Source organism: Ammospiza caudacuta, chromosome 4 (genome assembly GCF_027887145.1).
Source record: "Ammospiza caudacuta isolate bAmmCau1 chromosome 4, bAmmCau1.pri, whole genome shotgun sequence".
Lineage (NCBI taxonomy): Eukaryota > Metazoa > Chordata > Aves > Passeriformes > Passerellidae > Ammospiza > Ammospiza caudacuta.
Window position 1 is genome coordinate 72654929 of NC_080596.1, and position 278390 is coordinate 72933318.

Consider the following 278390-nt stretch of genomic DNA (forward strand, 5'->3'; position numbering starts at 1 on the left):
GACGTGTCCGTGTTCTGGGCACGGCGGGTCGGAACAACCCCTGGATCCCCGCACCGGGGCCGCCAGATCCATTCGCTCCCGTATGAACGGGCTCGGTGCGAAGCCTGCGCACCGCGGGCACCGGTCCGTGCGCCCCGCGGTAACGGCTCTGGGGCAGGAGGGCTTCGTGCGCACCGGGAGAGGCGGCTGGAAGCACCGACGGGGCTGCGGACGGAGCGGGGACGCGAAAAGGCGCCGCGCTGCTGCCCGGTGCGACAGCGGCTCCGGTGCACCGGGTAGGCGGTCCGGCGGACGCCCCGGCGGGGCGAACGGGTACGGAGCCCGTCGGTGCACGGGCGGCATTCGGCACCCGACGGGCCCGTCCGCTTGTCCCGGAGCCGGGGCGGGGGCCCGGAGCGGCGGCGGGGGGGGGGGGGGGGGGTCCCGGGGCGGGGGCGGGGCCCCGAGCTGTCAATCACGGGGCGCGGCCGCCAATCAGGGCGCGGGCGGTGGGAGTTCGGCCGGTCCGGATGGAGCGGGGCAGAAAAGCGCGTCCCGCCAGGGCCCGCAGCCCACCCGCGCTCCCGCCCCGGGGCCGCAGCGGCTGCGAGCCATGCCTCGCACCCTGCCCCGGGCCCGCACCCGCCACCTGCCCCGCACCTCGCTCCGGGCCCGCGCCTCGCACCGCGTCCTGCCCCGCACCGGCCGCTCCGTGCCCGCCGCCGCCGCCGCCCCCCGCCGCCCCCCGGCCATGCCCGCGCCCCGCCGGCTCTGAGCGAGGCCGGGATGGAGCGGGAGGGCGGCGGCCCGGGGCCCCCCGCGCCCCACGAGCCCATCAGCTTCGGCATCGATCAGATCCTGGGCGGCCCCGAGCCCACGGGGCCGCACCGGGCGGCGGCAGAGCCCGACTACGGGCTCTACGGCAGCGGCTACGGCCCCACCGGTCCGCTCGGCTCCTACAACCTCAACATGAGCATGAACGTGAGCGTGAACGTGACCCCCGCGCCCGCCGCGCCGCCCGCCGGAGTCATCCGCGTCCCGGCGCACCGGCCCGCGCCCGCCGCGCCGCCCGCCGCGCCCGCCGCGCCGCCACCGGGGCCCGCGCTGCCGGGGCTCACCTTTCCGTGGATGGAGACCACGCGGCGCATCGCCAAGGACCGGCTCTCAGGTGAGCGGGCGGGACGGCTACCGGCGGCTATTGACGGCTCCGGGCACTCCCGCGGCACCGGCCGCTCCCGCGGTGCCGTCGGGGCAGCGCGGTCCGGCGGGCACGGCGCGGGTCGGGGCGGACGCGGGGATCGGACGGGGATGGCGGGGACCGTGCGCTCCACAGGTTCCCGCAGTGCCCGGTGCTCGCCCGCCGCCGTCGGGCCCCGCGGGAGCGGCTCGGGGTAGACGCGGCTACCGGCGGCTCCACCGCGGCACCGAGCAGGGACCGGCGGCTCCGGGTGGAGCTTGGGGGTCCCAGCGGGCTCCGGTCTCGAGCTTTACTCCGTGTTTGGTCCCTTCCCGGTTTGGAGGTGCCGGTGGTGACGCTGTGCCACCGTAACGGGGAGGCTGCGGGAGCCGGGGTGTGGAGTGGGGGCTCTGCGGGTGTCAGATGTGATGTGGGGGCTCTGAGGGGACACGGTGCAGGGTGGGGGACCCTCCGTGGGACTGAGGACAAAGCCCATCCACGCACAGAGCAATGTCCCGTGCCTTGTGAACCCCGAGAATGGGGGTGCAGGGGTACCTGGGGGTGTCTGGGGATGGGATCCCGGATCTGAACGTGCCGGGATCGGTGTGGAGCTCACAGTGCCAGCGCTGTGGGAGAGCCCAGGGCGGCCATGCGGGGTTTTGGAGGCAGCGAGGGGTTGAGGTGCTGCTGGTGTGGCCGGGGTTGAGCGCCGTGCTGGGGCTGAGCAGCAGTGCTGGGGTGGGGGTGCTGCTTGCTGCACCCCAGGAGCAGGAGGGGGGCTGAGGTTGGGGTCCCGGGCACTGGGGCCGTGTGTGGCTGCTGGGGATCCCCGGCCTGGCTCGGCTCCGCTCCCGCCCAAGATGGCGGCACTGCCACGTCCACAGCGTGCGGCCGCATGCGGGGACAAGGCTGGAGGCCATGCGGGGCTGGGGGCCGAGTCCCGGCCGTGTGGGCCATGGGGGGGTCTGGGGCAGCACACTGAGGACTGTGGGAGTCCCACCTGGGCGCCTGCAGAGCTGTGTTCACCTCCCGGCCCACCCCACCATGGCAGCGGTGACGAAGCACGGTCCCCGCGCAGGGGTGGCGGGTGACGTCCTCGTCTCCTGCCTGGCGCCAGCCTTGGGTGGATGGGGCAGCCCCTCCCCAGCACGGGGTCTCTCAGCCGCAGCCATCACTCAGCACCTTGGCCTTGGGGTGGGCTGCGGGCAGGAGGCAGCTGGTCCTGCTGAGAGGCCGCCCATGCGGGGAGGGGGCTCGGGGGCCTCTGTCCCCCCGGCTCCACCTGCCCCAACCATGCCTGTCCCCCGGCTGCACGGCTCCACCTGCCCCAACCGTGCCCGTCCCCCCGGCTCCACGGCTCCTCCAGCCCAGGCAGCCTCCTGGGCATGGGTGGGAGGGAGGGTCTGTGCGTGCCAGGGGGTCCCTGGGGTGCTGTGGGCTGTGCCCCACGTCCCTGTGCCATGGGAGGATGTAGCCCCATGGCCACCCCATGGTCCCGGCCATGTGCAGCCCTGCCCATGCAGTTTGGCCCTGGTGTCAGCTGTGGTGCCATGGTGCCACAGGGATGTGGTGCTGTAGGGTCATGGCTTGGCCAAGGTTGTTGTCAGAGCAGGAGGGGTGCGGGTGTTGGGGGCTGAGCCTGCCAAACCTTCGCTGTCCTCCATGCTGCTCTGATGCTCCCTGCAGCTCTGGCAGCTTCTGGGTTTGGGCACGTTGGCCTCACCAGGGCTGGGATATGGCACGTTGGCCTCACCAGGGCTGGCTCACACCTCAGCTGGGCAGGGACATCCCCTTCCCCAGCCCATGGAAAGAGACACTGTCTGCCTCCCAACAGTTTCTGTGGTCTCATCCCCTCACGGGCAGGGTTGGGCAGTCCCTGCAGTGCCCCGGAGGCTCCTCGGGCTCGGTGTGAGGGGAGGGTGGGTTTGTGCAGCCGGGCTCGATGATCCTGCATCAGGGCTGTGACCGGGCCAGCCCATCCACCCCGACGTTCCAGTGCCCATCGCAGGGCTGGGGGAGTGACTGTGCCGTGGGGTAGGAAAGGGGACAGATCCTCCCTCATGCCATGTCTTGAGCTGCCCCCACGTCCCCAAAGTGGGGAAAACTCTGGGTGACCCCCTTCCCTACTCTCCCAGGCAGCACTGGTGGCTCCCCTGGCACTCCCCATCGCCGTGTGCCCCCGAGCCCCCCGCCATCCCCCAGGGTCCTGCCCTGCTGTGCTTTGCTGGGATGACCCCAGCGCCCCCTGACGCCGCTGTCCCCGCAGCCGCGCTGTCGCCCTTCGCGGTGACGCGGCGCATCGGGCACCCGTACCAGAACCGGACGCCGCCCAAGCGCAAGAAGCCGCGCACGTCCTTCTCCCGGGTGCAGATCTGCGAGCTGGAGAAGCGCTTCCACCGCCAGAAGTACCTGGCCTCGGCCGAGCGCGCCACCCTGGCCAAGGCCCTCAAGATGACGGACGCCCAGGTCAAGACCTGGTTCCAGAACCGCCGCACCAAGTGGAGGTAACAGGGACAGCTGCCGCAACTGTGATGCTCACACCCCTCTGCCAGACACCCCAATATCCCTCTAACAGCCGCCCCTGTGTGTCCCTCTGGCAGACACCCCAATATATTCCTCTGACAGACACCTCAATATCCTTCTGACAGCCACCCCAATATCCCTGACAGCCACCCAAATAAATCCCTCAGGCAGCCACGCCATATCCCCCTGGACAACACCCCAATATCCCTCTGAAAGTCACCCCAATATCCCTATGACCCCAATATCCCTGTTGCAGACACCTCAATAGACACCCTCTGACAGCCATGTCAGTATATCCCTCTGGCAGCCACCCCAATATTCCCATGACAGCCACCCCATATCCCTCTGGCAAACACACCAGTATCCCTCTGACAGCCACCCCAATATATCCCTCGGCAGCCACCCAAATATCCCTATGACAGACACCCCAATATATTTCTCTGACAGCCACCTCAACATCCCTCTGGCAGCCACCCCAATATCCCTATGACCCCAATATCCCTCTGGCAGGCACCCCAGTATCCCTATGACAGCCACCCCTCTGTGTTCCTCTGACAGCCACCTCAAATCTCTATGACAGCCACCCCATATCCCTCTGGCAAACACACCAATATCCCTCTGAAAGCCACCCCAATATCTCTATGACCCCAATATTCCTGTTGCAGCCACCCCAATAGACACCCTCTGACAGCCACCCCAATATCCCTCTGACAGCCACCCTAATATCCCCATGACAGCCACCCCAATATAGTCCTATGGCAGCCACTCCAATATCCCCCTGGCAGACACCCCTATGTGAATCTCTGACAGACATCCCAATATATCCCTCTGGCAGAGACCCCAGTACCCCTCTGAAAGCCACCCCAATATCCCTCTGACAACCACACCTGTGTGTCCCTCTGGCAGCAACACCAATATACCTGTGACAGCCACCCTATATCCTTCTGGCAAACACACCAATATATCCCTCTGGCAGCCACCCCAAAATATCCTTATGACAACCATCCCAACAGATCTCTCTGACAGACACCCCAATATCCCTCTGGCAGCCACCCCAATATCCCTGTGATAGCCACTCCTGTGTGTCCCTCTGGCAGACACCCCATAAGCCCTCTTGACAGTCACCCCAGTGGATCCCTCTGACAGCCACCCCAATATATCCCTCTGGCACACACCCCTATGTGTCCCTCTGGCAGCCACCCCAATATCCCTCTGGCAGACACCACTATATGTCCCTCTGGCAGCCGCCCCAATATATCCCTTTGGCAGACACCCCAATATCCCTATGACCCCAATATTGCTCTGGCAGCCACACCAATATCCCCGTGACAGACATCCCATATCCCTCTGGCAAACACATCAATATCCCTCTGGCAGCAACCCCAATATTCCTATGACCGCAATCTCCCTGTGGCAGACACCCCAATATCCTTCCAGCAGACACCCCAATATATCCCTCTGGCAGCCACACCAATATGTCCATGACAGCCACCCCAATATCCCTCTGGCAAACACCCCAATATATCCCTCTGACAGCCACCCCAATATATTCCTCTGTCACACACCCCATAAACCCTATGACAGCCACTCCAATATCCCTCTGGCAGCAACCCCAATATCCCTATGACCCCAGAATCCCTCTGGCAGCCACCTCAATATCCCCATGACAGCCATACCAATATCCCCATGACAGCCACACCAATATCCCTCTGACAGCCACCCCTATGTGTCCCTCTGGCAGCAACCCCAATATCCCTATGACCCCAGAATCCCTCTGGCAGCCACCCCAATATCCCTATGACCCCGATATCCCTCTGGCAGCCCCAAACCCCACATCCCTCCAGCAGCGATCCCCACATTCCGGGAGAGGCTGGGACTGGGATGAACTGGGGATGGACGGCATCACCACGGCCTCCCCTGTGCCTTGCTGTGCCCTCTCTGGTGGCGCTGCGGCACGTGTCCCATGGCAGTAGGACAGGGACAAGGGACAGTGCCATCTGCGGCCGGTGCCAGCGCTGTGTGCGTGTGTGCAGGCGGCAGACGGCGGAGGAGCGCGAGGCCGAGCGGCAGCAGGCCAACCGGCTGATGCTGCACCTGCAGCAGGAGGCCTTCCAGAAGAGCCTGGCCCAGCCGCTGCCCCAGGACCCGCTGTGCATGCACAACTCCTCCCTCTACGCCCTGCAGAACCTCCAGCCCTGGGCCGAGGACAACAAGGTGACGTCGGTCTCCGGGGTGGCCTCTGTGGTGTGAGGGCGCTGCCGATGTGCCGGGAGGTGGCACCGGGAGCCCGGTGGGCTCTGAGCCTGGAGCGTGGCAGGGAAGGGGCTGCAGCTTCCTGAGAGAGAGCCCCGCACTGGCAGCCCCCTCCCTGCCATGGGGAGCCCCCCAGGAGTGAGGCCGTGCCCCTGTGGTTGGACTCAAAGCTTCAGCAAACCCCACCTGGAGCACTGCTGTGGGCAGCCCCCTTCCTGGACCCCCAGGAGCCCAGGGCTGAACCCCCATGTCCTGTGGATCCCCAGGAGCCCAGGGATGGACCCCCAATGCCCTATGGACCTCTGCAGCCCCTGCCTGCTCCCCAGGAGCTCAGGGCTGAACCCCCATGCTCTCTGGACCTCTGCAGCCCCTGCCTGGACCCCCAGGAGCCCAGGGATGGGCCCCCCATGCCCCATGGACTTCTGCAGCCCCTGTCTGCTCCTCAGGAGCCCAAGGATGAACCCCTGCACCCCAAAAATGTCTGCAGCCCTCTGCTCAGCCCTGTGGGAGCCAAGGGCTGAGCCTCTGCACCCCCTGCACACCTGCAGCTCCCTGCCCGGAGCCCTGGGAGCCCAGGGATGGGCCCCCACACCTGGCAGGGTTCTGCAGCTCCCCCACCAGCAGCTCCATGGGTTCCACAGCCTCCAGCCCACCTGGAGCTCCCATTCCTGATGCTGGGAGCCCCCCACCCTGGCAGCGGGGTCTGTCCCACCCTGGCAGCGGGGTCTGCCCCACCCGCACCATTTGCCTTATCCCGGTCGGAGTTTGCCGCCTCCGCCTTCCATCTGTGCACCAAGGACTCGGGGCCCCACCCCGTGGTGGGACAGACTGACTGACTGAGCCCTCAGCCTTCCCCCCATGGTCTCTCAGCTCCCAGGGGCTGGACATGCCCGTGCAGCCCCCGCCATGGGCTCGGGGTGCTCCCCATCCCAGTCCCTGACTGCCCCCGGGTGTCACCTCCCACAGACTGAGCCCGGGTGTGATCCACAGGACACTCGTGGGGTGCAGAGGGGCTGAACCCCCCCTTCTCCTGGCAAATCTCTGCACCCCCTCCCTAGTGACCCCCTCCAGGATCATCCAGCCCCACTCCAGTCTCTGATGATGATGATGGAGGGGATGAATGGCCTGGGGAGGGGGGATGACAGCGGTGACCTTGACCCTGAACTTGACCTTGCCCCCCACCCGCGGTGCTGCAGCCCCTCACCCCACTTTTGGGGGACAGCCTTCTCCCCTCACCCCACTTTCGGGGGACAGCCTTCTGCGGGCTCCCCCTCTCCGCCGCTACCGGGAGGAGCCGTTCCCCCGGTACCGGCGGGATTGGCTGCGGTTCCGTGACGCGGAGGGGTGGGACCGCATTACCACCGGCATGAGCGCGGCCGAGGGCCGGCCCCGGTGCCGCTGGGGCGGCGGCGAGGCGGTGCTCCGTGCCCGTGCCGAGGCCGCCGGTTACCGGAGGCTGCTGCGAGCCCGAGCCGCCGAGGTGGAGGCGTTGCGGGGCGCGGTGGGCGCGTTACACCGGCAGCTGGAGGGGCTGCGGGACCGGCGGAGCGGGGAGCTGGCCAAGTACCAGGTGCAGGGCTGGGGGGGCGCCCGGGGGGCTGGGAGGGAGCGGGGGATGGGAGGAGGAGGAGGAGGAGGAAGGTGGATGTTTTTGGGAGGGTGGATGTTTGGAGCTGGATGCCCGGAGGGATGGGGAGAAGGAGGGTGGGGATGGGGAGGGGCGGGGATCAGGGGTCCGGATGGAAGTGGGGGGCCCCGGGAGGGATGGGGGAGTTCAGGTGGGACCGGGAGAGGGGGTTTGTGTGGGTCGGGCCGCCGGGTGTCGGGGCGGGCTTGGGGGTCCCGTGGGTCCGTGTGGGGCGGGGGGCGGTGCGGAGTTCCAGGGGCCGGGAGTCCGCGCGGATCGGGGGTCGGGCCGGGGATCCTGTGGGGGTCACTGTGAGCGGGGGTCCCTGCGTGGGTTCGTGTGGGGCGAGGGCCGTGTAGGGGTGCCGGGAGTCCGTGTAGGTGGGATTGGGCCGGGACTGGGGGTCCCTGCGGATCGGGGGTCGGGCCGGGGGTCTGGAGGGGTGTCGGGGGTCCCTGTGTGCGGGGGATCCCGGGGGTCGCCCCGCGGCCCCGGCGCTGCTGACGGCCCGGCTCAGGAGCGGGTGGCGGAGCTGGAGCGGGAGATCGGGGCGGCGGAGGCGGAGATGGCCCGGTGCCTGCGGGAGTACCCGGCGCTGCTGCGGCTGCGGATGGCGCTGGAGGCGGAGATCGCCGCGTACCGGTACGCGAGGGGGGCGCGGGGGGCACGGGGGGCGAGGGGCTTAGCCCGGCCCTTCTTTTCCAGGGAGATGCTGGAGAGCGAGGAGCTCCGCCTGGGCGGCTCGGCCCCGCCGTGAGCCCCGGTGCCACCGCCGGAGCCCGGCCTTGCCGTTACCACCGGAGCCACGGTGCCGGGACCGGACCCTCAGCCCCACCACCGGCCCCCGGTTCCTCCGCCGGACCCCAGACCCCCGATTCCTGCACCCCGGTTCCCTGACACCCTCGGCGCCTCTCTGGACTGACGGAGCCCCGGTCCCTCTGTCCCCCCGTTCCACGGGTGCCCCGGACTTGTGCCCGCCTGGCCCGGGAGCCCCGGGAGGGCGGCGCCCGTGGGGTCTCACACTCACCAGCCTCTCCGGGGCGGGGGTCCCGGCCCAGACCCCTGTGGAAGCACCTCAATAAAGCCCCGTGGCATCACCCGGAGCCGGCGCGGCTGGAGGGGGGTAGGCAGCACCCCCGGCTGTGCTCCGGGGGGCTCAGGGAGGGGAGCTGGGCACGGCACGGGGACACTGAGGGGGCGCATTGTGGGGCCAGAGCTTCGGCAGGAACTGAGCCCCCCCAGTGGTGATGGGGAGTCCCTGATCCCCCCCCCCCCCCACACTGTCAGCGTTGCTTTGGGGTCAGGATGGGATCCGGTTCCTTGGGATATGGGGACGGGGTTGGGATGGGATTCTGCTCCCCGGGATGTGGGGACGGGGTCAGGATGGGGGATCCTGCTCCCCGGGATGTGGAGTCAGGATGGGATCCTGCTCTCCGGGATGTGGGGATGGGGTCAGGATGGATCCTGCTCTCTGTGATGTGGGAACGGGGTCGGGATGGGATCCTGCTCCCCGGGATGTGAGGATGGGATCGGGATGGAATCCTGCTCCCCGGGATGTGGGGATGGGGTCAGGATGAGATCCTGATGGGATCGGGATGGGATCCTGCTCCCCGGGATTTGGGACGGGATCAGGATGGGATCCTGCTCCCCGGGACTTGGGACGGGGTCAGGATGGGATCCTGCTCCCCGGGATTTGGGACGGGGTCAGGATGGGATCCTGCTCCCCGGGATTTGGGGCGGGGAGCCGCTCCTGTGCCTGGGGACGTTGTCCCACCGCAGTCCTCAGAAAGGAGGCACAGCTGGGAGGGTTTTTGAGGGTTGGGGAAGTTCAGGAAAGCCATGTGTAGCTGCACAGGGTGTGGGGACCCTCTAACCCACCTGTGCCCAAGCTGGGCTGGAGCACGGGTGGAGCCTGTCCCAGCCATGCAGAGTTCTGTGCAGCACCTCCCTTCCCACACACACCGAGCAGAGTTTGTGGTGGCAAAGCCAATCCCTGAGTTTTATTAGGGGGAAAATTCCTTTTCCGAGCTGTAAAGGGAAGGGGGTTCTGGGGACAGGAGGTGCCCGGCTGTGGGGTCGGCACCCTCCAAGCCGCAGTTATTGGGGTGCACCGAGGCCCATCCAGGCGCTCCAGGGGCTCCAGGCCGGGGGCGTGTAGGGGTCCCGGCAGCTGATCCGCACCCGCCCCGCTCCCGCCGGCACCGGCGCCTCCTCCGCGCCCTCCACGAACTGCTCAACCTGCAAAGGGACAGGACATGGTCTGGGGAGACCCTCGGGGTGGGGGCACAGCACCCCCTGAGCCCGGCAGCGCTGGGGAGAGCAGCGGTGACAGCCTGGGTGACAATTCATCACGCCAGGAGGGGAAGAGGCAGAGTAAGGAGGGGCCGTGGCTGAGCGTCTTCTCAGGCAGGGATGGGGCAGGGCAGGGTGGGCGCAGCGCAGGGTGGGCACATGGGGCAGCCTGTGTTGGTCCCCCCGGGGCAGAGACCCCCCGCCATCCCCGTTACCTGGGTGCCGTTGTGGAGCTCGTACTGCAGGTGGTAGAGCAGCGCAAAGTAGGACTTGGGGAGCGGCCAGGAGGCCGGGGGGGCCCAGGCCAGCTGGAGCTGCTCCCCCCGCTGCTGCAGCATCAGCTCCTGGGGCGGCTCAGGACGCACTGCGGACAGAGGGGGCTCAGAGCAGGGGCTGACACCCTCCCCACGGAGCCTCCCGTGCTTCTTGGACGCCCCCACCCCGCTGCTCCCGCCCTGAGCTCACCGATATCGCGGAGGAAGAAGTGCCGGGAGAGGTTGAGGTAGGAGGTGTCCGAGAGCCCCTCCAGGTGGAGCTGGAGCGGGCGCAGCTCCTCGCCGAAGGGGCAGAACAGGGGATCTGCCAGGCTGGCGTTGAAGCGGCCCTGCTCACCGGCCACGGGCACCCAGGGCCCCACTGAGCCGTCGCTGTGGGGAGGGAGGGGTGGGCAGCGCTCAGGGCGGGGTGCCCGTGGTGCTGCCGTGGGTTTGTGGGGTCCCAAGGGCCACCCACCTGCGGATGAGGCGGGCACGGAAGATGGCAGAGGCGGGCCCGGGCCAGGAGCAGTGGAAGGAGCCGTTGTAGGACTCAGCCTGGCAGGACACGTTGATCTCCTCCTCACCTGAGGGGTTCAGGGGTGGCTGGTCAGGGGTGGTGCCTCCTCGCTGCAAGGGGTTCCCCACAGCCCTCATGCCCACGGGCTGGGCACCAGGATCCCCTGCTCCTCATCCTTCCACCCCCATCACCCCAGCCATGCCCTGCTTACGGGTGTTGCTGAGCACCACGTAGGTGCTGTCCAGCAGCACAGGGCCAGCCCAGCAGCTGTAGTTGCCCGTGGCTGGCAGGTCCAAGCCCAGGATGGTGAGCTTCTGGCCCTCAGGCACCAGCTCTGCCATGGGCTCCTCGTCCCCGTTCAGTGTCCAGGAGATGTGCTGCTCTGAGGTGTCACATCGCACCACCACGTCCTGGCTCAGCTTCCCCACCTGGACTGGAGGCGAGAGGCAGATTGTCCACTGGTGGGCTGTGGTGGGGGCAGATTGTCCCCCAAACCACCATGGGTGGTGGCCTCGCAATCCTCACCCTGCTCCTGCACTCCACGTCCTCCCCCAGCTCCTTCACCTCACATCACCCCAATGCCCACCCTCCAATCTCCCAAGAGAGCTGTCCCAGCCCCTATCAGAGGGTTTGGGATGCCCCCCACTCCCTCTGCTGTCCCAGCCAGGTTCCCCCTCCAAGGCCTCCCTGTGCCCCACAGCAGCACTCACACTTTGGGGGGAAGGCAGTCAGGGCTTGTGCAGGCACCAGGAACAGCAGCAGCCCCAGCAGCGCCAGCATCTGGGAAGGGAAAGGGCAGGGAAGGGCAGGCCCAGCTGGACATAACCCAGGAGAGGGGCACAGCCAGGGCAGAGCCCCCAGCCCTGAGAGCAGCAGGATCCCCCCCAAGACCCCCCATTCTGTGCTTACCTCTGCGTTGTCTCCAGTGGGCTCAGCAGAGCCGGGGGCTGCGCTCTTATACCGGGCTGGGCTGTGTGGGGCAGCCCCAAGGTGCAGTCACAGCAGCATCACACTTCTGGGAACTGCAGGATGGGACCCACGCTCAGCCCCCTCCCTGCCTCCCACCCACAGCACTGCTGGTGCTTGCCGGGGGGGCAGGGGGCACAGACACCCCCTGCCCTGCCCTGCAATGCCAGGGGATGGGTAACCCTGGGAACACCCAGGAAAGGGGCAGCACTGGGTATCTGGGGTGGTGTTGGGGTTTTGGGCGGTCCCAGCTCTCTCAGAGGGGTCCTGCAGCACCTGAGGGTCCGCACGTCATCACTGTGTGCTGCACAGAGCCCCTCAGTGCTGCACAGAGCCCCCCAGTGCCCTGCTGTGGGGTGGGGGATCCTGTGGGGTCTCTCAGCCCCTGTGATGGGGGTCTGGAGAGGGGCAGCTCAGGGCTGGGCCCCTCTGGGTGGGTTGAGGAGAGGGGAGGGTTGCCACAGGGGCTCAGGGTGATGTCCCCAGCCTGGCACAGGTTGGCACGCCCCTTCCATCCCCTCCTCATGCCAATGTATCCCATGGGGTGCTGTGCAGAGATGAGGACGTAGGGACAGAGATCACCAGGGTCACCAGCTGCCCCTTTGCCACCCCACTGGTGCCAGCCCGTGCTGAGGGCACGCAGCAGAGCCCACCCTGGGGAAGGCAGTGCTGTACCCTTTCACGTACTTTCTGCAGTTCCTAGAAAGCAAAGAGGGAACTGGGGCTGTGGGAGGCTGGGGGAGCCCAGCTCTCACCTTTTGAGGCCAGGACAGGCCAGTGGGACCTCCAAGGCCCCTCCCTGAGCTGAGCCAAACCCCAGTGCGTGGGCTGAGGGGTGGGGACGGGGAGCCAGGACCCCCATCCCAGGCCCCATGGAGCAGCTCAGCCCTTGGCTGTAGCACTGTAGGGAACCCCAAGGGGAGAGGGAAGGGGTGCCCTGTCCTGGGGTGCCCCCGTGCCCTGCCCTGTCTGGGGGAAGCAGGCACTGGCAGCAGGTTGGGGGCCCTGCTCACCCCCATCTCACAAACCACAGCTTCCCCTTGGCTTCTGCAGAACAACCACAACCACAGAGGGGAAGTCCTGTGGCAAAGGCCAGGGGTGCCCTCAGAGCCTCAACGTGGCTGGAATCCCAGCCTGGCACCCGAAACACGGGTGGGAGAGAGAGAGGCCTCACGGACAGAAACCATTCCTGGGAGACGGGAGGAGCAGGGACAGAACCCACCCTGGCTGGATCACTCTGTGGTGATGTCCCTTGGTGAGATGGACCCACCCTGGCTGGATCACTCTCTGGTGACGTCCCTTGGTGAGATGGACCCACCCTGGCTGGATCACTCTCTGGTGACGTCCCTTGGTGAGATGGACCCACCCTGGCTTGATCACTCTGTAGTGATGTCCCTTGGTGAGATGGACCCACCCTGGCTGGATCACTCTGTGGTGATGTCCCTTGGTGAGATGGACCCACCCTGGCTGGATGACTCTGTGGTGATGTCCCTGGGCAGGATGGACCCCACCCTGGCTGGATCACTCTCTGGTGACGTCCCTTGGCAGGAAGGACCCCACCCTCACTGCAGTCACGGACACGAAGCCAGGAGCAAAGGTCACAAAACTTTATACAGGAGGAGGGACCCGTGTGTGGCCCCTCGGCCCCGGGCGTGGGGGGAGTGGGACAGGCGATGCCTCCAGCCCCGCAGCACCCCCAGGAAACACGGGGTGAAGGAGCCCAGTGGGGAGGGCCCACAACACTCCCCCGGCCGGGGCCAGCGCTCCCCAATCCACGCTCCGAGGTGCCGGGGTGGTCCCACGGCCGCCGGCCCACGACTGACCGCGGCGCAGAGCCGAGGCAGTGCCAGGCCGTGCCCGCGCCTCCCTGCGAGCCGGGACAGCCCCTGCGGGCACGCAGCCCCCCTGGGGCCTCCCCGGGGCTCCCCTGTCCCCAGGGTCACGGCCAAGCCCAGGCAGCCCCACCGCGGGGCTCCGCTGCTCCGGCTCACTGCAGGACGCACACGTCCGCGGGCTCGTCCTCCTCGCGTCTGGCACCCTCCGCCAGCTCCGCCTCTGCCGGCGCCGCCTCCTCGGCCGCCACCACCTTCTCCCGCAGCTCCATCAGCAGGTCCCGGCCCTCGCTGGGCGGCAGGTTGCTCAGGTAGTACTGCGGGGCCAACTCCACCAGCCTGCGAGGAGGACAGCGTGGGCTCAGCCAGCTACAGGGACACCCTGTAAGGAAGGAGCTGCCCCTCCCCGTCCCCTCACATTTGGGGCTGGATCTCCGAGACCACTTGCAGGCAGTTGTCCTGAGAGATGGTGAACTCGTGGTAGAGCACCCAGGGGGGCAGGCGGCGCGGGGGTGCCCGCAGCAGGTACCCAGAGGCGGGGGCCAGGTGTGCCACGTGCTTGTGCGTCAGCATCACGTAGTTACCGGAGCCGTCGATGTCCCGGGCGACCTGCGAGGGACCAGCGGGTGTCAGAACTCAGCACATCCCTCTGGGTGTCCAGAGTTGCTGAGGACACCGTTGTGGGGCTCAGAGACCCTGGCATGCTGCCCAAAAACACCTCGGGATTTCATTTTGACCCTTGAAGCAAGTTGCCAGATTTGTATGAGGACGTGAAAGTCACACAGGTTTGAACAGTGTAATAACAAAATGATGACAGGGTGAAAATGTAGATTTTAGGATTTTTGGTATGGGGGTTATGAGGACAAGATGGAGAAATCTGGGCGTGTCTAGCCTTTCTTTCTTCTTCTTGTTCTCCATTTTCTGCAGTGATGTTGGCACTTTGGGATTGGTTTAGAGTAGAAGTGAACTGTCTAACACAGGTGATAGGTATTGGCAATTAAGTGTAAATATGATATACATAGTTTGTAGTATAAAAGGACAACACAGAGTGCCTGTGGCTGCCTTGCTGAGCAGACCTCAGCTGGGCAGAAAGAAAATTTTATAGATAAGAATTAATAAACAACTTCAAGACTGAAAAGTGTCCAGACTCGTTCTTCAGCTGCGTGGGCTGAAGCAGAGACATCCTGCACATCTGGGGGCAGCAATTATCAACAGCAACCCGAGAAGCAGGGAGTGGGGGGCTGCACACCCCAACATCTCCCCCATAACTCCCCACGGGCCCTGGGCTCACCTTGAGGAAGTAGCCGGAGATGAGGGCGCGCTGGATGTTGAGGGCGTTGGCGTCGGAGCCGAAGGCGGGCGGGGACACCGGGAGCTCGATGCGGCGCATGGCCTCCAGCAGCTCGGCGCGCACCGTGCCCGCCAGGCGCAGCGCCTCGGCACTCAGCCCCTGCTTCCGGCACCAGCCCTCGTCCTCCGCGTCTGCGGGGGCACAGCGAGGTCACAAATGGGGGGATGAAGTGGGATAGTGGGGGCTGGGATGTGGGGACAGGGGTGGGACAGTGGGGGCTGTGATGTGGGTATAGGAGTGGAACAGCAGGGTCAGAGATGGGGGGACAAGGATGGGGTCAGCAATGTGGGGACAGGGGTGGGAAAATGGGGTCAGCAATGTGGGGACAGGGGTGGGAAAGTGGGGTTGGAAATGTGGGGACAGTGGTGGCACAGTGGGGGCTGTGTTGTGGGGACAGGGGTGTGATGGTGGGGTTGGCAATATGGGGATAGGGGTGGCACAGTGGGGGCTGTGATGTGGGACAGGACAGTGGTGCCATGGGGTGGGGACAGGTGAGCAGAGAGCCCGCTGGGGTGGGGGCTTGGGGAACACAAAAACACCGCTGTTTCCCTGTCTGTGACCCCTTCACACAGTGGTGACAATGACTGAGCCCCCAGGCTAGAGCTGGGACCCCCAGATCCTCCTCAGCCAGGCTGGCCTTTAGGATGGGGTCAGCAATGTAGCTCCAGGGGAGGAATGCATGAGGGGACACAACAGGGGACACAAGGGGTCTGTGGGATGCCCACAGTGATGAAGCCCCCCAGCCCCTGCCCCACTCACGCTGCTGGAAGGCATTGAAGATGTTGATGAGGGTGAAGTGGTCCCCGCTGGGGTGCAGCAGCGCCCGCCGGCGCAGCGCCACGGCCTCCTCCAGGTGCGTGGACAGGGGCACGAAGCAGGGCGATGCTGGGGGTGGGCAGGGGGTCACTGGGTGTCCCCAGCATCCCCTGGCACTGCTGGCTGCCCCCCAAGCCCCCACAGGGTACCTGTGAGCATGGCAGCCAGGCTGACCATCTCCTCCACGCAGTCGAACTCGCAGGAGGCGATGAGGGCCTTGGCCAGCTGCGGGTCCAGGGGGAATTCTGACATGATGATCCCAACCTCCGACAGATTTCCGTCATCATCCAGGGCTGCCAGGTAGTCCAGGTCCTCCAGAGCTTGCATCAGCGACTCAGGGGCTGGGGTGGGACATCAGGCAGCTTTGCCCACTCTGTCCAGTCCCTCCCCAGAGACAACCCAGGCCGCAGTGATGGCCACAGCCATGGCTGCCCCATCGTGTCCCTCTGCTCCCCACGCCATGCCTGGCCCCCCTGGGCTCTACCTGGGCGGTCAAGGAAGTCACACTGGCCCATGTCAGCGATGTCCAGGCGCTTCAGCAGCAGCACCAGGCGGCTCAGGCTGGTCTCACTGACCTGTGGTGCAGGGCTGGGGGGCATGCGCTGCTCAAAGGCCTCTGAGTACAGGCGCAGGCAGGTGCCTGCAGGAGAGAGGACAGGGACAGGGTGGGGATAGGTGCTGGCCCAGGGCTGCTGGCAGTGCTGAGGGGGGGACACTGGAGCAGGGGCTTACCTGGGGGGCTGCCAGCAGCTCTCTGCATGCGTGACTCGGCCTGGCTCCGGCTGATGGGCCGCAGCACCTGGGACTCGGCGCGGATGCGGGGGTTGTACACCTGCAGGCGAGGCTCTGAGTGGGACCTCTGCCATCCCCCAAACCTCTCACCTGCCACTGCAGGGCCACGACTGTCACCTCCCTGGGGCACACCCCTCCTCCCAGCCTGGGACACCACAGCCCACTGCACCCAGGGCAGACCCAGACCCCCACGTGTCCCCTGTCCCACTCACGCTGCGCAGCTCCAGCCCCGAGTCGATGACGAAGCGCACGGTGCCCAGCGAGAAGGACGAGTCCCCGAGCCAGTGGGTGACAATGACACGGCGCTCCCGGCCCTCCTCGGGTGTCTCATAGAGTCTCTGTGCAGCTCTGCCCACCCCGGGGTGCAGCGGCAGCACCAGCAGCGGGCCCAGCGCCGGGCTCAGCGCCACGGCCTCCGTCTGGATGGCAGCACAGCACTCCGAGATCTCCTGAGCAAGGACAAGGGGGACAGGTGACACTTGCTGACACCGCAGTGTCCCCATTCCCATGTTGTGCCATGCCCTGTGCCCACCTCCACTACAAAGGAGCTGCAGCTGCCCCTCCAAACCTCCCTTGCCCTGTTCCCCCACCTGCTCACTGGCCAGGAAGACGAGGACGTTGCCGGGCTCCTGGCGCCGGTGGATGTCCAGCACGGCCTGGCACGCAGCAGCCACGCTTCCGTGGGCCGGCGGCTCCCGGTGGAGCAGCTGTGGCGGGGAGCCGTGCCCGGGCACCCTGACCACGGGCGGGTCCCCGCAGAAGGCGCGCAGGCGCGGCTCCAGGGCGGGCGAGGTGACGATGACGAGGCGCAGGGCCGGGCGCTGGCGCAGCACGTCCTTGAGCAGCCCCAGCAGCGCGTCCGTGGGCACCGTGCGCTCCTGCGCCTCGTCCAGCACCACCACCCCGTACTGCCGCAGCAGCGGCTCCGACGTCATCTCCCGCAGCAGCATCTCGTCCGAGCAGAACCTGGCATGGCCCCCACCCATCAGCATGGACCCCTGGCTGGGGGGACACCTCATCCCTCCCCACAGCAGCCCCTTCCCCACATCCCAGATTGCCAAGCAATGTGTATCCTATTTTGTCTAAACTCAGTCCATCCGTCCAGGTGTCCAGAGTTGCCCAGGACCCCGCTGGGGGGCTCGGAGACCCTGGCATGCTGCCCAAAAACACCTCGGGATTTCATTTTGACCCTTGGAGCAAGTTGCCAGATTTGTATGAGGACGTGAAAGTCACACAGATTTGAATAGTGTAATAACAAAATGATGACAGGGTGAAAATGTAGATTTTAGGATTTTTGGTATGGGGGTTATGAGGACAAGACGGAGGAATCTGGGTGAGTCTAGCCTTTCTTCTTCTTCTTCTTCTTCTTGTTCTCCATTTTCTACTGTGATGTTGGCACTTTGGGATTGGTTTAGAGTAGAAGTGCACTGTCTAACATAGGTGATAGGTATAGGCAATTAAGTGTAAATATGATATATATTGTTTGTAGTATAAAAAGACAACACTGCCCTGGGGGCAGTCAGAGTGCCTTTGGCTGCCCTGTTGAGCAGATCTCTTATTTTACAGATAAGAATTAATAAACAACTTCAAGACTGAAAACTGAAGAGCTCTGACTCTTTCTTCAGACACGCGGGCTGAAACAGAGACCTTTCGCACATCTCGGGGCAGCAATTAACAACCAACAACTCGAGACTATTTGCTCCTCCTGCTCTGGTGTACTGTCACCACAGTGTCACCATGCCACACACCTTCCCTGGCATTTCTCCTAGACTGCCAAGCAATGTGTGGATCCTATTTGCTCCTCCTGCTGTGGTCACCAAGTCTCAGTTTGGAGAGCCAGGTGTGTGTTAAGGAAGGCAGGAGCCTCCCCTGAAATGGAGAATGTAAACCTTCCCCACTCCTCTGAATTGCTAAGAATTTTAAATTAAGGGGCTCTCAGGCAAAAAGGATATGGTAGCAGGAAATAACAGTTCTTTAATAGGGAAGAAAATAAAAGGATAAAATAAACAATGCAGTATACTAGAACAACACTGACAGAGTCAGAAGACAACCTGACACCCTGTGGGTCAGGGTGTTGGTAGCAGTCCCATAGGAATTGTGGCTGCAGCCCTCCTGCAGTGTCAGGGCTGGTTCTGTTTGAGCAGGGATCCTGTAGAAGGGATCCAGTGGAAGAGGCAGCTGCTGTTCCTCTGGGAAATCCAGTGGAGAAGCTGTGCTGGTGTCCCAGGATCTCCAGATTATACCCAGGTAGCAATGCTTGGCTCCTCCCCCTGGGCTCACATCTCCCAATGGGATGCTGTAGTTCTTATCAGCCATGCAGTGACATTCAATAGCTGTTATCAGCAGGTGTCCCCTCCCGAGGGAGGAGTGAGTGTGGAAGAGATAAGGAGAACTGCCCACTGTGACAAAAGATAGCTGCCATACAAATTGTATAGAATACATCTTGCCTTGCAATCTGGGACACAGCACACTGTCACTATGCCACACACCTTCCCTGGCATCTATCCTACATTGCAAGGCAATGTGTGTGTTCTACTTGCCATGTGTCAGAGGTGGGGCAGTTATCTTCTGTTCCTTGGGCAGTTTGCTTTATCTCTTCCACAGCCAATCCTCCCTCCAGGACATATCTTCTGCTAATGGGCCATTAATCATTAATTATCTTCTGTTAGCGGGCCAGTGAGTGTCACTGCATGGCTGATAAAATTCCATCATCCCATTGTGAGATGCTCCACCCAGAGGGAGGAGCCAAGCATTCCTACCTGGATCCAATCTGAGATTCTGGGACAACAGAACAACCTTTCCACTGCATTCCCAGCTGCCTCTTCCACTGGATGCCCAGAGGAAGACTGCACCTTTCTACAGGATCCCTGCTCCAGCAGAACCACAGCTGGCACTGCAGGAGGGCTGAGCCACCATGGGATGGGGCTGTGCCACCACCCTGACACACAGAGGGGCAGGTTGTGTTCTGACTCTATCAGCGTTATTTTGACTTACTGCATTGTTAATCTTATTTTCATTTTCTTCCCTAATAAAAACCTCTTATTCCTACTCACACATCTTCGCCTGAGAGCCCCTTAATTTCAAATTTAAGGCAATTCAGAGGGAGGGGGTTTACATTCCCCATTTTAGGTGCTTCCTTAGCACACCCCTTTGTCTTTCCAAACCGAGACACCCCAGATCAGCCTCTCCCCAGATCAGCCCCTCTCCAGATCAGAGCAGCCCGTGCCTCTCCCCAGCCAGGCCAGCCTGGATTAAGGGATTAGGCGGGGTTTAGCGGGATTAGGGCACCGTGCTCCCGTTCCCAGCACGGGCCCTGCTGTCCCTGCCCTACCTGAGGATGGTGTCAGCAGTGCAGCAGTCCTCGTGGGGCACACAGTAGCCCACCTCGTGGCCCAGGTTCAGGTCCATCTCGTCGGCCACGCGCAGGGAGAGGCTGAGGGCGGCCAGGCTGTGGGGCTGGGTGCAGGCCACCAGCCCGTGGGCAAACGACATGGACAGAGCGTACTCGGCGCACCACTGGGGGATCTGTGGGGACAGGACATGGGCAGTGTGGCTTCAGGACTGTCCCCTCCCCGCTGTGCCACTCCAAAGTGCATAAAGACCCTCCCCATGGATTTGGCTGCAGGATCTCCGGGGTCAGGGGCTGTCCAGAGGCACTCAATTTTCATTTTGTGTGAAAAATGCCTATTTTATAATTGGCTTTTTGCAAACATTAAAATGAATATTCTGTGTTATGTTAGAAAGTGATGCTCTATTAATTTTCTTACACAGTCTGTTAAATATAGCTTTAGGTTATAACAAAATGTTAAAATAGAAACTATGCTATGTAAGATACTTTTAAAAAGAAAGGACTCGCAGTGAGATAGCAGCCACAGGACACCTGAATCTTTCAGAGAAAGAGAATTTATTGCTCCATTATCAGAAGAAACAAACTTCTTCCCACCTCACTCAGCCATGAAGACTCTGGTTAGGATCAATAGGAAGAAGCTGACACTGACCAGACAGAATCCTGTGTTTGAATGGAATTGATGCATCATGTATGAGGTGTATGAATATGTAACAAGCTGTTGCTTTTAAGGGTTAATCCTGCTGTTAACCTGTGTCCTTTGTCAGGCTTATTTTGCCTAGAAAGAGCTACCTGGACTGTCTGTAACTCTTTGTTTTTATTGTCTCATATTGTCCTAATCCAAATTGTCCAAAATTTTTATTACTCTAATTATATTGCTGTATTTATTACCATTTTATTACTATTAAGCTTTTAAGATTTTTAAAAACAAATGATTGGCGTTTTTCACAGGCAGGATGTTCCCTCTGCGCTCCTGTCACCTCTGAGCCCCACAGCCTGTGCCAGGAGACCCTTGGCCCCACACCTGCAGCTTCCTGCCCTGGTGTGGGACACCACAACCCTGCTCTCACATGAGGGACATGGGACAATGGCCTGGGAAACCCACAGAGGGACAGGGAAGGGATCACCAGGGAGCAGCTGCTAGCCAAGTGCCTGGCCTGACAGCATGGGACAGTGCCAAGGCCACGCAGATGTCCCTTTGGCACCAGGGACCTGAGTCCTGCTCCCTCCTGTCACCTCTGAGCCCCCCACGAGCGCTGCCTGTGCCTCAGTGTCCCCAGGGCCCTGCAGGGACTAACAGCAGGGAGCTGCACCCCAAAAACACCGACCCTGGGGCCCGCACAGGAGCTTTGATCCCCAAATCCGGCAGTGCCAGCCCAGCTCAGGAACTCAGCAGGTCACACCCAGGGAGCTGATTTGCTTGAGCACCTGGAGCCCAGGGACAACACCCTGATAGCCTGGGGGACCCAGCCCGACAGCCTGGGGGGACCCAGCCCTTCCAACACCACAACAGCCCGGGGGACCCAGCCCATTCCAACACCCTGATATCCTGGGGGACCCAGCCCTTCCAACACCCTGATATCCTGGGGGACCCAGCCTGACAGCCTGGGGGGACCCAGCCCTTCCAACACCCCAGTATCCTGAGGGACCCAGTGCATTCCAGCACCCCAATATCCTGGCTGACCCAGGCCATCCCAACACCCCCATAACCTGGAGGGACCCAGCCCGTTCCAACACCCCGATATCCTGGGGGACCCAGCCCGATATCCTGGGGGACCCAGCCCATTCCAACACCCCGACAGCCTCAGGCGACCCAGCCCATTCCAGCCCTGCAGCTCCGCCACCACAATCGCCTCCCCGGTCAAAGTCTGCCCGGTGCTGGCCCCGAGCGTCACCAGCAGCTGGGACCGGCTCCCCGGGGCCATCCCGCGGGGATCTGCAGGCCCAGCTCCGGGAGGGGCCGTTCCTCCCTCCGGTGCCAGCGCTCCCCGGTTCGTGCCCAGCTTTGCCCATCCCCAGCACATCACGGTGCCCGCCCACCCCGCCGGGCTCCGGGCAGCGTTCCCGGGCACCCTGTCCGTGTGTCCCTCTCCACCTGCTCTGGGGGGATCAGACACCACAGCCCAGCTGCCCTCGGGCTCACCTGGGTGCTCTTGCCGGTACCGGGGGGCCCGGACACCAGCACGATGCCGCTGCTGCCCTCCAGGTGCTCCATGAAGCTGTACTTGGCTGTCCACACCGGCAGCTCCCGCCGCTGCCGCAGCAGCTCGTAGTACCGGGAGGAGAAGGGCAGCCCGTCGTAGGGGTTCACCTCCAGGTCGCCGTCGCAGCCCAGGGACGGCTCTTCATCCTCCTCCTCCTCCTCCTCTTCCTCCAGCGCGGAGCCGGGGCCGCTCGGCCCGGGCAGGGGAGCCGGGGCCCCGGAGCCGGCCATGGCGGGGACACCGGAGCTGCGAGGGCGGGCGGGGGTGGAGCGGCACCGGCGCTGACCCACCCCCGCCTACGTACCGGGAAGGCGCCCGGTGCTGCCCAGTGCCACGTCCCGGCCGGCGGGGAGGGGGGAGCTGCGGGCACCGGGGACGGCCGGGGGATGCGGGCACGGGGGTGACACGGCCGAGGAGATCAGGGACAGAACCGGAGTGTGGGGAGAACGGGCGGGGAAACGGGAAAGGGGATGGGGAACCGGGAGAGCCCCGCAGGACCGAGCGGAGTGCGGACACCGGACAGGTGTGCTGTTCCCCGCCGTGCGTGGGGACCGGACCGGAGGCGGGTACGGGGGTTGCGGGACAAGGCGGACACCTTGAGAGGGTCGGTCCCGAACGGCACGGGCCGGACCGGGTCGGCGGAGCACCTGTACGGGACGGTCAGGACCGGGCACCTGAGCACCGGCACCGGGCGGAGCGGAGGGGGCGGGCAGGTCGGGGGCGGGTCAGGGGCGGGTTCCCCGCACTCCCTCAGGGCCGCGGCCCCGGTTCCGGCCCCGGTTCCGGTTCCGGTCCCGCCGCTCACCTGCGCGCGCCACCGCGGGCCCTGCCGGGGGACACGGCCACGTGACCCGCGGCAGCCAATCAGCGTCCGCGCCGGGCGGGGCCCGGATGTGGCGGCGGGACCGGAGCGGACGGAGCGCCCCGGGACCCCCCCTCGGCACCGCTCCCGCCTCCGCTGCCAGCTCCGCCCTGCGCCCCCGAGCCGGCCACGGCTGCGGCCTCAGCCCCCGAGCAGCCCCTATTCGGACCGGGCTTCCCGGTACCGGACATCTAGGTGCTGATGTGGGACATCCCGTACTGGATCTGGGCATCCCGGTGCGGGACCGGGCGTACCACAGCCGGGCATCGTGTACCGGCGTATCTTGTAGCAGTGTTGAGCATTTCCATACAGAACATCTTATAGTGCTGTGGGATGTACTGGAACCGGGCATCCCGTACCGGTGTCGGTCCTTCCGTACCGGAGCATCCATTAACGGTGCTGCTCATACCGGTGCCGGCATCCCGCTGCTGTACGGGGCATCCCGTACCAGCACGGGGTGTATCGGGGCCGGGCATCCCGCTGCAGGACATCCCGTACCGGCGCCTCGCACCCGAAGCGGCTCCCGGTGGGACCGGCAGGTGGAGCTCCGTGACCGGCGAACGGCCCGGCCTGAGCTCCCGCCGGGACCGGGCACGGGCCGGGGACCCAGCGGTGCCTGCTGGCCCCGGGACTGCGGAGATCGGGAACCGGGAGGGCTTGGGGACATGCACAGGGCGTTTGGGGACATACACGGGGGGGTTTAATAATAATTATTAATAATATTAGTTAAGAATAATTGATTATTAAATAATATTAAATATTAAATAATGAATAAAATACTGTATTAAAGAATTCTATAGTAAACTCTACTAAAGAATACAGAAAGGGTACTTACACAATGCTAAATGGTAATAATTAACAATAATGGTAATAATTGTAATAATAAATAATAATATTATTAATGGTAATAATTAATAATAATTGCTATAATAATTGTAATAATTATTAATAATAACAACATTAATGATAATAATGGTAATAATTTATAATAACAGTACTTAAGAATAATAAATTGATTATTAATTAAATACTATTAAATGTTAAATAATAAATAAAATATTATATTAAAGAATTCTATACTAAACTTTACTAAAGAATATAGAAAGGACACTTACACAATGCTAAAAAGATGATAATGAAAACTTGTGACTCTCTCCAGAATCCCAACACAGCTTGGGCCTGATTGGCCAAAGATTGAAAACAACTCCCAGCAGAATCCAATGGAACAATCACCTGTGGGTGAACAATCTCCAAACACATTCCACATGAGCACGACACAGGAGAAGCAAATGAGATAAGAATTGTTTTCCTTTTTTCTCTGAGGCTTCCCAGCTTCCCAGGAGAACAATCCTGGGTGAGGGGATTTTTTCAGAGGATGTGAATGCCACAGGGCACGACGGCAGAAACCTTGTGCCAGCAAGGAGCCTCACAGCTGGCACAAGGTTTGTGGCTCTTGGTGCTGTGGTGTGGCTGGAGCACTCTGTGCTCCCAGCTCCATCCCCGTGTCCTGCTCTTGGTCACTCAGAAGTGTCACCATGCCACCAGAACCCACCCAGTGACCAGACTGAGCCCAGACCCTTGGCCGGTGCTGTGGGGGCTCCATCCCCTCCCCGGCAGGGACAGCACGGTGGGGTGGGCCCTGCTGAGGAAGCAGAGGTTTCACAAGCTGGGGGGGTACACGTGACACGGGAGGGTGGCAGGAGGAACCACCCGTGGCTCGGCAGCGCCCCGGTCCCCCGGCACGGCCCCGGTCCCCCGGCACGGCCCCGGTGCTGCCCCGGTGGCCATGGCGCCCTGGCTGCCCACCAAGGACAAGCTTGGCGTGGGTGAGTGGGGGCTCTGGGGCTCTGCGGGGGTCCCCACTGGGCTGCAGGGATGGGGGGCTCAGGGTGAGGTGACATCCGTGGTGACACCCCCGTGGTGGCACAAGCTGGGGCTGCAGGGCTGGCGACAGCAGGCTCAGGGACGGTGGCCAAGCAGGACAGGAGCCAGCAGCACCCACGCTCCAGGAGGTGCAGGGCTGGTGCTGCTGCTGGGGGTGGAGAGCACCGGGCTGGGGGCTTGGCTTCCCTCCAGCCTCTGGGCGAGCCTTGAGACACCCCAGGAATTTTCCTCAGGGGGAAATTGCAGCTGCCTTGCAAAGCCTTGGGCACCCCCAGTTTGGGCTCCCTGCGCTTGCACCAGCTCTGAGCACCCCCACTCCCTGCAGCACCCCCAGCTTCTGCTGGCTCCTGCAGCCCTGTGCTTCTTCCCTTTTCTTGTGGGGCCGTTTCCTGCGCCCTTCCCTTGCACTCTCTGCAGCGCCAGAGCTGCTGCAGGGTTCTGGGGGTGCCTGAGCTGCTGCAGGGTTCTGGGGGGCTCCTGAGCTGCTGCAGGGTTCTGGGGGTGCCTGAGCTGCTGCAGGGTTCTGGGGGGCTCCTGAGCTGCTGCAGGGTTCTGGGGGTGCCTGAGCTGCTGCAGGGTTCTGGGGGGCTCCTGAGCTGCTGCAGGGTTCTGGGGGTGCCTGAGCTGCTGCAGGTTCTGGGGGTGCCTGAGCTGCTGCAGGGTTCTGGGGAGCACCTGAGCTCCTGCAGGGTTCTGGGCAGCACCTGAACTCCTGCAGGGTTCTGGGCAGTGCCTGAGTGAGGGCTGAGCTGCTGCTGCTCCCAGCATGGGGAGCTCAGGGTGATGGGAAAGGTCCTGTGAGACCTCGGGGTTCCTGGTGCAAGGTGGGTCTGGGGGTGCTGCAGTGTGAGCTGGCCCTGCCTGGAGCTCAGGGAGGGCACAGGTGCTGACAGAGACCCCCCGGTGCAGGGGCTGTCCCCAAATCTGGGGGCCAAACCACCTCTGCCTGCCTCAGAGCTCTCCCTGGGGCCAGAAATAGCGACAGGGACAACCACAGCACAGCCGGGCAGGAAGCTGCTGGTCACCGAGAGCACCGCCCCCTCCCCTGCCGCCAGCTCTGCTGTCCCCAAACAGGCCTGTCCCTGTGCCACCAGTCCTGTCCCTGTGTCACCAGTCCTGTCCCTGTGCCACCAGACTGTCCCTGCACCACCAGAGCTGTCATTGGGCCACCAGAACGTCCCTGCGCCACCAGCCCTGTCCCCGTGCCACCAGCCCTGTCCCTGCACCACCAGACTGTCCCTGTGTCCCGGTGCCACCATCCCCGGGCAGGGGCTCAGCTGGCACTTCCCTCCCCACACTTCTTGTGCCAGGAACAGGACCACCGGCACCCAGGGTGTGGGTGGAGGCAGAGGGGACCCATAAGGGACCCCTGAATGCCAAAAAGGGTCTGGGGGATTCTGTGTGGGGTGTGTAGAGCTGGGGGATTCTGTGTGGGCTGTGTGGGGTCGGGATGCTCTGGGGTCTCATCCCTGAGCTGTTTGTGGGGCCAGGGCTCTGCCCCATCTCTCAGGGCTGGACAGGGCCTGTTTTGGGGGGCACCATGGGGGGCTGGCTGTGGGGTGCAGGTGCCTGGGGGCTGCTGAGGGGCTCCAGGCAGGGCTCCAAACCCCCATCCCCTCTTCCCACAGCCGTGTGGAACTTCCCGCGCACCAAGGAGCATCACCTGCCACTGCAGATCGGGGAGATGGTGCACATCCTGCAGGCCTCCGAGGGTAAGGGGGACCCCCAGTGAGGGTTCCTGCCCCCTCCTTTGTCCCTGAGCCGGGGCCAGGTCCCCCAGCCCGGCTGACAATGTTCCCTCCCCTGGCAGGCTGGTACTGCGGGTACTCGCTCCGGAACAGGGCTGCCCGGGTAGGTGACAGGCTGCTGGGGTTTGGTGGCAGCAGGGACACTGCTGGTGGCTCTCTGTCCCTGCTGGGTGTCTGGAGGGGGGCAGGCTGGGCACCCTGTGGCATTGGCAGCCCCCAGCTGTGCCCTCCTGAGGGAAATCTCCATGGCTCTGGCTCCCTCAGGGCATCTTCCCTGCCTCGCTGATCCGGCTGAAGGGTGCCACGGTGGAGCAGAGGGGGTAGGTCTGGGGGGCACAGGCAGGGGTTGGGGAGCTCCACTTTCTGCTCCCTGCGGTCCTGGGGTGCTCCAGGGCTCCCTGTGCCTCCCCCAGGCTGGAGGAGAGCGCGGTGCCCTCCGACATGCCCATGGTGCAGGAGATCACCACCACGCTGCGCGAGTGGGCCACCATCTGGAAGCAGCTCTACGTGGTGAGGGACGAGGCTCTGGGTGTTGGGGACATCTGGGGACAGGCTGGGGGAGCCCCGGTGACCCCGTGGTGGTGCTGCAGGCCGGGCAGACGGAGCGCTACGGGCAGGTGAAGAGGATGATGCAGGAGCTGATGGAGCAGCGCTCGCAGCTGCTCTCGGGGACGCTGCCCAAGGACCAGCTCCTGAGGCTCAGGAAGGAGGTCACCGGCAGGATGGACTATGGCAACAAGTGAGGCTGGGGACAGGGACCCCAGATCTGCCTCTGGCACAGGCTGTCTGGAGCCCAGGTGTCCTCCTGGTGTCCTGGCTGGCTGTCCCAGTGTCCTCATCGTCCCAGCTGGCTGTCCCGTGCTGGCTGGGGACAGTAATTGTGCCACCAGCTGCTCAAGCCACCTGGCCAAGGGTTATGACTGGGACAGGAATGTTCCTGGTGCTGCCAGCTGCTGTCCCCTTTCCCAGTAGGATCTGTGCTGTGCCCCCAACCCTGTGCAGGACAAGTGTCCCCTGGTGGGACACACAGTCCCAGGTGCCCCTGGTCCTGTCTCACCCCACCCTGGCCCCTGCAGGATCCTCGCCCTGGACCTGGTGGTGCGGGATAAGGACGAGAACATCCTGGACCCCGACAGGACCAGCGTCATCAGCCTCTTCCAGGCTCACAGGAGGGCGGCACAGACCCTCAGCCAGCGCCTCCAGGAGGAGACGGTGAGGCTGCTGCCAGCCTGATGTCTGTCCCAGAGCCTGATGTCCCCTGTGCCAGGGGAGGTGACAAGGCTGAGCCTCCTCGTGTCCCCCAGAGCTCGCAGCAGAGGGCACCAGGTCGCGGCACCCACGGGGCTGCTTCGCCCTCCCACAACCTCTACCTGTGCGTGCGGAACTTCGTGTGCCACATCGGGGAGGAGGCGCAGCTCTTCATGGCGCTGTATGACCCCGGCGAGCAGCGCATCATCAGGTGGGGGCTCAGGACAGACCCCTGCCCCTGTCCCTGCTGTGCTGGGTGTTTGTCCTGCTGCCCCCCGAGGCGTTCCCCTCATGCTGCCCGTCCTGCCCAGCCCTGAGGACCCAGCGGTGTCACAGGGGGAAGGGACACATCCCTTTATTGTCATGGCGCCATATCCCACGGGACAGCCCATCCTGTCCTGCCCCAGGCACTGCTGAGGCGACCAGGGGACAGCCAGGCTGGCCCAGTGCCTGTGCCGCGACTGGGGACCCTGGTGGGATGGAGGGTCCGTGGGATGGGAGCTGTTGGGGTCTCTGCCACCCCCGTGCCCACCGCAACCATCACCCACCCCGCAGCGAGAACTACGTGATCCGCTGGGCCAGCACCGGCGTCCCGCAGGACATCGAGCTGCTCAACAACCTCAGGGTGGTGTTCACGGTGAGCGCAGAGCCTGGGGAGCCGCGCTGCTGCCCCTCCTGCAGATTTGCCCCCACCCGCAGCTTTTCGGTGCCCCGTGTGCCCCCGGGTCAGTCCCCCTGCCCAGGGACCCCCAGCCCCTTCGCTGATCCCTGATGTGGCACCTGCCGTGGGGCTGTCCCTTGGGGTCCCCTCCCGGTGCTGGGGGTCCCGGTGTGTCCCGTCCCCGCTCGTCCCACGCCCCCGTTGCTGACTCAGCGCTTTGGCTGCAGCGCAGCGCTGACCCCCGGGACGCCGCGGAGCCATCGATATGCAAATGAGGCGGGAAAATCAATGTTAATTAATGAGCAGCATCAGCACTTGGGCTGCGCTGCCGCCCCCGGTTCTCGCCCATCTCTGCGCTCTGCTCTGCTCTGCTCGCTGCTGATGTGTCCCCAAGCGTTGTGGCGTGTCCCCATCCCTTGTCCTTAGCGCCGCTGGGAGGTTTTGGCGCAGGGGCGGCCCCCAAAGGATCCGGTCCCCTCCCCAGCCGGGGTACAGGGCCCCCCACATCCTCACACCATGCCAGGTTCCCCCCGCTGCCAAACTGCCTGCTCTGGGGTGACCCGTTGGGTCCGTCGGTGCAGGCATTGTCCCCACCGCGGGGATTTGGGGCTGGCATTGTCCCCACCGCGGGGATTTGGGGTTGGCATTGTCCCCACCGCGGGGATTGGGGACTCCTGGGGTGCGCAGGAGCCCCCAGGGCAGCGGGGCCGTGTCCCCACTGTCCCCACAGTGCAGGACAGCAGGGACGCTCTGTGCCCACCGCCACCCCGAGGTCACGCGGCGCTGTCACTGTCGCATCCCCTGCGGCGCTGCCAGGGTGACACTGCCCTGTGTGTCCCGCAGGACCTGGGCAGCGCGGACCTGAAGCGGGAGCGGCTGTTCCTGGTGTGCCAGATCATCCGCGTGGGGCGCATGGACCTGCGCGACAGCCACAGCCGCAAGCTCAGCACGGGGCTGCGCCGGCCCTTCGGCATCTCAGGTGGGGCTGGGGACCCCGGGGACCCCCGTGCCACCACCCTGGCACTCCCCCAGAGCCACCACACCGGGATCTGTGATGTCCCTGGGCTGCTCCCGCTGTCCCTTTTCCCTGCCTGCAGACCCCAACCCCATGGTTGTCCCCACACTGTCCCCCCTCCGGGGCTGTCCCTGCTCAAAGGACACTTCACCCGCCCTGTCCTGGCACAGGAGACCCCCCCTGAGCAGCCCTGGGGAGCTCCCCTGCCTTCAGCTCCCCCTATGACCCCATTCTTGGCTGGGATTGTCACCCCTGGCACGGCGCCACCTGTGTGTCACTGCAGTGATGGACATCACCGACATCGCCAGGGGGACGTGTGACAGCGACGAGGACAAGCAGCACTTCATCCCTGTCCACCCGTGAGCCCCGAGGGGAGGCTGGGAGGGCAGGGAGGAGCACCCCAGGGCCTGGCTGGCATGGGGACAGCACCTGGTGGGATGGGGACATCCCCTGGCTGGCATGGGGACAGCACCTGGCTGGCATGGGGACATCCCCTGGCTGGCATGGCGACAGCACCTGGCTGCCAGGGGACAAGAGGTGCAAGGACCCAAGAGGAAAGATTTTTCCCCCAAATGTGGCTTTCCCAGGGTGGCTGCTGATGGCGATTTCCTTCACACCATGATCCGGAAGGCGGTGGAGGGCAAGGACATCAACCACAAGGGACAAGGTAGAGACCCTGTGTCCCCTGGGCCACCTGCTTGTCACATGAGGGATCGAGGACTTGTGTGTCACCCTGTCACCCCCTGAAAAATCCCTGTGGTCCCTGCAGGGCTCTGGGTGTCCCTGAAGGTGCTCTGGGGAGACCTGAGCCAGGTGAGGAAGGACCACCCGCACCTGGTGGACCGCAGCACGGCGGTGGCTCGCAAGCTGGGCTACCCGGAGGTCATAATGCCAGGCAAGCATGCTGGGGACAATCCTGGGCATCCCTGGGGGTGGCAGCGTGGTGGCAGGGCCTGGCTGACGGGGCTCTCCCCACAGGTGATGTCAGGAACGACATCTACCTGACCCTGGTGCAGGGCGAGTTCGACAAGGGCAGCAAGAAGACGCAGAAGAACGTGGAGGTGACAGTGTGTGTGTGTGACGAGGCAGGAAACGTGGTGCAGGTATGGCAGCTGTCCCCTATGTCACCTTGGGTATGGCAGGTGTCCTCTGTGTCACCTTGGGTATGGCAGGTGTCCCTTGTGTCACCTTGGGTATGGCAGGTGTCCCCTGTGTCACATTGAGTATGGCAGGTGTCCCCTGTGTCACCTCACTTTGGGTAGAGCCAGCAGCTCCTCCAGGCTGGAGGAGCCTCTTGGGCCTCTGGAATTGCCGAAAATAGAGGTCTGGGAATGGAATAAAGAAATGGGAAAGTGACAATAAGGAATTGGGACAGAGATAAAATTGTCCTGCCCTGGGGACAGCCAGACCCCCTGGCCATATCCAGTGTCCCCAGGACAGGAAGGAGCTACGGACAGGGGGGTCAGACCCAGGTGTCACCTCCCCAGGGTGGCTCTTGTCACTCTCCAGGTGTTCTGTCCCCAGTTCTCACCTGGCTCCTGAGGGATGGGCTGCAATTCTCCATCCCCATCCCTGGGAGGGCCATGTGTCCCCTTCGAGGTGGCACCAGGCAGTTTAGGGGGGTGTGGGCAGGGGGTTTGGGACAGGGACTGTCCCCTCCCTGCGAGGTCATGGGGCTGATCCCGAGGTGTCTCCTCCTGCAGAACGTGATCCACGCGGGAGCAGGGGACAGCCCCAGCAGCCACTACCGCTCTGTTGTCTACTACCAGCAGCGGCACCAGCGCTGGATGGAGACCCTCAAGGTGTGGGGACACCGGGGCTGGGGTGGGACAGCCCTGCAGCCCCTCCTGGATGTGCCACTCGCTCCTCCTGCTGCTCTAGGGGGTCCCTTTCAGAGCAAGCATTTTGGGAGGCAGTCCTTGGTCCCATCTCGGGGACAATGGACGTGCTGCCAGGGTCACAGTGTGACCCCTGGATGGTCACCCAGTCCTGGGGGTGTGTGACAGTGTTCACAGGGGTCTGAGGATGAGGGAAGAGACGAGGATCTGACTCCATGTTTCAGAAGGCTGATTTATTATTTTATTATATATATTATATTAAAACTATACTAAAAGAATAGAAGAAAGGATTTCATCAGAAGGCTGGCTAAGAATAGAATAGAAGGAATGAATAACAAAGGTTTGTGTCTGGGACAGAGAGTCTGAGCCAGCTGACTGTGATTGGCCATTAATTAGAAACAACCACATGAGACCAATCACAGATGCACCTGTTGCATTCCACAGCAGCAGATAATCAATGTTTACATTTTGTTCCTGAGGCCTTTCAGCTTCTCAGGAGGAAAAATCCTAAAGAAAAGATTCTTCATAAAACATGTCTGTGACAGGGATGGGCCCTGCAGCCCTGTCCCCATCCCAGTGCTCCCAGTTCGGCCTCACTGGTTCACTGGGGAGGACGTGGGGTTGGTTTGCAGCAGTGGATGGTCTGGCACAGCCCCTGCCTGGGCACACAGGGACATCGTTGGGGGCACAGAGGGACATTGGCCAGAGGGACATTGGCCAGGTGTGGGCACAGAGGGACATTGGCCAGGTGGGGCACAGAGGGACATCATTGGCCAGGTGTGGGCACACAGGGACATTGGCCAGGTGGGGGACTGAGGGACATTGGCCAGGTGGGGCACACAGGGACATTGGCCACAGGGACATTGCCCAGGTGAGGGCACACAGGGACATTGCCCAGGTGAGGGCACACAGGGACATTGGTCAGGTTGTGGCACACAGGGACATTGCCCAGCCGGTGGCACAGCCCCTGCCCTCACCTTGGCCCCTCTCTCCCCCAGATCGCTGTCCCCATCGAGGACGTGCACAGGACCCACCTGAGGTTCACCTTCCGCCACCGCTCCTCCAGTGACTGTGAGTGTCCCCTGGTGCCAGCACTGCCTGTCCCTGCCTGGGGCCGTGTCCCTGGTCCCCTGCAGCTCCCCCTCACGCTGTGTCCCCCCAGCCAAGGACCGGAGCGAGCGGATTTTCTCCATGGCCTTTGTGAGGCTGATGCGCCCCGATGGCACCACGCTGCGGGATGGGGAGCACGACCTGGTGCTCTATAAGGTATGGGGGGACCCCAGAACCCCCTAAAGTGGGGAGAGCTGTGGGGCAGCAGCACTTCTGGGGCCAGGATCCCAGTCCCTGCCTGAGCCATGGCGCTGGTGGCACGTACCCAAAGTCCCCGAGGGTTTGTGGTGTCCCCGAGGGTTTGTGGTGCCTCCCTGCTGTCCCTGCTGTCCTTGGTGACAGGGTCTCTCTGCACACACATCTCCAATCCCTGTGCTGCTCCTCTGGAACGCCAAGTTTGCTCTGGGAGAAGGTGATTTAAGCCTTTGTGACGGGCAGGGAACGTCCCCGTGCTGTGGCTGCGCTTCACCTGATTTCACCAGCCCTGCACTGCTGGGGTTTGCTCTGAGACAGTGGGGGGGAGGCAAAAATCGCTGCTCATTTGGGAAAAAACGCTGTCAGCTTTAATGTGAAGGTGCTGCTCCCTTACCTGGTGTCCCCTCACCTCACTGGGACTGCTGTGACAAGAGGAGTGGGTGGTGCAAGCTGGTCCCCACTGCCAGAGTGAGCTCAGGGCTCTTCCCAGTGTGTTGACACCTTCTGGGCCCCTTCTGGGGTCCCTTTTGGGGTCCCCTCTTGGGTCTCGTCTGGGCTCATGGAGTTCCAGTGTCCCTGAGCTGCTGCATGGGGGTTGTCTCTGATTTTGGCAACGTGACCACAGCTTCTCCAGGCAGATCCACGTCCCTCCCTGAGTTCTGCCTTTTTTTGGGATGGCTCCTGCCTGCTGTGGCAGCCCAGGACAGGGACAGACCACGCTGTTCCTCCCTGAGGCTCCTGCACATTTGAAATCATTATGTCCCTCCCTCCCTCCCTCCCTGCTTTATTTTTGGGTGAAAGACCCAAATTCTTGAACTGCTGCCGTGGCCCTCGGCGCTGGCTCTGCTCCCTGGCTCTTTGGGGACTGTCCCCTCCACAGCAGCAGCATTGGGCACCTTTGGGATGTGGCAGGGAGATCAAACCTCCCACACCTCCCTGCCAGGAGAACAAGCCCTGCACAGCCCCTGTTCCCCTCAGAGAGCTGTCCCTGCCCTGCTGAGCCCCACATCCTGCGCTGCTCCATCCTCTCCCTGCCTGGCTCTGGCTCTTCCTGGCAGGCTGGGAAGTCAGAAAATATTTCATCCTTTTGTCTCTGCTTGCCAGAGGAATGTGAGTGAAGGGCTTTTAGCTGCTCAGAGCTCTTGATCTCCAGCTGCTCTGAGCTGCAGATAGTTTTCCCTGCATGGGCTCCAGACAGTTTTCCCTGCACAAGCTCCAGATGTGTCCTGGAGGGGAAAAGGCACCAGCAAACAGCTCTGTCACCTCCCTGCCACCTTCATCTGTAGGGGTTTCACCCTGCCAGGCAGCAGGCAGGGAGGGATGTGTGTCTGTGAGCTGCAGCATGGCTGGCTGTGGTCATCCCCCACGTCCCAGGCTGGCCAAGAGCAGGGAAGGTCACTCAGAGTGACCCCAGTGAGTCCTTCTGGGTGGAACATTGAATTTGACCCTCATTCATGGAGAAAGTTTCCCAGACTTCAAGATAGACTGGAATCCACAAAAGTGTGAAATAGATTATAGAGAGTAGTGTAGGTGTATCACTTAGGTGAGAAATTTGGGTTTTGGGATTTTTAGTGTGCTGTGGATGGAAGCAAGATGGAGGGCACAGGGTGTCATCCTGGGTTTCTTCTTCATGCTGCTTCTTCCTTCTTCTCCATGGGTTTGGGTGGCATTTTGTAATTGGGCAGAAAAGTCCCCATTTCAGCTCTGTGGGATCAGTTATTGGGTTAAAAGGGAAAATAATCCAGGTGTCAGCTCTTGATTGGATAGTTTAGCTTTAAAAGACCTTGGAACAAGAGATTGTTGGCCATTTTGTGCCTTCTAATGAAAAGCTGCAGAACTCACAGCAGTGAGACTGTTTTACTGATAAGAAATAACAAACACCTGAGTCCCAACACAAATTACTCTCTCAAGTGTGTTGGGAAGGTTAAAGTTTGACAAGAAAGTCTCACAGATGCTTAGCAGAAAGATTTTTGAGTGTAGAATCTGATGAAGGAATAGAGATGGAAGCAAGTTTTGATACAGAAGAAAAGAATTGCTGAGCCAGTCTCACTGGATAACCAAGGAGGCAAAGGCTGTGTTAGTTAGAAGGGGTTTTATGGCTTAGAGCAAAGGATAAACCCACCCCAAACAAGAAGATGTTTTTACCAAGCAGAAAGAGAGCACAGGCAAACAAGTCAGCAAATGCTGCAAGTAGAAAAAAGGCTCAGATTTTTCCACTGCAAGAAAACTGAAAAACAACTTCTAGCTTAAACTGTAATGCACTGACTTTTAGTGATTGGAGAACAGTAACATGAATATGGTTATTACAGTAGTTATGATAGGCTAGAGATAAAAGTTAAGGACTAGATTGGTTCTACTGTATGAAGATGCTCAGCAAAGAAAAGTATATAATGCATTATAACCAAAAGAAAAGTATATAATGCATTGTGACCAAAAGAAAAGTATATAATGAATTTGTAACCAAAAGAAAAGTATAGAATGCATTGTAATCAAAGGAAAAGTATACAATGCATTGTAACCAAAAGAATATAATATGTTGTGACCAAAAGGAAAGTATAGAATGCATTGTGACCAAAAGAAAAGTATATAATGCATTTATAACCTAAACTCAGGGTCTCCAGGCCTGCCTGCAGCTGGAGCTGACAGCTGTGGGCACAGCTCTGTCACCCATGATCTTGGATGGAATAAACTGCATTTCAGAGAGCTGCCTGGAGTCCCACTTCCCTCATTTCGGCTCTTACACAAGTGCCTTCAATCCAGACCCATAAAACCCCACAGCTGGTGCCCCCACACGCCGGGGATGGCTCAGCTGTCGCTGTGCTGTGCCCTGCAGGGTGACAGCAAGAAGCTGGAGGATGCCAGCGCGTACCTGTCGCTGCCCTGGGAGCGGAACGCGCCCGAGCCGCGGCTCCTCTCGGGCTCCTCCTTCCGAGTGAGCGGGGCCGCGGCCGCCCTGGCCCCGTCCGGCCGGGACAGCTTCCAAATCTCCACGCTGGTCTGCTCCACCAAGCTGACCCAGAACGGTGAGTGCTGGGTCCCCACAGAGCGGGGGCAGCTGGGGCTGTGTCCCCTCGCCGGTGGTGCTCCCGCCTGCTGGACCATAGTCCTGATATTTGGGTCTCCAGGGTCCATCACACTGGGCTGAGATTTGGGGACAGTGAGTGCTCAGTTTGGCCATGCTCAGGATGTGGGAGGGCTCGGTTTGGCCATGCTCAGGATGTTTTTGGGGAGATCAGCTCCATCTGGGGATTTTGGGGGGCTGCCATCCACTGGAGAGGAGCAACAATGAGTGGGATTCCCACTTGAATGTGGCTGTTGGAGGCTCCATGACCTTCTCTCCAAACTGAGGTGGGAATTGAAGCTCTGTGGTTTCACCCCCATCCCTGGATTAGCTCCTGCTGGACCATAATTCTGATATTTGGCTCTCCAGTGTCCATCATGATGGGACAGAGAGCTGGGGACAGTGAGGGCTCAGTTTTTCTATGCTCAGGATGTGGGAGGGCTCAGTTTGGCCATGCTCAGGATGTTTTTGGGGAGATCAGCTCCATCTGGGGATTTTGGGGGGCTGCCATCCACTGGAGAGGAGCAACAACGAGTGGGATTCCCACTTGGATGTGGCTGCTGGAGGTTCCATGACCTTCTCTCCAAATGGAGGTGGGAATTGGAGCTCTGTGGTTTTTCCCTCATGCCTGGGTCAGCTCAGGGGAGTTTCCAGCATCCCTGGGCTGCTCTGGTGCCCCCTCAGCCAGGGGAAGGGCCCATGGGATGGGCTGGGCTCTCCTCCCATCTGCTGCAAGGCTGGAGGGTGGGAATGGCTCATCCTGCTCTGGCTGAGTGCAGGGGACTCAGGGGACGTGACCTGGTGGCCTGGGGATGTGACACACAGTGACAGCAAGGTGCAGGGCGCTGTGGTTCAGTGTGGAGGGCTCAGGGATGAGGCTGCTCCATTCATTCCCTTCCTGTAGCACAATTTTGTCCACCACAACCTATTTAAGGTTTGTGCTTTATGGGCTTGGCTTCAGGGGGTCTCAGTGGTTGTGGGAGGGGTCCTGGCTGCTCCTGGTGGGGGAGCAGGGGGTTGGTGACACTGGGGTGTGACAGAGAGTCCTCAGTGCCCCATTCCCCCTGCCCAGTGAACCTGCTGGGGCTGCTCAAGTGGCGCTCCAAGCCCAGCCTGCTCTGTGGGAACCTCCAGAAGCTGATGAACGTGGATGGAGGAGAGGTCATCAAGGTACAGCCAGCATTTCCTCCCTCCCTGGCTCCTGCCCCCCACTCCCCATGCCCAGAACTGGGTTTTGGGCAGTGCTGGGATCATCCCTCAAGCTCTGCTGTCCCCTCAGTTCCTGCAGGACACGCTGGATGCCCTGTTCTCCATCATGATGGAGCACTCAGACACCGATGTCTATGACACCCTCGTGTTTGACGCCCTGGTGAGCACAACCTGTGTGGGTCTGAGCCCTCCCCAGTGCAGGGTGGGCACTGGTGGGACTGGGACAATGGGGTTTGTGACCCAGCACAGGGCAGGGCTGTTCTGGGGGACATTGTCCCTTTGGGGGACAATCCCAGCAGCATTTAAAGGTGTTTTACCACAAGAGTGACCCCAGTGATGGCTCAGGGTGGGCTCAGGGTGGCAGAGGGGTCCCCCTGCCCACGCCAAGCCGTGCCCCTGCCTGCTGCCCTCAGGTTTTCATTGTCAGGCTGGTGGCTGACAGAAAGTTCCAGCATTTCAACACCGTCCTGGAGGCCTACATCAGGCAGCACTTCAGCGCCACGCTGGCCTACAAGTGAGGGGCTGGGGCATGGGGGGGACAGGGATGGGACAGCTGGAGTGGGGTGGGGGACAGGGATGGGACAGGTCTGGGACAGCCAGGATGGGGGCTGGGACAGGGCTGGGACATCTGGAGTGGGGCTGGGACAGAGGGGACAGGGAGGGATAGGGTTGGGACAGCTGGAATGGGGCTGAGACATCCAGGATGGGGCTGGGAGAGCTGGAATGGGGTGGGGGACAGCTGGAGTGGGGCTGGGACAGTGGGGACACAGAGGGACAGGGCTGGGACATCCAGGATGGGGCTGGGACAGCTGGAATGGGCTGGGACTGGGATAGGACAGCTGGAATGGGGGAGGACAGCTGGAGTGGGGCTGGAACATCCAGGATGGGGCTGGGACAGATGGAATGGGCTGGGGGACAGGGCTGGGACAGGGCTGGGAGAGCTGAAAGGGTGGGGGACAGGGATGGGGCAGCCAGGATGGGGCTGGGAGAATGGGGACAGGGGGGACAAGGCTGGGACAGCCAGGATGGGGCTGGGACAGCTGGAAGGGTGGGGGGCAGGGTTGTGACAGTAGGTACAGGGAGGGACAGGGCTGGGATAGCTGGAATGGGGCTGGGACAGGGCTGGGACAGGGCTGGGACAGCCAGGATAGGGATGGGACACCTGGGATGAAGCTGAGACGGTGGGGACAGGGAGGGACAGGGCTGGGACCGATGAAATGGTGGGAAAGGGCTGGGATAGCTGGAATGGGATGGGACATCCAGGATGGGGGCTGGGACAGCAGGAGTGGAGCTGGGACAGCTGGAAGGGTGGGGGACAGGACTGGGACAGCTGCAATGGGGCTTGGACAGCCAGGATGGAGCCATGACAGAGGGCACAGGGGACGGACAGGGCAGGGACAGCCAGGACACCCCTCCCGCAGGAAGCTGCTGGCGGTGCTCACTCAGTACGTGGAGCAGGCGGGCCGGGGCGAGCCCTGCGAGTCCCTCCCGCGCACCTTCAAAGCCCTGGAGTACATCTTCAAATTCATCGTGCGCTCCCGCCGCCTCTTCGCGCAGTGAGTGCTGCTGGGCCGGGCCTCCCGGTGCTCCCAGTGCCTCCCAGTGTCTCCCAATGCTCCCAGAGCCTCCCAGTGCCTGCCAGTGCTCCCAGTAGCTCCCAGTACCTCCCAGTGCTCCCAGTGCTGGCCATGCCTCCCAGTGCTCCCAGTGTTTCCCAGTGCTGGCTGTGCCCCCAGTGCCTCCCAGTGCTCCCAGTTCTCCCAATGTCTCTCAGTGCTCCCAGTTCCTCCGAGTCCCTCCCAGTGCTCCCAGTGCCCTACAGTGACCCTGCCCCACAGTGACCTCTGCCACCCCTGACAGGGAGTTTCCAATGAGCTCTTCAAACCCTCCCACGATAGAAATGGCAAAGTGCCCCGGGCATCTGTGCCCCTGCATGTGCTGGGAAGGTTTCCTGGAGCCTGGTGGGAGTGGGGGTGGAGCTGGGGGGTCTCTGATGTGCCCTCCAAGCCCAACCCTGCTGTGATGAGCAGAGGAACAGGGTGGGTGCCTCCACAGCTCAAAGGTCGAGGTGTCCCCAGGCCCCTCCAGAGTCCCCCCAGGGCTGATGTCACTTGTTCCCCATGGGCACAGGGCTCACATCCAGCCTGGGTGATGCACAAACACCCTCCCAGCGTGAGAGAGGGGGAAATCAGGAAATCTGGCATCTCCAGATGTTCCTCTTTCATTCTATGTAGGCAGCACCAAAAGCTGAAGTGTCCTGAGGGGGCAATGAAGGATCCCCCCCACACACACACAGGACATGGGGTGGGCACTGCTGGCACTGAAAGCTGGGGGGTCACCCCATTCCCAGGCACTCTGGGTTCAGCAGGAAGCTGTTTTGGGGGGAAATGAGGGCTTTGCCTCCTGCACCCCAAGCCCAGGATGTGCTGGGATCCCTGTGTGTTGTATTTGTTGGGAATGCCCTGATGAAGGCAGGAATGATGAATCTGACTCCATGTTCTCAGAAGGCTCATTTATTGTTTATATATAATTTATATATATTTATATTTTATATAGAATCTATATATAAATTAGTTATATTACATATTATATTATATTATATTATATTATATCATATCATATTATAGTATAGTATATTATAGTATATTATAGTATAGTGTATATTATAGTATATCCTATTATAGTACTATATCATTTTATATTATACAATACTCTACTAAAGAATACAGAAAGGACACTTACAGAATGCTAAAAAAGATAATAATGAAAACTCTTGACTCTTTCCAGAGTCCTGACACAGCTTAGCCCCGACTGGCCAAAGAGTTAAAACAACTCACAGCAGAATCCAATGGAACAATCACCTGTGGGTAAACAATCTCCAAACACATTCCACATGAGCACAACACAGGAGAAGCAAATGAGATAAGAATTGTTTTCCTTTTTCTCTGAGGCTTCCCAGCTTCCCAGGAGAACAATCCTGGGTGAAGGGATTTTCAGAGAATGTGAATGCCACACCTGTGTCCCCTCCCAGTGGCACTGGGGAGCTGTGCTGGTGTCCCAGTGTCCCCAGGGACTGCCACACTCAATTTGCCCCACTCTGGATTAACCACAGTTAATTAACCACAGGGTTTGAGCCCTGTTTGTCCTCACCACTTCCATCTCCTCCCAGGTGCTCCAGAACCTCACACCCAGCACCTGCGTCTCCCTCCTGTGTGAGCACATTCCCGGCTCAGAGCGCTCCTGGCAGCAGAAATTAATTACCCAGCTTGTTTGCAAACAGGCCCCTGAATGAGTTTGCCTGGAGCAGAGGCATCCCTGAGGACATTTAGTGATTTTATAGAGCTTCCCTTTATCTCAACATGCAATAACACAGGCTCCTCAGATCCTCTAAGTGCTCTGAATGTGCTGTAATCGACAGGAATTGGGTTGTAATTAGAGCCAGTTGCTGCAGATTGCTGCCTCTGGGATTGCCTGTGCTGCTGCTGGAGCTGGACAAGCAGAGCCTGCAGCTCCTCTGAGGAGCCCAGGTAGCTGCAAGGGTGATTGAGCCCTGTCCCCCACCTTAGGACACCTCCCTGTGTCCCCTCAGTGCCCCAATAGCACCGTGGTGACGTCTGTCCCTCTCTGCTTCCTCCTTGCTGCTTCCTCTGCCTGCTTCTCCTTTTCAGCCACCACTGAGAGTGGCAAAACTTTCCCTGCCAGTGCTCATTGTCCCCAGATTTTGAGGTAAAATTTTGGAGCAACCCATGTGTCTTGGTTTGGAAAGACAGGAGTCTGCTAAGGAAGGCAGGAGCCTCCCCTGAAATGGAGAATGCAAACCCTCCCCACCCCTCTGAATTGCTATAAATTTTAAATTAAGGGGCTCTCAGGCAAAAATATGGGAGCAGGAATAACAGTTCTTTAATAGGGAAAGGAAAAAAAGGAAAGGATAAAATAAACAATGCAGTACACAAGAACAACACTGCCAGAGTCAGAGCATGCCCTGCCCCCTGTGTGTCAGGGGGTGTCCCAGCCCCATCCCATGGGGGCTCAGCCCTCCTGCAGTGCCAGCTGTGGCTCTGCTGCAGCAGGGATCCTGCACAAGGGGGGAGTTTTCCTCTGCAGCTCCAGGGCTGCTGCAGATGGGCCTGGGCTCCCTCTGGCCATGCAGGGCAGCAGAAAGCTGCTCCTCTGGCAATGCAGGGGGCAAAGGCTGCTGGGGTGTCCCAAAGCTCAGATTGGATCCAGGTAGGAATGCTTGGCTCCTCCCCTGGGCGGAGCATCTCCCCATGGGATGATGGAATTTTATCAGCCATGCAGGGACACTCACTAGCCCATTAACAGAAGATAATTAATGATTAATGGCCCATTAACAGCAGAGATCCCCCGCAGGGAGACTGTGGAAGAGATAAAGAAAACTGTCCAGTGAACAGAAGATAACTGCCCCACCTGACAGATAATGATAGAACACACACGTTGCCTTGCAATCTAGGATAGATGCCAGGGAAGGTGTGTGGTGTAGCATTCACATCCTCTGAGAAAATCCCTTCACCCTGGATTTCTCTCCTGGGAAGCTGAGAAACCTCAGAGAAAAGGAAAACAATTCTTATCTCATTTGCTTCTCCTGTGTTGTGCTAATGTGGAATGTGTTTGGAGATTGTTTACCCACAGGTGATTGTTCCATTGGATTCTGCTGTGAGTTGTTTTCACTCTTTGGCCAGTCGGGGCCAAGATGTGTTTGGACTCTGGAGAGAGTCACAAGTTTTCATTATCATCTTTTTAGCATTTTGTAAGTATCCTTTCTGTATTCTTTAGTAGAGTATTGTATAATATAATATAATATAATATAATATAATATAATATAATGTAATGTAATGTAATATAATATAATATAATATAATATAATATAAGTAATTTATATACAAATTATATAGAAAAAATTAAAATTATATAAATATATAAATTATATATAAATAATAAATGAGCCTTCTGAGAACATGGAGTCAGATTGATCATTCCTGCCTTCGTGGGGCATTCCCAGCAAGTAGAGCAGTAGGGCATGGTGGCAGTGTGGTGACAGCATGGTGACTCTGGCCCTTGCAGGCTCTACGAGGGGAAGGAGGTGGCCGAGTTCCAGCGCTCCCTGCAGCGCTTCTTCCTTGCCCTCAACCAGCTGATGCAGTCCCCGCTGGAGGGTCCCACCCTGCTCTCCCAGGTATGGGGGCACGGGGGGCCCTGGAGGGCTCAGCTGGGCTCTGGGGTGCCAGGGAGTGTGCCCAGGCCAGGCAATAGCTGTCCTCTTGCTGGGGTGACACTGTGTCACTGTGTCTGTTTTTAGGGTGTCACTGTGTCACTGTGTCTGTGTTCATTTTTGGGGTGTCACTGTTACTGTGTCTGTGTTTGTTTTTGAGGTGTCACTGTGTCTGTGTTTGTTTTTGGGGTGACACTGTGTCGCTGTGTCTGTGTTTGTTTTTGGGGTGTCACTGTGTCACTCAGTGTTTGTTTTTGGGGTGACACTGTGTCGCCGTGTCTGTGTTAGTTTTTGGAGTGACACTGTGTCAGTGTGTCTATGTTTGTTTTTGGGGTGACACTGAGTCACTGTGTCTCTGTTTTTGGGGTGACACTGTGTCTGTGTGTCTGTGTTTTTGGGGTGACACTGTGTGTCTGTGTTTTTGGGGTGCCACTGTGTCACTCAGTGTTTGTTTTGGGGTATCACTGTGTCTGTGTTTGTGTTTGGGGTGACACTGTGTCGCTGTGTCCGCGTTTGTTTTTAGGGTGTCACTGTGTCACTCAGTGTTTGTTTTTGGGGTGACACTGTGTCACTGTGTCTGTGTTCATTTTTGGGGTGTCACTGTGTCACTGTGTCTGTGTTCATTTTTGGGGTGTCACTGTTACTGTGTTTGTGTTTGTTTTTGAGGTGTCACTGTGTCTGTGTTTGTTTTTGGGGTGACACTGTGTCGCTGTGTCTGTGTTAGTTTTTGGAGTGACACTGTGTCAGTGTGTCTGTGTTTGTTTTGGGGTGACACTGTGTCACACTGTTTGGGGTGACACTGAGTCACTGTGTCTCTGTTTTTGGGGTGACACTGTGTCTCTGTGTTTGTTTTTGGGGTGACACTGTGTCAGTGTATCTGTTTGTTTTTGGGGTGACACTGTGTCTCTGTCTGTGTTTGTTTTTGAGGTGACACTGTGTCACTCAGTGTTTGTTTTGGGGTGTCACTGTGTCTGTGTTTGTTTTTGGGGTGACACTGTGTTGCTGTGTCTGTGTTTGTTTTTAGGGTGTCACTGTGTCACTCAGTGCTTGTTTTTGGGGTGACACTGTGTCAGTGTGTCTGTTTTTGGGGTGTCACCGTGTCACTCAGTGTTTGTTTTTGGGGTGACACTGTGTCACTGTGTCTGTTTTTGTGTTTGGGGTGACACTGAGTCACTGTGTCTCTGTTTTTGGGGTGACACTGTGTCGCTCAGTGTTTGTTTTTAGGGTGACACTGTGTCTCTGTGTTTGTTTTTGGGGTGACACTGTGTCTCTGTGTCTGTTTTTAGGGTGTCACCGTGTCACTCAGTGTTTGTGTTTGGGGTGACACTGAGTCACTGTGTCTCTGTTTTTGGGGTGACACTGTGTCACTCAGTGTTTGTTTTTGGGGTGACACTGTGTCGCTGTGTCTGTGTTAGTTTTTGGAGTGACACTGTGTCAGTGTGTCTGTGTTAGTTGTTGGGGTGACACTGTGTTGCTGTGTCTGTTTTTGGGGTGACACTGTGTCTCTGGGATCCTGTCTGAAGGCAGCTCTGTGGTGTCTCTGCAGGGAGCAGCTCTGAAGTACCTGCCCTCCATCCTCGAGGACGTGTTTGGGATCTTTGACTCCTCCACGCTGGGGTAGGGTCCCTGTGTCCCCACCAACCCCCTGTCCTGCTCAGCACCTGCCAAAGCCACCTCTGTCCCTGCATCCAGCCCAGAGCAGGGGGGTCTGGGATCACCTCCTGACCCCCTTCCCAGTGCAAAATTGGGGAGCTTTGCTCAATTTTAGCCTGGGAACTCAGCCCCAGCTGGGTTCATTTTGGGAATTCAGGCAGGGTTTGCCTGCTGGGTGCCTGTGGTGGGCACAGCTGCCCTGTGGGACCATCCTGCCCCCGTTTAGGGGGTCCCCCCACCCATCAGCCCCATTCTGAGCAGAACCTGGAGCTCCTGCTTTAACCCCTCTCCTGCTGGCAGGGCCGTGCTGAGGGACTTTGTGGGGAACCTGCAGCCCCAGCGCCTGCTGAAGCAGAAGCTGCAGTGCCTGACTGACATTGCCAGCAGCAAAGCCTTCCAGTGCCACGGTGAGAGGGGTCCTGGGGGCACTGCCCTTGCTGAGCCCACCCAGAGGCCATGCACAGGCTGGGGAGGAGTCCCTGAGCAGGGATTCCTCTGCTGCCTCATCCCAGGTGGCTCCATAACTGGGGACAATTCCCTCATGGCTGAGGTGGCTCCATAACTGGGGACAATTCCCTCATGCCCGTGTCCCCTTGTCCCCCCAGAGTGCAGGGAGCTGGTGCTGCAGGCAGCCCTGCCCATCCTGCAGGAGCTGATCCAGGCAGGGGAGGAGGAGGACGCCTGCATTGAGCTGCTCAGCAGCATCCTGGAAGTTCTCTACCAGGCCCAGAAGGTAAAGCAGGAATCAGCTGGGCAGTGACCTGGCCAAACCCCTCGGAGTGAGGTTAATCACCAATTCCTGGCCAGGGTATTGTTGGAGTTCACTCACTGTGGGTGTCACCATTCCAGCAGGACATGCCCAGGGTGGGACACAAACTTTGTGTTTTCCACCTCAGTGAGTTTCTGCTGGGTTGCCCAACATCCACATGAGTGGGGAAGGGGCTTCCAAGCTCAGGGATGACATTAACCTGAGGGTGGTGGGGACATCAGCAGCTCTGCAGAGCTGGGAGGAAGAAAATGAGGGAAGGGAGGAAGGTGAGATCACATTGATAATAAATCATGAAAGATCTGGAGAGACATTTTGTGGTATTGGCCAACCAGACCAAGCAGGTGGAGAATGGCTTTTCTGGATTTGAATAAATCAAACAAATTGTATCCAAACCTGATGCATTGGCCAAGGTCACCCAAACATTGGGTTTTGGTTGACTCACAGGCAGGATCACATTACTTAAGGCAAACAACAAAGTAATAAGACATGAGTATGATTTCTGATTTTGTTTCCTATTTTTCTTTGGTTTCCTTTCTGATTCAAGGCACTTTTACTTTTTGTCTTTTCCCAATTCTATTTTGGGACAGGCCAAATGTAACTAAAATTTCAATGGCCTTAAACCTCCTATGAAATTCTGCTGGTCAGCCCCTGGGCAATATCACACTCCAAAATGAAGAGTGATGGCCCCAAACATGAGGCAGGGACATGGTGGGCACCCAGCCACCCAAATGTGCCCTGTCTGGGGTGGGCTGGGGCCATTCCTGGGGGTCTCAGCTCTGTTTTGGTGATTGCAGAGCGCAGACAACCTGCGAGCACGGCACAAGGACTGTGGGGATGCGGAGCTGGTGAGTGTCCCTGCAACACAGGGAATGGCTTGGGAATGCCCTTCCTGCTGTTCTGGGGTCCCTTTTGGGGGCCCTTGGGGGGTTCAGGTGTCCCGCCTGCAGTGTAGTGACAGTGGGAGCTGAGCTGGACACTGTGTGCTGGGAGGGTGAGGTGGTTCATTAATCCCCACAGCACCAGAAAGCCCAGGAATGGGATGGAAAGCTCAAAAATTGTGGTGAAAAATCTCATTTTGGGCTTAACTTTTAAACCTGAAATAGCCTTTATGGAGAGTGTGGTGGGACACTCCAAGGGAAGACTCTTGTTTTGCTTCAACCCCATGAGAGTTGATCCCACCTTTACCTGCCCAGCACCATCCTCATCATCCTCAGCCATCCTTGGCTGTCACCATTGTCCCCAGCCAGGTGGCCACAGTGCTAGGGAGGTGGACAGAGCTGTGCACCTCTGTGTGCAGGGCTGAGCTGTACAGAGATCCCAAATCCCATATTTTTGCTGGAGCACATTGCCTCGCTCTGACTCCAGCTCCGGATCAGGCTCCATTCCCGTGTCACCACCCCGATGTCACCTGCCCTTGAAGGAGCCGTGCTGGGACACCTCCCACAGCTGGGACGTGCCCTGCCATGGCCCTGCCACCTCTCACCTTGCAGGCACAGGTGAAGAAGCACATCCAGGTGATCCTGGAGCGGCTGCTCCACACGGTCAATCGCAGGGTGATCGTCCTGGACCGGGAGAACCCGCTGAGGGTGAGTCCCACTGTGCCCCACGGGAGAGGTGACACTGCTTTGGGGGGCCTGGCTGGGTGTGACTGGCTCTGCTCCTTGCTGGCCTTGCTGCTAGCACCCAGCAGGATGGGGATGGATGCCAGGGATGTGCCCAGTGGGATGCAGGGGGAAGCAGGAGCTGGAGCATCTGGACAGCTGCTGTGTCCTGGGAGGGTGATGTGGTTCCTTAATCCCCACAACATCAGGAAGCCCAGGAATGGGGTGGAAAGCTCAGAAACTGTGGCGAAATATCTCATTAACTTTGAAACCTGAAATAGCCTTTATGGAGAGCATGGTGGGATGCTCTGGGGGAAGATTCTGCTCTTGCTTCAACCCCATGAGAGTTGATCCCACCTTTACCTGCCCGCGGGGCAGGAAAAGCTGTTTTGGGAGCAGTGATGGGTTTGGGCTGCATTATCTGGAAATATCAGCTGAACTCGGAGAACCGTCGCAGTTTTACTGCCAAAAACGCGTGAGGAGCACGCTGGACACGCGGGAAGGGAGGCGGGTCAGAGGAGCAGCGATGGGAGGGGACAGAGCCGGACCAGCGGGGCTCGGCATCTTTCTGGGGACAAACCCAGGAATTGCACTGCGTCTTTGGGTGGGCGATGCGCTGTGCTGGTGTGCGATCTGGAAGCTCGGAGCGGGGAATTGCCGTGCCGTGCCGTGCCGTACTGTGCCGTGCCTTGCTGTGCCGTGCCCAGGGAGCTGCGGGCAGCCGGAGCGGAGGCTCCGCCGCCGGGGCCGTGCGGCGATGCCAGCGCCGGGCTGTGATTCAGCCGTGACTCAGGCAGGAGATGCATGCGGGGTCGCGCTGGGCTCCATCCCTGCTTCTACCCCTCGTTCCCAGGCTCTGTGAGTCAAAGCTGAAAGCGCCGGGCAGCGATGGAGGCGAGGGGGGATGAGGGTGAAATGCAGTGATGGAAACAAGGGGGGATGAGGGATGAGGGTGCAGCACAGCCCAGGGCAGCACAGAGCGATCCTCGGCTGTGCCGCGCTCCTGCTGCTCGCTCGTGGCTCCACAGGCGCCCTCTGGCAGCTCTCCCTGCACAACCCCTGATGCTGCCATAGCCCCTGCCTCTGTGGGGATTCCCAGACCCTCCAGCTCCAGCTGCTGGGAAGGGCTGAGGGGACCAAAAATCCCTGTGCCTGCAGCAGGGCAGTGCCCATCCATCCATCCATCCATCCATCCATCCATCCATCCATCCATCCATCCATCCATCCCCATCCATCCATCCATCCATCCATCCATCCATCCATCCATCCATCCATCATCCATCCAGTGGCTGCAGGGATATTTGAGTTCCTCATTTCTGTCACCAGCCAGTGAATCTTCCCCACCCATGAGGTCCCTGCCCACCCCACCCTTCCACCCGGGGTTTTTGGGGACAGATCTCCTCTCTCCAGGCCAGAACCTCACAGAGACCATTCCCCACTGTCCCTGCCCAGTGCAAACCCTCGGTGCTCCCAGTTAACCTGCAGGAAGCAATGGGAGGGATGGCTGAGCAGCCCCTGCTGGGCACTGCTTTGAGTCTGGAGCACCTCAGGGAACCCCAAACAGAGGGAAATCCAGGGAAAACAGCCGCTGCCCCCTCCTCATCCTCATCCTCCTCCAGAACAGAAGCGCACAGGCGGGAGAGGATGTAACAAAAATAGCGTCTCCTTGGAATTTATTGAATTCTCCTTAAGTACAGCCGCTGCTCCCCTCGCCGTTCCCACACCCCCGAGCTCCCCGCGTTCAACGGAATGGTTAAAAATAGAAAAGCTGGTGCTACCCAAACCCTACCGAGGGAGAGAGGGAGGAGAGGTGGGCAGGGGCTCAGTGCTGGGCCGGCGCCCCGCGCTCCGGGCTCACAGGAACCAGAAGCATTTGCGCCGCGATTTCTTCACGTCCAGCTTTGCCGGCAGCCTCGACACGGGCGACGGCTCCTGCCTGGGCGGGGAGGGGGTCCCCGCCGCCCCCAGCGCCACCCCCGCCGCCCCCAGCGCCGTCGGGGGGGAGCTCGGCCCCGCGTCGCCCTCGATGTGGCTCAGCACCCGCTGGAAGCGACCTTCCTGCTGGCGGAAATCGTGCTCCACGCTGCGACACGCGGGGACCGTGTCAGGGGGCAGCGTGGCATCCCCTTGTCGCAGCCCCCTCACCTGCCACAGCCCCCTGTTTGCCACAGCCCCCGTTTGTCACAGCCCCCCATCTGCCACAGCCCCCCGTTTGTCACAGCCCCCTGTTTGTCACAGCCCCCGCGCCCCCAAACACCACCCCCGGGCAGCTCAGTGTCCCCAGCACAGCCCCCAGACAGCTCAGTGTCCCCAGCACAGCCCTTGGGCAGCTCATTGTCCCCAGCACAGCTTTTGGGCAGCTCAGTGTCCCCAACACAGCCATCAGAGAGCTCAGTGTCCCCCAGCCTCTGGTGTCCCCGCAGCCCCCGGTGTCCCCATAGCCCACAGTGTCTCTGCAGCCCCCTGTGTCCTTGCAGCCTCCGGTGTCCCTGTAGCTCACAGTGTCCCCACAGCCCCCGGTGTCCCACAGCCCCCAGTGTCCCCGGTGTCCCCGCGGCCCCTGTGTCCCCTCAACTCCCGGTGCCCCCCTGTGTCCCTGCAGCCTCTGGTGTCCCCACAGCCCCCGGTGTCCCTGCAGGCCCCGGTGTCCCCTCAAATCCCGGTGTCCCCTCAGCCCCGGTGTCTCCGCAGCCCCCACAGCCCCCGGCGTCCCTGCACTTCCCGGTGTCCCCGGTGTCCCCGCAGCCCCCTGTGTCCCTGCAGCCTCTGGTGTCCCACAGCCCCCTGTGTCCCCGCACTCCCCGGTGTCCCCACAGCCCCCGGTGTCCCCGCAGCCCCCGCAGTCCCCGGTGTCCCCGCGCACCCTGCGGTGCGGGCTGGCTGCTGGCAGCCTCGTGCTGCGCTGTCCCCTCTGGCGGAACGCGCTTCAATCTCCTCGGCCCGGCCCCGTCCCATCGCATCAGCGAGGTGACACCGAGTGTGCCCGGGAACGGGCACGTGGCGCTGCCACCCTGCACACGGGCAGCGCCCCACGAGCCCCCCCCCCCCCCCCGGCGGGCTGGCACCTCCTGTCACCTCGTGTCACCTCCTGTCACTTCCCCTGGCGAGGACAAGGAGTGTCCCCGGCATTTCCAGAGATCGGGGTGAGGGGTGCAGAGCAGGGAGCAGCCTCAGCTCCCTGCAGTGACACAGGGAGGGGATGGCACTGCCGTGGGACCCCAGGGTGGGACACAGGCAGGTCTGATCCCCTCCATGGGCCATCCCTGGGGTGCTGCCCCTGCTCCCTCACCCCGTGTTCCCCCAGAACCTCTCCTCATGCCACGGGGGCAGTGAAAGCCACAGCGAGTCCCCAGTGGCCATTCTGGGGAGCCACCTCCCACAGATGTGACATCTGTGCCGCTGCCATGCTGCCTGGGGACAGGCTCATCAGGCCTCATTAGCCTGAAGTTCCCCAAAGCTACAGCTCTAAACTCCCCTTGGAGCAAGTATGGGGAGCAGGAGCGCTGAGGCAGCGCTGCCACCGAGCACAGGGACACGAGGGGACCCCAGCCAGGCACCCCCAGCCTGAGGTGCCCCAAGGAGGGGGCACAGTGCTCACAGAGCATGGCAGGGCAGTGGCACAGGTGCACCACAGAGCATGGCTTGGGACCAGCTCACCGTGTCCTACACATCCCAGTGCTAACAGCATCAGCATCCCCTAATTAACAGCAAATGGGAACACACCTGGCCAGCCACCTGCACTGGCCAGAGGGACAGAAGGACACTCAGGGGTGCCTGGAAGGGCAGAAAGCTTTAGCAAAACTGCAACCCTCCCAATTCCCCCAAAGACAATGCTGGGAGGGCATGAGATGCCTTTTCCCACAGCCCAAATGGGATCTGAGGAGAGCGTGCGGCAGAGGGAGGGGATTCCAAACCCTGGCCCAGAGCCAGCGCTGGGGAGCAGAGCCCAGGCCCTGTGTTCCCAAACCACAGTGAGGGGCAGGAGCCCATCTGCAGCATCTGTGCAGAGCTGGCACGGGGACAACAGGATGCAGGCTGCATTTGGAGCGAGCCCACGCAGCAGCCGCCAGCGAGGCTTCCCCCATAGATTGCTGCTCCAGGAGGGAAATGCTCTGCCACGGTGCCAGAGCAGCCCCTTCCAGGTGCTGCTCCTCCATGGAGAGCACCCTGGCTGATCTGATCTGCAGGGACAGCCCAGACACCCAAAAGTGTTCTGTGTGTGGTGTCCCCAACATGGGGACAGGAGGTGTACACTTGGCTGTCACCCTCCCTGCTGCCTCCCTGTCACCCTCCCTGCTGCCTCCCAGCCAGGGGAGAGCTCTGGGACTGCAGGGGAGCAGAGCCCAGGGGTGCTGGAGCCAGGGCTGGCCCTCACCTGTAGATGATGCAGGCACAGTCCCGGCAGGTCCCGCAGTTGGCGATGTCCTGCCCAGTCCGGTACGAGTGGCGCCTGTGACAGAGATGTGCCGTGAGCCTGGGGACCTGCTCTGGGTCTGCCCGTGTCCTCTGCTGCCCCTGTCCCACCCCAGCAGCCAGGACTCTGCTCCCTGCAGCCCAGCTCCTTTTCTCCCTGGCATTCAGACCCTCTTCTCCCTGTATCTCCTGAATCCCAGCTCCTCTTCCTCTCTAGGATCCATCTCCTCTCCTCCCTGGATCCCAGCTCCTCTTCCTCTCCAGGATCCATCTCCTCTCCTCCCTGGATCCCAGCTCCTCTTCCTCTCTGGGATCCATCTCCTCTCCTCCCTGGATCCCAGCTCCTTTTCTCCCTGGCATTCAGATCCTCTTCTCCCTGTATTTCCTTCTGAATCCCAGCTCCTCTTCCTCTCTGGGATCCATCTCCCTGGATGCCGCCCCCTTTCCTCTCTAGGATCCGTCTCCTTTCCTCCTGAAACCCAGCTCCTTTTTGTCTCTGGGATCCCCTCTCCTGAATCCCAGCTCCTCTTCCTCTCTGGGATCCACCTCCTCTCCTCCCTGAATGCCACCCCCTTTCCTCCCTGGGATCCATCTCCTCTCCTCCCTGGATCCCAGCTCCTTTTCTCCCTGGCATTCAGACCCTCTTTTCCCTGTATTTCCTCCTGAATCCCAGCTCCTCTTCCTCTCTGGTATCCATCTCCTTTTCTCCCTGGATGCCACCCCCTTTCCTCTCTAGGATCCATCTCCTCTCCTCTCTGGGATCCCAGCCCCTCTTGTCCCTGGATCCCACCCCATTTCCTCTCTGGGATCCATCTCCTCTCCTCCCATGTGATCCCAATTAATACCAAGCCAGGTGTTTCTCTGATGGGAGCACACCAGTGCTGAGCACTGTGGCACCCCCAAACCCTTCCTGCTGCGTCCTCCCCTCCCATCCCCACCCCAATCCTCATCCCAGGGCTCCCCACACCTCTCCCCACACGTGGTGCCATGGAGGGAGCGCAAGGCACGTGGTGCTGCCCTGGCACAGCCGTGCCCTGGCAGATGGGCACAGGGAGATGCTCCAGACTCATCTCCAGCCCACGCCAGGCTCGGAATTTATCTTTTTGATGTTTTTGTACCCAGAGCATCCTTTCCTCCTCCAGGAAGGTTCACAGGGCTTGGATTAAGCTGATTCCTGCCCAGGCTCAGTTCATGCTGTCCACAGAAGGAATCATCACCCCACATCTCTCTGCTGCTGGTGCCAGACCCCAAACCTGAGACACCCCAATCCCAAGGGCTGTACTGGGGCTCTCCTGTACCCCAGCACTGCTGGTCCCTGCTCATTCTGCTCTGCCCAGAAGGAGCCCTGTGAATGCTGTTGGTCCCTTTGGGGCCCCTTCAGGGCTGTGGATTTGGGGGCACAGCTGACAGAACGTGTCCCACATCCACGTCACATTTCCTCATTGAAACCTTCCTCCTGTTACTCGACCTTGACCACAGTTGTTCTCAGCCCTCAGAAACTGGGTCTGCTAATGCACCAAATTACACATTGCAATGGGGATTTATTCTGCCAGCACCTGAATTAGATCATGAGGCCCTTTATACACACATATATATATGTGTGTGGTACGTAAATGTGTGTGCGCCTGCAGCTCTGGCCTTGTACAACAGCCCCCCTCTGCTGGGAGAGCTCATCCTGGGATACTCTTCCATGTTCTATATGGATAATTTTTTGTGGGATGCTGCTGGTGGTCGGTGCCAGGGTGTCTCAGGGATGGTGGCCCTGCTCTGGTGGGCAGTGGGCACCTGGGATCTGACCTGTGGCAAACGAGGCTCTGCTGTTCTGCAGCACAAGGACGCCAGGATAATGTTTGGTGTGATTTCCTATCCCTGGGTGTCTTGTTTGCTTGTTTGACTCTAACAGTAAATGGAGCTGAGGTCTTAATTAAGGGGTTTGGGACAACCTTGAGGGGGTCTCTCCCCACTGCCAGCGCTCCAGAGGTGGCACAGGGGCAATGGGGACAATGTTCCCTGTGCTCCACTCACAGCCAAAACCATCTGACTTAATGGTTAATCATGGCAATTCTGGGCATCAGGAAGAAGCCCCAAAGATTTTACAGGAGGATGCCAGGCCTGGCATCTCTTGGGGGTTTGTTGGTTACGCTCATGTGAGATGAGTTTGGAGCATTTCAGCTCAAGGCCATGGTGGGCTGACCTAGAACACCTTCCTCCATCTGGCAAATCAGTCTGGGAGCCCAAGGAATGCTGGCCTGGGGAACTCCCTGCCCCTGGGAGCCGGCCCTGGGCAGGGCAGGATGGGGGTCCTGGATGCAGCCAAACCCATCATGGGGGCAGCAGCCATGGATTTGTGCCAAAGGAAACTCCAAGGATGGGGCAGGGATGGAGGGCCTGGGATGTGACATTCTAGATCCCTGCTCCCAGTGACCAAGGGACAAATCAGCTGCAGCAGAGCCAGGCAGGAACCCAGCACCCCCTCATCCCCCATCCCTGGGCACGTGAGACCTCTCACCAAAACCTGGAGCCACATGGACAGCAGCTCTGAGTTTCTCAGTCCTTCAGGAGGCAGCAGCATCCAAATCTCTGTCAGGGTCCCCCATCCTCCATCCCCAGCCCCCAGGGCATTGTCCCCACAGCCCCCCACACTCTGTCCCCTCCTACTCACCCATCCCTCTGCGCCTCCTTCTTCTCCAGGTCCTGGATGACGTCCAGCAGCACCCGGATGGTTTGCTGGCTGGTCTCCAGCACCCCTTCCAGGGACTGCAGCTGGGAATGCAGGTCCCCCTGCTCCCCGGGCCCCCGGGGGCCCTCTCCCTGAGATGTCCGGGCGTCCTCAGCCCTCGCTGGTGGTCCCACCGGCCCCTTGGCCACCACCACCAGCTGCAGAAGGTCCTGGACGTGGTGCAGCGTGTCGGGCTGCTCGGCGGCAGGGCGGGGCTGCCCGTGCCGGGGGGGCTCCGCTCGTGTCCCCACGCCGGGGCCCTGCGTGGCCGTGGGCGGCTCCCCGGTCCCCTCGGGTCCTGCCCAGCCGTGCCCGGCTTGGGCGGCGCGGAGCCGGCTGCAGCTGCCGGGGGTGGCTGGTGTCGTGTCCGAGCCGTGCCAGCCCGGTGGTACCGGTGCCGGTACCGGTGGGACGGGGGCTGGCGAGGCGCAGCAGGGTCCCCCCCAGATGGCGGCGCAGAGCTGGTGCTGGGGGGCCGGGGGGTCCCGCGGGGGGGTGCCCTGAGGTGGCTGCCGGAGGGGGCCGTGGGTGTCCGTGGCGGGGACGGGCTGCCGCCGCTGCGGCGAGGGCGGGCACGGGGCGCGCCCGCAGGGCAGGCTCCGCTCCGAGTCGCTGCGGCCGAGCCCCCGGTGCTCGGCGGGCGGCCGGGGCTGGCCGCAGGGCACGGAGGCCGGCCGGGGGGTGACGCCTTGGTTGCCCCGGGGGCTCCCGCGGAGCTGGGCACAGGCTGGGGGCGGCGGGCAGGGCTCGGGGGCGCAGCTTGGCACCGGCGGGGCGCAGCGGGCAGCGCCCTGGTAAGGGGGTGGGGGGTCCCTGGGTGGCGGCGGCGGCGGGGTGCGGCGCGCCTTGGCGTGCTGGGCGAGGGCAGCGCTGCGACCGTGGCCGGGGAGGCCGCCGGGGGCCCGCGGGGGCGCGGCCCAGCCGGGCACGGTGGGCACGGCCGCTGCCGGGCACCGGGCGCTCGCCGCGGCGGGCGGCAGCGCGTCCTCCGCCACATCGCAGACGCTTTTACTGCGGGGCTGGGGGGCCGGGAAGGGCTTCTGGAGGCTGGGGGAGGTCTGGATGGCGGTGCTCATGCACGCCTTCCTGGGCATGGGCAGCGTCAGCGAGCCGGGCTGCGCCTGGGGCCAGCTGCGCCGCGAGGCACGGAGAGCCGCCGGCTCAGGGGGGTCCCTGGGGGGCGGCGAGGCACGTGGGGTGTTGTGGCCGGGGCCGGCCGGGGGCCCGGGGCTGTCCGCCCGCCCCGCGCCGGCCTCCACCAGGTCCTTGAAGCGGACCTGCTGCGTGCGGTTGCGCCGGCGCTTGAGGCGGCTCTCGATGTCGGGCGAGTCGCGGTTGAGCAGCACCGAGCGCACCGTCATGGCTTTCTCCTGGCTGCCCTCGCCGGCGGGGGCCGGGCCGGGCACGGGCTCACGGCTGACCATGGCTCAGCGCCGCGGGGCCGGAGCCCTGGGCTGCCGCCGTTCCCCGGAGCTGCTGGGCCGGCGGGCAGCCTCATCCCGCGGATGCCGGGCGGGAGGTGGGCTCGGGGCCGCAGGGCATTGCTGCCCGCCGCCCGGCCCTACAGCCCCCGGAGCGCCGCCCCGACGGCCGAGCCCGGTTCCGCCGCTCCCCGCCGGCGCCCGCAGCCGCTCATGGTCCCGCCGCTCGGGCTCGGGGCCGCCCGGGCTCAGCGCCGCCCGCTCGGGGCCGCCCGGTGCCCGCCGTGCCCGCCCATGGCTCCCGGACCTGCGGGGACAAAGAGAGGTGCGTCAGAGCCGGCCACGCCACCGCGGCCCCCCAGGACACGAGTGTCCCCGTGGAAGTGCCGGCCTCTCCCGGCTCGGCTCGCTCCCAGCCCAGCATCAGCAAACGCGAAGAGACAGGCTTTGATCTGCGGCGCTGCCTCCTCAGCACAAAGGGAGAAGGGAAAAGAAAGCCCTTTAGCATAAACACGTTCCGAGTTCACAGCTCAAATCAAGCAGAAGCGGCTGTTAAAAATAGCTCTGCCTCGCCGGGGCTGGTGCCTCGTGTGTGCGGGGCGCGGGCAGCGGGAGGGCAGGGCCGGGGCCAGGGCAAGGGGCGGCTGTCCGTGAGGGACGGACAGACGGACAGACGGACGGACACGGGGCATCCGCCGGGCACGGGCTCCAGCTCTGCGGGGATGGGCAAGGCGTGGGGAACCCATCCAGCATGGCACATGGCGGGACGGGCATGAGGCACGGCCAGGGTGACACAGGGGATGTGTCGCGTGTGGTTGTGGCCGGACTGGGCATGAGGTCCATCCTGCCAGGGGCACGGCCAGGGTGACACAGGGGACATGCCACATGTGGCTGTGGCCGGATTGGGCACCAGAGGTGCTGCGGGCATGGGGGGCCAGCTCTGTGGGCAGTGGTGACACAGTGGCTTGGGGACACTTGAGACACATGGGAACCAGCAGGAGGGAGAACCTTCAGTGAGGCCGGGGGTGTCACTGACACCGGCAGAACTTCACAGGCGGCACAGGGGCAGGACCCGGGGTCACAGGGGGGATTGTACCCAGGGATTGCATCCCTGCCATTGTCCCCGTCCCTGCCGTTGTCCCCGCACGGCCCTGCAGGACTCCCACTCCCCGCAGTTGCAAGGGGAACCCCTCCGCTGCCCTGTCCCAGGCGTACCCGCAGCACCCACCCCTGCCAGCCCATCACCGTGCCCGGGCACCGGCAGCACGGGGCACACCGGGTGCAGGGGAGGCCGTCAGCTCCTTCTGGGCCACGGCCAAACCCAGAGATTCCATCCGCAGCGAGCAGCGGTTCAGCTTTGTCGCACCCCACCGTGTCCCGTGTCCCCCATCCCCAGAGCACAGCCCGGTGCCCCCGCAGCGTCCCCGCACGCCGAGGCGGGACCGTCAGTGCGGACGGACACGCGGCTCAGACACCCCCGCTCCCCTCCCTGCCTTGCCTCGCTCCGGCTGGCACGAAGCGCTGACTCAGCAGAGCAGCCCGGAGTCCCCAGCGCCGGCACAGCCAAACTCGCAGCGCTGCCCCAGCGGAGCCGGGGGGCTCTCAGAGCCCTCCCCCGCCCAGCCCGGCCCCGCACGCCCCGCTCCCGGTTCGTCGGGATGCTGCTCCACGCGCCGCTCCCGAGCTTGGAGCCGTGCCCAGACACCCGGAGATGTCTGCGAGGCAGGACGAGACAGACGGGACGGGGCTGCTCGTTAGTATGGGCAGCAACAGGCGGAGCAGCGAGCTGAGCTGGCTGGGGCTGGAGCCAGAGCCGCCCGTCCTCGCTTCATCCCTGCTGACCCACGCTGGCCTGGCCACCGCCTGTCGCGATATCCGCGATATATGAGCCACTCTTAAAGCCTCGTCACGGACGTGGGGTCACCCACGTGCTTGGAGTGCTCGGCAGCAAGAGGGCAACGAGGGAGGGCACAGGGCCTTGCTGGGCACATCTGGAGCCAGAGGAGCCCGAGTGTGCCAGCCCGCTCCGGAGCATCCTCGATGGGTGCTGGAACGGCTCCGAGCGCCGGGCACGGGGCAGCAGCGCGGCTGGCACGGTTTGAAAGCAGAACCGGCCCCGTGATGCTGCGCCGGGCCCGGGGCGAGGCGCGGCTGCCGCAGCGTGGGACGGAGCCGCTCCCCTGCCGACGCAGCAAACGCGGCGCTGTCACTCAGCGGGGCCTCGCCGGAGCACCCTCGGCCTTCCCGAGATCAGAGACGAGCCACAAGGACAAAGGGAAGCCTATAAATTATACATGGAGCAACTCCGTTTGGGAACACTTGCGAGGATGTCAAAGAGCCGCGCCAGGACCCTCCCACGCATCCCTGCGTTTTCTCTCTGCTCCGTGCTGTGCTTGGGTTTAGTGCTCGGGCGCTGCTTGCAGCACACCGGCATCTCCGAGCGTGGATAATGAGTGGGGGTATCGGGACGGTCCAATCTAGGGTCTGATGGGCTCTCCTGGGCTGACCCTGAACCCGAGGAACTCACTCCAAAGGACATCTCAGATGCACCTGGCACCCAGCACTTCCCAGCCACTCTTCAAGCTCATTTACTGGGCAATGGTGCTCAGCACCTCAATCCTGGGGCTGCTCCAAGGTGCTGAGCCCACCACAGCCCCTTCAGGGTCTACTCCAACAGGAGCCCAGGGCTGTGGTCACTCCTCCCTCCAGGAGAAACCTGAAGCCAAAGCTGGAGCCCTGGTGCTCCACTCTGCCAGGGTTCTCCTTGGAGTGATCACTGCCAGGAGAGCCCCGTGGGTGGAACAGGGAGCCCCAGAGCCCTGCACGGTGATCTGGGGGTGCAGGTGGGCTGGAACCACCCAGGGGATGGATTTGGTGCCTGATTAATCCCTTCTGAAGGAGGGCAGCATGAGGCACCACGCCAGTCAGCACGGGGCTGGGCAGAGCACGGCTCATCAAACCCATTCGCTGCTGCCGGGCTTGATGAGGTTCCAAGTTTGGTCAGGGGAGGTAAAAGCCTCGGCAGAGCACACTCGGATTTCTGTGAGGCATTTGACATTTCGATGAAGAAAGCAGGATGATCCCAAAAGCAAAGTGGCACGCTTGAAGTGGGTTAAAAGCAGCCAAAGCAGCAACGTCTCTGCTTGTAACCATCCCACAGCCCTGAGCACGGAGGGAAACTGAGGAAAGGGAGAAAATGAAGAGCAAGGAAGGAAAAAGACCAGTTCAGAGGCAGGCGGGGGGCGTGGAGCACAGAATGTGCAGGATGGGGCTCTGAGTGGCAGCTCCAAGCTCCGTTCATGGCAGCTGGAAATGCGTGTTGGCATGTCAGAGAAGCAACTTCCTTAAAAAGTGAGGCCAGCTGGCACAGGAACAGCTTGGAAAGGTTCTGCACAACGGTGGACCCTCCATCTCAGTAATTTTTTAAGGTCTGAGTGGTTTTCTTCTCTGGTTCTTATGGGAATTCCAGGCACATGGATAAAGTGAGACAGCAGGTCGCATGGGGGATGTACAGGTGAAAGCAGGTGATGGCACTGTGACATGCCATGACTTCTGCTGGATGCTCACACAGCTGGGAATGATCTCTCCTCTGCTGAGTGACCCCAGGAGCTGAGGACACACCAGGAATCTCATGGACACCCCTCAGAGAGCCCCAGCACTGGGTTTCTCTGGCCACTACGGGTGGTGGATTTTGTGAATCAGAGGCACTAAACCTGCTGGGTTTGCAGAGGACACATCATGGGACACATCTGTGATGGTGCAGGACTGCCCTCAGAGGTCAGAGCCCTGCTTCTCACTGTTACCTGCCAGCTTCAGCCCTTTCTGCACCTATCCTGTCCTTCACCCTTGCTGGTAAAGCCGTGGAAGAGGGAAAAACGAGGCAGACACATAAATCTTCTCCTCAGGACACGGGACGCCAGGAGATGAGATTTATGAGGGAGGAAGTCAGGTTCTCCTGGAACCACAGAGGAGAGCAGTGAATGACCCAGCTCTGCTCGCAGGGTAGTGCCTTTGTGGGGCAACACATCTGATTTTCCTGATCTGCAGAGGAGAGAGAAGCGCTGCTGGCTGTGGGCTGGGGCAGCACTGGAGGATGAGCTCTGGAGGGGCAGGAACCAGGCTCATGACACATCACAGCCGAGCCTAATCCTGCCTTGGCTCTGGGAGGACTCGAGGCGTTTGTTCTCGGATCAGAGCATGTGTGGGACTCGAGGATGGAGGACTTGGAGCAGCTCCTGGGGCAGCTTGCACACCCCAACTCTGCTTCCTCGCTGAGGAAGCTCCACCATGAAGCCAGCTCATGCCCTGCCCTCACGCTTCTCTTCTTGGAGGCTCTTCCAGAACCCGGCTGCTGGGAGCCTCGCAGCCCTCCTCATTTCCTGCAGGCTCTCAATCACACCCGCTTCCATCCCACTGTGCTCGTGCCAACCGAGCGCTTCCGCCCAAGCCGCTCCTCTCCCTCCTGTGCTCAGCCCTCCCAGCCCCCAGCAAGGAGAAACCCCCTCTCCAGCCACATTCCCAGCACTCCCTGAGTCCAGCTCGGCTCCTGTCCCCAAGGCCAGCTCCCCATGTCCCTGAAGGACCTTGCAGTGCTGACCACGTTGCTCTCAGCAGTGCTCCAGGCTCTGCTTGAGCGCTGCTGTGCCTCCCTCAGGAGCCCTGGGCTGGCCTGGCCGAGAGCACAGGAGCTGTCCCTGCCACCAGGGCCGTGCCAGGGGTGGCTGTGCCCCTCATCCCCACACTGAGCATCACCCAGGGGTGCTGGGAGCAGTATGGGCACACAGCTCAGAGGAACGAGGGATCCGCACTCACCCCTATGTAGGTCACTGGCTGGAGTGCTCCGAGGGAACATCAGTCACTCTCCCAGCCACGGGGTCCAGGAGGAGGCTCTGGTGACACCCAGCCTGACCAGGGAGCCCCCAGCACCCACCTCCCCATGGCACCAGCACCCACAGCCACCCTACAGGCTCCTCTTGGGGCTCCCGGCTGGCCTGGCCACACGTGCCATGGCTCATGCCCCTGGTGGCATGGAAGGGATCCCGTGGGCTGGGGAAGGAGCAGTGACACCCTCCCGGCACGCTGAGGTCACCAGCCCCGCTGCCACCGCTGCCCTCTGATGTGGACGTGCTGCTGCTGCAGATGGAGCCGCGCACGGTCAGGGATTCGGGAGTACAAAGGCTCTGCACGAGCCTTCAGAAGCTGCAGAAGCCAAATTATCCCTGTGTCTCCCGTGGATGCTAATAGGGCTGTCACGGCGGTGGCGGCTCTGTTCGCTGTGCTACCTGCTGGCGTCCCCACCTCTCTGCCAGGCGGAGCAGCTTTGGTAGCGCTGCTTTGATGAGACATGAAGAGGGAGAGTGACCTGCCTGGGGGAGCAGCTCAGGAGGAGTTTGTTCTGTGTCCCGAGGCTTCCCTGGGCTCATCCAGGCAAGGAGGAGCATCCCTGGAGCTGCTGTGGTTCAGTGCCACCCCCGGGGCTGCAGGAGAGACCACCCCGGCAGGAAGAACACCCTGCTCGGCTGCTTCCTTCCCACTGAATGGGGTTTGGGCAGCACCATCCTCCTCCTCCTCACCCTGGGGATGCCCTGTGTGGCTACACAGGTCCTTGTGATGGAGATCCAGCCCAGAGAGCTCGGCTGGTGGCCAGCACCAAACCCCAGGGCTCCGCTGGCATCTCCAGCACGGGCTGATCCTGCAGCAGGGACAGCACGAGGGAAGTGGGACACGGCCCAGAGAGCCTTGGCCACAGGAGACCCAGCTCATCTGCAGACCCTGTGCTCTGCAGGGAGGATGTCTCAGCTCTGGGGAAGGGGTTGGGCACCCATCTCGTGCAAAGCAATCCCTGGCTAGGGGACCCTGGGTGACAAAGGCTCCGTGGGCTCCCTCACAGGCCAGAAATGGCATCAGAAAGCCACCAACTGTCCCCAAAACTCACTTCTGGAAATAGCTGGAAAGGCTTCACCGCCCATCAGTTCCTGCACTGCCCCAGCTGCCCCTGCACAGCCCGGTCCAGGCTCGGGGGGCTCGGTCCTGGGTGCAGCAGGGACCCCCTGGGACAGCCCCTACCCACGGTGGCAGCAGCCAGCAGCACGGCCTCTGCAGCTGCAGCTCCCGGCACCGGGAATGTCCTTCCAGAATACAAATTCCTGCCTTTAAGTGCATTCTCAATGCCATCGAGAGCAGCCTGCCCCCCTTTATCTCCGTCCGCTTTAGACAACGCTGGCTACCGCGGGAATTTGGGAATTAGCGAGTGTTTTCCTCTTCCTCGTGCCTCAGTTTCCCCACCATCAAACAGCCCGGAGCACACGGAGCACCTCAGCAAAGAGGCGAGGCTGGGTAGGACCGGAGCAGTGTCGTTAGCAGGGACAGGAATAGACCCGCTCATTATCTGTGGCCTCTGGATGCCACCATGCTATTAAGCAATTACAGTAATTATCATTTGTAAAGAAGACAACCTCAGCCCAAAGGAGCTTCTGCGACCAAACCCACCCCGCTCCGGAAGGACGGACGCTCCCAGCGGGCAGGGGACACGGGGAAGGGCCGGAGGTGCCATCCCCACCCGAGGGTCCTCCTGTCGCCGCGGCTGTGCCAAAGGGTTCATTCCCGAGCCCGGAGATCGCTGCTGGCCCTGGGCACGCCGTGCCCCTCGGAGCGAGCAGCTGCCACCGATGTCCCCGTATGTCCCCGTGCTGGCACAGCCGGGCCCGCTGGTTACTCATTCGTGTCCACCTCGTGTTCCCGGCACCGAAGCGGCTCCGCGGGGACCTCGGCCCCGCTCCCGCAGCGCCCTCGGCAGCCGCAGCTCCGGCGGGCGGGATCGGGACCGGAACATCCCGGGAGGGACCGGAGCACCCCCATTTCCCGGGACTCGCTCCGGCGGACACCAGGCCTCGGGAGCAACGTGGGCTGAATCCCTCCAGCCCCGGCCGGCGTCACGGCGGCGCGCGGTACCGAAAGTGACATCCCTGGATGTGCGTGTGCGTGTGTGTCACCCGGCACAGCCCCGGCTGACGGACGCCTTCCTAACGAGGGGGAGCGGGGATGAGCCCAGAGCGGCTCCAGCAGCAGCGGGGGCACCACGGCCCGGGGCGGACAGGGCGAGGCTGCGGCACCGCGGAGCAACGTGGGGGTCTTCGGCCCCTCTAGCACAGCCGCTCCCACCACTGATGCTCCTCCATAGGCTGCGCACCGTGCCACCGTTCCGGCACGGCTGTGCCCCCCAGAGACCCCCGCCACGGCCGCCGGTGGTCACCTCGGTGCGGGGTGCCCAGCGTAGGGGGCTCGGTGCGGGGTGCTCGGTGCACGGCGCCCGCCGGAGGATGCTCGGTGCGCGGTGCCTCCCGCAGTTCCCCGGGCAGCTCCTGCTCGCCGGGAGCAAAGAAGGGAGGACAGGGAGGTGCCGCGACCCCCGGGGACACCGAGGATCCCCCTGGCCAGCCCAGCTCGGCCCCCGCGCATCCCGCGGGCCGAGGGTCCCCGCGCCGCACCCGCGCTCCCGGGATCACCGCGCCGCCGCGCAGTCCCGGTTCCGGGGCTCCCCGCACCGCGTCGCCGCTGCTGGCCCCGGGGTTCGCATGCCCCGGCCGCGGGGCCGCCCGGGGTCCCGGTACCGGCGGGCGCCGCAGGGCCGATGCCCGCAGCCCCCGGTGCGGCCGCCGCCCCGCTCCCGAGCCGAGCGTCCTCCCCATCCCGCCCCGTACCTGGTGCTCCGAGGCGGCGGCGGCGGCAGCGCGGGTCCGGCAGCGGCGGGCGCGGGGCTCGGCGGGGCGGGGCGGGGCGGCGCGCGCTCGCCGGTACCGGGGCGGAGCCGGCGGGGGCGGAGCGGGGCGGGGGGCGGAGCCCCGGCACGGGGTGCGCGCCCGGGAGCCGAGCCCCGGAGCCCGGGAGGAGCCGCGGTCCCGGTACCGGGAGGGCGCTGCCCGGGCGGGGCGGTGCCGGTGCGTCCCGGTCCCGCGGGCCCCCGGTATGCCGGTGCTGGGGCACCACAGGGATTCCCGGAGCAGCGGGAGATTTTGGGGTTTGATCCGTTTGCTTTGCACGAGTGAATTCCCTGGAATTCCCTCCTAGAGACAGAAAACCCCTCGCAGCCAGGGCTGGCCGTGGGCGCTCGCTGCTCACCCGCTGCAGCTCTCGGTGGGCTGTGCCCCATCCCGGGATGCTCCCGGGGCTGCCCCCGGGCTGGCGGTGTCGGGCTGGAGCCCTCGGTCACCCGCAGCGGTCACATCCCACCCCGAACAGCCCGCTTGGGTCCGCGTGTGCTTGGCCTGGGGCCGCAATGGGGGAATGGCAGGGCGGGAATGCTCCGCTGGGATCCGGGCGGGAGCTCCGGCAGTGCCCAACCTGCAGGGATGGAAGGAGGGATGGAAGGGCAGCAGCGGTGCCCAGAGCCCGGTGTTGCCTCGCAGGGCTCAGGCACGGCAGTCTCTGGGCATGGGCTGGCACCCGAAGCCACCCACAAAGCTCCATCAGTGGCACCGGGGCAGGGCAGGGCATCACTCCCCTTGAGCATGCCAGACCATGCTCTTAGCCCAGGAACTGCTGCCCTTTCCCGCAGTTTCCAGCCTTGTGTCTCTGGGACAGCTTTTGGGCAGCATCCCGCTCATGCACATTCCACTTGTCCTGCTACAAACCTGGGAGCCCCCTGGAGTGGAGCCAGGGACTCGGTTTGGGGACCCTGCACTGGAGGCACTCCAGAAGGAACCTGCTTGCCATTTTCGAAATGCCCTGACACCCACAGATGGCCTTAAATGATCTCAGAAATGACAGAGGTGCTTCAGCACCACTCTGTAATGACTCCTGCATCCCCCTGGCATCGTGGTGGGTGCAGGAGCCATCCCATCCTTGCAGTGGGATGCACATGAAGGGGCCAGGAGAAGGGAGCTGGGGGAGAGGGGACCAGGGAGGGAGGGGGTGAATTGGGGCTCTGGGTTATGAACCGACTGGAGCTGCAGGACCCAGCAGGGCCTGAGCAGCTCCTGTCCCCCAGAGCCACTACGTGGCCTGCATGGCCACCATCCTGAGCCAGATGGACAAGGACCACTACAGCACCTACATCCAGGCGTTCCCCTCCCGGCCCGAGCTGATGGTGAGTGCAACACGGAGCCCTCCGGCACCAGCGCCTCCCTCACAGCCTCCTCCGGAGGGCACTGCAGCCCAGCACGACTCTGACATCTCTCCCTCCCTTGCAGGACTTCCTCATGGAGACTTTTATCCTCTTCAAGGACCTGATCGGGAAGACGGTGTATCCTGGTGACTGGGTGGTGATGAACATGGTGCAGAACCGGTGAGAGGCTGGGGGGGAGCACAGGGGGAGGCTGGGGTGGCTGTGAGCACCTGGGGTGCTGTGGGGTGTGGTGTTTGTAAGGGCCCCAGAATGAGGTGAGAGATGAGAATTTGGGTCCATGTTCTAAAAATGTAATATAATATAATATAATATAATATAATATAATATAATATAATATAATATAATATAATATAATATAATACTATATAACTATTTATAACAGTTATATATTATATTATATTATATTATATTATATTATATTATATTATATTATATTATATTATATTATATTATATTATATTATATTATATTATATTATATTATATTATATTATATCTATACTAAAACTATGTTAAAGAAAGAGAAAGGATACATCAGAAGGCTTAACAAGAATGAAGAATAAAAACCTGTGACTTACTCTCTGCATCAACCCGACACAGCTGGCTGTGATTGGCCATTAAGTAAAAACAATTCACACGGAACCAATCAAACATTCACCTGTTGGTGTAAACATTGTCCAAGCCACATTCCAAAGTGGCAAACACGGGAGCAGCAATCAGATAATTATTGTTTTCATTCCTCTCTTATTGGAATATGGCTCCCAATATTACCAGTTAGATTGTGCCTGGGCCAGTCTGACCCTCGCTGCTGGGCCAAAGGCAGCAACTGCGGTGTATCACCCCAGAGATACCTTGGCTTGCTGGAGATTGCAGCTGGGCAGCTGAACAAGTCCAGGCTTGTTAGGAACCCCGTTTACCTCAGGAGGAATAGCTTCAGGCGATGGTGAAGAGAAAAAGGATGGATTCTGCTGGAGGGTTTAATATCCAGAGGTTTATTCCATGGTTACAGAGGTCTGAACATGAGCAACTGCTCCAACAGAATCCGGCCACATGGTCTGATTCACCTTTTAAGCTCAGGGACAGGGGGAGGGGAGGTACAGGTGAGCCACCAACCAGGTGAGAGGGGTGGGGTCTCAGGGGAAGATGATACCCAGACAGGCCAATGACCCCCAGGCCTGAGGGGCATCCTTTGAACTTGACCAACCACACGACGCCTTGCTGGAATGTTAAGCCTGATTGACAGGACTCACTCAGCAAGGGGGCGAGGGGGAAGGGAGAGAGGTTATAGGCACACCTGGGGAAGTGACCTGGAAGTCCAAAATGTGACATTACAGCACACCACAACACTCTCTGAGGCTTCTCAGCCTCCCAGGAGAAAATCCTGGAGAAAAAAGGATTTTTCAGACAATATCACGGTGATAGCAGGGTAGGTGGACTCTGGACAGTGTTTGGGGGGCAGAAAGGACCTCACCCTCTGTGTGATGGATGTGGGCACACCAGGCTGGGCACGCTGGTGCTGCCCTCACTCCGTGCCCACCGTCCCCAGGGAGTTCCTGCGTGCCATCAACCACTTTGCCACCACCTTGACCGAGATGTTCCTGAGCGACAGCGACTTCGAGCTGCAGGTGGGTGGGTGGCACTGCCTCAGCCCTGCTTGGGGTCAGGAGCAGACCCCGCTGTGCCCCCCAGCCTGGCACTCATCCCTCTGCTTCCTTCCACCGCAGCTTTGGAACAATTATTTCCACCTGGCCGTGGCTTTCCTCACGCAGGACTCGCTGCAGCTGGAGAATTTCTCCCCGGGCAAACGCAACAGTATCCTGGCCAAGTGAGTCCCTGCCCCGGGGACAGGGAATTTGGGATGAGCCAGCTGGGCTGGGCACACCCAGAGCTGCAGAGCGATGCTGTCCCTCTGTCCCCGCAGGTACGGGGACATGAGAGCCACCATCGGAGCGTCCATCCGGGACATGTGGTACAGCCTCGGTGAGCCGTGCTGTGCAGGGATGGATTTTGGCTCTCCGTGCCCACAGTGGGTGTGGCGAGAGGGTTTTGCTGCTTTGGGCATGGATCCCAGCCCTCCCTGTCCTCCCAGGGCAGCGCAAGATCGAGTTCATCCCGGGCATGGTGGGTCCCATCCTGGAGATGACGCTGGTGCCGGAGCTGGAGCTGCGCAAATCCACCATCCCCATCTTCTTCGACATGATGCTGTGTGAGCACCGCCTCAGCGGCAGCTTCACCCGGGTGAGGGCCGGGATGGGCTGGGAACCACCCACGGCAGGGAGTGGCGTGGTCTGGAACCTTCTCTCTGGGATGGTCCCTGGGGAGGGGCTGCTCCAAGCTCAGCCCATCTCCGTCCGCTTTCCAGTTTGAGGATGAGATCCTGCGCAGGCTGGACAGCGAGGTGGAGGGCGGCCGCGGGGACGAGCAGTACATGCAGCTTTTCAAGAGCATGTGAGTGTGCAGTGATATCCCTGCCACCTTCTCTGCTTTGCTGTCACCGTTCCTGCTGCCATCCCACTGCTCCTCACGCTGTGCCCTGGCCCGGAGTGTGCCAGGGGGAAAGGCACCCGTGAGGAGGGAGGCAGAGGGTGCCTGAGCACCACCGTGTGCCCCCTGCACATCTCTGCTGGCCCAGCCACCCTGCCCCAGGTGTTATCTTTGCCCCAGGTGTTACCCCTGCTGCAGGTGATGCTCCTGTTCCTGCCCCAGGAATTACCCTATGCCTTAAGTGATGCCCCCTGCCCCAGGAATTACCCCTGCCTGAGGTTTTATCTCTGCCCCAGACGTTATCTCAGACCAGGAGTCACCCCTGCTTGAGGTGATGCCTCTGCTCCAGCTGTTATCTCAGACCAGGAATTACCCCAGCTCCAGGGTATCTCTGCCCCAGGAGTTACTCCTGCTTCAGGTCTTATCTCTGCCCTGAGAGTCACCTCTGCCTGAGGTGATGCCCCTGCCCCAGGTGTTATCTCTGCCCCAAGAATTACCCCTGCCTGAGGTAATGCCACTTCCCCAGGTGTTATCTCTGTCCCAGGTGTTATCTTTACCCCAGGAATTGCCCCTGCCTGATGTGATGCCGCTGCCCCAGGTGTTATCCAAGCCCCAGGTGTTATCTCAGACCAGGAGTTACTCCTGCCCCAGGTGTTATCTCTGCCCCAGGAGTCCCCCCTGCCCCAGGAATTACCCCTGCCTGAGGTGTTATCTCTGCCCCAGATGTTATCTCAGACCAGGAATTACCCCAGCTCCAGGTGTTATCTCTGCCCCAGGTGTTATCTTTGCCCCAGGAATTAGCCCTGCCTGATGTGATGCCTCTGCCCCAGGTGTTATCTAAGCCCCAGGTGTTATCTCAGACCAGGAGTTACTCCTGCCCCAGATGTTATCTCTGCCCCAGGAATTACCCCTGCCTGAGGTAATGCCCTTGCCCCAGGTGTTATCTCTGCCCCAGGAGTCCCCCCTGCCCCAGATGATGCCCCTGCTCTGCCCAGGCTTTGTCCCTGCCTTTTGCTGCTGGGCAGGGCAGTGGTGGGAGCACTGCAGAGCTGGCTGTGCAGTGGGACCCGTGTGCCTCCCTCTCTCCCCCAGCCTGCTGAGCTGCTGCCAGAGCCACCCTGAGCTGGCCAAGCCTGGAGAGGACTTTGTGAGGCTGGTGAGCGAGCTCCTGGAGCGGCTCCTGGACTACAGGGCTGTCATGAATGACGAGAACAAGACCTACAGCATGAGCTGCACCGTCAACCTGCTGGTGAGCACCTGTGTCCTGCTCCAGCTCCCCAGGCTGCCAGGGCTCATCCCGTGTCCCAGGTCCCTGGGGCAACCTGAGCTTGTTCCTGTGCTCCCCCAGGTCCGCAGGGCTGGCAGGGCTTGTCCCCAAGTCCCCAGGCTGCCCTTGGCACAGCAGAGAGGGGGTGCCAGAACTGGCATCTCTTGGGATGTGCAGCTGTGTGGGCCACGGCCATCCCTGTGTGAGGACAGTCCTGGCAACACTGTGACCCAGAGGGTGGCACTGTGAGGGGCTGTGGCACGTGCCACCCCTAGGGCCACTCAAACAACCTCATCTGCCTTTCCACAGAACTTCTACAAGGAGATTGACCGCCAGGCCATGTACATCAGGTGAGCCCAGCCCTGGGATCCCCAGCAGCGCCTGGGCTGCGGGCTCCTGGCCATTCCCAGAGGGATGGGCTTGGCAGGGCGGCCTGAGGGGCAGGTGATGGTGCTGTCACCCCCCACACGTGGCTGTGTCACCCTCAGGTACCTGTACAAGCTGAAGGACCTGCACATCAGCTACGAGAACTACACGGAGGGAGCCTACACGCTGCTGCTGCACGCCCGGCTGCTCACGGTGGGCACGGGGGGCTGGGGGGCTGTGAGGAGGGGACAGCTCTGTGGCCCAGGGTGTGACAGTCCCCAATCCCTTGTGCAGTGGTCAGAGGAGTCGAATGCAGCCCCTGTGCCAGGCCCACACGGGCTCCAGCTGCACACTCAGCGCCAGCTGAAGGAGGCTCTGTACAACCAGATCATCGAGTACTTCGACCAGGGCAAGGTGAGCGTGGACCCCACAGACCCTGCAGCCTCTGAAACCCCAGAACTGGAGGGAGCTGGGCTGGCTCAGGGCAAGCCTGGCCCCCTTGCCACCAATTCCCCCATGTTTCATGCTCCCACATCCCATTCTCAGCACAGCCCCTCACTCCCCAGTGCTGCAGAGGGGCTGGAGCTGCCCCAGTGAATCTGGGCTGGATGGGTCACCCCACAGCCACTGTCCCTCATCCCATCCCTGTCCCATGCTGTCCCATCTCAGTCCAGGTCAGAAGCTTGGATATCTCTGGACAAAGGCTTGATGGGGTCAGCTGGGGGCTTGGTGGGAAGCCAAGATCTTCTGCTGCCCACCAGTCCCCACAGGAGAGCCCTCTCCCCCTCCTCACAGGGGCCAGGGGTGCAGGTGGTCCCTGCTGGAAGCCCCTGGTGCCCCTTCCCCAGTTCACCCTGCCCTGGGGGGCCCTGTCCTGGCCCCTCTCTCTCTCTCCAGATGTGGGAGGAAGCCATCCACATCTGCAAGGAGCTGGCGGAGCAGTACGAGAGCCACGTGTTCGACTACGAGATGCTGAGTGACATCCTGGTGGGTGCCTGGCTGGGCAGGGGGCATGGGGGGTCTGCAGGGCCCCCTCCTGCCCTCATCCTGCCCCTCTCCTCTGCAGCAGCGAGAGGCAAAGTTCTATGAGAAGATCCTGAAGGTGCTGCGGCCCAGCCCGGATTACTTTGCTGTGGGGTACTACGGGCAGGGCTTCCCCACCTTCCTCAGGGTAAGCAGAGGCAGGAGCAGCTCCCCAGCTGCCACCTCCACAGCCAGGGACCCTCCAGAGCTGCCACCTCCACAGCCAGGGACCCTCCAGAGCTGCCACCTCCATAGCCAGGACCCCCACCAGGGACCCTCCAGAGATGCCACCTCCATAGCCAGGGGCCCCCACTCCTCACTGGTGTCCACCTGTGCACCACAACTCTCTGAGTGTCACCATCCAGCCTGTTCCTCACCCAGCATCTGTCCCATCCAGGGGACATCCCAGGCTCAGATGGTTTGCACAATTCCAGTCACTCTCCCCCCATCCAGCCATGCTGCCACACCCTCATAGAAGCCACCAAATTTGTCACAGAGGATTTGTCCTCAGTGACATTGCTTGGCTGGCACAATCCTGATTCTCCATGTGCCTTCTTTCGTTTTTCTTCTAGTTCCTGGATTTGGGGAGATATTTTTTCCTAGATAGGGGGGTGTCTCCTGCTTGGCAGGAGAGCCTTACCAGCACAGCATCCCAGTGCTCTAGGGCTTGCTGGCCCTGCTCTGTGGCACAGGGATGAGCTGTCACCTTCCTGCCCTGCAGAACAAGGTCTTCATCTACCGGGGCAAGGAGTACGAGCGGCGTGAGGACTTTGAGATGCAGCTGTTGAGCCCCTTCCCCAACGCTGAGAAGCTGAAGAGCACATCACCCCCTGGCCAGGACATCACTGACTCCCCAGGGCAGTGTATCCTCTGTGTGCACGGGGACAGGGATGGGTGTGGGGGTGTTTGAGGGTCCCCAGGGCAAGGGAAGAGATGAGAATTTGACTCCATGTTTCAGAAGGCTAATATAATAATATAATATAATAATATAATATAATATAATATAATATAATATAATATAATATAATATAATATAATATAATATAATATAATATAATATAATGCTATATTATAAATATAACATATTATATTATATTATATTATATTATATTATATTATATTATATTATATTATATTATATTATATTATATTATATTATATTATATTATCTATACTAAAAAAAGAGAAAGGAGAAATCAGAAAGCTAGAAAGGAATGAATAATAAAATCTTGTGGTTGACCAGAGTCTTGACACAGCTGGACCATGATTGGTCATTAAATAAAAACAATTCACTTGAGAACAAAGATGCACCTGTTGGTAAAGCATCTCTAGACCACATCCCACAGCCATCAGATAGTTATTGTTTACATTTCTTTTCTGAGGCTTCTCAGCTTCTCAGGAGAAAAATCCCAGCAAAGGTATTTTTCAGAAAATACATCAGTGACAGCTGGGAGCGTGGCTTGGTCTCTGTGCATCCCTGTCCATGTGGGAATCCCATAAATGCCTCTGTGTCCCCCTGGGGCTCACCCCTGAGGCTCTGGCGCCCTGTGCCCAGCAGCCCTGCCCTGCAGGGTGTCCCTGCGCTCCTTCACTCCCTCAGACATCCAGTGCTTCACCGTGCAGCCGGCAGAGGAGGCCAAGGTGCGGCTCAGGGGCCGCAGCATCCCGGAGCAGATCACCAAGTGAGTGCCCACACAGAGCCCTGTGGGTGGTGGGACACACTGGGGGTCCTCTCTCATTTCCATCCCTTCCCTCCCCACAGCTTCTACAAAGCCAACCACATCCAGAGGTTCAGCTACTCCCGGCCTTTCAAGAGGGGCCCGAGTGATCCCGACAATGAATTTGCTGTGAGTGCAGGGGGAGCAGCCAGGACCCTCAGCTGGGGGGGACCCTGGTGCTGTGCCCATGGAGATGGGAGCCCCCCAGGCCATGGGGCAGCCAGGGGTGATGGGAGGAGGGTGGGCAGTGACTGCTGCTCTTGCCACAGAACATGTGGATTGAGAGGACCACCTTCAGGACAGCCTATCCCCTGCCGGGCATCCTGCGCTGGTTCGTTGTCACCTCCACTGAAACGGTGAGGAGGGGGCTGGGGGGCTCTCCCAGGAGCCTGGGGGATGCTCCAGCCCTGCCAGGAGTTCAGGCTGGGGATGGGGAGCGTGTCCTGCCTGTGCCGTGCTCTGTGGGCAGCAGGGACAGTGTGTGGGCTTTGCTTCTCTGTCAGGGGTGGGTGTTTGGCCAGCATCCAGGGGGTCTCAGGAGCCACAGCAGTGGAGATGTGATGTGCCCTGGCTGGGCTGTCACAGGGTGTCCTGGTGGCTGTCACAGGGTGTCATGGTGGCTGTCACAGAGTGTCCTGGTGCATCCCCAGCTGCATCCCCAAAGTGACACCAGAGGTTACCCAAGTCTCCTGCAGCCTCACTGCTGCCCCGTGCCCATGGGGGTGATTCTGTGCTGGGACCAGCATGGCCAGCACAGCCCCAGGAGCTCTCACTGTGCCCCAGGCTGTGCCAGGGGTGTGAGGAACTTTGTGGGGGGAGATGTGCAGCCCCAGGGGTCTGAGAGGCTTCATGGGGTGGGATGTGCAGCCCCTGGGGTCTGAGGGGATTCCTTGGGTGAGATGTGCAGCCCCAGGGGTGTGAGGGGCTTCATGGGGTGAGGTGTGCAGTCCCAAGGGTCTGAGTGGATTCATGGAGGGAGATGTGCAGCCCCAGGGGTCTGAGAGGCTTCATGGGGGGAGATGTGCAGCCCCAGAGGTCTGAGGGGATTTCTGGGGTGAGATGTGCAGTCCCAGGGGGCTGAGGGGCTTCATGAGGGGAGATGTGCAGCCCCAGGGGTGTGAGGGGCTTCATGGGGTGGGATGTACAGCCCCAGAGGTCTGAGGGGATTTCTGGGGTGAGATGTGCAGTCCCAGGGGGCTGAGGGGCTTCATGAGGGGAGATGTGCAGCCCCAGGGGTGTGAGGGGATTCATGGGGTGAGATGTGCAGTCCCAGGGGGCTGAGGGGCTTCATGGGGTGAGATGTGCAGCCCCAGGGGTGTGAGGGGATTCATGGGGGGAGATGTGCAGCCCCAGAGGTCCCTCTGGGCTGGGGAGAGCCCACTCTGCCAGCCTTGACCCCTCCCTGTGCACAGATCATCATCTCCCCCCTGGAAAACGCCATTGAGACCATGATGAAAACCAACGAGAAAATCATGAGTGAGATCAACAGGCACCAGAACGACCCCAGCCTGCCCATCAACCCTCTGTCCATGCTGCTCAACGGCATCGTGGACCCTGCAGTCATGGGGGGCTTCACCAACTATGAAAAGGTGAGGGGTGCAGAGGCTGGACTGGCACTGTGGGGAGCCTTGCGTGAGGATTGGGATGGGGATGGGAGGGGAGGACACAGCAGGAATGGTTTGGGGGTGCCACAGTGCCCAGCACTGGAGTGATCCCATCAGAGAAACAATTGGTTTGGTATTAATTGGGATCCAGGGAGGAGAGGGGATGGGATCTAGAGAGGAGAGGAGATGGATCCCAGAGAGCAAAGGAGGTGGCATTCAGGAAGGAGAGGAGATGGATCTCAGAGAGGAAGAGGAGATGCATCCCAGAGAGGAGAGGGGGTGGCATCCAGGGAGGAAAGGAGATGAATCCCAGAGAGGAAAGGGGCTGGGACCCCAGACAGGAGAAGGGCTGGGATCCAGGGAGGAGAGGAGATGGATCTCAGAGCAAAGGGGGTGCCATCCCCAGCCTGTGTGAGCTGGGCCAGCCTGGCAGTGAGACTTGGGAGGGTTTTTCAGGCTTTTTTCCAGGAGCTGTACATGCAGGAGCACCCTGAGGACGCAAGCAAAATCGAGAAGCTGAAGGACCTGATCGCCTGGCAGGTACCAGGTGCAGCATCCCCCTGGCAGGGCCAGCTGGCAGCGGTGCCAGGGAGCTCCACGAGTCCCTGCTGTCCCACAGATCCCCCTGCTGGCTGAGGGCATCCGGATGCACGGGCAGAAGGTGCCGGAGGACCTGCGGCCGTTCCACGAGCGCATGGAGCAGTGCTTCGAGCAGCTGCGCGCCAAGGTGGAGGCTCAGTACGGGGCGCGAGAGATGGTGAGTGCCACCGTGGGCATGGGCACTGCCCTGGGCAAGCCAGTGCAGATGTGGGGCAGCAGGGAACAGCTGGCTGAGGGCACAGATGGGGCAGGAACAGGGTGAGGAGCACTGGGCCCTACACCTCAAGGTGCTTCCTATTGAGAGCCAAGATTACATTAAAAGGGAGGTGGAAAACTAAAGTAAATAATACTTCATTAATCAATAAGTGACCCTAAGGGGTGGATATTGGGGGATTGACATTTAGGACAGGGTGTGGAGATACACTTGGGGGACTGACTCCTGGCCTCTGGCTAATTACTCAATGTCCTGGACTGAAACTTCTAGAAGGAGGGGATGGGATGCTGAGGATTGGGGTGGGGATGGGAGGGGAGGACACAGCAGGAAGGGTTTGGAGGTGCCACAGTGCTCAGCACTGGTGTGATCCCATCAGAGAAACACCTGGCTTGGTATTAATTGGGATTACATGGGAGGAGAGGGACTGGAATCCCAGAGAGAGGAGATGGATCCCAGAGGGGAAAGGAGTTGGCATTCAAGGGGGAGAGGAGATGGATCCAGAGAGGAGAGGGGGTGGAATTCAGGGAGGAAAGCCAGGGTGGGGATTTGGGGATGATCTCAGCAAAGGAAAGGGATTACACAGGTAAAGGGAGGGGGTACAATCTGGGGTAAACCAATTGGGAAAAATACAGTGATACAAACCCAAAACTATTACAAAGTATAAAAACACACCACAACATCTCCCACCGGGCATGGGGGATCTCAGGGTCCCTGCCTGCCCAGAAGCAGGGCTGGCCAGAGAGGGCACTGATGGCCCTGGCTGAGCCCAGGGAAGGCTGGGGAGGCTCTGCCCTCTCACCCCTCCTGGCTGTGTCCCTCAGATGTTCTTTGAGGAGCGGCGGAGCGGCCGACCCCGCTCCATAGCCTGGGTGCCTGACTGGGACCGCCTGAGCCACGCTGGAGCCAGGCAAGTGCTGCTCTGAGGAGTGTGCTGGTCATCCCCCCTCATCCCCCTCAGCTGAGCCTTCCTCACTCTGGCCCTGGTGCTTTTCTTCCACCTTCCCTTTATGCCAAGTGCATCTCAGGGGTCTGTCCTGCCAGGGCACCACGGTGGCCCATCCCTATGGGCGGCATGGAGGAGAGACACCCCGTGGGCTCACCTGGACAATTGTCACCTGAGCCAACCATTCCTGTCCCCCAAACCTGCCCTGCTGAGCTCTGCTGTGGCTGGTGCTGATGCCCGAGTGCAGCTGCTCCCAGCGATGCTCCAGCCCTGCTCCTCCTTCCCCTGCTGCCCCTCACCTGTCCCGGTCACCCCACAGCCCGGAGGCACCCCCGACCCCAAAGGCTGCCCACCGCCCCTCTGAGAGCGAGGAGCACAGGAATGAGCGCCGGGAGAGCCGCGCCAGCGCCATCTTCGGGTCCCGGCGGCAGGATGCTCGCCAGTCCATCTCGGAGCTGCCAGAGCACAAGGTGATGCTCAGCACAGCCCTGGGGACACCCTGGGGCTCTGCTTGCACCCCCCTGGGTGCCCTGCTGCACCCAGAGCTCCTGGCCCAGCCCCCAGCCTGGATGGCAGCCCTGGAGGGGCTGGTGGCAGCCCCTGCTGCAGGGAGGGCAGGAAAAGAGAGTCGGGGGCTGCCATCCAGCCTGGCCCTCCGAGGTGCTGAGCCTTCCTTCTGTGCCCCAGGACGAGAAAAGGAGACTCTCCTGCACCCTGAGCGAGAGCAGCCTGAGCGCTGATAGGAAACAGCCCCCGCCAAGCCAAGCTGCTGCTGGGGCTCAGCCCAGCACTGCAGGTACAGCCTGCCAGGCCGCCTTCCTGAGCGTCCCCACAGCACCCCAACACCTTCCTGAAAGTCCCTACAGCCCCACAGCACCTTCCTGAGTGTCCCTGCAGCCCCACAGCACCCCAGCACCTTCTTGAGTGTCCCTGCAGCCCCACGAGCAGGGCTGTGCCCTCCCACACCCCGCTCGGCACAGGTCCCCTCACCCCCTTGTGGTGGCACAGCGTTGGAGCACAGGCACGTCCCCTGCTGAACACTCCCTGTGGGGCTGCAGCCATTGATCCTGGACCTTGTGCCACTGGGTCTCGGTGCCAAGAGCTGCTCCTGGTGGGAGCCAGCTCTCTGCTCCTGGCTGGGCTCACATCCCATGGCACCTCTGTCCCCTCTGCCCAGCAGTGCCACACTCCCATAGTGTTGGGGCAGAAGTGCTGGCCCTGACAGCCCTGGGGACACTGATGGGCCCTGTGTCCCCACAGGCTGGCTGAGCCTCCATGTCTCCTCTCCTGCCTGCACAGGCTCGTCTCTGTCCCCCACTGGCTTTGGTGGACGTGTGAAGAGTGCCAGCAAGCTGCCACCGCTGCCCCGCAAGTTCAGCCCCGCGGTGTACGAGACATTCCTGGAGCAGAGCGATGCTGCAGCACCAGGGAAGGTACCGGGGACAGGAACTGCAGGGGAGGCACTCAAGGCTGGCCCTTGTTCCACCACCCCTCACGTCCCTCTCTGCTCTCAGGTGTCCCCAACAGTGGATGGGACCAGAAGCCTCAAGTCTCCGCCGCTGCCACCACCCAAGTCCAAGCGTCTGTCACAGCTCTGACCTGATGCCACCACCTGTCTGTCCCCATCCCTGCCCAGAGTGCCCCTGTGCCCAGCCAGCTGCTGGAGCCACAGCCCTGCTTGATTCTCACCTGCTGGCGCAGCTCTGACACCCAGAGCAGAGTCCTTGTGGCACCAGGCACTGCCACCCTATGTCCCACCAGCTCTGGACACCCCCAGGTGTCCCCTGGGGCTGGGACAGCTGGCCCTGGGTGCTTGCTGTGCCTCTGGAGCCACGCTGAGCTCCCACACTGCAGCCCCTCCCAGCCATGAGGATGTCCCTCCCTCCACCCCACAGACTGTGCCAGTGGCAGCAGCAGTGACTTCCCCAGTGCCATTTCTGTGTGATTCCTGCTCCCCACCCGTGGGACAGCTCCCACCTCATCCTGCAGGACACATTCCTGGCCCACACTGCACAGGTGTGCACACAGCCTCACTCTGCAGTGCCACCTCTCCTGCCCACCCCTGTCACCTGCACCAGGCAGGGTCACTGCCCTGCCTGCCATGCCACGCTCAGCTCCCACCTCTGCACTGCAGCCACGGATAATAAAGGGCAAAGACATCAGCCAGGCACCTGTGTGGGGCTGAACACCCGCCCAGGGGCTCACCCCCAGCTGGCAGCACCCCAAAGCACAGGGAGTGACCCTCCTGCAGCAGGGAAGGGCCCCGTGGTCACTTCCCAAGCCACACACAGGGAGGGGACTCGCTGCTCAACCCCTGAGCTAGCACAGGGCTCTTTATTGAGGTGGGCTCAGTATTTACAGTCTGTTTCAGGGGCTGGGGAGGGCAGGGGCTGCCTGCAGCTGGGTTCCATTCTACGGGGACAGTGGGATCAGCTCCCAGGCAGGGCTGAGGGACAGACAGACAGAGAGACAGAGGGGCCTGGGAGCGGCCAGGCTGTGCTGGTGCCAGGCTCTCCCTGCATTCCCAGCGGAGCAGAAGGTGCTGCCTGCCCAGCTCCTCACAGAGGGTTGGCTGAGGAGGCTGCCAGGCGCTTCCCAATGTAGATCCTGGATTGGAGAGAGTGACTGTGAGGCACTGGAATGGGGTACTCCAGCAGGCCAGGAGCAAGGGGAGATGGCAGCAGAGCACTGCAGCAGCCAAGGATGAGCAGCCCAAATCCAGGAGTGTTCCCTCCTCCCCCAGCCCCGTGGTGAGAGCCCCAGACACTCACCCCAGCCCCAGGGTCAGCAGGTGGCTGAGCAGGAGCGAGGGGATGAAGAGCAGCAGCAGCTCTGAACTGAAAAGTCTCTTCTTTCTCCCCACTGCACCTCCCTGCAGGCTCCACAGCACCGGCTGGGGGGAGCACACAAAGGCAAATTCCCTGGGGAAAGCTCATGGTTAACAGGGCCAGCAGGATGGGGGGCAGCAGCAGGATGTGCCGGGGGGGACACAGGACTCACTCTGCAGACAGGTACCGAGGGCAGCGGGCACAGGCCCAGCCCAGGGACGCTCTCAGGCGTCGCTGCCTCCACTTGGCTTCCTGTGGCACATCCCGCTGGAAGGAGACACAGGGCAGGTCAGAGCAGGGCCTGGGGCACAGCAGGGTGTGCCAGGGGCAGGGAGCACCTCCCTCACCTGACAGGGATGGGGGCAGCCGGGCTGGGGCTGGCTGTGGGCAGGCAGTGCCTCACTCTCTGCTGGCTGATCACTGCCATGGCTTGCTCTGTCCTCATCCCAGGCTGGGGAGCCCAGCACGAGCAGGGCCCTGCAAAGAGAAACCCTCAGTCACTGAGCCCAGCCTGTGGCACAGCCCAGCAAGGCCCTGGAGCCCAGCTTCCCCTCAGGACTCACCCCTCACTGCTCTCTGTCTCCAGCTGGGCTTCCAGCAGCATCCGCTCCACGTCGGCGTGGCAGAAGGGCGAGGGCGCCGCCTCGGGCTCGGGGCAGCCTGGGCCACAGCGCAGCTCCACCCAGGAGCCTGGGGGGGCTGTCAGCCCCTGCGCTGCGCCGGGACCACCCCTGCACCCCAGCCCTCCCCAGCACACCCCTGCCCCGGGATGCCCCGTGCACCCCAGGGATGCTCTCCGGGACCGGCACCTGCAGTGCTCATCAGCCCCGTGGTGCCCCGACCGACCCAGCCCCCCCGGGACCCCCGGCGCACCTCAGCCCCCCAGAAACCCGCCTGGGCTTCCCACAGAGCCGCCCCCATCCACAGTGCACATCAACCACCCGGGGCTCCCGGTGACCCAGACCCCCACGTGTGCACATCAACCCCTCAATCCCCGGGGCTCCCCACTGTCCCGAATCTCCGGTTCCCCGGGTGTCCCATTGCCCCGAACCCCTCGGTGCCCCTTCACCGCCGGTTCCCCCGGTGTCCCATTGTCCCGAACCCCTCGGTGCCCCTTCACCGCCGTTTCCCCGGGTGTCTCATTGTCCCGAACCCCTCGGTGCCCCTTCACCGCCGGTTCCCCGGGTGTCCCATTGTCCCGAACCCCTCGGTGCCCCTTCACCGCCGGTTCCCCGGGTGTCCCATTGTCCCGAACCCCTCGGTGCCCCTTCACCGCCGGTTCCCCGTCCCTCCCGGCTCCCCCGTGGCCCCGATCCCGCCCCGGCTCCCCCCGGACCGTCGTCGCCGGCTCCCGCCATGGCCCCGCGGCTGCTCCGCGCGCAGCCCCCGCCGCTGACAGTCACGTGACGCCCGCGAGCCCCCATGTAAATAAAACCACCGGCACCGGCAGCCGGTCTCTTAAAGGGGCTCTGGCTCCTCCCGCTGGGGCCCGCGAGCCGCAGCTCGCCCGGCAGCGGCGGACCCGCCGCGTTGCCTCTTTAAGCGGCGCCTACGTGCGGCGCGCGAGCAGGCGTCGGCTGCGGCGCGTGCAGACCCGCACGGAGCCGGCCCGGGCCCGCCCCCCGTCCCGTTGACCACGCCCCCTTTCCCGCAGGCCCCGCCCCCCGCCCCGGTGCTCGCACAGCCCGAGCCGCGCCGGACGCTGCCGCCGTTTATTTCCGCCGCCAGGGGGCGCCCTCGCTCCGCCCGTCCCGCCCGCGCGGGGCCCGCCCGCTCCCGGTGCCACCGGCCCGGCCCGGCCCGGAGCTCCGGTCAGGGGTTGGCCCGGCCCGGCCCGGAGCTCCGGTCAGGGGTTGCCGCCGGCCGCGCCCGGAGCTCCGGTCAGGGGTTGCCACCGGCCCGGTCCGGCCCGCTCAGGGGCTGCCGCCGGCCCTTGCCGCGCCGTGCTTCTCAGCGAATCGCCTGCGGGAGAGAGCGCCCTCCCTCAGACACCGGAGGGGCCTCCCCCGAACCCACCCGGGGATCCTGGCCAGGAAGCAGCCCCGGGGGACCGGGGGCACTGCAGCAGCGCAGGGCCGGGCTGGCTCTGCTTGGACCGTTCAATCCCGGTGGATTGTGAGGGCAGGGACGGGCTGCCAGGGCTGCCCGCAGAGCTCTCGGTACCCCAAGGCCACCCACAAGATCCCAGCCAGGTGTCCCAGTCAGGGATTCCCAACAGGACCCTTTCCCCAGCACCACCCCAGCCATCCAGTGCCCAACAAGCCCAGGCACACTCAAATTCCCCTCAAACACATCCTCAATTTTCTGTGTCTTCCTAAACCATGACCCACACACCAGAACTGGCCTCTTGTGCCAGGATTTGCCTCATAAAAACCCTGCACAGAGAAAGATTCGATCACTCCCAGAGCCCTCACACCAAGGAGCATTAATGGAGCTGTCCCTGGTGCCAAACAAGAACATCCTGCCCACACTGAGGGTGCCAGGGTGGCATCTCGGGTACTGCTGGGGACTTGGCAGGGGGACATTTTGTGTCATGGGGAGCTGTGGGGGGCTCTCACCTCCTGGCATAGTCGTACAAGGCTCGTTTCCTCTCCTGCAGGGACAGGTGACGCTCCACGGGGGACTTTGCAAACTGCTTTGTAGCCGGCTGGAAGGGAAAGCACAGGAGCCATCAGGACACAGGTGAAGCCTCCTTGGTGGCTCTGCAAGGACCTGGCTGGTGCTCCATGCCCCTGGCCAGCAGAGCAGGGAGATACAACCCCGAAGTACCTTGGAAGAAGGCGCAGGCACAGAGCCCTGGATGCCAGAAGCAGCTGCAGCCTGGGAGGTAGATGGGGCAGGCAGGTCTTCAGACTCTTTACTCTCAGGCAAGAAGGGAACTCTCCCCTCCAGCAAATTGGCAATGGTGGTGTCCACACAGTTGGTTTGGACTGTGGGGACAAAGGGAACCATTAGAGATCAGGACACTCCATCATGGCTGCCAGTGTGTACCACTGCAGCGGGGATGAGGTTTCTTCTTTTGGACCCACATCCCTGCTTGGCAGCCCTGCTCACCCAGGTCTGTCCTGATGACCTCCAAGGGCACGTGAGGCAGCACCTCCTTGACCTGCTGTGCCATGGCCACCACCCTCAGGTCCTCAGGAGCACCCCTGGGCAGGCTGGGGGGCACCCTGGGCCGGGCTGCCGGGCGCTGGCTCGAGGCTGCAGGACAAAGCACAGCGGGCACAGGGTGAGTTTGTCACTGAACACAGAGAGAACCCCCAAAATCAGAGCCCAGGCTGAGGTTCCACAGCCAGGATGCCCACCTGGGGCAAAGGAAAGCCTTTGTGCCGTGTGCCTCAGCCTCTTCATGTGCTCCGTCCTGTCGGCAGCGGTGATCCGTGTGGATACCACACCCAGCTCCATGGCCAAGAGCTGGGAACACAGAGCAGCCACACCAAAAATCACACAGCACACAAAAATCACACAGCACACACAGCACAAACAGCCCCTCCAGGCTGGGGAGCATGCCAGGGCCACATGGAGCCATGCTGAGGACAAGAGGGTTGGGAAATGATTTCTCCAGGGCCTCAGGGATGCATTGCAGTGTGGCAGAGGGCACAAAAAGGATCAAGAATTGCAATATCATCCTGCCAAAACAGGCTGACAAGGAGGTATGAGATGTCTGGAACTGTCAAATACCCAGCATATATGGGCAGGGTGAAGAAACAACTGATTTGTGTGATTTGTGATGTTATAAAAAGGGGGTGAAAGGTTTGAACTTGATGGGAAAAGCCCTGACAACTGCAGAAAGGCTCAGTGCTGGGGGGCAAACAGGCCATGAAATAACTGAGCTCTTGCAAGGGGCAATAATCATGTTCTGTTGGGAGTCCTGGATGCTGAGAATTTTAGATTTTCTGTGCTGACAGACTCTAGCCCCCAAGAGAACACTGCATTTGACCTGAGGCCATAGAGAAATCATCTAAAATTAAATAATAGAACTAAGATTATGAGTGTGTAGTTTGGTTAGAAGTGTGTAATATCATGTAGTAAAAAACGTAGAGTTTAGAATATCATGTGATATGATATGAAATAATATGAAATAATATGAAATAATATGAAATAATATAATATAATATAATATAATATAATATAATATAATATAATATAATATAATATAATATAATACTATATATAAGAAAATAAAAGTTTTAAAACAAAAACTAGTCCTTCTTCATAAGTTTAAGTAGTATTTTATAACTAAACAAAAAATCCACATTACAAAACACAAGTAGTTAATTTTTAAGTTAAAAATAATAATTTAAGTATAGTTTCTTAATGAAATAGTTTTCAGTTAAAAAACTTATAAAAATAAACACATAACCATATTATGACTTATTAATAAAATACTACAAATCTCATACTTATAAAGGTATAAATAAATAAAAAAATTAAACATCTAAGTTTAAACACAAAATACCATCTACAGCTCCCTCAGCACCCTCCATGCACCCCCAAAACTGCCCACCCAGTGCTGGGGGAAACCCCACAAGCAGCCCTGCCCCTTATCCCAAAGGCCAGAGAAGGAAGCAGCTGCTGGGGTCTGCCCAAAATCCCCACTGGAACAGATCCTGCTGCTCCTCACCCTGATCCACATTTTCATGCAGAGCCCAAGAGTGACACTGAGCCACAGAAACACCTCAGGATTAACAGCCTGAGTTAATAAATCAGATCTACACTCTGAGTTAATAAATCAGATCTGGAGATGAAACTTTGCAGGATCTCAGAGAGCCTAGAGGTAACACCTTCAATCCCAACCTTAACCAAAAAAACCTCAAAAATCAGCAAGGTACCAGAGCTCCCATCCCACACACACATCCAGAAATGCCCCCTGCACCTCTGCCTGCAGCCTGTGCCCACCCCAAAGTGCAGCAATGCCACAGATCCCTGTCCCATCCCACGTTCCTACCTCCTGAACTCGGAGCGCAAAGTCCTCACTCCGCTCGTCCGCTCGTCTGGGGACAGACGGCATCCACCTGAGAGGGGACAGACAGACAGAACATGGAGCCACCCTGCTGGGAGAGCCCCTGGGGACACCCTGCCATGCCATCCCCACCCCCAGGCTCCCTCTCAGCCCACAGCCTTCCCCAGGGGAGCAGCAAAGGCCAGCAGCCACTCCCTAATGCAGGATGTGGCAGGAGACAGAAGTGGCTCACTGGCCTTAATGAGAGAAAGGCCTTAATGAGAGAAAAGCCTTAATGAGAGAAAGGCCTTAATGAGGATCTGGGGTCATTTACATGGAAGGAGGAAACAGGTCACCCAGAATTCAGGCAGTTAGAAGCAGGGAAAGGCTTTCCTTTGCTGAAATACACCAAGCCCTACACTTGATTCCCAGTCCTTTCCACTGCCCTCATTACAGCAAAGCTACTCAAGGCCTGGGCAGGGCTCTGGACCACCTCACTCCCAAGGGATTGTAGGGACAGACAGACACTGGGGGCTGAGCAGCTTCAAAATACACCTGGAAACTTGAACTGAACACCTGGAGAGACTGAGACTGTTCTCCTTCCCCAAGAAGAACCAGAAGCCCTCTCAACATCAGAAACTGGACATGGCCATGCCCAGATGATGCCAGGGGATGGAGCTCTCAGTGCCAGGGTGACACCACAGCCCTGCCCATCCCCCAACCCTGCCCCAAACAGAAGAGAGAGACGTAGTACCTTACTTGATAAACTGTGAAGGGAACGAAGAAGGTCCAGAGCAGCTCCGTGATCCAGGAGGAGTCAGCCACGCTCTGGGGAAGAAGAGAGCACAGTGAGATCCCACCCGTGGGACAGCAGCAGTGGGCAGGGAGGTGGGCACAGCACACCTGGCTGGAGGACTGGGAAAGGGGCAACAGCAAAGCCAGTGCAAGCCCCAGGGCAGCTTCACCCTCATTGTCATCACCAATTTTCACTTTCCTCCCACTAAGACAGCAGCAAGGCTTTCCCTCAGTAGCACCCCATTTCCTAGTGGTAATGTCCCTTCAGAAAGTTACAAAAAATGTCAGAAAAACTATGAACAATCCTCAGAACTATGAGCAATCTTCCCTCATTCTGGTGGCAACAGCCTCTCTGTGATGTCCCAACTGCTGTAAGCTCTCCAGGGAACAGCACAAGAGCAAACAGCACAAGAGCTTGGATATTGGGAAAATTCCCCCTTGAAAAGGTTGTCCAACCCTGGCACAGCTGCCCAGGGCAGGGGGAAGCCCCCATCTCTGGGGGGATTTAACAGCCCTGTGGACATGGCACTTGGGGACATGGCCAGTGCTGGCCTTGGCATTGCTGTGGAATGGTGGGATTTGATTTTCCAGAAGGATTTTCCAAACAATTCTGTGATTCTCAGACAGGCTTGTCCCTGGGAAGAGGAGCTGGAAATGAGAAAAGCCGTGAAAGCCCAGGCACACAAGGAACAGAGAAGCCTCACCTGGATAAACAGAACCTCAGAACTCCAAACCCAAATGCCTGGAGTGATGCCCACAGCCAGATTTCAGTGACACTGCCTGTACCACAGAACAACACCCTCCTACAACATTCCATGCAATTGGAGCTGCAGAAAATTCTCTCTTAATTCCAAATTTGGTGTTTGGCCCAACCCAGTGCCTAATATACATTACACAATTCTATAAGAAAACTTTCTATAAAACACCAATCAATCCATTCAAAATATCACATTTCCAACCCTTCCAGTTTCTGATGGTTTAAAATCACCAGGATTTACTCAGCCAATGAAGCACCAAGTCCTGCTCAGACTCTGAAGGTAAAGTTTGAGCCAAGAAGTGACTGTAACCAGCACCTGCTGTTCTCCCTGACATGCAGGAGAGAAGGGATGCACAGACAGACACACATCTTGTCACATCTCAGAATTTCTCAAAGGAACCAACCCCATAAAAGCATAAGATATTCCTTATAAACTGTCCAGAACAAAAAAATTCTCCCACTTCTTTGGAGGACTCATTCAAAATGTAACTTATTGCCAGAAAACTGCATCTTCACCCACCTTGTGACCTGCCTCAACTCTGTCTCAGCTCTGCCAAATATTCCTGCAGTTCCCATCCCTGCACACATCCAGGTGATTCCTCACCCTTGCCAGGGGTTCCTTTGACACAGAAACACCACACCCATGACAGGTAGCTCTCTGTAGTCACCAGACCATAAATAATAAATATCAAAAATAAGAAATTCAATGAGAGCAGTTTCCCTGCAATGCCTTTGGCAGTGCTGCCATTGCCCCCGTGGACTTTATCCCTCGTGTGGGGCTGCTCCTGCTCCATGTCCTGTGTCTGTGCCAGGGGCTCCAGCTCAGGAGCCTCCAGAGCCCTGATGACCTTTGGCATGAGGGCTGCCTGCAGCTGGGTCTTTCACAGCTGGGAACTCAGCAAGAGCAGAGCGGCCATGGAAGCCAGAGGCACAGTGACAGCCAGCTGGGCCACCAAACATCTGTCACACTGGCCAGTGCAACCAGGGCTCCTGGGAAAGGCACTGGAACAGAGCAGCTGGTTCCAGGCTGCCAGGACACAAGGCCAGGTCACACCAAGTTCTCCAAAGCAGAAAGAAAAGCAGTTCCCACCCCACAGCCTGTCCCTGTGCCCAGCACTCACCACAGCCACCAACGGCCTCCGGACCTGCAGGGCAACGGGCTGGACCTCATCCAGGATGGAGAAGGGCCAGGAGCTGGAAGGGAGGAATTCTGCAGTGAGTGACCCAGGAGCCACCTGAAGCCATTTTGTCACCATACAGCAGAGCCATTCCCAGTTACCCTATCGAATTTGCAGGGGCAGAGAGAATGATCTGACTCCATCATATCAGAGGGGTAATTAATTACTTTATGATACTATATTATTCTATACTATATTACACTATATCTAAACTGAATTTGCTAAGCACTCAACAGCTACACTGAATTTTGTGACTGTCAGATGACAGTCACAACACACACACTTGGCCCAGATAAGCCAACGAAATAAACCACCATCACTTTGAGTGAACAATCTCCACATTGCATTCTACTTTTGGGAAACACAGGCACAGCAAATGATAAGAATATTCTTGGGAAGAATTGTGCCTTGCTTTTCTCTGTGAAGAGCAATGTAGCTACACATATGTAGCCATATATTTGTAGCCACATTTCCCACCCTGCTGCAGGAATTGCCATTCCCTGCTGGGGGAAGTCACCTGAAGCGCAGCAGCCCGGCCCTGCCGTTGGTGGCAGCCTCCTCTGGGAACAGCAGCAGGGGGGGATTCCCTTGCTGGGCCGAGTATTCCTTCAGGGAATCCACCAGCTCGGCCCTGCTGCCCGTCACTCCCAGCTCCATGAAGCCCCGGGACCAGCAGATGAACCCTGGGGCACCACTCAGGGCAGGCTGCAGGGAGAACAGCAATGAGGAAAGAGGAGGAAACCCCGCCCTGCCCACCCCTCCCGGGGGACAGAGGTGACAAAGTTGCTGCTCGTTAGCAAAATCCCCTCTGGGACCGAGTGACCTGTGTTGACAGTGGCTGAGAAGATGTTACAGCCAGGCCTCGGCCCCTGCTCCACGGGAAATGGATTCCAAATCATCAGTTCAGACTGCGCCCTGCACTCCCAGCTGCTGTGTCCCCAGGGCTCTCTGCAGCAGTCCCTGACACACTTGGCAGGACACACTCTGCTCCCAGAGTCCCCCCTGTCCAGGCCAGGGGTAAATCAATGGCTGTGCAGGACACAGGAGCCACCCAGAGCCTGCTGACTCAGGAGCTCCACACACAAAGGGTTTTACAGGGGAGCAGGGACAGCCCAGAACTACCCAAGCACCACTGACACACAGCACCCTCCATGCACCCCCAAAACTGCCCACCCAGTGCTGGGGGAAACCCCACAAGCAGCCCTGCCCCTTATCCCAAAGGCCAGAGAAGGAAGCAGCTGCTGGGGTCTGCCCAAAATCCCCACTGGAACAGATCCTGCTGCTCCTCACCCTGATCCACTTTTTCATGCAGAGCCCAAGAGTGACACTGAGCCACAGAAAACACCTCAGGATTAACACCCTGAGTTAATAAATCAGATCTACACCCTGAGTTAATAAATCAGATCTGGAGATGAAACTCTGCAGGATCTCAGAGAGCCTAGAGGGAATCTGTGCCAGAAACTGGAGTGACAGGACAAGGACTAATGAGTACAACTGAAAGAGGAGCAATTCAGGCTGGATATTAGGAGGAAATTTATGGGTGTCAGAGTGGTGAGGTTGCCCAGAGAAGCTGTGGCTGCCCCTGAAACCCCTGGAAGTGTCCAAGGCCAGGCAGGACAGAGCTTGGAGCCACTTGGGCAGGTAAAAGGTGACCCACAGGGTGGCACTGAGTGGGCTTTAAGCTGTTTTCCACCGATCCCACTGCAGCACCAAAAGAGGCAGAGCTGCCCGTGCCCCGCCCTCGGGGAGGAGCCCGGCCGTGCCCTCACCGTGTTGCAGGAGGTGAGCAGGCTGACGACGTTGTGGTCGAAGGGGGTGACATGGTTGGCAATGAAGACCCTGGCGCCGGCCCCGCGCAGCCGGGGGTCGCTCTGACGCACCAGCAGCCCCAGCACGGAGCACATCACACGGACAATGAACCTGCCGGGGGAACACGGATCCTCCTCGAGTCCTGCCCTCCAAAACACTGCTAGGTGACATGTCCAACAGGCAAAGACCCGGGAATTCTGGTGGCTGGACAAACGACACTGGCACCAGAAGGAAATGACACGTCTGGTGCAGGAACTGGTGTGGGGCTGGGACTGGGATGAAGGCAGCAAGTGCCCACAGAGCTCCTGAGCAGCACAGCAAGCTAATCCACAGCAGTCCCTGAGCCCTCCAGAGGTGGCTGCCAGCTCCAGGCTTGGCAGAGGCAGCACCTCCAAGGCTCCCGAAGACACAGATCCTACCCTGAGCCAAGTCCCCGGGGCAGCCCTGCCACCACCCCACACCCACCGGGGCAGCAGCAGCACCCGGAGCCCCCCGAGGTCACCCACCGGCGCACGACGCTGTCGGGCAGGGCGCAGCTGACCAGGAACACGTGGACGCCGATGAAGAGGCGCAGGACGAGCAGGCAGAGCCCCACGGGGGCGTAGAGCAGCAGGGCCAGGAGCAGGAACCCATCGGTCGGGAGCCTGCAGGGGCACAGAGCGGCCGGGGCGGCCTCAGCGCGGCCGGGACGATCCCCAGGACCCGCCCTGCGGCCGCCGCTCCGCGTGGTCCCCCCGGCAAATCTCCCAAACCACCCCGGAGCCTCCCCGGTCCCCCCACGGGTCAGCCCGACCTTCCTTACGGGGCTTTGCTGAGACACCCCCGCCCTCCGCTGGCCCCGCCACCCCCGCCCAGGGTTCCCGCGGTTCCCGCGCGGCTCCCGCGGGAGTCCCCACGGCGCGGGCCGCGGGCGGGCGCTCACCGGTGCGAGTCAAAGAGCCGCTCGGGGCCCGGCGCCGCGGGCGGTTCCATCCCCGCCGTGCCGGCGCCTCACAGCCGCCCCGCACCCGCCGCCATCTTGCCCGCGGCCGCGCGCCTGGCCCGCGCAGGGCACGCTGGGAACGCACCGCCTTCCTGGTCCGCACCTCGCCGCGGCAGCACTCTCGCCCCGATCGCGGCCCTCGGCGGCTCCGGTGGACTCGGTGAGCGGCTCTGCCAATGGGGCTGCCCTGCTCCGCTGTTGCGCCGGTTGTCGGTGCATCTCGCTGATGGCAAAGCCGTAGCTCCCAGCGGGACTACAACTCCCGGCGTGCCCCGCGGCAGAACGCGCTTCCGGCAGGCCCCGTCTCGGAACTACAGCTCCCGGCGTGCTCCGCGGCGGAGGAAAGCTTCGTGTGGACCCCGCCTCAGGACTACAACTCCCGCAGTGCCCCGCGGCTCGGGCCCGCCCCGGCGGGGCGCGGTTTCCGTTCGGCAGCATGGCGGCAGCGGTGCGGAGGGTGCGGATCCGGTGTATCCCGGTGCCACCGGGTGTACAGCGCTGGTGCCGAGCGCTGACCGGGACCGCTGAGCCACCAGCACCCCCTCCACCCCCTCCTCCTTCCCACCCCCCGCCGCCATCCGCCTGGGGCCGGTCTCTGGCGGCGGCGGTGGGCGCCGGGGCGGCGGCGCTGGTGCTGCTGTGGGCCCGGGAGCGCCGCCGGTCCCCGCTGAGCGCCGCCGTGCCCGCCCCGCCGCCCGCCCCGCCGCCTACCTCACCCCGCGCCGCCTTCAACTTCATCGCTGACGTGGTGGAGAAAACGGCGCCCGCGCTGGTCTACGTGGAGATCGTGGGCAGGTACCGGCACCGGGGGATTCCCGGGAGGGATTTCCCTCCTCCCGGTGCAATGCAGCCCCGGCCGCTCCTGAACCGTCCCGAGGGATCCCGCCAGTGCGACACGCGGCTGCCACACGCCGCTGCCGCTTCCATGTCCTGCGGGGCCGTGTGGCGGAGCTGCGTTCCAGGCTGCCTCGTTGTTCTGCCTGCGAGCAGCACTTGGTGTTTATTTCCCTTTGTGGTCTCTAATTTTCTCACCATCCAATGCCTGCGGTCTCTCGGAGCAGCTCTGCAGCAGCTCTGCCCTCCAGCTGGGTGGCTGCTGCTTCCAGCTTGGTGTCACCTGTGTGCAGTGTCACCCTCTCTGTCTCTCAGTGTGAGGAGGCATCAGCTGGTGCTGCTCCTTCTCTGGGTTCCTGACCCGCTGGGCTTTGGCCTTGCTGCTCCATCCCATTTTCCATTCATTTCAGAAATTTGCATTTTCCTATGCCCTTTGTACCGTGGCAGAGGTTTCTTAAGTAAAAAGCTTTAAAATTCCACACATAATTCTACAGGCTAAACTTTAAATGCTTAATTCATATTGCTAACTCAAGTGAACTGCAAAAATCTCTATTTCAACTTCACCTGACTGCCAGCAGAGGTTGGGGTGATTAACCAGGGCCCTGAGTTGTGAGTCCATTCCTGCTATCAGGGAAGGTTTGTGTTGCCTCTCAGGTGTTTGTTACCTGCTCCAAGTTGGGCTCTGTGTGTCCCTGCACAGGTCACAGCCCCTCCTGCTCCCACGTTCTTCTGTTCCTGGTGGGATTGAACCTTTGTGGCTGTGCATGAGCACTGCATTCCTGCTACATTCATGCACATTCCCCTATTTCTGCAGATTGTTGGGACAGGGAAGAATTCCCCATTTTGCTGCTCCCTGCTGCCTCCCAGCCCTGTCCCTGCCACTCCTGACCGTGCCCTCCTTACAGACACCCCTTCCTGGGCCGGGAGGTGCCCATCTCCAACGGTTCAGGCTTCGTGGTGTCCCCGGACGGGCTGATTGTCACCAATGCCCACGTGGTGGCCAACCGGCGGCGCGTGCGGGTGAAGCTGGCCAGCGGTGACATGTACGACGCCGTGGTGCAGGACGTGGACCAGGTGGCCGACATTGCCACCATCAAGATCAAGCCCAAGGTGTGTGTGGTGTCCTGGTGGCCGTGGGGACGCCAGCAAGAGGGGATGTTCTGTCTGTCTGTTCTGTCTGTCCTGCTTTATTGGTAGTGCCAATATTGTGTCTCAGAATTTGTGTTGGTCAGAGTGACTCTGAGATATGTACAAGCTTCTTTTCCCAGCCTCGTAGTTGAAGACAGAGTCAGAATTCTTCTGTTTTCATTCTCAAGGTTGTTTATTATTTCTGATCTATAACATTCTTTCTCTGACCTGCTGAGGTCTGTCTGGCAGGTTGGGTTGAGGCACACTGGTGTTATCTTTTTATACTAAAAACTACCTGTACAGTATTTACCATAACTTCCCAATACCTATCACCTATGTTAGACAGTGAGCTTCTACTCTAAGCCAATCCAAAAGTGCCAACATCACAGCAGAAGATGGAGGCCAAGTAGAAGAAGGAGAAAGGCTGGACATGCCCAGATTCCTCCATCTTGCCTCCTGAACCCTATGCTAAAAACTCCAAAAATCTGTTTTTCACCCTGTGACAAACTGTTATTCTACTTAGACTTTCTTGATTTGTAATTCTTCATATTAAGGTTGGTAATTTACTCCTTGGGTAAAAATCAAAGGCACAGGGGTCTTGGGCTCTGTGCCAAGGTCTCTGAGCCCCCTGGGCAGAGCCTGGAGCCCTCCAGGGATTCAGAGGAATTTTCTGGGTTCCAACAGGGATGTGCCTTGGCTTGTCTGGCCGCTGATGCTGAACCAAATAGCGGCACTGTGGTGTTTCACCCCAGAGCCACTTGTGGCCGGCTGGATGTGTGGTGTTTCACCCCAGAGATACTTTTGGCCAGCTGCATGTGTGGTGTTTTACTCCAGAGCGACTTGTGGCCAGCTGAATGTGTGGTGTTTCACCCCAGAGTCACTTTTGGCTGGCTGGATGTTGCAGCTGAGCACATGGATACAAGTCCAGACATGCCAGGGCTCTGGTGGTGGTGGGATGGAGCTTCCTCTCATAGAGGATCTGCTCCTCAGGTTTCCCTCTGCCAGAGAAGCTTTTAGGTGATCGTGAAGGAAAGGAGTCTGTTCTGATGGAGGGTTTGGACCCCAAACACCAGAGCTTTATTGTGGCCCACAGGCCTCTGAATCCAACAACTCCTCCAACAGAACTCCTGGAGTGCGTGGTTGCCCTTTTACCCGAGGGAGGGGAGGAGAGAAGGGATAGGGAGCCACCAACCAGGTACACAGAAGGAGCTCTCAAGGGACAAAGGACACTTGCATGGCCCAATGCCCCCCCAGGGGTACAGGGCATCCTTTGAATCTGCCCAATCACTCCATGCCCTTCTGGCATGCCAGGATTGACAGACAGTGCTCGACAGGGGTCAGGGTGGGGAAAGGAGGGATGATTGACACAGCTGGCAGGGAATCTTTGAAGGAGACACCGGGGTTCTGGGGTAAACCATGAAATCACACAACACCACTCTGTGCCACTGACCATCTCCCTGCCCACAGCACCCGCTGCCCACGCTGCCCCTGGGCCGCTCGGCCGAGGTGAGGCAGGGCGAGTTCGTGGTGGCCATGGGCAGCCCCTTTGCCCTGCAGAACACCATCACCTCGGGCATCGTCAGCTCGGCGCAGCGCGGCAGCCGCGAGCTGGGCCTGGCCGCCTCCGACATGGAGTACATCCAGACCGACGCTGCCATCGACGTAAGGGACATGGGGACATCGTGGGGACATGGGGGGTCTGGCTGGTCACCCTGGGATCGGCCTCAGGATGGGGCTTTCACGATCTGCTCACACTCTCTCTCTCCTCTGCTGCAGTTTGGGAACTCTGGGGGCCCCCTCGTCAACCTGGTGAGTGTTGCTGCTTGTCACCTTGCTGGCTGGGGCAGGGATGTGCTGAGTGCCCCTTGCTCTGTGCTCCTCTGTGGGTGCTGGGAGGCTTCCTGGAGGGAGGAGGGAGAGCATGAGAGCCCTGTGCAGTGTCTGAGGCAGCTGGAGCTGGTGGGGCTGTGGTGGAGATCCTGTAGATCCTGTAGCCTCAGCCTCTGGGTTGTGCTCAGCCTGGGCAGGGGTGGGCACAGAGGCAGGACCCCAGGCTGGTGCAGTAGTTCCCCTGCTCCCCACAGTGATCCAGGCTGGGTCACTGCTGGCATCCCTGGGATCCCAAAGCCCTTTCCCTGCAGGATGGCGAGGTGATTGGTGTGAACACCATGAAGGTGACGTCGGGAATCTCCTTTGCCATCCCCTCGGACCGGCTGCGGAAGTTCCTGCAGAAGGAGGAGCAGCGCAAGAGTGAGTGGGGCCCTCCCTGCCCGGGCTCTGGGGGAGGAGGGTGAGAGAGGGAAACTTTGGGCTCTGCACTCTTCTTCCTGAGAAGAGTAGAAGTTTTTGGGGCCTCATCTGGTGCCACAGGAAAGCTGTGCTGCTGTTGCCTTGCCTGGTTCTCCTGTGGCACTGGGGAGGGACATTCTCTGTCCAAAATCTGACAAACCACAGTGCAAAATGCAACACCTGGAATGCTCCCACTGGTGCTGGGAACTGGACTGAGCTGTTGCAAGGATTTGGAATGGCTCTGGATGCTGCCTGCCCTCCGGGCTCAGCCCAACACTGTTGTGAGCACTTCTCTGTTTCCAGCCATGCCATTCCATGTCCTTTCCCTCCACAGGCTCTTGGTTTGGCAATGCAGAGTCCAAGCGCCGGTACATCGGGGTGATGATGCTGACCCTCACTCCCAGGTACCTGTCCTGAGCTCAGGGGTCAGTCCTGTTGGGGCAGGGATGGGATGGGATCTTCCCAACTCATTGAGGATGCCTGGTTTTAGCAGGATTGTCTCCCCAGCTTAAGCTTTCACTCTCAAATCTCTTTGTGCTTGTGTTGTGGTTAGAATGTTGGCTGGCTCATGGGTAAATTGGAAACTTGCAAGTTTGTACACTGGTAGCAGACTCTGTGAGCAGATGAAAAATGCCCTCCCTCTCCACAGGAGGCTGGAACCAGGTGGGGGTCAGGCTGTACTCCAAGGGAACAAGGGACAGGACTAGAGGAAGCTGCCTCCGGTTGTGCCAGGGGAGGTGGAGGTTGGATTTTGGGAAAATCCCTCCTTGAAAGAGGGCTGTCCAGCCTTGGCATATCTGCCTGGGACAATAGTGTATCTCCATCCCTGGGGAGATTTAACAGCTGTGTGGATGTGCCACTTGGGGACATGGCCAGTGGTGGCCATGGCAGAGCTGGGAGAGTGGTTGGACTTGATCTTAAAAGTCTTTTCCAACCCAAACAATTCTGTGAAGTGCCCATGCCGGCGAGCAGGACCTGTGCTCTCACCTCTGGGGAAAGGTCAACACCTGCTCTGGTTCTTTGGCTCTTACAGCCACATTTAAGAGACCTTCAGCTGCCTCGTGGGGCTGGAGCTGTGCCATGCTGGGCAAACAAAACCTTTTGGGGCCGTGCTCTGCCCTCCTAAAGCTCCGGTGAGTTCCCCATTGCCCAGCAGATGGTGCTGGTAGCCGGCAGAACCCGAGGGCTGTGGGAGGCCAGCCCAGCCTCCTCCTGCTTCCCTGGCCACGCTTGCAGGGCCAGCTCTGTGAGGAAGCAGCGTGAAATTCCTCGGACACGGCTCCGGGCACGCAGCTCCAGCTTCCACAGAGCCCCAGAGCCGATCCAGGGAGAGCAGCTGACTGCCAGCCTTGTTTGTGCCCAGCAGGAAGGGCTCCCAACAAGGCACTGCTGGCCTTGGAATCATGTGACTGCCCTGAGCCTTTCCATCTGGAAACCTTTCCCTGGCTCAGGAAGGAGAAGCTCTGTGTTAGGCTCAGACCCTGTTCTGTTTGTGGTGCCCAGGCCAGGTCAGAGGCAGTGGGCACAGAGATGTGTGAGAGTCCCCAAGAAATCTGGTTTTTTACTGTGAGGAGGGTGCTCAGAGCCTGGCACACATTGCCTGGAGGGTCCTTGGAGATCCTCAAATCCCAGCTGGACACAGTGCAGAGCAGCCTGCCCTGACTGAGCCTGCTGGGGTCGGGTGAGATGAGCTTGAGAGGCCTCTTCCCACCTTTGCTGTGTGAATTGGGAAGGGGTGGCAGCTTGCCCTGGGCTGTGGGACAGCACAGCTGAGTTCAGCACAGACCACAGGCACGTGGGGAGCCCTGAGTGGCTGAGCAGAGACCTGAGAGGAGCAGAGCTGGGCAGAGACTGAGTGTGTGGGTCTGCAGGGATTGGAGCTGATGCAGTGTTTGAGGGAAGAGTGCTGTCACTGGAGACATCCAGCTGGAGTGTTGCATCCACTTCTGGATTTCATTCAAGATGGGTGAGGAGCAGTTGGGGAGAGTCCAAAGAGGAGCTGTGAGAGATTAAGTGTTTAAATTTGGTTTAGAAATCCAAAAATCTGTGGGAAAGTGTGAGAAACTGTGATTGTTTAGTCTCTAGGCTCAGGAGGAGGGCTCTGTTGACATGTCTGGCAGGAAGAGGGGCACAGCTTGTGCTGTGTATCCTGCCCAGCTAGGGCAGAGAAGTGAAACTGCAGCAGAGGAGGGGCAGGTCTGACCTCAGAGAGGGTGATGTGACATGAGGATGTGCATCACCACAGCTCTGGTCCAGCTGGCAGCTGCTCCAGGGGTTTCCAGCTCCCCCTGGTGCCATTTGGATCCTCATCCTCTCGTTTTGACAGGAGGATGGTGATGTTTGGGGCTGGCAGCTGTGGCTCAGCAGGATGCAGGGACACAGGAGGGGAGGTTCTGTGCCTGTCCCTAACCCTGTGCAGCTGCAGGGACACAGGAGGGGAGGTTCTGTGCCTGTCCCTAACCCTGTGCAGTTGCAGGGAGTGGGGTGGGAGCCCTCCTCTCCCTCCAGCTCTGCCTCCAGCTCCATCCCTAATGCTGCTGTTCTCTCTGCAGCATCCTGGCAGAGCTGAAGCTGCGTGACCCCACCTTCCCTGACATCTCCTACGGCGTGCTGATCCACAAGGTGATCATTGGCTCCCCAGCACACCAGTAAGTGCTGCCCTGTGCCTGAGGGCTGCCTGAGGGAGCAGCTGTGGGATGGGTTTTGTTCCAGAGCAGCAGGGCTTGGGCTCTACAGCTGAGAGGGGGACCTCTCCCCAGGCTGGCTGTCTTGATGTAGAACCTCTGGTGCCACAGCTCCTGCTGCACTTGGAGGATGATGTGTCTGCTTCACCCTGTGTGTGCTTGTCCCCTCAGGGCAGGGCTGAAGGCTGGGGACGTGGTGCTGGAGATCAATGGGACAGTGTCACGGCGTGCTGAGGACGTGTACGAGGCGGTGAGGACGCAGCAGAGCCTGGCCCTGCTGGTGCGGCGTGGCTATGACACCCTGCTGCTGAGCGTCGTCCCTGAGGTCACCGAGTAGCAGAGACCACCCAGCTGGAGCTGAGGGCAGGACTGAGATGTGGCTGTGCTGGCCAGGCAGAGACAGAGCTTGTGCAAGTCTGGAAGGGGCCAGGAGAGGGGCCTGTGCTTGGGTGACTTGTGGTGCAGTCATTCCTCTCTGTATCCAAATAAAGCACTTTTCTAGCGGCCCCCAGGGCCGTGTCATCTCCTTCCCTGGTGGAAGCTGGGCTATGTGGGACCTTCATCCTCCTGTCAGTCCCGTCGAGGCAGCTGGGGAGGAGCTTGCTGTGCCTCTAGGGTCCTTATCAGTGTTCACGGTGTTCTGCCACCTCCTTGGAACCCACCTGGGCTGAGATCTGACTCCTCTGTGTATCTGGCAGGCAGCTGGATTGTGTGGCCCCTGTGTGGGTGAGAGCAGCCCTGGAGCAGGTCTGGGACAGCATTACCTCCCTGGAGTGCAGCAGTGCTGGTATGCCACGGCCATCTGGTCATGGCCTTCTGCTAGGAGCTCTGCATCTGCTCCAAGCCCTGTATCCACATCCCCTCACATCTGTGCAGCAGCCTTCCAGGCCACGGTAAATTTGTGTCAATGCGTGATGGCTGAGGTGGCATCTCCTGGCCCTGATACCTAGGAGGGCTGAGGACGGCCCTGATGTCCATCCAGGAGTGCTCAGGACGGCCCTGATGTGCAGGAGGTCTAAGGACGGCCCTCATGTCCAGAGGGGCTGAGTTTGGGAGCCACAGCCGGGGCCGGGGCTCTGTCTGTCCCGCCCCCAGCTCGCTGTCAGTGCTGGAGCTCTGCTCCCACACATACCCGGCCCCTGGGGACAGCTGGCGGCCATCGGGGAAGGAGCAGCCCCGGCTGTTCCTCGCCTTCCTGGAAGAGCAGCGGCGAGGGCAGCCCGGAGCAGCGGAGGAATGCGGCTGTGGGGCCAGGCCCTGCCCGTGACGGCGCTCCCGAGCCCCGGGTCGGTGCTTTGGGGCCATGAAAGAAGCACAGTTCCTCAGGGTGCTGCGGCAAGGGGCGGCCCTGCCCTGAGAACAGCGCTCCTTTCAGCAGCCCCGGCCCCGCCGGAGGAATTCGCTGCCCCGGCCAGCGCCGCCGGCCCGGGGGAAATGGCGGCGTGTCTGGCATAGCTGCTCGGCTGGGCTGACCGCAGCGTTCCGGGGCCGGGCCAAGGCCTGCCCCCTCCTCCTCCCCGCTGAGGGCAGTGGGGCAGGGCCGGTGGGGTCAGAGCAGCCAGCTGAGGAGGGAGAGCTGGGCTGGACCTCCCTGGGCCCACGTGTCACATCCCAGTGTCTCCAAAGGCCCGGCGGGCTGTGCTCCCACACGAGCTGAGGCAGCCCCGCTCTGCTGTGGGACCTCGTTCTTGTGGCTCACGGTCCTGTGGACCTCAATCCCCAAGGGTAACAGCCCCAGGGATTCCCTGTGGACCCCAATCCTCAGGGGTCACAGCCCCAGGGATTTCCTGTGGACCCCAGTCCTCAGGGGTCACAGCCCCAGGGATTCCCTGTGGACCCCAATCCCCAAGGGTCACAGCCCCAGGATGGGATTTCTGCTCGGTAACATTCACCATGGGTCTGGTGAGGTGGAACCAGCTCTTCCCCACATCCCTGCTCCTCAGTTCCTTCCCACACGGTGCTGTGGGGCTGCTGCTCCTTTCACCCACCTGGGCTTCCCCCAGAGGACCAGCCCTGGCTGAGGAGGGGGCTGGGGGCTGCTGTGGGGCCAGGGCTGTGTGGATGAGGCATACCCTGTGTGGATACAGGGACCAGGGGACGCTCCCACACTGTGCCAGGGTGACCAGCCCTGCAGAATGAACTGTGCCACCTGCTCCTCATCCCAGCCCAGAGACGTGCCAGCAACCATTGGGAAATAGAACTTACAACTTTATAGAGGAAATAAAATTACAACTGAGAGATGGGGTAGGAGCCACCCCTGGGCAGCACTGTGGGCAGAGACACCTACACCATCCCCGGGGGGACCAGGGGCTCCTGGGGCTCTGTGTGGGTGGTGGGCTCTGAGGCCAGCTGAGGGGGTGAGCTGGAGGAACCAGGGCTGAAGGGAGGTGGGGTACAGCTGGTTTGGGAGGGATGCAGGACCTCCCGGATTGTACCCATGTGCCGTAGCCCAGGGGATGTGGGCATGCTCTTCTGGCCAGTGGTTGGGGTGGCAGCCCCAGGCTGGGAGGTGCAGGTGTTGATGCCTCCAGCACCAGCCCCACCAAGGTGGGCAAGGGCAGCCGGTGGCGAGTCCTGGGCAGTCCCCGGCAGGACACAGTGGCAGCAGCACTGGGCATCAGGCCTCCCTGCCGGTCTTCCAGCAGCTTCCTCCCAGCAGTATGGGGTGAGGGAGGGAGATGCCTGTCTCCCCAGGGCCGGGGCTCTATGAAATCTGGTTGTTGAGCTGACCTGGGTACTGCTCAAACCGCTTGTTGGCCTCTTCACTGAGCGCATCTCCTGCGGGCAGAGGGCAAGGGCTGTCAGCTGTGGTGCAGTGCATCCCCCAGCCAGCATCTTCCACTGTAGGTGCTCCCAGCAGCACCATCCTCATCCTCATGGCTTCCTGTAGCCCTGTCACTGCCCTCCACCCTCACCCCCGTGCCATGCCCCAGGCCATTACCAATGTGGCAGCTGTGCACCCAGATGCGGTGCCCATCGTACTTGCAGTTGCATTTCATGGCATTGTTGGTGAAGTCACTTTCTGCCACCTCGAAGTTGGGGTTGATCACGACCTGTGGGGCACCGACAGTGAGAGCCCTGCCCCAGCCCCACAGGATGTGTCTCCCCAGCTGTGGTGGGTGTGCTGGAGAGCTCAAAAGAGCCAGTGGCTGCTGATGTGGTGGGGTGGCCCTGTCCCTGTGCACCATGTGCCCATAAGCAGTGATGCTCAGAGTCAGAAAACCCATGTGGCAGCATGTCTGAGTCTGTGGGCACAAGGACAGGCAGTGCCAGCACACACACTGAGCTCCAGTGGGAGAAAGGGATGGGTGGCTGGAGCATGTGAAAGGCTGAGATGCAGGGAGGGGGGCAGGAGGGGCTGGGGAGGGTCAGGTGCAGCACCTGCAGGATGTAGTTGCCTGGCTTGACGTCAGTGATGTCGATCCACTGGCAGTCGATGTCGTGCCGGTACAGGTCCCAGCAGCCCACAGTGATGCCCTGCTCCCCAAAGTTGGCACACTCGTACCTCTTGGCCACATCTGCAGGCAGGAGGAGACACAGCTGGTCCCTGCTGAGACCCCCAAGCCTGGCCCCACCATGGGGACACAGGCAGGGACGGTGCTGCAGGGCCCCATGTCACCCACCTTCCTCGCACTCGGTGTCCTCCAGGCAGAAGCTGGCCTTGTGTCCCTCGGCCACCTTGGTGCCGTTGGGGGTCAGGATGTCGTAGTGGGTGAAGATGTCCATGCTGTGGTAGTGCCTGTGGGAGTGAGCCAGCACCTGCTGCAGACTGCCCTGCCCTGCATCAGCCCCCTGCTGCCAGCAATGTCCCCACAGCCCCTGCTCTGAGGTGGCAGCACTGTGAGGATGGGCAAAGCTCTGTCCTGCCCTGGAAGGGGACACAGCTGTCCCCAGCCAGCTGGCCCACACAAGCAGAGGGCTCAGCTGCAGGGCACAGCCTGCATTCCTGTCCCTGCCCTCTGGAGACCCCAGCCCCAACACTGCTCATCCATGAACAGCCCCTAAGCCAAACCAGACAAAACTGGATGCTGAGCACCACATTTGGGCTATGCAGTGTCACCTTCACCCAGTGTGGAGGGATAGAATGTAAGAGAATAGTGCAGAAGGTAATCTCACACCTGGGGAGTTGCAGCTGTACTAATCACCAAAGATTAGGAATAGGCCTGCCCTTAATAGGCCACAGCTGTGTCCAATAAGAAGATGAGTGCTACAAAAGAGTGGGTTAACTGGGTGAGGAGAGAGATGGAGTTTGTTGGTTGTGCTGTGAGGAAGAAGGAGTCAGTGCTGTGAGGAGCTACCCATGAGAAATCACCAAGAAGGTATGGGACGTTTGAAATAAAATTACAACAACCCGGTGTCAACCTCATCCATCATCACCCCCTCTCAGTGTCATACTTGCACAGTGTCCCTTTCCTTCAGCGTCACCCCTGCCCAGCACCCTCCTCACGCAGCCCATTGCAGCAGCAGCACCCTCTCCCCTCCCTGACCCCTAGCCCTGTCTGTCCCCTCCCTGCCATGCCTCACACGCACCGGTGGCACTCGTGCCAGACCCAGGAGTGGCGGCCGGCCTTGGGGCGGAAGTCGGCGCGGCCGCGGTTGTGGATCTGCGAGGAGAAGCGGAGCAGGCGGCGGTGGCCATAGGGCCAGTTGGCCAGGCGGGCCGAGCTGGCCAGGCAGTTCTCCTCAGCAGCACAGTACAGCATGTGCAGCGGCCTGTCCTCGATGTACGCCGTCTCCTGCACCAGCGGCGCGTGCAGCAGCAGGTCCGAGGCGGCTGGGGACAGGCGGCTGCTCAGGGATGGGCCCTGCTCCCGGCAGGGATGGGGCAGTGCCCAGGGCTGAGCCAGCCAGGGGGCAAATGTGCCCTCTGCATTGGCTGGGCATTGGCTGACCCCTGACATCCAGCTGCAAACCCCACTGAGCACAGCTCCTGGCCCCGCAACACTGGTGTCTACAGAGCCCACTGCCCACAGAGCCCAGTGCTCAGAGTCCATGCCTGCAGACCCTACTGCCTGCAGACCCCACTGCCCGCAGACCCCACTGCTCAGAGTCCATGCCCGCAGACCCCACCACCCACAGACTCCAGTGGTCAGACCCCACTGACTGCAGACCCCAGTGTTCAGAGTCCATACCTGCAGATCCCACTGCCTGCAGACCCCAGTGTTCAGAATCCATATCTGCAGACCCCACTGTCCACAAAGCCCATTACCCACAGACCCCACTGCCCACAGACCCCAGTGTTCAGAATCCATACCTGTAGATCCCACTGCTCACAAACCCCACCACCCACAGACCCCACTGCCTGCAGACCCCACAGCTCAGAATCCATACCTGCAGACCCCACTGCCCACAGCCCCTCTCTGCAGAATGTCCACACACAGACAGGCCCCCTGCAGCCCCCATTCCCTTAGCTCACTCTCGGAGCAGATGACGCCCGCAGCGAAGCGCGTGCCCGTGTTCCTGCAGCTCAGGCTGGCGCCGTGGTGCTGGCAGTGGCTCAGGGACATCTCGTGGCCGGCGCACTTCACCCCGCTCATGACCATCTCTGTCACGTTGCTGGCGTCCCAGTACCACGTCTCCTGGCGAGGGGGTGAGGAAGGGTGGGTGCCAGGGCTGGTGGCTGGATTGCCCAGGATCACTTATACCCAGGCTGCAGCCAAGCCCCCCACCACAGCTGCCCACAGGGGTTCGTGTCCCTCTGTCCCCATCTGTCCCCATGCAGCCCCATGGTCATTTGGGAAGTGCTGGCCTCACCAGGGCGTCACCAGGGCCCTCCTCTCTGGCACCTACCGTCACAGCATGCAGGGAGTAGCCCAGGCCGAGCTGACGACAGGCCACCATGGCCTCCTTGGTGGTCCAGCCATCGCTGCAGACCGTGCCCCACTTACTGCCTCGCTTCACCTCCACGCGGCCCTCAAACTCTGTCCTCCCGCCGGCCAGGCGGATCTGCGGGGAAACCCTGGGGCCATGAGCGGGCATCCCACGCTGTGCCACCTCCTGTGTCCCCTCCATCCCTGTCCATCCCTGTCCCCAGCCCCGTGAGCAGTGGTGGTGGCTGCTGCTGCCCTGGCCAAGCTGGTGCTGGCACCTACTTGTAAGCCGTGGTTAGCGAATCCCAGCCCCAGCTGGCGACAGGCCACCATCGCCTCGAGAGTGCCCCAGCCTTCTCCGCACACCAGACCCCAGCGGGGCTGGTCCCCGTCGCCAGCCCCCACCGCCACCTCGACCCGCCCCTCGAAGCGGCTCCGGCCCCCGCTCAGCCGAATCTGCGGAGAAAGGCGGTGGCAGCATCATCACCGTCACAGGCGATGCTCCCCCTGCATGCAGGGCTGTCCCCAGCCTCTGTCCCAGGCTGTGCTGCAGTGCCTGCACTCAGGGGACTGAGCAGAGCCAAGCACAGCTTTAGTTGCCAGCTTGGTGGATTTGGGGACAACAAATAGCTTGTGAGTTTGGGAATTGTCTCACCAGCTCAGGGAAAACAGTTCATTTTGAAATGGCACCATTTCAGAAATGACATGTGTGAGAGAATTAAAGATCATTAAAAAAAGCTCAAAGTGGATGAAACAATGGGCCAGGGCAAACAGGAACAAGTGGCTTCATTTGCTTGTTTCATCACAGGTAAAAAAAAAAAATCTCTCTTGGTTATCCCATAGTGATTTTTTTTCTGGTGTTTCTGCTGGGGAGTGGGCACAGGCTGGCAGCAGGAAAAGCAGCAGGGAGCAGCACCCACAGAGCACCCAGAGCCTCCCCTCCACCCTCTTCCCCACAGAGATTCCCACCCACAAAACCCCTGATCTCCCAGGACAGGGTGAAAAGTGTGGGGTGCAGAGGAGGAGAGATGGGGTTCCCATGGGTCTGTGGGCCTTTCCCAGCCCCCCACTCTGAGACCCCACTGCTGGGAGCCCCCCGGAGCCAGCAGCCCCCCGTGGTGCGCACCAGGTTCTCGTAGCCCATGTAGGGGATGTTGCAGCGAACAGCAGCGTCCTCTGTGTGCTTGCAGTCCTCCTGGGTGATGTTCCTGAAGGGACAGTTCCACAGGGACTTCTCGGTGCCCCGGCACTGCACCTCGTTCAGGTGGATGGGGCCTGTCCCTGCAGGACGACAGCAGAAATCAGGGCCCTGTCACACAGAGATGCTCAGGGCTGTTGGCACATTTCTCTTCCCAGAGAAAAGCAAGGCACAATTCTTCCCAAGGATTTCTGAGATTCACATTCTCTGAACCTCAGAGAAAGGGAAAACACAATTCTTAGCACTTGCTGTGCTTGTGTTGTGACAAAGTAGAAGGCAATATGGAGATTGTTTACCCAAAGTGATGATGTTTTGTTTCCTTGGCCTATCAGGGCCAGCTGTGTGTGTGTGTGCGTGTGTGTGTGTTGGGACTGTTGGGTGACAGTCACGAGATTCTGTGCAGTGTGAGCAGGTGTGTGCAGAGTAAGTGCTTGGCAGATTCAGTTTAGATGAAATGTATATAATATAGTATAATAAAGTAATTCATTAGCCTTCTGATATCCATGGAGTCAGATGCCTCATTCTCTCTCCCCTTTGATTTCCAATACAGGGCCACCCATGTAGCCAACACTGCCCTCTCTTTTTGGCATGTCTGAGGGGGTTGGACACTCCAGCTTGAGGCAGTGTGGTTGAGTGGCTGTGGTCCCATTGGGATGCTCCATCTGCATCCCAGTGCTCACAGGACACCCCAGCCAAGCAAAGCCTGGATAAATGCCTCATCCTCAGCTCCAGGAGGAGATGCCTGGTGCTGTAGCAGCCACAGGGCCTGCAAGGCCTCCCTGGCAGTCAGTTGCCTAAGATAAGAAATGCCTAGTCATGATGACTGGACCAAAAGAAGCCCCTCTTTGACCTTCAGATCCTTGTTATCTCTCTGTAAGACAACAGGTCACTTTCACCTCAACTCTTACTATTGGACTGTTTCCCAAAACCCTACACCCTATAGAAACCCCCATTTCTGCACTGTTCAGCAGAAGAGCTGTCACTGTCACCCTATGCATAATAAAGACACCTCTGTGGAACTGTGTCACATTCACATTTTCTGAAAAATCCATTCACCCAGGATTTTTCTCCTGGGAAGTTGAGAAGCCTCAGAGAAAAAAGGAAAACAATAATTATCTGATTTGCTTCTCCTGTGTTGTGTTCACATGTGGAATGTGTTTACCACAGGTGATTGTTTCATTGGATTTCTGGTGTGTGTTTTGACTTATTGGCCAATCAGGGCCAAGCTCTGTGGGGACTCTGGAGAGAGTCACAAGTTTTCATTATTATCTTTTTAGCTTTATGTAAGTATCCTTTCTGTATTCTTTAGTATAGTTTAGTTTAGTATTCTTTAATGTGGTATTTTAAAATAATAAATTAGCCTTCTGAGAACACGGAGTCAGATTCATTGTTCCTCCGTGTTACCTTGATTTTTTAAAATTTTCTAAGCCTTCTGATGGTAACAAACTTTCTCACACACTTTCTGTAAATAACTTATTGTTTTGCATTCTTTTATAGAAGAAAAGAAATTTAATAAACTGTTAGTTTGTCCACTGTCATTGGAGAGGTGGCACTTTCACTCTCCAATCCACTGTCACTTTTAGAAATCTGTAAATATTAGAGTCAGAAAATAAACTTCCCTTTTTTACCTTAAAAACAAGTGTATGCATGTCACGAAATAACACAAGCACTGTCTGTCAATCCTGGCATTCCAGAAGGGCATTGAGTAATTGGCAGAATTCAAAAGATGCCCTCCACCCCTGGAGGACATTGGGCCATCCAGGTGTCCTTTGTCCCTTAAGAATACCCCCCTTACCTGGTTGGTGGCTCCCTACCCCTTCCCTCCCCTTCTCCCCGGGGTTAAAAGGAACAGCAACTACGTGGTTCAGGGAGCTCTGCTGGAGCTGTTGCTGTATTCAGAGGCCTGTGGGCCAGGAATAACGCTCTGGATCCAAACCCTCCATCAGAACCGACTCCTTTCCTTCACCATCACCTAAAGTTTCTCTACAGAGGGAAACCTGAGCTCCTGCATGTCTGGACTTGCCTCCAAGCACCCACTACAACATCCAGATAGCCAAAGGTGTCTCTGAGGTGAAATCACCACACTTGCTGCCTTTTGGTCAAGCAGCAAGGGCCAGACAAGCTCAGGCACGTCCTGTTTCGGCTATATTGGTAATTATTCCAATAGTGGAGCTTAGCAAGTGTCAGGACCCAGGACATCCCTCTGGCTGTCCTGAGCAGCCAAGACCCCTGCCAGGGGTCTCAGGGACCCTGGCACAGAGCCCAAAACACCTGTGATTTTGATTATGACCCGTGGAGCAAATTACCAACCTTGTATGAAGATCAGCAAGCCAAACAGTTTAAGTAGAATGATAGTGAAGTTATCATGGGGTGGAAAAGTAGATTTTAGGGTTTTTGGTATGGAGGTTCAGGAGGCAAGATGGAGGGAACTGGGTGTGTCCAGCCTTTCTCCTTCTTCTTCTTGGTCTCCATCTTCTGCTGTGATGTTGGCACTTACAGATTGGTTTAGAGTAGAAGCTCACTGTCTAACATAGGTGATAGGTATTGGGAAGTAATTCCAAACATTGTATATGTAGTTTTTAGTATAAACACATAACACTGCCCTGGGGGCAGGCAGAGTGCCTGGAACTGCCTTGCTGAGCTGACCTCGGCAGGGCAGGAGAAAATTTTTTATAAATAAGAAACAATAAACAACTTTGAGACCGAGAAATGAAGAGCCCTGACTCCTTCTTCAAGTGCCGGGCTGGGCAAAGAGACTTTCTAACTTTTCTCGTGGTCACTCTGTCCAGCTAGAGATCCCGACAAGCAAGACTTTGCTATCCAGACACCTACAGCAGCTGGGGTTGGAGAGCCCCCAAGAACCCCATGCTGTAATAAATCAACCCCTGTACTCTGCCCATCAGGCTCACCTTGTCCCATGCGTGCCCCGGTGAGGGCCTCCCTGGCGCTTCCGAAGCCCAGCTCGCGGCACACCACGCTGGCCGACTGCAGGTTCCAGCGGTCGTCGCAGATGGTGCCCCACTCGCTGCTCCTGAGCACCTCCACGCGGCCCTCGCCCACCCTGGCACCGCCCTTCAGCCGGATCCGGGGCTGTGGGAGCAGGGACAGGGCTGGGACAGTGTGGGGTGGCACACACAGCGCTGGGATGTGCAGGAACAGGACACCGTCTCCACCTCCTGCTCTGGAGCTGGTCACCTGTCAGCACCCAGCACATCCCTCTGGCTGTCCTGAGCAGCCAAGACCCCTGCCAGGGGGCTCAGAGACCCTGGCACAGAGCCCAAAATGCCCCTGTGGGTTTGATTATGACCCATGGAGCAAGTTACCAACCTTAGATGAAGATCTGCAAACCATGACAAATTAAGTAGAATGATAGTGAATTTATCACAAGGTGAAAAAGTAGATTTTGGGGGTTTAGATGGAGGGATCTGGGCATGTCCAGCTTTTCTCCTTCTTGGCCTCCATCTTCTGCTGTGATGTTGGCACTTACAGATTGGTTTAGAGTAGAAGCTCACTGTCTAACATAGGTGATAGGTATTGGGAAGTAATTGTAAACATTATATGTAGTTTTTAGTATAAAGACATAATACTGCCCCAGGGGCAGAATGCCTTGAACTGTCTTGCTGAGTGGACTTCGGCAGGACAGGAGAAAGAATTTTAGAGATAAGAAACAATAAACAACCTTGAGACCGAGAAATGAAGAGCCCTGACTCCTTCTTCAAGAGCCAGGCTGGGAAAAGAGACTTTCTAACTTTTCTCGGGGTCACTCTGACAAGCTAGAGATCCTGACAGTCACCCAGCAATCTGCACACCTGCAGAGCCCAGGGGACACAGCCTGGCCCAGAGTGGGGCACTGTCCTGCTGTGGGCCACCACAGAACTCATCCCCATCCCTGCAGGGCTCACCTGGCCCTGCTGCTGCTGCTGCTGGCGCTGTTTCTTCTTGTGGGCACTGCCAGTGTTGAAGAGGGGCCCTGGCACGCAGCTGACCACGGCGGGCATGCCGGATCCGCAGGCTGCTGAGGAGTTGCCCCGGTAGAACTCGAAGGAGCACATGGACAGGTGCACCTCTGTCCCCGTGCAGGACACCGAGTGCAGGCGGTAGTTGAGCTGCTGCCGCTCTGTGAAGAGCCTGAGAGGGGAGAGGAGCCCTGAGGCACGGCCAGAGTGACCAGTGGCAGTGGAGGTGTCACCAGCCACCCTGCCTGCAGCTGAAGGCGCTGGCTGTGCCCCTTGCCGTGTCCCCAGGGTGACACACGGTGCCTGCCAGGCAGCCATCCCTGGCCAGGTGCCTGTGCCACACCCCCAGCAGCACAGGGACACACGTGGGGACACTCCTGCCTCTGGCTCTCCATGGAACCATTTACCTCTTCTTGGGCCCTACGTCCTCCCTGCGCTTTTGTTTAGGCTGAGATTTGGGGGCCAGCCTGGAAAATAGAAAACAACCATCACAAAGCCTGGGATCTCAGGCTGTCACCTCTGCCCTCAGCAGTGACACAGGGAGCACAGCCTGTCCTGGCTTCACTGGAGGCTGAACTGGGCACCTTGGTACCCAGGAAAACTCGTGTGCATCCCCTTTGTGTCACACAGGGGTGCAACAGCATCATCTGCTGCCAGCAGTGTGACACAGCCACACTCCACAGCAATGATGCAGTTTCCTGCATGCACACCACCAGGAAACTGCTGGATGCAGCCACATCCTGCTCTGCCTTGTCACAGACCAAAAGATCAAACACCAGCAGCCACATTTGATCAGTGGTTGTGTCTGTGTCCTCATCCAGACACCATGCCGCCACTGTGCCATGTCCCCAAGGTGCAGGACACCCAGCAAGCAGCACAGGCAGCCCCAGGGTGCTTGCCCTGGGGCCATGGGGCATGGTGGGACTTGCTGCAGGCTGGCAAGGACTGCTGCCAGTGAGGGAAGCAGCCCTGGCACAGGCTGAGCCATGAGGGGAAGCTGCTCAGCACACACAAGGTGCAATCCCAACATCCTCAAATGCTTGTTTCCCTCAGGGAGGAAGGTGCTGAGCAGAGCCAAAACCCCAGAGCCCACAAGGAGTGAAGAGCAGAGTGACCCAAAGGAGGGCAGGGGACTGCCAGCCCCAGGGACCAGGCAGAGCCAAGCCTGGCCACTGTCCCTGCAGGCCAGCACAGGCTGGTGTCAGCTGCACAGGACACAGCACAGGGCTGGGATTCAGACAGCCAGAGGGCATCAGTGCCCACTCACACTCAGGAAACCACATCTGGATCCTGCACCTGGACCTGGGCTCCCAGGACAAGAAGATGCCATGTGTGTGGTGTGAGCCCCAGGGAAAGCAGCCAGACAGAGCCCTGGGAGGAGATGGGGGTGTGGGACTGTTCCAGTCCCTGAGCTGGGAGCTGTGAGGATCCTGGCTCCTCCAGCAGGAAGAGGAAAGAGGCATGACTGACAACAAAAGGTTCAGGCTCAGGGTAAGGAAAACCTTTTGCCCATGAGGGCTGTTCCATACTGGAGCAGAGACCGCAGGGCTGCAGAATTTCCATTCTTGGAAGGTTTCAAAAGCCAGCTGGATGAAATCCTGGGCTTAACCCACAGCTGGTTCTGCTCTACACAGGGAGTTGGACCAGGACTCCCAGAGGTTCCTTCCAGCCTGGATTATCCTTGTGCTTTCATATGACTGTGGCCGTGCAGCCCCAAACTGATCAGCCCCTACAAGAGTGTGGCTCTCAGGGGCCAGTTCCTGCCCAGGGCAGAGGGACAGGACTGCAGCCTCATGGAGACACAAAACATTTCCCCAGAGCTGCCCGGGAAGGGGCAGTCAGCACCAAACCAGCCAGGAAACAGCACATTGGAGCAACCAAAACCTTCAGGTGGGAGTTGAGGAAACCCATGGGATGACCCTGAATTCCCATCACCAGCTGCAGGAGCTGGCAAGGATGACTGCTGGGGACACAGAACTGGGAGTGTCACAGCAAAGAGCTCACAGTGAGTGTGGGGCACATTCAGCACCAGGGAAGGTGGTGGGACTGGGGCTCAGGAAAGAGGTGCCATGCCCCAGCCCAGAGAGGATGGGCTCTGGCTCACTGTATCCACCAACAGATCCAGCAGCAGGATTCAGGGATGGAGGGAAAAGGCAGCCAGACCATCCCCTGGGCCTGGCAGAAAGGCAGCAAGGATGAGGAGGCAGAGGATGAGTGGGCAGACCCCAAGCAGATGTGGCACTCAGGGCAGGAGCTGCCACACTGTGCCCATCAGCACTGCTGAGCACGGGCTCTGGTGCCCACACCAGCCCATCCTGCAGGGAATGGAGGGTGCACAGCCTTTCCAGCATCCCCAGTGCTGCTTTCTGCAGAAAGCAGCCCATTTCCACAGCCCTTCCTCCCCATCCACCAGGAGAGACAGCTCTGCTCCGAGGCCTCCTGCTGCCCTCCCAGGGTGCCAGGACTCCAGCCTGGTGTGCAGGACAGGGCTGCTGTGCCTGGAGCACGACCAGCCTGGAGAAAGATTGTCTCTTGTGGGGAATGGGGGACCCCAGCACGCCCAGGCAGGTGCTCTGGGGTGGGGATTGTCCCACAAACAACCCAAGCCTTCAGTCTGCTCCGTCCGGATCTGTTTGTGCCCAGATCCATTCTGACAGCAGAGACTGGTGGGGCTGGACAGCCCAGCTCCGCCATGGCTCAGCAGATGGGGCCCTAGCCCCTTACCTGCTGCCCAGCCTCGGGCCCTTGGTCCTGGCTGCTCTCCTCAGCCTCCTGTGGAGCATCACCAGCTCAGGGCACACACAGTGCCAGGCACGGCATGTCCCTGCCCCTTGTCAACCCACGGTATGGCTGGAGCATCCCCTGATGGCTGCAAACCTCCCCTTGGGCTGGGGACAGCACTGCCAGGGAGCAAAAGCACTCCCCTTTGCTGTAGGGTGTGTGGTGGCCACCCCACGGCCCCCCAGCTTGGTTAGCAAGTACCCAGATGTCCAGCTGGGGCTTGGACTGGTGAGCAGCAGGGTGGGAGGGATTTTAGAAGCCACAACACCCAAGAGCACAGCCTGTGCTGTGCCCCCAGCATTACCCCATGCCCCTGGCACCATCCCTGCTTGGACACCCCAGCCCTGTGTGCTCCCTGCCGGCCTCACTCACCTGTAGAAGTTCCTGTTGACTTTTTTCTCTGCCGGGAAGCCCATCATGCCACAGACCACGCGGCTGTTGTGGCTGTCCCAGCCCTGGTCGCAGATCTGTGCCCAGCTGTCCTTGTAGCGCACCTCCACGATGCCCTCCGTCACCGGCAGCTGCCGCCGCCCCCCGGACACCACCGGCCGCAGCCGCACCTCCTCCAGGTGGCTCTGCTCGGTCTGCAGGGATGCGGTCAGCCCCGGGTCACCTCCCATCCCATCGCCCCTCCTCCGGCCAGCCCACTCCCAGGGAATCTCCAAGGATGAGGGAAAGGGGTCCCCAAGCATAGATGGGGCACAGGGACAGCCAGTCCTGCACTCCTGCTGGCCACATCTGATGGCCCTGGGCAGCCAAGGATGGAACTTCATACAGAGAGCTCATTGTCCCTTTGGGTCCCCAGGTGCATCTCCGGGGAGCACAGCCAGGAAAGCCAGTGCTGCTTTCCTGCAGCTCCCAGACTGCCCCACACACACCCAGGGTGCCCTGTGCCATCCCAGGGAGAGATCCCAGACTGCCCCACACCCTGGGTGCTCTGTGGCATCCCAGGGAGAGATCCCACACTGCCCCACAGACACCCAGGGTATTCTGTGGCATCCCAGGGAGAGTTCCCACACTGCCCCACACACACCCAGGGTGCCCTGTGCCATCCCAGGGAGAGATCCCAGACGGCCCCACAGACACCCAGGGTGCTCTGTGGCATCCCAGGGAGAGTTCCCACACTGCCCCACACATGCCCAGGGTGCTCTGTGGCATCCTGGATGTCACCAGCTGCTCTGGCCAGCTCAGCAGCCCCCTCACCTCGATGACATTGGAGTCCTTGAAGCCTGGGATGCGTTCATCCTTGCAGACCACACCTGCATCCTCCTCGTGGCTGCAGTCGCTGTTCCCCCAGCCCCGGTGTTTGCAGTCCCCGATGCTCTTCTCGTTTCCTACACAGTTCACATTGTCCAGCCAGATCCGCCCTGCCAGACACAGCCTGGGGGTGAGGAGGGGCCAAGCATCCCCTGGGAGCAGGGAATGAGCCCTAGAGCATGGCCAGGGATCACACGGGTTACAGCAACAGCTGTAGCACAAAGCTGAGGCCAGTGAAATGCCAGGAGTGAAATTCTGTGTGACATTCACATTCCCTGAATGTGATTCCTTCACCCAGGGTTTTTCTCCTGGGAAGCTGAAAGACAGCAAGAGAGGCCTCAGAGATAAGGAAAACAATTCTTATCTTACTTGCTTCTCCTGTGTTGTGCTCATGTGGAATGTGTTTGGAGATTGTTTACCCACAGGTGATTGTTTCATTGGATTCTGCTGTGAATTCTTTTGACTCATTGGCCAATTGGGGCCAAGCTGTGTCAGGACTCTGGAAAGAGTCACGAGTTTTCATTATTATCTTTTTAGCATTCAGTAAATATCCTTTCTGTGTTCCTTAGTAAAGTATAGTATTCTTTAATTTAATACAGTATAATAAAGTAATAAATTAGCCTTCTGATAACATGGAGTCAGATGCATCATCTCTCCCCTCATCAGGGCTGCCTGAACTTACAATATTTCTGGGTGGGGGTCTGCAGATGTGGAGCCTCCACCTCCCCAAGGGGCTTCACTGCCACACAGAAAGCTCCCACACGTGCACACCTGAGCACATGCGCACACCTGAGCACACAATCACTGCTGGGCACCCTGCAAACACAGACCCTACCCCTTGCAGAGATGCCAGGGCGATGCTGTGCCCACCACCCCTCTCTTACTGTGCACACCTGAGCACACGTGCACACCTGAGCACAAAATCACTGCCAGGCACTCTGCAAACGCAGACCCTACCCCTTGCAGAGATGCCAGAGCTGTGCCAGGGGTTTCTGCGCCCACCACCCCTCTCTTACCGACTCCTTTGCCGTACTTGGCGCTGTGTGCCCAGCCGGTGGCAGCCACGAAGCCGAGCTGGCGGCACAGCACGTGCGCGTTGCCCAGCGTGAAGTCGTCGTCGCAGATGGTGCCCCACTCGTCGTTGTAGAAGACCTCCACACGGCCCTCGTTGTGCTTGCGGGGGTACCCGGCCAGGCGGAACCTCAGCTGGGGCCCGGGGGGGTGTGTGGGGCTCGTGGGGGTGGGCTGGGCACTGCCCACCCACAGCCAGGCACTGCCCAGCAGCACCAGCAGCACCAGCAGCTCCGGCCATGCCCATGTGCCGCAGCCTCCCATGGCTGTGTGGCCCTGCAGGGACAGACAGGGTCAGGGATGTGCTGTGTGAAAAATGCGTGTATTTTATGATTGGCTTTTTGCAAATATTGAAATGAATATTATATGTGCTGTGTTAGAAAGTTATGCTGTGTTAATTCTCTTAAGTACTGTGTTAAATATAGTTTTAGGTTATAAAAATTGTTAAAATAGAAACGATGCTATGTAGGATACTTTTTTTAAAGAGAGGACTCGCAGCGAGATAGCAGCCACAGGACACCTAAATCTTTCAGAGAAAAAGAATTTATTGCCCTCTTATCAGAAGAAATGAACTTCCCACCTCGAAGGCGCTGTTAAGATTCAGAGGAAGAAGCTGACACTGACCAGACAGAATACTGTATTTGAGTGGAATTTATGCATCATGTATGAGGTGTATGAATATGCAACAGGCTGTTGATTTTAAAGGTTAATCCTCTGTTAACATGGGTCCTTTTTCGGGCTTGTGCTGCCCAGAAAAAGGTACCTGGACGTCCGTAACTCTTGTATTTGTTGTCTAATATTGTCCTTATTCAAATTGTCCAAATGATTATTACTCTAATTGTATTACTATTTTTATAACAATTTTATTACTATTAAACTTTTAAAATTTTATAAACAAGTGATTGGCGTTTTTCACAGCTGGAACACCAGCCCCTCCATCCATTCCCCCCATCCATCCTCCTCATCCAGCCCCCTGCCCAGTTCTGTGCTGGCCCCACCACCAGCACAGCCACGTGTGTAGGAGTGTTGGGGGTAGCACGGTTGGGACAGATGGAGATGAGAGATCTCTGCAGCCAGGTCAGGAACTTGGGGTTTATTGCAAAGGGCCTGGGTGCAGGGCCCTGCTGGGAGCTGCCAGCCACAGCTGGAGTAGGCCTGAGAGAAGAGAGGGGCAGAGAGGATGAGAGGGTAAGAGAGTAAGGGAGTAAAAAAGGTAAGAGAGTAAAAGGGTAAGAGCATAAAAGGGTAAGAGAGTGAAAGCGTAAGAGAGTGAGGTTCCCATTACAATACAATAAATCTCCTTCTGTGTTGAATATTCTAAGTAATTTAGTACAATATACAAATCCTATAGCATTTACATACAGCTTATAAGAATCATTACATTATCATACTGTGTTACATTTTAAACCCTAAAATCTCCTCTTTGGGCCCCTTCTGCCAAGCTGTAGGGTCTGCTCTGCCCCTTGGGCCTGTCTGCAAGCAGAGGGTGTTGTTCCATCAATAGGGGATTATCTTCAGTCTGCCACACCATTGTTTTCCAGTTGTTCAGTAACTGAGGGATCTCAAAGCTTGCTTTCATTTCAATCTCCTTATAGTTTCTATGTTCTCAAAACCTTTTGCCAGGCAATCATGTTTATAAGGCTTTCCTGTTTCATCTTCCCCAACACACGTGCCTGGCCAGAGTGCCCCTGACACACAGCCCCTGCACCCCTGGAGTTGTCAGGGACCTGCCCTGTGCCCTGTCCCCCTCTGCCAACAGCCCCCACTGTGCTGTCTGGTCACATCCGAGGGGCAGTGAGGGCAGATGGGCACAGGGGTGTGCCCAGGAGAGGTGAATGGAAGGAGGGGATGAGCTGCCAGAGCTGAGGGAGCTGGAACAGGCTCAGGGCACAGGGAAAGCCTGGCTGGACAGGCCAGGAGCTCAATCCAGCAGGAGCAGGGAATGGCTGCTGGCTGAGGGGATTCCAGCCCACGCTCCTGCCCTCCCTTCCATGACGAGCGAGGCAGCCGGAGCATTCGCATTCCTCTGACAATATTTGTGGCTCCCCGAATACCTGAGGGAGATGTGGTATTCCTGCACCAGTCCCACGGCAAACAATAGTGAAAACCCTTCTCTGTGAGCTGCCCTCCCTTCCCAGTGTGCTATTCCCATTGATCCTGTAGCTCAGAAGCAGCATTTCTGCACAGGGGGTGTTGACAAGCTCTGACCGTGCCACCGTCCCTGCCAGTCCCTGCCATGATGGGAAAGCATTCCCCTAAAACACACCCAGGGAAGCCCCCCAGAAGGATATTTCTGTCTCCAAGTCTCCCTGAGCACAGATCCTGCCTGCTGCACTCACACAGACCGTGCTTGCCATTCGAAAACATTAAAAAAAACAAGTTTGGGCTTTCCTGGGGTGATTTAAAATTCCCATATTTAGCTGCAGTGTCACAGAGAAAGGGAAACAAATTCAAACCCACACAGAGCTGGGGGCTGGAACAGCTGCTCCCCCTCCCCACCAGCCTCCAGGGCAGGGTTTTCACAGAGGAATCAGCCCCATTCCTGCTTGGTTCACTTTTCCAGAAGATGAGGACCTGCTCCACACTCCAGGCTCCTGGGCCAAGGCAGGGACGGACCAGGATGGTGCCCAGTGCCAGCCCCTCTGCCACACCCAAAACACCAACACAAGCCTCCAGAGGGCCCAGCCCTGCTGCCTGCTGCCCCTTTGGGCACGTGTGACATTGGAGGTGCCACCAGGAGCAGTGAGAACCTTGGGATGAGCCTGCAGAGATGCTCAGGAAGAGTGAGGAGTAACAAGGACCAGCACTGCTGGTCCAGTTCCAGACACAGTGGTGGGAATGACTGGATGTGGCACTCTGCTCTGGCTGACAAGGGGGGCATTGGTCACACGTTGGACTTGGTGACCCTGGAGGTCTTTCCCAACCCTGTAATTCTGTGATAAATGTGATAAAACACATCACCTCCCTTGGAGTAACCACATCAGCGTGGGTCTGGCTCTCTCCTCTGTCACATCTGGGGGACAGGGGACACCACAGAGCTGGTGGGGACATGGTCCATGCAGCTGGGAGCCAGCTCTGGGCTCCTGGTGCCTCACTGCCTGCTCTGGCACTGCCAGAGCTCAGCAGGACGTGTGTTTGTGGGCAGACAGCAGGGAAATGCTCTGCTGAACCTTTTACCCAGCCAGCAGGAAAGGAGGGAGGGTGCAAAGGGCCACCCCAGCCCTGCCAGTGGCTCAGGAAAGGGAATTTCTGGGCTTGGAATGGGAATTGTCCATCCTCATCTCCACACTGCCTGGGAAGCAGAGAAGGGATGAGTTTGCCATCTCACAGCAGGAACAAAACTTCTTATTCCAGCCCTGGGTCAGTGAGGGGACACTGCCCTGCCCAGAGGAAGGGCTGGAAACCCTCAGAGCTGTCCTGACACACAATGTGAGCCCTTCAGTGCTAACCACAGCACACCTTGGGGTGTGTTTCCTTAGGAACTGGAGCTTCCCCAGAGCTCCTGAGTGAGCAGGATGCTCTGCTGTGGAACTGGGCACTTTCACAACGGGGTCAGTACAACCCTGAAGGACACAATTAATGCCAATCTCCACGGTCTGGCAGAAACAGCCCGTGTCAGGAAGTGGGAATGGCCTTTTATGAGATCACAGGTCCTGTTAATTGGAGTAACTGTGTTGATATAACAGCCTGAGACTGGAAGGCATTCGATTCATCTTGCACCACCTTTTAATGAATAGTTAGCACTCAACAAAAGAAGTGCACCTTCTGCTAAGTGGATTAAAACTGGTCACCTGCTGGAACTAAAATGTGGTTACATGGGGAAGTCACCACTCTGGGGCTTTCTGGTGAGGATCACATGCTTTTCAAAGCAAAACTGTGCCAGGAGGAGGAAAAAAGCACCTTCCTGGTGCAGACTGCAGACACGGAAATGGGGGAATCAGAGCTGGAATAGGGACAGCCTGGTAAATCAGCATGGTGCAGCCTATATCCTTGGCTACAAGGAAAATTTAAATCTGTGCATTGAGAAACAAAACACAAAGGACCAGAATGTGGCACCTGAAAAGTGCTTGGGCTTTGTGCAGCAAATCATTGATTCCCCTCTGAGCCTCAGCAGTGTGACCTCAGGGTCTGTAATCCCTGCTCCAGCATCTCTCATCCCACTGTGCTTCCTCAACCCTGGCTCCTCAGCTCAGCCACTCACCTCAGAGTTTCCCAGTGACATTCCAGCTGTGCTCTGTGGCTCCAAATCCTTTTCCATGGCCAGCCCAGCCCTGCCCTGTGAGCTCCCTGCAGCCCAGCACGGCTCCCTGCGCGTTCCTGCAGCACCTCCCTCCCTCTCTGAACACGCTCCGTGCCTGTGTCCATGTCCTGGGCAGCCAGGCTAACAGGGCTCTCATTGTCCACAGCACTTTTTCCACCTCTGAGGCACAAGCTGTGAATTTGCTCCTCTCCTGCTGCCCTGCTGCTCGTTTTGCTCGTTAGCTTTGCTCTGAATGGGCAGCCAACCCCAGCATCCCAACCATCCTGCTGTCAGCTCCAGCCTGGGACAGTGTCCTCTTGGACCAGGGATTGTGGCACTCTGGATGTGGTTGTGGCACTCTGGATGTGGTTGTGACACTCTGGACGTGCTGCCCCAGGCACAGATGCTCAGCAGAACTCCACAGTGAGGGTAAAGGGCCCTGGAGCATGGGCTGGCTGGGCGTGGGAGCTGGGAAGCAGCCCAGGTCCTTGCCACTGCCCAGGAAACCTCAGGAATGTCCCAGCCGGGTGTGCACGAGGCCCTGAGCCACATCCCAGCCTGCAGCACAGCTGGTGGGGTGTCTGAGAGTGCTGCAGAGTCAAAAATCCTGGGGTTCCCTCCAGTCCTCAGCCTCAGCCCTGCTCTGCTGAGGCTGGCATGGGTGAGAGGACCCAGCAGGGTCCTCTCAGGGCAGGGGACAGCCCCACATGGCAGCAGGAGCTGTGACACTGCTCAAACTGCTCCCATGCCAGCCCACTGGTGCTGCTTGTGCCAGTGGGTGATGGATCAGAGGACAGAGTGACCCTGACAGCGACTTACAGCCAGGCACTGTCCCCATCAGTGCCCTGCATCTTGCACAGAGGCTGCCCCTTCCAGGACTGTCCAAATCACGAGTGTCCTTCAGCACTCACTGGGCACACAGCAGGACAATCAGTCTGCCCCACCAAAACCCCAGTGAACAGCCAACAGAACTGAGGAAGGGGCAGCTCCTGGTGAGGCAGATCCATGGGTTTGATCAGCACAGGGCATCCCTGCACCCAGGGATGACATCCCAAGCCACAGCAGCAGGGAAAGGCCAGGCCATGGAGGGATGTGCTCGGCAGCAGCAGCCTTGGACACACCCACGGGGGCCATGGAGCATCCCAGGCACTGACAACTGGGAGGACTCAGAGAAGAGCAGCACTGGGAAAGCCGCCAGCACAAGGGAGAGGAAGCTCGCTCTGTTTATCCATCCTTGAGAAGGTTAAGAGGTGACACAGCCACTCTCTGTTGATGTCCCATGCCGGGACATCCCTGGGAGCATGGGGTCAGGAGAAGGTCTGGTGAGTCCCATGCCTTCAGGGCTCCATCCCTCCCGTTGTCCCCAGGGCCCCTCACACACACACGGCCCTTTCGCAATCCCGCTTTTCCCCTTTTCCCGCTTCCCGGCAGCCCTGGAGAGCCCGGAGCAAACGTGCACAAAGCAGGGGAGCCCTGACACCCCCACCCTGCTCAGGAGGGGACCTGGCATGGGTCAGAGCTCCGGGGTCTGACAGGGCACATGGTGCCACAAACTGGTCACAGAAGCAGCCCAGGGTCACCATAATCTGCCAGGAATCTGGATTTCCTGGCAGGATTGGTGTCACTCCCAAAACTACAACCTCCTGTGCCTGGGAGCTCACTGCCCCTCTCTGCCCACCCCTGCCACCCACTGTGTATCCCCATCCCAGGCAAGGACAGGGACCCTGCTGCAGAAAGAGACAAAACAGCGCGCGGGGTTGGGGCTGCACTTCTCTGACAATCCCAGGTCCAGCCACTTTGGGCTACCTGATGTCCCCATGTCCTGCTGTCACCCCCTATTTCAGGACCGGTCCCAGCACAGCTCGTACCCCCTCCCAGCCCCCCAGGACACAGCAGGGTCCTCAGCAGAGCTCTGCCCGCCCTGCTCTGAGCTGCCCGGCTCGGGAGAGGCAGCCCGGGGAGGAACCGGCTGCCGGCAGGAGGGAAAGCCCTCGGAGGAATGCGCAAACATCGCCCATCCCCAGGGGCAGAGGGGCGGCCAGGGGCCCGGGGGCTGTGGGGTTGGTGTCCCAGATACCCTGGAGCAGGGAACCAGCCACCCTGGACCTGCTGGGGACGGGACCGGCTCAGCTGCGGGCTCCTGAGAGCGGCAGGGAGGGCGAAAAGCCAGCCGAGACCAATCATCCCTTCCAGCCTCCCGCCCCACATCCCTCCATCCATCCTCTCCTTCCATGTCCGCTCCTCATGGAAACCCTGACGCTCAGGATTTCCATGTGTAACCCGCTGTTCTGCCCGCAGCCCGCACGCTTTGGGGTGCGGTACAGCCCCAAAACCCGCCCGGCACGGACCGGCATCGCCGCCCTCAGCCCCGCACCCGGGACACCCTCAAGGCGCCCCGGCCCCTCAAGGCGCAGCCCCCGCCGCTCCCGGGACAGCCGGGCCCCGCGCGGTACCTCCGGGGTGCCGAGCCGAGCCGAACCGTGCCGAACCGAGTCGTACCAAGTCCTGCAGTGCCGTACCGAACTGAGCCGTGCAGTGCTGTATCGTGTCCTGCCGTGCCGAGCAATTTCGGTCGGTGCCGCCGCGCTCCGCCCCGGCCCGCCCCGCGCTGTGCCCGTGGCCGTGTCCGGGGCCGCCCCGGCCCGCTCCGAGCGGCCCCGGCCCCGCCGCCGGCACGGCCCGGACGGGCCCGGCCCGCCGCCCCGCCATGGGGCCGGCTCCAGCCCCCGCCCCGGCCGGGCTCGGCTCCAGGCCCGGCCCCGGCCCCCGGCACGGAGCTGCCCGGCCCGCGGGGAGCCGCCAGCCGAGCTCCCGCTCCCGGGGTTTTGGCCGTCCCGACCCCACCCGGCCCTCTCCTCACACTGCGTTAGAGAGGGAAGCAGCCAGGAATGGTTCAGCCCTGAGTGTCCTTTTCCAGAGGCTGCAGTGGGGTGGATGGAACAGATCCCTTTCCTTGGTCGTCCTGCCTGTCCTGGGCAGGCTGTGGCCCCCAGATCCCCCCAAGCCCAGGGATCCCATCCTGCAGGAAAGCCCTGTAGGGCTGGGGCTCTGAGCTCACACTGCCAGCAGCTGGAGGCTGGGAGCTGCTGGGATGTGTGGGGAGCTGCTTTGTTTGAGGGGACACAGCAACAGCCAGTGTGAGATGTGTGAGAGTGTTTGAGGGTGTGACAGGGATGTGCTGGCATCCCAACACCTTCCCCCAAGAAACGAGCCACGGTGAGAGCCCAGCAAACGCTTTATTGCCAAGGACAGCGCTTCCCTCAGGCCCCAGGCACAAAAATAGAGGCTGCCCCACCACATCCCATACCAGATCAGTCCATACAGACCAGCAGGTCCTCATCAGTGCTGAGAGCCAGCCCCAGCACTGGCTGCCCAGTCTCAGGCCACACAGGGCATGGAGAGAGCTGGGCAGCCCAGCCTGCATGACAGGGACACTCCTGTGGCACTAAGGCACCGTGCTGTGCCCCAGGACCACAAACCCAAACACGGCTCACGAGCTCCTGCAGGCCTGAGGGTGCCCAGCAAAGGTGCAGGGTACCCAGCAAACAGTAACAGTTGGGGTGGCACAGAGGTGACCAAATCCCTTGAGCAGCAGAAATAGCTCTCTGCTACCCAGGTACCTCACAGCCCTGCACACACCCCAGTGACATCCTGCTCACCCCCATGTCCCCTCCCATGTGTACCTGGTCTGCTCCAGGTGCCCCTCTGCTCCCGCTTGCCCAGGCCGATGCTGTGTGGGATGGGGGGCTCAGCCTGGCCTGGGGCACTGCCTCCCTGTGCCCTGTCATCAGAGGAGTCGTCCCAGGAGCTGAGAGCCGGGAGAGCTGCCCCAGGCCACGGGCAGGGCCACAAAGCCCAGCTTGCTGTAGAAGCTCAGCTGCTGCCTGTCGGAGTCACTGACCTGGCAGAACACTCCCCGTGAGCCTGGAAGGGAGGTGACAGGTCAGGGCATTGGGGCTGGGGACACAGTGACAGGGAATCAGTCTCTCCCCTGCCCCTTTGTCACAGAGTGATGCCCTGAGACACAGTCCCGCATGTCCCCAGTGCAAGGGGAGGGGACAGTGCCCGGGAGCACTGGCAGGGGACAGCTCCCAGCACTCGGATGAAGGGCAGCACTCAGAGGTCATGCTCACCATTGGCCCTGAGTGCACTCAGCAGGCAGAGGGCCAGGCTGCGACTGGCCCCCACATCCAGCACACGGGGGGCTGTGCCCAGCTGTACCAGGGAGGGGAAACGCCTCAGCACGGGCTGGGGCACTGCCAGGGGCTCTGTGTGGAAGAAGAGCACTGCTTCCTCCAGGGCATCCTGTGGGAGACAAGCACAATGAGGGAACCCCCTCCACCTCTCCTATCCCTGCTCCAGGTGTCCCCTCACCTGTCCCAGAGCTGCCCCCCCTGTGCCCAGCTCTGGGGGGTACTTGTGCCTTATGGCTGGCAGCCAGCTGCTGTCTCGCTGCTGCAGGAAGCCTTCGGCGTGGAGCGCTCCGGCTGCATAGCCACAGGGGCCATCCTCATCCTCCAGCACAAAGGTGTACTCGGGGCTCAGGCTGAGGAAACTGCCCAGGAGCCTGCCAGGGAGAGGAGGAGCATGGCTGAGCTGAGCCTGAAGTTCCTGGGAAGCTTCAGAGCAGCCTTCCTCTTCATTTCCCAGCTGGACACCACGCCCAGCACCCACTGACCACCCCTCTGAGACCCCTCAGCCAAGGGGAACCATTGCAGCCTCCAACACCTCAGAGCAGCCTCTCTCTTCATTCCCCAGCTGGACAGCACACCCAGCACTCACTGACTGAGACCCCTCACCAAGGGGAACCATTGCAGCCTCCAGCATCCAGGACATCCACAGTGGTGGCTGCCATGACAGGGATGTCCCTCCCTGTCCCTTCCAGTGAGGCCACTGCCAGCCATGGGGCAGTGCTGGTCCCCACAGGGACACCAAGAGAGGCCATCTCCTCACTCCCCAGCCCTGCAGCATGTCCAGGAGGGAACCTCAGAGGGGCCACATCTCACCTGTCACCGAGGAGATCCGGGTGGGCCACGAGGATCTCTGCCACTTTGGGATCACAGTCCAGGCTCTCGCGGCACATGCGGTAAAGCTCTCCCTGGAAGAGCCAGATCCATGTCAGCCCTGGCTGTACCTGCCATGCCACAGTGCCACCACCACCTTCTGCTGGCCTTGGGCTCGTGGCCACAGCACAAACAGCCTTCAAACCAGAAATTGCCATTCCGGTCAGGCAATCCTGAGAGCAGCTGCTGGAGCACCAAAAACAACCTGAAACTCAGGGCTCCAGAGAGCCTGAGCACAGCAGGACATCCCCAAATGTCCTGTCCTGGTCACAGTTGAGTTTGCTGCTGCAAACATTCTGATAAAAGCCTTGCTCCTGAAAGGGGAGGCTGCCCTGATCACCCAAAAACAGAGGCAGGGCCATGTCCTGCTGTGCCTGTTCCTGCCACGGGATGATGGGCTCAGCTGGCTCTTCCTCTCAACATTGTTGTTGTCAAGGTTCAGCCTGAGGAAACGAGCTGCACTCGTGTCTGTGCTGGCTGGATTTGTGGTGTTAGCCTTTCCTTGAGCTGGAGAGGAGCAGGGTGAGGGACAGGGGTGCTCACTGCAGGTACATGGGAAAACTTTGAACATCCCTCCATATCCAGATTCTCCCTTTGCCTCCCTGTCCCATCAAGAGCTGGCACCAAGCAGGTCACAGCTGACAGAAACTGCTGCTCTCCAGCAGGGAATCACCCCATAACCTGGATGGGTGTTTGAAAAAGGGATTTGGAGATGGATCCCCACACGCTCTGGCAGTGCCCAGAGCTGCAGACAGGGGAAGGCTGCAGGAAGTTGCCATCCACACTTGTCCTGTTCTGGATTTTTCCTGGCATCTGCTCACAGCCAGTGCTGGAGATCAGCACTGGGGCTGCTCTGGAGATCATCCACAACCTGGCAACCCTGCCCTGGGCTGGTTTATCCATGGCTGAGGGGGTTTCCTCTCCTGCTCTGCCCAGATCCCTGTCAGAGAGGTGGATTTGCTGAGGCCACAGCACGTTCTCCAAGCCAGTGTCTGACATGCTGCTGACAACAGCCCCAAAATCTGCCCTGGACCAGCTGGCTCTGAGCAGAGCTGGACAGAGGGATCCACCCCACACTGGGAGCTCAGCAGCAGATGAGCCTGTAACTCATCATTTTATGGGCAGAACAAGCCACACAAAGGCTCTGGCAGGATCCCCCTCCATGCCACGGCTCCCACCTTGTCCAGGGGCAGCAGCGGGCGCAGCAGGTACAGCTGGCTGGACGGGAACAGCGGGGGTGGATGGTAGAAAAGGTCACAGCTGTTCCCCACGGGCAGCAATGCCTGGAAAAGATACAGCCCATCAGTTCATCCTGGCTCCAAACCTCATCCTGGAGGCAGCAGGAGAATGGCTCTGAGACTCCTGAAACCCCAGGAACAACAACTGAGGTGCAGAGGCAGCTCTGCCTTTCTGAGTTTGCAGCAGCTCAGCAGCAGGGTTGGGATGGTGACTTCCCAAAGGCTCCTCAGCCCCAGAGAGTGGGAGGGAGGGCCCCACTCTCACCTGCAGCTCTCCAAAGAGGGTCCCACTCTCACCTGCAGCTCTCCAAAGAGGCCCCCACGGCGCGCCCAGGGCTCGGCGTCCCTCCCCAGCAGCATTGGGGCGCTGATGCTCTGGCACCCTGGAAGCAGCAGGACACAGACACACCTGAGGTGAGCAAAAAGCTGCTGGGCAGGGGGAGATCAGCCTCTGCTGATCTCCAAGGAGCTGCTCCCCAGCTGTGCAGCCCAGGGTGGTGAGAATGTGCCCTGCGTGCTGCTTCCCTAAGGAAGGGGCTCAAGGCACATGGATCCCTCTCACAATGAACTTGGGGACCTGCTCAGGTCATCACCTGGTGACAGTTCTTGCTTTGTAAGAGGTCACAAGGCCCCCAGAGCAACCAGGGAGCCCCAAACCAGAGGAAAACTGCAAAGTGATGCACAGGCATTCAAAAAACAGCCCCACCTCTCACCCAGGGCATTGCTGCTTCCAGAACTCTTTTTCCACACAAGCTAAAGGGTCTTTGGGATAAAAGGGCTGAGGAACCATATCCTAGAAATAGCTGTGGGATATGGTGAAGATCTGCTCCCTCCCTGACAGCATTCCCAGGGCCATTCCTGCAGGCAGAGTGTGGGGAAGGGCAGCCTGATGGCTGTGGCATTCACATTCTCTGAACATAGAGAGAGATAATTCTCTTTTACAGGTTTTTTCCTGGAGAAGCACAGAAAGAAGAGAAAATAATTATTAGCAGAATCCAATTACCAAGTCCCTTCAGGTTAATAATCTCCCTAACACATTCCACATGTGCAAAACCAGCAGGAGCAGCAAGTAGAGCTAAGAATTGTTTTCTCTTCATCTCTCTCTCTGTTCAGAGAATGTGAATGCCACAGATGGCGAGTGCGGCTGGGGGTGATGGGGGGCAGCAGCCAGACCCCTGGCAGGTGGGTGAGCCAGGGCAGTGCCCATACTTACAGCCAAAGCAGCTCCCCCAGGTGCCCTTGGGGTCAGGGTCGCACAGGAGGTGACCATCTGCAAAGGAGGTGAGCACAGGACAAGGGTCAGCAGCAGAAAATATCAAATATCAATACAAGGGGAGGTGAGCTCCAGTGGGGACCCTGGCACTACCAGAACCCCAAATCTCTGTGCTGGGTCCCAGACACCTTCACCTCCTTCTTGGGGAAGAGAGCAAGCACCAGGTGTGCCCCAGTGCTTCAGGGTCCTGGCACCCTGATGGAGCCCCACATTTCTCCTCACAGAGAAAAGCAAGGCACAGTTCTTCCCAAGAATATTCTTATCTCATTTGCTGTGCCTGTGTTTGTGCCAAAGTAGAATGCAATATGAAGATTGTTTAGCCAGAGTGATGGTGTTTTGTTTCTTTGACCTGTCAGGGCCAGGTGTGTGTGTGTTGGGACTGTTGGGTGACAGTCATGAGATTCTGTGCAGGGTTGAGTGCTGGGCAGATTCAGTTTAGATATAATATAATATAATATAATATAATATAATATAATATAATATAATATAATATAATATAATATAATATAATATAATATAATATAATATAATATAATATAATATAATAATATAGTATAATAAAGTAATTATTTAGCCTTCTGATAAGATGGAGTCAGATGCATCATTCCTCTCCCCTCACTGGGGGTTGCCTGCAAATACTCTACTCTGACATGGCCAGGTTTGGATAGGTGTGATGGGGCTGGCAGGAATGGCAGGAATGGCAGGGCTGGCATCAGCCACGTATAGGGGGATAGAATATAAGAAAACAAAGATAGTGTAGAAAGTAATCTTACCCCTAAGGAGTTGCAGCTGGGCCAGTTATCAAAGATTTGGAACAGGCCTGACTTTAACAGGCCACAGCTGTAACCAGTGAGAAGAAGAGTGCTATAAAAGAGTGGAGTGGCTGGTTGAGAAGGGAATTGGAGTCAGTTGGTGATTTTGTGAAGAAGAGTCAGTGCTCTGAGGAGCTACCCATGAGAAACACTAAGAAGGTGTGAAACTTTTGTTGGGTGACACTCATGAGATTCTGTACAGCGTTGAGTGCTGGGCAGATTCAGTTTAGATGTAATATACTATAAAATAGTATAGTATAATAAAGTAATTAATTAGCCTTCTGATAAGGTGGAGTCCTCCTCATCATTTGTTGGGGATTGCTTACAAATACTCTACTCCAACACAGCTGGGTTTGGATAGGTGTGATGGGGCTGGCAGGAATGGCATCAGCCACGTGTAGGGGGATAAAATACAAGAAAATAAAGATAGTGTAGAAAGTAATCTTACCCTTAAGGAGTTGCAGCTGGGCCAATTATCAAAGATTAGGACTTTAAAAGGCCACAGCTGTAACCAATGATAAGAAAAGTGCTATAAAAGAGTGGAGTGACTGGTTGAGAGGGGCACTGGAGTCAGTTGGTGATTTTGTGAAGAAGAAACAGTCAGTGCTCTGAGGAGGTAGCCATGAGAAACACCAAGAAGGTATGAAACTTTTTTGGGTGACAGTCATGAGATGCTGGGCAGATTCAGTTTAGATGTAATGTAATATACTATAAAATAATATAGTATAATAAAGTAATTAATTAGCCTTCTGATAAGGTGGAGTCCTCCTCATCATTTGTTGTGGGTTGCCTACAAATATACTCTGACACAGCTGGGTTTGGATAGGTGTGATGGGAATGACATACATGGCAGGAATGGCAAGGATGACAGGGATGGCAGGAATGGAAGGGCTGGCATCAGGCACGTACCCAGCCAGAGGATGAAGGCGCTGGCAGCCAGCAGCAGGTTCCGGATGTCCCACAGGTAGGGGTGCAGGTCGTAGAGCAGCGCCCTGCCGGCCGTGCTGACCAGGCGGCTGTGCAGGCGGCACGTCCGGGCGCAGAGCTGCTGGAAGGAGCGAGCCCGGCCCCGCCACTGTGTGACCTGGGGACACACAGAGCCTGTCAGACACCTGGGGGACACCTGAGCCACATTGCAATGTGAGATGTTTTCTATTACCATCTGTATGGCAGATTATCTTTGGTCAAGTGGGCAGCTTGCCTTATCTCTCTCTTTGAGTGACTACAATCCCTCCTCCCTCAGGAGGGGACATCTGCTGATAACAGCCATTGAATGTCACTGCATGGCTGATAAGAACTATAGCATCCCATTGGGAGATGCTCCGCCCATTGGGAGGAGCCAAGCATTCCTAACTGGATATAATCCAGAGGTTTTGAGACACCAGCACGGCTTTCTCCATGGGATTCCCCAGAGAAACAGCAGCTGTCTCTTTCACTGGATCTTCAGAGGAAGAATACATCCTTCTCTACAGGATCCCCTTGCTCCAACAGAACCACCCCTGACACTGCAGGAGGGCTGCAGCCACATTTCCAATGGCACTGCTACCAACACCCTGACCCTTTTATTTGTTTTCTTCTTCCTTATTAAAGAATTGTTATTTCCTGCTCCCATATTTTTGCCTGAGAGTCCCTTAATTTAAAATTTATAGCAATTCAGAGGGGTGGGGAGGGTTTACATTCTCCATTTCAGGAGAAGCTCCTGCCTTCCTTAGCAGACTCCTGTCTTTCCAAACCAACACAACATCCCAGCCATGGCAGCCACCTTCCAGAGCAGCCTTACCCCACAGGCATCAGGAGCTGTGTCTGGGACCCCCACGCTGAGGCTGTTGGCTCGCAGCCACCGAAAGTGCTCCAGGAGCTGCTGTGCCAGAGAGCCATGCTGGTAGGGCAGGTAGAAGAGCTCCACCAGCATCCGCACCTCCTCCAGGGTCAGGGGTGATGTGGGGCTGGGCATGGCCTCCTCTGGGGTCAGGGGTGCTGTGGGGTGGGGTCTGGCCTCCTTTGGGGTCATTGGTGCTGTGAGGGTGGTCCTGGGCTCCTCTGGGGTCACCTGGGATGTGGGGATTCTGGCCTCCTTGAGGGTCCTGGGGCCAGATCCAGCCTCTTCTGGGGTCACCTGTGAGGTGGGGCTGGTCCTGGCTTCCTCTGGGGTCACCTGGGATGTGGGGCTTGTCCTGGCCTTCTCTGGGGTGACCTGGGATGTGGGGCTGGTCCTGGCCTCCTTGAGGACCATGGGGCCAGACTCAGCCTTCTTTGGGGTTACCTGCGGTGTGGAGCTTGTCCTGGCCTCCTTAAGGGTTATGGGGCCAGATTCAGCCTCCTCTGGGGCCACCTGGGATGTGGGACTGGTCCTGACCTCCTTGGGAGTCATGGGGCCAGACCCAGCCTCCTTGAGGGCCATGGGGCCAGACTCAGCCTCCTTTGGGGTCACTGGTGCCATGGGACCAGGCCCAGAACCAACCTCATCAGCCAGTGGGGCTGAGGCACCAGGGCTGGCACCATCCCCAGGTCCTGGGGGTGTCTGGGGCACATCAGTCCTGATGGCCTCAGGCTGGGTGCTGCTGGGAGAGTGGACAGGGCTGCCATCCCCTGTCCTGGCATCACTGGTGGGCAGGGAGATGTTCTGACTGGTGTTGGCCCCACTGCTGGAGCTCATGGTAGGGCTGGGGAGGTTCTGGGTGGTCTCTGTGGTTCCTGCAGACTGGGCACTCCCATCCACGCTGGGCAGAGCAGAGGGGGGTTCACAGCTCCCTGTGGCAGTGAGCTGGTCCCCAGTAGGGCTCTGCTGGTGGCCAGGGGGTGTCCTGGCTGAGGTCACCTCCCTGCACCCTTCCTCTGGTGCCTCTCTGCAGGGCTCAGGGCTGTGCTGGTCTGCCCCACCAGGAGCAGAGCTGTGGGGCTGAGGGTCAGGGGTGCCCTTCTGTCCTTCTGCTGTGCCAGGTTGCAGCTTTGGTCCTCCCTTGAGGCTGACACTGGGCTGTGCTGGGGTCCTTCCTCCTGCCAGAAAGGAACAAGAGGAGGGAAGCTCCTTTGGCACCTGCATGGAAATGGGGCAGGACAGTGCCAGGGACCTCCACCCCTGAGCTGCCAGGACCCTGGGCTGGGCTGAGGCTGTGGCTTTGCAGAGGCAAACACTGCAAAACACCAAGCTCACCCCTGGCTGACCTTCTCCTCCAGAGCTGGCCCAGGCTCTGCTTGTGCCAGCCAAGGAAACCCTCTGCAGGCTGTGGCCATGGCAGGAGCACCCACGGGGCAGCACAGCACAGCTGCCCACCATGGCCTGCATGGCCCTGCTGCCACACCAGCCCCAGACCCTCCAGATGGGCAGGGTGGAGTTCCTAACCCCCACTCCAACACTCCAGGGATGGAGGGATGCTGCTGCTCATGCAAATCCATTTACCTGACTCCAAGGCTTGCTGGTTTATCTCAGCCACCCAGTCACGCAGAGCCAGCTCCAAGGCTTCCTGTGCGCTGTAGCTCCCATCCTGAGCTCCTTGGCTGTCCCCCAGGGCTCCCTCCATTCCTGAGGAACTGCAGCTCATCAGCCTGGGCAGCCCTGCAGGGCTGGGCATGCACAGAGCTGCCTTAGGCATGGTGCCAGGTACCTGTGTGCTCAGGGTGGGCACAGCTCCCCAGCTCGCTCCCAAACCAGGTGCCCAGCGTGTGGATGGGGATGAAGTTGGCCTGGAGCTCACAGTTGGGGTTGAGGAGCAGCCCTTGGAGCCTGGCCATGAGGCCAGGAGCTCGGCCCATGTAGGGGCCCAGGAAGACTCGTCTGCAGTCATAGTCGTTGGCGTAGAGGTTGTCCCAGATGACAGGAGGGCGCCTCAGGACGGCCTCCACCTCCTCCAGCAGCTCTGCTGACAGCTCCTGGGACACCACCTTGGGGCCTGGGCTCCAGCACAGACACACAGCAGGGACAAGGGCATGGAGATGAGGTTGTGGTCACCACAGTGAGGAGAGCAGAGCCCCAGCCCAAAGCCCTGCACACCCCAGTGAGAGGCACCACAGTAGGGCCACTGCTGATGGCTCTCCCAGCACAGCCTGTGGCCACGGGCTTTGAGACACTGGCCACGTGGAGCCACATTTCTCCTCACAGAGAAAAGCAAGGCACAGTTCTTCCCAAGAATATTTCTGGGATTCACGTTCTCTGAACCTCAGAGAAAGGAAAAACAATTCTTATTTGCTGTGCCTGTGTTTGTGCCAAAGTAGAATGCAATATGGAGATTGTTTACCCAAAGTGGTGTTTTGTTTCCTTGGCCTGCCAGGGCCAGGTGTGTGTGTGTCAGGATGGAAGGCTGAGATTCTGTGCAGTGGAGTGCAGTTGAGTGTTAGGCAGATTCAGTTTAGATGTAATGTAACATAGTCTAATAATATAATAAAGTAATATATAGTATTATATATTACTACTAATAATATAATTATGATATTATAATTATCATTATATTAGTCATTATTCATTTATATATGATGTTATATTTATAATAATATAATGTAATATATAATATATAATTTATAATTTTATGTTTATAAGTATAGAAAATATATTTAAATACATAAATATATTAATATTTAATATATATTTAATATTAATATATGTATATATAAAATTATTTATATAAATATATACAATATAGGAAATTTATATTCTTATATATATTATAGTTCTATAAGTATTATTTCTTTTTATAATTATTAATTATTATTATAATTATTATATATAATATTACATATTATATATTACTACTAATAATATATATTACCAATAATATATAGTATTATAGAATATATATATGTATATATATATATATAGTATAATAAAGTAATTAATTAGCCTTCTGATAAGGTGGACTCCTCCTCCCTATCATCATTTCTCCCTGCCATGGGCTCAGCCTGTTTTGCTGGCCACACTCCCAGAGCTGGTCCGTGCTCACCTGTCCAGATGACAGCGATCCCTGGGAGCAGCTCCTGCCCAATGGTCTGCAGGTAGCAGGACTGGCTGGGGCTGGGAGAGCACAGTGAGCTGCAATACTCTGGGGAGAGAGCACAGAGCATCCCCTGAGGGCTGGGGAACAGGAGGGGAGGGACTGCCAGCATCCTGGACTAGTCCTGACACCTTAGAGCTCCCCTGGGAGGGTGAGGAGGCTGGGAGGGGCTGCCAGGATCATGGGCTAGCCCTGAGGTGGTCAGACCTCCCCTGGGAGAGTGAGGAGCCCAGGGAGAGCTGTGGGAGCTGCCAGGATCATGGGCTAGTCCTAGTCTAGTCCTGAGGTGGCCAGAGCTCTCCTGGGAGGATGAGGAAGCTGGGATGGGCTACCAGGATCATGGGCTAGTCCTAGTCTAGCCCTGAGGTGGTCAGAGCTCCACTAGGAGGGTGAGGAGGCTGGGAAGGGCTGCTGGGATCATGGACTCGTCCTAGTCTAGCCCTGGGATGGCCAAAGCTGCCCTGGAAGGGTGAGGAGCCCAGGGAGAGCTGTGGGAGCTGCCAGGATCATGGGCTAGTCCTAGCCTAGTTCTGAGATGGGCAGAGCTCCACTAGGAGGATGAGGAGGCTGGGATGGGCTGCTGGGATCATTGGTAGTCCCAGTCTAGCCCTGAGGTGTCCAGAGCTCCCCTGGGAGGGTGAGGAGCCCAGGGAGAGCTGTGGGGGCTTCCTGGGCACTAAGCTCTCAGCAGGGTCAGGGGTGCAGCCCACGGGCACCCCAGTCTGAGGGGGCTCCCCGCTTTGGGCACTGGGGCTGCAGGCAGTACCTGTAGGGCAGAAGAGGAAGACTGAGGGCTGGCCCAGCTCCTGGTACACCTGGTTGGCCACAGAGGCCTGAGCCTGTGCCAGGGAGGGGAAGACGTCTCTGTCAGCCTGGCACATGCAGGGGTCGATGTCGTCGAAGAGCAGCGCGAAGGAGCGGCACCCCAGGGCGGCCACCTGTGGGCACAGACAGGGGCTGCTGGGACCCCCGGGCAGCAGAGACCCCCAGGGAGCTCCACAGGGGCATCTGAGCATGGCACAGCACGGGGCAGCTCCTGCCAAGGGAGTGGCAGCTGCCCATGGAGCCACCCCACCAAGCCAACAGCTCTGTGCCCTCCCTGGGGAGCCAGGGCTCTGTGCCACCCTCAGCGCTGCCCAGCAGCTTCTGGGCCTTGGCTGCTCCTTCTCCTGCACCCATGGAGCCCTCAGCTCTCTGTCACAGTGACAGGGACAGCACATTGGCCACTGGGCAGCCCAGAGCAGCAGGAAGGGTTCACACCCCAATAGCAGCCCACGGGGTGGGCACAGGGGGCACACATGGGGACCCATAAACACGTCTGAGTGGGCACAGGGGGTGTCACTGACATCTTTTAGGAAAAATCCTTTCCTTTGGATTTTTCCTCCTGAGAAGCTGAAAGGCCTCAGGAACAAAATGTAAACATTGATTATCTGCTGCTGTGGAATGCAACAGGTGCATCTGTGATTGGTCTCATGTGGTTGTTTGTAATTAATGGTCAATCACAGTCAGCTGTCTTGGACAAAGAGTCTGAGACAGAAGCCTTTATCATTCTTTCCTGTTCTATTCTTAGCTAGCCTTCTGATGAAATCCTTTCTTCTATTCTTTTAGTATAGTTTTAATGTAATATATATCATAAAATAATAAATCAGCCTTCTGAAACGTGGAGTCAGATCCTCGTCTCTTCCCTCATCCTAAGACCCCTGTGAACACCGTCACACAGGGGGCACACATGGGCACACATGGGCACACATAGCACGTGTGCCCCTGGCCTGGGAGCAGTGGGATGAAGGAATGGCCCACGGTACCTGCCTGAGTTTTTGCTGCAGCAGGAGGCGATCCCCAGCGCTGGAAAACACCATGTCCTGGCCGGCAGAAATGGCGAAAATAAACTCCACCCCCCGTTCGTGGGCAGCCCCGATGAGAGACCGCATGCGGGCTGGGGACAGAGCACAGGGGAACTGTGAGAGCTGGGAGGGACAGGGGACAGGGACGGGGTGGGGGGATGAGGGATGGAGGAGAGTAAGAGATGGAGGGGAATAAGGGATGGAAAGGGATGAAGGATAGAGCAGGACAAGGGGTGGAGGGGGACAAGGAATGGAGAGAGAAAAGGGATGGACAAAGGATGGAGGGGGATAAGGGGTGGAGGGGAAAGAATGACGGAGCAGGACCGAGGAATGTAATGGAACAAGAGATGGAGGGGAATAAGGGGTGGAGGAGGACAAAGGATGGAGAAGGACCAAGGGATGGAGGGGAATGAAGGATGGAATGGGACAAGGAATGAAGGGGAATAAGGGGTGGAATAGGACAAGGGTTGGAGAGGGAAAAGGGATGGAAGGGAATAAGGGATGGAAGGGGAAAAAGGATGGAGCAGGACCAAGGGATGGAATGTAACAAGGAATGGAGGGGAATAAGGGGTGGAGGGGGACAAGGGATTGAAGGAGACAAAGGATGGAGCAGGACAAGGGATGGAATAGGACAAGGAATAGGTGGTACAAGGGATGGAGGGGGAAAAGGTATGGAGGGGTAAAAAGGATGGAGCAGGACCAAGGGATGGAATGGAACAGGGGATAGAGGGGCATAAGGGATGAAGGGGAATAAAGGGAATAAAGGATGGATGAGGACAAAGGATGAAGGAGAATAAGGGATGGAATAGGACAAGGAATGAAGGGGAATAAGGGATGGAGGGGGAAAAGGGATGGAAGGGAAAAAGGATGAAGCAGGACCAAGGGATGGAGGGGAATAAGGGATGGAGGGGGACAAGGGATGGAGGGAGAAAAAGGATCAAGCAGGAAAGGGATGAAGGGGGACAGGGGATGGAGCGAGCCAAAGGATGGAGCAGGACCAAGGGATGAAATTGAACAACGAATGGAGGAGAAGGGGTGGAGAGGGACAAAGGATGAAGGGGAATAAGGGATGGAATAGGACAAGAAATGCAGGGGAATAAGGAATGGAGGGGGAAAAGGGATGGAAGGGAATAAGGGATGGAAAGAGAAAAAGGACTGAGCAGGACAAGGGATGGAAGGGGCAGGGAGAGTGAACCCCAGGATTGTGAAAGGAAGGACCTGAGGTCACTGGGAGGGGAGAGGCTCCAGGAGGACCATTCCCACTCTCTTATGACACAGAGGACTTTTGGCAAGGGTCTGTGGCCCTGGCTGTACTCAAGCACATTGCCTGAGACCCACATGGGAGGCTGGCTGCTCCCTTAGGCAATTCCCCATGATGGGCACACTCTGGGAGTCTTCTTGCCCTTGGCAAGGTCTGGGGCCCTCCCTGCAATGGGGAAGGTCCTGGCAGGATGGAAACAGCTGTGATACAGCCCATGCTTTCCCCTGAGGGGCCCAGCAGAGCCGGTACCTGCCTCATGCTCTGTGTAGGGCTCTCTCCAGAGCAGCCGGTGCTTCAGCTCATCCTTGGGTGCGTACATGTAGCAGTTCAGCCCCCGCTGCTGCAGCCTGGGCAGGGAGAGAAAGGAGTCAGCCAGGCTCCCCACGGGCTCTTTGCACAGCCACAGGGAGGCAGAGAGCTCAGCCAGTGCTCCAGTGCTGAGCTCTGATGTGGGAACCCAGGAAATTCCTCTGGCTGCCCTGGAGGGCTCCAGCCCCTGCCCAGGGGGCTCAGAGACCTTGGCACAGAGCCCAGGACCCCTGTGCCTTTGATTTAGCCCCTGGAAAAAACAATTACTAATATTATATGAAGAATTACAAGCCATGAAAGTTTAAGTAGAATGATAGTGAATTTATCATGGGGTGAAAAATAGATTTTTGGGGTTTTTAGAATGGGGTTCAAGAGGCAAGATGGAGAGATCTGGGCGTGTCCAGCCTTTCTCCTTCTTCTTCTTGGCCTCCATCTTCTGCTGTGATGGTGGCACTTTTGGATTGGTCTAGAGTAGAAGCTCACTGTCTAATAGGTGATAGGTATTGGGAAGTAATTGTAAATATTGTACATGTAGTTTTTAGTATAAAAAGACAACATTGCCTCTGAGGCAGGCAGAGTGCCTCTGACCTGCTGAGCGGACCTTGGCAGGTCAAGAGAAAGATTTTTATGGATAAGTTACAATAAACAACCTTGAGACCAAGAAATGGAGAGTTCTGACTCCTTCTTCGACCACCAGGCTGGGAAAAGAGACTTTCTAACTCATCTTGGGGTCACTCTGAGCAGCAAAAGTCCCGAGACTGTAAGGTTGGTGTCAGACACCAGCAGGATGTGCCCCTGGGATGGCAGACCCCTCCCTCTTTTGGCACTTCTGCATGGAAGCCATCTGATATATTCATTGGTTTTATTCATCCTCCTCAGCAGAAAATATTTTACATTTTCCCACAGTGAACAGAGTAGAAAGCACTGCAGGTATCTCATGATAAAAGTTCCTTATTTTGTTTCTTTCTAGATAAGATACCAATGGGCATGTTACCCTCATGTGCCACATGCCAGTGCAGCACCAGGCAAAAACTTTTAATTCCTGAAGTATTTAGAACATCCCAGCTTGTTTTCCTTCCATTTTCTGTATCTCAGGGAGCTGGGGGTGCTCAGCCTGCAGAAAAGGAGGCTCAGGGGTGCCCCCATCACTCTGCACAGCTCCTGGAAGGTGCCTGTGCTCAGCTGGGGCTGGGCTCTGTCTGCAGCAGCACTGACACACCCAGAGCACACAGCCTCGAGCTGCACCAAGGGAAATACAGGCTGGATAGCAGGGAAAAGTTTTTCACAGAAAGGGTGATAAAGTTCTGGAATGTTCTGCCCGGGGAGGTGGTGCAGTCCCCATCCCTGGGTGTGTTTAACAAAGCCTGGATGTGGCACTGGGTGCCAGGGCTTGGTTGGGGTGTTGGGGCTGGGTTGTATTTGATGATCTTGGAGGTCTCTTCCAGCCTGGTCACTCTGTCAATTCTGTGAATTTTGTCCCTGCAGAATTCTGTCCTCTGCTCCTTAATTACATTGTCACTGCCCACACTGTCACCTCCTTTTTATTAATTTCCCAGTCATATTTCCCTCTCCCTTTCCCAATTGGTTGAGGTGCTTGAGAGGTACAGAGTTCCTGAACCACCTAATACAGACCCTGCTTGCAATGTGCATTCCCCCTCTCCTCTTTTTCTGTGTCTCTGCTCTTTTTCACCAAATCCAGGAATTTAGCACAGCCTTGGGTGAGCAACAGTTTGTGTCAATCAGTGGAATTCCTATGGAATTTTGGTTACTCCTATTGCTTTTTACTGATGCTTTTCCCCAAATATCAGTATCTAGGTTTATCTACCTGCAGGCATTCCTCCCTCCCTTCTTTTTCTTTGTGTCTCTGTTCTTTTTCTCCAAGTCCAGAATTTAGCACAGCCTTGGGCGAGTCTGTGTCAATTAATGAAATTTCTATGGAATTGATGGTTACTCCTATTGCTTTTTTAAAATATCAAAATCTGGGTTTATCTACCAGGCATTCCTCCCCTTCCTTCTTTTTCTTTGTGTCTCTGTTCTTTTTCTCCAAGTCCAGGAATTTACCACGACCTTGGGTGAGTCTGTGTCAATTAGTGGAATCCCTATGGAATTTTGGTTACTTCTATTGCTTTTTACTGCTTTTTTTTTTTTTTCCAAATATCAGTATCTGGGTTTATCTACCTGCAGCCCCACAGTTTGTTTGTAAAGCCACCTCTCTCTCATTCCTTTCATTAGTACAGACCAGCTCTGAATCCTAACTGCTAATCCTAATCATTGGATGGCAGAATAATGAATAATTTCCACGAAGAAACTGCCTTTTAACTCTGGAGAAATGCGACTCTAGCCTGTGTTTTGTCTGTGTTTCTGGTCTTCTCATCTGCATCATGTCCCACGCAGGGATGTGCGGAGCCCCAGCACCACCTGCCGGCCCCTTGTCCGTCTGTCCGTCCGAGAGCGCCAGGACAGGGGGACACTGAATAATGAGGCCCCTTGGCTGCCACCCCCACCTTCAGAGAGGAACATTCAGGGTACTTGCCATTGAAAGAGAAGTTTCCTCTGATCCATTGACCAGGGTCTGCCATAGAAACCTGGAAAAGGGAGGGGAAAAAAGGCAAAATGCAGTAAGAGCCTGAATGAGGGATGTGGGACTTCAGGCAGCTCTCTAAAATTCAGTTTATTCCATCCAGGGTCATGGGTGACAGAGCTGTGCCCACAGCTGTCAGCTCCAGCTGCAGGCAGGCCTGGAGACCCTGAGTTTAGGTTATAAATGCATTATAGACTTTTCTTTTGGTCACAATGCATTCTATACTTTTTTTGGGTCACATTATATTTTTTTTTTGTTACAATGCATTCTATACTTTGCTTTGCTGAGCATCTTCATACATTAGAACCAATCTATACCTTAACTTTTATCTCTAGCCTATCATAACTACTGTAATTACCATATCCATGTTACTGTTCTCCAATCACTAAAAGTCAGTGCATTACAGTTTAAGCTAGAAGTTGTTTTTCAGTTTTCTTGCAGTGGAAAATTCTGAAATCTTCTTTCTACTTGCTACATTTGCTGACTTGTTTGCCTGTGCTCTCTTTCTGCTTGGTACAAACATCTTCTTGTTTGGGGTGGGTTTATCCTTTGCTCTAAGCCATAAAAACCCCTTCTAACTAACACAGCCTTTGCCTCCTTGGTTATCCAGTGAGACTGGCTCAGCAATTCTTTTCTTCTATATCAAAACTTGCTTCTACCTCTATTCCTTCATCAGACTCTACATTTAAAAAAATCTTTCTGCTAAGCATCTGTGAGACTTTCTTGTCAAACTTTCATCCTTCCCAACAATGCAGTTTTTGGAAAGTGCCTCAGGAGTTTCTCTGGTCTATCCCTGAATTCCAGACTTGCAGCACCCATTCTGCCTTTGGGATCACTTCCAGGGAAGGGCCCTTCCTATTCCTGCATGTAGGGAGGTGCAGAGCTGTCTGCAAAGCCAGGGAGAGAGGATATCCAGAGGAAATCCAGAGGAACACAAACCCCTTCCCCTGGGACAGGCTGATAAATGGGTTTGGAGAAATGCAGATTTGACAGCTCCTCAAAGTGGAGGTTAAAGGGAACCTATCAGTCCCAGCACAGAGCTGAGATTTAGCAAGAGAAGAGCCTTCAGCCACCTAAATTCTCTTCAAGATCTGGCAGATGCAAGGTGAAGTACCACAGAAAATCCATTATGTCTTGGACAGTGATGAGAATTGGCCATCAAGGTATCTCCCTGCTTTCTCTCTGCATTGTGGGCAACTTCTGAATCAATCACTGCAGCTTCCAGCAGTCAGGGCCAAGGGCAGCAGATACGGGGAAGTGACAGCATTCCCAAAAGTGGGTGGTGCACAGGGGCAGGCTGCACTGACCCCATCAAGCTGGGAGGAAGGACCAGCTCTCCATGAGGCCAGTGTAACCTGCATTTTCCAAATCAGTGTCCCAGAGCTCACCTGCCCTCATTCCCTTGGCTGCCTTGGGCAGGAGCCCACCCTGCAGCAGCCCTGGGCAATGCTGAGGGGGTTTGCACACAGCAACACCCACTCTCCATCTGTCTCCTCTCTGCAGACACATTTTCTACCTGCCTCAACACCTACATGGTTATTCCATATGTTTTGAAATAATATAAAATCACTTTGCTGTCCACCCCCCACCATGCACAGGGTCAAATTTGTGGCAACTCAAGAATCCCTGCAAACATTTCACCCAAAAAAAGTTATTTCTGTGGGAAATAATTTGCTATTTTGAGATCCCAGCGAGGTCCCCAGAGTCCCTGTATGGCCCCTGCAAGTGACACTTCCACAGCACATGGGCTGCCAAGGAGGCCACTCAGCAGAGTTCTCCTGGAATGGATTTGCCAGCATCATCCCTGTCCTCCTTCCCAGGTCAGCTCTACTACACCAGTGATTCACGTCTGAATCATGCCAGCCTCCCCACCCCTGCATTTCCTGTTTGTTTTCCATCCATTTGCTCGGTGCTGCTGCTCCCTCAGGTGGGGCAGAGGGCAGTGCCCGTCCCAGGGGTGCTGTGCTGCCAGCAGGAGGGCAGAGGGATCTGCCAGCTCCACGGGGAGCTGGGCATGTGGGCAGGGAGAACACAAAGCTCTCCCTGGCCAACTTTGGGCATGAGTCCTGCACGGCTGCCCCATGGGCAGGGTGGGCACACAGGGAAGCGCCCCTGGCTCCAGGGCAGCCAAGAGCCCCGTGTGGAGCTCTGGGGCTGAGCAGAGGCTCCCTGAGCCCCTCTGGCTGTGCTGGGGCGGCTGCAGGGTGGGCTGGGGCGCTGCTGGTCCAGCCCCCTGGCAGAGATGGGGCTCTGTGCAAGGACCCCACTCCCACCTCCCCCCAGCCTGGGGCCCTTCCCGACCCCGCTTCCCCTCGGGGGAACGCCCGGGCGGGCCGGGCAGCGGCCCCGCAGGGACAGACCTACCTTCCACCACGCCGCAGAGGAAACGCGGCCGCTCCGCCATCCCCCGCAGGAGCGGCACCGGCGGCCGGGGATGGGCGCAGGGTGCGGGGAGGGATGGAGGAGGGATGGAGGAGTGCGGGGAGGGATGGAGGAGGGATGGAGGAGTGAGCAGAGGGATGGAGGAGGGACGGAGGAGGGATGCAGGAGTGAGCAGAGAGACGGAGGAGGGATGCAGGAGTGCGCGAGAGGATGGAGGAGTGAGCGGGGGGACGGAGGAGTGCACGGAGGAATCCGCGGAGAGTGGAGGGGAGTGCGCCGGGGGATGCTCGGAGAGATGCGCGGAGGAACGGAGGAGTGCTTGGGGGATGGATGGAGGGGGAGCGGGGGCTGAAGGGGTGCGCGGAGCGATGCGCGGGGGGATGGCAGGTGCGCAGGGGGATGGAAGGATGCGCGGAGGGGTGGAATGTTCGCTGGGGGATGGAATGTTCGCTGGGGGATGCGGAAGGGTTGGAATGTTTGCCGGGGGATGCAGCGCTGACGGGAAGGGACGGAAGGATGCGCGCAGAGCTCCGCGCAGGGGCGGCTCCACCGCCCGCCCGCTCCCCCCGGGCCGCGCTCGCCGCAGCGCAGGGGGCGGCTCCGCGGGTGGGGCCGGGGGGCGGAGCGCGGGGGGATCCCCAAAATCCCTGCGGAGCCCCTGGGAGGCGATGTTTGAGCCGCCGCCGCTGCCGGTTACCGGGGCCCCGCCCGGTGCCCACGGCAGCCCCGGTCCCCAATGTCCCCAACCGCGGGGTCCTCCCGGTGCAACAATTCCTTCTCCCGCCTTTGAAGCTTCCCGGGAGCCCACAGCCGCAGAGCTGATCCGAGGGGTGGATGTCATCATCTCCCTGTGCTCACCACCGAGCTGGCACCTGCCCTGGCACACCCCGATGCCAGGCCGGGGGTGCGGTGCCAGGTCCAGGTGCCAGGCAGGTGGCTCAGCTGTGCCAGGCTGTTTGCCTTGTGGCCCCTGAGCTCGTCTGGCCCGCGGTTGTGTCTGTCCCACGGGCAGATGTGCTCCCTGTAGAGCCCTGCCTGCACACGGGCCGGGCTGTCTGACACCACCACGTCATTCTGTTCCTTCTCAGAGCACTGGGTCTGCTCTGCTCCTGACCACTGACATCAGTTTCAGAGCCCTGATGTCATTATTCTGCCCGGGTTTGTGGTCTGGTCTTTCATCTGCCTTGCACACTCTGTAATTGGTATTGCTGTGGTTACACCCCACGGCTGTTTCTGACACATTGCTCTCATCTCAGCCTGGGTGGCCTTTACTTTTCGTGCCTCCCATTCTCCTCTTCATCCTGCCTCGGGGAGGGTGGGGCTGTGAGCAATTGCTCTGGGATGTTTCAATGTGAGCACTTAATTGGGGAATGTCATTCCTAAACCAGGGCACCAGCACAATTCTGTCAACGTGCAAACGTGAGGGGTGAAGCCAGGACAGAGCAGAGCACTGCATCCATCCAGGCACTGCAAATCTCCTCACCTGCAGCCGTCTCATCAAAACCACAGGTGCAGAAATGGGCATCAGAGCCTGGGAAACCGGGATCTGTGGCTTTTCCCTCTTGCCTTTGCAGGTTTATGTTGTGTTAGGAAATCAAATCACGGTTGATTTGATGGCTGAGCCATCAAAGCAGCAAGAAGCCCAAGAGTGCCTGACCAGCAGTGAGCTGGCAGGGTCCCAGTGCCATCAGAGTGCCACCAGGCTGGCTCATCCATGCTGGGATGTGCTGGGCACAAGGTTTGTCCCTGTCCTTTGCCTCACAGCCTCACCTGGCCCAGCTGCAGCCGGCAATGCTGGACTCAGGCCTGGCCCTGCAGGAGGCTCCTGGGGCAGCCTGGAGTGGGCAGCAGGGACAGGGACAGTACTGGGAGCAGCCCAGTGGCCCTGGAGGGACATGGCATGAGATATGGATGGCATTGATCTGTCCACAAAGACAGTCAGAGAATGACATCCTGCAGGGCTGTGCATACACAGGTGTTTGCTGTGATTCTTTGCCTTCTCTGCTCTCTCTGTGAGCACCTGGCTATTCCATGATTTTCTTGGACTATGAGTTTGAGGTAAGCAGCCTCTGGTCCTCCACTTCATTTTCTCTCCTGTCAAAGACATCACTCCTTTTTCCCATCCTGTGAAACCTCACCTTGTCCACTCCCCCTTTTGCCCTCTGTGAAAAAATGCGTATTTTATGATTGGCTTTATGCAAATATTAAAATGAATATTGTATGTGTTATGTTCGAAAGTTATGCTGTGTTAGTTTGCTTAAGTAGTGTGTTAAATATAGTTTTAGGTTATAACATAATGTTAAAAGAGAGACTATGCTCTGTAAGATACTTTTTTAGAGAGGAATGAGGAACTTGCACCGAGATAGCAGCCACAGGACACCTAAAGCTTTCAGAGAAAGAGAATTTATTGCTCTATTATCAGAAGAAAAGAACTTCTTCCTGCCTCACTCAGCCTTGAAGAGCCGTCAGGATTCAGAGGAAGAAGTTGACACTGACCAGAGAGAATCCTGTGTTCGAATGGAATTTATGCATCACTAATAAGGTGTATGAATATGCAACAGCCTATTGCTTTTAAGGGTTAATACTCTGTTAACGTGGGTCCTTTTTGGCGCTTATTTTGCCCAGAAAGAGGTACCTGGACTGTCTGTAACTCTTTGTTTTTTATTGTCTCGTATTGTCCTAATCCTAACTCTCCAAATTATTATTACTCTAATTATATTCCTATTTTCATAACAATTTTACTACTATTAAACTTATAAAATTTTAAAACCAAACGATTGGCGTTTTTCACACCTCGCCCACCCTCAGCCCGCCCGAGCGCGTTTTCCCGTCCCCACGGAGAGCACAGGCCTGTGTCACACGCGCGGGCACGAGCCCAGGTGCGCACACATCTGTTCACGTGCACGCGCGCACACGCGAGCACGCCCCGCGCCTGACACGCGCGTCCCGGTCCCGGTCCCCGCCCCATCCTCGTCCCCGTTCCTGCCCCATTCCCGTCTCGGTCCCCGCCCGGTCCCCGCCCCGTTCCCGCCCCATCCCCTTCTCGGTCCCCGCCCTGTCCCGTCCCGGACCCCGGTTCCCGGTCCCCGCCTCATTCCCCGTCCTGGTCCCCTCGAGGTCCCCGCCCCGTTCCCGCCCCATCCCCGTCCCGGTCCCCGCCCCAACCCCGTCCCTCTCTCCGCCCCATCCCCGCCCGGTCTCCGTCCCCGTCCCCGCCCCGTTCCCGCCTCATTCCCCGTCGTGGTCCCCTCCCGTTCCCGCCCGGTCCCGTCCTGGTCCCCGCCCTATCCCCGCCCATCCCCGTCGCCATCCCCGCCCGGTCCCGTCCCGTTCCCGCCCCAGCGGCGCGGGCGGAAGGGCGCGGGGATGGAGCCGCCGGCCATGGAGGGGCCGCTGCTGGTGCAGCAGAACCCCAAATTCGGCACCAAGGTGAGTCCGGGCATCCCTTCCTCCCTTTCCCTCTCCCTCCCCTCCTTCCCTCCCTCCCTGCCTCGGGCCGGCTCCCGGTGCCGCTCCCGGTGCCGGTGCTCGGTGTGACCCCGCTGCCCGCAGCGCTGGAAGCGCGGCTGGTCCGCGCTCTACCCCGCCAGCCAGCACGGCGTGGCCCGGCTCGAGGTGTTCGACTGCAAGGAGCCGTCGGCGGCCGGGCGGGCGGGCACCCGGCGGCTCGCCCGCACCGTGGTGCGCCTCAGCGACTGCACCAGCGTGGCCCCGGTGGGCGAGGGCGGCCCCCGCGCCGGCACCGCCGCCTTCCGCCTGGAGACCCGCGAGCGCAGCTTCCTCTTCGCCGCCGAGAAGCAGCAGAGCGAGGAGTGGGTGGCGAAGTTGTGCCAGATCGCCTTCCCGGTGAGCCCCGGGCTGGGGGCGGGACACGGACATCAGCGTGTGGGGGTGGCCCGTTTGCACCTGGCAGCTCGGGGAGGACACCCCGAGGTTTGAACCACCCGGCCCTGGCGCTCCGGTGCCCTTTCGATGGCTCCTGCTGTGTGGTTTGCGGGACTCCTCAACGTGCTGGCAATAATTCGAGGTTGTGGCTTCAAATTTCGAGTCGGGCTCTTCTTGCCCGGTGTGGAGCCCCTGCAGAGGGCTGGCAGGAGGCCAAGATGATGGCCAGGAGCGTTTCCTCTTGGCCCAACCATTGCTGCCTTTCCTGCCACAGCAGCGACAGAGGAAGCACAGCCTCAGAGCCTTGTGGGACCTGTCTGGTTCCAGAAGCTGGAACCTCCTTTCCCAGGCTTGGGGCTCACTCCTGGCTGCTGCTGCTGTGGGCTCCCAGCTTTGGAGCACTGTCCAGCCCCATCCTCTGCAGCCCCTGGAACTGCTGGTCCTGGGGAGCCTTGTAGGACCTGTCTGGTTTCAGGAGCTTTCCCAACCCTGGGGCTCGCTCCTGGCTGTGTTGTGGGCACCCAACACTGCCCAGCCCCATCCTCTGCAGCCCCTGGAGCTGCTGGTCAGCCAGTGTGCCCAGCCAAGGCTCTCTGGGCAGTGGGTGCCCTGGCAGTGAGGTTTCTGTGCCCTCTGGGACACAGCCCATGCCTGCTCAGCTCCTCAGCGCTGCCTCTCCCTCCTGGGAGGGTTTGCAGAGCTCTGGGTTGGGCTCCAGCTGATTCCAGCCTTGGAGTGCTGGGCAGGGCTGGGTGCACAGCTGGTGGTGCCAGGATGTCCCCTGAGTGTGATTTACCTTTGTCCTCCCTGCAGTCTCCTGGCAGGCCAGGTGTGTCTGTGCTGGGAGGCACTGGTGGGAATGTCTCTGTGGCTGCTGGTGCAGCCAGGGTTGCAGCCTTTGCCCTCAGAGTGGCTTGTGGGGCTGAGCTGGGCACACAACACACCCTGGGAGTGGGACAGGGTGGTGGCCAGGCCAGGGAGCACCTGCTTGGAGCTTCCATCCCCACATGGGAGCCATCATTTGTGTGCCTGAGGTCCAGAAGCAAGCTGAAGGTTTAGGAGGATGTGAGCAAAAGGTTGCAAGGCTGGCATGTGTTTTTAAAAGGCCTGACCTGGAGCAGGAGGCACAAGAGCTGCACAAGGCCAGAGATCCTCAGCTGGGATTGCTGATCATCTGCATGGAGAATATGATTTTGTGTCATGTTCCTGCCCAGAGGGGATGCAGGGTCCAGCAGCTTGGAGCTGGGGCCAGAGATCATTTTGAGTTCAGAACAGATTTTTTTTTTTTTTTTAATTTCCTTTTGAAGATGAGGAGAAGTGCAGTCAAATGGAGCCTTAGAGGCTCTGGCAGATTTGGTGGCCCTTGGCTTTCCAGGTTGGAGCTCTGCTGTGCTGGATGCTTCAGCTGAGGAGGAGTTGCTGCTGTCAGCTCTCAGGATATGAGATTTAAGGACCCAAACACAAGGGCTGGGTGACCCTTTTTGGGCTTCTTGTTAAGAAGCTCATCTGTGTGAGTTTAAAACTGAAACTGCAAGATGCACCCTCTGCTGCAATCCCAGGAACAGCTCCACACACTGAACCTCCCTTGTGTCATCTGTAGAGAGTCTGTAACTGTGAGGGGTTTTCTGCAGGAGGATCTGTGAAAGCACCACGGGTTTGTGTCCCCCCCCAGGCCTTCTGGGGGCCCTGCTGCTGGGACACAGTGGTGACAGCCTGTGTGTTGCATTTTCAGTTCTGCATGTGCTAAAATAGAAATGCTCACTTCCCCTCTGCAGGCTGCCCCTCCTCCTGAGCAGGGCAGGACACAGGACACCCTGTGTCACCAGGCCACCAGCCCCCTCTCCTTGGGGTGGTATAGCCAGGAGGGTGTGTTTGGGTTGTGCCATGCTTTGGGGACAGCTCTGTGGGTGCAGAGCCCAGAGCTGGGGACAAGATGCTGCCAGGAGCTCAGGGAGGTCCCCCCAGTGCTGCCTGGCCCTGTTGATCCGTGTTCATGTGGGCTCAGGGGATCCTGTGCCAGCTCTGGGGTGGGCAGGGTGCAGGACAGCCAGGCTGTGTGGGGCCATGGAGGGCAGCAGGGCCATGGAAAGGGGGCTGGGGGCTGCTGTGGGAAGAGAGCTCTGGGTCTGATCTGCTCTCCTTTGTCCCTTGCCAGGGCAATGGCCCCAGCGATGGCCTGGTGTCACAGCATGGCCGAGAGGGCAGCGGGGAGTCACCAGCCCTGGAGATGGCCGTGAACTCCATCTACTACACCAGAGATGAAGGTGGGACCTGCTCTGCCCTGACCTGGGGACACCTCCCATGGAGCCTTGTCCCCATCACTGGGGCCATGCTGGGCATTGCCTATGTCCCCCTGCCCTGCCCTGAGCAGCCCTGTCCCCACAATGGAGCCATGTGTGTGCCCTGAGCAGCCCTGTCCCCAATAGTGGCGTTGGGTGTCCCTGAGCAGCCCTGTCCCCACAGTGGGGCTGGCTGTCCCCTGCCCTGCCCTGAGCAGCCCTGTCCCCACAGCCCCACAGTGGGGTTGGCTGTCCCCTGAGCAGCCCTGTCCCCACAGTGAACGCCTTCTGGGTGACAGTGCAGAGGACAGAGGCTGCAGAGCGCTGTGAGCTGCGTGGCACCTACGTGCTGAAGGCTGAGAGGGACAGCCTGGTGCTGAAGGACCCACGGACAGACAGGATCCTCTTCGTGTGGCCCTACCGGCTGCTGCGCAGATACGGCCGGGACAAGGTGGGCAATGGGACCACATTGTGCTGTGCTGCAGCTGCTCCGTTGTGCAAGGCTGAGCTGATGTCCTGCAGCCAGCATTGCTGCAGCCCCTGGTGGCCCTGGCTGTCCCCAGGTCCTGCCTGTGTCACTGTGCTGGAGCGTGGGATGGTGGGACACTCGTCCCCTCTGTGACTGTCCCACTGCTCTCCTTCTCCATCCCAGCAATTCCCAGCTTGTGGCAGGAGCAGGGACATCCCTCAGTGCTGCACACACGCTGTCCCCAGGCTCCAGGAACTGCTCCTGGCAGTCCTGTCTCTGCCCTGGGTTCAGTCCCTCCCTCCTAAGCATGGTGGCCAGAGCAGAGGAGCTTTGAGACACCAGTTGCTCTGGATTTGTTCACTCTGTGGGAGGAACTGCTCACTGTCTTTTGAGGACTTCTCCCTGACCTTTGAAAGTCTGACCCTCTCCTGCAGTGAGTCCCCAATCTGCCTTGCTGCTGCCCTGGGTGCAAGGGCCATGCTGGACAGGGAGAAGTGGTGGCCCTGGGCTGTTCAGTGGTGTCCAGGGGTTCTTCAGTGGTGTCCAGGAGTTGTTCAGTGGTGTTCTGGGGCTGTTCATAGCAGGGGCTATGTTGGCCACATACTTATGGTGCTTTCTGCAGCATATTCCCAAAGCACAGGTGGAAACCGAGCTGCTCTTGTGGGAGTGTCCAGCTCATCTGCAGAGCTGTGCTGGGGACAGAAGGAGAGTTACAGGGTGTGTGGAGCTGCACCCACAGTGACCTGAGCAGAGAGGGTCTGATTGTGCTTCTGTTCAGCAGCACTGACCCATAAAAAGGAGTTTGTCCCCAGAGAGCTTTGTGGCAACCACAGGAGCTGCTGCTGCCTGTGAGAGAGGCAGAAAATCCTGAGGCTCAGGAAGGGTGTGGGCGTCAGCTGGTGGGAACCTGCTCACCAGAGAGTGTTCAGGCCAGAGGAAGCAGAGCCCTGGTGCAAGACTTCTCTTTAAAGGACCTTTTACCATGAACAGATTAATGCTGGTAGGTCAATGCTTTGCTTACTCTTGGTAACTGAGCTGCTGCTGAGCTTTCTCCTGTGGAAAGCTGTGTTCTTCCTCTTATTTCTCTTGCTTCCAGAGCACTCCCTTCTTTCCTAAGATTCCATACTAGTTTCCCCTGCTGAACTGTCACCTTCTCACCCTACTGCTTCCTCAGTGTTGATTCCTAGACCATCTGGTGCCAGTGGTAGAAACTGCTGGAATTGCTCGGGTAAGGCAGCAGGGCTCCAGCTGGAGCTGCAGCTCTCTGGGGCACTCACAGTGATGTCCCTCAGGTGTGCTCCAGCTCTACAGCTTGTAGTGTGGCCTGTCCCTGCCCAGCTGCTGGGCACAGGATGGCCCTTGCTGTGGGAGTGGAAGGAGCAGGATTTCAGGGCAGGATTTCAGGGCGTACAGGATCAGTGCTGCAGCCACACCCCCTTTGGTGGCAAGCACAGCCTTGGGTGCTGAGCAGGACGTGCCCCTTCTGCTTCCCCTTCAGGTGATGTTCTCCTTCGAGGCTGGCAGGCGCTGTGACTCAGGACCTGGCAACTTCACCTTTGAGACCAAGCAGGGCAACGAGATCTTCCGGCTGGTGGAAGCCTCCATCCAGGAGCAGAAGGCTCAGGTGGAGGAGAACCGGCAGAGCTGTGATTCGCTGGAAGCCGAGAGCCCTGGCATGGTGCAGATCCGCCAGGCCCTGGCTGACAGCCTCAACCTGGAGCTGCCTGCTGAGGGGGATGACCCCAAAGCAGGGCTGGCACCCAGGGCTGGTGCAGCAGCAGAGGAGAGAGATTCCACAGCTCTGCTGAAGAGCCGGACTCTGCCAGAGCTGCCCGTGCCACCGGCCAAGCCCACGGTGTCCAGCACCCCTCCACGCTCCCCTCAGCCCAAGGTGCTCCGTGCTGTGCCACCCTCTGAGGACCCTTCCAGCGTGTACTCAGAGCCCCTGGACTCGGTGAAGGGCCTGCAGCCGTGGCCTGACCCGCTGTACTCGGACCCTGTGGACAGCAAGGCCCTGAGCGTGGCCAAGGCGCCCGGCGGGGCCGTGGAGGAGCCGAAGCCGCGGCTGCCGGTGCTGCCGTACTCGGGCCCGTACGAGCAGGTCCGGGCCGAGGGCCAGGGCAGGGCTGAGGGCCAGGGCAGGGCTGAGGGCCGTGGCCAGGCTGTCCCTGGGCACAAGGAGCACATCTATGACGAGCCCGAGGGCCGTGCCCCCCGCTCGCTGCATCCCTTCACCTACATCTACGACGAGGCGCGGCCCACGAGCGAGGCCTGGCGCACGCAGGGCCACGATGGCAGGGGGGGCTATGAGTACCCCTACAACCCCAGCACTGACGATTACTCGGTCCCCAACTTCCCTGCCAAGGCCAAGAACCCCAAGCCAGTGCCAGCCCCCAAGCCCCAGGCAGCCTTTATCCCCAAAGGGGCAGAAAGGCTGGAGGAGCCTGGCAGGCGATGGGGCAGTGCTGCCCCCGAGAAGGTGCTGACCAAACCCAGCCTCAACAGCAGCAACAACAACAACGTGGAGGTGCTCTACAGCCAGGTGGTGAAGCCCCAGCAGCTGCAGAAGAAGGAGCAGTGTGTTGATGAGTACAGTTTGTCACCTCTCTATGAGGATTTAGGGGAGATATAAGTGCTGCTGCTCTGTGTGTCCCAGCAGGGACTGGGCATCCCAGTGCCAGCTGGGCTTCTCCTCCCCAGGATGACCTGGGACTGTTTGGGCTCTTTTCTCACCAGTGCTGAGGGACTGTGTTTTCCTGGAGGTAAACAGCAAGAGAGCTGTGGCTGGAGCAAGCCCCAGTGTGTTTCTCCAGCTCTAGAGCTGGCTCCACTGTGCCTTCTGATCTGCAGGAGGGTTGGTGTTTTCCTGTACCTGCTGCTCTGGCTCTGCTCTGGCTTCCTGTCTGACCAGGCTGCAGGGCTCTGGTGCCTTTTGTGGTGTGTGGAAGGCTGCTTGCCATCAGTCTCCAAAAGTATTTTTATACAAAGTTATTTTAATATTAAAGTCTTTATGTCTCAGAAGGACACGTTTGCCTGTGCATGGATGGGGAGGTGCAGGTGCACGTTTGTGTCTGTGCCAGAGCCACTGAGCTCAAAGAAAAGTGCCTGCCAGGCTGAGCTGTGGCTGGATGCCCTGATGGCAGGGGATGAAGGGAAATGAGAGTCAGGCTCAGATATGTGATGGCCTCAGGCACAGGGCTGGGCAGGGACAGTGCCAGCTCTGCTGCAGCTCTGTGGCTCTTGGTGAGTCACAGGATCTCTCCTTCTCCAGCTGATCCCACTGCTGATCCCCCCCACTCCCAGCTGCTTTGGGAGGCCTGGAAGGGCCCAGCCTGGATCCCATTTGGTTTAATGGCCAAATCTGTGATGCCTGCTGTGTGGTTTGTGGCATTTCTGTGTGGCCAGCCTTGGCCAGGAGCAAACCCAGGGTCAATACAGGTTGTGCTTTCTGTGTGGGACCACACCAGGCACGCTGGCATTGGCTGTCCCCATGTCTGGATGGGGCTGCTAGTGACTTCTGCAGGTCTGGCAGCCTGTTGGTATCTAAAGAACAGGCAGGTGACAGGCAACACTGTGCTGCAGCTGTGTGAGGGCTAAGCTCAGCTTCTGCAGCCCCAGCTCAGCCAAACTGGGGAAATCTGCAGGTTCAGGTCCCCAGGCTGGTGATGAGGTGATGAACTGATGAACTCTGGGCATTTATCTGGAGCCCAGGTTGCAGGGGGATGCCTCAGTCCTGTAAAACCACAGCTCAGCTGTGGCCAGGACCAATTTGTGGCTGTTCCCTCTGCTGGGTCCTCTTCTCCACTGGGGTTTTGCTGCAGGAGAAGGTGAAAAGCCTAATGGGCTTTGGGAAATCTGAGGGAGGCTGAGCTGGTTCCAAAAACTTTGTTGCCTCCCTGCTGCCTCCTCCCTAAACCTGATTTTCTAATTTTTATGTTGTTGACTGGTTTGCAGGCCCCAGGCTGGGCCATTTTATGTGTTCATTCCTGCTCCCAGCCATCCCTGTGCCTGCAGGGGTGTCTGCCCTGTCTCCCATGGTACCTGCCCTCGATGTCTTGCTCCAGCAGCTGCCTGATGAGATGCCAGGGCATGGGAAGAGCCAGCCCTGGGCCTGTCAGAGTTGGGATCCCAGGGAGAAGAGGTAGGATTGTGGTGCTTGCCCCATGCCCTTGCTCTCCTGCAGCTGTTTCCCAGGAAGCACAGGTCAGTGGTGGGAGAGCAGTGCTGGACATGTCAGAAACCACAGGCAGAGAGTGGGGTCCATGGAGGAGAACTTTATTTTGGAACAGCTTTTCAGAACCAGGTAAGTAGAACACAAACTCTGCTGGTGCTTGGCTTGGTCAAGCTGCCCCTGGCTCACACCTACCCTGCACTGAAAAACAGGCTGGCATCTGGGCAGGAATTCTCTGCAATTGCTCTGGCTTGGCATTTGCTCCAACCCCCTTTATGAGCTGGGGGGTTGGACAGCAAGGCCAGTCTTGAAAGCAACCAAATCATCTGGAGAGCAGAACTGCAGGCTTTAAGATTAAATTCAAGCTCTGTTTCATTCCTGTTTAACCTCCCCACTGAACCTGCTGCTGTGGGATGAGGGCAGCTCAGCAAGACTGCCTGCCTTGTCTGATTTCCTCCCTGCCCTGCCTGCAGCTCCTCTGCTCCCACTGACAGCACTCTGTGATTTGTGGCCTGTGCTGGCCCAGTCTCACAAACCCAAATTGGAGGCAGGCTGGTGACGTGTGCTGGCAAGAGCAGGAAATACGTGGTGCTGCTGCTGCTGCAGGGGACAGCTGGAGCTCTGGACAGAGGGTCCCTGAGCAGCAAACTTCCTGCAGAACTGGCTGGGTGACGAACACAACGTGAAACAACAACAAGGAGGAACAAACGATGGGAAGTGCCTGCCTGCCCAAGGCCAAGCTCGGTGTCTTGCTTGACCACATCCGGCCAGCTGCTGAGCCAGGAGCTGTGGCTGCCCAGGGGCAGCTCCTGTGCTCACTGCAGGAACTCCTCATACTCCTTGGGCAGCAGGGAGCCCTCACAGGAGCCTCTCCTGGCTGCTGCTGCTGCTGGTCTGAATGTCTGAAGTGGAGAGGGAGCCATCAGCAGGGGAGCCACTGCAGCTTTGGCTCTGCTCTGAGGCTGCAAGACAGGGACAAAACACAAATCCTTGTGTGGGGAGGTGCTGGCTGTGCCTCACCTTGCTGGGATTCCTGCAGGAATGTGGCCAGGAGGGCACAATCTGCTGGAATGTGGCCAGGAGGGGACATCAGAGCCCCTCCAGGCTGCTCACACACAGGACTCACCTGCCTGGGCTGGTGGCGCTCCGGGCGCTGCTCCCGGGGCTGGGGCTGCTGCCGGTGGGGAGGTTTGTACAAGGAGCTCCTCAGGTATTTGTACAGGTTGCTCTTCAGGTGCAAGGGGTTGTAAGCAACTTCCACTTCCAAGTTGTTCAGGGCACTCTGCTTGGAAGAGAGAACTTGAGTTTGCTACAGGATGTGACAGGTGGAAGCTGTGGGGTTTGCATGTTTGTGGTTTTTTTGGTTTCTTTTTCGGGGACAGGGTTGTAGACACTCCAAACCACCCACCCTGCAGTGAAAGGTGAAGGGATTTTTGGCTGTGCTAAAAATTTTTGTGTTATAGAACAAGAGGCATCTCCAGACAGATCTTAATGGATTTAAACATCCCCTTGCAGGATGCAGTCCTACCCTTTCCCATGCCCAGAATCCAACAAGCTGGAACTCCATTTCTGGGCACTGTCACCCCCAATTCTGCTTCACAAGGCCTCTTTTCCCCCAGCAGACACCAACATTGCTCCCAAGGACAGGCATTTGCTGTTCATGGAGAAAGTTGTGTACTGGGAAGGAGTTCTGGAGTGCAGCATCACACAGTGTCACTAGACATTGTCACAGCCATTTCCTTCTCTCGTTATCTGCAGAGGTGATAAGGAGAGCTGATAATGAGTGACTCACCTCGATGGGGCCCCTGACTCGCTCGGGGTGCTCAGCCAGGAGGGCTGGGAAGGCTGATGGCAGCAGGAGCTCTCTGATGGCCACTGCTTTCACCAGGAGAGTGGCAGAGTCAGAGGGGACAATGACATAATAGGGGTGCACCACCACGTTCCAGTTTGGTCCCGTGTTCTGGGGCTCCTGCCTGGCCAAGAGCATCCACTTCCTTTTCTAGAGGGTAAAATCCAGGTGTGAACAACAGCAACAGCAACAGCCACTTCCTTCAGCACTGCCACCGTGGGCTCAGGGCAGGCACACTCACACATAGGAAGGGAAACTATTCTGCAGCAGGGCTGAGGACAATATGGCATTTAGGTTTCTTTAGCAAGTCTTAAAAACACTCAATTTTGGTTTGCAGCTTGTCAGTAACAGCCAGTTCTCCACAGTCAAAGCCTTGGTAAATTATTTTTGCTGTTAAAGCCTCAAATCTAACTCCAACCCTGGCATTTGCACTTCACACCTCCAAACACTCATTTCTGGTAGGTTTGAGGGTCTTCCCTAAGCTCTGATGAGCTGTAGCATCTTCCCAGCAGATATACAAGCCCAAGTCTGGCCCATGAGGTGATGTTGGAGCTTTTAAAATGTTTCCAGACAGATGTTACAAGGTGTGCACTCACTGTTCCCTTTCCCTGGCCATCCCTCCCCATCACAGAACCATTTTCACACACTCACCAGGAGGCTGTGACACAAAGCATGGAAGCTGTGCTGGTTTGTCTCCAGTTCATCCCAGTCCAGCTGCCAACAGCTTGTGGGCTTGATGATGAAGGGCAGCCCATAGAGCACAGACTCACAGACCCCTTCAGACTTCAGAGCCCTGCCAGGACACAGCTCATATTAGTGCTCAGCATTGTAAGAACAGCTTAGAAATTATCCTGGTTTTCCTATAAAGACGCCGGAGAGCATCTCTGTGCCCTGAACTGCTGCCAGGAAAGTGAATTCTTGGTGAAATCACAGCACTGTGAGGCTTTGCTTAGGCTCTGATACCAAATTAATTGGTGTGGCCTCATTAGGTAATGAGAGAGCAGAATTATTGCAATTAAACATTTCACTGGGGTGAAAGAACTTTAGCAGCAATGGCATCTGTGGTGTCACCCTCACTGAGTGCTGTGGTGACCCCAGGTGTGATTGTGGTCTGCACGTGGGCTGTGCTGTTCCATGAAAAATTATCCTGTTTTTTCTTATAAAGACACTGGAGAGCATCTCTGTGCTCTGTCCTGACTTGCTGCCAGGAAAGTGAATTCTTGGGTGAAATCACAGCACTGTGAGGCTTTCCTTAGTTTCTGACATCCAGTTAATTACTGAGGCCTCATTAGTACTGAGAGAGCAGAATTATTGCAATTAAACATTTCACTGGGGTGAAAGAACTTTAGCAGCAATGGCATCTGTGGTGTCACCCTCACTGAGTGCTGTGGTGACCCCAGGTGTGACTGTGGTCTGCACGTGGGCTGTGCTGTTCCATGAGGGGAAGAGTGATGGAAATGAGGGTTTTTCACAGCAGAATTTGGCTCACCAGCACCCCAAAGCCTCCTGGTGATGTCAGCAGGCCCCAGGAAAGTGAAGCTTTTCTCACACCCTCCCCCAGTGGAAGACAAGGAGCACCACTCACTTGAGCACCCGGAGTTTGTGCAGAGCTGGGGAGGGCCAGGCTGTCACATGCCAGGGAGAGCTGGCATCTGCTGCTCTCCCAAGGCCATCAGATGTCCCCAAAAGCAGGGCTGGGTCCAGCAGCCTCTCCTGCAAATCACACTTCAGGCACACTGGGAAAGGAGAATGGGTTAGGTCGCTGGGATGGGCAACGTTTAGCACGTGACATGCTCAAAGCATTTAAAAATTAATGTTTTCTAGCAACTGTTGGGGGAAGGAAAATACCAAAGCCTGGCACAAGGCATCAACCTGTCCCCAAGTCCCTTTATAGGGGCAACACAGCCTTTATTTAAGTGCACCTCTCTGTAAAACAGCCTTTATTTAAGTGGAGCTCTGTGTAAGAGCCTTTATTTAAGTGCAGCTCTGGCACAGACTCTGTTTTAAACACAATTTTTAGGGCTATTCAGCTCCCAAGGCTCCTTTTTACCTTGGCCACGTGGCTGTGAATTCACTTGCCCCTCCAGGCACATTTTTGCTGCAGAATGGAAACAACTGCAGCCTCAGCAGCTGAAGCAGCAGAAAGCAGCTTTGTAAACCTGATGATTTTCCAAATTATCCACAGACCTCATCTGGGTCTCTAAATGGGAGGGAAGGTGCCCATAGGACAATCCTGGGTAACTTTTAAGGCTGAGGGATTCAGGAACTCCTTGAAAGGGGAGCAGAGGGAAGAGAAAATGAAATACTTAAGGTGTTTTTGGGTGCAGCAGCGTGGCCAAAACTTCCTGAGGGAAGGAGGAGATGGAGCTGTTCCCTCTCTGTGCCATGGTCATGGAGCCAGGTTTTGAACAGCATCTCCAGGCTGATGACATTGTCCTCTACAGTTTGCACCTCGATGTCCATTCCCAGGATTGCCATATCTGCAGGAAAAAAAGAAAAAATAGGTGAAAAAGCACCAATATTTCAATTCCAGTTGTTAAACTTCTTTGTTGGAGGTGCAGACAAATGTGGTTTGATGTAGCAACAACTTTTAAGCATGGAGAAATGTAGGCTGGACAGCAGAGTTAGGCAGGATATAAACAAGATAAACTCAAAAAAAACCCCCAAACCACCCACAAATAATATCTCAAAGATGCATGCAGATGAGAAGCTGCTTGAAGTCCATCAGATATAAATAAAATGGGATAAATAAAATAAAGGGAAGGAAAAAAAAAAATTGCAAATTGCATAAGATGTGCAATATAACCACTGGTAAACCCAGAAGGTGCAGTGTGGTAGTACTAATAGCTTCACCATACAGCCAGGATGTGGAAAGGCTTTCTCAGAAAAGGGATAAATAGCAGAAATAGCATTTTTCCACCCTTGTTTTTACCAGGCCAGCAAGGGGATAAAAAACAGCGCTGCATACTTCTACACTGAGAAATCTTTTCATTTCTAATGCCATTTGGCAAAAATAACAAATGCATTAATTAAAGCCCCAAACCAAAGAAAAATCTCAAGAAATGAAATAATTTCTAGCTGGTAAATAATCCAGGACTCCTGTAATGACTGTAATTCTTCAGATGCTCTGCAGGACACACTTTCTGACTGTCCCACACTTTCTGACTGTCCCCACCTCCCAGCCTTGAGGCAGAGATTATGGTGGTTGTTTGTCTGCAGCAAAGCAGACTCAGCTCCCACTCACAACAGGAGATCTTCCACACTGCCCTTGCTACTAAAAACCTTTCCTTGTCCTCTCTGACTGTCCCTGGCTGCCAGGATATTTAATTTTTTTTTTAATTCTTTACTTCTTTTTTTTTGTTCTTTCTTTATTTTTTTTAGTTGGAAGCTGCTCTTCATGAACTGAGCTGGTCCCACCTCCAGCCCCTTGCCCTGAGTGTTGTTCCCATTTCCCTGCAGAATTCACTGCTGTAGGATGATCCTGTTTTGGGTGCATTCCCTACAGATTTTAGACATGAGATTCTCTCAGGGATGAGCACTGAAGAGGGCATTAACAGCTCAGAAGACAAAGCACCAGGAAATCCATGTACTTAACTTTTACAAACAGCAAAACACAGCTGACAAAGGGAAATATTTGTGTTTTGGGGCTGGTACATGCTTTAGTTCCTCCCTCAGTAAATATTTTAATGGTTTTATTTTCTTAATTTTTTCCTCTGTAATAGATATTTAATCACTTACACATCTGCAGTTGCACAAGACATGACAATTTTAAAATAAATTCACTAGGAAAAGCAGGTTGGGGTGCCAAAATCTCCTGTGCAGGGGTTCCAAAGTTCCTGGAGAGCAGAGCTGGGTGGAGAAAGGAGCCCTGGGATTGCAGAACATGGGCTGGGGTCATAAAAAAGGTATTACTGCTTTATCTGCAGGACTGGTTGTTTGTTTTTATCAAAGAGAAAGAGCTGGGAGCTGTTATCTCCAGCACATGCAAATATTCACCTTTGTTAGCAAAGGGTCTGGCAAGGCTCAGCTGCTCTCAGGGAGTGGAATGGGCAGGGGAAGAGAAATAACAACATCAATAATAATAATAATAGTAATAATAATAAAATTATATAGATATTTTATAATACAATATAATTATAATATTATTACAATACAATATATTATATCTAATTATTTATTAATAATAATTATAATAATAGTAATAGTAATAATAATAATATATCAATTGTATAAAATTAATATTATATAATTATGAAAATAGTATAATTATCTTGATAGTATATTATATAATTACAATATAATTATAATATAATATAATTGTAAAATATATAATAAATTATTAATAATAATCATGATTATGATAATTATGATAATATATTGATTGTATACAATTAATATTATATCATTATAATCATGGTCTAATTATATTTATAATCTATAATATAATTATAATATAATTGTAATATATATAAAAGAAATTATTAATCATAATTATAATAGTGGTTATTATTATTATGATTATAATACATATAATATATTGATTGTATAAAATTAATATTATATAATTATTATAATAATAGTATAACTATATTTGTAATATATAATACAATTAAAATATTATTATAATCCAATAGAATTGTAATATAGATAATAAATTATTAATAATAATGATAATAGTGGTTATTATTATCATTATCAATTAGAGACCAGTCCATGCAAAGGCCAAACATCCTCTTGATTATTTCCCCAGACTTTTCCCACCTCAAATGTCCTTCTCTCCATGGGGCTCAGTTAAATCACTTTGCTCTGACTCTGAGACCTCAGCATGTTCAAAGCTGCTCTAAGATTTGCCCATGTGAGGTTTTCAAACTCCTGAAGTCTTTTCCAGCTGCACTGACCTGGGAATGAGCCTATGGAGGGGATATCCTGATCTGCTCTGGATATTAAAAATGTGAGTAGGTTCAAATAACCCCTAAATAAACTAATGGAAGAAATACCCTCAGTGAAATGAAGCTCTTGATGAAGTGCTGCATCACAATATTTATTTTCTAGTTCAACACAGCACCAATCTTGCACTTTCTGTACACTGGATCTTGCAAATTCAATGCTGTTTACTGTAATTTTTTAATAGGAGAATGGATTTTTATTTGTCTGAAACAGAAGGAGGGAGCTCCAGTGGGTGTCATAAACCAGTTGGGCTCATCTTCCCAATTATCTGACTTATTCATCCCCCGTTGTTTTCCTTAGAGAGCAAATAGTTCATCCACTCAGAAAATGAGAATTTCATCCCTTGACATTTCAACGGCCTTTATGTCCACATTTATAATTTATTCCATTTACTGGATGAAAGGGCTACACAAAAATCCACATTTAGAAATAATTTGGGTGGGGTTTTGCATTCCCTGAAGCAGCCCTGAGACAGAGAGGCACAGAGCATCTCCTCCTGTGTGAGCTGAGCCTTCCAAGGCTTCCCTGCAGGATTCCCAGCCCCTACTGGGACAACTGAACAGAAATTTGCTGCAACCATGAAAGAAAATAAACAGCAAAAAACAAATAACTCTGTCTGTCCCTCAGTAAAAAACAGAAATAACCCTTTTAATCCTGCTGGAATCTGAAATACAAAGAATTTCAGAATTTAGGGCCTGTAAGCCAAAGCTTAGAATTAAACACAAGATTTGATCTGAGACTTTAGAAAAGGTTTCCAAACTTAAGTGCTAGAAGCAAGAGTTTGGATTTATAGTTTAAAGCAAAGACATGTTAAGCTAAGCAAAAGAAAGTTTAGAGTTTTAGAGTTTAAGATAGAGAAAAATTAAAGTAGCCACAAAGGAAAACACAGAAATTAGAATGCAGTACTGTGAGTTAGTGTGTCATAAATTACCTGAGAAAACTTACACTGTAGCATGAGTCCATAAGACAAAATATTTAAGGATTGGGTCAAACCCATAAATATCCTTTATTAGTGCAGTGTTTTATTAGTCAATAACTCCTTAAAAAATCTTGTAATTAAAGGTCTTATAGCTTTCTGAACATTGCTGTAAGGATGTGAGCTGAACTCATCCTTCCTGCCTATGTAGAAGATAAGAAAAAACAAACCACATCATCTAAAAAGCTCAGAAGTCCTGTCTCTAACTCATTCAGAACTTCAAAAATCCCCACATAGTCCTCTCTCCCAGGCTGCACATTGCTGGCAAGAGTTACTGTCACTGACCAAGCCTCTTAATTAACTGTGTTTTTGTCTTTGATACAGTTCCTGCCTCCTGCTGCTGCTTTCCTCCATGCTCAGATGTGTTACCCCCAAAACTCGATGCCTTTTTCCCTTTAACCCCCACAGTGAAGCTGTGTCACACATGAATTTTAAATTACACCAAGAGCTGAAGTAACACACTGCCAGTTCTTGGCTTCTTTTTTCTGTCAAGGTTGGGATTGAAGCACTTGAGAGACTATTTCATGTTCAGACTCAGATGTTTATTATTTCTTATCTGTGTTTCAGTCTCACAGCAGTGAGTTCTTCAGCATTTCACTAACAAGGCACAAAATGACCCCATATATCTCTCTACAAGGTCTTTTAAGGAGAAACTACCCAATTAAGAAATGATACCTAAATTATTTTCACTTTTAACCCAATAACTAATCACTCAAAGTCCACGGCGTGGACTTTTCTATCCAATGACACAAAACCACCCAAACCCATGGAGAAGAAGGTGGAGAAGAAGGTGAAGAAGGAGGAGCAGCCTCTGCCCTAAAACCTCCATCTTGCTTTATATATATTGATATATTCTAAACCCTTAAACTCTTAAGTTTTGATAATACACATTTCTGTTCAAACTCCACACCCACAATCCCGGTTCTATAATTTAATTTTGGAATCCTTCTCCACAACCTCAGGTTAAATTCAGTGTTCTCCTGGGGGTCAGAGCCTGTCAGCACAGAAAATCTAAAATTCTCAGCATCCAGGACTCCAACAATGCAGGAGATCTGTAAGTTCTACAAGCCCCAGAGAAGTTCTGTGGTACAAATTTCCTCCAGGCACAGCAGTCCCCACTGACCCAAGGGACATTAAATGGCCCAAAGGGAAGTGGCAGATATTGGACTGTCCAAAGCCATAAATTCCCTAAAAATGCCCTCCACTCACCACTGCTGGGCTCCTCTGCTGGCACACACTGCTCCACATCCTCAGGCTGCAGGAAATCTCTCTTCACCACCTCAATGACCTGTATTCTTCTCAGGCTCACCAGGTCTATGTCTTGTAACTTCTTTTCCAGCTGCTTTACCATGTCTCTGCTGGGCTGGCTGGTCAGAATTGTGATCTGAAACACAAATCAGAGCATGAAGAAGCTGCCTTTACCCCAATTCTCTCTTGGGAGGTGAAGATGTTGGGTAGCACTGGTCTCATTTATGAGAGAGGAGAAATCTTGCTGAAATATCAAAAGAAGATTTATAAGCTTTTTTTTTTTTTTGAGTTTTGGCTCACATTTAAGCCAATATGAAATGGATTGAGAGGTTCACTGGTTTTGTGCTCTGTGCTTTGCACTTGTGATCACTGAGTTTCTGTGTGTAAGAAGGGAATTGTACATTAATTATAGTTCAAATAGATTAAACTTGGCCTTCTCTCTTGAAAGCTGAATGGGAATGTCAATTTTTTTTTTAATGTATCCAGTCTATCCTAAAGATATTTCCAAAGAGAGCAGCAGTAGGTGGGATTCCCAAATTTTTGCCTGATATTGAAAAAAGGAAACAAAAATTCAACTTACTCTGCATAAAAAAATGCTTGTGATGGGGAGAGGAGAGAAATTGCAATCACTTAAGTATCTGGAGCAGAAAGAGGCCTTTTTTGAAACTTTTTTGGCCTTTTGTAAGGGTAAAACTCCTTCCTGCCTGTAAGTGAGCAGAGCCTGACCCTGCAGCATTTCTTACATCCCCTTGCAAAGAGGAGTACAATAAAATTGCATAATCTAGAAGAACTAGAAGAATAATTGCATAATCTAGAAGGACATCTTAGGGGAGTAAAAACTCCCTGTATCCATGGATTAACTGAATTTTAATGTAGCTTGTTCCTTCAAATATACTAGAAAATGTCCTGGATTTTGTTGTGTGTCAAAAAATGTCTTGTGCCCAAAGCATGCTCTGTTTGTTCCAACCCCCAGCTTTAAAGCACAAATCACCTTTCAAATGATCAGGAAAAATACCTGAAAGGCCCAAGAAAGGCAGAAAAGTTTCCTGGACAGACACTGGGAGTGAGTCTCAATTGCAGCCTGATCACAGAGTGACTCTGTGAGACTCTGGAAGGGTTTAAGGACTTAAACAAAGCAGAAAGACTTGGCAAATTTCACTTGTGGCAATCTCAATTTGTTTTTTATGACTGGCAGGTGGACCCTAAACCTGGGCAGTCTGAAATGCTGGATTGTTTGGAGCTGATATTTTCTGCTGTCCAGAGGAAAACACCATTCCTGTGTGAGTCCTTTCCCCTCCATAACTCCCTGTCCTATCATGTCAGTTACTATTTTAAAAAATACTTCCACCTGTGAACCTTGCTCTGCTTTCTGCATTCACACATCTGTTCTCATGTGTTATTGGCAGCTTCCCTCCCCTTTATGCAAAATCACACATTCAGAGCTGAAAACACAGCCACCAAAATCCACCAAAAGTGTGTCCACCCAAATCCACCACGAGTGTGTCCACCAAAGCCTATCAGATCCTGGACCAGGACAGCTTTCCCTAGATGTGTCCCCTTTTCCACAGGAATCTGTCCAAGGGATTTGAGGACTTGATTTCAGGACTTATGGACAGTGGATCTCTGTAACACCCAGAGTGCTGAATACCTAATTTTTTCTGCATGTTCACTGCACATTAAATACACATTTATAAATCACAATGATGTGGGATGGTTCCCACTCACCTTCCACCATTTTCTTACCTCAAGAGAACTATTTGTGGAGCCTCCTGCTGCTGTGTGCCTGCTGTACTGCTTGAACTGCTGCAATCCATCCTGCACAGCCTGCAGCACTCCATTCACCCCCTGGGGGAAGCAGCCTTCAGCTGGCAGCGAGCGGAGCTCTGAAATGCAGGCTTGAACTCGGGCAAAGTTTTCTTTCACTTGCTGCAAAACAGGGTTCAGGGGGCAGGAAAGGATGGGGTCACCATCTGTTATCTTCTGTTCATTGGGCAGTTTTCTGTATCTGTTCCACAGCCAATCCTCCCTTCAGGAGATATTTTCTGTTAATAGGCCATTAATTATTAATTATCTTCTGTTAATGGGCTAGTGAGTGTCCCTGCATGGCTGATCCAATTCCACCATCCCATGGGGAGATGCTCCGCCCAGGGGAGGAGCCAAGCATTCCTACCTGGATCCAATCTGAGCTTTGGGACACCCCAGCAGCCTTTGCCCCCTGCATTGCCAGAGGAGCAGCTTTCTGCTGCCCTGCATGGCCAGAGGGAGCCCAGGCCCATCTGCAGCAGCCCTGGAGCTGCAGAGGAAAACTCCCCCCTTGTGCAGGATCCCTGCTGCAGCAGAGCCACAGCTGGCACTGCAGGAGGGCTGAGCCCCCATGGGATGGGGCTGGGACACCCCCTGACACACAGGGGGCAGGTTGCATTCTCACTCTGGCTGTGGTTTGTTTTAGTTTGTTTGTACTATTGCATTTGCATTTTTAATTTTCCTAGTAAAGAGCCATTATTCCTACTCCCATATCTTTGCCTGAGAGGCCCTTAATTTCAAAATTATAATAATTCAGAGGGAAGGGGTTTACATTTTTCCATTTCAAGGGAGGCCCCTGCCTTCCTTAGCAAACACCTGGCTTTTCAAACCAAGACACCTGGTGTCAACAACATAAAATGTTGCAACAACATAAAAATAAACATGAAATAAAACAACATAAAATACCTCTATAAATAATAAAACAACATGAAATACCTCTGCATAATGTAGAGGAAGGCTGGTGGTCACAGAGAAGTCAGCTCACCTGAGCCTCACCAAGAACCCAGCAGATAAACTGGTACATTGTGGCCACAGGAAAGATACTGAGTGAACTCTACAAAATTTATTTTAAGCAGTACAAGACACTGCTGCCAGAGGTCACCTTCCCCACTGAAGAGGCAGCAGGTGAACATTTGACTCATTTTGCTTCAGGTGTGAGGAGCTCTGGGTCACTGAAGCAGCCCTGAGCCCTGTTTGCAGGGTGGGCTGTCAGTGGGACTGAGTGGGAAGCTGCAAAGGCTCTGCTCAGTCCTTACTCAGTGCCACATTCAATTTTTTGATGCTTCAATGCTGATTTCTTATCTTGCCACCATTTATTCTTCCCCAGTTATCCACTTTCATTCTGGCTTCTCTTTCTTTGCCCTCCCTGCCCTTTCCAGGGAGGATTTATGGACTCTGCTACAGTGGGAACAGAGACCAGAAACAAGCACAGAGGAAAGGTTAAACCCAGGGTAAGTGTGTGTGACACTTCCCCATGTACTCTCCCCATCTCTATTTTCAGTTCTGGGGCTTTCCTGACTTCATGATTTGTCTAACACAGCTCTGAGAAACAGCTTCAGTACAGCAGCTGATGTCTGCTATTGGAATGTAGCACCCAAAAACCCAGCAGAGTGAATACAAAGAATGGCTTGGAAATCATTAAAACATTGTAGAAATGTTTTACAGTTTAACTTATCATTTGTTCTTGATTTACCAGCCAGAACAGAGAAGGGACCTACTCCTATTTACAGGAAGAAAGGATAAAAGACAAGCATGTTCTTCAATATTAAGAAATCCCTGGAGGATAAAGCAAATAAATGCAAATTAGGAACCAGGTATGGGTTTCACAATGACAGTTATTAACCACTGGATGAAATTCTCAAGAGAAGTACTTGATTACCCATCTTCTCTTCAGATCAAAACTAGATGGCTTTCTGGAAGGAAGTTTTAATGAAACAGGGGTACTTTAGGGAAATACAATAATCTGTGATGTGAACATACATAACAGTGATCTAAGGGCTCCTCTGCCTTTAAAAACTGTGACTATGGAAATGAGGAATTGTTGTTTAAATAAAAAAAAAACAGCTGATAGGAGCAGCAGTCATAGGATTATCCTTGTCACATTATCTATAACCTTTCCTACCAAACAAACACCCCCATTACCCAGAGTCTTCTTGCAGATCACATTTGCTAATTTACTCTTGATCTCTGGCTTTTTATTTTTCTCAAGATGTGAAGAATTGACAAAACTCTTCAGAATGTTTCCACCATAAAATGGAAGGGTTAATCCTGTGTGTTTACACTGATGCTGTGTAAATGGCAGTGCTCAGTGTGATTATTTCTAACAGGATGACTTCAAAAATTCTTGTGAACTTTTAGATGCATATTTGTATTCCCAAACTATTACTGCAGAGCTGCTGCTTACTCTCCATCTACATTTATTCCTGTGCAGAGCCCTAAATGAGAGCAATATTTGTTCTGACTTAGATCTCTGTATTTAAAATCTGTGTGGATGTGGCACTTAGGAGCATGCTTTGGATTTGGCAGGGTTGGGTTTAGAACTGGATTTAGTCTTAGAGGACTTTTCCTGAAATCACAGAATCATCTGGATGTTTCTCAATTCAACACAGATATATATTATATATATATATATTTTCTTATATTTATTTATTTATTTAGATAGATAGATATAATATATATATATATTTAGGTAGGTAGATAGATAGATAGATAGATAGATAGATAGATAGATAGATAGATATTCAGCACAGATATATTAAAAAATATATATTAATTATGCCCCTTTCCCCTTCAATATCTAGAACCTCACATATTGGTAATATTATATATTTTTAAATTTTTTTTTAAATTCTGCACATTTCCCCTTCAATATCTAGAACCTCTCACATACTGGTAATATATTCAGCATATATATATATATATATTTTTTTTTTTTTTTTTAAATTCTGTACCTTTTCCCTTCAATATCTAGAACCTCTCATATACTGGTAATATATGTAGCATAGATATATAGATATATATTTTTTTTTTAAATTCTGTACCTTTCCCCTTCAATATCTAGAACCTCTCACTTACTGGTAATATATTTATTCACCACAGATATATATATAATTTTTTAATTTTTTTTTTTAATTCTGCACATTTCCCCTTCAATGTCTACAACCTCTCACACATTGGTAATATTTGTCCAGCTCCAGCTGTGTGTGATAATTCTGACAGAGAAGCAGCACAGCACAAAGCAGCACACAAAAGGTGCAACAGATGCTCCAAACCAGATGTTTTTGGAAGGAAGAGCACAAAACCCAATTGATCAGGTTGACAGATCAAAAATGTCACTCCTCCTTTACAACTTTATGAAATTTATAAAATTTCATGAAATCCACCTCACGGCGAAACGATCGTTCTGAGAACCGCTGATTTTTAAGATGTGAATTTCTATACAGATTTTTAGATATGAATTTAGACATAAAGAATGAATTCTTTTTTTCCCCTGAGCAGCAGCATACCGTGAAGGGCAGCAGACACTCCTGCTGGGGCTGCACCACGTAGAGGCTGAGCAGGGGCACCCTGCAGGGCCCTGCCAGGCCGCAGGCCAGGCACAGGACGTTCTCCAGAGCCTCGGCGAGCACGGAGCAGGTGCTGGCCCAGCCAGGGCAGGTGGCATCCACCACCAGGATGTGGGATGGCTGCTGGCTGGGGGACTTGGCAGCAGGGAAAGCTCTCCGTGCTTCTGAGGGGAATTTTCTGGAATTCATGGCTTCTGCACGTGGCTGTTGTGTGCACGGTGATGCAGCTGAATGGGAGAAATCAATAAAGAACAGCGATGAGTGAGGCTCTCCCTTAGAAATCTGATAAAATTGCTGAGAATTTCAGACTTGCTGTGCTAACAACACTGACCCCCAAGAGAACACTGCATTTGACCTGAAGCCACAGAGAAAACTTCCAAAATTAAATGATAGAACTAAGATTATGAGTGTATAGTTTAAATACAAGTGTGTAATATAACATAGTTGAAAACCTGAAGTTTAAAGGTTTAGAATATAGAATAGAATAGAATAGAATAGAATAGAATATCATAGAATATAATATTAGAATGTAATATTATAATGTAACATAATATAATACAATATAATATAATATAATATAATATAATATAATATAATATAATATAATACAATATAATACAATATAAATACAATACAATATAATACAATATAATACAATATTAGAATATAATATAATACAATATAATACAATATAATACAATATTAGAATATAACATTAGAATATATATATATCAAAATAAAAATTTTAAGGCAGAAGTCAGTCCTTCTTCTTCATTTAAGTAGTATTGTGTAATTAGATTAAAAACTTCACATTGCAAGTCACAAGTAGTTAGATATTAAGTTAAAAATTAAAATTTTTAGCATGTAATTCAAATAAAAGCATAAAATATCACTTCAGATACTTAAGTTATTGCAATTTCTCCACCCTTTCCATCACAAGCAATTTTATTACAAAGTTGAATTTTTGTTTCCTTTTCTCAGTATCAGACTAAAACTGGGTGATGGGAATCCCACCTACTGCTGCTCTTGTTGGAAATCTTTAGGATAGACTGTATAAATTAAAAAAAAAAATATATAAAATTTCCATTCATCTTTCAAGGGAGAAGGCCAAGTTTATTCTATTTGAACTATAATTAATGTGCAAGTCCCTTCTTACACACAGACTCAAGGATCACAAGTGCAAAGCACAGATCACAAAACTTGTAGATGTTCCTCCAGTGAACCTCTCAATTCCCTTCACATAGTAAAAAACCTGAAGTTTAAAATCTTAAAATATAATATATATATATATAACAAAATAAAAGTTTTAGAAGAAAAACTGGTCCTTCCTCTTCACCTTCTTCTTCCTCTTCTTCTTCATGAATTTAAACAATACTGTGTAATTAGATTTTAAAAAACCACAAGTAGCTATTAAGTCAAAAGTAAAAATAATTTAGGTGTCATTTCTTAATTAAGCAGTTTCTCCTTAAAAAACCTTATAGAATACAAATACAGCTCCATTTTTAATTTGTTAACATAAAGTACTATAAAACTCAGTTTGCAAAACTGAAATAGAAATGAAAACTAACAAACACCTAAATCCAAATTCTGGACAGGAGTTTGCACCCAAACCCTGGGGAGATCAGTCCCTGTTCCTTCACCCTCAGCAGCACGAGACAAGGAGCTGGAAAAGCCAAAGAGGCCAGCAGGAAAATCCTGCACATCCATGAATTTTACTTTGTGACTTTTTTAGGTAAAATTAATTTTTTTTTAAATTTTTATTTATTTTTACTTTGTGGGTGTGAAGAACCAACTTTTGTCCTTCTGAGTGTCAAACACCTGGGATGAGCTCCTCCACAGATCTTGAATTTGATTTTTGTTCCCCACTCCATCTCCCTTCAACCTTAAGCACAAGAGAATTTTCCTGTTAAAATTTTCTTTTTTACTTCGTGAGCACAAAAGCCTTTCTAAAAATCCCCACTTCACGAATTCCATGCCAATCCTTCAGTCTGTTTGTAAAAATACAGGAAATTCTTCAAAAATTAAAAGTGTTGGTGTAACTGCACACATCTTGTTATGAACAGGGATAATTTTTTCTCCCTACAGTTTTGTTCCCAGCAGAATTAGTAAAAGTTTTTGGAAGGATTTACACAGTTGGGCTCTGGCCTGTCATTTGTGGGGTGTGTTCAGCTCTCACAAACAGCTCTTTTATGGTCTCCAAGGAGACAAGATACTGCATTTCCTACAGCCTCCAGCACTTTGGAGTAAGAACTTCTGTAAGGCTTGGGAAGAGCAAGAAATGAGTTTTTATCTGGCTGAAGAATCATCAGAAAAAAATAAAATATCTGAATTTCTAGGATTCCTTAGGATGTCTGTCAGTGCAGGCAAAACAAGAGTGATCACAGCCTGAATTTCAAAACTGGGATTAACATTTCAGAGCTGATGAAAATGTTATAAATACAGATGTAGATCATGGAGGTATCTTGCTTTGTTTAGTCCTCTTGATTGTCAAATGCAAAACTGCCAGATATCACTTCAATCAGTGTCTCTCCTGAAGCTTTTCAATTTCCAGCAGAGTTTACTCAATTACTGCACTGAATCTGGGAATGGACTTGTCTGTCTGAATTTTTTCTGATGAGGTTTCAGTGCTACTGAACCCTGCAAGCCCCCAGAGCTTCCTCAAACAAGGAAACAAAACCCATCCTGTCAGAAATCCACAAGAGCTGGGCCTTAGCATTGGTTTCAGAGAGGAAAATTATCTTTGATGCTGAAGCAGAGAGTTTTCCTAATTTTGGATGAATTCTCTCATTCTTGGCTCTCTACTTATTTGTAGTTCCAAACTATTACTGCAGAGCTGCTGCTCATTCTCCATCTACATTTATTCCTGTGCAGAGCCCTAAATGAGAACAATATTTGTTCTTACTGACTTAGAGCCCTGCATTTAAAATCTGTGTGGATGTGGCACCGAGGAAGATGCTTAATGGTGGATTATTAAGGACTATGCTTATTTTAAAGTGGTTTTGTTAAAACAAATCCCTCATCAAGTCCTTACCATTAAATTTAATTTCTTCACAATTGTGGTGTCTTAATTAATCTCTGCTTAGCAATATTTAAATGCATCTCTCTACAATATTTGACAATATTTGACCTCTTTTATAGCCCTAGTGAGGCTGGAGAATGGAGGAATTCTGTGGTAAAAAAAATTCTGTGGTAAAATGACATTTTCATTTAGGCATTGGGTGGACTGACAGAGCCCATCCCAAGGGATCCTCCACAATTCCATGAGAATTGGGTAAACTCTGAGTTCTGGCAGCTGGTTTGACATTAAGTTATTGCTCAATAAAGCAGAACTCTCCAGGTGTCAGGGCTGGTGATGGGCATTTTGCTCAATGCAAGGAGACACAAATTGTGCAGAACTAGAAAGAGGCAGAAAGGAAATTTCTTTACAGTGAGTGATTTGTGACTGCTGAGGACATTCTGCAGTTGCACATCATCCTATGTGCTTAGTTTGTTATAAAAAAATTATTAAATAATATCCAGGTAGCACCAAAGCCACTGGTTAAAGAGGATTGAGGATGATTGGTTTTAAAAGGTGCCATTTTCAGAGTTAGCTTCAAATCCCTGAGAAACAGGAATATTCTCATGTGGAAAAGAAATCAGGCTGCATAAATGAGGGTTTACTAAAGAATAAACTGGCTGTGCAGTGTGGATGGCCTCTGGTGTGAACAGTTTTTTCCACCTAGCCTAGAAAAGAAGGTATTTATTTAAAAAGGTCAGGATGAACAGAAGAATAAAGAGTTGTCAGAAAATCAATCTATTGAAAACAAAATTATTCCAGAAGATATTATGTGTTACTCTATTCATCAGTGCTATAATCAATCAAAAATAAATGGCTTTAGGCTTGTGCTTTTATTGACATAAAATCATCAAGCCTTTGCAAGAATTGTCACTTCATATTAGTGTTAAAATCACTCATTACAACCTCTGGAGGTTCTTGTTTTTTTTCTCAAAAGAAGAGGAACTATAACACTGTAGGAGTTTAGAAAAAAGTCATTTTTAACTCCTGAATCACTAAAAATGAGAATGAAATCTTAAGAGAGCAGCAGAGCAAGGACAAACTGCTGCAGAATTCCCAGGTGGATTTTTGTGGAAAAGGAGCCAACTCAAACCTCACCAGGAGAGCTGGGCTATGAGGGTGCTTGAGTGACAGGCTGGAATTGCCAGAATTCAATTTCTAGGAATTGTAAGAACTCAGTGATCAGATTATGGACAGGATAACAAATCCTCATGGGGCAGCTGCTCCATCTTCCCTGGCATCTTGATTAGGAATCCAGGCTGACACCTTGTCAACACACACCCTGTAACCCAGAAAAACCTGCATCATCCATGGGCAGGATAAAAACCTGCATCATCCATGGGCACGATAAAAACCTGCATCATCCATGGGCACGATAAAAACCTGCATCATCCATGGGCACGATAAAAACCTGCATCATCCATGGGCAGGATAAAAACCTGCATCATTCATGCCAGGATAAAAACCTGCATCCTTCATGCCAGGATAAAAACCTGCATAAAAACCTGCATCATCCATGGGCACGATAAAAACCTGCATCCTTCATGCCAGGATAAAAACCTGCATCATCCATGGGCAGGATAAAAACCTGCATCCTTCATGCCAGGATAAAAACCTGCATCATCCATGGGCAGGATAAAAACCTGCATAAAAACCTGCATCATCCATGGGCAGGATAAAAACCTGCATCATCCATGGGCAGGATAAAAACCTGCATCATTCATGGCCAGGATAAAAACCTGCATAATTCATGCCAGGATAAAAACCTGCATCCTTCATGCCAGGATAAAAACCTGCATCCTTCATGCCAGGATAAAAACCTGCATCATCCATGGGCACGATAAAAACCTGCATAAAACCTGCATCATCCATGGGCAGGATAAAAACCTGCATCATCCATGGGCAGGATAAAAACCTGCATCCTTCATGCCAGGATAAAAACCTGCATTATCCATGGGCAGGATAAAAACCTGCATAAAAACCTGCATCATCCATGGGCAGGATAAAAACCTGCATCCTTCATGGCCAGGATAAAAACCTGCATCATTCAGGGGCAGGATAAAAACCTGCATCCTTCATGCCAGGATAAAAACCTGCATCATCCATGGCCAGGATAAAAACCTGCATCATTCATGCCAGGATAAAAACCTGCAGTATCCATGGGCAGGATAAAAACCTGCATCATCCATGGGCAGGATAAAAACCTGCATAAAAACCTGCATCATCCATGGGCAGGATAAAAACCTGCATAAAAACCTGCATCATCCATGGGCAGGATAAAAACCTGCATAATTCATGCCAGGATAAAAACCTGCATCATCCATGGGCTGGATAAAAACCTGCATCGCTCATGGGCAGGATAAAAACCTGCATCATTCCTGGGCAGGATAAAAACCTGCATCCATCATTCATGGGCAGGATAAAAACCTGCATCATCCATGGGCAGGATAAAAATCTGAATAACCCATGGGCAGGATAAAAATCTGAATAACCCATGGGCAGGCTGGGCTGCAGGCAGGGAATCACCACTGAGGCTGCAGGGAAAATCCTGGGATACACCCAGGGCTGGAATTGTCCTCCATGGCTCCTACAACCTCAACTCTTCTACCCCGATGTGACCTCCGAGTGTAAAGTTTCAATCTTATTGTGATATTTTCATATTTCCTGTACTGTTTTGGGGTTGTTTTGTTAAAGCTTTAGGCAGCAACAGTCCCTCAGTGCTGGCTGGATCCTGGGAGCAAGGGAAGGCAGAATTTGTCCCACAGGAAATCCTGTGGCATGTCCCACCTGGAACAGCAGGGTGTGCTGAGGTGGCTCTGGCTTTTGAGGTCACTGCAGGGACTGGGAGAGCTCTGCTGGGATGGACTGGGACTGGGAGAGATGTACTGGGCTGTACTGGGATTGGGAAAACTGTACTGGGCTGTAGTGGGACTGGGACAGGTGGACAGGGACAGCTGTATTGGGCTGTACTGGGATTGGGAAAGCTGGACAGGGACTGGGAAAGTTCTACTGGGTTGTACTGGGATTGGGACAACTGGACAGGGATAGGGACACCAGTACTGGGCTGTATTGGGGTTGGGACACCTGTACTGGGGTGAACTGGGATTGGGACAACTGGACAGGAACAGGGACTGTTGTACTGGGCTGTACTGGGATTGGGAAAGTTTGACAGGGACTGGGACAGTTGGACAGGGATTGGGACACCTGTACTGGGCTATACTGGGATTGGGACACCTGTACCAGGCTGTACTGGGATTGGGACACCTGTACTGGGATTAGGACACCTATACTGGGCTATACTGGGATTAGGACAACTGTACTGGGTTGTACTGGGATTGGAACACCTGTACCAGACTGTACAGAAATTGGGAAAGCTAGACAGAGATTGGGATTCCTGTACTGGGATTAGGACAGTTGTACTGGGATTAGGACAGTTGTACTGGGATTAGGACAGCTGTACTGGGCTGTACTGGGATTAGGATTCCTGTGCTGGGCTGTACTGGGATTAGGACAGCTGTACTGGGATTAGGACAGCTGTACTGGGATTAGGATTCCTGTACTGGGCTGTACTGGGATTAGGACAGCTGTACTGGGATTAGGACAGCTGTACTGGGATTAGGACACCTGTACTGGGCTGTACTGGGACTGGGACAGCCGTGTGTGCCTGAAGGGTGGCCAAGCCCCCAGGGGGTGTCAGGGCAAGCCAGCAGCTCTGCTAGGTTCCTTCACACCCCATCCTGTGTTTCCCAGACACATTTCTCCTTGCTGCCATCCATTTTCCCTGCACTGGACACTGTGGGAAGGATGGACGGGGAGGGAAGCACCAGGTCCAGCTTTTGCCTCCAGCCTGGGGCCTTGATGGGGCATTTTGGTGCTGCAATTAAAGCAGAACCAGGAATAAACTTCTCTGCCTGGTGTCTGTTTTGTAAGGTGCACCTTTCATCCCTGAACTGGGTTTTCCCCCACATTTTCACTCAAATTTGCTCCACACCAATAGCGCCTGAGGCTGCTGCCCTTGGATGCCTTAATTGCATTTACAGAGGAAATGAGCACTAATTATTAACTTCCCACGGAGCAACTCCCACAGGAGGGTGATGTTTTTCACTTCCCAGCTCCCAAATACCCTCACAAGGGTTTCCCCGAGGGATTTGGGGCAGAATTTCCCTGAGGGATTTGGGACAGAATTACCCTGAGTAATTTGGGACCCAATTTCCCTGAGGGATTTGAGGTGGAATTTCCCCGAGGGATTTGGGATGGATTTTTCTTGAGGAATTTGGGACAGAATTTCCCTGATGGATTTGGGGTGGAATTTCCCAAGGGATTCAGGACCGAATTTCCCTGAGGGATTTGGGACCAAATTTTCCTGAGGGATTTGGGGCAGAATTTCCCTGAGGGATTTGGGATGGAATTTCCCTAAAGAATTTGGGGCAGAATTTCCCTGGGGAATTTGAGGCAGAATTTCCCTGAGGGATTCGGGGACCAAATTTCCCTAAGGGATTTGGGATCAAACTTTCCTGGGAGATTGGGGCTGGATTTTCCCTGAGGGATTTGGGATGGGATTTCCCTGAGGGACCGAATTTCCCTGAAGGAATTCAGGACCGAATTTCCTTGAGGAATTTGTGATGGAATTTCCCTGAGGAATTTGGGAAGGATTTTCCCTGAGGGATTTGGGGACCGAATTTGCCTGAAGGATTTGGGACAGAATTTCCCTGAGGAATTTGGGATGCAATTTCCCTGAAGGAATTCAGGACGGAATTTCCCTGAGGAATCTGGGACGGAATTTTCCTGATGGATTCGGGATTGATTTTCCCTGAGGGATTCGGGGCCGAGGCTCCTTCCCCGCTGCCGTGTCTGCGGCCGGGCCGGGCCCTGCCCGCTGCCGCCGCCGCCGGCGCTTCCCGATCCCGGCTCCTCCCGGGGCTGTTCCCGTGGGATTGCCGCCATGCGGGCTCGGACCCACCTGGGCGGGGCCGTTTTCCCGCTCCTGGCCCAAATCCCGGGTGAATCCCGGGTGAATCCCGGGTGGATTCCGGCCGGGCGGCGCCTCCGCGCATGCGCAGGGAACGCTTCCCGCAATCCCCAATTTGGAATGCTCGGGAGAACCGGGATCGCTCTATTTCCCAAAAATCTCATTTTGAGACCCTCCCAGCGCATCCAGCACTGGTTTAATTGTTTTTACTTTCACCATCCGATCAGCCAAATGTTAATTTTGACAAAATTAACCCCGCGAGCCTCAATTAAAGCCAAAGGGAGATGGAATTTTGGACATTTGGGATTGGAAATTTATGGCTCTTCAAGGGGTGTGGAGATACCAGGAGATGCAGAAGCGATTAAGGGATGGAAAGTTGGAAAATTCCCTTTTGAGAAAAAAATTATTAAATATTGGAACCCTATTTACTGAGAATTTTAGACTTTCTGTGCTGACAGGCGCTGACCCCCAAGAGAACACTGCATTTAACTTAAAGCCATAGAGAAGGCTTCCAAATTACATGATAGAACTAAGATTATGAGTGTATAGTTTAAATAAAAGTGTGCAATATCACATAGTAGAAAACCTAAAGTTTAAAGTTTTAGAATATAGTAATATAACAAAATAAAAATTGTGTTATATATATATATAGGCAGAATAAGGAATATAGGCAGAATAAATATAGCCAAAATAAAGGCAGAAGCTGGTCCTTCTTCACCCTATTCTTTATAGATTTTAGTAGTATTATGTAATTAGATAAAAAAGTCCACATTGAGAGCCACAAGTAGTTAGTTATTAAGTTAAAAATAAAAATAATTTAAATGACATTTTAAAATGTCTTTAAAATCCTTCCTTGAAGGGTAACTGTATTTTCGAGATAAAAATTTAATGGCATCAGTTTGCAGCTGTGCCAGCTCAGTGACTGCAAAAGGAAATCCAGGATTTCTCTAGGGGGAATGTTTTGGCTGGATTTATGTAAACAAATTTTTACTGTAAATAGAATTATTGATATTTGCGTTGTTTTTCCTGTTTACTCTTTGCATTTTCGTCTTGACTTCCAGCTCCATTGTGGCATGAGGGAAAGGATGGGTAGAGAATCAAGGGGGGCAGGTGGACGCTCAAAAAAAGAAGTTTACAGCCTCAAAAATGCCTGAAAACTCACAGGAAGTGTGTGTGTGTGTAAATACTTAAAAGTTTTAAAGTTCCTCATCTTTATGCATTCATATATATTTTATATATTTACAAAAATAGATATGTTTATAAAATAAATATAATATATTAAAAAGATATTTTATGTATTGAGAAATAGATAATATAATTATATATACTATGTATATTATATATAATATATGATGTATATCTCATATATATGATATATAAAATATAATTATATCGATATATGTTGCATATATTATAGGTATAATTATATACATAATAGAATATAATATATGTAATTATACATATAATAGAAATAATTATATAGTATAATAAATATATTTGTAGATATTACAGATAAAATTATATACAATATATTATATTTTATATATTATATATTGACAAATACATATAAATATATAAAAATAATTTTATATATATAAATAAAAGTTAATAAATACATATGTACATAAACACAGACACACATACATATATATATTTACACGTTGACAAAATTAATATAGGTAAAAAGTGTTTTTAAAACAAAAACCGTGTCTGCTGTCTGATATACAGGATTTTAGCACATAAGAAAGCTCTCTCTATTAAACCGTAGGGTTTGAAAGGGCAAATATAACTTCAGTATTTATAAATTAAAATAATAAAAAGTAAGAAAAATAAGTCCGGGACGGGGGCTTTACTTCAGTCGCTGCTGCCACCACGTGGTGAATGTGAGGAACTGCAGCCCCCCTTGACTCAGTGACACTACAACCAAAAAAACCCCATAAAACCCCACAAAACCCCTTCGAACCGAACAAAAAACGAACAAAAACCCCCGTAAATCCACCAAAATCCCCCCAAAAAGCCGAATCCCCGTTCCACTCGTAATTAAATGTGGGATGGAACTGAGGGAAGCGGCGCATGCGCAGTGGCTTTCTTTGATCAGTGCTGCCGACCGGTGGCGAAACCTCGGTACTGCAAGTGGGCGGGGGGTCCCGTTTATTGCCGATTTTATGGGATAAAATGAACATTTTGGGGATAAAATGAACATTTTTAGGGATAAAATCCGAGTCATCTGAGCTGGAGAAAATGAAAACTTTGATGTGAAATTGAGGAGATTGATAGGTGATATTTTGGGGCTTAAAATTGAGGTCATTAGGGGATAAGTAGGGAAAATTTGAGGGATAAAATCTGTAAGGGATGGAATGAAGAGTTTTTAGAAAGGGGATGTGAGGTAAACTACAGGGGACAGAATTCTAAAATGTTTTAAAAAGTGTTTGTTTAAAAATGTTCAAAACGAAAACATTTTGTTTTTAAAATGTGAGGTAATGTATAGGGACAGGCATCAGTGAATTGGTCAGGGAGGCAGGGGTGATACTTTGGACAGAGACTGAAATCTAGAAATATGCTGAAATTAATTTTTTAATGTATATATATAAACCTAGCATCTGGAAACACTCCACAAAAGGCTGCAAAATCTGGAAGTCAGGATAAATTGTGGCTTCAGTTCCTCATTCTGTAATTAGGAAATTGCTCAGGTGTACACAGAATAATTTTTTATATCTTTCAGCTCTCCTGATTGAGGTAGAACCATCATTCTCCTCCCTCTCTTCCATAATTCCACGGTCAGTATTTATTATTTTATGGCTGGAATTTGCAGAGGGAATTCTGCCTGGAGTGTGGTTCCAGAACATATTTGAGCTCGTGGTTTCTGCTGCCTGACAAAAAATCCTGAGCTGCTTTTGGGGTTTTGGGGGAGAAATTCAACAGGAAAGGTTCAATGATGGCAGAAATGAGGCAGGATGGAACAGCCCTGTGATGCTTTAGCCTTGAAAATGGAAATAGTCCTTGGATATTCCAAATATTTACTATAATGTATAGAAAAAACCAGAAATAATCACAGGGAATTGGAGCCCTCGACTCCTGCAGTTCTGTCTCTGGCCGCGAGCAAAGAAATTTCTGCAATTTTCAGTTTTTCCAGCCGGCGTCACTGCTGGGTCAGGCAGAGCCCTCCCAGCCATGAGAGCATCCAGGAGGTGTTGCTGATATATATATATATATATATACACACATATATACATATGTATATATGTATATATGTATATATATATATATATACACATATATACATATATACATATGTATGTGTATAAAATGTTATATACGTAAATATTGTATATAATTATATATATAATTATATATGTAATATGTATTACAAATAACGACAATATTTATTTACTTATTTATTTATTTTAATTTTTTTTTCATTTTCATTTTAAATTCATTTTTTTCTTTAAAAATTTATTTATTTATATATATAATACATTTATTTATATATTTTATATAGATATTCTAATATGATATTATATTATATAATGTACTATAATATAATACCTATTACATTACATCGATTATATAATTATTATATTTTAATATATAATATTTAATGTAAACTATCTATTTTATTATATATTACTATAGATATGCAATATTTATTGCAATATATGCAATAAAATATACAATATATGCAATATAATATAATATATATTACAATTATAAGTACAATAAAATATTAGAATTTATATATACATTCAATATATATGCAATATATTACATATATAATATATATTATATATGTAAATAATATATAATCTGTAATATATTATATGATTTTATATATTATATATAATATATAATATAATATATATAAAAATATTATACATTAATATCATATACTAACATACATACATATATATATATATATATATATACATATATAATATTTTTAAAAAATTAGTTTTTATAGCCAATTTCATAATCCTATAACCTTTTATAATCTAAAATATTTTGGGGATAATTTCCCCGCTTTGTTTCCTTTCCCTGGTGCTCTGAGGTGCCTCTGTGATATCCTGAGTTCCCTGCTCCGCTCCTGTGCCGTGTCCTTGTCACGTCAGATCCCACATGTGACTTCATGAAGCACTCAACAGAGGGCAAAATTCTTTTTATACTTCAGAAAAAGCAAATTTGGTCTCCATCTGTAACAAGTTCCCACAGCAAACTTGCTAAATTAAATTGAAATATTGTTAATTTGTAATTGTCCAAAAGCATTCTATGAAAAAATGGTTTGGAAGATGTTCCCTGTCTTGGATCTCCAGCTGAACTCTGAGCTCTGTTACCTCTGGAAAAACAAATTTCTGCTCCTAATCCCACCCATCCAGTCAGAACAGCTGAAATTGAGCAGAGCCAAATCTGATTTTCAGGTCCGACAAGACCCACACAGGGCTGGCATTGAGGAAAGTGTTTGTTTTACAAAAATAAAGAATTAATTAAATTCACTCTGCATCGCAAGATCCCTGTGAGCACATGGGCTGAAATTATTCACAATATTTTTGCTTTTTCAATTAGCCACTTTGTGTATTATGGAAATGGAAATTATTGCCATTAGCAGCTGATTCTCCAAAATGCAGTATAAAAAAAATTACTAAAAACCCACCTGAAATTCACCATTCCATAGAGCTGACTCCGCTCAAGGTTTGAAATGCTGTCAGCAATGGGTTTTGCCCAAAATTCCTCATTTTCCAGGTATTTCCCAGTCTTATTCAGAATTATTTATGATTCCTGGGCACTTGCAGATGTTTTGAAGATGATTTTAAAATAAAGATTTGAAATTTCATGCTCTAGATGAGGCATCCTTGAAACCTGACCCCATGAAGAGCTGGGGACAGGGTTTGACAATCCAGGACAAGGAAGCACAAATTGTTCATGAACAATTTGGTTTTAAAACTAAATATTGAAAAAAAAAAAAAACCAAAAAAATTACCTTTATTTTTAAGAGAAATCTTTGAATTTCTGCTGGAAAGTGCTGGAGGGCTTGGTCACTCCTGGATTTGGTGATGAGAACTTTTGGAGAATTCCTCCACCTTTCCTTTTCCTTGAAATTTGTGTGGGTCTTGTTCAAGGAACAGTATTGGCGATCACAGGAAATTTCATGGAATGGAATGAAACAAATTAAAATGAAATTTCATGGAGTGATATGAAACAAATTTTTGTGCAATCCAATGAAATAAAACGAAATTTCATTTCATGAAAGGAAGTTTCATTTCACTTCTTGGAATGAAATGAAATGCAATGAAATTTTGTGGAATGAAATGAAATGAAATGGAATTTCAAAATTTCATTTCCTGACAGGAAATTTCATTTCGTTTCACGGAATTAAATGAAATGAAAAACAATTTCATGAAATGAAATGAAATTTTGGGGAGTGAAAGAAAGTAAAATTTTAAGTGCCATTCTATTTCATGAAATGGAATGAAACTGCATGGAATGAAGTGAAACGTAATTTCTTGGAATTAAATGAAATTTTCTGGAATTAAGTGAGTGAAATGAAGTGAAATGAAATTGTATGCAATGGAATGGAATGAAATTTTTTGAAACTGACTGAAGTGAAATGAAGTGAAATGAAATTTTATGCACTGAAATGAAATTTTGAAATGGGGCTGCACTGCTTCTGCCTGAGGGGGAGGGCTGAGTCTGAAACTTTCAGTTTAAAGCTGGGTTTTGTCACTTTAGGACACGAAACAGAAGGATGTAGACACTGGATTTTCTAAGGCAAAAAGGAGGGAAGTTTAATTCTGACTCCAATATTTACAGATTTCCAAAAGTGACAGTGGATTGCAGGGTGACAGTGCCACCTCTCCAATGACACTGCACAAACCAAATTTCTCCTCCTCCATAAAAGAATGCAAACCAATGAGTTATTTACATCAAGTGTGTGAGAAAGCTCCTCACAAGAATGTAAACATCAGAAGGTTAGAAAAATTTAAAAAATCAGGGTGACAGGGTTTAAAGGAGGAGAAATTCCTCCCAGTGAGGGTGGGCAGACCCTGGCACAGGGTGCCCAGAGCAGCTGTGGCTGCCCTGGATCCATGGAAGTGCCCAAGGCCAAACTCGGAACCACCTGGGCCAGTGAAGGTGTCCCTGCCATGGATGGGGTGGAACTGGGTGGGATTTGAGGTTTCTTCCATCCCTAACCATTCCCAGATTCTCTGCTGTGTTGATATGTCCATGCTTCCCTGCCCAAGCGATTTCATTATCCCTGTAGCTAATTAAGAGGCCGTTTGTGCCACTTTTGTGCTCAGCCACAGTCAATTCACCTTAATGAATTTATTTTCCCCTCATTTTTGTGCCTGGCTAAGCCAGAACAGCTCTGATCCCATGAACTTCATGTTCTGAAGCACCCTGGGCCAGTGAAGGTGTCCCTGCCCATGGATGGGGTGGGACTGGGTGGGATTTGAGGTCTTTTCCATCCCAAACATTCCCAGATTCTCTGCTACGTCCATGCTTCCCTGCCCAAGTGATTTAATTATCCCTGTGCCTAATTAAGAAGCTGTTTGTGCCACTTTTGTGCTCAGCCACAGCCAATTCACCTTTTTAGTTGATTTTTCCCTCATTTTTGTGCCTGGCTAAGCTCTGATCCCATTAACTTCATGCTCCACGTACCTGGGGAAGATAATGAAATTCCACCAAAGGGATTTAACCTGCCCAGAATTAAACACTGGGAACTGCAGCTCTTCCTGTTGGAGGAAGCAGGAAGTGAACAAGAAAACAAACAGGAAAATAAAGATATTAAGATATTAAAGATATTTATTTATTTTCTGTTAAAATTTATTTATACATATATTACATTTATTTTTATTTATATATTTTATACAAATATTTATAGACAGGCAGCACATTCCTGATTCTGAGGTAGCCCATGGAGCTTGGCTTAAGGGTCACCCTGTACATCAATATAATCAGAATTTCCTCAATGGTTTGTGCAAATCACATATTCCCTTATCACATAAATCACATATTCCCTTTTCCACTGGGATATCAACATCCAGGGCTGTCCTGGGGTGAGCTGGTGCCCAAGCTCTGCCTTCCAGTGGGTGACATCCTGTGGTGGTGTTCACAGGAAGACATGAGAATCTTGACTCCATGTTTCAGAAGGCTGATTTATTATTTTATTTTATATATTATATTAAAAGAAAATTATATATTAAAAATATACTAAAATAACAGAAGAAAGGATTTTATCAGAAGGCTAGCAAGGAATAGAAAAGAATGGAATGATACTAAAATCTTGTGACTGCTCACAGCCTCGACACAGGTGGCTGTCATTGGTCATCAAGTAAAAACAATTTCACATGCTGGGTAAACAATTCTCCAAATCACATTCCAAAGCAGCAAAACATGCAGAAGCTGAAGCTTCTCAGCCTCTCAGGAGAAAAGGTCCTGGCAAAAGGATTTTTCATAAAATATGTCTGTGACAACATTCATAGATGTGTTTGGAGAAGCAGTGACTTCTTTTCTGCCTCTCATAGAGACAGAATTCCAGGTGAGAGCAGAATCCCTAAAAGACCAGGAGGAATTTTATTCATCCTCTGAGACAAGGGCTTTGCACATTCCAGTAATTTATAATTTGCCATGGAGAGAAATTCTGGCTCTCCTCCCACGGTCCTGGGCACTGCTTTGTGCAGCACGTGCAGCCTCTGACCCTAATCAGGATCCTGATTTATGGGATCATGTGAGTCCCCTGATTTACTGGGCATCTGTCTGGGATCTCCCTACAAACCCTGCTGCTCAGGGCTGCCTTCACACTGAATTTACCAGCCTGGGGCGAGCTGGCCTCTAATAAATTGGCACAGGGTCTTGAAATCACAGTCAGACGTGGTGGATGGATGGATGGATGGATGGATGGATGGATGGATGGATGGATGGATGGATGGATTCACTCACTGCCTCTCTCACAAAAAATTGTGGTTATCCCAAATTCATGCCTTTAAGAGCAACGCTCATGAAATAACAAATGCTGTCTCCACGTGGATGTAATTAAAATCCAAGCATGAACACATAATTATGTGAAACTCCTTTCTTCAGCTTCCAAGCCCCACGAGGGCAGCCTTTAGGTCTGAGTTTCACTGCTGATTCACTGTGTCTTGAGTGCCTGGCAGGTTGTTATTAATTTTAATGACTTGTGTTTTCCTGCACTGGTGTTGGCAGGGGTGAGCACGGCCTGCAGCAGTCTGGGTGTAATTGCTGCGCAGATCCTGGCAGCAGAGGAGGAGGGAAATACATGGACAGATGACAAAAACCAAGCAGAAAAGCTGATTGAGCCTGGAGGAGGAAGCAGCTCTGTCAATCCTTTCTCTGTGAGTCCAAACCTCCCTTCCTAAATCACTCCAAGCCACATCCAACCCAGCCTTGAGTGCTTCCAGGAGCATCCCTTTAATTTCTGTGCTCATTTCAGAGAAGGGACCTGAGCAAGAGCCTCCAGCAGCTGAAATAACCCCTCGGGTTGATTTTTTTTTTGATCATCAGTGTTTGTTTTTATCCCTTCCTGTTGGTCCTGGCAGCTGGCAATGTCTCCTTGTCACCACACACTGCACTTAAAGCTTCTCCTCCAGGTTTGTGGCTCCCCATTTTGGCCAGAAATGCCATTTCTCCTGCAGTTTTCAAGCAGCGGGGGATGACCCTTGTCACAAATGTCATGGTCACCCAGAGATCTTGGGATAATACCTGGGATAATCTGGGAATTCCTGTTGCAGGCATGGAACATCCTTGTGTGGCCCTTCCAGGACAGAGAACCTCCAAAAAGGACAAAAACCTCTTTTGCTCTGGCCTCAGGGCTCCTTTCTGCCTCTGCCTGCATCTCCTGCTGCAGCTGAAAGCAAATTCCAGGTTTTGGCTGGATGTAGAGGAAAGGGACAGCAGGAGCAGCAAAACTCAGCAGATCCAGAGGAAGAACCTGCTGCAATTAAAACCAGGACCATGTGGTGATATTTGTTACTTCCCCAGCTCAGCAACAGCCACAGAAGGTGTGAAAAATGCCAATAACTTGTTTTTAGAATGTTAGAAGTTTAATAGTAATGAAATGGTTATAAAAAGAGCACTATAATTAGAGTAATAAAAATCTGGACAATTTGGATTAGGACAATATGAGACAATAGAAACAAAGAGTTCTGGACTGTCCAGGTACCTCTTTCTGGGCAAAATAAGCCCAAAAAAGGACCCACATTAACAGAGGATTAACCCTTAAAAACAATAACCTGTTGCATATTCATACACCTCACACAGGATGCATCAATTCCATTCAAACACAGGATTCTCTCTGGTCAGTGTCAGCTTCTTCCTCTGAATCCTGACGGCTCTTCAGGGCTGAGTGAGGCAGGAAGCAGTTAATTTCTTCTGATAATGGAGTAATAAATTCTCTTTCTCTGAAAGATTCAGGTGTCCTGTGGCTGCTATCTCACTGCAAGTTCCTCATTCCTCTATTTAAAAAAAGTATCTTACATAGCATGGTTTCTATTTTAACATTTTGTTATAGCCTAAAACTATATTAAACACATTACTTAAGAAAATGAATACAATATAACTCTCACCATCATATTTTCTAAAAAATCCCTTTGCCAGGATTTCTTCTCCTGGGAAGCTGAGAAACCTCAGAGAAAAATGAAAACAATTCTTATCTCATTTGCTTCTCCTGTGTTGTGCTCATGTGGAATGTGTTTGGAGATTGTTCACCCACAGGTGATTGTTCCATTGGATTCTGCTGGGAGTTGTTTTCACTCTTTGGCCAATCAGGGCCAAGCTGTGTCAGGACTGTGGAGAGAGTCAGGAGTTTTCATTATTATCTTTTTAGCCTTCTGTAAGTATCCTTTCTGTATTTTTGAGTATAGTTTAGTATTCTTTAATATAATATAGTACCATAAAATAATAAATTAGCCTTCTAAGAACATGGAGTCAGATTCATCATTCCTTCCTTTGTCCAGGCTCCCTGCAAATACAATAAACTACCTCTTGTTACAAGGTCTTTTAAGACTAAATTCTCCAATTAACAACTGGCACCTAAATTATTTTCCTTTTTAACCCAATAACTGGTTCCTCAAAGCCCTCAATATGGACTTTTCTGTCCAATTACAAAATGCCACATGTACAATAATACCAAATGTATTATGTTAGAAAGTTACGCTGTATTAATTTTCTTAAGTAGTGTGTTAAATATACTTTTAGGTTATAACATAATGTTAAAAGAGAAACTATGCTATGTAAGATACTTTTAAAAGAAAGGAGCTGCAGTGAGATAGCAGCCACAGGACACCTGAATCTTTCAGAGAAAGAGAATTTATCCAGCCGGTCAGGATTCAGAGGAAGAAGTCGACACTGCCCAGACAGAATCCTGTGTTTGAATGGAATTTATGCATCATGTATGAGATGTATGAATATGCAACAGGCTATTGTTTTTAAGGGTTAATCCTCTGTTAATGTGGGTCCTTTTTCAGGCTTATGTTGCCCAGAAAGAGGTACCTGGAAGTCCGTAACTCTTTGTTTCTATTGTCTCATATTGTCTTAATCCAAATTGTCCAAATTATTATCACTCTGATTACATTACTATTTTTATAACCATTTTATTATCATTAAACTTTAAAAAAAAATTTAAAAACCCAAATGATCGGCATTTTTCACATTTCCCGTATTTCCTCTCCAAGGGTTCGCATCCTCCTCCTTGAGAGGCAGGACGGGCGAGCCCGGGGAGCGCTCGCTAATGAGATCAGTGGTTTGTTTTCATTTAATGGGCTGCCCGAGGCCGTGCCGGAGCTGGAAAACCCCGGGCCCCTTTGTTTCAGCTGTAAATTGCCATTTAACTCGACAGCTCCGCTCCCATTGTTGGCCGTGTAAAGATGGAGCGAGGTAAAGGAGGGGATGAAAAGCTGGGGTGACACCAGGGAGAAAGGGAGACGGGGTCAAAGCCAAGGGCAGGGACGGCAGATCCCCCACGCCCTTCCCCTGACAATAGAGCAATTTATTTCTGTTGGAAGACACTTTTATGTCCTAATTTTAGCTTCCTTTTAGCTGGTAAACAGGGAGTGTTATCGCGCTGGCAAGAATAGGAATCACGGTCACACAACCCCCGCTTGCAGATAATTTCAATCCGATGTTCAGCCCTTCTTGCTCACGTTGTTATTTTGCATTTAGCAAAAGCAGCAGCAATCAAATCTCATTTTGTATGAAAAATTAGTATTTTACGATTGGCTTTTCGCAAACATGAAAATGAATAGTATATGCGTTATGTTAGAAAGTGATGCTGGATTAAAATATAGTTTTAGGTTAGAACATAATGTTAAAATAGAAACTGTGCTATGTAAGATATTTTTTAAAGAAAGGACTCGCAGCGAGATAGCAGCCACAGGACACCTGAATCTTTCAGAGAAAGAGAATTTATTGCTCCATTATCAGAAGAAATCAACTTCTTCCTGCCTTGCTCATCCCTGAAGAGCCGTCAGGATTCAGAGGAAGAAGCTGACACTGACCAGAGAGAATCCTGTGTTCGAATAGAATTTATGCATTATGTATGAGGTGTATGAATATGCAACAGGTTATTGTTTTTAAGGGTTAATCCTCTGTTAATGTGGGTCCTTTCTTGGGCTTATTTTGCCCAGAAAAAGGTGTCTGGACCGTCCCTAACTCTTTGTTTCTATTGTCTCATATTGTCATAATCCAAATTTTTATTACTCTAATTACATTACTATTTTTATAACCATTCTATTATCATTAAACTTTTAAATATTAAAAACAAGGGAATGGCGTTTTTCACATTTTGCATCCCCAGCCCTTCCCTTGTTTTATTGTGTTGCCAGCACAACACAGAGGAGCAGGAAAAAAATGAAGAGAGCATCAACACGAGGGGCTTTGTGGAGTTCTGCAGATGCTCTCCGGGGCAGCTTCACCCCTCCTCCTTTTTTAGCTCTTGTCTCGCTTTTTCTCAGTGCCCTCCTCTCAGCACAAAGCCCTCCTCGGCTCCAAACCTCTCCCAGCTGGTGGGGAAAGGAGAGTTTGTCATCATTGTCATCATTGTCCCCAGCTCTGTCCGTGTCGCTGCCGTGCCAGGCGAGCCCAGCGCTCTTCAGACAACAAAGAATATTCACAGATATTTTTTGCAGGCAGCAATTTGGCATTTTCTTTGCTCTGGTGCAAGACTGGATCATTTCTAAATATCTAGGATTGTGAATTGTGTCTATTTTTGTGCAGGGAGATGGCAGATTTCCCTATTTATTATTATTATTTTTTTTTTAATCTTGGAAAATAGCTTTTCCTTTGTCTCCCCCAGAACAAAGAAACGTGAACACACGATTTAAACAGCGCTGGGCTGAGCCCATCCCCAGGGGGAAGGCGCTGCCTTTAATGGGGTTACACGCAGCAGAAATAAATTTGGCCAGGAGTCTGCAATCACTGCCTGAATTAATGGAAAAAAGGGGGTTCTTTGGAGCAGGCTGAATAGCCCAGCTGCAGCAATTATCTCCTCACTCAGCAGAATGACGACAAAATTAGTTCCAGATATAAAACCAGGCAGCAGAGGCGAGACACCCACCGGGGATTTATTTCCCAGTTAAGGACACTGGAAGTTCCTTTTGCATCCATGTCTCCCATTAGGGATTTATTTCCCAGTTAAGTCACCCACCCAGGATCTGTTTCCCAGTTAAGGATTCTGGAGGCTCCCTTTCCATCTGTATCACCCACCCAGGATTTATTTCCCAGTTTAAGAAATGGAGGTTCCCTTTCCATCCATGTCACGCACTGGGGATTTATTTCCCAGTTAAGGATTCTGGAGTTTCCCTTTCCATCCACGGCACTCACCCAGGATTTATTTCCCAATTAAGGATTCTGGAGGTTCCCTTTCCACGTGTATCACCCATCAGGGATTTATTTCCCAGTTAAGGACACTGGAGGTTGCCTTTCCACTCCTCATGGCTCTCCTGGGTTTCACAAGAAGCTGCCCATCAGTTTGTGCAATTTCATTCCTTTTTTTCAAGGATTTGGCGAAGTTTTGTCCCAAATCACCTCCCTGTTCTCCAATTCCTGCCTTTAAAACTTCCCAGTGTGGCTGAGCCTTGTGGTGGTCGTAGCTGGGGGTGCAGGGAGCAGCTCCTCACACCTACAGTGATTTACACAGATATTTATCCATCTTTTGGGATAATTATCCATTCTAGGTAGGTTATTTGGCTCTGGGGAATGCCAAATATGAGACTTTTTGGCTGGACATGCCCCAGCCATGCTGAGCCCCAGAATCTCCCTGTGCTGAGCTGATTCCTCAGTGTGGGCAGCAGGGGAAGGGGCGGATTCTGCTCCTCTGCCCTGCTCAGGTGAGACCCCACCTGCAGAGCTGCCCCAGGTACAGCATCAGGAGGACCTGGAAATGCTGGAACCAGTTCAGAGGATGTCATGGAGCTGCTCCAGGGCTGGAGCATTGGATGGTGGGCAAAAAGAGACTGGCACATTAATTTTGTGTTTTCATTTTAAATATCTACAGGAAGGACATTTAAAAAAAATCATGATAGCCTCAGTAACATATAATAAAATTATATATTAAAAATAAAAACTATAATGTAATAGAAATATATAAAATACATAATATAAATATATAAAATAAAAAATATAATTATAAAATATATAAATATACAATATATAATTAAAATAAATATTATCTATAACATAATTATATCTATTTTATATAATATATATAATAGACATTATATATAATATAGAAAATATCTTAAATATATATTATAATGAAAATAAAATTATAATTAAAATTGTTAGATATATTAATTATATATATACATATATACACATATATACACACATATATATGTATATATGTATATATGTATATATATATACATATATACACATATATACATATATATACACATATATACACATATATACACATATATATACACATATACATATATACATATATATATACACACACATATATATACATATATATATATATATATATATACACACACACACACATATATATATATATTAAAAAATGTCATATAATTTAAAATTATAATTTCTGGAGCCAGTCCAAAGGAGGCCACAGAGCTGCTCCAGAGTTGGAGCCCCTCTGCTCTGGATCCAGGCTGGGAGAGCTGGGGGTGCTCACCTGGAGAAGGGAAAATTCCAGGGAAAGCTCAGAGTCCCTAAAGGGGCTCCAGGAGAGCTGGAGAGGGACTGAGGACAAGGGATGGAGGGACAGGAGCCAGGGAATGGCTTCCCACTGCCAGAGGGCAGGGTTAGATTGATAGTAGGGAGAAATTCTTTGTGAGAAGAATTTTATATATATAATAGATAAAAGATCCATAATTATAATTAAAATAAAATTATCATTAATATTATAAGACATATTAAGAATATATATATATTACATAGAAATAAAAATTATAATATAATTAAAAATTATAATAGCCTCCAGTGAAGGAGGTTCAGAAGTCGCTGGGAAGAAAAGCCTGTGATTTATTTAAAGAGGGTTTTGTCCCCCCTCTCCTCCTGGTACTCTGAGGCACGCAGAGCTTTGACCGGAATGAGAGCCTCCATTGCAGTTTGGCTTGTGAGCCCTGCACCCCTCTGTGAGCAGCTCCCAGCAGCTCTTTGTGCATTGTGCTCCTGCAAATAACCCAGCTGCTGCCACCGGGTGTCACACGGGGCTGCAGGACAGGGCTGGCGCTGCCCCCTCCCCGGGGAAAGCTGGAGAGTGAGAACCTCAGCGGTGGGAAAAGCCCTCGGGAAGGGATTGCCCAGCTGGCTCAGCGCTGAGTTACTCTGGTGTGAAAAACGCCAACCGCCTGTTTTTAAAATTTTATGAAGTTTAATGGTAATAAAATGGTTATAAAATAGTAATATAATTAGAGTAATACAAATTTGGACAAATAGGATTAGGACAATATGAGACAATAAAAACCAAGCGTTATGGACAGTCTGGGTAGCTCTTTCTGGGCAAAATAAGCCCAAAAAAGGACCCACATTAACAGAGGATTAACCCTTAAAAACAATAACCTGTTGCATATTCATACACCTCATACATGATGCATCAATTCCATTCAAACACAGGATTCTCTCTGGTCAGTGTCAGCTTCTTCCTCTGAATCCTGACGGCTCTTCAGGGCTGAGTGAGGCAGGAAGCAGTTCATTTCTTCTGATAATGGGGTAATAAATTCTCTTTCTCTGAAAGATTCAGCTGTCCTATGCCTGCTATCTCACTGTGAGTCCTTTCTTTAAAAAAGTATCTTACACAACATAGTTTCTATTTTAACATTTTGTTATACCCTAAAACTATATTCAACACACTACTTAAGAAAATTAACTAGGCATAACTTTCTAAGATAACACATGTAATATTCATTTTCATATTTGTGAAAAGCCAATAATAAAATATTCATTTTTCACATCAGGGAACAGTAAAATTGGCTGCCTCCATCCCACACTGCCCATCACAGCCACAGGGAGTGGCATCAGGTGACAGCCACAAGCCTGAGGCTCTGTGGGATTTCAGGAGGTGGATGATGTCTTTGGGGTGAAATACAAAAAGTCATCACTTCCTGTTGAGTCTTAACTTCTTTTTGCCAGGGTTGGGATTAAATGTGTGAGATGGTATTTCTTGTTGGGACCCAGATGTTTTTTAGTTCTTATCTATGTCACAGTCGCACAAACCCAGAGTTCTACAGCACTTCAACAAACTAAAAATGGAGCCCCATCTCTCTCTCTACAAGGCCTTTTAGGGATAAACTGTTCAATTAAAGAAGGGACACCTGAATTATTTTTACTTTTAACCCAATAATCAACCACACATGGTCCACAATGTGGACTTTTTATCCAGCGACACAAAACCACCAAAACCCATGGAGAAGAAGGTGAAGAAGAAGGAGCAGCTTCCACCCTAAAACCTCCATCTTGTTTTATGTATATATCACTATATTCTAAAATCTTAAACTGAGTTTTTCACCATGTGATATTACACATTTCTATTCAAACTTCACACCCACAATCCCAGTTCTATTATTTAATTTTGGAAGCCTTCTCCAAGGCATCAGGTCAAAATCAGTGTTCTCCTGGGGATAAGGAGTTTGTCAGCATAGAAAGTCTGAAATTCTCAGCATCCAGGCTTCCAACCACCTCCCAGCAAGTCCCCTCAGCCTTTTCCCAGCTGGCAGAGCTCTGGGAATCTCTCTGTGCCTGTGCAGAGAATATTTTAATCTCAGCTGCTGTTATTAGTATATTCCTGCCCATGCTCGAGGGGTGAGAAATCAGGGATGCTGTCTTTATCAAATCAGTTTTTTTTTCTTGTGAAGAGCCCAAGATCTTTGAATTTGGCCCATAGCGTGTGCCACAACATGGTGAGGTTAGCAAAGATGAAATAATCTGAAATATTCTGTATAACAAGGGAGAGGATAAGAGGAAACAGCCTCAGGTTGCTCCAGGGTGGGTTAGATTGGATATTAGAGAAAATTTCTTCATGGAAAGGATTGTCCAGCCCTGGCACAGGCTGACCAGGGGTGGAATCACATTCTTGGGGGGATTCAAAAAACAAAGGGATGTGTTATTTGAGGACATGGTTTAGTGGTGAACATGGTGCTGAGTTAATTCTTGAACTTGGTGATTTTAGAGGTCTTTTCCAACCTCAGTGATTCTATGATTTGATTCATCCCTGCCCAAGTGCTTCCTGCTTGTCCCACAGCACAGACCAGTGACTCTCCCTACAGTAATTTGGGGAAAAAACTGATGGGAGCCACCAAAAGGGGCTGGGATGAGGCAAGATTTGAAGTTTTTTGAGTCATGGAGAATTAGCTCCAGCAAAGCCTGACCCCTCCAACACTCACTCCCACAGCAGAGAGCAGACAAAAAGCAGATTTTGGGCTCTCATTTCCTAAGATATGGAGCCAAAACAGAGCTCACAGGAGCCTCTGCAGTTGTCCATGTCCCTGCTGTGGCTTCCCAGGAAGCTCTTACTTCTACATCCCCACTAAGTTCTCTGAGGATTAAGTTAAGTTCTACATCTCCCTACACAGTCTTACTTCTACATCTCCCTTAAGTTCTCTGAAGATTTTATTAGCTCATGAAACACAGCAAAGGCTGCTGGCCAATGCAAAGGCTGCTGACCAATGCTGGAATGAAGTTCTCTTGGATCCTCTCTTTTTCAGTAGTGATTTCCTCAGCACGTTAAGCAACAGGTTGGAACATTTCCCTTTCCAGCTGTCCTAGTCGGGGAGAGGTGATTTTATTACTAACCCCAGATTTACAGCTCGTTGTGCCTGTGTGCTTTCCCAAGCTGTGTGTTTCACAAGAATAATTGGGAAGGGGGAAGTTCTCCATTTGGGGATCTTTCCTTCCCAAGGTTTCATTAAATGAGCTGCTCTGTTTTTCTTGCCGGTAGCTGCGAAAGCGCCGCGTGCCAAGAGGTGGAGAATTTACCAAATCCAATGTTTTTCTGCGTTCATTCCCTCCCAAATCTCTATAATCCATATCTGATCTGCAGAGGGTCCTTTTGTGATGGCCTCCAGGCTGACCTGCTTGGAGCAAGCCATAAAATGATCCATGTTCCTCTGATTTGTCTTGGTAGCGGAGGAACGCAGCATCTCGTGACCACGGAGCGCTGCTGAATCCAATGTTTTCCCATCTTCATTCCCTCCCAAATCTCTCTAACTGCATATTTGATTTGCAGAGGGTCTTTTTGTGGTGGTCTCCAGGCTGACCTGCTTGGAGCAAGCCATAAAATGATCCATGTTCCTCTAATTTGTCTTGGTAGCAGAGGGACGCAGCAGCTCGCGAGCGCAGAATGCTGCCAAATCCAACATTTTTCCGTGTGCATTCCCTCCCAAATCTCTGTAACTCCATATCTGATCTGCAGAGGTTCCTTTTGTGATGGCCTCCAGGCTGACCTGCTTGGAGCAAGCCATAAAATGATCCATGTTCCTCTAATTTGTCTTGGTAGCAGAGGGATGTGGCGGCTCGTGAGTGCGGAATGCTGTAGAATCCAATGCTTTCCCGTCTGCATTCCCTCCCAAATCTCTGTAACTGCATATTTCATCTGCAGAGGGTCCTTTTGTGGTGGCCTCCAGGCTGACCTGCTCGGAGCAAGCCATAAAATGAGCCGTGTTCCTCTAATTTGTCTTGGTAGCGGAGGGATGCGGCGGCTCACGAGCGCGGAATGCTGCCACACAGAGAGGCCTTGCTGAGAACATCCCAGTCTGCCTCTGGTAGAGCTCCAGGATCCATGCTGAGCATCAAATCCATGATTAAATGGCTCCAGGGGACACAATGCGTTCGTCCCCATCCATCACTGAACAAAACCTGGGAGCTGAGCCCGGCACCGTGCTCTGGCTGCTGGCTTTGTCCCAGTTTTGTCCCTGCTGGCTCCCACAGCCCCTCCACCAAGCTGTGAGCTCAGCCTTCCTCCCTCTGGAGCGAGGCAGGATGGAAGAAGAGGATGGAGTGCTGCTGGTTGTAATTACCATCACCTTTGTTTTCATGGATGAGTGCAAATGAGTTTAATTTCAGTTTCCGCAGAGGGTGAAGGGAATCTCTGCTCGTTGTTTGTTGACCACACTCCTGGATTTCCACTGGGCAAGCCAAAATCTGAAGGAAAAAAAAAACATCTTTCCAAGTGATCTCATTGTTGTTTCCTTCCCCTGGAGCCAACAAACAGAGTGCACAGTGAAGTGGCCAGCAAGGTACTGCTCCATCGGATATCCAGGAAACGCTGCAGGGAACCTGCTCAGGAGCTGCATTTTGCCCTGAAAGAGGCTCAGAAAGGGATTGAGAGGCAGTGGTGACTCTGCAGGGTGGAATTCAGAGATGAAGCCTGAGGACATAAATGTTCTTTGGAGAAAAAGGAGGGATTCAGAGGATTTAGGTCTCTGATCCCACTGCAGCACCAGTGGTTCCCTCCCCTTGCAAAGGATGTGGGAAGCACTGGAATGAACATGGAGGTGGGTGGGAAGCTCTTGGAGATGAATCAGCAGCATGAAAATCCTGCTTAGATGAAATGCTGACAAAAGGAGATGAAAAGCTTAGATGGATTTTCCCTTCCTGACATGCCTGGCATTCTCAGCTCATATTTCTGAGACAGAAACCATTGCAAGCTGAAAATGGGGAGTCCAGGAATGCAAAATTCCTGCTAAGGAGAAATCCTGGCTGATCTCTGGGAAAAATGGTGGGTGAAAGATGAAGGAAAATTCTCTTAGAAGCAAAGAGCTTCTGAGGGTCTGTTTGGAAGAGGAAAACCAGGAGAAATTTTTATGGAGAAATTTTCATGGCTCCTTCATGACAAGGGCCTGGAGTGCAAGGACAAGGGGAATGGCAGAGGGGACATTTAGATGGAATATTGGGAAGAAATTCTTGCTGTCAGGGTGGTGAGGCCCTGGCACAGGTTGCCTGGCTCTGCTCATAGCAGGGAGATGGAATAAGATCATTTTTAAGGCATCTTCCAACCCAAACCATTCTGGAATTCTATGATCCATATCTTCATAGAAACCATATCAATTTCACAGTATTATGCAACAGAGTTATAGCAAACAGAAGCATCTCGGCCAATTCACTTTCTTAATCATCTGTGGATGCCTTAGGAGGAGCCCAGAGCTCTCCAGGACCACCAGCTGAGGAGCTCTGCCCAACAAGGAGATGCTTGGAGATGTTCTTTCCTTGTACATCCAGCCTTTGGAGATGCTGCACTGCCTGAAGTCGCAGCCTCTCCCCAGGCCAACAGGCAGAGACTTGAGAAGGAACTGCAAAATCTGGTGCTGCTGGCTGAAATCAGGTTTTAAGCAGTGTATCCTCAGGCAGTGTTGAGATGAGGCCCTTTGAAGGGTGAAGCACAATGCAGGGAGGGATTTGAGCTCTGGAGGAAGCGGGATGGGAGAGGTGGGAAGTTGTTCCTGGAGATAACGAGATGCAGGGGAGGTCACACAGCAAATGCTCTGGGGCCTGGCTTCCTCTGCTCATCTGAGGCTCAAAAAGTGGGAAAAAAGATGAGTGTAGGGCTCCAGGAGGTGGTGGCCACACACCTGGAATGCTGAGGGTGGCTAGGTGGAGGTTTTGGGCAAGCAGTGGGAGAGGAATAGGTCCCAGGGAGATCTTTGAGGTCTGGGGTACCAGGGAGGTTTCAGTGTCTCCATCCTTGGATGGTTTCAGGACCAAACTGAAGATAGCCCAGAGCAACCTGGTGTGACCTCATGGGTGATCCTGCTTTGTCACTATAGGACACAAAAGAACACAAGCTCACAGCGCTCTTTTCAAGGTGAAGAAAAAAGCGAAGTTTATTTTCTGACTCCAACATTTATAGTTTTCCAAAAGTGACAGCGGATTGGAGGGTGACAGTGCCACCTCTCCAATGACACTGGTTAAACCAACAGTCTATCCGATTTCTCATCTCCCATAAAGGAATGCAAAACAATGAGTTATTTACAGAAAGTGTGTGAGAAAGCTCACTACAAGAATGTCAACATCAGAAGGCTTAGAAAATCTTAAAAAACTAGGGTGACATGCTTTGAGAAGAAGGTTGGAATAGAGACATCCTGAGGTTCCTTCCTCTGATCCTAAACCATATCCAGACTGTTCCTTGTTTTGAAGAACCTTTCCAGAGCCTCCAGTGTGTCAGGGGAGAGACACCAGCACACCCTTCCAGACAGCAATTTCCTGATTTTTTGCAGACCAAATTTCATGCTGGTAAATCTGATATGGCCAAAGAAGATGGTCTTCAAGTCCCTTCCAACCCAAGTTATTCCATGATCCTATAGCACCTGGAGATGTCCCAAAACATGTTGAAATGAAGAAGCCATGACACCAAATTATTCTCAGGGATAATGGTTTGTTCCCCCATCAGCCAGCAAACATCTCTTTGCTCCATCCACTGTTGGAAAAGCCAAAAAGAACTTCAGCAGTGACCACCACCAGCACCAAATTCCCTCTTTGCATGGAGCCAGTTTGCAAACAGAACATCCAAAAAATCCTTCCCATTTCCTGGTCACCCTCGGCCACCTCTATTTCTCAACCAAACTCTTAATTTACAAAGAGCAGTGGCTATAACAAAACAAGTCTGGGTAACTCAGGGTCAGCACTGCTATTTTTTGAGACGTTTCCTGTGCTTGCAGGATCTTGGTGCGTTGTGTCTCCATCACCTCCTGCATCTCCACCCTGTCTTTGATGGGTGTGTGGTGCCAGATTCAGGATGGTATAAACAAGCAGATCTCAGCTTGTTGGAGTAACTCACCCTTTTGTTTTCTTTGACCTGGGGGCTGCTTTTATTTTTGTGGTAAGAATAAAACAGTAATTTCAGGCCAGAGGAAATTTTAATATCTCTCCTCCTAAAATAGCACTAGAGAAGAATGAAGATTTTCTAGCCTGAAGAACTTGGATAGATGGAGTAGGAGGCTTTTTATAGCCATCATCATTTATTACTTAATTTTCCCTGCCCAGGTAAAAGTGGGCAACTTTTCAAACAGTCTCATTTTATTCCTTTCTCAAGCTGTTCATAAATTTTTCAGTAAGAGCTCTGCAGGCAGCAAGTCCATTCTCTGAGTGAACATCCATTGCCTGGAGGGTGGACTCCTCTGAAACATTCATAGGATCCCATAAATACAACAGGATCCCACAAATCTGAGGAAAAAGGAAGAAAAACAGTTCTTAGGAAGCACAGCAAGGGACATGGTTTGTTTACCATGCAAGCAGAGCACAGTTCATGTTTTCTCTCCAAGAAATTGGAATTATTTCCTTAAAAGTGCTGTTGCAGTAGGAAAATAGCTCCTTGATGCTACAGAGGGATAAGGAAAAAGCAAATTGAAAGCCCTAAAGGATGGATCCTTGGCTGGAAGTGGGATTTGTGAGTCATAAAGCTTTTCTGTTTGGTTTTATTTGGAGCTGCTGACTCTGGGGTTATTTCTGGGGTTGCCTTTGCCCATCAGGGATGGAGACAGATCTTCCTGGGGTTCCACCATCCTGGGTAGTCCTGCAGGATGGCTCATGGATGGTTCCTTAGTGTGCACCAGGACGTCAAAGCCATCCCACAGCCCACATTCCCAGCAACCAACGTTTTCCATGGGGAAGGGTTGTGCAGGTCCCAGTGGGATGGGATGTACCAATCAATTTTTATATAAAATTCAGCCTCCAGCCTCAGTGAGCAACCATCAGCCCAGGGTGGGAAGTTTAGGCATTCCTCATGGATGGGGGAATAAAGAACCTCTCCAGGTGCACATCTCAGGGTGAACAGCTAATTTTGGCCTCTCTCTGTGTACAGAATTGTTTTCTCCAGCAGGGATTTACTAAAAATAAACAGGTTTCCAGGGAAGAGGGTGTGCAGGCAGCTGTCTCCGTGGGGAGATGCCAACCCTGAAGTACCCAAGCTGAAAACACAGTGAGGATCAGCTCTACCTGCTCAACCCACATCTGCTGTTTGCTTTTGGACAATATCTAGATCAGGAGGACCCAAGAAACATCAGCAGCAACTTTCCCCTCTTTCCAAACCACTCTGCCTCCCCTCTTCCTCTCTTTGGGAATTGTTGTGGGCTTCACTCAGCTTTTGCAGCCCTCAAAACATGCAACAATAGTGGGATAGGGAAGCTCAGGAAGCTGGAGAGCAGGAACAATAGCTGATGTCACCTTCTTCCCCCTTCCACCTCACCTCCCTCCTTCTCCAGGAAGCCTGACCTCTCTGTTGGGTGTGTTCCAGGTTGTTGGCCTGATTTGTCACCCCAAGGGACATACAGGCCACAGCAGCGGTGTGAAATATCTCCTCTTGTTGGCTGAAAGAGTTTTTGGGGAAAAATATCCCTAAATCCAATCCTGGGAATTTCCCTTTTCCCTCTCCTCTCCCACCATAGCCTTGATGTGTTCCTGGGTTTTGGAGTGCCTGGGCAGCCTCATGGAGATGGAAGAGAGGAGATGGAAGGAGCCAAGACAGCACTCAGATGTTGCAGGGGAAGGATGTGCTGTCAGGACATGTGTCCTTCCTTATGTAGGTGCTGGATGTAGAGGGGGCTTGGGAAAAGCTTCTGGAAGCTGGTGGTTCATGGACTGGGATGGGACAAGCAGCAGGAGCTCTGCAGGACACTGTCCCACCCAGCAAAGGACAAGAGAAGCAGGAGGGATGCATTTCAGGATCATTCTAGAGGAAAGCAAAGGGTTTTTAGCAATCCTATCCACTTTTCCTTCCAGGCCTTCAGGTCCTGTTGGTGATGCTGCCTTAGCAAGCTCAAAGTGTGTCCAGGGGCTGCAAAAACAGGAAGAAATTTGGGATTGGGATGGTTCCAGCTCCTTGTCAGCAGAACCTGTGCCATGGGGACTTGTCTGTACATGGAACCATCAGAGTTTTATCAAGGGCAGCTAAAATGCTTCTCAGTGGCTGCAGGGCAGCTGGGCCATGGCCCAGAATATTTATTTATCTTGTCTTTGCTCTGTGGCACTGAGCAAAGTCCAATTTCATTTTTGGGGAAAAAAGGAAAGAGCACTTTGGAACGCGTTCTCATCTGCACCAGGTTAAAAGTGAGGTGGGAGTGAGAGCCCCAGAGTGTTCCCCACTGAATTGAGATCCTTTGGGAAGGGAAAAGGAGCTTGCTCCAGGCAGCCCCATGTCTCCATCACACCCCAAAGCTGCAGATTTGGGGCTTTACACTGCTGCTGTCAAACACTGGTGTAATTAAAATAAGATGCAGACAAGGGGTGTTATCCCACTCTCCACCAGGGATGAGGAGCTGGGGAGATTAATGGTGCAGGGAACTCGTCAGAGATTAGCACTGGGGGATGGGGATTAACATTCTAGGGGGGAATGAGAGCCTCCACAGCAAATTCAGCGTTCCTTGATGCTTACTCAACTTCTACTCCTTCCCCCAGGGGTGGGTGGTGAGGCAGGAGCATGCAGGAGGAGCAGGATGTGTTCCCCTCAGCTGAGGGATGTGGGATTAATGGGTTTCAGCCCTGTGTCCCTCAAAGCCTGGCTCCAGATCCTTCCCTGAAGAGTGACGACCTCAGTTCTTTGTAGATCCTTGCAGGTTTTCTGTGCAGGACCCAAAATCCCTGCTCCTGCTCCCTGGGGTGCTGCCTTAGTTGTTTGGCAATGGTGACACATCAGTAAAATAGGAGAAGACTGGGGAAAGAGTGTCAGAGGCCAGCAAGGCTGGGATCTCTGGGCAGAGCGGGCAAAACTCCTTTAATTTTTGGTGTAAAGAGAATAAAGGATGTCTGTCAGGGTGGTTGTGCTGGTATTAGCACACAGAGGGGTAATGGTTGGAAGGAGGGGATATTTTTTGGGGATAACACAAAAAAGACCATGTGGGGTGTTGGTGACACCCCAGAGGGGTGCCCACATGGGGCTGTGGTGGTTTTATAGGGAATGACAGCTGGGGAGGCGTCCCATGGTGGGTGCAACGCTGGGTGGACATGGGGAGCCAGGGCCTGTCTGTGTGCTGTAGGGTGTTTTTGGGGACAATACTTTGGGGACACCAGGGTACACCACCCCTCGGGGCTCTGCAGGACGTCGGGGTCTCCATGTCCCCTCAGGGCTCGTTGTCACTCCTCCCTGGAGGCTTTTGTGTCACACATTCTCAGGGGGCTCTGTGTCACCCCTTCCCAAGGGATTCAGGGGGTCTCAGGGGTCCCTTGACAGCCCTCCCCGGGATCTGAGGGGGTGTCAGAGGTCCCTTGTTCCCCTCCCCAGGGTCTCAGGGGTCCTTTGACCCTCTGCCCGGGATTTTCGGGGTCCCTTGTTCCCCCTCCACGGGATCTCAGGGGGTCTCAGGGGTCCCTTGTCCCCATAGCCCGGGGTCTCAGGGGTCCCTTGTCCCCCTCCCCGGTGTCTCAAGGGTCTCTTGTCCCCTCCCCGGGTCTCAGGGGGTCTGAGGGGGTCTCAGGCGTCCCTTGTCCCCCGTCCCTGCCATCGGACGAGCCCACGCCCCATCGCGGGGGGGGGACATCAGCAGCGGTGGGGGCTGGACGCGCCCAAGAGCGAACGGCAGGGGGGGCGTGAGGGGTGTGTGAGCGGGGGGCTGGACTTGGACGAGCCCATTCCTGCCGGAGGGGTGATCAACCTCACCCCGCTATGTTTACTCCCAGCTAGAGCCGCTATCCCAGAATTCCCAAACGCGCTTCCTGTGAGAGGAGATAAAAACTCAGGACAAATCCTGGACCGACAGAAAAGCTGGGAGCAGAAGGAGCAGTGCGGGTGTGCCATATCCTCTCCCCCCCCGTGCCGAGTGGAGCGGGCTGCGCGGGGCGGGGCGCAGGGCCGCAGTGGCGGAGCCGCCCCGTCGCCCGGGCGCATCGCGGTCGCCATGGCGCTGTGCGGCCGCTCCGCGCTCCTCCCGCCGCCCCCGCGACACCGGCCCCGGCCCCGAGCCCCGGGGCCCTTCGTCAGGTACCGGAGGGGACAGCGGGGAAGGCGAGGAGAAGGGTGACAGCCAGCGGCAGGGCTGCGCTGAAGGGGCTGTGGGGTGGGGAGGGGGTATGCGGGGTGTGCGGGGTGTGCTGGAGGGGCGCTGAAGGGGCGATCTGGAGGGTTTTGATGGATTTAGAAGGAATTTGGTGTGAGAGCAACTGAGATTTTCACATCCGTGGCTCTGCTCGTGGAGGAAATAGCGTTAAACGCCGATTTGGGGCGCGTTGGGGTGCGAGGGATGGGGAGCGCAGCGCTTTGGAGGCGCTGGAATTGAGGGGATAGGGAGGGGTTTTAAACCTTAGGATGGGGTCTTGAGGGGTTTTATCTGGGAGAATTTGGGGTGTTCGCAGAGTTAACGGGGCTGATTTGGGGTACAATAAGGTTTAACACCTATTGAAGGTGTTGTGGGAAGGATGGGGGTGGGACAGAAGGGATGAGGCGTTCAGGAAAGGTTTTATGGTACTGAGCTCTGCGAGTGTTGCGGGCGGATTTGGGATCATTAAAGGGATTTGGGAGGCTGCAGCATCATGTGAGGGGCTGGGAATGAGAAAGAAAAGACTGGCCATGACGGGGACAGGTAGATTTGGCAGGTGGCTGCCGGGAGGGAGGTACAGGACGGCAGACAGGAGCCTGATGTGACCTTGTGGATGGAGGGATTGTCACGGGCAGAATCCTGCTGGAGGAGGAGGATGTGTGGGTGAGGAGCAGCAGGACATCACCAGCAGGGCTGATGTGCACAGAGTGGCTTTGGGGTTGTGTTTCTCTAGGGGATAAACCTGGGACTGGTTTAGGAGGGGTCAGCATGGGCTATTTTGGCAATAAAAGGAAAAAAAAAAAGGCTTGTGAAAGGCAGGAAAAGTGAATTTTAGTGTAGGGATAGCTGAGGTTTGGGAGGGGCTGAGAGGTTATGGAGAGAAAGGCGAGGTTGTGTTTGTATGGGGGTTTGTGGATACAAAGGTAATAAAATTTCCTGAGCTCTGAAAATATGTTGGGTAGGGCTTGACAGGAGCTGGGCTGTGGGGACATGTGAGATGGTGGCATTGGCTCTGTGGGAGCTCAGGTGTCAGCTCGGGTATCCTTGGGTTGCCAGAGCTCTGTTTCCTTTTGGAGACTTAAGGTGCACCCATGTGTATGATGCTGCAGCCCATTATCCGAACGGTTTGAATAGAGGAAACGGCCTCAAGGTGTGCCAGGAGAGGTTTAGGTTGGATATTAAGAAATATTTCTCTGCTGGGAGGATTGTCCAGCACTGAAACAAGCTGCCCAGGGCAGTGGTAGAGTGGCTAGCTATTTAAAAAGCAGTTTAAAAACATTTTCGTGGTGCTTAGTGATGAGGTTTAATGGTGGCTTTGGCAGTGCTGGGGTAACAGTTGGACTCGATGCTCTTGCAGAGCTTTTCCAACCGAAATAATTCCATGATTCTGTTTTATGGCACCACAAAGCACAACCCAGGAACTGAAGTGCTTGATGCTTTCAATAGTTGCAGCACAATACATGGAAGTATTCAGCAGTGGGAAGCCAGATAATCAGGGAAGGGAGACCTTGCACGTGAATCGCAGACAAACACTTGGCCAAGCTGCCTGGCTCTGTGCTTGCTGGAGATTTTCAATTAAAAAACAAACAAACACCCAAACCAAACAGCTTTTTATCTGAAGTACAAGAAGAGAACAAAAGCATTTTCACTTTTTGGATGATTTGCCAGTGAAATGAGGAATTCTGCTGTGAAAGAGAGAGAAATGGAGGTTGTTGTGCTTGCTTGAAACACGTGAACACGGCTGGTTATGTTCCCCCTCTCTCTTTCTGAATTGAAAATAAAGCAGAAGGAAAAGTGACCTTTTCAAATATTTTTTTTCACTGAATAAATTAATACTAATTATTTAGAAAGAGCTTGGTATTTTTTTAGAGCTGTGAACGATCTAAAAATTCATGATGGGTAATGAAATGCCAAGATGGTTAAAAAAAATGTTGAAAGAGAAAATGGTTTCCACTCAAGCCTTCCTCTTCCTGAGTGATTTTTGTAATCTGAGACCCTGTTTTAGAGTTGTCATGAGAACATTCAGACTCTCTGAACATCTGCAAGCTTTTGAGCTCCACTGGGAGATGCAGCCAGCAACTGTAATTTGGTGCATTTGTAGGAGCCATGTCATCTGTTAATTTTTTTTCCTCCTTAACACTCATTCTTGTGCAGTTCTTTTTTAATTTTTTTTTTTTTATTGTCAGGCCAGATGGAGGCCAGTGTTTGCCATAAATTTCCCAGGCAGTCAGCAGATAGCAGGCAGTTAATAAAAATAACTTAAAACAAAACAATCTGTTACCCTCCCCCACCACCCCCAAGCTCCCAAACAGGAATGGAAAAATTCTTCAGACTATATAAAGACTAGAGAAAGGGCCAGAGATAATTCCTGGAGTTCTTCCACATGCTCGAGAGTTTTGGTCTGCCATGTGGCACCTCAGCATTGTAACAAGTAAAGAATGGGTTTGGAAATAGAAAGAAAAAATCCCTTAAGTAAGAGAGAAGTGCTGCCCAAAAAAGGGGAAGTGTTTTTGGGAGGTGATGTCATCTTTCATGTGCCTGTGTTTGGTGGGGAATGAGTGTTTTCCTTGTGAATGCAGGCATTTCTGAACAAAAATCCTGTGAAGTGCTTGTTTTAAATATCTGCATCAGAAAATCAATGCAGATTTGTTCTATTTCAGAGCACTCTGCACCCACCCAATCTGAATTACCTTCATGTAAAACAGAGCAAGCAAATCCTCATTATTCATTATCCATGCAGGTAACATAATACAGATGAGTTCTCACCATGTGGGGAAATGCAAAATGAGTCCTTGGGTTAATTTTTCTGTTGTCTCTTCCTCTGTGCTTAACATTCTCCTGCTCTGTTGTTAATCACATTGTGGTTAAATATGTGGCTTTTTGGTTTTTTTTCCCATGAATTTTATTTGGGAGCACGGGACCAAAGAGTTGTTGTGGTTTCCCAATCAGTTTTTGTAGGGGACTTGTCTGTGATGCAAGATTAACAAATTTTCCTGTGCCTGTGTGTTCCTTATGTAATTATGCTGAGGTTCAGGATTTTGTAAGAGCACAGTTGCACTGGAATTATTTTATTTTTCTTTAAGGAATGTGCTGCATTTTAGCAATGCAAAGACAGAGCTGATTTCACTTGAAGTACAGGAGGAAAAAAAGAGAAACAACCCCCATTGCTTGAATATGGATGAATTTCTGCCACCTTAGGGAAATAAGAATGCTTAGAGTCTGTTACAGTGAGAATTGAAGGGTGTGGAAGCATTTGATTGATGGGAATAGAGAGGAAGAAGAAGGGAAAATTGCCAGGGAGAGGAGCAGAGCTTTGGTGTGGATCTTCCAGCTGGAATTCTCCCTTTGTGATCATCTCAGCATCTGATCTGGAGCTTTGTGGCCACGTGGCTGCAGAGGTTCTGGCCCAGGAATGAGCCCCGAAGGTGAATTTAGTCTTGAGGCACTGAAAATCAGCTTTGATTTCTGCCCAAGTGCCAGGCAGTGCCCTGTCCTTTTAATCAGAGTGAATGATGGCAGAATAATCACCCTGGAGCTGCTGCTCTTTGTCACTTTTTCCATTATTGGCATTTTCTCAGCTGATAATATTTTTGGAAGGGAATAGTTGATGCTCTCCATAATGTGCTACAGCATAAGAAAATGAAAATACAGAAATTTTTTTTTTTTTGTAAATCAGCCTGTTAAAAATGTTTTACTTCTTAAAGCTGAGGGTCTGACTGATGGGCAACCCAGAATTTAGTAAATATCCTCAAAAAAAAGTTTGTGATTGTGCAGAACAACATCAGGCAGTTCCACATGTTTAGTAAGGAGAGATTCAGGCTTGTTCCTATGTGCTTTGAGGTTTCTGGATTACAGAATTGAATATTCCTGTCCATTAAAGATCAATATTTGGTCCTGAATCACTTAAGATCATGATTTGATCCTGAAAATGCACACAAAGTTAAAATTTATTTTTCTATGTCCATTTTTTTTCTCACTGTTCCTAAAAAATTACTTGATTTCCTGTTTATAGTCAATATCCCAATGCAAATTTCTCTCCCTTTGTAGAGAAATTTGCAAAATAGGTGGAAAATTGACATCTCTTTTAAGGTGAGTGAATGTTGTCTTTTATGAGTGCCAAGCAGTGAAAGATTTATTTTGAAATCAATGAAATTCTGAGAGTCTTTAGCTCAATCTAATTTCTGGTGTCTGTTTTCACAGCTACAGTGAGGTGGGGATAATGTCAGACTCTGGGAAATCCAGGAAAATGCTGGACTCTTAAAACAAGCAAACATTTCTGATAGAAATCATGAGGTCAACAAAAAACCCAAGAAATTTAAACTGGATTTTTCAGGGGCTAAAATGGAAACAGATGTTCACAACAGAGAGTTAACAAGAGTTGTGATTTGGGGAAAAAAACCCCTCTGATTTAATATTATATTTTATTTATTTATTTATGGTAAATTGGGCTGTTAATGGTAAAACCATTGACTTTGGTATGATCTACTCGAGGTGAGGATTTCTCCCCATGTGGGGATATCTCTGATTTTTCCTGCCATCCATCCAGCCTCAGCCATGTGCGGGTTTTTAGGGCTGCCAAGCCTTTGTGGGGGTGGAGCAAAAACATCTGCCAAGAGGAGGTGAAACACAGGGAAAGCAGCGAAATGCCAGCCTTTGTCAGCTGAACTGGGCACAGTGAAACAGAGCTGCAGCCTGCCAGGCTGTGGGAATCCTCTGGGAATTGGGAATCCTCTGGGAATTGGGAATCCAGCCCTGCCAGGCTGTGGGAATCCACCAGGAATTGGGATTCCTCTGGGAATTGGGAATCCTCTGGGAATTGGGAATCCAGCCCTGCCAGGCTGTGGGAATCCTCTGGGAATTGGGAATCCTCTGGGAATTGGGAATCCAGACCTGCCAGGCTGTAGGAATCCAGTGGGAATTGGGAATCCACTGGGAATTGGGAATCCAGCCCTGCCAGGCTGTAGGAATCCTCTGGGAATTGGGAATCCACTGGGAATTGGGAATCCTCTGGGAATCCACTGGGAATTGGGAATCCTCTGGGAATCCTCTGGGAATTGGGAATCCAGCCCTGACAGGCTGAGGGAATCCTCTGGGAATTGGGAATCCACTGGGAATTGGGAATCCACTCCTGCTAGGCTGAGGGAATCCTCTGGGAATTGGGAATCCACTGGGAATTGGGAATCCTCTGGGAATTGGGAATCCTCTGGGAATCCTCTGGGAATTGGGAATCCACCAGGAATTGGGAATCCACTGGGAATTGGGAATCCACCAGGAATTGGGAATCCAGCCCTGCCAGGCTGTGGGAATCCTGTGGGAATTGGGAATCCTCTGGGAATCCTCTGGGAATCCACCAGGAATTGGGAATCCACCCCTGCCAGGCTGTGGGAATCCTCTGGGAATTGGGAATCCTCTGGAAATTGGGAAATCACTGGGAATTGGGAATCCACTGAGAACTGGGAATCCACTGGGAATCCTCTGGGACTTGGGAATCCAACAGGAATCCCAATCTGGGGATTCTCAGCTTCTTTTTCTTCCTCTGTCAAGGAAGGCACTTGAGATGGTATTTTGTGTTCAGGTTTAGATGTTTATTATTTCTTATTTATATTGCAAGTCCTGAGTTCTACAGCATTCTACTAACACGGCACAAAATGGCTAACTATCTTTTGTTACAAGATTTTTAAGGCTAAACTATCCAATTAAAAAATGACACCTAAATGATTTTCATTTTAACCCAATAACTAATCACTCATGTCCCACAATGTGGATTTTTCTGTTCAATTACAAAATACTACACAAAGCCATGAAGAAGAACAAGCAGCCACTGCCCTAAAACCTCCATCTTGTTTTATATATATATATATTACGATATTCTAAAACCTTAAACTCTTAAGTTTTCCACCCTGTTGTTATACATGATACATTATACATTATATATTATACATTATATATTATATATTATACATTATACATTATACATTATACATTATATATTATATATTATATATTATATATTATATATTATATATTATATATTATATATTATGTACTATATATGATATATATGTTATATGTTACATATACATTATATATTATATGTCATATATTATATATTACATACCATATATTATATGTTTATTATATATTACACACTATTATATTATATTATATTATATTACATTACATTACATTACATTACATTACATTACATATTACACACTTCTAATCAAACTACACACCCATAATCCCAGTGCTATCAATCAATTTTTGAAGGCTTCTCCACGGCCTCAGATCAAATGGAATATTTTCTTGTGGGCCTGTGAATTTTAAATTTCAGCACAGAAATTTAAAATTCTCAGCATCCAGGATTCCAGCAGGGATCAGTGCTGATGGTGCTGCCTCAGTTCTGGATTACCGCGTCAAGAAAAGGCAGCTTGCACTCAGTTTAAATCCAGCCAGCAGCCAGGGGAAAAAGCATTGTGGGAGAAGAAACAAGATGGAAATTCAAGCACCATGTGGCTTTCTTGAGGAAATGGATTTGTTCTTTGTGATTGAGAAAAGCACAGTTGTTAATATTCCCTTTATTTGCCAACAGACGTGCCTTGCAGCGCCGTGTCTGTTACCGAGCTGTGACAGGCTGCCTGTTGTAAAGCGAGCTACTTTGCATAATTAGTGTGAAGACGTGAACAGATGAGCACTAATTCTTAGAAGTTAATGATTGTCAATTATCTCCCCCTTTTTTTCCCTGGATCTAGTCCAAGATTAGTGGAATATCAAGTACCTCAAGGTACAGTTCCTTAATTGGCCCAAGCACACTTTATTGCCAGCTGTCACCCCAAAACGTGGCTTTGCTTTTTGACCTGCCTCAATCAGCAGTCAGGTCAGCTTGCTGCTGTTTGAAAGCATTATTTTCTTTTTAATTCCTGGGCTGGAGGTTGTTTGGGTCCATAAGCTGATCTGACCTGACACATGGCTTCCAGATCGTTAGTGCAGCCAGAAAAGGGGTGAGCAGGCTGACACTGTCCCTTGCAGCACCGGGAGATTTTATCCTGCCTTAAACCCACAGAGAAATCCCAACTTCTGCTCAAAAATGGTGCTAAAATTCCCACTTAAAAAAAAAAAAAAAAGTGGTTCAAGTGGTTCAAAAATTCCCACCTTTTTCAACTTCTTACCTGCTCCAGAAGTTGCCTCTTAGATGCATAAATAACTTCCAGCTCTTGTCTTGCCCAAATCTTGTTGGAATCCAGGATTTTGGAGCTTCCTTAGGACCATATTTCCAAACACACCTATTTTTTTTTTTTGTTTCAGCAGCAGGTTATTTAGGTTTAACTGTGGTTATGTAGGTGGTGGATCCAGAACCACAACTTCCAGGGAAGCATCCCAAGGCCCACAGGTTTGTGTGGAGGTTGTTTCTGTTTGAATTTGTGCTGCTGGAGCCAAATGAAAAGGAGTGCTTGTTTTGGAGATGGGAAAAGTCATGGATTTTTGTTCCCAGGACAGTCTTTTTGTTTTTGGCACATGACTGTTTAATGTGAAATCCAAGAAAATGCCTTTATTTTTCCCCTCTCTGACTTTATACCCAGTTTAGCCTGTATTGTTTAAAAGCATGTTGTAAGAATTCTAATTATTCTCTTCCCTATTTCTGAATGGCATCTTTCTTCAGGCACACAAGTCTTCTGTGTTTAGTGTCAGCCTTTGAATATAATGATTTATCCACACTTGAAATGACATTGAAAATTTTTCTGTGAAGGAGCTTTTGCAAAGAATTCTCTCATTCTCTCACTTCTTAAATAAGGCAAGGAAAAATATTCTGCTACATGTCTGTTTAAAATTAAAAATGAAATATCTTTATTGGACATAACATCTTACTGTGAAATAGTGAATGTATAATTTGCTCTGTGCAAATTACACATTTTATGTCAGGACACACAGCACTGACATCCAGATTTACCCGGCAGAAATGTTTTAGCAGCTTAATCTGAGATCTTTAAGTGTTTTTAAAGGCTGCACCAAGGTTATAATTTATTTGAAAAATAATGACAGTAATTTGAGGAGAGTAAAATTGCTCACCTAAAAAGTTAAAACAAGGAGGGAAATGCCCAACCTGTGAGGATTCTCCTCCCCCAATTCTTCTTCCCTTTTTCTGCCCAGCACTTGAACTGATCAGAAAATACTTTCCCAGAGCTCAAGAAGACAAAAACCTCATTTATTTTGTTTTTCTCTGCTCTGGTCTTCTTGCACAGGCTCATAGCACTGCTTCTTTTAAATGATAAATGGGTTTTTTTGGGTCATTCTTGTGTGGAAGCCTTTGAAATTAAAATTTAAATATCTTAGGAATAGCTAACCTTGTTTCATAGGTAATGTTTTTTAATAAAATGGAAGAAGTCTTTCCCCATGAGTTTCCATAATTGGTCTTTATCAAATTGAGTTCTAACAATTTTTCTATAAGTGATCAGTACAGGAAGGGAAAAAAGAGTGGGAAAATCAAGATGTGTATTGCTGCTCTGTTAATGATGCATAAGAAGTTCTAAAAATGTTACAGATCCTTAAAAACCTGTTTTGGTCTGGAGAATTAAATTTGCCTTCACAGTTTACCATGAGTAGCAAAAGAATTATTGCATCTTGTTTTTGAGGAGCTGAAGGAAAATCTCCTTCTTGTGCCCTCAGCATTTTTTCCTGTTGACTGTTTCTTTCCTCACTTGGAGCAGGAACAGGAACTTGCATCCTCTGATATGGAAAATGTTTTATTAAAAATCACTCAGGGAGCTGCTTGCTGTGTCAGTGCAGAAGTCCTTGGACATGCTTTTTCTCCCAGTCCTTTAATTTGTCCTTCAGATCCTCTCAGAAATTGTGGGAACAACTCCTTTGCAGGCAGGTCAGGAAGCATTTTGACAAGGATTTCACTTATGGACAGCTTTATACAAAAAGTTGCTTTCTTGTTTTGGGTTCTTTTCACAGAGGCTCCAGCAATCCTGCAGCTGCTCCTCAAATAACTGTGGGCTTGTGTAATTTGTGTTGCTGTTTCCATACCAACAAATGAAATAAGTCCAATTTGTGCCCACAGTGAAGAGTCTGGGGATTTTTTTTCTCCTCTCTATCTCGTGATATGGGAAGTGTAAAAAGATGAGCTCTGGATAGCTTGGAGTGAATCATCTGTCAGCCAGCTGCTCTGGGCTCCTGTTTAAAGATGGGATGACAATTTGCCAGAATAAAATACAAAACCTTAATTTTGTGTAGCTGTGAGATTCAGGTTTAAGTGAGGTTTGAAAGAATGAATAATTAGTAGTTGTTTAAATGTGCAGCGTGAAGTTCAGTGTGGATTTCCTGGCATCACCCATGTGGGCAAACATCTGATTGTACCTGAAGTCTTTGCTGTCATCAGTGGTTTTAATTTCTGTTTCCTTATCTAAGAGTGGATCAAAATATCCATCCATCCATCCATCCATCCATCCATCCATCCATCATCCATCCATCCATCATCCATCCATCCTTCCATCCATCCGTCCCTCCATCCATCCATCCATCCATCCATCCATCATCCATCCATCCATCATCCATCCATCCTTCCATCCATCCATCCCTCCCTCCATCCATCCATCCATCCATCCATCCATCCATCCATCCATCCTTCCATCCATCCAACCATCCATCCATCCATCCATCCATCCATCCATCCATCCATCCATCCATCCTTCCATCATCCCTCCATCCATCCATCATCCATCCATCCATCCATCCTTCCATCCATCCATCATCCATCCATCCATCCATCCATCCATCCATCGTCCATCCATCCATCATCCATCCATCCATCCATCCATCCATCCATCATCCATCCATCCATCCATCCATCCATCCATCATCCATCCATCCATCCATCCATCCATCCATCATCCATCCATCCATCCATCCATCCATCCATCCATCCATCCTTCCATCATCCCTCCATCCATCCATCATCCATCCATCCATCCATCCATCCATCCATCCATCCATCCATCCATCCTTCCATCATCCCTCCATCCATCCATCATCCATCCATCCATCCATCATCCATCCATCCATCCATCCATCATCCATCCATCCATCCATCCATCCATCCATCCATCCATCCATCCTTCCATCATCCCTCCATCCATCCATCATCCATCCATCCATCCATCATCCATCCATCCATCCATCCATCCATCATCCATCCATCCATCCATCCATCCATCCATCCATCCATCCCTCCATCATCCATCCGTCCATCCATCCATCCATCATCCATCCATCCATCCATCCATCCATCCATCCATCCATCCATCGTCCATCCATCCATCCATCCATCCATCCATCCATCCATCCATCCATCCATCATCCATCCATCATCCATCTATTTATCCATCCATCCATCATCCATCCATCCATCCCTCCAAAACTGAAATATTCCAGCTGAAAAGAACAATTGAGGGATTCAGAACTGAAACATTTGACCTAAAAAGGGATAAAATAAATGCTGGGGAGTGCAGTGACTTTGTGCTTCCCATGGAAGCATCTCCAAATGAAATGTTGTCTGTCCTTTATCACTGATGTCTGAATTTCACTTAGATTTGCCATAATGGAAACCTTTCATGTACATTTCTTTCAGAAAAAGTAGAGCATAATAATTGTAGTATTGCTGCAAAGACCTATTTGCTTTTTTGTTTGGCTAAAGTAATGCTGAAAATAGAAATATTTGACCTTACTTTATTGTTTGTTTGAACTGCTCATAAATTTAGCTCTGTTTTAGTGTTTCTGTGAGAGACATTTGTTTCCTGGAGCTGAACAGCTCATATAAACAAGTCTATAAACAAGAAATCCCATTCAGTAATATCAACAGTGAAATTTCTTGTCTTTTATCTGTATTTAAACAAACTCCCAGAATGTTGCCTGGAAGCACAAATTGTGTTGCTCTCTGTGTGGCTGCTGTAGCTGAAAGATGCATATTGGGCAGCTGAATTAAAATTTATGTAATGAACTATTCACTTTGATTATAAAAAAATCTATCCATCTGTTGCAGATGGAATTTTTGCCTGGTTTAAAGATAAATATTGGACAGCTGAATTGAAATTTATATAATAAATGATTAATTTTTATGGTAAACAATCTCAGCAATACTTGGCATTGTTTAATTTCTCTTTAAAGTTTGAATTAATAATCTTGGAGGTCTTCTCCAACCTTAATTATGCTCCTGATGGTGCTGGAGGTACCAAAACTTTTTCCCACTTTTTTTTCCCCAAACCTTTTCCCAAACTGTTGGCATATTGGTGCATCTGTGGTCCCTTCTGATGTTACTTTGTTTTTTCTTCTCTGGTAGGAAAGGGAATTTCTGCTGGCCAGGTGAGAGCAAACCTGAGCAGCAATTTTTGCCAGGTTGGAGATTAACAGGGTTGAAGGAATAGTTAAAATTCCTGTCTTCTCTCAGTGCTGTTGGCTTCATCTTTTAGTGGGCAAAAATAATCATGAATTGTTTGATTTAAGGTCCTTTTCTCAAGGAAAAAAAACCCAAACAAATTGAAGTGTGTGTCCATTTACTTTCTGTAACAAAGAAAACAAAGCTGGGTCAGCTCTTCAGCCTCCCAGTTTGACATTTCTCAGCAGTGACCTTGAGGACAAATTCTGTTTTTTTTTCAGCTGCAGCCGCCTCCGAAATATTCAGACTATTCTGACACAGAGCAGCAAATCTCAGCCTGATGGAATCCTCTGCATTTTAGGTTAGTGTTACAATTTTTGTTCTCATTATGCTGATAAAGATACCACGAGTTTCAGAAAGTAAAAAATCATCTTGTTGCTGCAAGCCTCAGCCTGTTTTCTCAGCTGATGTTGCATTCTTTTCTCCCTAAACAATTCTTCATTTTATTTAGTAATTTTGGGCAAAGGATTTTAAACAGTGGCCTAAGAAAGCTGGAAAACAGGAGTTAAATGTTAAAAATTCATGTGGTTTCTGTGCTTTATTTCTTCTGGGATTGGGAGAAAAGGGCAGCAGGAAATAAAGGTGCATGTGCAAGTGTGTTGAGGGAAAATAACAGGGGTTTTGTATTGCTTGAATACCATTGCATTGATTCTTATTTCATATTATATACTCAGTGTCAAGATCTTAAAGGAAAAATGCAATTATGATTGAAAACTTGAGTCCTTAGAGAAAAGGACTGAGGAGTAATTGTTTAAATAATATATTGCAGTTAAATAGCAGAAATCTGATGTAGCCCTAGAGAAGCTCTGTGTAGAAAGTGATTCCACAGTCTGGTTTTTAGGATTTTATTCTGTTTTTTAATGATGTAGCTAGAGAACTTAAAGCTCATTTACTGGATCACAGCATAAAATTTATAAATAGATATATAGATGTCTGAAGTGCCTCTAAGCCTTCTAATCTTTACATTTTTGTAATGGAATTTCTCAAGCACTTTTCATGTAAATAATGATTGTTTTGCATTCCTTTCTAGAAGGAGAGAATTGATGGACTGTTAGTTTGACCAGTGTGGTTAGAGAGGTAGCAATTTCGTCCTCCAATCCATGGTCACTTTTGGAATTCTATAAATATCAAGGTCCAGAAATAAATGTACCTTTTTTACCTTAAACATCTCAGCATTTCAGTGTCATTAATTTCATATCATGACATATATATAATTATAGATATTTATAAATAGATATATATTAAATAGCTGATTTATAATAGATAATAATTTATAAAATTTTAAAATATTAGTTTATAGTAGATAACATTCTCTTCTAGTCAGTGTTGACTGTACATGACCCTGCATTCTCTGGGGTAAGAGGTTAAGTCTGACTAAGTAGTAACTGTACAGCCAGAAGCTCTGTGAGGTCACTGTGTCAGCCTTGCAGTGAAACTTAATCATACAGGATAAACTCCTTGGGTTCTGCCTTTGCTGCTAATTTAATTCCATAAAACATGTTAACTGATGACTCTGCAGTATTTTTTAATTATTATTAACTCTGAGACTGCAGAAGGTCCCAGGTAAGGAACAGGCACTGAAAACATGGCCCAGCTTTAAGGAAAGCAGAGGAATTGCTGTGTGTAATCCTCAGTGTTGTGTGGGGGATTTAATTCTCTTCAGAAGAACATACCTCTTCATAAATAAGAACTTGTGGTGTGGAACTATGGGAGGTGTGTTTTGTTGGGAGATTTGTGCTTTGCCCTGATCTCTCAGCACCCACAATGGGACTCTTGTGTGCTCTGGCCTGGCTCCTGTAGCCTGCAGAATTTCTGGCATAACTTCCATGAAACAGGTATGTCAGTGTTGTAAATGCATTAAATCTGTCATCAAACACGAGTTTCTGATGACAAAACCCATGTAGTTTTACGTCCTCTTTCTGTGTGCAAAGTGGATCCTCACAACTGAGGTTTTTTACAGGCAGTGCGTGTTCTGTTTCACTTGGCTGCTTTTCATGGCCTGCAGTTCATGCAGCTCACTCACCTCAGCTTGAGTTTCAAACTGGGCTGGGAGATAAAACCAGAATAAACTTCCACAACGTTGCTTCAAGTTCATTAATATTTGTACTGAAATTAAACCCAGCACTGGAGATCCCAGAGAGAGATGAGAACTGACCCATTTAAATACTTCTTGATAGAAGTATTTAAATGGAGTTACAGCTGATTTTTAAAAGGAATTCTCTAATCTGATTTTGAAGGGGTTGCATGGTGACATTCCTGCATTCTTTGCTGGGGAGAAAAGGCCTCACAACTGACAGGAAAAAGGAATTTGGAGGTTGGAATGTCAAATGGCTTTAAAAAAGCTGTCAGGTCTCAGCTGGGTGTGTTGCTGTTCAAACTGCTCTACTTAAATTATACTGTAGATTATTTTCTATCAGAGTGGTGTTTCTTGCCATCTTACCTTTCAGCAGAGATTTCAGCTCCTGGTTCAGTGATTTCTGAGATGTGCTGTGAGCAGGGTGTGTCTGTAACCACTGGAGTTGTAGCTGCTCTGATTGTGGATTAAACTGTTTCACCATTCAGCACAGCTGAGCTGAATTTTTACAAATATTGGTATTTATTTTCTATTCTCCTCAAAGAGTGTGGGGATAATTTCAAAGCTGTTCCAGTATTTATTTTACTTTGGTTCTGTTCACATATTGTCTTTTTGGATTATAAATTATCTAGGGGATTTATTTAGATTATATATATTATATAAATATATATAAGCTATATAATCTAAATATATATTATGTATAATTATAATATGATATAAAATATACAATGATATAATACTATTATATATTTTATAATCAAAATACATAATATATAAAATATATAATAGATAAAGTTATATATTAAAATAGATAGTATATATGTTTATATATTTAATCAAAATATATTATATATAATGCATATAATTATAATATTATAATATGTAATTATATATTTTATAATTCTATAATTTTATCTTATATATTATAGTTATGGTATATTATATATGGTATATTATATATTAAGTATAGTATCTATTTAGATTATATACAATCTAAATACATAATATATAAAGTAGAATATAATATACATAATATATTTATCTAGTATATTTATATAATATATATAATATGTAATCTAAATAAATAATTTAATTTGTTTATAATCTAAAAAGCAATATGTGAACAGAACCTAGAAACATAATGTTCACATAATCTGTTTTAGGTTATTTTTTCTCCATTATCTCCATCCCACACAGAGCTCTCCCTGACAACCTTTAGCACATCCCTCTGATTATTCATCCCATTCCCTTTCCAGACAGAGACTTTTTTAGGGATTATTTTGCAGCAGTTCCAGAATTGTGTTGCTTTTGGGCCAATATCTGAAGGTGATTTATCCATTCCCTCCATCCTCTCCCTCCTGCTGTCCCCAGGTGCATTTTACATCCCTGGCTATCTCACACTCATTTGATCTTATCCAGCAGACAGATTTCCCCCTGCATTTGGCCAGAATGCTTTTGTGAAAAATGCATATTTTATGACTGGTTCTTTGCAAATATTAAAATGGTTATGTTGGAAAGTTATGTTGTATTAATCTCTTTTAAGTCGTGTGGTAAATAGTTTTTAGGCTACAGCATAATATTAAAATAGAAACTGTGTGATGTAAGAGACTTTTTTGTACCTGACCCAAGACATGGAAAAGATAACCAAGAAATTCTTCTCATTGTCCTCTCTGGATGGAGATACAAGAGGATTCCAAGGAAAGAATTAATATCTACTTATTGGGAAGGCCCAGAGTCTGAGGAACTGAATTGATTTACAAGATGAAGGGGGAAAGTTGACAATAAACAAAAAAATCCTTAATTTGAAAGGAATATTTGCATCATGTATGAGATATATGAATGTGCACAGCCTATTGTTGTTAAGGGTTAATCCTTTGTTAGAGAGCTCTGCTTTTTGGGGCCTAGTGCCCAGGAAACATCCAGAGATCCACAATTCTTTCCTTTTATTGTTCTTTATTATCCTAACTCTGATTGTCCAAATCCTTATTGCTCTAATTTTTTTTTAATTACTATTTTTATAACTATTGTATTACTCTTAAACTTTTACAATTTTAAACCAAATTATTGACTTTTTTTCACACTTTCTGCCAATTTAGCAACCCGAGTGGGCTCATTGAGGAGCAGCTGAGCAGAGCAGGAGCCTCAGGCTGGGGAGCAGAGCAGGAGCCCCGGGCTCAGCCTGACTCAGGGTGTGCTCACAGCCCTGCCCCGGGCTGGGAGCAGGAGGGGGAGTTCCAAACTCCCAGCTCAGCTGGAGACAGGCGTCGGGCTTTCCTAATTAATGGCCTTGCCCATTGTTCTGGGGAGGACTCCTGATAGATATGCTCTTATCTTGGTCATTGTTTCATTTCCTGTTTGTTTTCTGCTAGCTGTATCTGTTCGTTTAACTCCATATGTTGCTGTAGAATTGCACTAAAGCTTCACTGTGAAAGCTGCTGTCTGGACAGGATACTTGAAAGACCCAAGGAAACCACAAATTCCAAATATTCTGCAGAATTCGTGGTTTTATGTTAAACAAATGCTTTCCCTTTGTGGCTGTCAGTGCTCTGCAAGCAATAATTCACTCATGTCTTCTATTATAAGAGTTAAATTTGTCAGCTGTCCCCCTTTAAGATCTTTTGTTTTCTCTTCCCCTCCTTCTGTCACTAACTGAAAAAGCAGAAGTTTGACATTTGGCTTGGAAGATCTTCCCTGCTCTAAGCTGCTGTACCCAGATAAAATCTCAAACTCTTCAAGTGATGGTGACATCAACTTTTTTTTTTTTTTTAAAGTGATGGCAGTTTCTCATTTTTCTTCTGATCTTCCAGAAATTAGAATCAGAGAATCATAGAATGGTTTAGATTCAAGGGACCTTAAAGATTATGTAGTTTCAGCTTGGTGCTATGTACAGGGACACCTTCCACTATCCCAGGTTGCTCCAAGCCCTGTCCAACCTGGCCTTGGGCACTGCCAGGGATCCAGGGGCAGCCACAGCTTCTCTGGGCATCCTGTGCCAGAGCCTCACCACCCTCACAGGGAACAATTCCTCCTCAATATCCCATCCATCCCTGCCCTCTGGTATTGGGAACCATTCCCTGTGTCCTGTCCCTCCATCCCTTGTCCCCAGTCCCTCTCCAGCTCTCTTGGAGCCCCTTTAGCACTGAAAGAGACTTTGAGACCTTTCTGGAACCTTTTCCAGCTCTTTCAGTCAGTGTGTGCCAGATTATTGCTCCTCTGAGCCCTCAGAAGGTGCCTGAGTTAGGCAGGTGATCAGTGGAGCAGATTATCCTCAGGAGATTGTGTGTGCTCACTTCCCAAGGCTGCAGCTGATTCCAGGGAGACTGATTCCATTGAAATGGAGTTCCTAAAACAATGGGACAGTTTCTTCCCGAAAAAAAGGAGTCTCCAATTGTTTGTAACTAAAATCCCACCTAGACACAAGGGCTTGGCAGCAATATTTGTTTGTTGACTCCATCTGATTTCCAGATTACATTGGTGTGCCTGCTTTCATGAGGCTGAAAATATAAATAAAATATAAAAATATAAACATAAATGAATGAGAGGTCAGAAACAGCAGGAGAATGAGGATTCAAAGATTATGGCTGGAAAAAAACCTTTGAGGGCTGAGAAAGCTGGGACAGATGTGAGGCAGCTTTCCACCAAATCTCAGATACCTTGGAATACGTGTGAGTGACCAAAGTTACTGAGCAAACAAAGAGTTTGTTAAGAGTTTTTGAGATGTTCAGTAGCTGAATGCTGACACATCATCTTGTTAGCACTCTAAAGCTGAAGCATAACATGAAAAAGGAGCATAAACAGCAGAACCTGAGGTTTGTTCCAGTTTTTGCCAAGTCCAGGTGACTCTTGGCTGGTTTGGTTTCCAGTGCTGAGACTCAGATGTTCAGGCCATGTTATTACATTATCAATGTCCTGATCTCTCTTTTAGCAGTGCTAACAAATCCTATTTTGTTGGCAGCCATCCCACTGTATCCTAATGTAATAAATCCAAATTTGTTGGCAAGGGTTCCACTGAATTCTAATATAACTTGGTAGGAAAAGTTGCCATTAGAGGAATTTTTTGGCAGTCAGGACTGGTGAGCTCTGTGAAAAAGCAGCAAGGATGTTGCTTTATGTGCATTTTTATTTATTTGAAAAAACTGGGTTTTTTACAGTAGAATTATGACTGTGGCTGTCATCCAGAGGGATGAAGATTGATGAAAATAGTTTCTGAATCTGTGACCTCATTCCTTTCTTCTTGAATTCATCTTCTATCTCTTAATTCTCCAGATCTTCAGTTGTTTTCATTTAATTTTCCCAAGGACCAGGAAAGGTTTCCTTGGAAGCTTTTTGTGCCCCATATTTTTTGTCAGAACATCTTTTCACAATTTGTCAGAAGCCTGCAGTGGCTCTGTGGTGACTCAGGGATTGCTCTATAACACTGATAAGATAATGTTTAATCATGTATTCTAAAGCAGGAGATTTGGGTCACGGGATTAGTTTGTTAGGAAGCTTCAATCAAGAACATATTAATTAGAATGCATCCTGCATCCAGACAGATGTTTGAATTACTAGAAAAAACCAGAATTTTGAATGCAGAAAACAAGAGATTTAAATTTTTTAAGGAATACTCGTGGATTTGGGTTGAAAGGGGGATGTCAGCATGTGGCAGTGATCTTGCAAAATCTCCTTTTTCCCTACCCTGTTCTCTCAGTGAGTTCAGCTGAGGAGTTGAGTTCATAGTCCTGCTTTAAAGTTTAATAAATTGAGGAAGAAAAGAAACTTTTCAGGTGTACAATGTGAGGACACACAGCAATTCTCCTGTGGTTTTGTTTTGCAGGGATAGACAGTCGATACAATGAAGGGTGCAGAGAGCTGGCAAATTATCTGCTCTTTGGTTTGTACAACCAGAACAACAATGACTTTGAAAGGACAGGCTTTCCTGAGGAAGTTCTGGATGGTGAGTAATGTTCTCAACGTTTTTTACCTGTTCTGGACAGAAGATGAGCAGAAAAAGGGACATAAATAAAGGTCATTAATCTCAAGTTGCCTGTATATGCCTGAAAATATCTTCTTAGAAACAATGCTGAAGGACTCATTTTTAAACATCAAAAGATAAAACATATGAAATATATCTCAAATGTTGTAAACTTACACAATTACAGTCCATTAGTTCAGTCAATGTGTGTAAGTACGTGTGATTAATATTATTTGATCACACCTCTGCACTTCTAAACTTGAGCTCTTTTTTACTTCACCTCATTAACTCACCTTTGTCATACTGGGAATGTGGCCAATCCCTGTGATCACAGCTTGTTATTCCCTTATTTGCATGAAACTTCTGGTTGTTGGCTGTGGTGTTGGTAGTTTTTACTTGAAGCAGCTCTGATGTAACATCAGGCAGGAGCAGCTGGAGTTGAGAATTCTGGAAGTGCTCTGGGAAGGCTCATCCTGAGCCTCTTGGCTGCACAAAGGACAGGCTGATGCAAGTTCTGTGCAAGACTTGGGAATTACCCCCCAGTTGTCTGGAACAGTTACAAGTGCTTGGAACTCTCTATGGCTGCCAACTGCTCCTTCTGCTTGTTTAAAAGAAATCAGGAATTGCATTCAGATAGCTGAACAATTTTCTTTTTTAATGAGGTGCATAATAAAAAAAAAAGGTTTTCTGTTCAGTTTCTCTTGTGTGTGGAGTCTTGATGCTGGAATATTTGTTGTGCTTGTTGCAGATATAATCATATTAATAAAACCTGACAGTGTTCATCTGTACTGCAACCCTGTGAATTACAATCATCTTTTACCCTATGTGGCACACTGGAGGAACTTGCATTTCCACTGTCTGACTGAAAATGAGGTGAGTGAAAAGTGAATGCAGGCAAGATTTGCTAATGAACTTGTTAATGAACTGATCCTTAAAGTGAAACTTTAAAAAATATTCTTTCCAGAATCTTTTTTTTCTCTTTCTTCCTCAGCAGGGGAGTGATATGTGTGTACATCTGGGTATTAATCATTTGCTAAAGTGTGCAAGAAGAATATGTTGTCAATACTTTTATTTGTTGGAGTGTGAGGACAAATTGCTCCTCTCTCCCACTAATTGCTGTTGTTTGGACCTGAGTCAGTGATCTCTTAATGAGGAAAAAATGTGGGTTGTGAAAAATGCCAAATGTGAATCAAGTATCACAGTCAACGCTGAGATTTCCCACATCAAAGCAAAAGCAATGTTTGCATTGTCTGCCAGTAGAATATTAGGAAAAATGGGCTTAGTAAGTCCTTTAAAATCAAGAAACTTCATTATATATTTTAATTTTAACTATTAAATCTGTCTGTTAAGAACTGTTAACCTCACTTCCACTACATCCCATGACTGATGTGAGTTTCATCTTGAACTTAAAAATCAAAGTATTCTAGAAAAAGTCAATTTATTGTTGTGAAGTATTTTTAGAGGAGTAAAAAATGAAAATACTCTTTGTCTGGGTGTAGAATAAGGACCTTTTCATTCCAGTGGAGACTGGAAATGCTTCTTCCTACATTGTGTTCTGTGTAGTTTCTTTTCTAAGTCAGAATTGTTCTGAATTCTGCAGGGAGTGGGTTTGGAGCCTGTGATGATGAGTGAAGCCAGTGGAAAAAAGGAGTGGGAAAATCAGGGAGAGAAACTTTTTGTTCTCTTGAGTTTCCAGCTTGGAAGTGATGGGAGTTACAATAGCCTGATTGTGTTTTTATGTGTCTGTGATGGGGCTTAGAGTAGACTGATAGTGTTTTTATAGCTTAGATCACAGAATTAGGAAATAATTCAGATTACAAAGGACCTCTGGAGATCATCTTGTCCAACCTCCTGCTTCAGTGGTGAGATCAGATCAGATTTCTCAAGGCTTTTTTGCAGCTGGATGTTGAAATCATCCAAGGGTGACTGCAGAACCTCTGCTGCATTTTCCCACTATCCTCCTAGTGAGAAAGTGTTTCCTTTTGTCAAACCCAAATTTGAGTGTTTTAAATCAAGGCTTTTGTCATGACCACTGTGGAGAGCCTGACTTCACCATCTCAGTAAAATTTTGGTGGGTTTTAGCTGCAGATACTGAGCAAGGCTGGATCTCTCCTTCTGGGACAAGTGCTGATTTTGGTGACCCTCCACTGATCTTGCTCCACTTTATAAATACCTTGTCCATGGATCCCAAAATTTGTTGTGGATACAATTCCAGGAGTGCAGCAGAGAGGGATAACTCTTGTTAGGCTAGAACAGCTGAGCTCCAGGTTAAAACATGCCCCAGCAAAACCTGAAGCCTGGCTTCCCAAGGCTTCTTTGTTGCCAAAATCCTTGCTGAAAGGGCAAATCTGACGCTGAGAGAACATTTGCACTTTGGAATCAGGAGCAGAGAAGTTCTTACCACACAGTTGCCAGTGCAGCTGCAATCTCAGCTATTGAATTTTAAGCTTCATCTGCTTATGGGCTTTGATATGATTTATTGTGGTAAAGAACCTTAATCACACAGTGTTGCCTTGAAAAAAATGATGTAACTGGCAAGGTGAACCATGTGCCTTGTTCTTTGTGGGAATGAGGGGAAAGGTTTGGTTTTGGAAGCTGAAAATACAGTTTTACTTCATTGCTGTTTGGTGTGAGTGAGCTGACACTTCCAGTCACATTGCCAATGTATAAGAATTGCCAGTTTCCTAGATTACTGCTGGAAGACAAACAAAACCTTGCTGTGTCAGGCTTTAAGTGCATCCTGTTTACAGGAGAATTGCCTGCAATGGCTTTTAAATGCTTACTTTAGTGATAGAAGTAACTTCCTAAAAATGAAACCAAAAAAGCACAAGAATTTTAGAAATAAATAAAGCAGTGCTGTACCCGGGTCTGACAAAACACAAAGCTTCTCCTTCCATTTTTTCTTCCTACTTGCTTTAACTAGACCACAGGAATTTAAGAGAATATCCTACTTATTGATGGAAAAAAAATCCCATATTACTAAAAAAAAAAGCCCATGTTCAAAGTGACCAAACAGGATAAAATACAGAAATTTGCTGTAGTAAATTTTGGGGTGTCACAGTCGAACTGGCTGCAGGAGCAGATTGTGAGCAAGCCTTTAGCACCCTGCCAAAACCCAAGTTCTTGTTTCAATGACATTTTTAAGTCTTGAGAAACTGGCATTTGTTTGGGGCTTGGCTTTGAGCTGCAGCTTTGATCTGACTGCCTGAGATTGAAGGAGGAACACACCACAGAGGAGCTGGGGCTGCAGTTTAAATTCAGGCTTGGCTTAAAAGAACTTGTCCTTAAAAGAAATGTGTTGGGTGTACCCTGAAGCCCACAAGAAGTTCATAATCATGTAATTTGCCTTGATAAGAAGCTCAGAGCACTGCACATAAAAATAAAATAAAATAAAATAACATAGGCAAAACACCTCTGCCTTCTGATCTTGCTCCAGAAAACAAGTGGCTCTTGAAGAAACCAGCAGGGCTAAACCCGTTGGTTCCAGACTTGCTGCTAAACTGCTTTTCAGCTCAAAGTCAGTGTGTTTGCAGCTTTGTGCTCTGTTAGAAAAATGACTTTAGTGTGATTTGTCTCTCCAAATCTGGTTTTTATGCTTTTCTGAGCAAGGCTAATTGCTCTTCAGTCTGCTGAAATCTTCAGACAGTGTTGCATGAGGGTTTTTCCTCTTCTTGCCCCCTCCTTTTCCTGCAGTTCACCTCTGCCTCAGACCAAAACTGATTTTCTTTGCCTAATCTGTGACCTGGGTCTTATTCTATCATTGATTTTCCTTGCTCAGTGTTGTTTAGCTGATAATACAATATCTTATTTACATTTTTTCCCCTCAGTGGCATGTTTTTGTGGCACATCAGTTGGTATCCTCACAACTACTTTTATCTTTCAAATCTGGATGTTGAAAGACTTGACTGAAAGCTGGAAATAAACTCTATGATTATGCCTTCATATGTCATGATTAAAAACCTTGCTTTGAAGTTTGATTTTTTTTTTCAATTTTCCATTGGCTTGAGTCCATCCCTGCCATGATAGGATTTCCAAAATACAGAAAGAGATGCTTGAGCTTCAGGAGGCTGTAGGTGATATTTTAATGCTTTGAATGCTGCATCTTCTCTTTCCTACCAATCAAATCAGAGCATGCCTAATCCAATTTGATTTGAAATGGCTTTTTTCAGTATGAAGATGAAGAAGCTGCAGAGGAATTCAAGATTTCCAGCTTTGTGGACATGGTCAGGGATTGCAGCCGCATTGGGATCCCCTACAGCTGCCAAGGTAGGGTGGGTGATGCTCAGAATTGTTGGTTTTTGGGGTTTTTTTGGTCTATTTTTTGTTTTTTTGGCGTTTGTTTTTTGTTAAGGTTGAGATTGAGGGTACTTGAGATGGTATTTCACATTCAAACTTAGATTTTTAAAAAAAAATTTAAGTTACAGTTTCATAAGTAGTGAGTTCTGTAATATTTTACTAATAAGGTATAAAAGGCTAACTCTCTCTCTTTACAAGATGTTTCAAGGTTAAACTATCTAATTAAGAAATGATATTTAAATAATTTATATTTTTAACCCAATAGCTAATCTTTTGTGTCCTGCAATGTGGACTTTTTTGTATAATTTCAAAATACTACTTAAACTCATGAAGAAGAAGGTGAGGAAGAACAACTTTAAAACTTCTTATATAGCTTTATATATATTATTATATTTTAAAACTTTAAGTTTTCTACTTTGTGATATTACTGTTATTCAAATTACACACTTGTAATTACAAATTACACACTTCATATATATTATTATATTTTAAACTTTAAACTTTATGCTTTCTACTTTGTGATATCACTCTTATTCAAATTACACACTTGTAATCTTAGTGCTGTGAATCAATTTTGGAAGCCTTCTCTACAGCCTTAGGTTAAATATAGGATTCTCTTTTGGTCTGTGCTTTTCAAAACAGAAAGTTTAAAATTCTCAGCATCTAGAGTTCCAACACAGAGTGTGGAAGTGTTTTTGCACCCTGCAGCTTCAGGGAATGAAGATTTCCTTGCTTTAGGAGACAAATAAGGATTAGTAAGTCTTTAGTTTCCTTTTAGCATCTTTACCCTGAAGAGTTGAATTTCTTTCTGAGAGCTGGAAGCCCTCAGAGTTCATTTGGGGAGTGAATTCCCCCAGTGTGAGGCAGAGGAATGATTTGCATTCAGAGCAGTGTCTTGAGCTGCTACAGAACTTCTCTGTTCCCATGGGAGCTCCACATAAATCCTTCTTTATGGAAGGGGAGAATAAACATTTCTTTTTGCAAGTTTCCTTTTTTAGAATTGAAAAAAACTGCCCTGCACAGCTTCCTGTTGGGATCTGGAGCCAGCCTTGAGCCTCAGCACTGTAATCTTGCATTCTTTTTTTATTCCTAATTCTTTATTGCTTCCCTTAGGGAAAGCTGATATGCTCTGACTGCCTGAAAAGTCATTAATGCAAGTGCCAGGAGGAATTTTTAATCTCACTCAACTTAAAATTTTGATTAAATGGGGATGATGGAAGAAATTCCTCCCTGGTGAGGGTGGGGAGACCCTGGCACAGGGTGCCCAGAGAAGCTGTGGCTGCCACTGGATCCCTGGCGTTGTCCCAGGCCAGGTTGAATAGGGCTTGGAGCACCCTGGGACAGTGGAAAGTGTCCCTGCCCATGGCAGGGGGAAAATGGGATGAATTTTAAGGACCTTTCCCATCCAAACCATTCTGGGATTCTGTGATGTTGTGTTTCAGTATTTCCTTAAGACCCAGCGTTTGATGAACTGGAGTAAGCAAAGCTCCCTCTTTGTTATCTTGAATTTTAATTGTTAATCAGCTTGTAATGAAATTTGCCAAGAGATGTGGAATATCCTGAAAAAAAGAGAAAAATTTAAGGTGTAGAGGAGCTTCTAAAATTGCCGTCTGCACAAAAAATATTTTTCACTTCAAAATTTTTGCTCGTACAAAAATGTGATTTTTCTACAACTGAATCTGTGAATCCTAAGGGCTCAGGGAGAGCTGAAATGCCAGGATTTGTGAGGGAATCTTGCTGTGCTTGCTTTGCAGGCCACCTGCAGATATTTGACATGTTCATCGTGGAGAAGTGGCCGATCGTGCAGGCCTTTGCGCTCGAGGGGATCGGGGGCGACGGCTTCTTCACCATGAAATATGAAGTGAGTCCTTCCCTTGGTCACCTCCTTCCTGAGGCACAGCTTACTCATGAGATTGTTTTGTTTGCAGAGCACTTTTGGGGATGATCTAGTCCTGACTCACTGCTCAAGCGAGCTGCTAAATTGGATGGAGGTTTTTGGGATCTTGTAAAACTGGCAGGATGGAGAGCCTGTGGTGTGGCTGGAATTCTGTTCTGGGTTACACAGCACTTTTCCTGGATAAACCATTATTTGAACATTCTCCCCAGGCCTCTGCTGGGATTTAGAACTCCTTTTTGCTTTCCTTTTTTTTTTGCTTTCCTTTTTTTTGCTTTCCTTTTCTCTTACCTTTTTAACTTGCCTTTTTCCCTTGCCTTTTCCCTTTCCTCTTTCCCTTTTCCCTTCCTTTTTCCTTTTCCCCTTTCCCTTTCCCCTTTCCCCTTTCCCCTTTCCCCTTTCCCTTTCCCTTTCCCTTTCCCTTTCCCTTTCCCCTTTCCCCTTTCCCCTATTCCCTTTCCCTTTCCCCTTTCCCTTTCCCCTTTCCCTTTCCCCTTTCCCTTTCCCCTTTCTCTTTCCCCTTCCCCTTTCCTTCTCCCTGTTCCCTTTCCCTTTCCCTTTCCCTTTCCCTTTCCCTTTCCCTTTCCCTTTCCCTTTCCCTTTCCCTTTCCCCTTTCCCCTTTCTCTTTCCCCTTCCCCTTTCCTTCTCCCTGTTCCCTTTTCCTTTCCCTTCTCCTTTTTCCTTTTCCCCTTTCCTTTCCCTTCTCCTTTTTCCTTTTCCCCTTTCATTTCCCTTCTCCTTTTTCCTTTTCCTCTTTCATTTTCCTTTCCTTTCCCTTCCTTCTAGAGCCACCTCTACCAATAACCAATTTTTTTACCCCTATATGGATTTTTTTTTTACCCCTTATTTTTTAGATGAGTTCTAGATCTTCAAGAGCAGAGCAGGAGGAGCTGGTTAGTGACAAACACCTTGAGATGAGCTCAGAAAATAAGAAAAGACTATTCTTGGGTCCCTGGTTTTGAGTGAAGAGATGCACCCCCTTCTCTCCCTGACATTTTATATTCCTGGGTCATCATACCCTGCTCAATAGGGCAACAATCAGGATTTAATTGCTCCTATATTTAATAATGATTTAACTCTGAGCAATTTATGTCACGGATTTGCCCATTCATTAATTATGCTCTGAACAGCATTTTCAGATGACAGCTTTGCATTTCTGTGCTTGTTTAAAGCTTCTTTGCTTTCATTTTTTGAATCTCTGCCACAGCAATGCAGATGTCCCATTTTCTTATCACTCCTCCTTTTTTACAGCCACAGTGGGCTTTTGTCTGACTCCTGATAGCTGGAAAACCTCCAGAGAATGAATAGTTCCATTTTTAAAGTCTCATCATATCTATAATTGTACATGCTTGCTCAGAAATATTCTCTGTGAGTTCCTGTGCCTTTCTGAGCACTCTTTCCACTGGGTGGAAAATTTTAAGCTTTCTTCAGGGTTTTTTTCAGGTTTTATTTCATTCCATCACTGGTACTGTAACACCTTGTGGTGTGAACCTGCCCAAAGACTTAAACACAGAGTGCAAACAGCTGAGATCTTTGGGGAGGGCAATCAATCACCCTTCCTGATGCATAAAATGAGTTAATGAAAATTTCACAGGCAGTTCAGGAGCTGTTTGGATCTTTAAATGTCCTTTAATTATCCCAGTTCATTTCACAAATCTGTAGAGGCTCTGAAAAAAATGTTCAGACAGGGTGGCACAGACAGAACCTCTTCTGTGTGATCCAAGGAGCTGATCCTGTCCCCAAGCACTCCTGGAATGCTTCAAAAGGAGCAGGGAAAATTCCTGGACTCCTTTTTTGAGAGCAATCATGTTGGCTCTGGCAGTCCAGGCAGCTCCAGCTGGAGTTCTTGTTTGCTTCCTCCTTGAAATCATGAGGGGATTTCAAATGGGAAGTGACATTCTTAACTTTGTACATATTTGTGTGGTTCTGTGTCACTGAGGGGGGAGGAAACCAGGCTGGAAGTGCATTTGGGATCACTGTAAATCATCTAGAAATTAATTCTTCTACCATTATTAAAAGGGGAGGTTTTGGTGCATTTTTAGCTCAGGCTTTCCCTCTGAGATTTTTCCTCTTCTGTGTGTTCTCTAAGATTGGAATACAGTTGCAGGATGATAATTCAGGATTTTTTCTCAGCCTTTTAAAGGCAGTTCCTCTTTTATTGGAGAAATCAGAGTTGCTCATGATGCTGTAGTTTAGAAAATTTCTTGTATTTGTAAGAATGGAATGGAAGTGAAGTCTGGGAAATCATTATTGCATGAGTACCTGGAATAACTGTAAAGAAAACTGGTTAAGAAAATTCCAGCCAGTGTTGCATTTTTAACTGGGTGGGTGATGGGGAATAAATGCAGAATTATTCAGATACAAATGTCCCTTAAGAATATATTTTTAAATATTGTTCTCCATATGCATCTCTCACGTGCATAATCTGTAATTTAGAAAATTTCCTGTATTTATAGGAATGGAATGGAAGTGAGGTCTGGGAAATCATTATTGCATGAGTACCTGGAATAACTGTAAAGAAAACTGATTAATAAAATTCCAGCCAGTGCTGCATTTTTAACTGAGTGGGTGATTCTGCATTTTGCAAATGCAGGATCATTCAGATACAAGTGTCCGTTTAAGAATATAATTTTAAATATTTTTCTCCACATGCATCATCTGTAATTTAGAAAATTTCCTGTATTTATAGGAATGGAATGGAAGGGGAAATCATTATTGCATGAATACCTGGAAAAACTGTAAAGAAGACTGGTTAAAGAAAATTCCAGCCAATGTTGCTGGAACTAAGTGGGTGATGGGGAACTCTGTAAATGCAGAATTATTCAGACACCACTGTCCCTTAAGAATATATTTTTAAATATTATTCTCCACAAGCATCATCCTGCTACTTGGAAGAAAGTATTGCAAAGTTAAGCTGTCTTAGCCTAAATTTAGTATTGCAAAGTTAAACTGTCTTAGCCTAAATTTACATCAGCTTGGAGCAAGTTTTGGCTGATGTTCAGGATGACTAAACCTGGAATTGGCTGGTGGCTGTCTGAACTCAGAAAACTCATCTTGCCCTTTTGCCTGCACCAGCTCATGCAGTTCTTTGCTATTAAATTGAAAAATATTGTGAAATGATTTGTTTGGAGGATGCAGAGAAAGCTTTGTGCAGAGTTCAGACCCTCACTGGTCAGGTTTTTTGTAACAGAGTGGAAATGTTTGTGAAATCAGAGTGGAAATATCTGTGAAATCAGAGTTAAGGAGCACTGTTAGACAGGGCAGTGTTCCCCAATTCTGTCTCTTCTTAAACCCCAATCTGTGGCCTTCTTTGTGGTGCTTTTCACAGAAATGTGTTTAAAATCTCTTTCAGTTAATGGATGTCAGTGCTGATTTATGGAAAACCTACAGCAAAATGGATCCTGTGTCCCTGGAGGATTTGCTTTTTGAGGTAATGCAGGTGAAATATTTGCCTCAGCTGCTGCTTGGTGTAACCACAGTGTAAAAGTTTGGTTTTGTTTGGTTTTAATTAAATTTATGGGCTTAATTTGGCTCTGCCTGCTGTTGCTTGATTTATTCCTTAAATCTACCACAAACTCTGCAAAACACTAAAATAACTTGTCTTGCTTTCCTTGAATTTATTGTCTGAAAACCTTCTAAAAATTTTCCTTCATGTCATTAAACCATATACAAAATATATAAAGTTGCTGTGCTTTTATGTGTTAAGGGTTAAAAAAAATCCCCTTTAACACACAACCGTTCTTCCAGGAGAAAATAAAAGCATTTTTCAAATGTTTTGTAGCTCCTTTAAGTGGGGAACAGTGACACTCAGTGGCTGCTCTGGTGCTTTGGGAAATACAAACAGAAGGAAGGGATTCTCACATTAGTGCCAGGCTCTGATCTCAATGCTAGAGGAGAAAGTATTGTATAAATATTAGTATTTGTAATTATAATTTATATTTATAATTTATTTATATTAAAATTTATATTTATTATAATTTATTATAATTACTATAATCATTAAAATTTTTTATACTATTATTTATATTTATAATTTATTAAATTAGTATTTATGCTTTCATAGTATATATAATTTTGTAATTCTTGGTATATATTAATTTTTAATCTGTTTCTAGCTTGATAGCAATTTAATATTCACAAAATTCAGCAGTAATTATCCTTCATTAATAAAATATTGGTAGTTCACAGCATTTTGGTTGCTCAATCAACTGCTGTAATGGAAATTAAAATATCATAGAATTTTTACAAGGCTTTCAGTTTAAGTAATCACTCTCTGATATTTCACTTCCCCTCTCTGTGTGGAAGTGAGATTAATGTTTGAGACTTGTCCTACACTCTGAGCAGACCTATTTATTATAATTTGATATTTTCAACCTAAAAGTTGTTGCTAAATTGACTTAAATTTTCTGAAAACAATAAACGTAAATAATAACACACCCACATAAAGACACCCTAAAATCCAGCAGAATGTCCTTATCTTCTAAAATATATTTATTTTCTTGAGCTTATTGTTTCATTGGGCAGTCTGTATTCCAGTGAAATATTCCACCTTTGCCTTCATTTCTCTTGAAGTAATGTCAAATATTTTCCTTGTAGGATCTGAAGATTTTTGAACACCAGTGGACCAGCTTTTTTGCTAATTTTGACACTGAAATTCCCTTCATTCTGGAACTCTCAGAATCTCAGGCTGGCGAGGTAAGTCTGCTTCAGCAGTCCTCCAGTATCCATGCAGAAAGAATAATTATTCAGCATGAATTTGGTTTTTTTTTCCCTATCCCATCTCACTTTTCATGTTTGAGGGTTAAAACCACATAATTTGAATTTTTTAAAGTCACCACCCACCTGAAAAATCCATGGTATGATGGCTTAGGACTGCAGGGCTAATTCAGTCAAATGTTTGCTCACTGATAATTCAATTTCTACCTGCACAGGAGATATTTGTAGGTAGATTTAACTTGCTTTGGGTGGAATCTGGTTTGTGCAGGGCTTAACAAGTTGAATTTGTACATCTCAAACCTCAAAACTGAGGGGGTGACACAGAGCATGGGAGAAAACAGCACAGCATTTCTGGGGGTGGCTGTTGCTTTTTGTGGACACATTTTGTTGCTTTTTTGATACATTTTGAAGCCTTTTGATGCTTTTTTGAACATTTTGATGCTTTTCTGAAGCATTTTGTTGCTTCCTCTGGGATGGTAGAAGGTGTGGCAGAGGGTTGGAGCTAAATGGGCTTTAAGGTCCCTCTCAACCTAAATTATTTAATGATTTAATGAAATGAGAGATTTAGTGGTGTTTGTGTTTATTTGTGGAGGTTGGAAGCATTTTCTGAGGGTTCAGGAGTTTTCTCTGAGAAAGATAATTCAGGTTTAATTAGTGAGAGGATATTTCACACTTCTGTCCATGTACTTCTTAATAATTTTTGTTTTCAATTCTTCCCAGCCCTTCAGAAGTTATTTCAGCCATGGCATGATCTCAAGCCATATAACAGATAACAGGTTATTACTGTTATTATTATTATTATTATTATTATTATTATTATTACTACTACTACTACTACTACTATTATTATTACTATTATTATTATTCATTACTCCTCATTATTATTATATTAATATACTATATACTATATACTATATACTAATGATGATGATATATGATAATTATATATATTATATACTATGTATTATATGTTATATATGTTATATATGTTATATATGTTATATATGTTTTATATGTTATATATGTTATATATGTTATATATGTTATATATGTTATATGTTATATGTTATATATTATATGTTATATATTATATGTTATATATTATATGTTATATATTATATGTTATATATATAATATTTATTATTATTACTCATTATTATTGCTAATTACAGTAGTGATCTGGTGTACTACTACCTCAATATTTTATTTCCATATCACCTCAGTAGATCACATCTCATACTGAAAAAAGCCTGTGCAAATTCCTTCATGTCCTGGAAGGATAAGCCGAATTTTCCCAGGGTTTAATGCTGAATTTTTACCTATACCATGAATTTTTGTGCATTATGATCAGTTATGATCCAAACTAGAAAACTTTAGATGGGTCTTGGAACAACCTGGGATAGTGGAAGGTTGGAATGAGTGGATTTTTAATGTTCCTTCCAACTCAAACCATTCTGTGACTTTATGAGAGACTTTTAACCAAAAATTGTTCAGCTGAAGGTTCTGTTGCAAAATCCACGTTCTGCTGTTGTGAGCTAATCAAGGATTTTTAGCTAATTCAATCTCTCTGCACATTCTCCTCTATTTGGAGTAAACCAGTGGAGTTTAATGTCCTTTATTGCTGGCAGCATCCTCTGGTGTTTGCTTTGCATTAAAGACAAGAAAATCTTTGACCTCTCCAGCTGAGTCTTGGGCCCAAAGCCAGAACTAAACCCAAAATAGTTTTGTTTGTTTCCAACACAATCATTTCAGGGCTTTTCAAGATAGTAAATTTTAAACTAAGCAGCTTTTCAAGGCAGTTTAAGATAAAAGAATATTCTAAGAGCATTTGGGAACAACCATGAGATAAGTTCATTGTATTTGAAAGACATTTTATAAATGCAAGAAGATTTTTTCTTTTGAACTTGCTCCTTTCACTGTGAAGCTTTAGTAATTTTTAAAATTATTATAATGAGAAATTCAGCAGTTGAAAGCTTTGATTTCATTTGTTATTGTAAACTCCCTGCAAGTATTTTGGTGTTGATTCCCTGTGTCCTCCTCAGCCCGAGCAGGCAGCCCTTTGTCCTGTTTGGCAGCCACTCCACAAAGGAAAACTTGAACACTGGGAACTTTAATTTTCCTTCTGAAGGGCATCTGGTCCGAAACACTGGCCCTGGTGGAAGCACTGCCAAGCACATGGTAAGGCTTTGGAGAAGTTATCTGAGATTTTGAAGTATATTCTCTTTATCTTTGTATATTTTTTGTGCTTGCTTTCATGAGTTAAATGCCTAATTCTTCTTAACATAAAGCACCTTAGCAATTCATCAGGTTAAGGAAAAAATGTGATTTTTCTTGCTCTTTCCAAGTGGAACCATATTGGATTCTTAATCAGGGATTGCTGAATGAGTTAAAATAATTTATACTCTGGAAAAAGACAAGTTTGCTGTAAGTGGGTGGGGGAAAGGGAAATGCTCTTTGTGTCCTGGCCACAAAGTGAAAACCTTCTGTGATACACTTAACTGTGACACACAGTTTCTATTTTAATCACATTTATTTAGCCATTTCTTTAAAAAGAAACAAATTTTCTGATAACACCTTTGTGACTAAACCTGAAATACCCCCACATATTCAAATTCCACTGTGTGCTTCAACAACTATTGACAAAACTCTGAAAAATCTTTCATAACGTTCCAGGACTGCTCAGATGAAGTTGCAAAGCTTAACTTATTTCCACTTCCAAGTAAAAGCTGGGATGTTAAACATGATTAATTAGTTTCCCTTTCTAAGTAAAAGCTGGGATGTTAAATGTTATTAACTTATTTCCACTTCCCAGTAAAAGCTGGGTTGTTAAAGATTATGAACTTGTTTCCACTTCCCAGTAAAAGTTGGGTTGTTAAAGATTATGAACTTGTTTCTACTTCCCAGTAAAAGTTGGGTTGTTAAACATGCTTTTACTTGTTTTGTTAAACTTTTGCTTTTACTTTTAAATTTCCCAGTGAAAGCTGGGTTGTTAAACATGGTTAACTTGTTTCCACTTCCCAGTGAAAGTTGAGTTGTTAAACGTGATTAACTTGTTTCCATTTCCCAGTAAAATTTGAGTTGTTAAAGATGATTAACTTGTTTCCCTTTCTAACTAAAAGCTAGGATGTTAAACGTGATTAAATTGTTTCTATTTCCAAGTAAAATATGAGATGTTAAAGATGGTTAACTTGTTTCCATGTCCAAGTAAAAGCTGGGTTGTTAAAGATGATTAACTTGTTTCAATTTCCCAGTAAAAGCTGGATTTTTAAAGATGATTAACTTGTTTCCATTTCCCAGTAAAATTTGGGTTGTTAAAGATGATTAACTTGTTTCCCTTTCTAACTAAAAGCTAGGATGTTAAACGTGATTAACTTGTTTCCATGTCCAAGTAAAAGCTGGATTTTTAAAGATGATTAACTTGTTTCAATTTCCCAGTAAAAGCTGGATTTTTAAAGATGATTAACTTGTTTCCATTTCCCAGTAAAAGCTGGGTGGTTAAACATGTGCTCAGGTCCATCACCCCAGGGATTTGGGATCCTCTGGCTGGGTGGCTCCAGAAGGCAACTTGGCAGCGAAGGAGGAGAGAGGTAGAGTGTGGAGAGAGCTCCCTGCTGCCTCCAGGGGCTCTGGGAGTGCTGTGAGCCCTGAGCAGGTGGATGTGAGAGCATGAGTGAGCCCATGAGTTGATGATTTGTCAGCATTTCATGTGCAGCTGCCTCAGGGATGGATGGACGTGGGGCACAAAACATGTGTGCAGAGCCTGAGAAAAGAGTGATTTTGCATCTTGGTGAAATCTCATCCTCCATTTGCTGCTCTTAACATTATTTCTGTGAAAACACTTTTGATTGTGTCTTTCCTTCCCTTGTTAACAATAAGATACCTTTGAAAATGCAAGTACTGTGTTATTGTGATGTACTTGCTCCATCTGTTGTCCTCAGATTCTGATGCTGTTCTTAAAAAGGTGGTTTATTTACAGGTACAGGTGATACTGTTTTAATAGGGTGTCATGAAAATAGTAAATAAGACCAGCCTAGTTATGGGAACCTGACCCACTTTCCTCTTCATGAAAAGAGCAGTTGGCATAGGAAATTGAAACACAAGTCAGAGCTCATCTCCTTTCCAAAGTCTTTCAACCATTCAGGTCAAGTCAAAAGTGAAATAGACCTTTGAAAACGTAAGTTGCTTTTTCACAATCCAGTTCTGTGTTGTAAACTTCTGTAGTCTGTCAGTGCTTAGAAGACTTAAGGGGAACGTAGTTAATTGTTAATTATTGCACCAATTTGTTTTACTGATGCTTTTTGTATCTCATTAATACTGCCTGCTAGGTAGTGCAGTGTGTGTCTCCAAAGGGACCTCTGGCTTGTTCAAGGACCTATTTTTTTGGAGCCACTCACATTCCTTTCCTGGGTAAGTGCATGAAATACACCAAGGCAGTTATTACCTCTGATTCCATGAAAATTTGTAGCAATTAAAGGCTTTGCTTCCCTTCTAAGTGGTGGATTCTGTAGCCAGTGCATGAAATCATAGCAGATTTTGTGGGGAAAATCTGTCATATCTGAGTGTTGAACATAAAATCTGTCACATCTCAGTGTGCAGACTCTTTTTAAAGCATTAACCAAATATTTAAGTCCATGTTCCATATGGATTTATAAAAAAAAACAGTCTCCAAAATACATAATTCAGACTGGGAGTTGTCAAGTAACTGAGGATTTTTAGGATGAAGGAAATTCTTTCACTTCCATCTTTTATCCTCAGTGTAATGAGTTACAGTAGCTGTATTCCTAAATAAAAACAAGCCATGTAAAATTTTTAAAAACCATTTTCTTATGTATTTTAAATGGCTGGAAAAGTCCATGGATGAAGTTAGTTCTTAGGGCTTTCTTGAAAAAAAATTATATTTTATAAAATATGTGTGTAATATACCTTATACAATATACAATATGTAATATACAATATACAATATATAATATATAATATATAATAGATAACATATATAGCATATAACATATAATATATTATACAGTATATTATATTGTATAATGTATATGATATGATATGACATATTATATATATTATATATTTAATTTATATTTTATATATAATATACAAATGATATATAACTATAACTAAAACTATAAATATAAAATAATAAATATATAGATAAATCAATATATATTCTGGGCTCAACTGAAGACAGGATGATTGGAGAATTGGAAGTACAACCTGTGTTTGCCTTAGTAGCATAAAATACTGGATAAATTCCATGTAAGATGTGCAGCAGAAATGTTCTCAGAATGCTTAAACCAAACCTTTTGAACTATTATTTTTGTTTTAATACAGGAAATGACAATGAGATCCACAAGCAAGCTGAGCAAGTGTAAGCTGCCAAATTTTTTATTATTCCCTAACTCTTCTCTCTTTCTACCTCGTGGCAGTAGGTGAAACCTGCTTTTAGTGGCTGTTGGCATTTGCAGGGACATTTTTATTCAGAATAATGTGCATGGGACAGGGTTGCAAAGGCAAAATGCACGTGGGGAGTTTCAGTAGGTACATGGGGAGTTGTTAGGAAAGGAAATATTAATAAATTTTGCTCAAATTGTAGTAAAAAATTAATCTTGAATAACTTTTAAAGATACTTTATGTCAACCAAGGGGAGAAAGTCTCTCACACTGTAGCATCTTGCACACATAGAAGAAAAAGTAAATTTTTGACAAGTTTCATTAACAATGTGGAAGATTTCTGATGCTCAGTGAAAATGCCAACAGAGAACACTCAAACCTGTGGAGAAATTCACTATGTTAAGGTCAAATCAAACTAAATTTTTCCTAAAATTTGGGAAGCTGCATAGCTTTTGCACATTCTAATCATCTCAAAATCCCACTTTGTTTATCCATGTTGATGTCCACCTCCTGTGCATGTTGTAGATCCCTGTCCAGCTTGGAGAACACAATAGAAAATCTGCTTTGGTTCTGCTCTCTCTCTTGATAAATCAGATTTTTCCTTAGAGATTTTTGTCCTCCTTATTAGTTGGGATCATTTTAGGAGCCTGTTTTTGCTTCTGCAAAGCTGCATGACCTGGTAGCAAGATACTAAAATATTAAATATGTGTCAGTACTGTCACACTAAATACTGTTGATTCTTGTTAATTGTGAGACATAAAAATGGAATTACTGCACTGAGCAGCAGAATTTCCTTTTTTTAAGAGAAAACTGAACTCCAACAAGTGTTTTTCTTGCATCTACATACTGCTCTAACATATTTTGTCCTCCTTCAAAAATCCCTTTTACTAAATACATTTTAATCAAGTTGAGTGGAGAAGCTCTAAACAAAGCAGGGGTTGATAAAGGCAGTAATTTTAAAATAATAATTTTTTTCTTGGAAGCATCCCTGTATTGCTTCAAATAATCTAATTTCAACAACAGTAGTATAATTGACTTTTATATAATTGGCAAACCTGAACTCATGATTTTTAGCTTAGTTTGCAATTGTGTCCTGCTTCTTACATTGGTCAATATTTTATAAAATGAAATAAAAATAAAATGTATTTTATGAACACTATTCATTCCAAATTGGGCTGTATTGATTGCCTGGAGTGTATAAACCAACTTTGAAAATTGAATGATAAACTGGGACAAATTTTTTGGTTTTATTTTTATTTTAAGACAATGCTTCAAAAGCAACAAAAAAGAAATCTTGTGCTGATTTTTTTGGTTTTTTTTTTCACTGCTAGCTTTAAAATGTTAAAACGGGAAGAAGAATAAGACAAAAGACACCTCACTGAGGTGTTTTCTTGCAAATATATATGTGAATTTTAGGGAAAATAGGAATGGTTACAAAGTCTGGAAAAATCACAATATAAAGGAATTACATTGCTTTAATGCAGTGCAAATATGCTAAGTGCATATGAAAGCACAAGAAGTTACAATCCAGAAACGTGAAAAAAGAGTGGAAAAGCTGAATTTTAAAGTCCCTTGCTAATGTTGGGGATGATCAAAGACAAACTTTGGTGCATTTTGAGGTTCCTCCATGTTTGGGATCTTCAGATGCTTTTTTTTCCATCCTTCAGGAATGCTTTGCATTTGGCTTAAATGCTGTATTCTCTTTGCTCCTCCTCTTCCCTCCCTCAATATTGGCAGTGGAGTCATGAGAAAATTTAAAATTTAGGGAGTAATTTTATTGATCTGCTCATTTTTATTATTGTAATTTAGCAGGAAAACAGAGGCTGATGTTCTTTGGTTGGGTTTTTCCCCAGTGGTTGTGGAGCTGTAAATGTCTCAACAGCTGAAAGTCACTCCTGGCTTCTCCTGACTTTGGTTTATTTCTGTACCATTTTCTCAGTCCCCTTTTAAGAAAGGAATTGGACTAAGCTGGGATGGAGATTTCATGGAATTGTGAAGTGATTTGGGTTGGAAAAGATCTTTAAAGATCATCTCATTCCAATATATTCCAAATTCTGCCAGGAGAGGGAGGGACAGCAGAGACACCTTCCACTATCCCAAGTGGCTCCAAGCCCTTGGACACTTCCAGGTGGCCTTGGACACTTCCAGGGGTGCAGGGACAGCCAGAGCTTCTCTGGGAATTCCATCCCAGGGCTTCCAAACCCTCACAGGGAACAATTCCCTCCCAGGGTCCATCCATCCCTCCCCCTGTCCATGTGAAGCCATTCCCTCTGTCACTCCAGACCCTGCCTTTAAGATGTGATTCTTAAACCCAACTGCAGCAAAAGCAACAATAAATCAGATTTTTTATTCCTGACTAACAAAAGCACCAGACACATTTATATCAAGAGTTATTTCCCTAAAATATCCTGTAATTTGAGCAATTTCCTTGCTCTAATTTAATTTTCTTAAACAGTAAGCTTAACTATAAAACTACTTCACTTATTTCAACAAAGATCCCTTCCTTATTATTAAGGGAGTTGTGCAATGAGAGGAAAAAATGCTCCTTTAAAGAGAGGAGGAAGAAAACTCTGCCTGTCCAGTAAATGTTGTGTTTGTATTTCTCTTCAGTACGCTGTTGTCGCAAATATATTCTGCTGTTGTAGAGGCTGTGCTTGCTGGCATTGAGTGCTATGCTAAAACTTCCACTGAATCCAAGGTAAATCAAGTTGGTAAATGAAATTTAATTGTTCTCTCTCTGTAATTGTTGATTTGGATTGCTTGCAGTATGAGATTTACGTGCAAACCAAAAAGAAAACAAAAGTAAATTCTGTGTTTCGCTCGATGGAATAACACAAGGTTCATACCCTGCCCTCCAAGCAGACTCTGAATTCTGTTTTTTAAACAAAATAAAATAAAAGAGAGATTTCAGAGTGTGTCTAATTTTACCCATCTCCAGTTGGTTTTCCATCTTCTCATGAATTTTCCTGACCTCATCGTAAGGAAAATGAGATCTGTGAAAAATCAGATTTTAGCCTGGTGCATCAGTGTGTTACTGTTTAGTGTCTCCTGTTGGTCTTAGGGTGCTCCTGGAGCTGCTGGGATCTGGAAGGGGATGGGAAAAGGATATTTTAATTTTTATTTCCTTTTTTCAGGCAAAGGAGGTGGCAGAGCAGGTGCTGCTGTCTGTGTTAGACACCCTTGGCTTAGCACAACTGAAATCTGCTTTACGGTGTGTATTTCCAGAGTTACTCATTGGGCTTCTTTGGGGGAAAAATATCAATTATAAACTGAAAAAATATCAATTATAAACTGAAAAATATTAATTTTAAACTGAGCTTGCCTGACTGCCAGATTTCAAGACTTCATAATGCATTCATCTTTTAAAAATCATTATAATTATCCCATTTTCCAATTTTCTTAATCACTTCTTTTGCTTTAAGTCTATTCCTGCTTATTTTTTTCCATTTAAAAATATAAACCACACATTTCACCTCTACATTTTCTATTCTACAGCTCCAAAATTGCTTTTCAAATCCAGGCTGTGAACAACCATGGCAGGTTTGTATCACTGTCTTACAACTTCTTGTTATTAATTACATACTACTACTACTACTACTACTACTACTAATCATCTTGTTATTAATTACAGTAATTTACATACACTAATAAATAAATTTTTCTCCTCTTGGAACTCCTGCAAAACCCCTTGTATTTGATAATTTCACACAAGAAGTGCTAAATGCTTTTGTGTATGAGGTAGTTCAGTGATTTCATATCTGTAATTCTGTGGAATTAAAAAAAAACATTAAAAGGAATAAAAAGCAGTTGGGCAGACTGATTTTTATTAACTGTTAATGAGTAGAAGCAGCATGAGCTCATTAAGTTTCCTTTGAAATCTGCTTTTAACTTAGTTGGTATCACAAACTTGTGCTTATTTAATACCCACACTAATTAACTGAAATGACCTGCACAAATAAGTGTTTATTTTAAAATAAAACAGATTTTTGGTTGCTTTGGAGTCACAGAAAGATGATCTAACTTTTAAATATTTAATTATCATTGTTGTTCTAGAATTACTCCATTAGATAATGAGGACAGCCTGAGTTTGATCAAAACGGTAAGAAATAATAATTTTTATTTATTTAATTAGAAAGTAGAGCTCAAATGTCTGTTTTTCTGGGGCATAGTGAGATTTTTATGTGAATACAAATGTAAGAGGAGACATGAGTGAGATTTCAGATGCTGGACTAGGTTTAACATGAAATCAGAATTCAGAATAAAACATTAACACAGATGTATGATCTCAGGCTTTAACCACAATATAGAAATACTGGTTTAGGATGTTTGAAAAATACAAATTTTGTTTTTTCAATTGAAATATTCCAAGTTCTTCTTTCTCTTCCCTCCAACTGCTGGATGGCTGCAGGCATCCATGATGGTGTTTGACATTCCAGACCTGCTCACAGGAAGAGGATGCTTGGGATCTGTTGTGTTTTCAGAGTCCTTCCTGACATCACAAATACAGGTCAAAGAGAAAGGTGAGTGGTTTAAATTCTAAAATTCCACACCACTCTTGTCCTTCTGTGATGGGAAATCCAAAGGAATTCCAGTGGCTGTTTTTGCTCTTACCCTGGTGGGTTTGGAACACTGATAGCAAAGGAAGAACCAAGGAAAGATCAGAATAAATCAGGATTTCTTTGGAACTCTGGAGCAGCCATGGAAGGATCAGAATAAATCAGGAATTCTTTGGAGCTTTGTGTATATCAGAGCACAAGAGTACTGGGAGTTACTGTTCTGTGAAAACTTCATTTAAACACTCAGAAATCCTTAAAATAATAAGATTTTAATATTTACTATAGAAATTTCCAGTCTTAACAGTAACATAACTGGGCATTCTGAAGTGTGGGGGTGGTATTTAGTGGCTATGGTGATATTAGGTCAGAGGTTGAAAAGTTTTAAATTCAACACCACTCTTGTCCTTCTGTTGGCTTTGCTGTAATGGGAGAGCCAAAGAAATTCCAGTGGGTGTTTTTGCTGTTACCCTGATGGGTTTGAAACACTAAGAACAAAGGAAGAAGCTGTGGAAAGATCAGAATAAATCAGGAATTCTTTGGAACTCTGGAGCAGCTCTGTGTGTGTCAGAGCACAAGAGTACTTGGAGTTACTCTGCTGTGAAAACTCCATTTAAACACTCAGAAATCCTTAAAATTATAAGATTTTCATATTTACTATAGAAATTTCCAGTCTTAACAGTAGCATATATTATACTCTGAAGTATGTGGGGAGTGTAAATTTAGTGGCCATGGTGATATTAGGTCAGAGGTTGAAAATTCTAAAATTCAACACCACTCTTGTCCTTCTGTTGGCTTTGCTGTGATGGGAAGACCAAGGGAATTCCAGTGGGTGTTTTTGCTGTTACCCTGGTGGGTTTGGAACACTGAGAGCAAAGGAAGAACCAAGGAAAGATCAGAATAAATCAGGATTTCTTTGGAACTCTGGAGGAGCTCTGTGTATGTCAGAGCACAAGAGCACTGGGAGTTACTCTGCTGTGAAAGCTTCATTTAAACACTCAGAAATCCTTGAAATAATAAGATTTTCATATTTACTGAAGGAATTTCAAGTCTTAACACTACCATACTGGGCATTTCTGAAGTATGTGGGTGGTATAAATTTAGTGGCCATGGTGATATTAGGACAGAGGTTGATTTTGGTGATCTTGGAGGTGTTTTCCAACCTTAATAATTCCCTGATTTCACTGCTTTGTTTCCCGTGGCTCCCCTGCAGATGGCAGCATCCATCCAGACTCCAGGCACGTTATCCTGACTGCAGCTATCCCAAGATTTGCTTCTTGGCTGGTGAGTGAGAGCACAGAGCCTCAGCTCAGCTCATCCTCAGGGCAAAACTTGCTCTGGGAGTGGGCTTGGCTGAGGGAAAATCTGGAACCTGAGCACTGAAACACAATGTTGTAATATTAACATGCCCTGGTTTTTTAGATTTGGATGATAAGTGAAAAATTAAGCTGGTGGTTCCATGCATAGCAGGAGTTTTAAACTATTATTATTATTAAAATTATTAAATTATTATTATTATTATTATTATTATTATTATTATTATTATTATTATTATTATTATTATTATTATTATTATTGGAAATGTCATTATTATTACTGAGAATTCAATTTATTATTATAATTATCATTATCATTAATTTCATTTTCATCTCGTCAGGTTTTTATCTTTTTAAAGGTCTGGTTGTTTTTGAAGTGCACAGTGGGACTTTTGAAAATTCTGTTTATTGTGGGTAATTTTAGATCAGCCCAAAAGAAAGCAAAGTTTGATTCAAGACCTTTGATGTTCTACACTGTGTAAGAGATAGAATTCCAAAGAATATAACAAAACTGGGCATTGCCCTTGGCAATGCATGCTTGAACAGTAACAAAAAATAAAGCTGCTTGCTTTCTATCTATATAATATTTTAATCTATAAAACAATTTAATGGGGACAATGTGGTGCAGGAAATTATTTTGGTCCCATGGTAACACATGAGTTTTAAGAGCACAAAATTGTTTTTAAAACACTTTGGGCTCAGGGCTTCTTCTGTCTGTGGTACCTGAGGTTCCTGTGGCCTCAAAACTTCTTTAATGCTTTTTATTTAATGTTAGATTGCTTTATTTATATAAATCACAATTAAAATGGATGCTCTTTCTGGCTGCAGGTTGAAGACAGTGATGTGAAGCTGTCTGAAAAGGCACAGCAAGTATTAAAGGTAAAATTAGATATTTTTTGTTGAACTAAAGAATTTACACTTTGATGAACCAGGATTTGAAAAACTTGAACTACTACCAGACTCTCTTTTTATTCTGTGTGTTACTTCTCTTCTACAAGACTTGCCTGTTCTGCTCTGTCTTTTTCAAAATTGCACATACAAAATAATATATTGTGTGTAAAAGTTGGAGGCTTTCTTTATTTCAAAGAATCATAAAACCCAAGAGCAAAAAGAGTCCTAATAAAACTATGATTTCATGGAAGTCTCACTAAACATTACTCATGGAGCTCATGTGTCTCCAAAAACCCCTAAAACTTGATGCAACTTTCTTTTAACTTAATTAGCATGCTAATGTCTAAAGGAAAACACTCTAAGCACTAGGAAAAAAAAAAAAGAGTTTGGAATCTGGAAACATCTTAAATCACATGAGTTTCACATTTGTGGTGCAATTTGTGGCTCCCAGGAATGTTCATTATAAATAGATTTAATTTCATGTAATATACTTTTAGCTCAGTAGATGGACAAAGTAAAAACAAAAAGCTCAGCCTTGTGGTTGTGACAATAACTTGTAACTTCATTGCTGCTGGCAAAACCAAAATGGGGGGAAGGCTTTTAAAAATTACCCTCTTGCCTTGCTCTCTTTCCCTGGTCCATGCAGGATAAAAATCTTTAAAAGTTCTTGACTGATACTGTTTGAAAATCAGATATTTTCTCTTGGAGCAAAAGCAGGAGAAAATATTCCTGCTTGGGTTGGTCCTTGATCCAGTCTGTGATGTTGCTGTTTGATTTTTTTCCTGTTTAGGAGGACAAATCTTTCCTTGGCACTTTACTCACTGGAGGTGATGGAGTTTATATCTGTTCCAGCAATCCACAGGCCATGCCTGCAGAAGGTGAGGTGAAGTTTGTTTTATTTATCTTTTTTTTTGCTTGTTTTTTCTTGTTTTTAAACAGGAGAGAGGTTCTGGGATTCACACTCTGGTGAGCCAAACTGTGCCATCATCTTAAACTTCGAATTTGTCTTTCCATATCTCTTGTTTTTAATTCTATTTTTTTGTTCCCAACCTCTGCCTGGAAGTCCTGGAAGGAGAATTCCTGCAGAGCTTTGGGCTTTGCAGACCTTTGGTGGGAGGAGGCTTTTCCCCACAGCTCACCTCCAAAAATGCCCAAACTGGCTCCTCCTGTCCTTGCCAGATGTGCTGCCAGATGTTTTCTGCCTTTTCTGTATCTTTAAACATGAGATTGGAAGGACTGGCCATTGCAGAAGGGCTTTGGGTTCCCACCTCAGGAGGAGAAGGCAAATATTCCTCCCAAAGCCTCCTCCAGGAGCTGATGTGTTCCAGGTTTCTGCCACTGCCATTTTCTCTCAGGAATTCAGAATTTGTCAGCTCTGGTGCTCAGTGTGGCACAAAAAAAATGCCTGAATTTGGTCCTTCAGATCCAATCCAGTTACAGCTTTTTGACACAACATCCCTGACAGCAATCTTGGATTATTCCTCTTTTTTTGGTGCCTTTTCCTTCAAGAACTTAAACAACATGAATATCCCAGGAATAAGACTGAAAACAATTTGATAGGACTGTTTAGATTTCCCTCTCTCCTTGTGCCTTGAATTAATATATTCTTTTTAAGGCACAATACTTTAATTTTCTATATATTCTATAGTATATAATTCTATTCTAGGGTATATTTCTGTATATTTTCTATAGATATTTTCTACAGAGGAGGTGCTGCTGTCACAGTGCTGATGAGCAGCAGGAGGTGCTGAATATCTGACATTAAGTGCTTGCTGCTGACAGTATTTAGAGGAGAACCTTCAGCTTTATTGTCTTTGCCCTGGAGTGTGGAGGATAAATAATGATGTGCAAGGCAATTAAACAGCAACCCTCACATAAGAGCAGCTGCTTTGGCTCTAATTGATCAGATTTCAAAGGGAAGAGGTTAATGCAGAGTGTGATGTTCTGCTGTTTTGCAGTGCAATGCTGTGGGCACTTGTTCACTCAGTAAATAACTGGAGAGCTCTGGATTTTATTTTATTTTTTTTTTTCTTTGTTAAAACTGGCTCTGTGTGCCTCCAAAGGAGCAATTTTTTCCTTTTTAAAATTTTTATTTTTAAGGTTTATTTTTTTGAGATTTGTGAAGTTCAGTGTTTTACCAACTCTTGAGCTGCAGAGTTACAAATAGATGCTCTAAAGACCATTAGGAAACACTGCAAGGAACATGAAATTTTTTTAGGTTTCATATGACAGTGAAGCTGATTTTGTTCCCCAATTTGTTGTGCTCAAATTTGGGCTCTGCTGAGTTGCAGCCCTGTAGTCTGGCACTATGAGGTGCAAAAGGTGCATAAAATTCATGCAATAGTTTAGGCTGGAAAGAATGTTAAAGAACATTTAGATCCAACCCCTCTTGCCATGGGCAGGGACACCCCCTACTAACCCAGTTTGCTCCAAAAAAGTTAATTATTAAGTAAATTTTCATTTAAAAGGCTAATTTTAAAGTATTTCTTTTAAGTTGAAATTAAACTTAATGTTAAATATTCCATTTAAACATTTTTACACTTCAGTTTGTTACATTATTTAAATTTTCAATTGTTTTGGATGTAATCTTTACTTGAGTTCATGTATTGTCAATTTTGTAGTTCTGGAAGTTTGAAATTTGGCAGGATGGAATTTTTTTGCTTTTAATTAAAAAAAAGTGCCTCAGAATATTTATGATAAGTGGTTCTGTGGTGTCAGATGAACTTGGATTGTAGTCATGATTCCTGTCCTTGGTGATGAGATCCAGTAAAGACTGAATGGTTGTAAATATTATCCCAAATTAAAAAAAATAATTTTATTTAATAAAAATAAAATAAATATCTGTAAACATTATCCCAAATCTAATTTTCTGCTTGTTAAATACAACAAAATGCTGCAGGAACATAGATTTCTATCTCAGGAAGACAAGACATTCATCATGAGAAGCTGAAAAGTTGATTTATGCCTCATACAATTATTTTTCCTTCAAATTCTAGGCAAACTGTATTTCTTTTCTGATGGAATTCTGTTCTGTGATCCCCACCATGGCAGCATTTCCGTTCCCAAGAGCCACATGAGTTCCATTTCTCTCTATGATGGGGTGAGTATTTTGTCTTTTCTTTCTGTCATGAAGTTTCCATCAATTTTTAACAATGATTCTGTTGGGTGCAAAGTTTAGATTTAAGTTTTAATTATCTGTACAACTGTAATAACTGATGCAAATCACTGCAGTTTTGGTGCTGATTAAATGAAATTAGTGAATAAGGAGGAGAGAATTTTGTATTGGAGTTAGCATTGTGCTGTGAACAGTGTGAAAACTGCTTTTTGTTAAAAGAAAAATTACAGAACATGACATTCATCAAACATCTCACAGGGTGAAGGGATGGATAGAGAAGAGTTCAAGGTGTGGTGAGTCATGGAGGGTGAAATTCTGCCTTTTATTAGAAATATATTTGAACCTGTCACTTGGCCAGCAGAGCAATGTTCAGGCTCAGTGGGAATTGAGGGGTTAATGATGGCAACTCAGCTCTGTCCACCTCAAGGCAGAAACACTGTGTTAACCATCACTTCTTCAGGGTGGAAAAGAGATTATTTGTGTTGGTTACTGTTTCCTAAACACTGGGGAAAAAAAATCAAGTTTCCTTTAGTTTCCCTTTTGTTCAGGTACAGTATTCCCCATTTATTCAGTGACCTCCCTCAGCATTGTGCTGGGTGATTTCATCCCACAATACAGGAAACCTGTAAAATACAATAAAAATGGGATTCAATTGAGTTGAAAACACAGCAGCTCAGAGAGTCTTACCTTAGCTGCCTTTTCTTGGACATCAGATTGATTGCCCCTCGTTTCAGAAGCTATTTTAACACTGACCTTCCTGGAATTGTTTGACTCAAGACACTCACTTTCATAAAAGTTGCTATTTCTGGGACCTGGCCATCATTCTTGAAATGATGCCAGATTTTTGTGTGAAGCTAAGCCTTGACAGGGAGTGTATTATTGTTCTACTGACTTGGCAGAATGTGAGGGTGGAGGGTTTGGAAACTGTTAAGAAGTGACAGGAGGAGCAGGGAAATCATTGGTTGCTCTTTCCAAAAGTTCCTGCAGCAATATGGATGGAGAAGAAAAAGGAGAATTTAATGTTCTGATGAAAATAAAAGATAACAAACTTTGAAGTGATGCAAAATGCAGCTTTTTTAGCAGCTTTAGCATGATGCCTGTGAGATATTCTTCTTTTTAACTTGAAAATACCTGGAATTCTGCTCCTGTGCTCTGAGGAACTGGGCACTGAGCTGCCCCTGAACTCCTGAAATCCCTGGCACTCTTTCAGGGCAGGGGAGATTCTGGCCATTCATCAAGGGAAAAAATATTACCAAGCAATATTTAGATTTCACAATGACATGAACATCGTGTAAAACTTGGAGCTGGCTCCTTTCAACCTCGTGTCTGTGGAGATTATTGCTGCAGCTGCTTTTCAGCTTTTTTCAATTTGTGGAGCCCAAAATGTTTTCCAGGAGCAGATTTTGTTGGACACCTCTCGTGCTGACAGCAGCGTGGATGAGCTGGCCTTCTTCCACTTCTCAGGAAATCTCTAAACCATCCTGAAGAATCCAGGATCTGTGGATTCTGTTCCAAAAGTCATTTTTTCTTAAAAGAAATTGTTCTCTTTGAGGAGAATATTTTTGTATGTTCTTCAGTGACCTCGGTGACTTTGAGAGGATTATTTTTATGATTAATCCTTCAGTCAGCAAAGCAGAGAGATTCTGTTTGCAAATGTCTCTGAGTTGATACCAATTCTTATGTAACATCTCCCCAACTTGAGCTTTTTCTTCTCAACAATGAGTACAGTGAGTTCTTTGCCCATTTCTATTGAAAGTGAAGGGGATGCCACTAAAATTCTGATTTGAGCCCTACATAATTGAATTCCCATTTCCCAGAAATGCTTCATGCTTCTGAATTGTTCTGATTTTCTAAAACTTTGATGTGAAAAGGGTTATAAGTGAAAAGGGCTTGAATATAAAACACTTCAGCATCCTGCAGATTTGTATATAAAATCCTGTCCTGGATTCCACAGTCATGGAATGGTTTGGGTTGGAAGGGACCTTAAAAAACATCTTGTTCCACCCCCTGCCTTGGAACTCCTTCCACTTTTCCAGGTTGCTCCAAGCCCCATCCAGCCTGGCCTTGAGCATTCCCACCACTCTGGGGAAAAAAACCCAAAACAAACTAAAAAAAATAACCCCAAAAAAGTCAGTATTTTCTCAGAAAAAAATTGAACCTGACTTCAGTTCTTCTGAGGGAAACACAACCTGATGGCTTCAGCCTCCCTTGTCACCTTTTTAGGTGGCATTGAATTAATTTTTTCATCTGCTGTCTGTGTTGGAGATGTGAGTTTAGACAAAGAGTTGTTGTTTGAAGCAGAGGAAGGGTCTAGATTTTGGTGTGGACAAGAGAAGATATTAAAATTTAATCTTTGTTTTCAGGACAAAAGTTTAGTGCTTCACTCAAACTCAGATCCTTTGTTTTGAGCTTGTGATATCTCCAGTACCTGCAGATATTTGTGCTCCACCCCTCCTGCTCCATCTCATGCAAGTAGAAAAGATTAATTTTAATTTGTCCTGTTTCTTTCTTTTCCAGGATTCCAACAGCATTGTTGCTGCTCTCTTTATAGACTTCAAAAGTTCCCTACTTCCTCATCTCCCCATTGAATTCCACACCCAGAACAACTTTCTGATGATTGCACTTTTCCCCAAAAGAAAGATTTATAAAGCTTTTTATTCCCAGGTAAAGGGAAAAAAGTTTTGTTGGGGTGGGGGAGAAACCACATAATTGCTCTGTGTCTGTTTAAGATGTGTGAGAAAAACTCAAATTTCTGTAAGAATTTCCAGTGCTGGTGCTGCTCGTTGTGTTTAATGCTCCCATGTGCTTTCACTTTGCCTTCTGGAGGCAGCCAGGGCTCTAAAATCTCCTTTTTTGAGCTGCATTTCTGGTGTCTAATTTGCTGCAGGGATTGTATGGAGTGGCAGAGGTTCCATTGTGTGTTTTTGTGGTCAGACACATTTGGATCTTGATCCTTGGGGAAGTGGAGTTAAAGTTTTTCAGTCTCCCATATGGCATTGTATTATTCCCTAAGTAGATTGGCTTCTTGCATTGTGCTGCAGAGGCTTTTAATAAACCCAACTTTATAACAATAGTGCTTTTGAGGAAATGAGCCTGGAGATTTTAGGGCTTCACAAGGATTTTTAGGATGTGCTCATCACACTGGCTTGGAAAAGACCACCTAGCTCAGTGAATAGTCCCCACTGGTCATATTAATGGTCCCATAAAATGTCTCCTCCTTTTATCTTAAGTGTTTAAATTCCTCCCACTGTTCCACTCTGAATGGTTGGCAATCTGTTGTTTGTTTGTATTTGAATTTTCAGCCTATTTTATTAATTCTACTTCTATATCTGTTTTATTTTTCTTTTCTCTACCAGAACACATCCTTGAGATACTCACAAATCTCAGACTATTCTTTCTGCTTTATTTGGCCTAAAAAAACAAAACCAGATTCTTTTCAATCTATGCCTATAAAATGTTCTTTTTTTCTTCTGATAGTTGTAATGCTTTTCTTTTGATCTGCTTTTTGACTGTAGATATCCAAACTGTTTGTAGTATTTGAGATGAGAGTGTTTGTTTCCTCTATTGCTTTTTCTCAGGGCTATTTATTCCTGTCCTCCTTTGAGTTAATTTTTTTGCTGAAAGTTTTTCATTTGGCGCCACACCAGTTGCTTTGCTCAAGCAGATAAAACAAATCTTTTGTCTTCAGGGTGTTCTCTCATGAACAAAACTCTCCATCAAATTGACTCTACCTGATTGTGTAAACCATGGAAATATATTAAAGTATTTTGTCAGTATTTACCTTCAGGTGTTTATTGATTTCCTCCAAAATTCTTTCTGAAAGTCTCTGTGCCTCACAGGTTACAAAGATTCACTAAAATTTAGATGCTGCTTCTACTCTTCTCAATTATCTGGCTTGATATCTCACTCACTGGAGCTGTACTTTGATTATTCCAAACCTCCTGGAATTAGGGAATTGCAACTGCCCTGTTACCCAAATCTGGGTTTGTTACAAACTGAGATGAAATCTGCTGTGCAGGATGAGGTGATGCCTTTGCTATCCTCACTCTAAAGGGAGCAGGAGGAAAATTTGTTTAGACTTTGGGCTGTGTTGATTTCTCACATTTTTTTCTTTGATGCCAAAACAGCTCTTTTTTAAACTTTCTTTAAGTTATACAAAAGGCTCTGATATATTTCTTCTGGGCCTGATATATTTCTATATTTCTAACAATTGCTAGCCTGACCTATGTTTTCACTTTATCCCCAACCCTTTGACTCTTACAGAGCACAATTTTCCCTTCACCATTCCTTTTTTCCATCTCTCCCAGGCATTTTTCAGTCCCTTCTGTGAGTTTTGAAGTGGTTTTTTCTTTAGTTATGTGGATCCTTCTGCATGAGCAATATTGCCTTTGTTAATATCAAAAGTATATTTTATTTTGATGGTTTTTATCTCCTACCCTTGTGTTTGGGATGCTGAGTTTTTAATGGAAAGCAGTCGTGTCCCCCCCAGTTGTTTGTCTTGCAGACAGTTATTGTGAAAAATGACAATGGCTGTTGCCTTCACCTATGAAAAGAAGGGAAATTCCAAACACTGACAGGACTTTGTGATTCATCTGAATCTGATTTCTAGGTTCCCAGTGCCATTCAGATTAATGTGTCTTGGCTGGAGCAATTGGATGGGAGCCAGAACATTCCCTGGAGAAACGAAGGGTTTCCTTTTCTTTTGGGAGGGAACAGAGTTTTTCTTCAATTTTGAGTAATGATTGCTGCAATCTCACCTCATGAAAATTACAGCAGTGCTTCAAAGAGACTTGAATTAATTCAGTTCCTTCTGTAGAGCACTTGGGCCATAAACATCTACATTTCTATCAGGGAAAACCAGGCCATATCAGTAAATTCCTAAAGCTCTTCCAGTCTAACCAAAGAAAAGGTTGCAAAATCTGATCAGTGGATTTGAATTTTAAAATTGGAAGGGACCTCAAGGCACATTTCATTCCATTCTCCCAGGTTTCTCCAAGCCCCATCCAACACTTGGACACTTCCAGGGATGTGTCCACAGCTTCTCTTGCAGCAAAACTTTTATTGTGCAATATTTAATGACTTGTGAAAATGTGTCTGTATTTTTAGGTGAGCAAAACCAATTCCTAAACAAATTCACAGCAAATTTGGGAAAATAATGACACTCATGCATAAATCTGCTTTATTCCAGGTTTTCTCTTCATGGCATAACCAGACAAGCTCAGGATTATCTTTAAGGGTTGTCCCAGAAGAATTCCTGTCTGAGGAACAAAAGAGGCTGTAAGTTCCTCCTAGTGCAGTTACACAGAAGCTGCAATCAGAAAAATGCTGTTATTTATTGGTTTTGATAATAATAATTAAATTCTGACAATAATTTAAAAAATGGTGCATTCTTAGTGCAACACTCAATTTTTTTTGGTACCATTTAATATGTACCCATGTGATTTAAAGAAGAGAAATTTTTAGGTTTCTCCTTTAACTAATTAATTAATTTTCTTCTTTTAGGCATTCCAGTGTGCAGAAGCTCTTCAATGCCTCTTTTGCTTCAGGGGAAAGATGCAGGGAGCTGAAACTGTCTGCTGCCATTCCAGGATTGGAGAGGTGAGAAATTACTTTGGTGTCCAAGGGATTCATTCTGTCAGAAATGAGACAAAACTGTTTTGGTAGATGTGATAGCCATCTAAAAATATTTCTTAAATAATTCTCTCTTTACACTAGGATGTTTTTATTCTGAGATAAATTATTTCCTCTCTCGCTTGACCTTTTCATAGTCTTGTTTTAGTAATTTCCCAGCTATTTATGTGGATGAAATCTTTTTTTAGTAATTTCCCAGCTATTTATATGGATGAAATCTTTTGCTGTCAATTGTAAAGAAATAAACCTTTTAATTTTGGAAGGTTTGTGCAGCACTTCACAGTCAGCAGTGTCAGCACCAAGCCAGTGATGAGGGCACATCTTCCTGTCCTTCTCCAAGAGTCAGAAACCATTTCTGACAGCAAAGCAGAAGGTGATAAGGTAAGGAAACAACTCCAAAATAGTTCCTAACCCTCATATAGAATATTTGGAATATTCTGTCAGTAGTTCTGTTGTAGTGTGGTAAAACACTAATCCTGTTCAGCCATGCTCTGCCTCCTCCTCCACTACCACCAGGTTTTTGTCCTTTTTTTTCCCAGGTTATATACTTAATTCTTTTCCATTTAACCAATCTTTTGGAAGTGCAAATGGCCTTTCAAGCCGATGAATAAGAGGCAGAAAATGAGGTGTAGATCTTTAAGTGAAGTGTTTTCTCTAATGTCCAGAGAGACTTTGCCCTAAAGCAGGCAGCTTGTTTTTATGAATTGCTGAATAATTTAACTGAATTGTTCTCTGGAACATAAAAGTCCTTTAAATAGCATAGAGGTAGCACATGAGATTTAACATTTGCTGATATTATCTGTATAACAATCCTTTCTCTATAGGGGCAATAACAATTGCCCAGTTTAAGGTGGGCTTTAAATAGCATTTTTAGAGAAAATATTTCCTTGGAACTTCCCAGCTTTTGAAATCTGCTGAAAACAAAGCCAAAGCAGCAGGAATATAATCTTTCCTTGCAATATTGCTGGGGTCTGGTTCAGAGACCATTCTGACAATTAATAAACCCTTAGGAATGTTTTAAAATCTGATTTTAAGGTTGGTTAACTGTGGAATTAAAAAAAAAAAAAGAAAAATCAATATGAATCATAGAAAACAGCCTTTTTTGTGTCTGCACCAGTGTTTCTGTGGTTATTTTGTGTTTAGACTTGCCTTGTCCTGTCCCTGTGTTGCAGGTGATCATCACCATTCTCACTGGGCTGCCCGGGTGCCGTTCCAGCGATCTCTGTTCCTTCCTTGTCACTTTTACCAAGGAGCATGGGAGGTGTGTGCAGCTCTGCTTACACTGATCACCAAAAAACAGCTTGGCATGAAGGAAAAAAACTTATCACTGTTTTATTTAGGTTTTTAAACCTAATTTCAGACTGACAGATTCACCCTTAAATTTATACATTTAGGCGGGAAAACAGTGCAGGAGATTTCTTTGTTGCCTATTCCATTTATTGATTTGTAGTGATTCTTAAATGCTTTTTTTCTTCTTTTTTTTTTGAGAAAAGAGTGTACTAACAGTCCTTGCCACAGCATTGTTTTTAATTTGGCCTGGTTTGAGGTGCATTCAGGACGTCTGTTCTATGGCAATGAGATAAATCTGCTATAGAAATTTGCCACTCTGTGTCTTTATAGAGCTTCTGAAAAATAAAAAAAGGAATCCTACCCTTTTAATTCTTACAGCCAAACACCTTAGCATTTAATCTTAGCTATGTTCTGCACTGTTCTTACTTTTAACTCAGTTTTATCAAGTTGATTCAGAGCAGTTTTTTGGCTCTGTTATAGGGCAAACACGTAAGGTGACTTTTGAAGGTTGTGTAATAACACGTCTCCTCATGTTTTCCTGCAAATGTCATTGTTACTTTCCATTTTTGCACTGTAATATTTTCATGCCCAGAGTCTTGAATTGGATTTATCTAATTTTTGTTTACTGCATCACTGCCAGTGATCAGAATTACTCATATGATGTACAGCTTTGAAAAAAGCTGGTGAATATTGTTTTATTTAAAAACAACAAAAAACATCCACAAACCCCTTTGGCAGCCATGTAAAGAATGTGCATATGCTGGAAATGATAGAAAGCCAAATAAATTCCCCTTCCCCACGTGGCACGAGATGACGATGAGAGATGTGAAATCGTTGGCCTTGTCAAACTTCATTTTGGTCTGTTGCTTGAAAATAAATGTTCTGGTTTGAAAGCAGTGAGAGACTCCAAGTCAGAAATATAATTTATTAGGAAAAGGGAAAAAAACCCCACAAATACATACAGTAATACAAAAGAAAAATCCCTGAGAGAGTCAGAATACAACCTGACACCCTGTTGGTAGCAGTTCAGTTGGAATTGTGGCTCAGCCCTCCTGCAGTGCCAGCTGTGGCTCTGCTGCAGCAGGGATCCTGCACAAGGGGGGAGTTTTCCTCTGCAGCTCCAGGGCTGCTGCAGATGGGCCTGGGCTCCCTCTGGCCATGCAGGGCAGCAGAAAGCTGCTCCTCTGGCAATGCAGGGGGCAAAGGCTGCTGGGGTGTCCCAAAGCTCAGATTGGATCCAGGTAGGAATGCTTGGCTCCTCCCCTGGGCGGAGCATCTCCCCATGGGATGGTGGAATTGGATCAGCCATGCAGGGACACTCACTGGCCATGGACAGAAGATAATTAATGATTAATGGCCCATTAACAGAATGTATGTCACAGATATAGTTTATGAAAAATCTTTTCGTTAAGATCTTTTCTCTTGAGAAGCTGAGAGGCCTCAGAAATGAAGTGTAAACAATGGTTATCTGCTGCTGTGGAATGCAACAGGTGCATCTTTGACTGGTCTCATGTGGTTGCTTTTAATTAATGGCCAATCACAGTCCAGCTGTCTCAGACTCTGGTCAGTCACAATTTTATTATCATTCTATTCTTTTCCTTTTAAGCTTTCTGATGAAATCCTTTCTTCTATTTTTTAGTATAGTTTTAATTTAAAATATATATCATAAAATAATAAATCAGCCTTCTGAAACATGGAGTCAAAATTCTCATCTCTTCCCTCATCCTGGGACCCCACCACAAACATAATTAATAATTAATGGTCCATTAACAGCAGATATCTCCCCGGAGGGAGGATTGGCTGTGGAAGAGATAAAGAAAACTGCCCAGTGAACAGGAGATAACTGCTCCACCTCTGACAGGTGGCAAATAGAATACAGATTGCCCTCAGTCTAGGAGAATAGGAAGAAAACAGAAGTTTTGTGTGCCAGCTGCTGACCTGCCTTGCTCCCTGTGTGTGCCCCAGGTGGATTGTGTATCGGCAGACCATGGACAGCCCACAGTGCTTCAGTGCCTCCCACTTCCAGCGCTTCCTGGCCGGGCTCCTGGATGCCCAGCAGAACCTTGGGGTCCATCAGCCCACCCTGAAGAGCTCTGGGAAGCCCTCTGGGAAGAACAACAGGCTCCTGGTGGTGCTGCAAGGGTAAGGAGCTGTTGTGTAGAATAAGGCAATTCTGGTTTTTATATGGACCAAACTCAGCTTTTCTGTCCCTGTTGGTTTTGTTGCTCCTGTTAAAATGGTGTCCTCAGCTTTCCTTCCATGGTCTGGGTGCACTCAAAACCCAGAACCCCTCTATGGGCAGCAGGGGAGGGGGGATTCTGCCCCTGTGCCCTGCTCAGGTGAGACCCCACCTGCAGAGCTGCCCCTGCTCTTAGGTCCCACCAGCAGAAGGACCTGGAGCTGCTGGAGAGAGTCCAGAGGAGGCCGTGGAGCTGCTCCAGGGCTGGAGCCCCTCTGCTCTGGAACCAGGCTGGGAGAGCTGGGGGTGCTCCCAGAGAGAGCTCAGAGCCCCTTGCAGAACCTAAAGGAGCTCCAGAAGAGCTGGAGAGGGACTGGGGACAAGGGATGGAGGGACAGGACACAGGGAATGGCTTCAGATTTAAAAAGGAGAGATTTGGGTGGGATGTTGGGAAGGAATCCCTGGCTGTGAGGGTGGTGAGACCCTGGCACAGCTGTGGCTGTCCCTGCATCCCTGGAAGTGTCCAAGGCCAGGTTGGAGCAGCCTGGGGTAGTGGAAGATTTCCCTGGTTGTTGCTGGAGGTTGAACTAAGGTGACCTTTAAAGGTCCTTTCCAACCCAAACTGTTCTGTGATTCTGACTCCAGAACTGCCAGCAGAGATCAAACTGTCAGAAATCTTGTTGCCTGATAGAGCAGGTGATAACAGAGGAGGGCTTAGTGATGTGTTTTGGATAAATGCCATTTTCCTTGTGGGCTAAAGGTGAAGACTGAGCCACCTACCTGTGTTTGACATTTCCATCTCCAATGTAGCATTTGAGAACCAGGATCATCTTCTGAGTCATTAGAAGGTGACACAAACCGGGGTGAGGGAGGCACTACCCTGACCTGGCTGCAGTGATTTCCAGCTCATCCTTCTCACTGAGGGTGTACAAATGGAGCTCAGCATTTTCTTCATTGTGGTCTATTCTGATCGTGTTAAAAACCATCATTTTTACCATGTTGGAGCCAGATTGATTTATTTTTTTGTATAATTAGTAGGGATGGTGTTAAATCCATTGATGGGCAAAATAACTGATAATCTGGTAGCAGCTCTGGCTTCAGGAACAGAAAATTGGAAGTTTTTAATTCTTTATGGATAGCTGGATGTTGGTGTAGACAGCTTTAGAGCAGCTGGAGTTCTTTAAATATCCCATTCAGCTGATAACTGAATAAAAATTTGTAGATAAAAGTTTGTAACTGGCTGAGAAATAAATACCTGAAACTAAAACTCAGGTTCACCTAAGCCTTGATGTCATACAGAGATAAAATGCAACAGTGATGAAATCCTGATAAAAAATGGATGCATTAGTGGTAGGAACATATTTAAATTGGGATGCTGATAAATGAGAGAGGCTGTTATTTTGTTCATTTTTTTAACTCAAATTGTGCTTAATTTGCTTGGCATTAGGCATAAAATGTTTGTGTTATATTGTGCTTTTTGTGCTTTCTGCAAGCTGCCAGTGTTTCAGTGCAAGGTTTACACTGTTTTTCTCTGGATTGTTAATAATTTAATTTTAATGTGACTTCTAGTCTTTTTTTTTTTCCTGGATTTGCTTAATTTGTCTGGATTTGCTTAATTTGTTTGGATTTGCCAAGCTCTGAGCTACTTTCAATCTCTTTTTGTAGCTCTTTTGGAAATCCAGTTTTCCTCCAAGCCATCAATTTCTTCCTGAGTAGGGAACTGTTCTGGATCTCTGAACCCATTTTTCATTTGGGATTCTTGCAGGTACACTGATGTTATTGATGTTGTGCAAGCTCTGCAGACTCACCCTGACCCAGAGGTGAAATCTTCTTTCATCATTGGAACAATCAACACCTGTGTGGAGCCTCTGAGCTGCTACATGGAACACAGGTGTGCTTTGAAATATTCTTACAAGTTTAAGAGCAGATATGTCAATTTTTGGTATCACTTTAATAATAATTAGTGATTTGTGATGGTTAAAAGCCACTTAAATCCCATAAAATTGCTTAATAATCCATCTTGGAGGAACTTGGAAGTGCTGTTTGGTTTATCAGGATGGCACTTGGTTTCCACTGGGTATATAATTATATAGAATATCAATTGAAGTTCAGCTCCAATAGAAGTTCAGCTCCTAGAAGAATAAATAAATTTTGTGTAAATATAAATCTTCTGGTTAAGGACTTTGTAACTCTGAATAATTCTCTTTTTTGCAATCTTGTAGTAAGGCAGACTAAAAATGGAGATGTGCATCTCATGGGGTATTGATTCTGCCACTACTTTTGGATGTTTAAAAAGAATTTACAGGTTTCAAATATGGAATTGAAGGGACACAGTCCCTGAAATGGGGAAGGGAATGACAAAGCACGGAAGCCAAAGCATTGCAAGTGTTAAAATCTGATATCCTGGGTTACTGCAGAGCCAGGGTGGGGAGGAAATGATCACAGAGCCAAGTCACTGACCTTTGCAAATAGTTTGGTTTCATAGTAAATGTGTGTGCTCCAGACTTCCAACAAACATGGGAATCATTTCTCAGACCTACCTGTAAAATTGTAACACTCCAATTTTTTAATTATGCCTTGCAGCTGATTTGATAAAAGTAAGTTCCAGCAGTTAGAGTTTTTGGAGTTGGTAGCACTGCTTCTGTTTGTGATCCAACTGTGCATCACAGCTTAGAGGAGAACTGCCCAAGCAGTTTCTAAAAGTGCATTCCTGACATTTCCTGGCTGTTTTAAAACACTAACCAAGGTGCTGCTTGTGCTTTGCAGTAGTCAATAAATAGACTTTACCTTGCTGCTTCTTCTTGTCTCTGTGACAAAGATACCAAACAAATATTAAAGACTACATAAAAAAATTCGGTGAATTGATGCTGGAGTGCTGTTTAAACTTGTTCTTTCCATAATTCTAGGAAAGACAAGTTCCATTTCTGTTTTATTTTTAACTTACTAATGTGTTACTAGTCCTGGTACTGTGTAGTGTTTAGCAGCAGCAGCCTGCAGTCCTTTCACACTGTTTTTCTCCTCAAGTGCAGAAGCAATTGAAGGCAGAGGCTCAGCCTGTGCTGGAGATTATTTCTATTTTCCTTTGGAGTTTGTTCTGATAAGAATTTCCCAAATAGCCACACAGTGTCCATGGCAAACCTTGCAGTTGGGAAGATTTGGTGATTTCACTGGGAGAATGGAACAGAGTGGATTTCATGTCTGGCTTGAAACTTGCACTCAAGAAAATCAAACCCATTTCTTGCCTCAGAGTTCATCACTGTAGAGATCCAGCTCTTCCATGAGCATGGCATGAAGCTTTTCCCCATTCTGAATTAACAGACCAGGGCAGGGGACAGGGGAAGGGAACAGGTAAATTGCCCTTTTTGAGGTTTTGTGTCCATGACAAAGCTCCTGAAAAACATTGTCACTTGTCTGGCACAGCAACAGAAATTGGCATTCTGTACATCCAGTCTTTCTCTGGAAAGTTCCCACTCTTTAAAAGGCACAATTCTTTAGGGCAAACTTTAAATTCCTATTGTTTAAATAAGAATTCAAATAACATTGAAGCATTTCTGCTTCAATTCTTAGAGTTCTGCTTCTATTTCTTAGAGTACAGAAGAAATTACATGGTGGGAATTAGCTCTTAAATCTGTTACAGAATTAAAACCATCTACAAAACTGATTTTTGGGGGAAAAGTCCTGAAAGACATAACCTGTGAGGATGTTGCAGTTATATGGATTGAGGAAAAGAAGCATGAAAATGGTTTGGTTTGTGAGATTTTGTCAGCATCCAAGTGAATGTAAATGTTTTACTTAAATAATAATATCAATTTTTAATATGTGAACTTTTTGGTTTTTTAGGCTTCTTTTTCCCAAGTTCTTGGACCAATGTTCACAAGGTATGTGTCACTTTTCCTGACTTTGAGTTCTACAGAATTGGTCATTGTTGAAGGAAAAACTGCAAAATGCCCAGGACAAGAGTAGCTGATTTTCTTGCAGTCAACATGCTGCAAGAATTACAAATACCTGAGCCATGTGGCCAAATAAATACCTGTATTTATTATTTTGTGCTATTAATAGATGAGACAAAGAGTCATGATAAACTCTTGGAGGTAAGAACAATCTCTGTCAAACAGGCAGAAAAGGTAAAAATTCTGGAGCATGATCCTTTTTGAAGTCCTCATGTGCAGGATGGGTTTCCTAGAATCATGAATTAAACTGCTCACACTGAGCTGTTGTAACTTGGAGTGAGATGGATTGAACTGGAGTTCCACCCTCCTTTGGGGATGTGTGAAGAAATGGAGCTTTCCTTTCATTTCTGCTGTATTAAAAAGGGCAAAATGAGGGGTGACCTTGTTCCCCAAATCCTCCTCTTGGTGTGGCCTGGAGGGTCCTTGCAGGGTGTTCAGTTTTATTCCTGAAATCAATCACTGGCTGCACTGTCCTCCTTGCCAGGCTTGGGAATTAAAGCAGGATTTGGCATAAATGGGAAATGATCCTTCCTCACCTGCCCTCAAATCCCTGCCCCAACTGTTCAAGGCCAGGTTGGGTTTATTTTGGGTTTATTTTTGGGTTTATTTTTGGGTTTATTTTGTCTTCATATTTAAATGCAGTTGTTGGATAATCAGAGTAGGATTCTGTGCTCTTCTGGTGCTGCTTCAACTCTGATTGCTCTGCTTGGCTGTCAGAGTGCTGCCATCTCTTTTTCATGTGTGAAGAGAATCTTAAAGAATGAAGTTGTGAACAAGCTGGACAGAAAGTGGGTGCTGTTATATAAATCAATATTTTATTTGGGAAAAGTTGGTGCTTCGAATTGGAAAATTATCATGTGTACACCCTCTGGTAAAATTGAAGAGAGCAGGAGAATGTTAAAAATATGAAGAATTCTTAATAACTACAGAGAAGTTAAAGGTGAAAATTATTTTATGAAAGAATAAATAAAACACTCAAAGTTTTGTTTTTCTTGAAGTGAATTTGTGCAGACTGGATTGGGTGAGAATTGGTCATTGTTGAAGGAGAAACTGCAAAATGCCCAGGACAAAAGTAGCTGATTTTCTTGCAGTCAAAATGCTGCAAGAATTACAAATACTGGAGCTTAGAGGAATGTTCTTGTGGCAGGGAATAATTTCTCCACATTGCAGTGTTGTCATGCAGTTCTGTGACACAGAATGTGACATCAGGTACCCTAGAGGTCCCTTTGTGGAAAGAAATTATTTCACAAAAATAGGGGTAATTTTTATGTAAAAGGTTCAGGAGGAAAAGTATGCTTTGAAGTGAGATGTGGCACACTTAAACTTTCCAGACAGATGCAGAATTGTGCCATGTGTGCAGTAATAGAGAATTTACATCTGCATAATTCATAGAATCACAGACTGGTTTGTGTTGAAGGGACCTTAAAGAGCATTTAGTGCCACCATTTAGTGCCACCCCCTGCCATGGCAGGGACACCTTCTACTGTCCCAGGTGGCTCCAAGCCCTGACCAACCTCTCCTTGGACACTTCCAGGGATCCAGGGGCAGCCACAATTAAAAGAGAATTCATTATGCTCCACACACCTGGGAATTCATTTTGGCTGCAACAACAGCAAGATTTAATGAGACATTCACACTGAGATATTAGTTCATATTTCTGGAATGCTGTGCACCCCAATATTGTTTGTTTTGCTGTGTCACCAATGGGTCAGGACTGTGTTGTGTTGGTTTTTGGATTTTTTTTTTTGAAGTTGGGATTGAAGGTACTTGAGATGATATTTTCTGTTTAGATTTAAATGTTTATTTTTAAAATTTATACTACACTTTTATAGGTGGTGAGTTTTGTATTTAGTATCCTACTAACAAGGTACAAAATGGTTAACTACTTTTTGTTATAAGGTTTTTCAAGGTTAAACTATCTAATTAAGAAATGATACTTAAATTGTTTTTACTTTTAACTTAATAATTAATTCCTTTAAGTCCACAATGCAGACTTTTCTGTCTAATTACAAAACACTACTCAAACTTATGAAGGACTAGCTCTTGTTCTAAAACTTTTATTTGTTTCATATATATTACTATATTTTAAAACCCTAAACTCTTAAGTTTTTTACTTTGTGATATTATATGCTACTTTTAAGTTATAATTAATTACTTCAAGTCCACAATACAGGCAGACTTTTCTGTCTAATTACAACATCCTACTCAAACTTATGAAGAAGAAGGTGAAGAAGAAGCTTTTGTTCTAAAGCTTTTATTTGTTTTATATCTATTACTATACTTTAAAACCCTAAACTCTTAAGTTTTTTACTTTGTGATATTATATGCTTTTAAATAAATGATACTCTTGTAATTTTAGTGTTATTAATTAATTTTGGAAGCTTTTATGGTCAAATGTCGTGTTTTCTTGGGAGTTAGGGTCTGTTAGCCTCAAATTCTCAGTCTAGAGCTCTAAAGTTCTCTAAGTCTAAAATTCTCAGTATCTAGAGCTCTAACAGTGTTGTACTGGGCTTTGTAGAGATCTGAAGCCAAAACTTTGTGGGTGTGAGAAAAGCCAAGTAGAAATTAATTAGATGGAATTAATTAGACTTTGGAGCTGTGCTTTCTCCTTCTATCTTCACACGTGGGGAGTGAGTTTGTTTTGCCTTTTGGTGCCTTTCTCTGTATCACAGAGGTTCCTGGGGAATCAATGTGGGATTTTCCAAAATTTCTGTTTGGAGAGTCCCAAGACCGACAGAGGCAGTTGGGGACTGGGGAGAACTGACAAAGCCAAAGACCAACAGGAGTATCCTGTGCATACTTCCTTAAATTTCTCCAGAAATTCCTGCCACCATCTGTGTCCTGTAACTCCCTTTTGTCTCTCTTTTCTTTACTTTTTTTTTTTGTCTTTCTGTCCTTTCTTTCTTGCACAGAAGCTGTAAGATGATACCTTCCTAGTCCAAGGGCATCCCTTGTGAAACAATTTCATATAGAACACAAATTAAGACATCACCATTGTTAAATATTCCCATTGTAAGTTTGGGAGCAAAGAGGAGCCATTATTTTCATACAGCTTATGTATTTTTAATCCATCCCTCCTGTTCCTTTCCTGCTTCCATTGAACATGTTATTCCCCAGGCTGCAAGGGTTCTTTTCTTTAGAGGAGTGTATAAATAAAGATTTAAACAAAACTGGGTGGTCTTCAAAATGCATCTCTTAGAAACAGAGATGGCAGTGGCAGTTTAAATAGAAAAGGTTAAATTTGTTCATTACTGAAGCCGTGGAGGCACCTTCCAATTCTCAGGAAGTTGTTTTGTTTTTCTTTGGATTACACTCCCTGTTTTTTTTTGTTTTTTTTTTTTTTTTTTTTAACTTAGAGCTTTTCCAGCTTATCCTGGACAGTTATGGATCCTCTCTAAGGCTTGGTGCTGCCAATTGTCACAAGGACTCAGTGGCAGCTCTGTGGCACAGCCACAGGGTGGTGGGGGTGATTCAGGAATCCCAGAATGGTTTGGGTTGGAAGGGACCTCAAAGCTCATCTCATTCCAACCCCCTTCCACCATCCCAGGCTGCTCCAAGCCCCATCCAGCCTGGCCTGGAATACTCCAGGGGTAGAATTATTATCTTATTAATGGTATAATTATCTCATTCATATTTTTATCCTAATTTCATGATTAATATCCCCAAACCTGACACTATTTCAAGCCTGCACATGGCTTAAATTTCAAAGAGTGCTTTGCTGTTCTTCTTCCCTTTTCCCCCTCCTCCAAGAGCAAGTATTGAAGACATGGATGTTGCTGAAATTGGAGTGGAAACTTTAAAAGAGAAATACAATGATGGAGATTGGTGCTGTTAATGAAATTCTGGCTTGGAAGGCTCAGTGATGCAAAGAGCAGTGCCTGGGAGTGTGTGGTGCAATTCAACAGCCCCAGAAATATTTGGTGCAGGAATTTGTGTGTAAAGCATCCTTTGCATGGATTAATGTGATTTAAGACTTGTTAAAGACCAGGAATTGGTGTGATCAGTTGTTTCATTTTTGCTTTGAATAGTTGGAGGCAGAGAAAATGCATCCTGGCTCGGTTGTTCCTGGATATTGGAGATTCTCTGTCCTTCCTTCCACTCCACTTGTAGTCACAGGAAAGTGTCAGAGCAAGGCTGCACATCTTGAGCGAAGAAATAACATTTCTTGTAAAAATTACAAAATTGTTTAGGTTGGAAAAGACTTCTAAGATCATCCAATCCAATTATCAACCCAGCAGCACTGCCCAGTTCCCCATTTCCCCTGTCAAGAGCCACATCCACGTGTTCTTTGAACACTTCCAGGGATGGGGGCTCCACCACTGCCCTGGGCAGGGCTGGACAACCCTTTCCATGAAGAAATATTTCCTAATATCTCATCTAACCCTCCCCTGGCACAACTTGAGGCTGTTTCCTTTCCATTTCCTCTCCATCCCTCCCATTCAGGACGATGCAGACATCCTAGGGAGGCACCAAGTGTTGACACTGCAATTTCTTTGAGGAACTGGGCTGAAAGTCAAATCATGTATCATTGGAAAGCAGGGATCCTAGAACTGAATGAACTGGATGGTTTTCTGTTATCTTTTTGATGCCTCATGGGTTCAGTCTTGCTGTCTGAATAAACTTTTGGAGTCTTTAAATACAAAAAATAATCCTAAACCCTTCTCTTGTGGTAACTGAGTGTCCAAAATTCTGATTTTTACCTGTTCAGTCTCTTCCTGCACATTGAATTCATCACACCTTAATGTTCTTTTTTATTCTTTTTAAACTAGTCCTGCTCAAATTGATTCTTGTATGGATTTGTTGTTTTAATTAATTGGTTCTATGGACTGAGTCTAAATTGATTCTGTTAGATGAAAGATTCTCTGCTTGGTTTTTTTTTTTTTTGTTTTAGTGGATTTTCTTTTTGTCTTTAATGAAAGAATGCAGCGAAAGGGAAGGAAAATAAGAGAAGAATGGTTGGAATATCACTGAATGGTTTATTAGTCACTGTTTACATGCCTGAACTGTGTAAAATATCCCCTGATTTCCTTCCACAGGACTGGTGAGTAATGTGGTTTTCACAAGTCATGCCACAGAGCAGAGGCACCCACTGCTGGTGCAGCTGCAGAGCCTGATCAGAGCAGCAAATCCTGGAGTTTCCTTCATCCTGGCAGAAAATGGGATTGTAACAAGGTAACTTCCAGCAGGATTTATTGCTTTTGGCACATGGGCCACCAGCACTCAGAAATTCTGTTCTCATGTTTTTACTCTGGTGATTTATAGGAAGGAAATGCAGATTTTTTCTTAATTGCTTCTCGTGCAAAAGGGATTTTCCCTTTACGTTTATGGGCATATAAATACAGGGATTAGGAAATGTGTTTTGTTTGCAGAGTGTGATTTATGTTGCTGTTACTGTCATACTAAAGGAAAAGTGCTCTTAATTTTACTGTCACTAGCACATTATGTTTTAATGTTAGTAGATAGTGGCCATTTTATTTAACTTAGAAAATGAAAAATCTTCATTTTTATCTCTTTACAGGAATGAGGATATTGAACTAATTCTCTCAGAAAGCAGTTTTTCAAGTCCTCAGATGATGAGAGCTCGATATTTAATGTACCCTGGCTGGCAAGTATCTAGACTGAGAAGTATTAAAACTATTTTTCTAATTAACTTGAAGATTAAAATGTTTCACTAACTTCATTTATATATTTTTTTTCCCCTAAGACTACTCATTTGGAACAGGCAGCAGCTTTGTAAATTATTTTTAAGAGAGCTGATGATTATTCTTAGTGGATACAAGATTGCTGCCTTTTTATGGGGGGAAAAGCTCCTTTTTGGCCACCATTTAAATCAATGGCAAGATTACTGTTGCTTTCCAGAAGAATAGGCAAGAACCCTGTGGGAATAAACTGGGAAGGATTGGGATGGGTGAGGTCAATAATGACTGGAGTAATTTCATCCTGACAGCTATTCAGCATTACTGGAATGAACTTGCTCTGTCAGTCTGGCCATTAGCAGAGCAATTATTCACAAAAACCAGGAACCTCAGTGACAGCCCTGGCACAGCTCAGCCACAAACCCACGTGGCACCAAATCTCCACTGAACACCGAGGGAGATTTCTCCTGGCTCAGGGCTCTTCACACATCTTGTTGCAATTCTTTCTGCTGCACCTTTTTGGCAGAAATTTGCAGCTCTCAGCAATCATAACTCCTGGCTGACCAGGCTCTGTGCTGGAAACATTTATTTATCATACCTTGCAGTCCTCTGTATCTCTTTATTAATAAAATTGGTTCTGAATTGGATGCAAGTAGCCAAGCAAAGCTACTGGAGTGAAGCACAAGGCTTGGGGTGATGATATTGAATTAATATCATCAGAGCTGCTGGTGGATTGCATGGAGACAAAGAGAGAGAGCAGGAAAAGAAAATATTTCAAACTTTTGGGCAGCTGTTAATCTATTTGATGACAGTATGCAAGAATTGGATCTGGATAGTGTGGAAGAGAAGGAAAGCAGCAAGAACATCAAAAACATCCAGGGAGATCTTTTTGCAGCCTTGTAGTACCTAAAGAGGGCTCATAAAAAAGGAGAAATGTGAGTTTTTACATGGGTAGATGGTGATAGGATAAGGGAGAAGGGTTTTAAGCTAAAGATAAGATATTAGGGAAAATTCTTCCCTGGGAGGGTGCCCAGGGAAGCTGTGGCTGCCCCTGGATCCCTGGAAATGTCCAAGGCCAGCTTGGAGCAACAGGGCTTGGAGCAACCTGAGCTAGTGGAAGATGTCCATGCCCATGGTGGGGGTGGGAATTAGATGATTTTTAAGGTCCATTTTGACTCAAACCATTTCAAGACTCCATAAAAAGGAATCCTGAGTGCTTTGACCAACCCAATGCTGTTGGCAGCACATTTTCACAGAGAAGAAATCTCTGTATTTTCCTTCCTTTCAATCTGTGGTGAAAGAACAGATGGTTTTTGCTGGGTGAGAAGCAGAAGCTGCTGTGATTTCTGTGTGTTGAAGGTGTTTGTTTTTGTGTGCAGGTATGAGGGCAGGTATGGGGCTGGGCCTGTGTTCCCTCCCATGGTTCAGATCTGTGTGTGGTTCAGCCGCCCTCTGGAGAAAACAAGATTTGTCACCAAATGCAAAGGTACCAATGAACTTTGCCTGACTTGATTGAAATCCAAGTTTGGAATGCTGAGGGATAGAGGGGAAGGAAGGCACTGATGTAACACAGTTATTTAATCATGCTGAAGGTGATTTTTAATTGAAAACTCAGCTTTCCTTCCTAAAAGTACAGTAAATTCTGTTCCTTAGTGTCAGCTCTGGAAAATTGTCCCATGATTTTTGTTCAGATGAAAGTCTAATTGAATTTTTGGTTTCTAGGACTGAGACAGCTTCCTGTCTTTGCTTTTTTATTTTATGTCTCATTGTATTTGGGAGTGTTGAAATACAGTTTTATAAGTGACCATCAGCTTCTACTTTTTATGCCAAATAATTCTTTGTAGCTCCTAGAAAACAGACTCAGCTCTAGAGTAGATACATTACCAAACCTTTCCTCTGCTTAGCCAAGTAGTGTTAAAGAGGATTTTACCTCCCACACACACTGTGAGAGTTCCTTATCCCAAACACACCTCATTTCCCAAACTCCAAGGCAAAGAATGAGAAAATAAATGTTACATAGTGAGACTCCAAGGCACTGGAGCAGCTTTTCCTTTGGAAGCACTGGGATGTGGATTAGGGATCAGTTGCACAGGTTTTACCAGAAGCTCCACCAAAGAGAAGAAAAATAAGTTGAGATAATCTGTTTATCTTCTGTTTCAAACAGCAATTAAGTCGTTGCTCAAGCCAAGTCCTTTTTCTGGAAACATTTATCACATCATGGGCAAAGTGAAGTTTTCAGGTAAGGGCAAATTACTCTGAGGGGTTGTGATCACACTGCACCTAATGGGTGTTTAAAAAAGTATTTCTGTCCTGGATTCTGTCTGCAGCAGTGTTGATGTTAGATTAGATTAGCAATTATCAGGCTCTTCCTTCTGTCTTCTCCTTGTTAGATGCTGATAAAGTCATTGAAGTGTGTCACAACACAGCAGCAAATTCCCTCAGCCTGGTGCCTGTTCCAGAGGGGCCAACTCCTCCTGATTCCAGAAATGATCCCAGAGACTGCAGCAGTCAACAGGAATATTTCCTTGTGTTCATTGGCTGCTCCCTGAAGGAAGAGGATATCAAAGATTGGCTCAGAGAAACTGCAAAACAGGTTTGTGGGCAGGTTTCCTTTTGTTCTGTGCTTGGCATTTCTTAACAACCAAAGGAAAAAAATGAGTGGCTCAGTGAAATGTTTGGGTTTCTTAATTAATCTTTTTTTTTCTTCTACCAAGGTATTGACATTCTAGGGTGCAGATGGATTTCAGGAAGGGGACTAAGAGTTTACAAATGTGTGTTGTAATGTCTGTATTGTTTTAGTGCTTGCTACAGCTTATTCATGGATTGATTTGCTCTTGAATGCTTGAGCAAATGGATTATGTCCAGGATAAACACAGGATGATTTAGCTGAGCTGTGATTGCCAAGGGCTGAAGTGTGCTGTGAAATAAATCTTCTTCCAGTACCTGAATGCTGGCAAAGCTGAAAATTTGTTTTGATTCACTAAATTAAACCTCCTTGGAAGTAATCCACTGAAATGGAGGGTAGAGTCCTGTTCATTTTGTCATCTTTAATTAGTGTATTTCTGCATGGCTGATGTATCCATGCAATGAGGAGTGAGGAACAGGGAATGTGGTGTTGTAGGGAGCTCAGAAGGCAGAGTTTGCACAGAGGGATTGCCACAGCTGATTGACAGAATCACAGATCCATAAAATCCTGCAATGGTTTGGGTTGGAAGGGACCTTAAATCCCATCCAGTTCCACCTCCCTGCCATGAGCAGGGACACCTTCCACCATCCCAAATTGTTCCAAACCCTGTCCAACATAGCCTTGGACACTTCCAGGGGTCCTGGGGCAGCCACAGCTTCTCTGGGCAACTTTTTGGAACATTTGTAAGTTAAAAAATACTCCATTATTACTTCTATATGGATTAGGAGGATTTGCACACAAAAATTTGTATAGGAAGAGAAAAAGTGTTTCCTGCAGACTGTGGCTGGAGCAGTTGCTAAGTTTCCAAGATTTCTGAGGTTTTTGAATTTCTGAAATGCTCAGGTTCTCATCTTCTGTTCCCCTGTGTTAATTCAGGGAATTAATCCATTTTCTGTGCTGATTATCTCATGCTCTGTACTTACCATGGGGGTAAAATATGGAGACAAATGCTTTGCCATGTAAGAAAGCTCTTGGTGGAAATACTACTTAAATTTTATGAAAACTTGGAACTTAAATGCTTATCTCAAGTGTGAAGTGTTTCCTCTTTGAGCAATTCAGGACTATAAACACTTTTTGTACAGTCATGGCTAATTGAGGGTTTCAGATAGCTCTAAGAGTTACCACATGCTGCAGGAAAGAAAAGGATTACAGAATTTTTCAGGCTCAAAATGAAGTTGTTTTTCTTTTCCTGTGCCAGCTTTCTTACAGTAAAGCTGTATTTAAATTGTCTTGTTTAAAATACTTACAGAATTTTAAATTTCTGAGTGTTTTCTGTAAGATCAGTGAATTTTTACTTTTGCTTTCAGAACATAGTTGTGAGTACCTTCATGGAACTGAATAATTTGAGAAATGATTTTTTAAAAACACATGTTTCTATGTGGTGGTTGGGGTTTTTTTTGTTTTTAATTTATTTTTTAACCAACTAACCTGTGGTATCACATAACTGGAATCTCCTTCTTCATACAGAAACCTCAGAGGAAAGCCCTGAAAACCAGAGGAATGTTAACCCTTCAGGAAATCAAAAACATCCATGTGAGTAAAAGCAATAATTTACCAACCCTTCTTTTGGCTGGTTTCCCTTAAATATCCATCTGGATGACAGAGCACCTGCCACAACAAGTGTGCTGAGCACTAAATTATTACAGCACTTTTGGAGCTGTCCAGGAGGGATTTGAGGTATAAATCTGATCTCAGAGCTCCAAATTCACTCTGGAAAGCAGGAGAAGGTGTAAAATTTGCCATCTTTGGTTGCTGTAATGGCCTTTTAATTTTCTTTTATCTATTTGAGTTTGTAAGGACTGTCTCTACAGGTGTTTAATTTAAATTCTTTTCCTGCTGCAGGTGAAACGCCACTTGGATCCACTCCCAGCTGGTTATTTTTACAATGGGACTCAATTTGTGAATTTTTTTGGTGACAAAATGGATTATCATCCATGTATCCTTTAAAATGGGGGGTTTTGGGGGAGGTTTTAGGTAGGCAATGAACTGTGCAGCTCTGAAATGTTAAGTGCCAAAGCAGATATGGTAAAGAACCAGTTCCTTGCCAGCTAAAGCTTAGTTGTAAAGCCTTTCTTGAGAGATAAGATCTCAGAAACAGAATAGAACCAACAAAACAAACCCCAAACTGCCCATGAGCTCATGCAGGGAATAATTTATGGACCACAGCTTGTCAAAAAAATATTTTTCAAACCAAATAGTGCTGTAATAGCACTGAATGCCTGGGCACGACTGATAAAACTTCCAAATGAATGTAATTTCATGTGTGCACACACTCCAGTGAAAACAATCATATTTTTGTCCTTAGTTTTACCCTGAAATTCCTTGCCAAGGTTCTTCTTGTCCTTGGTCACCACCTGGGGACCTGGCTCAGTGGTGGCCATGGCAGTGCTGGGTTAACAGCTGCCCTTGGTGATCTCTGAGGGCTTTTCCAGCCTAAATGATTCTGTGATTCTCTCATTTTCATAACTTCCTTTTGCTTTTGTCTTTGGTCACCAACTTCCAAATTGGTTTTATAACCCCAGTTTAGTTTTCACAGTAACTTCTCCAAACTTGGTAAAAATCCAGGTGATGCTGCTTTGGAATAAGAACAGAATTATTTCCTGTGTCCTGTGGGACAACTTGAAAATTTTAAGCAGATTTCTGTCTGCAGGACACAAAACCCGACAGCAAATTTGGACTTCACTGGAAAATTGTTGATGCCCCATCTCTGGAAGTGTCCAAGGCCAGGTTGGATGGGGCTTGGAGCACCCTGGGATAGTGGGAGGTGTCTCTGTCCATGGCAGGGCGTGGGATGAGATGAACTTTAAGCTCCTCCCAACCCAAACCATTCCAGGACTCTTCACTCCACCTCCCCCTTGGTGTTTGGCAGGGAAAGCTGCAGGCCTGGTTAAGCCTTTCTGGGGGATTTGAGTTTTGGGCAGTTTTAAACTTTTAAATAGCTGGAAATGTGTTCAGAGTCCTCAGATAGTTTGGTTGGAATGGACCTTGAAGCTGATCTCATTCCAGCACCTTCCACGGATGGGGAGTCCAAAACCTCTTTGTGTAACCTATGCCAGGGCCTCACCACCCTCCCTGGGAAGAATTTCTTCCTAACATCCCATTTAACCCTGCTATGGTTTTGCTGTTCTTAGATCTTCCTTCTGGCAAAATAATACCCCTTTGTGCTGCTCCTTTATTCCCTGAGTTGGGGTAACTTCTAGAAGTTCTAGAGAACTTCTGTAGAACTTCCAGAAAGTAATATATTGAATTTCTGCTTTCACTGAGTGTCCCAGAACTGGCACTTCCTTCAAACCTGGATGTTCTTTTCTACTAAACTCCATTTGCACAAATGTTCTTCCTTCACCTTTCCCAACCAGTAATGGACCAGTTCATGAATGATTACTTGGAAGAAGCCAACAGGGAAATTGAGAAGTACAACAGGGAGCTGGAGGAGCAGGAGTACCACGACCTCTTTGAGCAGAAGATTTAAGCATGTGGATCCTGAGTGTTCCTGTCCTTGTGTCAGGAACCAAAAATGCTCTTTTGTCCTTCTGGCTCACAAGAAATCAAGTGAAATGTTTGTTTTCAGCACTCCTTCCCAAACTAAGGGATTGTTCCCCTGAGGTTGGCATTTAACATGGTAACTGCTTAGCTGTTTGTACTGTCAGGATTGCTTCCACTTCACCTTAATTCCAGACTGTCCAAAGCATCACCTGGAATCTCTGGCTTGTGGTGGAAACGTGGGAAAAAGAAGAAGAAGGAGGAGAAAAGAAGCAAAACTGGATTTATTTCCTAAAACAAGGTCAGAATGTAATTGTGGAATTGGGCCATGGTGCAGATATCAAACAATCCCTGGGTGTCCCTTGGAAATCGTTGCACAGGAGCATTGATGGTCAGGGGGAGCTCAGGGTGTGGGATTGGGGTTCCCAAAGCGAGAAATGGGGGAACAGACTCGGAAGAGTCCCCAATCCCAGAACTCTTTGGGTGTTCCTGAAGCAAAAAATGGGGGAATAATTAAAAAAAGTAAGAGAGTCCCTAATGCCACAGCTGCTGGGATGTTCCCAAAGCGAGAAATGGGGGAACAAGGGGAACAACTCAGAAAAATGCCTAATCCCACAGCTCTTGGTGTGTTCCCAAAGCGAGAAATGGGGGAACACTTTCTCAGAGTCCCTAATCCCACAGCTCTTGGTGTGTTCCCAAAGCGAGAAATGGGGGAACAAGGGGAAAAATTCAGAATTGAGTCCCTAATCAACATCTGTTGGGATGTTCCCAAAGCGACAAATGGGGGAACAGTGGGGAAAACTCAGAACTAATCCCTAATCAGTCCCTAATCAGCAACTGTTTGGGTGTTCTCAAAGTGAGAAGTGGGGGAACACTTTCTCAGAGTCCCTAATCCCACAGCTCTTGGTGTGTTCCCAAAGCGAGAAATGGGGGAACAATGGGAAAAACTCAGAATTGAGTCCCTAATTCCAGAGCTGTTGGTGTGTTCCCAAAGCAAGAAATGGGAGAATGATTCAAAACTTGGAATCCCTGAATCTGCAGCTTTGGGATGTTCCCAAAGTGAGAAATGAGGGAACATTGGGAAGAACTCAGAATTGAGTCCCTAATCCCAGAGCTGTCAGAGCATTCCCAAAGTGAGAAATGGGGGAATGGGAAAAGCTTGGATGAGCACCTAATCCCACAGTTGTTAGGATGTTCCCAAAGTGACAGATGGGGGAACAATGGGAAAAACTCAGAATTGAGTCCCCGATCCCACAGCTCTTGGTGTGTTCCCAAAGCGAGAAATGGGGGAGTAACAGTGGGGATAACTCTGAAAAGCCCCTGATCCCAGAGCTGTGGTGTGTTCCCAAAGCAAGAAATGGGAGAATGATTCAAAACTTGGAATCCCTGAATCTGCAGCTCTTAGGACGTTCCCAAAGCGAGAAATGGGGGAACATTGGGAAAAACTCAGAATTGAGTCCCTAATCCCACAGTTTTTAGAGGATTCCCAAAGCGAGAAATGGGGGAACAATGGGAAAAAGTTCAGAATTGAGTCCCTAATGCCAGAGCTGTTTGTGTGTACCCAAAGCAAGAAATAGGAGAATGATTCAAAACTTGGAATCCCTGAATCTGCAGCTCTTAGGACGTTCCCAAAGCGAGAAATGGGGAAACATTGGGAAAAACTCAGAACTGAGTCCCTAATCCCAGAGCTGTCAGAGCATTCCCAAAGCGAGAAATGGGGGAACACTTTCTCAGAGTCCTTAATCCCAGAGCTGTCAGAGCAATCCCAAGGGGAAAATTGTGGAAACAGTGGGAACAACTCAAAAAAGTCCCTAATCCCAGAGCTGTCAGGGTGTTCCCAGAGCGAGAAATGGGGGAACAGTGGGGAAAACTCAGAACTGAGTCCCTGATCCCACAGTTTCTGGGGCATTCCCAAAGTGAAAAATGTGGAAACAGTGGGAACAACTCAAAAAAGTCCCTAATCCCAGAGCTGTCAGGGTGTTCCCAAAGCAAGAAATGGGGGAACAATGAGAAGAACTCAGAAATGAGTCCCTGGTCCCAGAGCTTTCAGAGAGTTCCCAAAGTGAGAAATAGGGGAACAATGGGAAAAACTCAGTTGGGCACCTAATCCCACAGCTCTTGGTGTGTTCCCAAAGCAAGAAATGGGAGAATGATCAAAAAATTTAGAATCCCTAAATCTGCAGCTCTTGGGATGTTCCCAAAGCGAGAAATGGGGGAACAATGGGAAGAACTCAGAATTGAGTCCCTAATCCCAGAGCTGTCAGGGCAATCCCAAAGGGAAAATTGTGGAAACAGTGGGAAGAACTCAGTAAAGTCCCTAATCCCAGAACTGTCAGGGTGTTCCCAAAGCAAGAAATGGGGGAACAGTGGGGAAAACTCAGAACTGAGTCCCTGATCCCACAGCTGTTGTTGGGTTCCCAGAGCAAGAAATGGGGGAACACTTTCCATAGTCCCTAATCCCAGAGCTGTCAGGGCAATCCCAAAGGGAAAACTGTGGAAACAGTGGGAACAACTCAGTGAAGTCCCTAATCCCAGAGCTGTCAGGGTGTTCCCAAAGAGAGGGATGAGGGAACCCTCCCACCCCCACCTTTGCCAGGGCTCAGCCCATCTCAAACCTCAGCACAGTTTGAGTCTGCACTCGAAATTCTGACTTTAAAGAAAAGCTATTTATACATTTCAGGGTGAAATCAGTGGAGAAATCTTTAATTTCTTCCCAGTGCTCTCATTGGGATTCTTGAAAATATTTCCTGGCTGGCTGCAATGTGCACCTTGCTTAGATTATCCCTGGAGGATTCCTATTGCAGTCCTAAAAATGAGGCAAGGCAAGGCAAGGAGGAGATTCTTCAGCTGAAGAATTCCTTTTCATGAAGATAAATGATTTCCAAAGGTAAAAAATAGCAAAGGATGTTACTTGAAAGAGGCAGGAACTTGTTTGTGGAGCTTCCAGAAGAGTTTGCACGCTGTAACATTTCCCTGTGCTGGTGAGAAATCAGCTTTTTAAATACTTGCAACAGAATTTTTATAGTTCCTAAATGATAGAACAGGAATGCTGGCAGCCTGTCCTGACTTAATTCAGTATCATTTTAAAGGAGGCTTTATAAATCCCTGCCTGAAGGATTCTAAAGTACCTTAGCAGCTACTTACAGGTAATTATTGGAGTTTATTTGAATAAGCAGATTATTGCAGCATGCATGTGTTCAGAATTTAGGCGAGAGCAGCCCAGCAGGAATTTTTTATTTTCATATTCCTTTGCCTTAGGGACAGCTCAATCTTTTACTGCAACTGCAGCTTTTCTTTCTGACCAGATGTTTGTGATACAGCAAGAAATGGAATGAAAAATCTCTTGCAGGATGCTTAAAATAATTCAAATGTATCTGCACAGCCTCATCCCGAGGCAGGAAAATGAGATTTAACCCCTGCCATCAAACTTGAGGCTAAATTAGAGTTTATACTTTGCTAAGAGATGTATTTTTTACCTTTGGAACATGAAATAAGTGAAATTTCAGTAACCTGAAGCACATTTTAGATGGTTTTGGTCTCCATTGCTGGATGCCTGTCCCGTGAGTGTTGCACAGTGCAGAGGTGGAATTCCAGGTGCTGCAGGCTGGGATAGAAATATTGATAAGGTTTCATTCCTTGCTTTCCTCCTAGATTTAAAAAGCTGTCTGAATTGAAGACTTTAGTATTTTATTTTTATTTTTTTTTTGCACACCACGAGACTTTATATAAAAACTACTTGTATCCTGTTAGAGGCCAGTAAAAGCCAGCAATTAGTTTGTGTTTTTAGGCTTTCCTGGGGTATTCCCTGGATCACAAGTGTGGAGCATCCTGATAAAGCTCGTGAGTTTTATCTATGCATGGCTAAATTTTAGTCTTAATATCCTGTAGTGCCTGTAGAGCAAAGGTAGCTAGCAGGGGGTTTGGGGGGGCTGCCAGGGGTTTACAACTAAATCCAGTTGGTTGCATGAAATGATTTCACAGCCCAGAATTTTTTAGGAATCCCAAAATTCTGGTGGTGGTGGGGCTGCAATAAAAAGGGGCATTAGGAAATGGAGCTCCAATTGGAATTGTTTTGCCAATGAACTCAGTGTAAACCCAGCTGTTCCAGTCCCAGTTCTCTCACCTGCAAAGCCATATTTTTAGAGTAGTGGGATGTGATGTGGGAAGAAATTGCAGTGGTTGGGACAGCAGGCACGTGCTGGAGGCTTTGTCTCAACTCCTGAGTGGATACAGAGTAGATTTAAGTGCAATTGATTGAAAATAGATGAAGATGCTGTAGCTGATTTTTGCTCTGCTGAACTCTTTTTAAGAACTCCAATTTGTGCAGCTCTCAAATCAATATGGATATGGGGCTTGATCCAGCTGGAATTCCAAGCCCTGTGAACAAAAATAAAAGGAAATAATTGGGTTGTGAGTGTGCAAATTGAGATGTTCCTTAAAAACTGGAGCAGGAGAGCTTGGAACAAAGGCCTAGAACCCTCCTGTGCTGTGCTGCATGTGCTCTATGGTCATAGCTGTGTATTACCAAGACCTTTCACCAGACTGGTACTGGCTCAATTCATGTATTTTGGTATTGAAAGAAATTGATTACCTCAATTTTTATCCTTTATTTTTAAACTGTGACTTTCAACCGTTCAACCAGAACAAAATAAAAAGAAAAAAAGTAAATAAAAATACCGAAATAGTGAAACTGTGACAATGGTATCCTTTAAATGTAGTAGTGCCTTGCAGATGACACCATTTGTTCCCCAAATAAATGGATGTCAGGGGTTGCACCACCCCTTTCTTTTTTTTTAAAGGAAAATAACGGTTTTGGTGAAAGGACTTAAAAAAATTTAAATTTAACCTAGTGACAAATATTAGCACAAATGGTTAAACTGTTCAAAAGAAAACTCTTTGAGGACTGAAATGCCTGATGCTGCTGTTGAAGAGCAGTTGCTGATTTTTTGGGAGTCAATTCTAACAATCAGCAGTGCTTTTTGAATTTATTATTTTCTTTTTTTTTAAGAAGAGTGTAACTTTTGTACTCTGGTCAGAGCTGTTTGTACTGTATGGAATCCCCAGCCCAGGGGATTTGGTGTCCTCACTCCTTGGAAGTCAAGGTGAGGATGAAACTCGAGGTTTGAACAATTTTTTCTACTGTATAATTAAAAAAAAAAAAAAAAACAACAACAAAAAAAAGCACCATTTCTAACCCACTGATGTTTGGATACAGCAAAAGTGCCATTACACCTTTCCTTTTTTATTGTACTTGGAAAAATTTGTGTCCAGGCATTCCTGAGCTTGGGAAGCGCTGAAGAGTCCTCAAGGGGTTTCCACGCTTTGCTGACCTTTGTTAGCAGCTTGTGGTGGTGTTTTTTAATTTCTCCTCACCGAGAATGAGTGTGATCAGAAGTTACTGAAGTTATAGGATTCAAATGTGACAAACTTAGCAGGAGAACCTTTGCAACTTGAGCTGCTCTGCAATCTGGGAGTATATTTGAATTTGAAGCTGTGCAATTTGGGATTAATCCAGTTTTACACTTTGCAATTAACACACCGGATTGCAGGGAGGAGTTGAGTTGCATGTGAGGGTTCCCTAATAAGTTGAATTTTTTTTTTAATTATTGTTATTTTTTAATTGAAACTTGTCTGAATTTGCACAGATTTAAGCTCTGGAATACTTTGGTATTCTTGAAAAGGGAAAAAAAAAATTGTGACTAGTATAGTGAATTGTGAACTGTGAGTTGGTAGAACCACAAGGTTGGTCTAATCTTAGGTTGTTAAAAATGTACCTCAGAAAGCTCGTGAGAAATTGCTTCATTTTTACCCAACAGCCAGATCCTGGTGTAACACTTCTCACTTTTCAATGTGCCAAAATTCACTTTTATACTAGTTCTCAATGCTTTAATATTTGCAAGTCTAAGTGAAAAACGTGTTATTTACAAACACTACTGTAACTTCAGTTCAGCTGAATGGTGTGATTGAAGCTTTTTGCCTCTCGTATTTATTACACAACTTGATTCAGTAAATATAAAATTACCTTTCCATTTATTTTTGTATTGTTTTACATGTTTATACCTGCAGTTTGTGTGACTTTTACACCTGTAACTCAGATGTGATGGAAAGAACCAATAAACAGTATCCATCCACTGCCTGGCTTTGATTCCTTTCATAAACTCACATGTTCCTAAACTTGGAGTGGTTTTCATTTAAAGTTTTTAAACTGGCAGAAAGGTGAGTTGTTTGCATTCAAATTAAAATATAAAAATTTAAGGTTTTATGGGGTATTTTTAGCTGCTATTTTAGTTTAGACCTTCTTGCTTGAGCTTTTAATTGGGTAAAATTCAAACTCAAAACTGCTTGAGCTTTAAATTGGGTAAAATTCAAAAAGTCAGGCTTTGACACTAATAAACTCCCAGGTTCCTAAACTGGAATTTTTAAACTTTGAATGGTTTTAATTAAAAATTTTTAAGCTGGCAGAAATGTAATTTGTATTCAAATTAAAATATAAAAATTTAAGGTTTTATGGGGTATTTTTTAGCTGCTATTTTAATTTAGACCTTCTTGCTTGAGCTTTTAATTGGGTAAAATTCAAAAAGTCAAGCTTTGACTCCTTTAATAAACTCACAGGTTCCTAAACTGGAATTTTTAAACTTTGAATGGTTTTAATTAAAAATTGTTAAACTGGCAGAAATGTGAGTAATTTGTATTCAAATTAAAATATAAAAATTTAATGTTTTGTGGGGTATTTTTTAGCTGCTATTTTAAATTTAGCCCTCACTTGAGCTTTTAATTGGGTAAAATTGAAACTCAAAACTGCTTGAGCTTTTAATTGGGTAAAATTCAAAAAGTCAAGCTTTGACTCCTTTAATAAACTCACAGATTCCTAAACTGGAATTTTTAAATTTGGAGTTGTTTTCATTTAAAAGTTTTAAACTGGTAGAAAGGTGAGTTATTTGCATTCAAATTAAAATATAAAAAGTTAAGGTTTTATGGGGTATTTTTAGCTGCTATTTTAATTTAGACCTTCTTGCTTGAGCTTTTAACTGGGTAAAATTCAAAAAGTCAAGCTTTGACTCCTTTAATAAACTCACAGGTTCCTAAACTGGAATTTTTAAATTTGGAGTTGTTTTCATTTAAAAGTTTTAAACTGGTAGAAAGGTGAGTTATTTGCATTCAAATTAAAATATAAAAATTTGAGGTTTTGTGGGGTATTTTTTAGCTGCTATTTTAAATTTAGCCCTCACTTGAGCTTTTAATTGGGTAAAATTCAAAAAGTCAAGCTTTGACTCCTTTAATAAACTCACAGGTTCCTAAACTGGAATTTTTAAACTTGGAGTGGTTTTCATTTAGAATTTTTAAACTGGCAGAAAGGTGAGTTGTTTGCATTCAAATTAAAATATAAAAATTTAAGGTTTTATGGGGTATTTTTAGCTGCTATTTTAGTTTAGACCTTCTTGCTTGAGCTTTTAATTGGGTAAAATTCAAACTCAAAACTGCTTGAGCTTTAAATTGGGTAAAATTCAAAAAGTCAGGCTTTGACACTAATAAACTCCCAGGTTCCTAAACTGGAATTTTTAAACTTTGAATGGTTTTAATTAAAAATTTTTAAGCTGGCAGAAATGTAATTTGTATTCAAATTAAAATATAAAAATTTAAGGTTTTATGGGGTATTTTTTAGCTGCTATTTTAATTTAGACCTTCTTGCTTGAGCTTTTAATTGGGTAAAATTCAAAAAGTCAAGCTTTGACTCCTTTAATAAACTCACAGATTCCTAAACTGGAATTTTTAAATTTGGAGTTGTTTTCATTTAAAAGTTTTAAACTGGTAGAAAGGTGAGTTGTTTGCATTCAAATTAAAATATAAAAATTTGAGGTTTTGTGGGGTATTTTTTAGCTGCTATTTTAAATTTAGCCCTCACTTGAGCTTTTAATTGGGTAAAATTCAAAAAGTCAAGCTTTGACTCCTTTAATAAACTCACAGATTCCTAAACTGGAATTTTTAAACTTGGAGTGGTTTTCATTTAGAATTTTTAAACTGGCAGAAAGGTGAGTTGTTTGCATTCAAATTAAAATATAAAAAATTAAGGTTTTATGGGGTATTTTTAGCTGCTATTTTAGTTTAGACCTTCTTGCTTGAGCTCTTAATTGGGTAAAATTCAAACTCAAAACTGCTTGAGCTTTAAATTGGGTAAAATTCAAAAAGTCAGGCTTTGACACTAATAAACTCACAGGTTCCTAAACTGGAATTTTTAAACTTTGAATGGTTTTAATTAAAAATTTTTAAACTGGCAGAAATGTGAGTAATTTGTATTCAAATTAAAATATAAAAATTTAATGTTTTATGGGGTATTTTTAGCTGCTATTTTAAATTTAGCCCTCACTTGAGCTTTTAATTGGGTAAAATTGAAACTCAAAACTGCTTGAGCTTTTAATTGGGTAAAATTCAAAAAGTCAAGCTTTGACTCCTTTAATAAACTCACAGATTCCTAAACTGGAATTTTTAAATTTGGAGTTGTTTTCATTTAAAAGTTTTAAACTGGTAGAAAGGTGAGTTATTTGCATTCAAATTAAAATATAAAAAGTTAAGGTTTTATGGGGTATTTTTAGCTGCTATTTTAATTTAGACCTTCTTGCTTGAGCTTTTAACTGGGTAAAATTCAAAAAGTCAAGCTTTGACTCCTTTAATAAACTCACAGAATCCTAAACTGGAATTTTTAAACTTGGAGTGGTTTTCATTTAGAATTTTTAAACTGGCAGAAAGGTGAGTTGTTTGTATTCAAATTAAAATATAAAAATTTAAGGTTTTGTGGGGTATTTTTTAGCTGCTATTTTAAATTTAGACCTTCTTGCTTGAGCTTTTAATTGGGTAAAATTCAAACTAGAAGAAGATTCATCTGCTTTGTGCTGCTGTCTGTTTTTCAGCAGCTGTGTGTGAGCATAAATTGATATTTACATATTTACAAATACGGGGAGGTGCTAAACCTTCCTCCTTGTGCTCACAGAAACGAGGATGCAGCGTCAGGATCCCTGGATCTCAAATCTGGCTGCCATGGAGAGGGCAATCCCACCTTACCCTGCTTTCCCTCAGGGGCTGAGCATCGATCACATTTTTGCTGGTTAAGCTGAACCTGCAGCTGATTTTCTGTCTCTGTTTTACATCACTTTTGCATTTTGGGGGGAGGTTTTGTGCTCGATTTGGTTTTTATGGACACTTTATGTAAATCCAGCCTGCTTTGCATATTCCAGGTGTGCCCATCAAGCAGCAGCTTCTGGGGCACGGATTCTGGATTGGAATCCAGGAGTTTTCCTTTGCTGTGCAGCTGGGTTTGGAAAGAGCTCCCAGCTGTAAATCAGGAATTTGGGTGGCAGCAGGACCAGGGCACTGTGCTGGCACTGCTGGGGCACCTCCTGTGCTGGGGTGGTTTTGGGGGCTGGGGAAGGGTCTGGAACTCCAGGAGGGGATGAGGGAGCTGGGAAGGGGGATCAGGGGGGACCTTGTGGCTCTGCACAGCTCCTGCCAGGAGGGGACAGCCGGGGGAACAGGGACAGGAGGAGAGGGAACGGCCTCAGGCTGGGCCAGGGGAGGGTTAGACTGGATATTTGGGAAAATTTCTCCATGGGAAGGGTTATTGCTCATTCCTCAGAAGCTCTCCAGGGTTACCAAGTCAAATCATTCCCCCAGCACTGCCAGGGCCACCACTGACCCGTGTCCCCAAGTGCCACATCCACATGGCTTTTAAATCCCTCCAAGGATGGGGATTCCATCACTGCCAAGGCTGGACACCCTTTCCATGAAAAAAATGGGAAGTTAAAAATGCTTTTAGAGGCTTTAAGTGATGGAGAACTATCTGAGTTTCATTTCCTAACAGAGATGAAGTAGATTTTCCTGAGCACACCCCAAATCAGGGTTTTTAGTCCTGTTTCTTGCTTTTCATGATCTCACTTTGGTCAGTCTGGTTGTATCTGGAGAGGTTTCCAGCTCAACTTGGCTTTTCATGAGCTCCTCTTCCTTCCATGTGAACTCATCTGGAATTTCTTTGCCTACGTGTCCACCAACAAATGGTGCCTCTTTAGCTTCATAAATTACCAGCCTAATTAAAGGAGTGAATTCCCAACAGGAATTGCGTGGAAATGGGAGCACTTGTTAATTGAATAGCCCTGGGTTAGGCTCCCATTGTACACGTCCCACAAGGTGCTTGTGTGATCCCTCCTATTGAATTGGCTTAAAATAAACCTTCAGGGCAGTTTGATGTCTTGGTAGGAAAGAAAACACCCAACAGGCAAGGCCTGGAGGATTTCAATAGCTTGACTGCTCCAGGACAGACAGAAAAACAACAAAAAAAAAAAGTATGGAAATTAAAATGTGGGTGACCCATTCATGGCTAGGAATTCAGCAGGCACACAATGCATTGTATAGATCGCTGCAAAACCTCTCCACGCAAGTGAAACAGGAAATTTCTAATGGTTCCAATTGAGCCCTCGCTCAACCCCACCAAAAATCTTCCATTTTTCTGTGTTATCAAAGTTAGTTCAATATTTGCTTTATATACATCCTGTTCCGGACTTTGATTCCTCTATACAGCACCTTCCTGCCTTCTAATATCTGATTTATTGCTGAGCCCTTGTTCTTCCAAAGGTTTGGCTTGGCCTGCTTTAACTCTTTATCTTGTCAGCCTGGGCCACAGCCTTTCCTTGGGCCTCTCCTTGCTTTGGGAAGCTCTGGAGAAAGGATAAAAGAGGAGATGGAAAAGAAGGAGAGGCTACAGGGGCTGTTGGGAAAAGTCACAGGATTTTTGGGCAGAAATCTGGGATATGCAAGGTGCTTGAGTGCATCAAACCAGAAGTTGAGACCTTAAAGATCATCCAGTTCCTGGGCCATCATCCCAGATGGATCCAACACCTTCCATCATCCCAGATGGATCCAACCTGGCCTTGGGCACTGCCAGGGATCCAGGGGCAGCCACAGCTGCTCTGGGCACCCTGTGCCAGGGCTCACCACCCTCACAAGGAAGGATTCCTTCCCAATAGCCCGTTCATCCCTGCCCTCTGGCAGTGGGAGCCATTCCCTGTGTCCTGTCCCTCCATCCCTTGTCCCCAGTCCCTCTCGAGCTCTCCTGGAGCCCCTTCAGGCACTAGAAGGTGTTTGAAGGTGTCCCCAGACCCCTTTAGGCACTGAAACGTGTTTCAAGCTGTCCCCAGACCCTTTAGGCCCTGGAAAGTCTGTGAAGGTGTCCCCAGATCAACCCTTTAGACCCTGAAAGGTGTTTGAAGGTGTCCCCAGATCCTTCTCCAGGCACTGAAAGTTGTTTGAAGGTATCCCCACACCCTGGAAGGTGTTTGAAGGTGTCCCTATACCCCTTTAGGCCCTGGGAGGTGTTTGAAGGTGTCCCCAGACTCTTTAGGCCATGGAAGGTGTTTGAAGGTGTCCCCAAGCCCTGGAAGGTGTTTGAAGGTGTCCCCAGACCCTTCTCCAGGACCTGGATCCTTCCCACCCTCTCCCAGCTGTGGTGCGGGGTTGGGATCCCTGCCCTCCCTGTGCTCTGGGGTTTTTGCCCATCCCAGGGAAATGAGGAGGGAGTTCTCTGCCCCAGGTCAGTGTGGATGTCACCAGCCCCCAGGGAAGGTTCCAGAGGCAGGCTGGATGCTGAAGACTCCTGAAGATGTGTTTCCTGTGCAACAATAGGGAATTCTGTTCCATTTCTTTGTGGAACCTCTTCAGGTAAGAGCTGAAGTTCCTCCTGTCCCAGCAGACACATCCCTTCTCCTTTGCTGGCACAAAGGAGACACAAGGACAGAATTGCAAATTGTGGTGGCGGCTCCTAAAAATGCCTTGAGCTGTCAGAGCTGACCTGCCCCATTCACTGTGCTCCATCCTGGATGGACCATGGGATTATAGGACACAGGGAATGGTTCCCACTGCCAGAGGGCAGGGATGGATGGGAGATTGGGAAGGAATTGTTCCCTCTGAGGGTGCCCAGAGAAGCTGTGGCTGCCTCTGGATCCCTGGCAGTGCCCAAGGCCAGGCTGGACAGAGCTTGGAGGAACCTGGCCTAGTGGAAGGTGTCCCTGCCATGGCAGGGGGTGGAATGAGACAAATTTTCATGTCCCTTCCAACCCAACCTATTCCATGATTCTCTGCATTCCCTGCAACTTTCTTTCTTCTGAAGATGGAGTAAAACCTCTCCTTGAATTCTGCAATTTTCCCCTAAAATCTAAAAGGCCCTGCTGTCCCCTGCCCTATCCCTGGCAGTGGGATGTGGTTATGACAGAGCAGGGCTGCTGAGAGATTTCTCAAAGGCAAGGCTTGGAGTGTGCTGCAGATTAAAATTGCTGCTGCAAAGCCAATGGAACACAAATGTTTTGGGCTTGGCTGGCTTTGGGAAGGGTGTCCCTTCCTCTGGCCGCTGTTTGTTTGCTTAGGTGAGGTGGGTGCAAGTTCTAACAATAAACTTTCCTGGGAACACCGTGGGAGAGGCCAGGGAAAAAGGAGAAACCAGGAGCAGGCATGGGATGGGATCCTGGGGGGGGATGTGGGAGGATGGAGTGGGCACAGAAAGGGTTGGGATGGGCTCCTTGCTGTGTTTGCCTCATCCTCCTCACAGGCTGAGAGGATGATCCCTTTGGGCCTTGTGTCCTTTCAGCCCCTCCTGCCAAGGTAAATCATTAAAGGGGTTAAATCAGTGTGGGGTGAGAGAAGAAGGGAAAAACAAAACAACAAAACAAAACAACAAAAAAAGCATGGAAATTAAAATGTGGGTGACCCATTCATGGCTAGGAATTCAGCAATGCATTGTATAGATCACTGCAAAACCTCCCCACACGAGTGAAACAGGAAATTTCTGATGGTTCCAATGGAGCCCTCGCTCAACCAAAAATCACCAAAAATCTTCCATTTTTCTGTGTTATCGAAGTTAGTTCAGTATTTGCTTTATATACATCCTGTTCTGGACTTTGGTTCCTCTATACAGCACCTTTCTGCCTTCTATCCAGGGTGGCTATGGATGGCCTGGAAGTGTCCCAGGCCAGGTTGGACAGGGCTTGGAGCCACCTGGGACAGTGGGAGGTGTCCCTGCCCATGGCACTGGTGGAACTGGATGATCTTTAAGGTCCCTTCCCACCCAAACCATTCAATCATTGCAATTTACGGAAGGAAACTTGTAGTTTGAGCCTGGTTGAAACAGGGAGAGAAAAATCCCATGGCCAGGTCAGAGCAGGTGGCTCCAACCCTGTCAAACCTGGCCTTGGACACCTCCAGAGATGCAGGGGCAGCCACAGCTTCTCTGGGCCCCCTGTGCCAGGTTCTCACCACCTTTACAGCAAACGGTTTCTTCCTAGCACCACTTCTGGAATCCAGCCCCTCTACCTGGTGCTGAGAGACACAAGGAGGGACAGCTCAGCATCACCCAGGATCTCCTGGGACAGCTCAGCATCACCCAGGATCTCCTGGGACAGCTCAGCATCACTCAGGATCTCCTGGGACAGCTCAGCATCACCCAGGATCTCCTGGGACAGCTCAGCATCACTCAGGATCTCCTGGGACAGCTCAGCATCACTCAGGATCTCCTGGGACAGCTCAGCATCACCCAGGATCTCCTGGGACAGCTCAGAATCACCGAGGATCTCCTGGGACAGCTCAGCATCACCCAGGATCTCCTGGGACAGCTCAGAATCACCGAGGATCTCCTGGGACAGCTCAGCATCACCCAGGATCTCCTACACTCCATCCTGCACTCGCTGCCCCCTCTGGGATGCAGAAGTTCCTGGGAAGTTCCTGCTGCCTCTGGCTCCCAGACAGAGCTGAGCTCACCCATCTGCTCAGTCTTGGCAGCAGGGGAGGGGAGGAAAAACAATCCTTTTCAATCCAAGCCTGGTGTGTGCACAAAGAGCCCCGAGGATTCCTCTGGCACAGCCCCTGCAGGGGGAGGATGGCTGCTGGAGAGGGCCAGGGAGGAGTTTTCCCCCTGTCCTGGCTCAACCTTATGTTGGAAGTGAACATTTCTGACTGTCTGCAGCCAGCCTGCCGTGGTTGAGTGCCTCTTGCTCTCCATGGAGGTGTTCTCATG

General features: G+C 50.3%; 13 protein-coding genes across 13 annotated transcripts; 6 read left to right on the plus strand and 7 right to left on the minus strand.

Annotated features, from left to right (window-relative positions):
• The first annotated feature begins 765 nt into the window (after positions 1–765).
• TLX2 (T cell leukemia homeobox 2) lies at positions 766–5929 on the plus strand. The gene is made up of 3 exons (XM_058804124.1): positions 766–1147; positions 3423–3660; positions 5713–5929. The coding sequence occupies exons 1-3, from the start codon at positions 766–768 to the stop codon at positions 5927–5929; spliced, it is 837 nt and encodes a 278-aa protein (XP_058660107.1).
• Positions 5930–7070: 1141 nt separating this feature from the next.
• Positions 7071–8639, plus strand: LOC131557283 (alpha-internexin-like). Its single transcript, XM_058804354.1, has 3 exons — positions 7071–7502; positions 8077–8201; positions 8265–8639. The coding sequence occupies exons 1-3, from the start codon at positions 7071–7073 to the stop codon at positions 8314–8316; spliced, it is 609 nt and encodes a 202-aa protein (XP_058660337.1). The 3' UTR covers positions 8317–8639.
• Positions 8640–9656: 1017 nt separating this feature from the next.
• LOC131557290 (interleukin-12 subunit beta-like) lies at positions 9657–11405 on the minus strand. Its single transcript, XM_058804362.1, has 6 exons — positions 11336–11405; positions 10837–11058; positions 10584–10692; positions 10317–10498; positions 10067–10215; positions 9657–9797 (listed from the first exon to the last, which is right to left on the minus strand). Exons 1-6 carry the CDS (start codon positions 11403–11405, stop codon positions 9657–9659), a joined length of 873 nt encoding a protein of 290 aa, XP_058660345.1.
• A 1887-nt stretch (positions 11406–13292) lies between these two features.
• Positions 13293–22238, minus strand: DQX1 (DEAQ-box RNA dependent ATPase 1). The gene is made up of 11 exons (XM_058804057.1): positions 21872–22238; positions 19714–19907; positions 16973–17348; positions 16595–16831; positions 16323–16422; positions 16075–16230; positions 15740–15931; positions 15534–15659; positions 14715–14905; positions 13842–14032; positions 13293–13762 (listed from the first exon to the last, which is right to left on the minus strand). The coding sequence occupies exons 1-11, from the start codon at positions 22160–22162 to the stop codon at positions 13579–13581; spliced, it is 2238 nt and encodes a 745-aa protein (XP_058660040.1). The 5' UTR covers positions 22163–22238; the 3' UTR covers positions 13293–13578.
• A 164-nt stretch (positions 22239–22402) lies between these two features.
• On the plus strand, positions 22403–75885 carry LOC131557284 (dedicator of cytokinesis protein 2-like). The gene is given in 56 exon segments (XM_058804356.1): positions 22403–22989; positions 24412–24463; positions 24466–24484; positions 24487–24609; positions 26307–26390; positions 26489–26529; positions 26691–26746; positions 26819–26936; positions 27017–27165; positions 27503–27638; positions 27731–27885; positions 28230–28311; positions 29179–29314; positions 29634–29709; positions 29938–30017; positions 30120–30245; positions 30329–30453; positions 31054–31152; positions 32187–32259; positions 32351–32454; positions 35327–35516; positions 36627–36724; positions 36834–36923; positions 37177–37277; positions 38185–38319; positions 41846–41957; positions 43540–43610; positions 43947–44053; positions 44252–44379; positions 45210–45260; positions 45906–46001; positions 63556–63654; positions 63758–63852; positions 65239–65317; positions 65417–65517; positions 65614–65672; positions 65782–65930; positions 66055–66140; positions 67269–67425; positions 67753–67793; positions 67932–68022; positions 68104–68223; positions 68707–68796; positions 68876–68980; positions 69554–69695; positions 70433–70514; positions 70595–70679; positions 70820–70906; positions 71963–72139; positions 72611–72694; positions 72774–72911; positions 73790–73875; positions 74231–74381; positions 74599–74707; positions 75211–75344; positions 75426–75885. Coding segments are annotated over 56 exon segments (6231 nt in total). The 3' UTR covers positions 75510–75885.
• Positions 75886–76261: 376 nt separating this feature from the next.
• Positions 76262–78273, minus strand: LOC131557171 (BCL2/adenovirus E1B 19 kDa protein-interacting protein 3-like). Its single transcript, XM_058804232.1, has 6 exons — positions 78076–78273; positions 77303–77429; positions 77087–77216; positions 76912–77006; positions 76683–76832; positions 76262–76518 (listed from the first exon to the last, which is right to left on the minus strand). The coding sequence occupies exons 1-6, from the start codon at positions 78161–78163 to the stop codon at positions 76470–76472; spliced, it is 639 nt and encodes a 212-aa protein (XP_058660215.1). The 5' UTR covers positions 78164–78273; the 3' UTR covers positions 76262–76469.
• A 178-nt stretch (positions 78274–78451) lies between these two features.
• On the minus strand, positions 78452–87257 carry AUP1 (AUP1 lipid droplet regulating VLDL assembly factor). Its single transcript, XM_058803872.1, has 12 exons — positions 87143–87257; positions 86727–86864; positions 86181–86331; positions 84929–85116; positions 84355–84427; positions 82436–82509; positions 81688–81754; positions 80045–80153; positions 79794–79940; positions 79509–79669; positions 79298–79386; positions 78452–78701 (listed from the first exon to the last, which is right to left on the minus strand). The coding sequence occupies exons 1-12, from the start codon at positions 87190–87192 to the stop codon at positions 78653–78655; spliced, it is 1296 nt and encodes a 431-aa protein (XP_058659855.1). The 5' UTR covers positions 87193–87257; the 3' UTR covers positions 78452–78652.
• A 381-nt stretch (positions 87258–87638) lies between these two features.
• Positions 87639–94624, plus strand: HTRA2 (HtrA serine peptidase 2). Its single transcript, XM_058803923.1, has 8 exons — positions 87639–87997; positions 88942–89146; positions 90632–90826; positions 90941–90973; positions 91306–91414; positions 91788–91857; positions 94006–94101; positions 94309–94624. The coding sequence occupies exons 1-8, from the start codon at positions 87639–87641 to the stop codon at positions 94472–94474; spliced, it is 1233 nt and encodes a 410-aa protein (XP_058659906.1). The 3' UTR covers positions 94475–94624.
• A 1774-nt stretch (positions 94625–96398) lies between these two features.
• LOXL3 (lysyl oxidase like 3) lies at positions 96399–117114 on the minus strand. The gene is made up of 14 exons (XM_058803780.1): positions 116904–117114; positions 110156–110486; positions 109086–109249; positions 108255–108466; positions 105048–105273; positions 104055–104235; positions 101074–101228; positions 99928–100083; positions 99554–99716; positions 98668–98911; positions 97761–97876; positions 97519–97655; positions 97079–97190; positions 96399–96915 (listed from the first exon to the last, which is right to left on the minus strand). Exons 2-14 carry the CDS (start codon positions 110472–110474, stop codon positions 96842–96844), a joined length of 2259 nt encoding a protein of 752 aa, XP_058659763.1. The 5' UTR covers positions 110475–110486; positions 116904–117114; the 3' UTR covers positions 96399–96841.
• A 1123-nt stretch (positions 117115–118237) lies between these two features.
• On the minus strand, positions 118238–136220 carry LOC131557140 (protein O-GlcNAcase-like). The gene is made up of 18 exons (XM_058804191.1): positions 136181–136220; positions 133769–133820; positions 131176–131273; positions 129627–129757; positions 128588–128759; positions 127771–127869; positions 126442–126726; positions 126237–126359; positions 125100–125833; positions 124617–125057; positions 123746–123920; positions 121965–122021; positions 121049–121134; positions 120692–120796; positions 119457–119548; positions 118825–119017; positions 118584–118755; positions 118238–118374 (listed from the first exon to the last, which is right to left on the minus strand). Exons 1-18 carry the CDS (start codon positions 136218–136220, stop codon positions 118238–118240), a joined length of 3192 nt encoding a protein of 1063 aa, XP_058660174.1.
• Positions 136221–139553: 3333 nt separating this feature from the next.
• On the plus strand, positions 139554–145852 carry DOK1 (docking protein 1). Its single transcript, XM_058803998.1, has 5 exons — positions 139554–139627; positions 139751–140044; positions 142239–142347; positions 142641–142813; positions 144330–145852. The coding sequence occupies exons 1-5, from the start codon at positions 139565–139567 to the stop codon at positions 145461–145463; spliced, it is 1773 nt and encodes a 590-aa protein (XP_058659981.1). The 5' UTR covers positions 139554–139564; the 3' UTR covers positions 145464–145852.
• A 1916-nt stretch (positions 145853–147768) lies between these two features.
• M1AP (meiosis 1 associated protein) lies at positions 147769–169579 on the minus strand. Its single transcript, XM_058804357.1, has 10 exons — positions 169198–169579; positions 161332–161618; positions 157766–157948; positions 155984–156158; positions 151158–151331; positions 150437–150587; positions 149503–149644; positions 148795–149001; positions 148129–148284; positions 147769–147964 (listed from the first exon to the last, which is right to left on the minus strand). Exons 1-10 carry the CDS (start codon positions 169577–169579, stop codon positions 147818–147820), a joined length of 2004 nt encoding a protein of 667 aa, XP_058660340.1. The 3' UTR covers positions 147769–147817.
• A 25134-nt stretch (positions 169580–194713) lies between these two features.
• On the plus strand, positions 194714–270477 carry DNAAF9 (dynein axonemal assembly factor 9). The gene is made up of 37 exons (XM_058804358.1): positions 194714–194796; positions 206504–206583; positions 213173–213292; positions 214059–214183; positions 217480–217576; positions 219361–219467; positions 222854–222931; positions 224098–224196; positions 224938–224993; positions 226260–226395; positions 228543–228624; positions 229558–229594; positions 232227–232314; positions 232751–232827; positions 233112–233156; positions 233670–233715; positions 234025–234136; positions 235383–235453; positions 236314–236364; positions 237167–237254; positions 239373–239476; positions 242009–242155; positions 244680–244768; positions 244994–245089; positions 245386–245503; positions 246295–246383; positions 248378–248554; positions 250357–250482; positions 252432–252469; positions 257578–257713; positions 258060–258146; positions 259557–259663; positions 260342–260416; positions 260568–260770; positions 262331–262396; positions 262706–262799; positions 264220–270477. Exons 1-37 carry the CDS (start codon positions 194714–194716, stop codon positions 264330–264332), a joined length of 3543 nt encoding a protein of 1180 aa, XP_058660341.1. The 3' UTR covers positions 264333–270477.
• The last annotated feature ends 7913 nt before the right edge of the window (positions 270478–278390 follow it).

What these genes read in the sequence shown, in the direction of transcription:
- TLX2 (XM_058804124.1), top strand. Translation starts at nt 766, where the DNA reads ATGGAGCGGGAGGGCGGCGGCCCGGGGCCCCCCGCGCCCCACGAGCCC. An exon ending in CGCCAAGGACCGGCTCTCAG is followed by an intron (nt 1,148 to 3,422) that starts GTGAGCGGGCGG and finishes CTGTCCCCGCAG; the next exon opens with CCGCGCTGTCGCCCTTCGCG. An exon ending in AACCGCCGCACCAAGTGGAG is followed by an intron (nt 3,661 to 5,712) that starts GTAACAGGGACA and finishes GCGTGTGTGCAG; the next exon opens with GCGGCAGACGGCGGAGGAGC.
- LOC131557283 (XM_058804354.1), top strand. Translation starts at nt 7,071, where the DNA reads ATGACAGCGGTGACCTTGACCCTGAACTTGACCTTGCCCCCCACCCGC. An exon ending in GGGAGCTGGCCAAGTACCAG is followed by an intron (nt 7,503 to 8,076) that starts GTGCAGGGCTGG and finishes GGCCCGGCTCAG; the next exon opens with GAGCGGGTGGCGGAGCTGGA. An exon ending in GCGGAGATCGCCGCGTACCG is followed by an intron (nt 8,202 to 8,264) that starts GTACGCGAGGGG and finishes CTTCTTTTCCAG; the next exon opens with GGAGATGCTGGAGAGCGAGG.
- LOC131557290 (XM_058804362.1), bottom strand. Translation starts at nt 11,405, where the DNA reads ATGCTGGCGCTGCTGGGGCTGCTGCTGTTCCTGGTGCCTGCACAAGCC. An exon ending in CGTGGTGCTCAGCAACACCC is followed by an intron (nt 10,693 to 10,836) that starts GTAAGCAGGGCA and finishes TGAACCCCTCAG; the next exon opens with GTGAGGAGGAGATCAACGTG. An exon ending in AGCTCCACAACGGCACCCAG is followed by an intron (nt 9,798 to 10,066) that starts GTAACGGGGATG and finishes GTCCCTTTGCAG; the next exon opens with GTTGAGCAGTTCGTGGAGGG.
- DQX1 (XM_058804057.1), bottom strand. Translation starts at nt 22,162, where the DNA reads ATGGCCGGCTCCGGGGCCCCGGCTCCCCTGCCCGGGCCGAGCGGCCCC. An exon ending in GTACCGGCAAGAGCACCCAG is followed by an intron (nt 19,908 to 21,871) that starts GTGAGCCCGAGG and finishes CTGTCCCCACAG; the next exon opens with ATCCCCCAGTGGTGCGCCGA. An exon ending in AGCTGCTGGCAGCCCCCCAG is followed by an intron (nt 16,231 to 16,322) that starts GTAAGCCCCTGC and finishes TCTCTCCTGCAG; the next exon opens with GCACCTGCCTGCGCCTGTAC.
- LOC131557171 (XM_058804232.1), bottom strand. Translation starts at nt 78,163, where the DNA reads ATGGGGGCTCGCGGGCGTCACGTGACTGTCAGCGGCGGGGGCTGCGCG. An exon ending in GAGACAGAGAGCAGTGAGGG is followed by an intron (nt 77,217 to 77,302) that starts GTGAGTCCTGAG and finishes TTCTCTTTGCAG; the next exon opens with GGCCCTGCTCGTGCTGGGCT. An exon ending in CCTCGGTACCTGTCTGCAGA is followed by an intron (nt 76,833 to 76,911) that starts GTGAGTCCTGTG and finishes AGCTTTCCCCAG; the next exon opens with GGAATTTGCCTTTGTGTGCT.
- AUP1 (XM_058803872.1), bottom strand. Translation starts at nt 87,192, where the DNA reads ATGGAACCGCCCGCGGCGCCGGGCCCCGAGCGGCTCTTTGACTCGCAC. An exon ending in TTCACAGTTTATCAAGTAAG is followed by an intron (nt 81,755 to 82,435) that starts GTACTACGTCTC and finishes GTCCCCTCTCAG; the next exon opens with GTGGATGCCGTCTGTCCCCA. An exon ending in TGCCTGCGCCTTCTTCCAAG is followed by an intron (nt 79,387 to 79,508) that starts GTACTTCGGGGT and finishes TTTCCCTTCCAG; the next exon opens with CCGGCTACAAAGCAGTTTGC.
- HTRA2 (XM_058803923.1), top strand. Translation starts at nt 87,639, where the DNA reads ATGGCGGCAGCGGTGCGGAGGGTGCGGATCCGGTGTATCCCGGTGCCA. An exon ending in CCATCAAGATCAAGCCCAAG is followed by an intron (nt 89,147 to 90,631) that starts GTGTGTGTGGTG and finishes CCCTGCCCACAG; the next exon opens with CACCCGCTGCCCACGCTGCC. An exon ending in ATGCTGACCCTCACTCCCAG is followed by an intron (nt 91,858 to 94,005) that starts GTACCTGTCCTG and finishes TTCTCTCTGCAG; the next exon opens with CATCCTGGCAGAGCTGAAGC.
- LOXL3 (XM_058803780.1), bottom strand. Translation starts at nt 110,474, where the DNA reads ATGGGAGGCTGCGGCACATGGGCATGGCCGGAGCTGCTGGTGCTGCTG. An exon ending in GTCAACAGGAACTTCTACAG is followed by an intron (nt 105,274 to 108,254) that starts GTGAGTGAGGCC and finishes CTCCCCTCTCAG; the next exon opens with GCTCTTCACAGAGCGGCAGC. An exon ending in ACATGGGCTACGAGAACCTG is followed by an intron (nt 100,084 to 101,073) that starts GTGCGCACCACG and finishes GTTTCCCCGCAG; the next exon opens with ATCCGCCTGGCCGGCGGGAG.
- LOC131557140 (XM_058804191.1), bottom strand. Translation starts at nt 136,220, where the DNA reads ATGGCGGAGCGGCCGCGTTTCCTCTGCGGCGTGGTGGAAG. An exon ending in CTACACAGAGCATGAGGCAG is followed by an intron (nt 129,758 to 131,175) that starts GTACCGGCTCTG and finishes CTCTGTCCCCAG; the next exon opens with CCCGCATGCGGTCTCTCATC. An exon ending in CTTCCTCTTCTGCCCTACAG is followed by an intron (nt 127,870 to 128,587) that starts GTACTGCCTGCA and finishes CTCTCTCCCCAG; the next exon opens with AGTATTGCAGCTCACTGTGC.
- DOK1 (XM_058803998.1), top strand. Translation starts at nt 139,565, where the DNA reads ATGGAGCCGCCGGCCATGGAGGGGCCGCTGCTGGTGCAGCAGAACCCC. An exon ending in TGTGCCAGATCGCCTTCCCG is followed by an intron (nt 140,045 to 142,238) that starts GTGAGCCCCGGG and finishes GTCCCTTGCCAG; the next exon opens with GGCAATGGCCCCAGCGATGG. An exon ending in GCAGATACGGCCGGGACAAG is followed by an intron (nt 142,814 to 144,329) that starts GTGGGCAATGGG and finishes CTTCCCCTTCAG; the next exon opens with GTGATGTTCTCCTTCGAGGC.
- M1AP (XM_058804357.1), bottom strand. Translation starts at nt 169,579, where the DNA reads ATGAGATTTTTGGGAAATAGAGCGATCCCGGTTCTCCCGAGCATTCCA. An exon ending in CCACAAATAGTTCTCTTGAG is followed by an intron (nt 156,159 to 157,765) that starts GTAAGAAAATGG and finishes TTTGTGTTTCAG; the next exon opens with ATCACAATTCTGACCAGCCA. An exon ending in AGCGCCACCAGCCCAGGCAG is followed by an intron (nt 147,965 to 148,128) that starts GTGAGTCCTGTG and finishes CCTGTCTTGCAG; the next exon opens with CCTCAGAGCAGAGCCAAAGC.
- DNAAF9 (XM_058804358.1), top strand. Translation starts at nt 194,714, where the DNA reads ATGGCGCTGTGCGGCCGCTCCGCGCTCCTCCCGCCGCCCCCGCGACAC. An exon ending in CACTCACATTCCTTTCCTGG is followed by an intron (nt 228,625 to 229,557) that starts GTAAGTGCATGA and finishes GTTTTAATACAG; the next exon opens with GAAATGACAATGAGATCCAC. An exon ending in GCTGTGAACAACCATGGCAG is followed by an intron (nt 233,157 to 233,669) that starts GTTTGTATCACT and finishes TTGTTGTTCTAG; the next exon opens with AATTACTCCATTAGATAATG.